The following is a 270,121-nucleotide window of genomic DNA, read 5'->3' as shown; positions in this document are numbered from 1 at the left end:
CGATCGCGGGGCTCGATCGCGGGGCTCGATCGCGGGGCTCGATCGCGGGGCTCGATCGCGGGGCTCGATCGCGGGGCTCGATCGCGGGGCTCGATCGCGGGGCTCGATCGCGGGGCTCGATCCCAGGACCCCTGAGATCACGACCTGAGCGGAAGGCAGAGGTTTTAACCCACTGAGCCACCCAGGTACCCCTGTTTTCTTTAATTCTAAGAACACCCATTCACCTCCTGGAGAGCTCACAGTCGGTAGACCGTGGGTCATGATTTGAAAAGGGCTGGTTCTGCATGCTGCCCTTGCCTAAGCCAGCTTCTGTCACCCCTTATTGCCTCCCCCTCTCTTAGTAGTTATTTGGGGTCAAGGGATAGTGCCCCATTTTGGAGGAGATACAACTGAGGCTCAGGGATTTTTATTTGGCCAGGGTCACAAATAAATAAAACCAGATCCTCAGTCTGAATTCCAATCTTGAAATCTTTGCAGTTGCCCACACCATCCCCAAAGTCCTCCCGGCTGCTTCAGATTAGACCTGGGTATGGTCACAGCTCTTTGGGCTACAGCGTGGGAAGGTGGGAAGGTGCCAGAGTGAAGAACAAAATCCCTGACTCCAGTCAAGCCTTTCTACCTGCTGGGGCCACAAATGTGTTGGTGACTAATATTTTCTGTTTATAATCCTTTAGGTTTTGTGTATTTTGCATTAATTCACCACAAAAGTGTCCCCTTCCTTCCTTCTCTCCTTTTTCCCTCCCTCTTCTCTCTTCTCCCCCCACCCCTTTATTTTATTTTATTTTATTTTATTTTATTTTATTTTATTTATCTATATGACAGAGATAGAGCACAAGCAGGTGGAGTAACAGGTAGAGGACAGGGAGAAGCAGGCTCCCTGCTGAGGAAGGAGCCCAATGTGGGGGACTATCTGAGGACCCTGGGATCATGACCTGAGCCGAAGGCAGATGCTTAACCAACTGAGCTACCCAGGCGCCCTTCTTTCTTCCTTTCTTATCTCCATTAGATAATACATTCCCAGAAGATTAGCGCCATATTCCTCAGTATATATGTAATGAATACACATACACATTTAATATACACATGGCCGGGTGCCTGGGTGGCTCAGTGGGTTGAGCCTCTGCCTTCAGCTCAGGTCATGATCTCAGGGTCCTGGGATCGAGCCCCACATCGGGCTCTCTGCTCAGTAGGGAGCCTGCTTCCCCCTTCTCCTCTGCCTGCCTCTCTGCCTACTTGTGATCTCTCTCGGTCTCTCTCTCTCTCTCTCTGTGTCAAATAAATAAATAAATAAATCTTTAAAAAAAATAATATACACATGGCCAATTACCTATAAACAACAACTGCCTGGGTCACCCATCTTCTTGGAAATGCCTCCTCATTTCTTTTTCTCTGTGTCCCCTCTTCATGTGGATAGTCCCACGTTGAGGACCGTCAGAGCAGAGAGGAAGTTAAGAAATCAGCCATTCTACCTTCTTCTACATTTCCCAAGGGAGGAGGGCCGGCAGAGGGTGTGACTTAGCTCTGCAGCGAGGAGAGGGCCAAGCTGGTCTCTGAGCTGAGCCTGACTCAGTCTCCAAGGCCAGACATTCACTGCGCTTTCCTTCTTATTTAAGCTCTAGGGGGAGAACAGACAGCTCGGGGTTCCAGAGTTTGTGCTCTTGTCTTGGGTGGAATTCAGCAGTCCCCAAGGAGCTCTGAGCCCTCAGGGACTATGCCCCAAGGGTCACACATGTGCCTTAGCAAGGAAGGTTTCCCTGTTGCTGTCGCCGCCTGCCGCTGCTGATTGGCTTCCATCCTCCATGTTAAGGCCTTTGGGCCAGTCTGAGGGGAAGCAGCCACCAAGGTTCCCTGCCTTTGGCTTCCACCCAGACTGGGCCAGCCTTGTCCTTCCTGTTGCTCCGCCTCTGACACATCTGATCACCAAGGCTCTGGTCTTCTTTATGTGAATTTTTTCCTGGATTGTTGCTGAAGCATAGGCAAGAGAACTGGAAGAAAAAGATTTTTTCCCCCAGATGAATTAAAAACTATAGAAACAGACCTGGTCAGCCCAGATTCTCCTCTTTCTCCCCTATAGAGGGGCACAGGGCTGGCAGTGGACAGGTGAGCAAGGTGAGCCCCGCAAGGGGGCCTGGAATGAAAGGGGATTCCTAGTATCTCCATCTCATTTTGTTCTTTTGGTTCTAACCTTTCAAAAGGTCACATATCTGTTTGTATATTAACTTATGCAGTTAAGTGTTTATTGAGCTCCTAATAAGGGTCAGACACCCTGAGGCAGAGCAGTGGGCAAAGGCACCAGAGAGAAGGCATCTCTCTCTCTCTTTCTCTCTCTCTCTCTCTCTCTCTCTCTCTCTCTCTCGCCCTGAACTTTGGGCCTCCGGTCTCCTCGCCCACAGGCTGTGTGATGTCAGACTCTGATCTCTTAAAATGAAAACAAGGGATCTGGTGGGCAATGCTTCAAACCACAGATTCAAGTCACCAGCCTCAATCAGTGATTCAGGACTGTCCTGTGGGGTTTGGTTTCAGCCTCTGGAATGTGACTGAGATTGCTGTCCACCATAGAAAGCCCTAGAAGTTCCTGCACTGGGGAAGGTGCTAGGATCCTTGGAGCAAGGGTATTCATTTCTACATGTCCTGTGTTGGAAAACGCTGAATCCCAACTTTTGCTTAGATTTAGAGATTAACTTACCTTTCTTACTAGTATAGGAGTGTCTCGAACTGCCTGGTCTTGGCAACCTTCATTCTTGCTCCAGGTGATGCTGAGAGCCGGGAGCTTGTGGCATAGGGGGACTTGGGTGCCGTGGCAGGAGTTTTGGTGCAAGGCCCAGGTTCCTGATTGGAGTCGTCACCCATGGATACTGAGACCCGTGATCGTGGGTCTGGATGCTGTGGTGAACAAGGCGAGTGGGAAGGGACAGACTGACAAAGAAATGCACAAGGTAATTTCAACTACTGATGATGATGATGATGAAGAAAAATAATCAAGGGTGTGACACAGTGACTGGGGAGGGCTCTGGCCAGGGCAGGAGTCATGGGCTTGCAAGCAGGTGGATTTGAGCAGAAACCTGGATCTTACAGAGTCAAACTGGAAACAAGCATTCTGGGCAGAGGGGAATAGTGGGTGCCACAGGTGACACTGAGTACGGGACAGAGCAGCTGGCAAGCTGGTGGGCAGGGAAGAGGTGGGAGAGGCTGGCTGATATTTTGGGCCTCGGAGGAGGTGGGATTTTATTCTGATGGGAAGAAGGAAGTGTACTGCAGAGCCCTAGGAGTTCTGTTTCCCACCAGTAAAACTCCTTATTTGGACTCAGTCAACTTCCAGCTTTCGGATCGCGGGCTTATGTTCTCTTATTCAAGGATATTATGGAGCCTCCTGGGTGGCCAGACCTAGCAAATGAAAACAGAAGACGCCCACTCAGATTTGAATTTCAGATCAATGATGGAGAGTCCTTTAGTATAAACCTATCTGAGAACGTCAGAGTCTCTTCCATGTGCCACGTCGCCACTAAGAGTCAGTCCGGTTTGAGTCATTCATTTCACATAACCCCATAGCTTGGTGTCTTTGGAAGAACTGGTGAAATGTGAAGGTTAGAATCTGGTGTGGATCGGGAGAGAGAGATGAACCAGCTTCAAAAACCCACTTTGGCCCCAAATTGTGACCTTGAACCGGTGATACTTTTGGGCACCCCGACTCTTGTTAGATGCCCACATAGCATGGATTGAAATGACTCCGGCGTTCTCTGCTTCACAAGTGTGTATCATGTTGTATTCTGTTTCTCAGACAGATCTAAGTTCTGCCCTTTTTTTTTTTTTAAGATTTTATTTATTTATTTGACAGAGAGAGAGAGAGAGAGAGAGATCACAGGTAGGCAGAGAGGCAGACAGAGAGAGAGGGGGAAGCAGGCTCCCCGCTGAGCAGAGAGCCTGATTCGGGGCTTGATCCCAAGACTCTGAGATCATGACCTGAGCTGAAGGCAGAGGCTTAACCCACTGAGCCACCCAGACCCCCTGGCCTTTTTCGTGGGAGTTAAGAGAAGGGAGGGGAGCGTGTCCAGCACTCATCCACTGTCCTCACTGGCTGTGAGGCCCAAGGCGAGGTATGAAGGTTGGAAGAATCCAGAGAGAGATGATATGGCCATGGGTTGCTCTTCCCATCCCAGGGACTGAGTGGACACTGCCGTGGCATCTCTGTGTGCAAAGTCCACCTGGCCTTGCCCTCTGGAGTCAAGGCATGTGGCTGTCCCACAGCCAGGCCAACCACAGGTGTGGCCTGTGGCCATTTCAGGACACAGTCCGGGAGGGGTAAATAATCCCTGAAAAATAATCTCCTTAAGCTTTTGGGTCTGAGGAGAACTAGATGCCAGAGAGAGAAACAGATCCTGTGAATGAGGGATTTGGGTGTGGCCCAGCTGGGACTTCCTTCTGCTGGCACCAGAAGACAGGGGAACGTTCTGGAGGCAGGAAGAACTCCTTTAAGAGATGAATTCCTTTTTCCTGGGGAGGGGGTGGCTCAGGAAGCAGTGTGGTAGGAGTCCTCAGATCAGGGACCTGCCTCTGAAGCATCTTGTTGGTTTGTGGTGATGTCAGGAGTGCCCTGGCCCCTGGTCACCTGCCGATGGGAGTCCACATTATACAAGAGGGTAATGACCCCATCTTTGTCATTGCCACTGTCTGACCCACACTCCTCTGCACATCTAGCCCGGTTTGCACCACCATCACCCCCAGTTTGTTTCTGGGATATTGGCCTGAGTGTGGCGGGGGGAGAAGGACCTGAGGAGATCCAGGGATTTGATCCCTCTTCTGGAAGTGGGGGCTCAGCTACTTTCCCCACCCATTCATGTCTCCCAGACATGACCCAGGCATCAGCAGTACTCAAGGTGTTGTGTGGCAGCCCCTGGCCTCCAGAATGCCACCGGAGGGCTGGCAGCTCCCATGCCCACCCAGTATCCTCTTGAATAGCCAGACACCAGGGCCAGCCCATCCCCTTCCACAGTCTTGGCGTCTGCGTAGTAGAAGTTGAAACATCCATCCAGCTCTGACTGGCTGGCTGAGGGAGGTCTCCCCTCTGTCCTGTTACAGTGTCCCCCACCTGTTCCTGATTTCCCATCCTACAGTGTGCTGGTCTCATCTCACAAGTGGGGCATGGCTCACTCTTACTTGAGGCCCATGGTCAGACTCCTGGTAGAATGTCCACTCCCTGAGGGCAGGGACTTTGCCAGAAATGGCTCCTGCTGTGTCCCCCACGTTGAGCATCCAATAAGTGCCAAATAGCTGTTTGGCAAGCAAAGGAGGGAATGTTGTAGCCCTAACACTTGGGAGATCAGTATCTCCTCTCCCACGTGATACAGGAGAGGAACTGAGAGACTCTGCGGTGTAGGTTTTTCCACATCCCTGCAAATGAGGACAAGGCCAGGCCGCACTGGGGACTGGCAACTTTCAGCCCATCCTGCCCAGGAGTCCCGTCGGCCCAACCTGGTGGGAACTCTGCCCGAGCCGCCGCGCCCCCTGGTGGCCGAGGATGGAGCAGGCCGAGCTGCCCACAGCAACTGGTGACACATGCAGATGAAGACGGAGTAGGAGATACACTTCCGGTTCAAAGCCTTACTTCTGAGCAGTTTGTACTTAACCCTTTAGGGGAGGATCTGTGTGCAGAACTCGAAAGTAGCAGAGTTTTGTCAGGGCCACACGCTCACTCTGGACAGAGTGTGACTAACTGCCGGTGGAACCTCAACTCCGTGTTGTGCAGACACTAAGTGTGCGGAATCGTGGTTGGAAATGACACTCAACACAAAACAAACCCACGCGGACAAAGTGGCCCATCTCTAGAGGGCTGTTTCAGAGGGCTGTTTGGAATATATACGACAAGGATGGGGCAAATGGTGCCGATCTCTCTCCCACAAACTTCTAATCTAGTGTAAAAATGCTATGATTTAAAAAATGCCATATGGGGCGCCTGGGTGGCTCGGTGGGTTAAGGCCTCTGCCTTCGGCTCGGGTCATGATCCCAGCGTCCTGGGATCGAGCCCCGCATGGGGCTCTCTGCTCAGCGGGGAGCCTGCTTCCCTTCCTCTCTCTCTGCCTGCCTCTCTGCCTACTTGTGATCTCTGTCAAATAAATAAATAAAATCTTTAAAAAAAAATGCCATATATCGTAGCAGCTGTAATTCATGGGGAGTATGGTATTTTTCATAAAGTACCACTGTATTAGTCCCTTTATCTATTTTCTGGTCCTCGAAAAAGGTACCCAAAATATCAAAGTGCTAAGGAAATCAAATTAACATAGAAATGATTCTTTCCTTTTCCCAACCAATTGCATTGTAATCTCAGAATGTGAGCATGACCTGGGGGTGAAATGAATTTTTGAATTCTTCAGCAGTCCTCCTCCTCCCCCCCCCACCCCCCCGGCTCTCTGGGGACCAGCAGCAGACCTTGGAGAGGGTGGGGGATGAGGGAGTGGAGTCCCTGTGGCCCTCAGAGTCCAGCTCCCTCGCCACCTCCCCCACCTCTGTTCCTTGACCTCAGGAGACACCAAACCCTCCTCTGACCCCAGTAAGCCCCTCAGCCTCTTGAGTCCAGTTGGCATGTCTGAACTGACTGGGGTTGTCTCAGTGTGGTTCAAATCAAGGAAGCCATTCCAGGTGCTGGACAGACAGGATCACAGAGGCAAGACTGCCTGCCTCTCCCTGAGTAGCCTTCTTTGTGGGAAAATGTCAGTCTAACGGGCTCAGCTAGGCCAAACGAAGCCAATACACACTGTGATCATTTTCAGGACCCCCCAGTGCCCATTGGCCTGGGGCTGTGAAGTTCACACTCCCTTGCAGTACTGTAGGATCCTGTTAGCATTTCCGGGGGATGGGGGGGCAGGCTCAGCGACTGAGTGTGCTGCCACCTGCAGACAACAGAGGCAGGTGTCCACGGAGGCGTCTGCCAGAACTGCCTGTGTGTTCTTCCTCCTGGGCTGTCCCCTGGAAGTGCCAGCATGTGCCAGGCCTGGGCCAGGACATTCCTGGCTGATGCTGGTCTTCTGAGCGGAGGAGCCGCAGGGAGAGGGCCCCTGGCAGGCAGAGACGTGGGAGCAAGCACACAGAGTGTTCTGGGACCATTCAGGGAGGAGGTTGGACAACATCCAGGTGGGAGATGTGGCCGGGACTTGGGGAGGAGCAGTGGAGATAGCCAGAAATGGGTGGAGTGACAGGATTTCTGAGGATGGGTGTGTGTGTGTGTGTGTGTGAAGGACAGCTACTCAGTGCTTGGGCCAGCTGCCCTGGCCACCCACTGGCCTCTACAAGGCCCACTCCTATTCCCCCCATCCTGTGACTACTTCCTGTGTTCGTCGTCCACTTCCTGAGTGTGTCCTGCACACCCGCAGAGCTTCTCCATACCGTGTCCATTTGTGCTGACCAGTCCTGCTGAAAGGAATCTGCTCGGCTTTACCCGAGACATTCCCCAAAACCTATGACTCCAACACCCACTCTTTGTTCATTAAGGTTTGAAAATTCGTGGAAAGTTTTCTGGAACTGCTGATTTATTCAACCAGGGCATTGTTCTGCAGCACCCAAATGAGCCTACTTCCTGTGAAACAGTGGCCATCTCGGGACTGGCTTACTAGCCACACGTGATCCCAGCTGGTGGCCACATGCCTGCGGTGAGTGGCTTGTCACATGGTGGATTTGTGGCTGTGCTCTGGTTGGGTAGGCTCAGGATGTGATTCTTGCAGAAAGGCTGTGAAACGTAAGGTGGGAAGAACGATGTCCATACCAATGGGGCAGGCAGTCCACCCCATGACGAAGCCATTTATGGCTGGGTTGTTGGGTATAGGGCGGGGTGGGATCACTGTTAGGGGAAGTTCTTCCTGGCAGGGCCTGTGGAATCCCTGATACACCCAGTGGCCAGTGGTTCTGCCTCAGGAACATGGCCCAAAGGAGAGCTCAGACACGCCCCTATTAGTCAGCAGTTGAGAGCACGTTGGTGTCATGAGGGGCACAGTGATGAGAGCAACACAAGGGCCTTGACAAAGGGTGGGAGGCAGCCAGGCACCATCTCTGCACGTTAAAAACAAGGCACAACTCAAGAGAATTGAAAACACGTTTAAAAAATGTGTAGGGGTACATTCAGAACGGCAGCACTACTCACAACAGTTAAAAGGAAGCAGCAACCCAAACGCCCACCAGTGGATGAACCCGTAAGCAAGCTGGTCCGTCTACACAGTGTAATATTATTCAGCTTTCGGGAATGAAATTCTGATTCATGCTAGGTCGATGAACCTTCAAGTCATGTCGAGTGAGAAAAGCCAGACCTGAAAGGCCACATGTATGATCCCATTTATGACATGTCCAGAACAGGCAAATCAGAGCCAGAGAGCAGATTAGAGGCTGCCAGGGGCTGGAGAGAAGGGGAGTGGAACTGACAGTTAATGGGGACAGGGTTTCCTTTTGAGCTGATGAAAATGTGCTGGAACTAGACACGTGTTGGTTGTACACTGTGGAGGTATTTAGTGCCATTGAACTGTACACATTAAATGGTTAATTTTATGTGACTTTCACGTCAAAAAGAAAATAAAAAATAAAAAAAAAAAAAACCCACAAAAACCAAACCACCCTAGGCACATGGAGGCTGGCTGATGTGTTTTCTAGGAACACAGGAAATAGGACGCTAGGTGAGCAAGTGTGTCTGGGGTAAGGGCCAGGAACAGGCAGCTGTGGGCCAAATGTTTGAGGTCCTAGGGGTCCACTCTCCTCCAGGAGAGGCTGTTCTGGAGGAACATCATCAGTAGAGGAGAGGACTCAGGTTTCCACCAGGTCCTCCAGTCTGGGGGCTGGGCTCTGTTGGTCTGCAGAACTCCCTGATGCCCACCCACCAAGCGGCCCCCCACTGCCCCGGGAAGAGGGCAAGAGCTGTCTCTGCAGTGGTGCACACGAGGGACAACGCGACAAAGACAAAGCGAGTGCAAATTATTTTACTTTGAATATATAGGAAAAGAAATCCACAAACGGGAATCTATGTTCTATGGTTATGTCTTTTAAACAATGTTTTGTATTTACAAAATTTTTTTCCTGATTAAAAGCACCAGCTGAAGTTACAGGCTGCTAAAACCATAAGATATTACAAACCCATTAAAAGACAATATGCCAAACATACTTATTAAAAACCCTTAACGAAACAGAAACAATGCAATCAACAAATTTACCCACTGCACCAGGCAGCCCTTTTCTGATTTCCTTGCCAGTGTTCCCAATAATAGGGTGGGGAGTGCTTACCCCAGGGAGAGGACCCTCGCTTCACCCGTGGATGATTGCAAACACCCAGCACGGGGGAGGCAGCAATGTGCGCATGCGTGCCAGCGAACCTGGGATCTCCCGGCCCAGTCCCCCAAACCTACAGGCCCTGAGGACCCCAAGAGGAAGTGGGAGGAACATACGAGAGTCAGAATAGCTTTCAGTAATTTACCTGCCAACAGGGATCTTTCTGCTGCTCCCCTGCATTGCTGTACACTGAAAGGTTTGGAGTTTTTAATCTGGTCTTCCTAACCACTTAGTTATGACACCGTGTAAGGTCTCCCTGGGGGCTCACTTGCTGCCTGTCTTAAATTCTGATGACTGAGTGAGAAACTGTGAGGCACTCGATTTGGACATTTGCAGGAAGGTACTTACGACAGCTTTATGTAACCAGAAGATGCTACGGGGAAGGGGAGGTTCAAAGCTTGCACATGCAGAAATGCATGTACACCCGGTTTGGCTTCCATAAAGCTAGAGTGAATATTAAATATCGAGTACTGAATTTTTAGCTGTAAACATAAAAACTTATCCTTAACTTTACATGAACATAGATAACAGAGTGGTCACTAAAAGCACTTTAACATCAGGACAGATGTTAAGTTTTGAGGTTCTTATTTCAACTGCTCTACATAAAAAATGCCCTAGAAGCAAAGAAAGGCTTAAATAAATATGCAGAGACAAACATGATGCACAGCGTGATCGAAGTAATGAGGGTCTGGAGAGGTCAGGCGGTGCAGGGTCTAGGCCAGTAGGGGCAGCTTGTGGCAAGGGGAGGGGGGCTCTGTCCCGAGGGTGGAGGGGAGGGCCTAGGGGATACCCTTGAGCGGAGGAGGAAGACAGGACAGGGCATCTCGTGGCCACATGTCACACCCTCCTCTGTAGGCCTCATAGGCCCCGGGGAGAGCGGGGTCAGCCAAGAAGGTGGCCCTGAGCAGCACGGGACAGTGCTAGGCTCTCCTGGGTGACCCAGGATGCCACACAGATGGTGGGTCCTCTTATGACAAGCTCTGGCCAGCCCATGCCTCCAATCAGCAGCTCACTTTGCATGCCTGTCGCTGGCCCCCAGTGGCCTGATGCTGGCCTGGGAAGGGCACTGGCCCTGCGCAGGGAGGTCTGCTGACAGCCCTGCTTGTAGCTAAGGCACACTCAGGCCTCAGGGCCTGAGCAGCTGACCTGAGTGATCCCAGTGTTCCTTCTGTCAGACACTGAGGCTTTGAAAAGCAGCCCTCACAGTGTAAGGATAACAAGATGCAAACTAACAAGCCACCCGACTAGCAAGACCACTCACCACTCCTCTGTGGGGGGATGCTCCCAGGCACTGGAAGCTGGAGGAGGTGGTGACCTCCACTGCCCCCAATGCCCCCATCACCACGGGGGCACTGCCTCAGCTATCCAAGAGGAGCACATAGAACCAAGCATGGTTGTCTGGGCCTGGCAGAGCCTCTTGGGGTCCAGCTCAGGGAGAGCTTTCAACGCTGTCCCAAGACCCAAGGCGGGTAGGTCTCCTCATCCTTCCTCCTGAGAGCAGTGTGAGGGACCAGGCATCTGCGAATGTCCTCTGCTGAGGAGGCCACAGAGCTGCTAGGAAGCAAGCCCCTTCTTCGTTCAGGCACCCTGAGTTGGGCTGAGGAGGGTCCCCTCCCTTTTCCTCTGCTTCCTGCCCAGCAGTATGGATGCTGATGGGGGAAGGCAGCTGGCGCCAACAGAAGTCTCAGCCCCCGCCCCAGCTCCGTGAATCACCACACACACACGCACACACGTGCACACCCGTGTCTACAAGAACGTGCACCTCCATGGCTGGACACGGACTCCAGTCAAGGTGCAGATGTTTTGGAAGCCGAGTTCCTGGATTCCCCAGGATTTCGGACCAGAGGCCCTGGCTGTCAGATGCGGGGACACTGGACAGAAAGGCAAGCTGGGAAAGTGTTATGGTAGGATGTGCATTTTTGTCCCTGACATGCGCCATCACTTCTTCCCTCCCATTCTGGGGCAGAAACTGGCATTTTGCCTCTGGGCTCTGGAAGCTGCTGTGAGCAGAGGAAACACTCCAGCCAGGCACGGAGGCCCAGGCGACGGAAGTCACGTGGCAACGCACCAGCGGTACCACCCACCCTGGCAACTGGCACCCCACTCCCCGCCCAGACACGCTCCCTTGAAGGCCTGACTCAGACGTGGAAGCAGAACTGGCAATTCAAGTCCACTTTAAAGGATGGCTCTGGAAAGTTGGCTCCAACATCCCACCTGCAAGCCTCAGCACTGGGGTCTTGTTACATGGTGGGAGTGGCTGGCCAGCCCTTCCTGGGAGGGCGGAATCAGCCCTGCACACTGCCTGGGGACCTGGAAGCTCTGAAGACAGTCAGAAAAGAGGCCTGGGGACACCCACTCCAGCACACCTCCAAGGAAAGCTCAAGTGCCGTCTGGATGGAAGTAGGGGACACACCGGGCCCCACAGAGGCCCTGAGAAGCTGGGCAGCTCCCTCCAGGAGCCTCACAGGAGGCTGGCCAGGCTCGTATTGGGTCCATTCTGAGCTTGGAACTGCACGGGGGGTGGGCCATCCGTCCACTGCAGAGGGCAGAGAACACACAGGTGAGGTCTTTCCTAGGAAGGAGCAGAGCTGTGCCGGGCTGCGTGTCTGCTCTGGACTGCTGCTCTCTTTGGGCTGAATGCCCGGCCAGGGCCCTCTGTCCTCCACACCTGAGTCAGCGGGACCCCAGGAAGCACCGTGTATCACCCACTTGGGGATTGACGCCGCCTCCCCCATCCGAGGGGGCCGCTGAGTCTAAGCTGAGCTAGGGATTGCTGGAGACATGCAAGGAGATGACTGCCATGCGTGTACTTCCCTTCTCAGGGAATGTGCCTCCTGGAGGCTGCAAGGCTTTGAGGAGTCACCCAGTACCCCGATTTTACCTCCCCAAACCCAGGCCCTATACCGTGATGAGGTTGTGTTCAGGGAGACTGCAGGCTTCAATGTGGTCCTGGAGCAGTTGCTGGGAGAAGTTCTGGTGCATCTGGGCGGCTTCGTGGGCGTCCATGGCATTCCCACAGGCCTTGTTCAGGTCTAAGGGTGGGATACACACATATAGGGTGGATCCACCTTGCCCTGCCCCACGTCTTCCCCTTGGACGTGGGTAGAGCCCTAAGGTCCAAAGCCCACTCTGCCAGCGAGTTCCTGTATATCTGGCATGCCACCTGCCCTGAGCCATGCCTGTCTCAAGGTCAGCAAAGCCCACTGCCAACAGCGCTCACACATGCCCTCCTGAGCTCCTGAGTCACATTCTTGGAGGTGGGTGAGCAGTGTGGGTGACACAAGGGTCGGCTGGGCAGTGAGAGCCTCAGGGCTGCACTCTGTGGCCACTGGCCCTCCTGGGGAGGTCCTGGCCAAGCCCCAGGCACAAAGGAACTCACCAGAGCAGAATGCCCAATACCCACTCCGGAAGCAGAGAGACTGCATGGGCCCACAACCCCACTGCACACCCTCTGCCTCCTCCCCAGAGCCCTTGGCAAGACTCTGGATTTTAGGGGTGCCTGGGTGGCTCTCGGTTAAGCATCTGCCTTCGACTCAGGTCATGATCCCAGGGTCCTGGGATCCAGCCCTGCACAGGGCTGCCTGCTTAGCAGGGAGTCTGCTTCTCCCTCTCCCCCTGCTCATGCTGTTTCTTTCTCAAAAAAAAAAAATTTAAAAAAAAAAAAAAAAAAAAAAAAAAAAAAACGCTGGATTTTAGTAGCCCAATCTAAAGAAGGGATCAGCAGTAACGACACTGACACCTGCTGAGAGCCTCCTGGGCACCCAGAGTGTCCTGGCCAGTACCGTTCAATAGGGACGACTGCCACAGCCAATCACGGAGAGGAAAACTGAGGGCCCCCGGGGGCTAGGACTCACAGCCCACTTCTTCGCCCAGACTCCAAGAAATGGCCTTGTAGAGAGGGCGGACTGGTCCTGTGTGGAGCTGATGTCATGAATAAGCCTAGTGTCTACTGCCCCCAAATAGGGCCTGCCATGGCACCTGAGCATATGCTAGAACTGGGAGTGCGGCATGCAGAGGCCCAGTCTGGGCACAAGTTCATCAGGGCTTACCTTAGCTCTTTTAGACTTGGGCTCCCAGCAGCCCTGATGCCTGGGCAGGGCTGGCCGTTGTACTCACCTCTCAGCAGGGCTGAGGACCACAGCTGCACGGACATGTCTGGGATCTTGCTGGCCAGCTGCATGGCAGGCACCACCATGTTGTTACTCTCCTGTGGACCGAGAGCAGCCAGGGAAGGGCGTGGGGGTTGGGGCCAGTGGCAGGGACAGCCCAGCACCCACCCACCACCCCCAGCCCAGGCTGTGCCCTCCTGCTGCTGCCTGGAAGGCTCCTACTCCTACTTCAGAGCCCATCTCAAATGACCTCCTCTGATGTACTCTTCAACCGCCTCAGGAGAAAATGAACTGCACCCGCTCTTCCGCTCTCATGGGGGCGCTGCTGGCCCTGCACGAGTCTACGTGCCTTTGTCTCTAACCACAGCACCAGAGGTAGTCAGCTCTGGACCCAGAACAGAAGCCGGTTAGAAATGCACATTCAGGGGTGCCTGGGTGGCTCAGTGGGTTAAAGCCTCTGCCTTCGGCTCAGGTCATGGTCCCAGGGTCCTGGGATCGAGCCCAGCATTGGGCTCTCTGCTCAGCAGGGAGCCTGCTTCCCTTACTCTCTCTGCCTGCCTCTCTGCCTACTTGTGATCTCTGTCTGTCAAATTAAAAAAAAAAAAAAAAAAAGCACATTCAGAGACCCGGGGGGGTGGCCTGGGAGGAGGAAGCAGTCTGCCCTGGTGGGGGTGAGGCGGGCTGAACAGATAGGGGGAAGAGGCAGGGCGGTGTCTCTTCTACTGTCACTTTCATGGGAGGCTACCTGACACATGGTGCTGTGGGACACCAGGGCATGCTAACTCTCCAACCCCGACTGTGTGACTGCATAATGCCGTCCCCCTTAATCCTTAGGATGTGCTGAGAGGGGGCAGGGGGACCTCAACACCCATTCCTGACCCCATGATGACTGGCAGCGCTGTTCCGACCCTGCTCAACCTGGGGACAACAAGCTCTGCTGGCCTGGATGCAGGATTCAAGGTGACAGGGGAGAACTCCCAGTGCAGCAGCCACTGGCAGATACCCACACATAGCCGAGAGATTTGTAAACCCTCCAAACCCGCTCCCGAGGCCTAGCTTCAACACAGGCAGGACTGTGTTCGAAACACAAAAGCGCAATGACTTCACACTGCCCCACAGCGGGCCCCTCAAAGATGAGCTCCAGGTGGGTCTTCAAGCTTTTCAGAATTGAATAAAGTCTTTCCAAGATCTCAGAATGCACAACAGAACACGAAAAACTACTCTTCTCTTCGAGGCCTGGGGTTGGACCTCTGTCTGGAAGCTGCCAGGAGAGGCCCCTGGCTCTCCTAGGCAGGCTCCGCCATGCTAGCTTATGGCCCCACAGAACCTGGTACAAAGATGTGCGATCCTGAGAGGTAGCCTGTGTGTGGCTGCTCGCAAACACAGCCGTGGGCCATCCAGCCTTCGCAGGCTCAGGAAGAGCTGGCTCTATCTCCCTCAGACCTGGAGCCGCTTGAGGCCAGGCTTAGGCCTGAGGGCTCTTGGCGCCCCCATGTCACTCCAAACAGGCCCAGACACACGAGGGGCAGTGGAGGTTCCTGAATGAGCTCTGTAAGATGCCCTGGGATCAGCCCAAACGTGAACCAGAGCTGCAGCTGAAAAGCTGGTTTGCTTCCCCTGCCCCATTCAAGGTGGCTTCGAGAGACCACTAGACAAATGAGAGCTAGGGAGGTCTGGCTCTACGCCTGGGTCTGCAGTTTGGGGCTCTGTGACCTTAATCTCCTCAGCTGGAAAACAGGAGAACCACATCCACCACACTGAGACACGAAGCGGGCAGCCCACACTCAGCAGGGCCTCATGTTGAGCCCTGGTTCCCATCTGGCCCCCGGACACACAGAGAGACCACTGTTCCCAAGTGTGCTCAGAGGCTAAGGAACAGGGCGACAGGATATTCTAAAAGGAGCACAGCTGCACTCTGAAGGAAGAACCCAAAACTTGTCCTCTTCTTTTAGGGGTGGTGAGGTCCCTCGTGTTCAGGCCCTGGCCACAGTAAGTGCTTGTCATGTGACCATGGGGAGGGGGACGTGCCAAGGTTGTAAAAAATGCTCACTCTCAGGGTCTGATCAGATAAAAGTCCATGGGCCAAGACACGGACCCCACGTTAGTTAAAGAGAGGCTGGCTGAACTATGAAGCACAGGCTACTTTGAAATTCTTGCTGCCTGCCACTGGAGAAAACTCTCACCCAGTGGTACAGAGAAAGACAAGATACCAAATTATGGAACAGCCTGGAAAACAAAACCTATGCATAGGCAGAGACGGGTACGGGAAAGAGCCAGAAGACACACAATCGTTTTCTTTCGTTTCTCGTGCCTTCTATGACGAACTTTATCCTATTACATAACGTGAACCAAAACTATCTTACAAAACAGCCTTGAGAGGCCGAGGGGTAAGAGCAGGCGAGCAGGTAAGTGCACACCCCGGATTCCCCATCTGACTCAGAGACCTGGAGTTGGCTGATCCCACTGGGGACCAGCCCCAGGGGGCCATTCTAGGTAAGGGTGAAAACACAGGGTGCCATGAGGACAACACTGTGTGTGCTGGGCAAAATGGAGCCCAAGGGATCTGGCTGAGACGACACACCTCTCCGCCCCCAGCTATTAACACACAGAAAGGGGAACCTGCCCTCAACCCTGCTGGCTCTGGACAGCCTGTGGGACTCCGCCTGACCACTGCCTGCAGCTGGCACCCGGCCTGTCTGCCACACAGACCCACCCTCCAGGGTCCAAAGATCCTCTTCGCCCGCTGCCCCCCCACCCAGCCTCATGGAGCAGTGGCGAGGTTACTGAGATAAGGTCACGGAGGGGCACAGGATACAAACTGCTGCTAGGTGGTAGTACACAAGCGCCGTGCTGGTCCCCTCTCGGCCCAGCCCCGGGCACTCACTCTGTGGTTCCCCAACACATAGAAGATGTGGCCCAGGAGCACAAGGGAGCAGGCTGTGAGCCGGTTCAGGTCCTCTGCATTGGACATCTTCAGAGTTTCTCGAAGAAATCGCCTATGTGAGAACAGATGCTGAAGGCCCATCGGACGCCTTATCAGTAGGAAGAGGCTGCAGCCATCTCAAGGACCTGAGCACATGCTGTCAGGGAGCAAAACCACCCGGAGGGCCAGCCCAGGAGGCGCCAGGCAGGGGCAACCTGTCCTCTCCCCATACTCACTTAGCCTCATTGTAGCGTCCCTGGAAGAAGGAGAAGAGTCCACGCACGTAGAAAGCTGCTGCTCGCAGGCAGTGTGAGCTGACAAGAGAGACGGGCACACTTTGGTGGTGTTTTTGGGAGTGCAGCAGGCTTCCAAAGGGGAGTGAGAAGAGAGGGGCGAGAGGCATCGGGGACACAGGGCAGATGGGTCCCACAAGCACCGGTGCCACCCCGTGAGCAACGAAAGCGTGAAGACAACAGGTCCAGTGGGCACTCAGCTCTTGGGCCGCCTACCTGACAGGGAAGCTATGGTCCGGATTGATCCTTTCCAACAAACTGTATAGCTGTGGCAGAAATGTCAGTTAGGATCGTTTTGCATTTTGAAACACAGGAAAATTCAGCCTCAAATTCACCATTAAATTTGACTAGGGCTGCTTGCATCTTCCCAACCTGAGAGCATCACGCCCTCACTCCGAATCCCATGCCTGAGTAACCTGAGTGGGGAGTGGGGTCAGGACCTTCGAGGACAGGTTTGGACACTACGGAGACTGCATGGAGCTGTTTACTTCCTAACCGCCGCCCCCCCCCCGCCACCTGATGGCAATCATGGCCTCCAGTGTGAGGAGTTAAGGTTGGGGTCCTCACGGCCTTAGCCTGCCCCACATCAGAGGGGGCTGGGCAGTCAGGGCAGTGGTTCAGTCTCAGCCTTTGTATGGTCAGAAGAGCCCAGTGTGGGGGAGCGCGGTGGGAAGACCGGCCCACATGGGTCTTGTGGGCCAGGGGTTTATCTGGAGGTGCAGGAATCCTGGGAGGCTCTGATAGGCAGCCACGGAACTGACATTCTAGGTCTCCTCTGGCTGCCAAGGAGGAAGGAGGTGGAAAGGACATGGCTAAAGTGAGCTGAAGCTGCTTCCAGTGTCCCCACAGCACCTCCAGGAGGCAGACACTGGGAAGGCAAAGACACACGGAAGACAAGCTCTCCCATGACCCATCAAGTGTGACCCACAGAGCCCACTCCTAGCCCTAGACGACACTGCCCATCACTTCCTAACTGCTGGAGCAGACAAGCCTGGGCCTTCTGCTTCCCGGAGCCCAATGCATCCAAACCCAGAAGTTGGGAGGTCAGCTAACCTTTCTCTAGACTAAAGATAAAATGAAAGGAGGTGGAACAGCAACTAAATCTCGATACTCTGGAGGCAGGAGGCTAGGGCTGGGAGTGGGTAACCCTAGGGCTGAGGGGGCGCCCAGGGCTGAAGGGAATCGTAGGGCTGAGGGTTGCACAGGGAACCTGGTGTGAAGCACCTGTCCTCCAAGGACAAGCCCTGCTGGAAGGTGAAACTCTGGGGCTGCTGAGATCTGCTGGTGCCCAGGACCACCCCAAAACCCACCTCCCCGAATAAGAGTTGAAAAGATACCAAACATGAAGCATGTCACCTACTACCTCTTGGTGTCTATTTCCTTCCCGTATATACACACTCGCCAGATTGGTCACGATGAAGGCCCACAGCTCCTGGTGGTTGGTGAGCTAGAACGGGACACATGGGCATTAGAGGGCCAGGCCAGGCATAGCCCCATCACACTGGGGCCACTCAGTGGCAGCTGAGCCACCCAATCCTCCAGGGCAGCTAATCTGTAATCATGCCTTTTCTTTCCTTTCAGACAGATCCCCCAACCTGCCTCCCAGAACCCAGAAGCATAGAGCTGTTAGCTCTCTTTACTGTAAAACCGTCCTCTACAATAGGAGAAACTTAGGAAACAGAAAAGGAAAATCAGCTGCCCCTGATCCTGCCCTGAGAACACACTACACTTCAGTCTCTTTTCTGCTTGTTTCCCAAGACTGAGACCCAGACAGCCCCTCCCTCCACACCACAAGCAGTGACGCCTGCGATCCCAGGGTGGGCTGACACAGCAGAGGCCTGTGCTGGCCCTGGGAAGGATGCCGCCAGGAGGGTAACAGAGGCTGCTGGGCACCACAGACGCTGCTCATAGCTGCTGGTGGGTAGACCGCTGTCCTCAGTTCTTGGGAAATGAGGACGGTCGAGCGAGAGTCCAATCTGAGCAGCCCGAGCAGTATCCGGATCCTGGTTCCCATCGGGGCTGAGTGAACACAGCTGTGTAGGAGGCTGGGGCTACCTAGGAAATGCAGCCCCCCGCCACAGGACCCCAGCATGCACTGAGGGGGGCCCAGGAGGTCTTCTGCTCTGAGCATGATGCTCTGGTCTGTTTGTTGTAGGACCACAGGAAGAGCACGTGTCTAGGACCGGGGTCTGAGCGTGTATACTGGCTGCACCCTTCCCACGTGGCCTATAGGAGCGCCGTGTGGGAAGAGCGCCTCCCCTGAGGCACACACCATCAAAGCAGCAGCAGCGGCAGCCCCTTGGGGCATGTTGAGATGGGGAGGCTCACGGCCACGGGGTAACTGCAGGGAAGAGGGCAGCCATGTGTGGGTGTCCCGGTACCACTGTAGCTAGCAGTGTGAGCCTCCCAGGGCCCAGAGGAGCGGGCAAGGACGAAGAGGCTCAGAAGGCCATGCGAGTGGGTCCCCCGCCCACTCTTCAGACTCTGGCATGCTGCCAGAGGCTCTTCCATGTTGTCAAGACCAACGGCGGGGCTGGCAGCATCACGAGCCACACGGAACGTCTCAGAGGAGCAGTTATGCCGCTGAGCCCAACCCCAGGAGCAAAGAGATCTGGAGAGTAGCACAAGGGGACAGAGCAGAACTCCTCATCTGACAGGGTGCAAACTGCCCCCCCCCGGACCCTGGGGGGAAGGTGTTGCCAGCCTCCTTTTCCTGTGGGGACACCAAGGCCAAGGTGGGGATGTGCTTATCTGGTCCTGGAACAAGACAGGCAGAACCGAGACCTGGCCCCGGGCTATCAACTCCCAGGCCTGGGGTGGCCCTGTCCAAGGGGACACACCAGCTTCCTCCCCTGGCCTGTTGCAATCCTGTCTGAGGCGAGGACGTCACCCCAGCAGAGCTCCTTTATGACCCCCCGGGGCAATCAGCCTGCCACAGTGTGAGAGCAGACCCACTATGGCTTCTGGGGTGGCTCCAGGGAGCCCCAGAGCCCTGCCGAGGGACACTGCATCTTCAGCTATAACAGGAGCCAACACCAACCCACAGGTTATCAGGAAGGCTGCGAACTGGGAGTGAAAGCGGCTGAACAGGTTGTGGCACCAGTGGGCACCGGGCTCTCCCTGATGGCGGCCCTCCAGGTTCACCCCACCCCAGGCTGGCCAAAGGCCTCCTTGCCCACAGCTATCCCTCGTCATACTTTGCTGCCAGCGCTGGCCTTGCCACGGAAAGGCCCGGATAAACGGCACGTCACTGCCACGGCCGGCGTCAGGCTGAATGCTGCAGTCACCCACAGAGCACGGTTTTGTGCAGAGGTTGTCCTCCTCACAGACCGTGCCCGGCTCCTCACTGAGAGGCAGGGCCCGCCCCCTGCAGCGAGCGCCGGCACCTTACCCGCAGCGCTGTGGTGAACTGGGCTTCCGCATTGTCCATGCAGTTGACGGAGACGCAGTACAGGCCCTGGAAGGAGGAAGCACGGAGGGCCTGAGGCCACGCAGACTGCTCAGGGCTGCACGACTCGACAAGTGACTGCTGAGCTGGCTACTTCTGCGCTTTACTCCCGCAAAGGGGCATAAAGACGGCATGCTTAATGATTCCCTCCTCCTGGGACCCAACTCCACTCCGACTTCAGGTGCTTCTCAGAATACGGCCCACTGGAACCATTCTGGGTCCCGCCTGGGGCAGCTGTCATGGGATTTCTCGCTGGAAGGGGGTTGGGGGTGGGCAAGCCCGGGCACTCACCAGCAGTGTGTGCAGCTGTGCCGCGTGGTTGGAGAAGAGCCGGGGGGACTGCTGGCACAGCTGGCAGACCTGGGAGATCTGCCAGGAAAGAGCACGCTCACCGTCACGAGGTCTCTATGGTGGCACCCGGTGTCCCAGTGGCCTTCGGGAGACCCCTAAAGCTGACAGGTGTGCCACAAAGTCCCAGAAGATGCATCTGTCACAAGGGCCAAGTGCAGCCCTGACCTCCTTGAGAACAACGACCCTTGTCCATTACTCCCACTTCACCCTCCTTTTCTAACATGGGTCTCAGCCGTACAGCACCTTACCCCTACTCAGGGCCCCCCCGACCCTCTCAAGAAGTTAAACATCAGAGAGTATGGACTGGGGCAGGAGGAATGCTAGGATCACTGTCAGGGAACCCCAAATCCTCAGACCCTGTGTTCTTGGGGCATGCAAACTTTTAGGGAAGGAGCACTGATTTGTCACATCCGTCGGGGTCGCGAACTAACAAAGTATAGTGAAATGACAAGATCAGATGTTCTGCTGCCACACACCGGGCAAATTTCACTTTCCCACGGACGATTTCTGAGACCCAGCCAGCTCCAACAGCTCTCCCACCCACGCACGTGGCCTCTGGCGGCATTACCTCCTGCAGCGCGGTGGCCTTGTGTCCCGTGACAAGCCTGCACATGATGATGTGCTCCAGCAGGATGACTTGGAAGGAGGACAGGATGGGGCTGCAGTCAAGCACTGGGGGCGAGAGGTGGGGGTGAGCACTCAATGCACAGCTAAAGGAGACCCGAGGAGACGGACACAGTGCCTCCTCAGGACTCTGCGTCCTTCCACCTCCTGCCACACTGGCCCCCTGGCTGCCAAGGCCTAAGCCCATTTGCTCTGTGGGGCACGAGCTCAGCACCAGCTCTGTCACCTCTGTTGGTGCCACTGCACCCTAGAGTGAGGGGTTCATCTCCCCATCCAGGCGGGAAGACAGGCCCAGAGCCAGGTTTTAGTGACTAGAGCGTTCTAAGAGGAAGAAATTCCCGGAGAGATCCGCCTTCCATCCTCACTCCACTGTGACCCAGGGACATGCTCCACAGCGCTCGGCACACAGTGGGTTCTAGAAATGCTGCAGGAGTCCAGGAGAGTGCAAATGAGCAACAGGCCCCAGGAAGCAGTGAGGGAACCCAGCTCTTGGCTTCCCTGAGAGGCTGTCCTCATACTGGAGCCAGACGGCGCCCACAGCCCTTTCCCAGCTCATCTGGAGGGAGAGAACCGCCATCCCCGTGGGCTTCGGTTCTCCAGTTCTGAAGGCTCCGCCCCCAGCAGCACTGATGAGGGCACAGGATTATCAGGGGTGCCGAGCCAGCCAGGGACACGGGAGGCTCTGCGTTCCTACTAATCAAAGGTCCCTGGTCCCACAGGATGGATTAGTTGGGCTTCTAGGAAGAACCCACGACCTCCAGAGGACCTGTTGCTAGTCCGGGAAATCTGAGTTCCAGTCCCAGCCTCACCTGGCGTGATCCATGTTACAACACTGAGAACAGACTGCAAAAGCAGCCACCATCGGTTTGAACTGAGCACTGCTGTCCCAACAGGCCCAGCTTGGGACCCACTAACCCTCATAGCCATCTTGAGCAGTGAGGGGATAGGACAGAGATGGCACAAGAGCACTTCTGGCCTAGGATCGAGGATCAAGCCTAGGCTTGGCCTGGTCTGCTCCAAGCCAAGACTGCTCCCATCTTCCAACTGGGTTAACAAGACCCACAGGGTGGGGGATTCATGGTGACTGCTCAAGGATGCTGTCATTCCGGGGTTTTTCAGGCCAACACAAGAGGTGGCACTCAGGCCACCCACCAGGGGGCGCTGTGACTACATGACCGGCCAAGTAGAGTCCAGCAACCACCCGCCCCAGACTTACTCTTGAGCTTCTCCAGCTGCATGAGCGCTTTGTCTGTGTACTTCTGTGCTTTCTCCAGGTAGCCGGCCTGCATGGAGTGCATCACGGTCACCTGGTGACAAGACCAGACAGCGGTGGTCACTGTGGTCCTCCTCTCCCCGCTGCAGCCGCCGTGGCCCCCATCCCCTGGAGACTCACCAGGTAGACGAGCACACACATGTGCTCCTTGGGCAGCCAGTGGAAGAGGTCGGCGGGGTTGCTGGGCAGGATCTCATCATCGTGCAGCGTGGAGATGGTCTGGATGCACTGCTGCAGCTGCTTCAAGCACGGCTTCACACTCTTCACCTGCAGTGGGCGAGCAGCGCCACGCAGCTGACGGGCTGCCGACTCCCACCAGGGCCAGGCCCCTTAGGATACGAGGCCCCCATGGGGCAGCCAGCCACGTCCTGCCTGTCCAGTCACCTCCCAGGCCCTTCCTCCCAGGAGCTCCTGCTATGCTCACTGCCTACAGGAGGCCCCCCGCCGCCGATGGGTCAGCCGGCTCTTGCGGCACAGGGTTGGGCCAGGGAGGTCATCTGGGAAACTGAGACTTCGCCACCACCCACTTTTGGGTCAAATCCCAAGGCCTGAGAGAAGCCTGTTCAAAGACCCTGCTCAAGCCATGTTCCTTCTTTGCTATAGTGACCCCAGGAGAGGAGAGTAGGGCTGGGGCTGCTGGTTATCCTGAGGGTATGAAGCTGCTCCCTGGGAGTCCTGTATGTGCCATGGTTTGTACAAACTTGCCTCTCTACACTGGGAAGCCCTGTCCCAAGGCCCCCCAGGCCACTTCTGCAGCCATCAGCTCAGCACGAGAGTCTGCTCTATACTCCTGTGTTTCGAGTGTGGTGTTTAGCCCAACAGGCACAGCTGGATGCAGATGGGGGAACAGAGGAGGCCCCTTACCAATCAGACACCCACTAGGCTCTACCCGTGGCCTCCCCGCACACCAGAGAGGTCCTGCCTGTGGCTGGTCACTAGGCCAGGGCAGGGGAAGTTGGATGGAGTGGCACCCCCAAAAGGCTGCGGTGCTCTCGCACACACAGAAGCACCTGCTGCTCAGCCCCACGGGGATTACAGTCTACATCCAGATACAGCTGATCCTGTTGGTCCCTTCTCAAACTCCATAAAGCTGTCACCAGCTGGGGGATGGTGATCAGACATGGCCAGAGCACCTGCTGTGGGCCAGGCACCAGGCCACAATGCTCACTGTATTCTCATGGATTCCACAAACTGCCCTGAGATGCCTTCAGCCGTCCACGCTCTGAGCACACATCTGTACCACCACTATCCCCTCCATGATGCTAGGACAAGGAGACCCCCATTCTCCAGTGCTCTCTGCCCATGGGGACAAAGCACTCGTACCAGACCATGACAAGGTGTGTAGGGAAGGCTGAGCCTCTAATGATAGACATATCATGTGGCCAGTGACAGGAGACAACAGCAAAAGTGACGTCTTGGCCTAAAGCCCGCTCACAGCCTGCCCATTCCCCAACAGTCCTTGGGTGGGAAGCACTACGTACCTGCCCGGCATCCAAGTAGTGGGTCACCTGGAGGACCAGGAAGAAGACACGCAGAGACTCCTTCTGGATGGGGTTCCCTTGCCAGTTCTCAACTATCTGTCCACAGAGGGTCAGCAGCGGGTGCACTTCCTGTAACTTGCGCTCCATCAGCAGCAGCTGGGGAGGGATGCATGGGTGCTGGGAGCACCTCTCAGTGCCCAGATCTGCCCCCCTCCAGGGGACCACCAGCACTGTACAGAGAGAGCACAAAACTAACCCAGGATTGCTTCTTCCTTAGCACAAATCCCTGGAATCAGAGTTTCATTCTGAATCCAGCAGGGGCACCAGAGCCTCACCCTTGCTACAGCCTGCTGTGTATGAGGGTCAGGGACCCTAAGAGGCTACACTGCAGCATGTGAGCGGGGCCCGGCCTCAAGTCCTCCAAACCAGCCCCACTCCACCCAGCCTTGACTTACCATTCCTTTGCTGAGCAGGAATAGGGCTCTGGAAAAGAGAGGGTGAGTCAGTCTGTGAGGTCCTGGAACCTCCCGGGAAGACTGTGCCACCCCAGTGTTCACGGGGACCCAATGTGCAGCAGTCCCTGGTGGTCTCCAGTGAGGTCTGTTTCATAGGCTGTTCTACTTCACCCTGTGTGATCTCTTTTTTGCCTGGTTAGGTGTTCATGAGGTTCAAAAGCCCAGAAGGCATAAACAGGTGCTGAGAAAGTGTGGAGGAGTGGAGTACAGAATGGCAAGCATGCCACGATCCCAGCCTGGTGGACAGAGTAGAGGGGCTCCTTGTCAGCGGATAGTACTGGGCAAGCGCTGGTGGGAGGCCAGCGCTGCTGCTTTCAGGAGTCCCTGTGGCTGAGCAGAGCCCACTGGCCCCCAGTTTGTTCAAAAGCAAAGTTTCTGTTCCGCCAGTCTTTAGAGAGTGCCTGTGTGCTACAACAGACCCTCCATCAAGCAGTTGCCATTCTCCCCGTCTTCTGGGTGAGGTGGGGAGGTCACAGTCACACAGAACAGATGTCTATGCTCTAGGCCACCACGTCATTCTCCGTTGTTACCTCATGGCCATCGAAACGTAAGGCTGGGAACTTTTTATCAAAGTTCTCACGGTGTCACATGTTAGCACCCCACGTCTGTAGTCAGAGGTTCTGGGCCAAATGACCTGTAGCCGCTGTGCTCTGCTGGAGCCCACCCAGGCCACCTGTCCTCAGTGGCACAGAGACCTGGCAGGAGAAACTCTCGAGTGAACATGTATAGTGTTCAGCTGCCCCCATGCCCTGTGGGGCCTGAGTGCTGCCAGGAACCCAGTGACAGCTGCAGCACAAAGCGGGCAGGAAAGGCCAGGAATGTGGGACCAGAGTGTGTGACAGCCACTGTCTCAGGACAGGGTGGCCAAGAGTCCAGGACAGCCTGGAGGAAGCTGAGTGGCTCCAGTGGGCACTTTCAGGTCTCAAGTTCAGAGAACGGAGACGGGGACAGTTTTTTCCCAACAACTCCATGGGCTCAGATCAGCCCCTGTGAAACAAAATGTTCCAGAACCCTAAAGCATAAAACAGAATAAGAGCACCGGTGCCTGGTGCCTGTCTACTGCAGAGCTCTTTAAGGGGTAAAAAAAAAAGAGATAGACTGGAGGCCTTCACAGAGGGTACACAGTGAAGCACCAGTGCCCTCTGACCCCTGATCCCAGCGCACCAGTCTTCAGACCTCGGTCTAAGCAGTTCTGTAGGTAACATGAACTCACGTCCCCTCTTCTATATGAACGTCCATTTCCTCTATCTCCTATTGTACATCTAAAGCTCCTCTGTGTCCTCTGAGCGGGGACGCTGGGGCTGCCTGCAGGCACTGCCAAGCACACCATGCTTGCCCTCCGGGGGCACCACTCCTGTGTCTGTGCCTCCAAGGAACCAGCCCAGCACATCATATAAGCACTTTTTATCTTACGAGACACTAGATCCATGCAAGCCCCGAGAATGCAGGCTGCCCTCCCCTCCAGTCCACTCTCTCCTCCAACTCCACGAACCAACAGGGCAAGAGACATCAGGTGCTGCTTTCATCCTCATGGTTTTTACTCTGTGCAAAAGTGATCCCCATTTCAAGCCAGAGTGCCAATGCTCTTTGCTTCCCCGGGACCAGACAGCCAGGCCGTCTCCAAGTAAGAGGGAGAGGGGTGTGGAGAGAGGGTACCTACCGTGTGTACTCGGATCCCACCACCCGGGCGTACTCAGCCCCCACGCCCAGGAGGTCGCATGCTGACACCAGGTCCTTCTCAAGTGTGTGCAGTTGCTAGAAAGGAGAGAGTAATGACACTTGCTTTACAGTACCTAGTACCAGACCTTAGTGCTCTGCTGGTGACTTAAAACTGAACCTCCCCACACACCTACCAAATTGTTTCAGTGTCAGTTTTGAGGTAAATCAACCAAATCATCTCATCACGTTAATTACTTTGGGCAGAGAACTCTACCTCGTCTACAGTATACTTCATTTAAGCGTGATGGCTCACAGAGGCAGGAGTTAACCCTTACGGGCACAGACCCCCAATACTTTGTGAGTGTGTCACTGCCTCTGGGGGCTAGTTACAAGGGAGGCACCCAGAGGGGCCCCAAGTGAGGAGGGACTCCCTCAGGGGTAAGTGTCTGTAGACAATGCGAACAGGAAAGGCTCAACAGGTTCAAAAGCAGGTGCAGGTGCCGGGTCTTGGTCAGGGGTGTCGGCCCCTGCAGGGACCAAGGCAGGTGACTCATAGTCTGGCTGCACAGGCAGGTGACAGGGTTGTCATGGAGTGTGGGCAAGAGCAGCCTGGTAGGCAGGCTGGATCTGAGACAGAAGAGACTGGAGGCCAGCCAATGAGGGGGAGGTGTGGGCAGAGCCCAGAACAAAAGAGGTGTCCCTCACAGTAGAGCATACCTGTCCCCATCCTGACCCCCAGCTGGCAGGCCTCTCCATCGTGGGGAGGAAGGCCCAGCCTAGAAAGCCCACGACCCCTGGAGTGTGTCAGAGCACTATGTCTGCGGAGCTGAAGGGAGGCTGGGCAGGGGACCTACAATAGGCAGTCCCCTGGTCAACTCTTATAATAAAACACAGTGGTTCACTGGCAAGAAATGCTCCCCAAATTTACAAGAACACAGGCCAAAGGAAGCACCGGAAGGGAGGAGAACATGAAGACAAGGCCCTGTGTCAGCCCCCATGGGGATGGACACTCCCACCATCACCCTGGGTGCTGCCTGGGGCGGGGGGTGTCTTGCAGAGGACAGAGGCTGCTTAGCAGGTAGAAGAAACATCTCTGTGCCCCCACCCATTCAGTGCAGCAGCCTAAGGAGGGCCAGTGGGTCCTGGAGTTTGTTATTTGTACTTGGGCGGGCCTGCCCCAAGGTCAGGGCTCCTGCTGAGCACCATCCTTCTTGGCTAGGCCCGAGGTACTCACAGCGAGCTGGAAGAGCAGGCGGCAGTGCCAGTATGGAGTCTGCTGTGAGATCTGGATCGCTTTCCGCAGCAGTGGCTTTGCTGCGTCCACGGAATTCTGAAAGGAAGCAGTCAAGTTTGGGAAGGAAAAAACAAGCCGGCAAGCAAGCTGGATTCCTTATGGAACAGCTGCGGCACCAGAAGGCCACTCCTGTTCACGCTCACCAAAAGATTTGTGGGCTGCCAATTTACTTTATTAATAAAAGAGAAGATTTATTGGACCCACTGGTTGAGAAGTTTTTGCATTACTCTTAAAATAACTCCACATTCAATTAAACTGAGAAGTAGCTTTAGCCCAAAGTTTTGAACAGTCAAATTAGACAACAAATTGCCATCTTTCCTGTTCTGCAACCAGAGAGAGGGACCAGGGATATGAAGGAGGCACCCCCTGCTGCCCAAGGAGCCTCACGTGTGGCTGCTTAAAGAAAGGAAAAGTGATTTTCAGCTATGCTTGAGATCAGGAACCAGGTTAAGAAGGCATATAGATTTGTTTAGAAATGAATTGCCCAGAACCTAGGAACACAGCTATTTTTCAACAGTCTTTATGGAAAGATTTTGCTGGCCTTCATAGCAAGTGACGACCCATGGATGCTCTATTCCAGGGCATGGGAGGTAAAAAAGGGGAAGTAGTAAAAGCCAGAAGGGAGTCCACTTCTGAGAGCCCCAATATGCCATTGTGCCTTTGCTATGGGGAGAGTCACTTTGCTTTCAGAAACCTTCATGTGCTCTTACCTCTTGACAGTATAACTCAGACAAGAGACTTGCTGCTTCAAATTTAACATCTTCGAATTGTTGGATCTAATAACATCCAGTTAAGGAAGCAGAGACATGGCAAAGAGATCAGTTCAAAAGGGCCACAACTTGGAGTTCTTACACAGTAGAGGTTGGTGGGACAGGAGCACCCCTGCCTGCTCTGAAACGTCAAGTTCACCTACTCCTCTAGCAACCTCTATGTCTGGTGCTAGCTGGGTGAAGAGCTAGATGACAGGGCACAGGCAGGAGCATGGGTGGTACCCAGGGACAGGATGCTGGTCTGTAGAGGGAGTCACATCCAAGAAGGGATTCTTCAGCTGGGGCAAAGCCTAAAACTTTGGGGTGCTTCATGGGGGGGGATTCAAATTTACAACAAAATCTTTCCTCCAACCCCCGCCTCCCGCAATGGAGCTTTCTTTAACAGGAATGGTACCAATAAGAAAAGGATACTTGCTGCGATATCAACCACTGAAAAGAAAAAGAAAAAAGGATTAACTCTCAGCCAAATACTGGATGCCGGCTTAACTGGCTCTACTTTGGGGTTTACAGAGGTTGTCCTATCACCAAAAGCTGCAGGTGTTCAGTTAAGTGGGAAGGTGGCCTGCTTGGCCTGAAAGGGTAGGCTCACTTTCCCTGCAATCCCATCACCAGAGTGCACCTGGGGGAGAGAGAATGAGTACCTGTGGGATCCCTTACGGACAGGAGTTTTCTGTCCTGCCAGCCCCCAAAGTCAAATTCAGAGCCCCCTCCTATCACAGCAGAAATGCTTCAGGAGGACGAGAGCTCCCATGTACCACTCACTGCAGTACATGGACAGTCGGCAAATCATGACACAGGAATCAATTGCAACTGGAGAGTGGATCGGGAGGTGTCAGTCCTTCCTGGAGAAGTGACATTTAAAAGATGCTTGGAAATGAGCAAAGCTAGCCTCAGAGTGGAGGTGGGAGTGCTCTGAGAAGGACTGCTGTGGGTAAATATGGCCAGATGGTGGCAGGGACGGCTCTAAGACCTGAGCTCCCTGTCCTACCCTCTACCGGCACACGCATCAGCACAGGGTTCAAATAACATGCTCCCGCTTGGGGACTGCTGTGCCCTGCAGCTCCACGTTCCAACAGGAGGCGATGGTCAGGATGTGTATGGGCCAGTCCACCACATGAAGTACACCAACCATGCTCTGTCAGACCACCTAGGACCCAAACATACGCCAGACACTGTTCTGGCCCATCCACTCAGTCTACAGAAATTCAGAGCCTTGCCAATTGCTGGCAGGAAGATCTGGAGCTGAAGAGAAGACCCTGACTCACCATGCTCTGTGGGAGAACAGTGTGTGTGGGGGGTATGATGCTTGGGGTTGGGCCTTAAAAGGCGAGGGTGTATAAAGTGAGGGGGGCAGTTGTCCCTAGGCAAAGAGGGAGTAAGAGGTACTCGGGGCAGAGGAAAGCCCACGAAAAAGGCAGAGGTCCAAGAAGGTTCGGCTGGAAGGCCTGATGATCTCTGTGCCATCCATGTGGGAGCACTGCCAATGGGTGAAAATGCCCCAATATCACTCCCAGGGCCTTTCTTGGTCAGAGGTATAGAACAGAAGCACCCTATCAGATCTGGGTTTTAAGAGTACCTAGAAGCAGCAAAGAGAATGTGAAGGGAGGAAGAGGGCCCGTGGAGCTGCTGGTCTTAGGCCTAGAGATGCCTCTGGGCCAAGGGTGAATGGTGGCCCAGAAAGTCAGAGGCAGCGAGAGCCTTAGAGCTGCCGGAGATCAGCTGCCTGCAAAACATAGGTGGGCCAGGAGGGGGCGCTGTGGGAAAGGGAGAGAGGAACAGAGCTCAAAACCTCCAGCACCATGGGGCTCCTGACAGACACACATACATGTGCACACATGCAGGGCCCAGGCAAAAGGCACTCTGCAGCCTGCCTAAGTGTCCGCTTCCAAACCCCCACTGTGGCAGGGACAGGAGGGGTTCAGGGTCCCCGGGGGGTGGGGAGGCAGGACCAGGTTCAGCCACATGGGTGATGTCAATGGAGCCCGTAAATAGAGAAGTCAGGGTGTGCTTGTCTACTGAAACCACCCATCCCCACGGTGAAGTTCAGTGCAGGGAGAGAAGCTTCCGAAGACCACCATCTGGAAGAAGGGAAACCAGTGGAGGAAACTGTGTGACTGGAGACAGGGTTGGGCAGAGAAAGCTGCAAGACTGGTCCTGTGTCAGGGCAAGTCAGTCACTTTCCCAGGACTGTCAGTTGGACAAACAAAAGACTTCACTTCTGTATCTTTGTAACACTTGCAACATAAATACACAAACCAGAAATATGGACACATCAGAAAATATATCTCACAATTAGATACATGGAACACCTTACCTAGGGTGACTACTTTATTCAAAGTTGCCACCTGATCTGTATGTTTTACTACGCAAGGCTAAAAAATAGCTTTTATGTCTCCTTCCTCCTGATGGGAAAGAAGCCCAAGCGAGAGCTCACCACTACTGGGCAGCCTGCAGCTGCGGGGCAGGGATACAAACTAACCCTTGAGAAGTTCCTGGGGTTACCTTGGGTCTCTCAGGGGGAAGTGAGGGTCACCACAGTGGCAGCACAAGCCCTGAGGGGTGGTGGGCGTGAATGAGCCCATCTCTCATGCCTGGAAGACCATCCAGCACTGTGTGTTTCAAGGCTTCTTGTGCCTCAAAATCAAAATAATTGTTGTTTTTTAAAATCAGGTTTTTAAACCACCAAAATGTGCAGAAATAGTTATTAACCACAACTCCTTTCAGATGCAAGCACAGCACTTCGGAGCCAGCCTGCCTCCTTCTGCTGTGTGACCTTGACTATGAGAAGTTAGAAGTGGTCCCTACCTCATGGGTTTGTTCAGGGATCGAATGAGATAGTGTCCCTCAGAAGACCACATGTGGAGCCTGGCATGTAGAAGGTGACAACAATACTTCCATGATTTCCAAGCAGGAACAGGAAGAAATCAGGGGTTGGAGGGGAGGCAGAGGGGTGAGTTGGTGGAACCGTGAAGGGATGGTTCCTAGACAGATTTCACATCCTGAAGTCAGGGGAGGCTCAGAGAGTTAGTGAAGAAAATAGAAATGAAAACAGGAGGAAGCACGGATCACTCTTCCCTGAAAATGCTTAATGCCAAGTTCTGCAGATACAGCTTCGGCACAAGGTTTTGCTCCCAGCGATGGGGCATGGAATTTGGCAGGACACGATGCTGAGCAATTAAAGATCTGCTCCAGCCACACCTGTTGATGAAAGGCCCAGAACTCAGCTCTTTTGGGCCTTAAGAAGAGAAAGGGAAGCATTTAATCACTTGCTGAGAAAGTAAACCAGAGATTCTCAGGTTAATTCTGGAAGAGGAATTAAAAAGCATCTGGATGGCACAGTTGGGAGCTGCTTTCTAAGTCAGGGAGCAAAACCACCACTGACAAGCAGCTCCATTCCAAACCCAAAGAGAAAGCAAACGTGGCACCAACAAGGATACCGCAGTCAAAGCAACCAGTGTATAAAGGAAGACAACCTGGATTATAGAAAACTGAGAACAGGGGCGCCTGGGTGGCTCAGTGGGTTAAAGCCTCTGCCTTCAGCTCAGGTCATGATCCCAGTGTCCTGGGATCGAGCCCCGCATCGGGCTCTCTGCTCCGTGGGGAGCCTGCTTCTTCCTCTCTCTCTCTGCCTGCCTCTCTGCCTACTTGTGATCTCTGTCTGTCAAATAAATAAAATCTTAAAAAAAAAAATAGAAAATTGAGAACAATTCACCGCAGCAAAGTAGCGCTTCCTCCTCTATGGCTTTCAAATTCGCGAAGTCTAAGATGATGATGTATTTTCTAGGCCAAGGGATCAAGAGGAATGTGATCAAAAGTTTAGTTAACAGGGTATTGATACACATCTTAGTACTGACACGCAGGTTCTCTTGATTCCACGGAGGACGTGCAAATGACTACAACGGAACTGTCTGCTGGAACCACAGTGTGAAAATAAGGCAAGAGAAGACTGAAAATGCACACAGGCACAGGTATGCAGCAAGAAAAAAGCCAAGGTGAAAACGAAACGAAAAGGAACACAATATGAAAGAAGCTACAGAAGAGAGCTTCACAAATTCTCTAGCCAAGAGATTTCTGAGTAAAGCGACATCTCTTACAACCATGAACTATTTACTCCAGGAGTCCCAGAGCAGCCAAGAATTCTGATGACACACACACACCATTGCCAAAACCATAATCTAAAAGGAGAGACTCTCAGGTGGAGTGTCCAGCCATGCGCCACAACAGCTACAGGAGTTGCTGAGCAGACCCAGGGAATGAAGAAGCCAGCAGGTGATCCAAAGGCCTACAGAGGCAGGAACCAGAGAGACCAACAGCTTTGACCTCAGAGAAAGCTGCTGAGCCAACGGAGAAACATCCTTCATACCTCTGATGGAAACACTTAACAGATAATTCTTTCAAAGTTGGTAGAACTGATGAAGCTGATTGGTAAGTATAAAGATTATTCTTTTTTTTTTAAGATTTTTAAAATTTATTTGAGAGACAGAGAGTGAGCGAGCGAGAGAGGGGCACAAGGGGCGGGGCGGTGCAGAGGGAGAGGGAGAAGCAGACTCCCCACTAAGCAGGGACCCTGATATGGGGCTTGATCCTGGGAATCCAGGATAATGACCTGAGCGGAAGGCAGAAGCTTAACCAACTGAGCCATCCAGGCACACCCCAAATACATTATCTACTTTAATATACTCCTTCTACAATGTTTACAAATGTGGCTGAGGCAGTTAGACACTGACAGAAAGCAAACAGAGGGTAAATAATCGAGCCTTATATTTAAAAAAGTGGTTACTGGGGCACCTGGGTGGCTCAGTGGGTTAAGCCTCTGCCTTCGGCTCAGGTCATGATCTCAGGATCCTCGGATTCAGCCCCACATCAGGCTCTCTGCTCAGAGGGGACCTGCTCCCCCCCCCCCACAGCCTGCCTCTCTGCCTACTTGTGATTTCTCTGTGTCAAATAAATAAATAAATAAATAAATAAATAAAAATCTTAAAAAAAAAAAGTGCTTACTAAGGATAGGCTGGGGACTTCTCAAGAGAGAAAAACAAAAGACATGAAAATAACAGGGAAGCCAAATGTGATACTAAGTTCAGAGACCCATTAAAAGTTTTACCTAGAACACTCTTAAAGTTACAGAATATTAGTTCAGAAAAGAACAGCACAAGGAATGATCCAGGAGAAAATAGTTACAAAATACTTAAGAATCATTTAAGTTAAAAAAAAAAAAAAAAAAAAAAGTAGAACATGCAACTATTGATTTCACATCGTGAGATTAGAGTCCCATGTTGGAGGTAGAGTTTATTTAAAAGAAAAAAATGCTTTTTGATACTTTGGTTTGGCGCCCTAAAAAGAAACTGGAACCTCTTTGGCCATTTGCTCTTCAGGACTAGAAACAAAACACTTCTAAAAGTAGAACATATTAATGATTTTTTGTTGAGCGAGTCTGGGAAAGGAACCAATAAAAGTTGAAAGCAGCCTGATTGGGGGAAAATCAAAGGACTAACAAAGAATGAAGATTCAAGAAACACACTTGTGTTGCAACACAATGGAAGATTACATACAATTGCAGAAGAAAAACAGCACCGAGAACAGCACTTAAACTGAAATCTGGACAAATTCCCAGCTGCGGATGCAACTGACAGAAAGGAAGGGATTTCCAAGTATAACTTAGTGTGAGTGCAGAGGGGACCTTGTGGCTCTGTGGGAAACCCCACAAGATTCAGGGCTCTGTAAAATCAAGGGAAGAGGGGCGCCTGGGTGGCTCAGTGGGTTAAAGCCTCTGCCTTTGGCTCAGGTCATGATCCCAGGGTCCTGGGATCGAGCCCCGCGTCGGGCTCTCTGCTCCGCCGGGAGCCTGTTTCCTCCCCTCTCTCTCTCTGCCTGCCTCTCTGCCTACTTGTGATCTCTGTGTGTCAAATAAATAAAATCTTTAAAAAAAAAAAAAAATCAAGGGAAGACATTTCACAAGCATAAGAGATTAAATTATGGGTCCAAAAGCCCAGCGGCTACAAGGAAGCAATCTGAGGCATGGCTGCTTCCTCTCTACAGCACCGGGTAGGCAAAATGGGACAATATACACAGCAAATAGGAACCACTGCTAGAAAAAGACTGAATGACCCCCAAGACGAGGGAAGGGAGGGGAAGGATATATTGTGAATCCAGAGAAGAGAGAGATTCAGAACCACTCTTCACTGAAGGCACAGGGCTACCAGGCCAGAGCAGTCAGCCTACAGCATGCCCACACCCAGGAGAGTCTGGAGCTTCATCTGATCTCTCCCTCATCACTGCCCAGGAGAGACTGTACACCAACTAGTCACAGCTCAGGCATTCCTTGGGATCGACCTGACACCTTGAGTCATTTTCCAGGTTCGCTTTATCCATCCCACTCAGGCCTGCTCAAGTGTCACTCTTACAAATAGATTTCACTACCTTTGCCCAAAAAAGCACCATCTCTTCACCCTGGACCATATTTTCCATGGTTCTTCTATCATGGCCTCCCCTTTTACTACATATTTAGTATTTGTCTTTTTCACGTGAAAACATAAGCTCACGTTAACAGGAAATATTTTAGTCATCACGGATCTATGGCACCTAGAATAGATCTTAGCACCTGGTATGAACTGAATAAGTATCTGCTAAATGAATAAAAGGGATAAAAAATTTCATAAAAACAATAATGACTTATTGTCTAGGCATTGAAGCTGGAGATCCTGAGCCCAGGTTTGAGCCAGTTTTGTTAATAACTTGATGTGTAGCTTTAGGCAAATCACTTCATCTCTCGGGACCCCTACTGCCTCACTCCTAAAACAAGGAAGGTGATCAAGCAAGGATTAAAGACCCCTTCCAACTCTACATTCTGCAAAACAAACATTTGATATCCTTCCAAAGGCAACTCACTACTGGCCACAGGTGGGCTGGGATTTACCTCAGATCAATACATTTCAAAAACTTAAGTTGATTCTTTTTAAGAAATCAGTTAAGTCAAATAAAGCTGGGTAAATGGCAAATGGGGGCCTGGTCTGATGGGAGCACAATGTTGCTGTGACAAGAAACAACACCAAGGGCAGAAGGGTCACAATGACAGCCACTTTCCCACATTCTTTGAAGCACCAAGATCCCACAAGTCAAGTTGGGGGGGATGGGGTCTCTCTTCTGAAGGGGAGAGAGGAACGAATGATCGGAGGAGGAGAAGTCACCAGGGATACAGACAGAGCAGGGGCCTGGAGATCCCCCCCATTCCACCCCATCGAACCAAGTGGTCCTGGAACCTAGGGCCCCCTCAGTCCTGCCTTAGAGGATTTTAACCTCTTCTCTCTGAACCTCAGCCTGACACCTATGATACCCTGCATCAGTGACAGGGGCACAATACCCTCCAGACACTTAACAGACTTCCAGGTCCAGGAGAGAAGCCCTTCTTAGATTTCCTGAGAGCCCAAACTTCAGATTCTCAAGGGATGCCTGTACTGTCACCCTGACCCTCTCCTATCCTGAGTCACGTCAGGAGGGAGTGTTCAGGCTGATGCTCCAGGGTCTGAGCCCTGAGGAACTGGAAGCTGCAGATCCCACTGGCCGATCTGGTGGCCTTCTCTAAGGCGCCAACAGATGATATGCTCCTGAAATCCTGAAGAATTTGGGGACCTTGTTGCTCCTGATAAGAGACAACTCTCAAGTACCCTGAGCGGGGTCCTGGGACCCTGCCTGTCACCAGAGACATTAAGTAAGGTACAGAGAGAGGCCCTTGGGGTCCCTGAGAGGCTGGCGGTTTCGGGGTCCTGCTGCCCATGCGGAAGTCGCGCCCCAGGTCCCCTAAGAGAGGCCAGGCGGCCCCTGCCCGCTGGGGTCGCAGTCCGTCAGGCCAGGCCCCGAAAAGAGCCCGCGCCTCCTCCCTCGCGGCCGGGTCCGCGCTCACCGCCTTCTCCAGGTGGCTGCGCGCCTGCTCGCTGTTCTTGGTGTGGTGGTAAAGCACGGAACCGAGCTGCAAGTGCGTGCGGGCCTCGATGCGCTGCGGGGGCTTGAAGGGGAACACGGCCTGCAGGCAGTGCACACACAAGCGGATCTTGGGAGGGCTGGAAGTTCGGAAGTGCTCGGCGAAGCCCAGAAGCGCCAGGTACCACGACTCGGCCGCCTCCGCCTGCGCTGCCTGGGCCGCCGCCGCCTGGGCCGCCGCCGCCGCTTGAGCCGCCATTTTGGCCTCCACAACAACAAGCCGCCGCCACAGGGAGGCGGAAGCAGGCGCGCGGGGCGGGGCCTAGGAACCCTTCTCACGTCTCTCGCGATAGCTGCCGCATAAAGCATTCTGGAACATGTAGTTCGTCTTTGGAGTGGCCGCGGCTCCGGGGAAGTGTGCAAAAAGTTGGTGCCCTGTGGTCCACAGGACTGAGAACAGACATTGCAAATAGGCTGGAGTTTGTTTTTCTTGGGGAAAGATTCCAGGTATCAACTCAGTGGCTGGACTTGCTTCGGGGACACGGACTACATCTCCCATCAGGCCATGCGCACTATAACAAGCCTTTTCAAGTGGAACCGGAGCATTGTGGGATTGTGTGAGTCTCAAGATGGACAACCGGGATGTTGCAGGTAACAGCCCCCGCCTCCCTTCAAGCGCCCGGCTGGGGCAGCGGGGCTATGCGTCGCGGTTTCGTCTTCCCATCGGGTCTGCCCCGACCCACGGGCCCCTCGCCTCAGTCCCTAGGGCGGAGGCTTCTGCATCTTCCCCGTCTCCCGAGACCCCAGACCCAGTTGCTGCCTCCACCGCCGGGTTTGCTGTGGGCGCCTGGTGTTCCATAAAGGCCGCCCCTGGGTCGGCCCTGCTCTCCCTTTCCCGAATAATCGCCTTCAGGACTGTTCAGAGCTCTGTTCCCCGAAACAGCAGCAACCTTGGGCTGTCCTGCGCCCCTCTGTTCGTAGCAGCCGTGATCTGGCCTGTGTCCACTTTGCGAAAAAGCTGCTTTTTCGAACTGCTCTAGCACCCTATCTACACACTTTCTCGGTCTTTTGAGCCCCCACTTTACCACAGGTCTTGCCCTTCACTCTCTCCTAGCCCTAGCGGCCCCCGGCCCCCAAGACTGGGATGCATTCATTCAGCAAATACTGTGTGCTAGGCACTATGCTAGGTGCTGGGGATGCAGTGGTAATCCAAAAGGGTCCTACTTTCCTGAAGGTTATTTTCTGCTGGGCCGTCAGACAATGCACCCAGAGGAAGTATTTATAAAGACACAGGTTATAATGATGTGAGAGAATCGGGGTGGAGGCTGCTGATATTGGGTGGTGAAAGAAGGCCTTTTAGGCAGAAGACGGCAGCTATGGGAAGGCTTGGAGGGCAGAGCTCTGCCCTCCAGGCCTTCCCACACAAAGGGGTGACAGCCAGTGCAAAGTCTTTGGGGTGTGACGGGGTTGTCATTTTGAAGAATGTCAAGAATGAAGTGGAAGTGAGAAGGGGAGTCTTTTCTCACAGGGCCCTGAAAATCAACTTTCAGAATTTGGATTTTAGTCTAAGTCCCATGAGGAACCTTTGAGGTGTCTTCTCCATCTTTACACTTCCCACCTTCATCTTAAGACACCATCATCCTCCAAGACACCATCCAAGCCTCCTTGTTGGTCTTCTTGCTGCCATCGTGCACTCGACAATTAGTATCCAGAATGATCTTTAAAATACTGTTTGTCAGCTTAATACTCCTCTGTTCCTCCATAGAGCCCTTAAAGTAAAACCTAGACTCCTCCATCTCGCACCCCCCACTTTCATTCCTTAAACAGTCCGCTCTGGCCACAGTGGGCCCTTGCTGGTCCTTGCATATACCAGCCTTCTTTTTGCCTTAGGTTTTTGTTTTTTTTTTTTTAAAGATATTTTTAAATTTATTTGACAGAGACACACAGAGAGAGATAACACAAGCAGGGGGAGTGGGAGAGGGAGAAGCAGGCTTCCTGCTGAGTGGGGAGCCCGATGCGGAGTTCGATTCCAGGACCCTGGGATCATGACCTGAGCTGAAGGCAGCCGCTTAACTACTGGGCCACCTAGTGCCTCATGCTTTAGGTTTTTGCAACTGCTTATTCTGCCCAGATAGCTCCCCAGGTGGCTTTTCAGGAGGCTGGCCCTTTATCTTTCTGGTTTCAACTTAAATGTCTTCTCTTCTAACAGTTATTTTCTGGCTGCCCTAGCCGTATAGGTGCTCATCTATCATTCTTCTAATCCCTTTTTTGGTTTCTAGCAAAGAGCTCTTATCACAATTTTACAGCTGCTTTTTGGGTGTAAGTCTATTGCCTTCTTCGCCCAAGGTGAGACCCACATTGGCAGAGATCCCTTCTCTGGTTGAACTGAGCACCTGGTACATTAGCTCAGTAAATATTCATGGAATAAATCAAGAAGTTGACATTTGAATGTCAGTTGGTGCAGGCAGCCGCAACTGGGCTGCTCCTGTAGCAGCCGCTGTACATGTATATGGAACAAAGATGATTTCTGATCTGAGTTTTTCTCCTCAGGAAAGGCTAACCGGTGGTTTGGGGTTGCTCCTCCCAAGTCCGGAAAAATGAACATGAACATCCTTCACCAGGAAGAGCTCATTGCTCAGAAGAAACGTGAAATTGAAGCCAAAATGGAGCAGAAAGCCAAGCAGAATCAGGTGGTCATCAGCCCTCAGCCCCCACATCCTGGCGAGTAAGTTCCCCCTGCAGCTGGGCTGGGGTCTTAGAGGGTCACTGGCAGAGGGTTTTGTGTTCAAGGGCAGTCTGGGTATTCTTGCACCTGGTCACAACCTGGTGATGCAAGGAGTGACACAGATGCTCTGTTTCAGAAGGCTCAGATGGCAAGAGAGAAACAGGTGTCATGTGGGAGCTCAGAGGATGGCCTGCCTATATTCACCAGTTATTTACTGCTGACCAGCTGTGGGCTAGGGGCCAGGGATGTAGCACGGAACAAAACCCCAGACTCCCATCTCTACCCTTTTGGGGCTCATGGTCTACTAGCGAAGAGGGTGCCAGTTCTACCCCCAGAGCTGCCAGTGGGTAACATGAGGCAGTGTGTTCCCTGGTGCAGGAGCCACTGTGGGGGCCCAGCAGAGGCTCTCCGTTCTCAGAGCCAGCCCACTGAGGAAGCAGGGAAAGACCTCTCTTGTAGAAGGCAGGAAGGAAAGAGAGCCCTCGTGTGTCAGGCGGCTCAAGCTGTTGCATCAAAGTGGTTGTCTCCTAGCCAAGCAGGAGGAGGAAGAATGCTCAGGGCACCCAAGAGTTTTGAGCAGGGCTGGTGTAATTAGGATGACGAGATCCAAGAATTTCAGGGTGGAGATTGACAGTCAGAGAGGCAGGCCCCTTCCTCTGGGGTCTGAAGCGTGGAGTATGTTAAACCCTCTACAGAGCTGTCTCAGCTCCCACCTTTTCTAAGAATCTGTGGCACGTCATTGAGGGCAGGACTTAGACCTTATTCTTTTTTTTTTTTTTTTAAAGATTTTATTTATTTATTTGACAGACAGAGATCACAAGTAGGCAGAGAAGCAGGCAGAGAGAGGAGGAAGCAGGCTCCCCGCTGAGCAGGGAGCCCTCTGCGGAGCTCGATCCCAGGACCCTGAGATCATGACCTGAGCCGAAGACAGAGGCTTTAACCCTCTGAGCCACCCAGGCGCCCCCTTAGACCTTATTCTTTTTTTTTTTTTTTTTTTTTTTTTTCTTAGACCTTATTCTTAATGGGAACTCAGAGCCTGGGATCTCCAAGGCACTTATGAATGTGGGGACTGGATATGGAGTGATCTGTCAGTCAGTGGGCTTGTGGCTCTTACCCAAGGGTTATAGAAGGACTTGCACAAGATGGGAGAGATCTATAGACATGCTTCCAAGTAGGTCTCCTGGAAGCAGCTGGATCCCAGCACCAGCATCAGGCAGGTGGATGCATGATACAGGTAGCTTTGGAAATAAGGTTATTTCTTTAACTGTAAAAGCATAGAACAACAAGTGTTAGAATTTCTCACTGAAGAAATAAACATTCAAGTTGCCTCAAGGCAACCATTTTGCTAACCCTAACCCTAACCTCATGTCTTTGCTTTGTTTCACAAAATTATGATCCATTTCATGTGCTACTTCCCCCTCAACTTTTTATTTTATTTATTTTTAAAAGATTTTATTTATTTATTTGACAGAGAGAGACACGGTGAGAGAGGGAACACAAGCAGGGGGAGTGGGAGAGGGAGAAGCAGGCTTCCTGCTGAGCAGGGAGCCCAATGTGGGGCTTGGTCCCAGGATTCTGGGCTCACGACCTGAGCCGAAGGCAGACACTTAACGACTGAGCCACCCAGGCACCCCATCCCCCTCAACTCTTTAAAAGAAAAGCTTTTCCCTGGATCGCAACTCTTTAGAACCATTGTAATTTTTAAGTTTTATTCTTCCTAAGATATAATTAATATGTCATAAAGTTGGTCTTTTTTTTTTAAGATTTTATTTATTTATTTGACAGATAGATCACAAGTAGACAGAGAGGCGGGCAGAGAGAGGAAGGGAAGCAGGCTCCTTGCTGAGCAGAGAGCCCGATGCGGGGTTCGATCCCAGGACCCTCAGATCATGACCTGAGCCGAAGGCAGAGGCTTTAACCCACTGAGCCACCCAGGCGCCCTTGGTCTTTTAAACTATACAATTTAGTGATTTTTTGGTAAATTCACGATGTCATGCAACCATCACCAATATCTAGTTCTAGAACATTTGTGTCATCCCAAAAGGAAACTCAGTACCCATTTGCATTCACTCCCTATTTCCTCCTTCCCCAGCCCCTGCCAGCCCCTAATTTACCGTCTTTGTGGATTGATCTACATATTTTAAACATTTGGCCTTTTATGCCTGGCTTCTTTCACTGGACAGGATGCTTTCAAGGTTCATCACTTTTTAGAAAGCGTCAGGACTTCATTCCTTTTCATGGCCAAATAATATTCTGTGTGGATGGACCTTGTGTTGTTTATCCTTTTATCAGGAGCCAGAATTTTTTTTTTTTTTTAAGATTTTTATTTATTTGACAGACAGATCACAAGTAGGCAGAGAGGCAGGCAGAGAGAGAGAGGAGGAGGAAGCAGGCTCCCCGCTGAGCAGAGAGCCCGATGTGAGGCTCGATCCCAGGACCCTGGGATCATGATCTGAGCCGAAGGCAGAGGCCTTAACCACTGAGCCACCCAGGCACCCCAGGAGCCAGAATTTTTAAAGGCTGTGTAATATCTCTTACCATCTGTTAATGGGTGGTTTTCAAGTGGGATTCATTTGCTGCTTGCTGCTGCCCCGAGGTGTTTTCTTGTTTTTCATTGTCTCCACCTTCTTTCCATCCCTCTTGAGGGAGATATTCATAGTATGAGGACAAGGGCAGGGTCAGCAGAACCTTCTCCTTTGTATGGGGGAAAAAAAAACTTTACAGGGGTGCCTGGGTGGCGCAGTCCATTGAGCATCCAACTCTTGGTTTTGATTCAGGTTGTGGGTGATCTCAGGGTTGTGGGATCAAGCCCCACTTCGGGCTCCACACTTGGCACAGAGTCCACTTGATACACTTTCTCCCTCTCCTCTGTCCTTCCCTGCTGTGCTTGCGTGGACTCTTTCTCTCTCTCTAAAAAATAAATAAATCTTGGGATGCTGGGTGGCTCAGTCGGTTAAGTGTCTGCCTTCGGCTTAGGTCATGATCCCAGGGTCCTGGGATCCAGCCCTGCATCCGGCTCCCTACTCAGCTGGGAGTCTGCTTCTCCTTCTGCCTACTCTCTGTCTGAGAAATAAATAAAATCTTAAAAAAAAAAAAAGTAAATCTTTAAAAAAAAAAAACTGCACAACTTTACGTATATGTGGCAGACTTTATGGAAACTGAAGGAGAGGAATACGAGGCAAAACCAAAATGAATTATAACGCTGCAACCCAGAAACAGTGCTGTTAGCATTTTGTTGGTTTTTTTCTTTTTTTTTCCTTTTTTTTTTTAAGATTTGTGAGAGAGAGAGCAACAGAGCATGAGCAAAGGGGGGGGGGGAGGAGCAGGGGGCCCAAGGCAGATGCTTAACTGACTGAGCCACCCAGACACCCATCAGTGGGTTCTTCTTTTTTTCTCCCTCTCTCTCTTTCTTTCAAGATTTTATTTATTTATTTGACAGAGACATAGTGAGAAAGGGAACATAAGCTTGGGGAGAGGGAAAGGGAGAAGCAGCCTTCCTGCTGAGCAGGGAGCCTGATGTGAGGCTCAATTCCAGGACCCTGGGATCATGACCTGAGCCAAAGTCAGATTCTTGATGACTGAGCCACCCAGGCACACCTTGATGTTTTTTCCTAACAATTTTTTTTTTTTTTAATTTGACACAGTGGGGGAGGAGAGAGCAAGCACAAGCCCGCAGAGTGGCAGACAGGGGAGAAGCAGACTTCCCGCTGAGCAAGGAGCCGAATGTGGGGCTCTGTCCCAAGGCAGCTGCTTAACCAACTAAGCCACCCAAGCGCCCCTAACAATTTTTAATTCAAATATTTTTTTGACATAAATAAGGCCGCATTGTAGTTGTCTGGTTTTCTTTAGGGGTGGGGTTGGAAGGGTAGGGGGAGATGGGGAGGGAGAGAGAGAATCTTAAGCAGGCTCCGTGCAGAGAATGATGTCGGGCTCAGTCTCACCCTGAGATGATGACCTAAGCAGCAGTCAAGAGTGGGATTCTTAACCACCCCTGTAGTTTTATATCCTGCTTTTTTTTTTTTTTTTCATTTAACGTTGCATTTTATTGCTTTATCTCTAGAATTTTCGGTTTTCAGGGCTGCTTCATCTGCCCAGTGGAAGTCCTGTGATTTATTTAACTAGTGCTACTTGTTTCCATTTTTAGTTCATTATAACAGATTTTTAAAAGAATAAGACTTTTTAGAATTTTACAATTTTTAGAAGAATAAAACTTAATTTTGAAGGAAAAACCCTAGGCCTGTGGGCTCCCTGAGCCTTTACCAGTTATTGGATGTGTCACTGTAACAATAATGATAATTATGTTATAATAATAAGATATGTAATATATAACAATTATATAAGTACTAGTAATAACTAATAACAAAAGTTAGAGGGTTGTGTGGCCTTGAAAGCAACATATATGAGCAATTTCTGAAGTTTGGGGCAGGGTGGTATGTTATAGTAGAAACCGGAAGAAGTAGGATATATACTATGATTGTAGCCTTATTTCCTTCTATTTCTAATTAGGAGACAAATAAAAGAAATATACCAAAGAGTTAGTAATGGCTATTCTGAGGGAAGAGACTCTTCTGGATGTTTCCCTTTGCTTTCCATTTTCCTACGTTCCTGTTTGCTCCATAATAAACCTCCCTCACCGTTATGATCAGGAAAAATGAATTTGAATTAAACATTTGGGCTCCTGAGTTTGTTTTATTGCTGACTTGTTGAAAACAGATGTTTAAGCATAACTTTTGCAAACAAAAGAGAGTGTAAAAATAGTAAGAATATAAAATCCCCTTTAATTCTTCTACCAAATTATTGCTTTGGGTGTTTTGGTGTGCACCGGTGATACCCACAGAAGCGCCGTCTGGCTCAGGCCCTGAACTGCAGTCACGTGTGGGTATAGACACACAGGCCCTGCCTAGGAAATCTCTGATATCTAGCTGAGGAGATAGACATGGGAGCCAGGAACAGCCCAAATAGTTAACAAGGACGCAGGTGCTATGCAGGCGGGGCAGGTGCTTCTGAGCTGTCAATATAGATAGTATCACTTTGACTGGAGCAACATTATTCCATTTTACTACGAAGGCTGCTCTGTGCACTTAGTAGTCCCCACTCTCTGGGGGAGGGTTTTGGGTCCCACTAGGTGAGAATGTGGGATGGGTGTGGGGCTGAGATGGGAGAGACAGACCCCTGCCCCTCCTCTGTGGCTCACCATCTCTGTCCTCTGTCTTGGGTCTAGAATTGCGAATGCACACAACTCTTCCGTTTCCAACAAGTTTGCTAATGATGGCAGCTTCTTGCAGCAGTTTCTGAAGTTGCAGAAAGCGCAGACCAGCACAGGTGAGTGCTCTCACCCATTTCCTGAGTCTCCCTCTGCTGCGACTCACCCTGCTGGCTCTCTCCTCTGGGGGTCCCTAGGCATCACAGTAATAGCAGGCCCCGCCTCACACTTATTCCTCTGATCCCATATTGATTGGGATGAATTCTGTTCATCCTACAGTACCTGACCAAGGGGAGAGCATAGACCCATCCTTCAAGGTGCTTACCCTAAAGGAGCAGAGACACATAAGCCAGGTTTCAGTCTAGCGGGCAGGGGCCTGACTAAAAACGCCCCGGGTGTTGGGGAATGTCATGGAAAAGATGTGCCCTCCAGTTGGCCAGTGAGCTGGACCCTGGCTGGCACTCAGCGGCCCCTTGCCTCCTCCCCTGTACTTAAAATGCGGGCTCCCCTTGTTTTTCCCACTCCTGGAAGCTATTCCAAGTACATAGCCTTGAGAGAGTGCTGTGGTATTGAGAACATCTGTGAGTATATGTGACTGAACCCACTTGAGGTCTCTATAAACTTTCAAGATTTGGTGGGAGGGTGCAGGGATCCATTCATTTTGCTGCTGCCCAAGACAAGCCTCATATGTAAGTTCCTTTTGCTTATTACACCTACTTACTAACCTGGAGTGGTTTCCTTTTTCTGTGGTCTCTTCCTGCTCTCTGAGTATAGGGGCCAGTTTCAGATTACACCAGGGAAGCTCCCCTGAGGATTACAGACCAACATTAGGGCTGTGGGATCACATCATGGGTTAGGGCAGCAACTTAGGTTTGAGGGATGGGACCCTATCCATAGGTGGGAGGGCCACCTGGTCCATAGGAGCTCCATTGGACATGTGAGGTGTGAGAATCCCTCACTACAGGGAGTCCCCCCATATCTGGTTGTACAGTTTAACAGTCAGCTTAATTTTTTTTAATTTTTTTTTTTAAGATTTTATTTATGTATTTGACAGAGATTACAAGTAGGCAGAGAGGCAGGCAGAGAGAGAGGAGGAAGCAGGCTCCCTGCTGAGCAGAGAGCCCAATGTGGGGCTCGATCCCAGGACTCTGAGATCATGACCTGAGCCAAAGGCAGAGGCTTTAACCCACTGAGCCGCCCAGGCGCCCCTCAGCTTAATTTCTTAAAAATTTTATTTATTTTTATTTCAGAGAGAGCATGCAGGAATAGGGGGGAGGGGCTGAGCAGGGAACCCTACACAGGGCCCTGAGATCATGACCTGAGCCGGAGGCAGGTGTTTAACTGACTGAGCCACCCAGGCACCCCAACTTAATTTTTTTTTTTAAGATTTTATTTATTCATTAGAGAGAGTGGGCGAGGCAGAGGGAGAAGCAGACTCCCCACTGAGTAGGGAGCCTAATGCGGGGCTCAATCCTAGGACCCTGGGATCGTGACCTGAGCTAAAAGCAGACACTTAACTGATGGAGCCACCCAGGTGCCCCCTAATTTTGTTTTTTATTATTTTTTTAATTTTTTAAAAAATTTTGTTTTTTATAAAAGATTCATTTTATTTATTTATTTATTTATTTTTTAAAGATTTTATTTATTTATTTGATAGAGATCACAAGTAGGCAGAGAGGCAGGCAGAGAGAGAGAGAAGGGGAAGCAGGCTCCCTGCTGCGCAGAGAGCCCGACGGGGCTCGATCCCAGGACCTTGGGATCGTGACCTGAGCTGAAGGCAGAGGCTTTAACCCACTGAGCCACCCAGGCGCCCCAAGATTCATTTATTTTAGAGAGAGTGCCTCCATGGGTGGGGGTAGGGAAAAAAGGGAGATAGAATCTTAAGCAGACTCCCCACCGAGCGGGTAGCCTATAGTGGCACCAGATCTCAAGACCCCGAAATCATGACCTGAGCCAAAATCAAGAGTCAGATCATTAACTGACTGAACCATCCAGGCGCCCCTCAGTCAGCTTACTTTTAATGTAAGAAAGTTGCTGGCAAAACTGACCTTCAGTTTTTGTCAGTCTAAGAAATAGCTAAGAAACCTAACCTAACTAACCTAAGACGAAATTCATCCACAGAGAGGGAGGAAGAATGTTAGCCCTTCGATGCAGGATCTTAGGCCGGAAGCTGTGTTTGAAAAGCCCGGAGTAGGCTGTCTCCAGCTTGCCACCGGCAGGAGGAATGGTCATGGCCAGGTGTGGGGATTCAGGCCTGACCCAGAGGAGCTGGCACATCCCTGGGCTCAGATGTTAGGGAGTCTTCTGCCAGAGCTGCTGCCTGCAGAGCTCAGCCTTTCTGTTCCAGGCTGCGTGACCGTGACAAGTCATTCTTCTCTGAGCCTTAGTGTCCTCTTCTATAAAATGAGGATGGCGTCCTCTCTCAGTGCCCACCCCTTGCCAGTCACCATGCTGGAAGCCAAGGACTCAGCCCTACTTAATGCACTCACGCCTGCATGTTAGGGGAGAAGATGGGGAAATGTGCGTCTCAGACCTTGAGCATGGGTGTCTTTCTTTCTATGCCAAGATGCCCCACCTAGCACGCCCAGCGCCCCCACTCGTGTTCCCCCACGCACCACGAAGAGGCCCCCGCTCATCAGCAGCCCACCAGGCCAGGTGAAGAACTATGTGCACGCCAAGCAGCTGCCCGTGGCCAGCCGCCCAAGTGTCTTCCAGTCTCCTGATGAGGATGAGGAGGAAGACTACGAGCAGTGGCTGGAGATCAAAGGTAGGGTGCAGGAGCTGCCACCTTACTTTGACCACTGCCCTCCAGCTCCATGGGTGGGACCCGTGGTCAGCGGGGAAGGTGTGGCTAGTGGGGGGGAGGCACCAGCCCTCCAGGCTGAGCCGAGGGCCAGCATGGGACCCTCCAGGCTTGCGGGGAGTGAAGAAAGGGTGTGGGGAGCAGTGAAAGGGAAGTGTGGAGGGGCTATAGACTGTGGACTTTGTCCTGGGAGCCGTGGGATACATCCTCCACCCATGTGGGCTGGTCTGCAGCCAGGGCTGGGGCCTTCTCAGAGGAGCATTCAGTTATGTCTCTCCTTGTCCCAACATGAGAGGAGGAGCTTCCCTGCTTCCCCTGTCTGGGTGTGTGCTTTCTGAGCCCTCTGAGAACCACAGGCCTCTTCTCATCGTGGGTTGTTGTCCCCACCAGTTTGGGCCAGAGGTGCAAGCCCACAGGTTGGAGGACATGCTCTCCTGTCCAGGGGAAGGATGGTCATTTCTCTTGGAAAGTCAGTCTAGGCCTATCGTGTAGGAGGGTGGGGTGTGGCGATGGCAGCACTCCCACTGTGTCTGACTCCGTCTGCATTCGGAACAAGGCTTCAGTGCCTTCTGAGCTGTGTGGAGGCCTGGGCCATCTCTGCCCCAGCCAGGCTGACAGATTGAAGGAACCATATAGTTATGCTGTGACAGCCTTCAGACTTGTTACTCTCAGGGAGGGTGCTGGCTTGTGGCCATGCATCTGAGCAGATCAGGGGCCATTCATTGTCAGGATGGAGCCAGGGAGGGGGCTCTTTCCTGAGTCATCAGGGCAGCTCTGACAGCACCCTGCTGGGAAGCATTGCTTTGCAGGGAGCAGTGAGTGTCTCGAGGTCATTGAGGCCTCTTATGGGTTGCTATTGATGTGGCTTCGGAAAAGCACCTGTGCCTGTAAATGGCAAGCAGGTCAGTGTCATGACCAGGCAGTCAGGAAGAGTGTAAGGCTAGGGGGAAAGGTGGCTACAGAAAGTCCTTGGGATCTCTTGAGGGTCCTCCTCAGGCTCCAGGTCCCTGACCTCCCATCCCGCAGCTTCCTGGCAGCCAAAGCAATAAGAGGAATAAGTCTGGCTGCAGGTTTGGTGTCTAGCCCCTTGCTGAGAGCAGTGAACATTCCTAGGCAGTGGCAGGGAGAAATTTCTTCTGGAAGTTCTCATAAAAGGAACATGAGGTATAAATTGGCCGAGAGATGCCTCGGGAGCAGGCCAGCAATAAAATACAAAAACAAGTTCCACGCGGATCAAAGGGGAGGCTAATAAAACTACAAAAAGAACATTTCTGTAGCTCTGTTCACTGTAAAGGCCCTGAGGTAATGATTAAGCCTGTTGCTGTGAGCGCCCCTGGCACCCAGATGGTGGTCTGGAAACACACTTCCTCCCTCATGGACACCAGGACTTCTTGGAGAAATGGCTGGCTCTAGGTCTGGTCAGGAAGTGTATGAGATGACCCTGGAGCACCTTGTCCCAGCAGATAGCGAGGAGGCCATCAGAGACTCCTGGGGTCAGGCCCAAAGGCCTCGGGAGCCAGCTTGAAGAGGCTCTACCAGCCGCAGAGAGGACCATTGAGCTTCTGTGATGACGTTAATTGCAATGGATTGAAACCCAGCTGATATGTTTAAAATGGATTGAAACTCACTCAATGTGTTTAAGTCAGAGTTTGTAATGATACTTTAAAAAGGAATTTGTCATCTTTGAAGGGTGACAGGAAACCAGTTTGTTAAACCGAACCCTGGTAAATAAAAAGAATGAAGCATTTCAGAAAAAAGGGGGAGACTGGCTATGTTTTCTCACGTCTCTCTCCAAGCCTGGGGATCAGCCTGGTCACCCAGAGGCTCCCACACTTCTGTCCCGCCCAGTGTGTCTCACGAAGACTGTTTAGACGGCCTCCCCCCTCGTCACAGTGCTTTGTGCTTGGACCCAAGACACCCGACAACCTCCCGCATTTCACCCTCTTCTCCCCCACCCCTCTGTCGTTGTGGTCCATAGAGAGAGTGTGCCTGTTGACTGTGGGGTGTGTGAGTTGAACCCCAGTACTGACAGCCTCCTTAAAGTTTCACCCCCAGAGGGAGCCGAGACTCGGAAAGTGATAGAGAAATTGGCCCGCTTTGTGGCAGAAGGAGGCCCCGAGTTAGAAAAAGTAGCTATGGAGAACTACAAGGATAACCCGGCGTTTTCGTAAGTATTTCTGGGAGGGGAAGGCCACCACTACTTAATATTCTTGACACACAGTAGTACGTTCGCTCTTGTAAAACCCTACTCATTACTGAGGCTAGTCGGGGCTGGGGGCTTGCTTATGTGGGCCAGACACTGGTCTGAGTTTCCTAGTGCTTACTCACACCAGAGGCCACAGGGGCTCTGGTATGATGCGGAGGCTTAGTCTTAGGACCCATCAAGGTGTCTCTGCTCACCAGACTGCTTTTGTTTTGTTTTTGTTTTTAATGTTTTTAAGATTTTATTTATTTTGAGAGAGCACAAGTGGGCAGAGGGGCAGAGGGAGAGGGAGAAACAGACTCCCTGCTGGGCAGGGAGCCCGACGTGGGGCTCCATCCCAGGACTCTGGGATCATGACCTGAGCCAAAGGCAGATGCTTAACTGACTGAGCCACCCAGGCACCCCACCAGCTTGCTTTTGTACAACATTCTTCAGAAGCTGCTTGGGTCAGCCCATCCTGCTGCTCACCATTCTGTTTTTCGAAACTTCTCCCCAGGTTTTTGCATGATAAGAATAGCAGGGAATTCCTCTACTACAGAAAGAAGGTGGCTGAGATAAGAAAGGAGGCACAAAAGTTGCAGGCATCCTCTCAGAAAGGTAAGTGGGTGGAGGGGGTGGGAGGTTCTGGGGAGATGTGTGGACAAATCACATCCCATGGGGAAACGGGGTTCTGGGAGGCTCTGGTGCATGGGGTGGTGCCTAGGGCCCAGGTCTGTGCCCTCTCCGGCAGCCAGGGTCATGCTGGGGATGGCATTGCCCCCTTCACCAGTGGTGGGCGGTGAGGAGGAGTCTGAGGGCCAAGGTCAAGGTCATTGTTATGTTCAAGAGCACTGCTCTGCATGTATAGGGTGCAAAGGGGTGGAATGCTTGTCTTTTGGTTCTTGGTCATTTAAATAAATGTTAATGAGCTCCTGCTGCCTCTCTGGTACTGAGGACATAAAGACAAAAGTGCCTGACACTTGGGGAGGGGGATAGAGGACAGCCAGAATCTTGGCTGGTGAGCTCCTGCTGGGGTATGTATCAGGGGGCGGGGAGATGCTAGCTGGTTTCCAGTCATCATGAAGTAAAATCCCAGCCAGATTATGGTGGGTGGCAGGCGCACTGATGTTTAGGCCAAACACAGGCCACAGAGGTCAATATGTTTGTCTGTCTCCCACCGCCCTCTGCCCTCCTGCGCCTTCTCCCCAGGAGAGGAGGGCCAGGCCCACTTCTGTGTGTGACCTGGATGGGCAGCCGTGGCAGAAAGACTAAGGTGGGGCTCCCATCTCCCCTGCGGCCTGGCTCCAGACCTTCTCTCACGTTCCGTTCTATGATCTATGGGGTGGGAAGGGGCAGGGGGCAGGGTGGGGGCAGGGGCTCAAGATAATATTGTAATATTAACTCTGGTATTTGGTCCCAGTGCAGTAATCTGATTCCCATTTGCCTGTTTTTCTTTGCATTGTTCCTAAAATAAACCCCTCTTGTTGCCCATGGGGTTCTTAGCAGAAATTAGGCTGTTGGGTGTGGTGAGTTGAGCTCAGTACTGACAGCCTGCTTAAAGTTTCACCCCCAGAGGACGAAGAGGCCAAGAACCTTGCAGAAAAGTTGGCCAGGTTCATAGCGGACGGGGGTCCAGAAGTGGAAACCATTGCTCTCCAGAACAACCGCGAGAACCAGGCGTTCAGGTAAGAGGGGAACTAAACAAGGAGATGACCCCACGCACACCCTGATCACAGCTGCTACCCCCTGCCCCCAGTGGGTCCCACAGTCAGAAGGTGGCAGGGTCAGGCCCAGGAGCTCTGACCCCCAAGCCCAGCTCTGCCACCTGCATGGGCAATGATGAGCAACTATTTGTCAGAGCCTAAATCATCTCTGAGGCAGGCATGTGGGGACCCTTGGGGTGTTCTGTTTTCAACGTGCCTCATGGAGAAAGTCTCTGGTGCTCCCCCGGCTCCCTTTGTACCAAAGATGGCAGCCCTAGGCTAGGAGCAGGCTAGGGCCTTGGGCAGAAACTCCCAGAAGTGTTGTTCACTTTGTGCATTTGTAGGGTCAGACCTTTCCAGTGAGGGAATGGCAGGGAAGTTGGAATGGGGTACCTTAGGCTCTGTGAAGTGGGAACCGTCAGCCTGTACACAGGTTCCATGGAGGGCCTGGGACAAGCAGCCTGGCTTCCCAGCTGTCTCCAGCCATGCAGCAACATTCCAGCCCTCAGGCTGGGTGTGTGTTTACCCGTTCATTTGTGCTGTGGGTTCAGCACCTCTTTGCTGGGGGAGGTTCCTGGGGGGGGCAGGGCGTTGGAGTGGGGGCTGGCTAGTCACTGCTGCTGGGTAGGGACCACCGGGGACTTAGGAGGTGGATGCTCAAGTCGGTGTAGGGGCGATGCCCCGTGAGGATGTTTTTGGCCATGAATAACACGAATTCTGAGTGGGAAAGTGAGGAGGTGTCATGGCATGTGTAACGAAAAGTCCGGGGGCAGCAGTCTGTGCTAGTTGAGTCAGTGGCTCTAGATGCCACTGTGGACTCAGGACAAAGGAAGCAGGAGGAAAGCAGCAGAGATCCAAGTGCTGCGCCAGTGTGGCTGGCATGCAGGGCGAGCATCAGTGCGCGTGGGCCCTGGGCCTTGGAACCAGGCAGGGCCAGGTCCCAGAGGGCAGGTGTTCACTGACAGCCTCTGGAGAGTCTGCATAGAGAGTGACAGGGTAAACTGTGCTTCCAGGGGCACTGGCCATAGTCATAGGGGCAGGGATGGGGTCAGACACACCAGGTCAAAGCAGACCAGCAGAGGAGAAACATTGGGGTTAGGGGTACTGTGCGGGTAGAACCTTGGGGACTAGGGGAGGGAGGGCCAAGGGTCAGTGACTCAGTGGACGAGGGCAGGGGGACGGCTGCTGGGGAATTCAGGGATCTGTGTACATGGTACCTGGGCAGCCAGGAGCCCTTGTGGGGGCAATGGGGTGTTTGGGTCTGGAGTTCAAGAGAGGGGTCTGCCTGGCCTAGAGGTCCACCTGAGATCTCTTCACAACATCGTGATGCTGGCCAGCACTTTGCACCACCCAAACCAGCGTTGACTTAATATTGTAAGTCACTGCATTTTTTTTTTAAATTCTATTTACCTAAGTAAGGTATTTGCCTAACTAAGGACACTTAATTTACCGTCACTTGTCATAAGTAGGACTGACTATGAAAAAATCTATGGCAGGTAAGGCGGGCAAGGTTATGGATTTCTGTCAAGGCTGCGAGCCCAGCCTGCTCTCCTTGGTCAGAGAGGTCCAGGCCCCAGCAGCACCCTCCCCGGGGGTCAGAACTCAGAGATGCTCTTGGCACAGGCAGCTCTGGGTCCTCTGTGGGGATTCACTGGTGGTCACCCAGCTCATTGGGTGTTACTCTGATGAGGCCAGAGGGAAGAAGGGGTGCCAGGGCAAGGGCAGAGCCTGGGGTCCCTGATGGGGAAGTAGCCAAAGGTGAGCAGCATGATCTGTTTAATCTCTGCATGGAGTCAGGTGTGAGGCAGCTTCCTTCACCTCCGAATGTAACAGGAGCAGCTCCTGTGTTTGCCTCTCTTGGCCCTTCCCTGCCCTCCTGATTCCTCACACGGGCCAGGCACACCCCAGCGGCTCTGTGTTTTGGGAAACAGTCTGTAACAATGGCTGATCTATAAAGAAACTGGAAATACCCATTCCTTCAACCAGCCATCCCACTTCTGCGATTCCATCCCCAGAAATAATGTTAAATACAGCATCATCTGTAGTCTTGAAAAATGAGGCACGAATTGAATGTCGAGCCTCAGTGGGGCTAAATTCTTTTTTTTTTTTAAAGATTTTATTTATTTTAAAAAGAAAAGATTTTATTTATTTATTTGACAGACAGAGATTACAAGTAGGCAGAGAGGCAGGCGGCGGAGGGGGAAGCAGGCTCCCCACCGAGCAGAGAGCTCGATGTGGGGCTCGATCCCAGGACCCTGGGACCATGACCTGAGCCGAAGGCAGAGGCTTTAACCCTCTGAGCCACCCAGGCGCCCCTTTGTGGGCTAAATTCTTAATAACTGCATCCCTCAGTGGGCTCATGGCCATCAGAAGGCATGTTAGATGAAGGTTGTAGCAGCGAGCACAGCATCGCTCATGAGCCACGTGCCACTCTTAACCTGTCACCTGGGCGAGCCACGTTGTTCTTTTCAAGCCCCATTGCTGGCCTCTTACAGGGGAGGAAACTGAGGCAGAGACTGGTGGGAGGAGGTGCCTTTACCACCACACTCCATGCCATTTTAACAGGAAACCCTTATGCTGTCAAGTTGAAAAATCTTTTAAATCTGAATACAGAAACCAAATCCGTATCCCACCATAGCCTTAAATCCATATCCGACCCTTTCTGGTTGCCAGGTTCTTTTTTCACATCCAGCCAACTGTTCCCTTCACTCCTTGAAAATTTTTTCACTTTTGTCTCTTAACTTGTTTTTAAGATGTCATTTCTTTTTTTTTTTTTTTTTTTTTTTTAGAGCAGTTTTAAGTTCACAGCAAAATTGAAGGGAAGGTACAGAGATTTCTCATGTGCCCCTGCCTGTACATGTGCACAGCCTGCCCTGTTATCAACATTCTCCACCAGAGTAGTAACCGATGCAGCTACACTGATACATCATGATCCCCCAAAGTCAGCAGTTTATGTTAGGGTTCACTCTTGGTCTTGTACCTTCTGTGAATTTGAACCAATGTATAATGACACGTATCCATCATCATGGCATCATATAAAGTATTCTTACTGCCCCAAAGTCACCTGTGTTCCCCATAATTCATCCCTTCTTCCTTCTCAATTCCTGGCAACTGATCTTTTTACCGATTCCATGTTTGCCTTTCCCAAAATATTATATAATTGGCGTCATATAGTATGTAGTCTTTTCAGATTGGCTTCTTTTGCTTGGTAATACTCATTTAAGACTGATTGTTCCACGTCTTTATATGGCTTGACAGTTCATTTCTTTTTAGCACTGAGTAATATTCCACTCTCTGGATGTCCCATAGTCTGTTTTTCCATCTAGCTACAGCAGAGCATCTTGGTTGCTTCCAGATTTTGGCGATTGTGAAGGAACTGCTATAAACATCTGTGTGCAGGTTTTTGTGTGGACATAAGTTTTCAACTCTTGGGTAAAATACCAAGAAACGTGATTGCTGGATCGTGTGGTATGTTTAGTTTTGCAAGAAATTGCCAAACTGTCTTCCAAAGTGGCTGTATCATTTGCATTTCCCTCCGTAGTGAGTGAGGGTTCCTGTTGCTCCACATGCTTGCCAACGTCTGATGTTCTCAGTGTTCTGGATTTTGGCCATTCTAATACATGTGTAGTGGTATCTCAGTGTTGTTTTAATTTGCATATTCTTGATGACATAGGATGTGGAAGATCTTTTCGTATGCTTATTTGCCATCTGTGTATCTTCTTTGGTGAAGTGTATGTTAAAATCATCAGTTCATGTTTTAATTGGATAATTTGTTATTGTTGAGTTTTAAGAGTTCTTTGTATATTTTGGATCATAGTCCTTTATCAGATGTGACTTTTGCAAATACTATTTCCCAGTCAGTGGTGTGTCTTCTCTTGATGATATCTTTTGAAGAGCAAAAGTTTTCAATTTCAGGGGCGCCTGGGTGGCTCAGTCAGTTGAGCGTCTGCCTTCAGTTCAGTCATGATCCTGGAGTCCTGGGATCAAGCCCCATATTGGGCTTTCTGCTCAGTGGGGGGGCTACTTCTTCCTCTCCTTCTGACTGCCGCTCCAACTGCTTGTGTTCTTTCTCTCTGTCAAATAAATAAAATCTTAAAAAATTTTATTTTTTTTTAAATTTTTTTAAAAGATTTTATTTATTTGACAGAGATCACAGGTAGGCAGAGAGGCAGGCAGAGAGAGAGGAGGAAGCAGGCTCCCTGCTGAGCAGAGAGCCCGATGCGGGGCTTGATCCCAGAACCCTGGGATCATGACCTGAGCCGAAGGCAGAGGCTTTAACCCACTGAGCCACCCAGGCGCCCCCCAAAATTTTTTTTATTAAGTCCAGCTTATCAGTTTCATGATTGTGCCTTGAGTGTATCAGAAAAGTCATCACCATCCATGAGGTCATCTAAGTTTTCTCCTCTATTACCTTCTAGAAGCCCTATAGCCTTGCATTTTACATTTAAGTCTATGACCCATTTTAGTTAATTTTTGTGAAGGGTATGAGGTCTGTGTCTAGATTCTTTTTTTTTTTTTTTTTTTTTTTTTTGCATGCGGATGTCCACATCCATTCTTTTTTTGAAAAGAATGTCTTTGCTCCATTGGACTGCCTTTGCCTCTTTGTCAAAGATCAGTTGGCCATGTTTATATGGGTTTATTTCTGGGCCCTTTGTCTGTTCTATTGATCTGTTTGTCTATTCTCTCACTAATACCTCACTGCCTTGATACTATACTGACAGTAGGCCTTGAAATCTGGTCGTATCAGTCTTCCAACTTTGTTCTTGTTCAATATTGTGTTGGCTGTTTTGGGTCTTTTGTGCCTATATACGCTTTAGAATCAGTCAGTGTCCACAAAATAACTTGTTGGGATTTTGACTCAGATGGCATTGAATCTATAAATCAAGTGGGAAAGAAGCAACATCTTGATAATACTGAGTTTTCCTATTTACTGTTAAAGAATATCTCTCAAGGGGCGCCTGGGTGGCTCAGTGGGTTAAGCCTCTGCCTTCATCTCAGGTCATGATCTCAGGGTCCTGGGATCGAGCCCTGCATCGGGCTCTCTGCTCAGCGGGGAGCTTGCTTCACCCTCTCCCTCTGCCTGCTGCTCTGCCTACTTGTGATCTCTCTCTCTCTCTGTCAAATAAATAAATAAAATCTTAAAAAAAAAAAAGATCTCTCAAGTTTTTTAGTTTTGAACGCATTTCCTCAGAGTTGTGTAGTTTTCTTTATATAGAATCTGTTCATATTTTGTAGACTTATACCTAAGAACTACATTTTGTTGTGTACTAATGTAAATGGTATTGTGTTTTTAATTTCAAATTCACTTGTTCATTGCTGGGGTATAGGAAAGCAGGGGACTTTTGTATATTAACCTTGTATCCTGCAGCCTTGTAACAATCACCTGTTAGTTCCAGGAGTTTTTTCATCAGCTTTTTTCTACATAGATGCTCATGTTATTTGTGAACAGTTTTGTTTCTCCTTTCTTAATATACTTGTTCTTACCTTCTTTTATTGTATTAGCTAAGACTTCTAGGACAGTGTTGAAACTCATTGGTGGGATAGGATATTCTGGCCTTGTTTCCATTCTTAGTGGGAAACCTGGTTTTCTCCCTATCAAGTATGATGTTAGCTGTAGGATTTTTGGTAGATACTCGTTATCAAGTTGGAAAAGTTCTCTTATGTTTCTAGTTTGCTGTTTTTATCATGAATGGGTGTTGGATTTTGTCAAAGAGTTTTTCTACAGCTATTGATAGGATTATGTGATTGAACTTTTTCAGCCTGTTGATATGATGGGTTGCTTTTTTTTTTTTTAATGTTAAACCAACTTTGCATGCCTGCAATAAATCCACTGTGTGTAATTCTTTAAAAATTAAAAAAAAATTTAGTTGAAGTATGGTTGACACATAACGTAGTTTCAGGTATACAACATAGTGATCAGACAGCTAATATCACAAAATGCTCACGATGAGAAGTGTAGTTACCACGTGTCACCATACAAAGTTATTACAATATTATTGACTGTATTTCCTATGCTGTATTTTTCATCCCCCTGACTTATTTATGACTGGAAGTTTGTACCTCTTAATCTTCACGTATGTTGTCTGCTCCCCCCGTCCTCCTCTAAGTCTTCTTACACATTTGTGGATTTGGTTTGCTAATACTTGGTTGAGAATTTTTACATCTATGTTCATGAGAGATCCTGGTCTGTAGTTTTCTTGTGATATCTTTGGTTTTGGTATTAGGGTAATTGATGAGTTAGGAAGTATTCTCTCTTCTATCCTCTGAAAGGGATTATAGAGAATTGATATAATTTCTTCCTTAAATATTTGGTAGAATTCACCAGTGAACTCCTAGGCCTAGTGCTTTCAGTTTTTGAAAGGTTATTACTTACTCACTTTTTTTTTTTTTTTTAAGATTTTATTTTTAAGTAATCTCTACACGCAACATGGGGCTCGAACCCACCACCCCAAGATCATGAGTCACATGCTCTGCTGACTGAGCCAACCAGGCATCACACTCCATTTCTTTAATAGAAGTACATCTGTTCACATTGTCTACCTCTAGGGCAAAGAAGTACGAAGGAAAACAGAGGGGATGCCACCATCTCCCTGCCCTTCTGTCCCACCTTAGGTACTGATGTTAGCTGGGCTGGGGTCCTTCTGTCCCTTCCTGGCTCTCATGTAGACACATAGAAACAGTCCATGGTGCTTCTTTCTGCTGTCTTTCTTGTATGAAAAGAATTTATAGCATCCTTGAGCCTGCGCATTGCTTTCACAGCACAGCATTATGCTGTGACCACAGACTCCCAAGTCCGTGAGTGCAGGTCTGGCCCCTCCATGTGGAAACCTGTGTAGCCCGTGCTGTGACTGAGCTGTGACTCTTTGCTCTGGTGTGGACCACAGAGTTGGAACCGTCAGCTCAAGATGTGCATAATCTGAGATGAGACATGGTGGGCAGGTGCGGAGGGAGCCATAGTTTCTGCCAGCTCTGAACCCAGCCCCACCTGCTTCACACTTGGGACTGGAGTTGATAGGGAGAGACTAAGGGGACCTCAACTTCCAGTGAGGTGTGGGGCTTTTGCCCTTCAGTTGGAGTCCAGTCCCTGTCCATTCTGATCAGTGTTTCTGTCTTGGCTCATTTGCTATTGATGCCTCTCAGGGTACATTGGAGAGAAGCACAGATGTGTCCGGCCGTCAGGTTTGGGACAAACCCTGCCCTTTCAAGCACCAGGTATCTCTCCCAACTCAGGATTTCTTGGTTTGAAGGCACCAGAGTGCTCATCTAGAACAGCAGGGGAAGAAGCCCCACAGAGCCTGGGAAAGGTCTGACAGAGCCCACCCCTTGTCCTTTGAAGCAGGGGCTCAGTTATGTTGTGATGGGTGCCTGATAGTGCTGGTGCCGGGACTTGGGAGTGACGAGTGGCTTGCGGGAATGGCTTGGTGACAAGCCGCGAGCCTGCCGTGCTGTTCCTCTAGCTTGAGCCACCCGAGACAGCAGCCACTGAAGCCTGGCAGTGCAGGAGGTCATGGTGGAGACCTCGACCCTCCTATGACCCTGGCTTACCTGGCTTACCTGGGCACGTGTGCACAAGGCCCGAGCTGCTCCTGCCCAGAGTCAGGCAGGGGGCTCGGGCCCAGTTGACAGTGTGCCCCCCCCCCCACTCTCCTTTGCAGCTTTCTATATGAACCCAACAGCCAAGGGTACAAATACTACCGCCAGAAGCTGGAAGAGTTCCGGAAAGCTAAGGCTGGCCCCGCAGGCACTTTCATGGCACCCGACCTCAGCCTGAAACGCAAATCCCCTCCTGAGACCCCCTCGGTGTCCTTGCCCCCAGCTGCTGCCTGCCCTGCCTCATCTGCCCCCTCGCCTGCAGTCACCCCAGCTCCAGCCGTCCCCGGGAAGCCAGCCACCACAGCCACTGTGAAAAAGAAGCGAAAGAGCCGGTGGGGGCCCGAAGAGGACAAGGTGGAACTCCCACCCGCCGAGCTGGTACAGAGGGATGTAGACGCCTCTCCCTCACCTCTGTCAGGTGGGCTGACCCCCTTCCCCCACCTCTATCAGGACAGCCTGGCTCCTTTGCTAAGGGAACGTTTCCACACTTCATCTGTGTCGTAGCATGTTTCAGAGTTTCATTCCTTCTTAACGGCTAAATAATACTCCCATTTCACAGATGGGACTACACTTTGTTTATCCATTCACCGGTTGATGGACATGTGGGTTGTTTCCACCTTTTGGCAGCTGCGAATAGTGCTGTTGTGAAACGTTGGTCTGCAAGTACTGTGTGCGTCCCTGATTTTGATTCTCTTGTCCCTACCTAGGAGTGCAATCACTGGGTCATACCGTCATTCAGTTTCACTTTTTTGCAGAACCGCCAAACCATTTTCTACAGCAGCTGCACCATTTGCTAGTCCCACCAGCAGCGCCCAAAGGTTCCCATTTCTCCACATCCTTGCCTTTTGATAATGCCATCCTAGCAGGTGTGAAGTGGAGTCCCGCTGTAGTTTGGAATTGCATTTCCCTAATGTCTCATGGTGTTGAGCATATCTTCATGTGCTGATTGGTCATTTGTGTAGCTTATTTGGAGAAATGCCTATTTAAGTCCTTTGCTCACTTTTAAATTACGTTGTCTTTGTTGTTGAGTTGTAAGAGTTCTTTATATATTCTGGACGTTAACCCCCTATTCAGATATATGGTTTGCAAATACAGCCTCTCATTCTATGGATTGTCTTTTTAGTCTCTTGATGGTTAGTGTCCTTTGATGCACAAACGTTTTGAAATTTTGACTAAGTTCAACTTATTTTTTCTTTCATTGTCTGTGCTTTTGGTTTCATTTGTGAAACTGTAGCTAAGTTCAAGGTCATGAGGATTTGCCCCTATGTTCTGAGTTTTTTTTAGTTTTGGGTTTTTGATCTATTTTGAAGCAACTTTTATATGTGATGTAAGCTAAGGGTCCAACTTTATTCTCTTGCATGTGGAGATCCGGTTTTCCCAGCACCATTTGTTGAAGAGACTTTTCTTTCCCCTTTGGATGGTCTTGATGCCCTTATCAACTCTCAGTTGTCCTTAGATGTAAGGGTTTATTTCTGGGCTCTCTTTTCTGTTCTGCTGGTTTGTATGTCTGTCCTTAGGTCAGTATCAACTGTTTTGATTACCGTAGCTTTCTAATAAGTCAGTCTTCCAACTTTGTCCTTCTTCCTCAAGCTTTAGCTATTGAGGTCTTGAATTTTCAGATGGGCTTCTCCATTTCTGCAAAAACACTGTTGGGATTTTGATAGGAATTGCCTTGAGTCTGTAGATTGCTTTGGATAGTATGGACACAATAATGTTAACAATATTTATGTCTTCCTTACAACAACAGCAACAACAACCAGTCTTCCAGACTGTGAACACAGATGTCTTTCCGTTTATCTAGATCTTCTTTTAATTTCTTTCAACATGGTTTGTGGTTTTCATTGTACATGTCTCATACTTCCCTGGTTAAATTTGTTTCGAAGTGATTTTTTTTGGATGCTATTGTAAACAGAATTGCTTTTTAAATTTTTGTTTAGGATTGTTTGTTGCTAATGTATAGAAATACAACTGATTTTTGCATGTTCATGTTGGATCCTCCAACTTCACTGAACTCACTTATTAGCTCTGACAATCTTTTGATGGATTCTTTAGGTTTTTCCGTATGTATAACTCTGATGATGTCATGTGCAATAAGAGATACTTCTTGCTTTCCAAATGGGATGCCTCTTATTTCTTTTTCTTGCCTGATTGCTCTGGTTAGCACTTCTAGTACTAAGTTGAATGGAGGTGGGGAAAATGGGCATCCTTGTCTTATTCTGATCTTAAGGGGCATGTTTTCAGTTTTTCATTATTGAATATGATGTTAGCTATGTGTTTATCATGTTGATATGTTCTTTCTGTTCCTAGTTCATTGAATGTTTTGACCATGAAGTGGTATTGGATTTTGTCACATGCTTTCTCTGTATCAGTTGAAATGAGTGCATGGGTTTTTTTCTTCAGTCTGTTAATGTGGTGTATTACATTGGTTAATTTTCTCATATTGAGCCATGTGACGTTGTGGTTTACTAGAAATACGTATTTGGCCATTCAGATGACCAAAATAATATTTCTCATATGTATTTGGTCTTTGTTCACAGTTCCTGGCTCACAGTTCCTCCCAAAACCCTTGGAATTTCCTGAGTGATAAGAGCAGTGGGAGCGTCTTTTGTTGTATTATTTGGTCTCCGTCCTCAGTTCATGAAAATGCTTCAGAGCCATAAAGGTGAAATGGGGGTCTTGTTTATAATAAGCCCCTTTCCACCGCAACTGGGTTTACATTACTGAGGTGACTTTTGGAAAGCCCCTAAGGATGGGGGCTGGTTGCCTGGGGAACTGACCATGAACGGAGGGCTAGAACTTTCCATCCCACCCTCTAGTTTCCAGGGAGGGGAGCGGGGCTGGAGGTTGAATCAGTCAACAGCAGCTAGTGATTTCATCAACCATGCCTATGCACTGAAGCCTCCACAAAACTCGAAGACACAGGGTTCAGAGAGCTTCCAGGTTGAACACGTGGAGGTTCAGAGAGAATGGCACACTCAGAGCATAGAAGCTCTGGCCGCTTTCCCCATACCTTGCCCAGGGCATTTTTTTCATCTGGACTTACTAAGTTATTTCCATGCATGATATGTAAGTAAAGCAGTAATCCGGTAAGTAAAGTGTTTTTCTGAGTTCTGTGAGTCAGTATAGCAAACTAATTGAACCCAGGAGGGGATCATTGGAACGTCTGATCTGCAGCCCGCCAGTAGCATATGTGATGACCTGGGCCTGTAGCTGGTGGCTAAAGGTGGTCGGGGTGGAGGGAGCAGTCTTAAAAGACTGACCCCTTAACCCATGGAATCCATTGCTACCTCCTGGTGAATAGTGCTAGAACCGAGTTGACCTATTGGACACCCAGTGGGTATCTGAGAATTGCTCGTTGTGTGGGTGACCCTCCCACACACACATTGGAAATGGCACCAGAATTCTGTTTAAACCACCCTTGCATTTCTGGGATAAATCCCACTTGCTCATAGTGAATAATCCTTTTAACATGCTGCTGTATTCAGTGTGCTGGTATTTTGTTGTGGATGTCTGCATCTATATTCATAAGGAATGTTGCTCTTCAGTTTTCTTGTGGTGTCTTTGTCTGCTTTTGGTATCAGAGTAATACTAATGTTATGGAATGAGGAATATTCCCTCCACTTTTTGGGAAGAGTTTGAGAATTATTAACATTAATTGTTCTTTTAAATGGTTCGTAGAGGGTGCCTGGGTGGCTCAGTTGGTTGGGTGACTGCCTTCGGCTCAGATCAGGATCGCGGAGTCCCAGGATCGATTCCCACCTCGGGCTCCCTGCTTGGTGGGGTGTCTGCTTCTGCCTCTGACCCTCCACTTCTCATGGCTTGCTCACTCACTCTCTCTCAAATAAATAAAATCTTAAAAAAAAAAAAAAAAAAAAGTTGGTAGAAATAAATAAATAAATATGTAAATGGTTGGTAGAATTCGGGGTACCTGGGTGGCTCAATTGGTTAAATGTCTGCCTTCGGCTCAGGTCAGGATCTCAGGGTCCTGGAATAGAGAGACCTGCATAGGGCTCTCTGCTTGGCAGGGAGTCTGCTTCTTCCTCTCATTCTCCCTCTGTGTTTTCTCTCTCTCTCTCAAATGAATAACAAAATATTAGTAATAAATGGTTGGTAGAATTCACCAGTAATGCCATCTGGTTCTGGGCTTTTGTTTATTGGAAGGCTTTTGATTGCCGATTCAGTCTCCTTACTTGCTATAAGTCTGTTTAGATTTTCTCTTTCTTTTTTTTTTTTTTTTTAATGATTTTATTTATTTATTTGACAGAGAGAGAGAGATCACAAGTAGGCAGAGAGGCAGGCAGAGAGGGGGGAAGCAGGCTTCCTGATGAGCAGAAAGCCCGACACCAAGCTCGATCCCAGGACCCTGAGATCACGACCCGAGCTGAAGGCAGAGCCTTAACCTACTGAGCCATCCAGGCGCCCCAGGTTCTCTCTTCTTGAGTTAGTTTTGGTGGTTTATACGTTTCTAGGAATTGGTTCACTTCATCCATGTTACCCAGGTTGTTGGCTTAACAGGTGTTCATCGTAATCTTTTACAGTTCCTTTTTATTTCTGTAAAGTCATTCGTAATATCTCCTCTTTCATTTCTAATTTTAGTGAGTCTTTTCTCATGTTTTTCCTTAGGCAGTCTGTCTAAAGGTATGTCACTTTGGTTGATCTTTTCAAAAAACCAACTTTGGTTTCGTGGATTTTCTATATTTCTCTTCCCTACTTCTTATATCTTCATTCTGATCTTTATTTCCTTCCCTCTGCTAGCTCTGAAATTAGTTTGCTTTTCTTTTTCTAGTTCTTTAAAGTATACAGTTAGGTTATTGATTAGAGATCATTCTTTTTAATTATGTGCAGTTACAGCTCTATGTTTCTCTTGTAGCACTGCTTTTGTTCCATCCCACCTGTTTTGCTGTCATGCTTTTGTGTTCATTCATCTCTTAAATATTTTCTTATCTCTCTTGGTGATTTCTTCTTAGGCCCATTGATTGTTTAAGAGTGTGTTGTTTAATTTCCACCTATTTGTGAGTTTTCCAATTTTCCCTCTGTTACTGATCTCTAGTTTTATTCCATCGTGATCAGAAAAGGTACTTGTTATGATTTCAGTCTTTTAAAATGTATTAAAACTCGTTTTTGGAGCCTAACAGGTAATCTGTCGTGAGGAATGTTCCATGTGCACTGTATTCTGCCATTGTTAGTTTGCATGTTCTGTGTGCATCGGTTAGGTCTTCCTGGTTGTAGTGTTTAATCTTCTATATCCTTATTGATTTTCTATCAAGATACACCGTCCCTTTATAAAAACGGGTCATTGAAGCCTCTAGTGGTTATTGTAGAACTGTGTATTTCTCTCCTCAGTTTTGTCAATTTTGCTATATACTCCTTATATCATTTTTCTGTTTCAAATTTTTTACTAACCTAGAACCTCCTTCTTGGTCTCTTGTAACCTTTTTTGGCTAGAAGTCTGTTTTGTCTGATGCTGGTAAGGCCATCCCAGCTAGCTGTTGGTTACTGTTTGCACGGAGTATATTTTTCTATCCTTTCACTTTTAACTTATTTGTGACTTTGTATCTAAAGCGAGTCCCTGTAGACAGCATACAGATGGATCCTGTTATCTCCCTTAAGCTTTAAAGTACTTGGATCCATTCTTGTCATAGAAAGCTCAGGAAATACATGATGATAAGCCCCATGATTGCCACAGTCAGTTTTGCACAATCCACTCCAACGTCCGCCTCCTTGACAGTTTCAGAGGTGGCCAGAGCATGTGGTCTCGTTTCTCCTTTTCTACGACAAACCCACCAGGGTGGGGAATCTGTTGTCATCCCATTGTGCAGGTGAGAATGAGTGAGTGAGAGAGCCTTTCTCATGGCCTCTGGCTCACTGCCCTCCACATAGCCTGCCCCGAAGGCCGAACCCTCTCCACAGCCCTCGCCCCTGGACACACAAGTATGCCGAGGAGGCCTTTGTGCCCTGGTGCTGACACCTACGTTTCTTGTGCAAGGATGGGCCAAGAGGGAAGGCAGCTCAGCCAAGTTACATGGCTGGCCTTTTGGCCTTGACCGTCCAGCTCTGAGGATGGACTTCTAGTCCAAGGAGAAAAGCTAGTGAAGATTCTGCTACTCCCTAGGGTTCTAGATAGCATCTCTCCCCAGGATTGAGGGTGTCTCGGGTCAGATTGCCATCAAGTGTCCAACTCCAGGGCCCACAGTAATGGAGGGTGCTTCGCCGTGAGTGCTCTTCTGACGTGTGTGTGCCCTTTGGTTCAGAACTCATATCCCTGAAGCCTGGCCCATCTCCCAGCTGGTGAGGAAGCCTCCCTGTGTGGTCTAGTGTGCAGGCACAGGCTCCAAGGGCTTGCATCCAGGTTTAAGGCCCACTGGTCCGCATCGTCCCAAGAGGAGTGTGAGCAGTCCCCACCTGGTTGCTTGCTGGTAAAGGGGCCCAAGGAGAGGGATGATGGGCATGCTGCAAGCACACAGCAGGCTGCTCAAACCTTGCCTACCTTGCCCTGTTCACAGGACTCCCACACAGACCTTCTAGAAGGTATTGGGGTATAAACATGGGCTCAAGGAGCACTTGTGGGTGGTTCTGGCAGGCAAGGCCCCAACCCTGGTGTTCTGGGAGGACCTGGTTCTTTGCATGTACCGGAAGGGCCTCTGTACCCCGTCTGCCCAGCTTCTCCCCCAGGAAGCTGTCGCCTGAGGGGTGGTGGTTTCCGCCGCCCAGATGGGGCCGTCACAGCATCTTCGTGTGCATTAGTGTTGCTGGCTCCAGTCAAACTCCGAAGCCGATGCCAAATTAAATGTCAGTTGCTTTGAGGATGGTCGGCTGCCTCCCCGGAAGGAGCTAACAGCTACACAGCCGAGACTTATGCCAGACTCTGAACCCTTGTGTGTCTACGCTGGGTGTCTGTTCCCTGCAGGGCTATTTCCAAGAGTCAGTTTGTGATACACACACACACACACACACAGGCACAGGCTATCTCGGCTCTCACGTCTCTGCCTTTGCAAAGTCCCCGTCCTGTCACCCGTCAGACATGTGACCTTGAGTGAGGCCCTCACCCTATAAGTTCTGATGTCAGCATCTGCAACATGGGGCTATAGCGCCTGCCTGGAGAGGTCACATGCCTGGACACTGTGCCACATGCAGGAGCAGGCCTGGACTCGTGCATCCATGGCTGACCAGCCTGTGTCTTGTTTTCAGTTCAGGACCTCAAGGGGCTTGGCTATGAGAAAGGGAAGCCCGTAGGTCTGGTGGGTGTCACGGAGCTGTCAGATGCCCAGAAGAAGCAGCTGAAGGAGCAACAGGAGGTAAGTCTGTGGGGCAGAGCAGGCAGGCTCCAGCGGGGCTCGTGGGGTACTGCCCCCACCTCATCTCACAGTTCAGTTGTCGTGTGCTGTTCTTTCCGAGCCTCCCTCTGCCCACAGTCAGGGGAGAGGTCCTTGGGCAGACAGGGCCCTGTCAGCAGCATTCCACCTCCCAGAGACCCTCCCCAGCCTGCGCTGGACCCAGAGCTGAGGCCGTCTCCCACTGCCTGGGCAGCCCCTGAGGCTGGTGCTGTGCAGCTACTTCCCAGCATGCTTGTGGGCTCTTCCTGACTAGGTAGTCTCCACTTAGTTTTCCTTCCAGTGCCCCCCGGCATCCAGGACAGGACAGGCCTGGCTAGCGCTGGGTGCCCGAAACAATGGGACAAATGCTCAGTTGGTGTTGGGCTGTGATTGGGGTAAGGGCTGACTTGGCCTCTCTGCTGCTTTCTGGGGAGCTGCGGGCACCTGTCTGTTGGTCCTTGGGGACACTCAACCCCAGTCACCTCCTCCGGGCCAGCAGCTGCGTCGCCTCTCCCTCAGCCCTTCCACGGTAGGGACCTGCGGTGCACTCGCTTGGTCCACAGCAAGGGTGACTGCGATGTGCTGGGTTCTGGGCCAGAGTCGGTGCAGCAGAGAGGGGGCCTCCCTGCTCCACACTGGTGTTCGGGGAAGCCGGGGCACGCCCTGATGCGGGGCCTTGTGTCTTCCTGAGTACTTGCTCCGAGCCCTGCTCCTGTGCCTGCCCCGGGGAGGGCGCGACGTGGGATGGGTGAGGGCACCTGGCACGTGCAGGAAAGGCGGAAGGGCTAGCCACCTGCACGTGCGGTCCCAGGCCCCACTCACCAGCGTGTGCCGCCCACAGATGCAGCAGATGTATGACATGATCATGCAGCACAAGCGTGCGATGCAGGACATGCAGCTGTTGTGGGAGAAGGCCCTGCAGCAGCACCAGCACGGCTATGACAGTGATGAGGAGGTGGACAGTGAGCTGGGCACCTGGGAACATCAGCTGCGGCGCATGGAGATGGACAAGACTCGAGGTGCGCCGGGGAGCACATTGCGGGTGGGGTGAGGGCCGGGGTCTCTGGGTGAGGCCGTGCCCTCGGCACCGCAGGCTCAGGAAGCCTGCCCGGGAAGGCACCTGGAGGCACCACCTGGGGCCTTAAGCCGCCTTTGCAACTTGTACAGTCTGGAGCAAGAGACTCAGCTTCTCTGCCTCTACTTGGTGGAAAAAAGGAATTCTCTAAGCCGTCAGTGCTGTTTGAACATGGCACTTAGAAGGGCTCCCTGGAGGAGCAGGGTTTGGGTCGGGGCCTCAACCAGCCACCTCATTCCTCTGGGACCTGAGTCCCTGCCCCCCGCCCAAGACTCACATCAGTGCTGTGGGGCCACCCAGCCCGCTCCCTGCCTCTTCCTTTCTCTCACTTTCCCCGATTCTCTGGGCAGAGTGGGCCGAGCAGCTGACAAAGATGGGCCGCGGCAAGCACTTTATCGGAGACTTCCTGCCACCAGATGAACTGGAGAAGTTCATGGAAACCTTCAAGGCCCTGAAGGTGAGCTGGGAGGGTCCCCGGGCACCAGCAGGGGCTATGGGCTGGCTGGCAGGCAGCCAGGCTAGTGGTCCAACCCCTCCTGTTAGCTTCACGAGGCAGGCGTCTGAGGCAGCCTCAAGGCCCCCCCTCATTCACAGGGGGAGCTGGGCCCTCTTGCCTCAGGAGGCATCTGTTGATGATAGACACCGTCTGTGGAGAGAATTAGCAGAAAGCAGCTCAGCTGCTGCTTTAGAAATATCTCCCAGGGCTTCCGGGAAAATCTGCTTTCAGTGGAGCCAATTAAGTGCAGTTTACAGGCAAAGCGTTTCTCAGGCAGAAGGCCCCATGGACTGGGTTCTCCAGAAGAGGAATTCACATTCCTCCCATGCTGTCATTGTGCTTATGAGGAGAGTCTGCCTGACGGGACACATCCCTTGTCATCTTTTGGGGGATTTTTGTAAAACCGTTTTGTGCTGCATAACCTCGTCAACAACTTATTGACCTCATCTTTTTAGCATTCTGTGTAAAGAACTGCCCTCAGAACCTAGGACTTCTCTTTGCTGATGAACCATTAATCTTTCCCGTTGTGGGTGAGGCCTGTGTGACCCGTCTCCTTGCCCTTGTTGACTTGGCCACTAGGCAGCTTGGTACAAAGTCTGGCCCTGGGGACCCTGAGAAGGAGTATTTTGGTCTGTTCTCAAGGAATCTGACCTGGTACAAAGGCTTCAGAAGAGCAGGAGGTCCCAGCGGCCAGTGAGGCCATTGCTGGTGGGACGTGGTGGTGGTCTGGCCAGGGCTGGGACCTGCGACAGTTGTGACCCTGGTGGATGACAGGTTCCTCCTTGCCCTGCAGGAAGGCCGAGAGCCTGACTACTCAGAGTACAAGGAGTTCAAACTGACAGTGGAGAACATTGGTTACCAGATGCTGATGAAAATGGGCTGGAAGGAGGGCGACGGGCTGGGCTCAGAGGGCCAGGGCATCAAGAACCCGGTGAACAAGTGAGTGCACCCCCTGCCGCTTCTCGTGCTGCCAGCAGCCTGGCCGCCTGCTCACTTGGCCCTGTCATCCCCCTGCCCCCCTGCAGAGGCACCACCACAGTAGATGGAGCAGGCTTTGGCATCGACCGGCCAGCTGAGCTCTCCAAGGAGGATGATGAGTATGAGGCTTTCCGCAAGAGGATGATGCTGGCCTACCGCTTCCGGCCCAACCCCCTGGTGCGTGTGTCCCCAGTCCCCGTGTGACTCCTGGCTGGGCTGCCCAGAATCTCAGCAGGGGGCGGCGCTGCTGGTGACAGAGCTGTCTCTCCTTTCACAGTCCCAACTAGGCCAGGTCTCACTAGCGACTCCCCCACCTGCCCTCTGCTCTGGAGGATGTGGGCTCAGCTGTCCCTGGAATGTTCTGGGCAGGAGAAACTGCTGTCTTTAGCATTGACCCCCTCTCCTTCTTATCTTTTTTGCCTCCCACAGAACAACCCCAGACGGCCTTACTACTGAGTATTCTGGAAAAACACACAAATGTATTTTCCAAACGACTGACCATCCCTGGACTGTGGAATGTTCTGGCCTGCATTTCTGCCTGCCCCTCCCATTGTCTCAAGTGTCGTGCCGTGTATTAAAGTTCCAGTGCTTGCCTACCATGGAAGCCTGGTTTTGCCATCACCAGAAGCCCCTCTGTTTCCTTAGCAGCGGGGCTGGGCTGGGCAGATGGGGCTGGGATGCCACTGGGAAAGCTCCGTAGTGCCTGAAAAATATGGGCCCCTCAGCCACCCACAGCCTGGGTTAGAGTTGAGGGGAGGATCCACAGGTCCTCTGAGAGGGACTGGTGGCTGACCAGCCAAGCCCTGGCTGCACCTGGACCAGGGGCACCAGGGACCTCCCAGCGTGGCACTGTGCTGCGGGGCTTAGGGTCGAAGGGGTCCCCAGACAGGGCCCAGCCCTCCTCAGATCTGCGGGTCCGCTGGACCCAGGACACACCTGTACCAATCACCTCACCAGCAGGTGGCGCTGACAGCCCCGCCCTGAAGCTAGTCTGCGACAGCTGTAGCCCAAGCCACCCCAGCTGCCCTGGATCCTTTCAGTGGGTGGACATGGGAGTCCCTGGGGCTCATGCCTTTGGGGGACAACTCTGTGGACAGATGCAGCGTACCAAGTACTCCCCACATCGCCAGAGCCTGAGCCGAACATCTGTGCCGAGACCACCTGGGGTCAGTTGTAGCTGCTGAGTGAGCAGCTTGGGTGGAGTCCTAGGAATCTGAGAGCCACCCTTCAAGTATGGCTTGGAGACCTGAGGGATCCCCACAACCCACCCATCTGCCCACACATGTGCCTCGTGGGTCCTGCTCAACCCCTGTGGGCTCATGGGCTTGAAGACTCCAGCTGGAGTTGGGCTTCTGGGCCAGTCTGCGTCCTCACAGTCATTTAGTAAGCAGCACCAACTGTGTGAACCGGATGGATAGGCTCTGTGCCCCGGGGCAGCCAGTCTGTCGTATCGTGTCCGTGGTGGTGAACCTGAGACTGATAAATGTGAAGAGGAATTGGGTTGCTATCTTGGCGGCAGCCTGGGGAGTGTCTCAGTGTGGGGAACGGGGGCATCCAGGAACTGCGAGTCTCAGCAGCAGAGCCCAGGCTGGGACGACATATGCCACTCTATGTTCCCTCCGTAGATGCTGTGCCCAGAGCAAGGCAAGGGTTGACGTTCCCATGTGTGCCAGCTGTCCTGTGGTCCCAGGGCTTGAGCACAAGAGTAGCTCTGGGCAGCCAGAGGTTCCAGTGTTGGGGACCCTAGGCCTTGGTCCCAGGCACCTTGCCATCTAGGTGAAGGTCACCCTTCAATTGAATTAGGGACCTGGAGGCTCTCCAGACTCAGCCCATGGACTGTACCCCCAGGCAAGTGGAAAGTTGGAAAATGGCCCCCAAATTCAATGTGCATGTATAGGCACATCCCAGACACAGATGCAAGGCCGGGTTGTTAGACAGCTGGATCAGACACCCCTGGCCTTGCAGCAGGTGGAGCGGAGCTGGGGTGGCAGAGAGGGCTACATGGAGGAGGGGACATTGGGATCTGCTTTAAGGAGTGAGGAAATACTAGAGGATCCATTTTGCAGACAAGAAAGAGGCCTGGGGAGTGTTGGCACTGCTAGAGTTGGGAAAAGTCAAAGAAACAAGACTAGAGCCTCAGGTCAGCCCAGAGAAACCTGAACTTAACCCATGGGCAATGGACAACTGGGTGGGACACTGTCAGGTCTGTGGCCTGAAGATCATCTCGTCGCCCAGGCTCAGAGAAAGGACCCAGCTGGCACAAGGACAAGGAGATGCATGGAAAAAGGATGACTCTTCCCCACCTACAGACTGTGGGCCCCCCACGGGCAGGTACTGAGTGGGTACCTGCTTACTGTTTTCCAGCAGCTACAAGTACCACATGGGTGAGAGTCCAAAGCTGCTTGGAAACCGCTGCTTCCTTATTCTCTCCCCACCCAACTATAGTTCCCTCCTTGGTGCCACCCCCCCACCACCACCACCACAAATACCATTTGCGTCTTCTGGTGGACCCAGCCCAGCCTCCTGCAGGCTGTTCAGAATCCTCCCTCACTCTCCCACTCTGACCCTCTGAGCCCCCTCACCACATCTCAGCCTCAGGCCTGAGCTCACTAGACTCCCTGCCAGACACAGTTCCAAACTCACCAAACTAGCAATCCACGCCTAATCTAAGCCCACCCTTTAGACTCCCTCCCTTGGACACCACCCAACGAGCAGGGGCACAGCTTCAGCTGCCCACAAGGTGCCCAGGCTATATGGAAGGAACACAGCACACAGTCCTTCAAGAGAACCCCCCCCCACCAACCATGACCTTGGCTGCCTGCCTTGAGATGATTCCCAGACCCAGTCAAAGCTTTACACCCGGCCACGTGTTTAAATGTGTGTGGCCACTGCCTGAACACTCAAATCCAAGGGACCTGAAGGGAACTCTTTGTGTCCAAGCGACTGAGGTTCCTCCATCCGCGCAGAATGCCTCCAATGTCCCCTTCATCCTAGGGGGAGGAAGGTCTCGGGAATGTGGCATTTAAAAGGGTCCCCTTCAGAGTCGAGGTAGGTACACAGGTGGCTTAGCACGGAGAAAGCAGAAGTACAGAAGGAGGCCTGGAGAACAAATTCCCCTAGCTTGAAATATCTGGCCCAGGGCCTCCAGGTTGCAGTCCCGCGCCTCAAGAGCGGAAGCGTCGGGCAACACGGAGTTTTAGATTTTAATAGTGAAGCCGAGGCTGGGCCGCAGGGAAGGCCACTGAAACCGCGCTGAGTCCGGTGACGGTGACGCGGGGAGGGGAGGGCTGGGGAAAGGGACCGCTTCCAGGGGGGACGGGCCTCGGAGGCTTCCCGGGAGCGCAGGGCACAGTCACGGCTAGGCTAGGCGGCGGGACCAAGGCGCAGCTGGGGGCGACCTTTGCGCAGGGCGGGGTGGGGCGGGGCCGGACTGGGGCCCTGGCAACCCCCGAACCCAGACGCGCGGCCGCAGAAGATTCGAGCGCCCTGGAGGCCGCGCGGCGACCGAGCCGGGGTCCGGCTGCCGCCACTATGGACATCCTGCCGCTGGCCGGCAAGACCGCGGCTCTGTCGCTCGGCGCCCTCCCCTTGTCCTACGCGATTAACCACGTCTCGGCGCTCTCGCAGTGCGTGAGGGGAGGGGCCAGGCCAGCCCCGGGGAGGGGGGCCGGGCTGTGGGGCCGGATTGGCAGTGGCTGGGAGGGACCTTGCGCGGGCGGCAAGCCTGGATCCCCGGAGCCCGGAGCCCCTGCGCAGCTCCCGCTGGGAGGAAGGGACCTAGGCCGAAACAACCCCAGCCCCATGCAACCTGAAGTTCCCTCTCTGCCGGCCAGGGGGCTGTGTGGTGGGGGTGGGGTCGCTCCGGGGACGTTTAGGATTTGAGGAGAAAGGTTGAGAAGGAGAGCCCCCCCCCCCCCCCACACAGGACAGAGTTTTGGAGGGTTTCTGGAGTTTCCCAGGGATGTGCCCAGCTCCAAAGTTACCAAAGGTCAAAGTATCGTCCCAGATAAGGGCCTGATGACCCAGCTCTTGACACAGGCACACTCGGACTCGCGTTCTGTTCTACCACCCCTAGCAGATAGCCCCTCCATTGCCTGTCTCAGGCCTGAGACTTTATTCTGCTAAGGTTTGGCCCACCCTGTCTTTAGTCTCAGTTTCGCCTACATGCTGTGACCTCCCTTGCTTCCTAACCCTAGACCCCAGTCCTGTGGATCCTGCCACTGGGTACTGGGCATCTATAGGCCCCTCATACTCCCAGACCTAGCTCCACTCAAGACATGGGGTAGAGAGAGTCTTGACTGTGGGGTTGGCTCCTTGGGTACAAATTCTTGGCTCCATTCCCCCTGGATCCTGGGTGAGTCACGTTGCTTCTGGGAGCCTTTCTTCAACGTATAATGAACAGAATCCTCGACCTTGGCTCATAGGTAGAGTTAAGGATTATAAATTGTGTGCAAAGACTTATATGGTCTTATCTGATTACTATAATTGTCATTGTTGGTCAGATGGGACCAGGATGGGAATCTTAGGTGTCAGAGGGGTCCATGAGAAGGTAGGAGCCTGGAGAACGTGTAGGGGAGTGTGGGACCCTGGATGGCTTTCCCACCCACCTACTCTGCCCACCTGTTTTTGGAGGCTTCCAACCTGACTTCTATTTCTTATCTATGCAACTGGTTGACCTGTCTTATCTGGTTGATGGGACAGATCAGGGCAGGGGTAGGGTGTGGTTGACAGAAGCATTTGAACTTCAGCTGGGAGGAGTCAGGAGCTTCAGAAAGTGAAGTATATAGGGCTGAGCACTAGAGACCTTGCAGGCTTGGGAGGTGGGTCTGGCTACAGAGGGGCTTGGCAGTGTTGAATGACTGAGAGCAAATTGAGTTGAACACGGGATGGGTTGTATAGTCAGAAAGAGTTGACTGATGCCCTCTCTGTACTTGGCCCAAGTAGGGCAATGATTCTTTCTAAGGAGTCAGGGAGGGCTTCCTGGAGGAGAAGCCATGAAAGATAGGCCACAGAGTAAGAGTAGGAGTTTGCCAAGTGGAAGAGACTTCTAGAAGGAGGTCCCAGGAGAGAGAAACAGCTCAGGTAACAGCCCAGTGATGGAAAAGAGCAGTTGCAGGGAATGAGATTCCTGGATGGAAAGACACCTCAGTCTCGACATCTGGAGCATCCTGGAATCTGCTTTTACCCTCACCAGGGTGGGTGGGCCTCAGCATTGAGCCTGGCCTCTCTGACTTGTTTTCCCTCTCCACAGCCCCCTGGGGCTGGCATTGATGAGTGCCCTGATCCTGGGCCTGCTTTTTGTGGCTATCTACAGTTTGTCCCCCGGCGAGATCTACTATGACCCACTCTATGCTGGTGAGTCAGTCAGAGAGAACTGTGTGAGCAGGGGCCTCCTCAATCCCCTTGAAGGGCTCCCATCAGGCTGCAGAACCTCAAAGACACTGGAGAAACCACATTGGTTGGGGAACCTCAGAGGGCCTTCCCCTTCAGACTGGGGCTCCTGAGAGCAGGACTGTCTCTTCCCATCAGACTGGGAGCCCCTGAAAGACCATACTTCCTCATCACTTTGGGATTTCCTCAGGGTAGGGTCAGTGCCTTCTCAGCCTGAGGCCTCCCAAAGGCAGGACTGTGCCTCCTCAACAGGGCTGTGGGTCATGTGACCTGTGAAGAGGCAACTGGGAGCAATTGGGTGTGGTTCCTTGCCTCGACTCTGGGTCCCAGACTTAGCGGCCTCAGGCCCCGCCCACATCCGGGACAGGTTCTGCCCACTCTCCCCGCAGTGTTCACTGTCTTCTCCTTCACCTCGGTGGTGGATCTCCTCATTGCTCTCCAGGAAGATGGCTACGCGGGGAGCTTCATGGAATTCTTTACTAAGGAGGTACGTAGGGGTCGCCCGGGTTGCCTCCTGCCCTGCGGCCCAGCTGAGCCCTGATCTGCCCTGGCAGGGAGAGCCTTATTTGCGCACCGCACACGGAGTCTTCATCTGCTACTGGGACGGCACGGTTCACTACCTCCTCTACTTGGCCATGGCTGGTGCCATCCGCAGAAGGTGCATGGGGCAGGGTTAGAGTTTGGCGGGGAGGGGGTGTGTGGCACCTGGACCCTGGAGATCAAGTCCTCAGGTGGGGTCCCAAGTTTGGGTGCAGTCAGCAGTGTCTGTAGGGCAAATCATGAGTCCTCTCTAGGGCTCCAGCCAGGAGTAACCCGGAGAAGGTTCCAGAATGCCAAGGTGTAAGTGGTAGTCAGCTCTCTTCTCTTGTACGCTCCTGTGCCTAAGCAACCATTTGTGTCCTTAGACAGACAATCTGTTCAGTCCCTCATTCACCTCCCTGTTGTCCCTTCTGTCCTGGACAAAAATGGGAGATACCCAGAGCTGGGGAGCCAAGGTTGGATCCTGGGCCCTGGCTAGGGCTCTGAGACAGGAACAGGCATCTGTTGGTCACCCCTCCATACTCCACCGCAGGAAGAGATACAGGAACCTTGGACTGTACTGGCTGGGATCTTTCGTCATGAGCGTCTTGGTGTTCCTCCCAGGAAACATCCTTGGTAAGGACTTGGCTTTGAAGGATCCCGCCTCCTCAGGCTGGGTTACTGTCCTGCGCCTAGAAGGTTCATAGGTAGGTCTTGGGAAGTAGAGGGGAGAGGCAGCCCAGTATGTGGGGATGGCTGAGCTAGAGAGATACACAAGATGTATTCAGGAGAAGAAAAGAACAGCTGAGAGAAAGAAGCCATATCCAGAAAATAAATTGAGTCAGGCCAGGCTGAGGGGTCTGGACACCATCTGATGAGCACTGGGGAGCCAGAGGTGTTGGAGCTTGAAAAAGGACTGCATTTATGAATTACTGCTTCCAACCAGGGATTCTGGTGTGACTCACCTATGGGTCTGGCCAGGCCTGGGGGATCCTCCCTGAGTGACACCCCTTTTTTCCTACCATGACAGGTAAATATAGCTCAGAGATCAGACCTGCCTTCTTCCTTGCCATTCCCTACGTGCTAGTCCCATGCTGGGCTGGCGTGAGGGTCTTCAACCAGGCCCAGGCACCAAACTGCTGTGCCCCCAATGTGGTAAGTACCTTGCCCCCGGACAGTTCGTTGTGCCAACATGCCTGAATGCTCCCCCTGACCCCCATTAGAATTGCTTCTGGTCAAAAACATTAACTCTTTGGAAGGATCTCCTTGGCCATTAGGAAAGAAGGGATGAGCCTTTATCAAGTGCCTGTTGGATACCAGACTTCTCACGCTGTCTCTCTCCCATGGGACAGGTACAGGAGGAACAAAGCAAGGGTATCCTGCGACGTCCAGTAGACTTGGCCCTTGTCATATACCTCACCCTCGCCGGGTTCTTCACCCTCTTTCGGGGCCTGGTGAGTCTGCAGTGGTCAGCCTACTTTTCTTCTGCCGCAGCTCCCTTTCCTGTCCCCACCAATCATCTTCCTTTAACCAAAGCGAAAAGGCCACTGCTCGCCTGTCTGATCATCCGGGAAGTTCTTCATCCAGTCTGATCCGTGTCTGTCCATGACAAAGCCCCATTCCCTATAACCTTCCTAGCCAAAGTGAAAGAACCAAGGCTAGGGGAGGCCAGAGCAAGGGGTAGGGGACCCACATGGGAGGGTGGAGAAGGCTTTTTGTGGGAAAAATTTTGAGGTGGGTTGTTGGTTTGTCTGTCTGCCCCAGGTGGTGCTTGACTGCCCCACAGATGCGTGCTTTGTCTACATCTATCAGTATGAGCCATACCTACGGGACCCTGTGGCCTATCCGAAGGTGCAGGTGAGAGGACAGATGGGAAGAGAGGACCATATGGTTCTGCAAGGGGTAGAGGCCTAGCAAGCCCTCTTGGAAGCAGGTACCAGAAACACAAAAGTCAATCTGTTGTCCTCCCAAAAATGTCTGTCTTCTAATGAAGGCAGATATGGTCTTCAAGTATGGCTGGATCTAGGTGCCGAGGATAACTCTGTCTCGGGGCTCTGTTTTCTTTGCATGGACTCCACTCCCAGGTAGTCACTTTGTGGGATTGCAGAGACAGCCTTGGGCAGCAGCAGGCCTCCAGCTGCCCTACTTAGCCACCCCAGAGGAATGTGAGCAATTATTTCTCCAGAGCTTAAGCACAAACCTCAGACAGGCTCTGATTGGCCCTTGGGCCATCATCACTGAATAACAGGTGCATCCTTTCGCTGATCATTATGGCCAGCGGGCCTGGAGTGGTCCAGTTGGCCTGGAGTGGTCCAGTTGGCCAGGCCTGGGTCATATGCCACTTCTGGAGTAACATGGGTGGGCTCAGTGTGTGTGTGTGCATGTGGCCAGGGGTGGGGGTGGGTCGAGGGAAATTGAGGAGCATTGTGCACAGGGTTGCGATGTTCAGAGAGCCCCCCGCCCCCGCAATCCTGGGCAGGGTCTGAGGCTGGCCGGATCCTCCCTGGGGGCCTCCGCCTCAGGGGGCTCAGGGAGGCAGCTACTGCTCATCCTATGGGTTGTGTCCCCCTCAGATGCTGGTGTACATGTTTTACGTGCTGCCCTTCTATGGCCTGGCTGCCTACGGCCTCATCTTCCCTGGCTGTTCTTGGCTGCCTGACTGGGCCTTGGTGTTTGCTGGAGCTGTTGGCCAGGTATGGCGGGATGTGGGGGCAGAGGGGTGGGGTCTGTAGGGAAGAAAGTTTCTGCCTCCCCATCAGTTTCCTTTCATGCTCTCCCTGGGCAGGGGGGTTGCTGAGCCTCTAAGGGGCCCCAGTCCCAGCTTCGTACCTTAGAATTCCCTGGTCTCGGGGAGAAAGGACCTAACACTAACACTCCCAACCCCGTGAGGTCAGAACTTGGGAGAGGCAAGACTAGGGGCTGAGAGCAATTGCAGAAGGGGAAGATTGCCTAGAAGAGTGAGCCTAGGAGCTGGGTTTTGATGTATGGGTATGAGTTCTCTAGGCAAGGAAGAGCATTGCAGGAATGGGAACAGCATAAAGACACAGAAGGGAATGGTGGTTTAGCACAGCCACAACGCCGAGAGAGAGTCAGAGGCACAAGAGGCTACCTAGGGTAGGGAAGAGCAGGAGGAGAAGCTGGACCCACATCAAGGAGATGGGAAACAGGGCGGGCCCCACAGAAAGAGTAAAGATAGTTCCAGTTAGACAGCTGGGAAGAGGCTCACGGACAGATAGACAAGGGCATAGGAAATGTGGCGACAGCGTTATTTAGAGGCAGACAGATGGACTAGAGAGGGGAGACAGGTCAGCAGCCAGTGATAGGGACAGGGACCCTCTGGGCTCCCTAGGGTGGGATATTAGGGATGCTGGGCCTTGTTCTTCCTGACCCCTGACCTATACCTCCTTGTGTGGCCACTAGGCACAGTTCTCGCACATGGGGGCCTCGATGCACGTGCGCACACCCTTCACCTACCGCGTGCCTGATGACGCCTGGGCCTGCTTCTTCGGGAGCAACCTGCTGTATGCGCTGGGTCCCCAGCTGCTGGCCTTCCGCTGCCTGTGGCGGCCTGCCTTCTTCCTGCACCCGCCCCCTGGTCCCCTGGCCCACCACAAGAAGGAGGACTGAGAGAGCTGGGGACTCCCTACGACTGTTTTCATGCCCAAAGAGCCCTGCCCCGGGAAGGGTGGGCTGGGTCTCTTAGAGTCAGGAAGTATATCTCCAGGTGTCTTTGGTCCTGGCTATGGTGGTATAAGCCCAGCGCATGGGGTGGGACACCCCGGGACCCTCAGCTGTCACGGTATTCCAATCCCACACAGACTGCTCTACTCCAGAGTTTACCTGTCATACTCACATGGATCCTTTTAGTAAAAAAAAAACAAAAAAACAAAAAACCACAAAACTTTTAAAGCCCCAGTATTGCTGCTGCTTGAGTGTTTCAGGATTCATAGGTGAGGGATTGCTTCTCTGGGGGCCTACCATCACTGCCAGCATGACCATCAGAGCTGGAGGTACTGGCTAGCAGAAGTCTGCCTCTGGTTGGTGTGTATAGCTCCATCTTCCAGATGGGAAAAACAGAGGCTCAGAGAGGTCCAAAGACCTGTCTGAGGTCACGATCAGGAGAAAAACATCCCAAATCCAAGCTCTGACAATAAATTATAATAAATGATGGCGTGGCCCAGTTATTAAGCACCTACCATATACCATCACCAAGGGCCAAACTCAAGTGCTACATGCTGGATCTCACCCTATATTCCAGATGGGGAGACTGAGCCTGTAGGCAGTCAAGGTCCTGGTTGGAGGTCATGGCTCCTAGATGCATCTGAGCTCAAGGACCCGGTGCCAGTCTAGCCTATCCAACCATGGGCCCTATAACCCTGCCTCTATTGTATGGTTGGCTCATATTTTGGGGAAACCGAGGCTGAGGAAGCTGCCAAGGGGTTGGGAGAAAGGCACATTTTTTTCCTGATTGGATTTTTGAACTTGAGTGAAGGGCCAGGTTTGGGCATAACTCAGCCGCAGAGTGGCCGCAGAGTGGGTCAGGGGCTTGATCAGTCTCCCCTGCTCCCGCTCCTACTGACATTTATTAGGCCCCTATCGTATGTCTAACCATTGGATCTTCACCAAGGAACCAGCACTCCATTTCCCAGAGGTAGAAACTGAGGCTCAGAGAGACCAAGCCTCTCTTCTAAGGTCCTGCAGCAGGTGAAAGGCACAGTCAGATTTGGACTTGTTGCTGCAGGTTCCCTCTGCAGAGTGTGTGACAATTGTGGGGCCCCACCCCACAGAGTGAGCACCTTTGGGTATCAGAGCCCAGGACACGGCGATGGCCATCAAGTGACAAATGGGAAAACTGTGACGTGCAAGCCAAGCCCCTTTCCCAGGTTACTCAGACCTCTGGCTCACCGTGGGCATCCTAGATGGAAGACCGTCAGGGCCCCCCTCCTCCATCTTAAAGAGAGTTAAACTGACGCCCCGAGGTTCCTCTGGCCGCCCAAGATCAGCCAGCAGAATCAGCGACGTGGTCCTGCATTCACTGTCCAGTGCGGTCCGTCCTCCGCCCGCGCCTGGGTTTCTTCGCCGAGCGCGCGTCGCCGCGTCGCCTTTAAAGCTCCTCCCCGTACCCCCATCCGCCTCCCTCCTCCCCTTGCAGGCAGACTCCGGGATTGCGCCGCCCGAAGGAACTGGCCCAGTCCTTCCTGCGTGTGCGGGGAGCGCAGTCCCGGCGCGTAGGGGCCGCTCGGCGGGGGCCGCACCGGCAAGATGGTGAGTGGGGCGCGGGCGCGGGTCCGTGTAGGTCCCTCTCTGGGATTCTGTCTCGCTCCGTGTCTTAATCTACGTCCCTCCGGGTTCCTCTTCTCAGTCTCTCTCCGCTCTGTCTCTCCCATCCCTTCCTTCTCTCACCCTCTTGTATCTGTTTCTCGAACTCTGCCTCTCATTTTATATCCCTCTCTGCCTCTCCCTACTTTTCTCTCCCTCTTTTTGTCTTCCTGGTCCCTTTTCTTTTCCTCTGAGTCTCCGTCTCTCCCTACCTCCAAGCCCCCTCTTCTTCCTTTTTTCCCTCTTGCTCTCTCCCTTTCAGTCTGTCTCTCCATCTTTCCATACCCTTCTCTGAGTCTCTACCTCTCCACCCCCATCTCTCCCTGGTTTTCTGTCTCTTTCCCTTTCCTCGCCCTCTCCCCGTGTCTCTACATCTCTGTGGCCCTAACCCTCGCGTCCCACCGCCTCCCCACGCCGCCCGCACACCCCGGCCGGCCGGTTTGCTGCAGTCTCCTGGCGCACGGATAACCTTGCCGCGGCCGCGGCTCCAGCTCCTCCCCCCTCCCTCCGGATCCCGGCCAGGGACGGCCTGAGAAGGGGGCGGAGCTCCGAGCGGCCGGTGTTGGGGTTACGGGATCTGGCGGGTTGCTGGCGCTGGACTGAGCGCAGGTGAGCCCAGGGGCGTGGGCTTTGCGTAGGAGCTGGAGTGTGAAGTCCGGGGAGAGTGCGGGGGACAAGGGGTGAGGGCTGGGAGGGTCTGCTAGCCTTCTCCTTGAGAGAGTCCCCTGGGACCCTGGCTTGGGTGGGGACCTGGGCATGCGAGAAGTCCTGGCCGTGAGGAAGAAAGGTCAGGGGGCTATTCCTACGACAGGCAAAGTCCAGGAGGCTGGACTGAGTACCCTGTGCCCCCAGGTGTGTGCTCGGGCGGCCCTCGGTCGCGGCGCGCTCTGGGCAGCGGCCTGGGGAGTCCTGCTGCTCACGGCCCCCGCAGGGGCGCAGCGCGGACGCAAGAAGGTCGTGCACGTGCTGGGTGAGTCTGGATAGCGGAAGCCGGTCTTGCCCCGCAGGAGCAGTGGCCGAATGTGATTGCCTGGATGCAGGGAGGATATAGGGGGTAGGGCATGGAGCCTTCCTAGCGGTCACAGTACCCCACCCTCGCCCCTCCCCCTCTGAGTCGCAGTTCCCTTTCCTGATCTCCTTTAACCTTACGATCCCCTGACCTGCGCCCAAGCCTTCTTCGCACAACACTTTCATGGAATCCCCTTCCCCCGGTTCCTCACCCCGCCCCCTGGGACCTCTTCTGAACCCTGCTTGGCCCTCCCGCAGAGGGTGAGTCTGGCTCGGTGGTGGTGCAGACGGCGCCTGGGCAGGTGGTCAGTCACAGGGGTGGCACCATCGTCCTGCCCTGCCGCTACCACTATGAGGCAGCTGCCCACGACCACGACGGCGTCCGTCTCAAGTGGACCAAGGTGGTGGACCCACTGGCCTTTGCTGACGTCTTCGTGGCCCTGGGCCCCCAGCACCGAGCATTTGGCAGCTACCGTGGGCGTGCCGAGCTGCAGGGCGACGGACCTGGGGATGCCTCCCTGGTTCTCCGAAACGTTACGCTGCAGGATTATGGGCGCTATGAATGCGAGGTCACCAATGAGCTGGAGGATGACACTGGCATGGTCAAGCTAGACCTGGAAGGTAACCAGCTTGTGGACGGAATAAAGCATGTTTTTAAGAGAGAAGAGGGGGAAATATTGCAAAGGACAGAAACCAAATCAAGTTGGCCTGAAAGAATTTGAGGCTTGGTAGGGTAGGGTAATGGTTCTGATCTGAGGTGAATTTGCTCTCCAAGGACACTGGCTATGTCTAGAAATGGGTTGCTGATGGCATCTAGTGGGCAGAGGGCAGGGAGGCTGCAGTACATCCTACCATGCACAGAACAGCGCTCCACAGCAAAGAAGGAACCAGTCTAAAATGTCAATAGTAAGGACTTTGGGAAACCCTTGGGGCTGAGATCCAGGGACATCCACTCATACCATGTCAGGAATTCCTCCCTCAGTTCTCTTTCCCTAAGTGGGCTTTCTTCAGGCAGGTTTCCCCTGATGGATCCAAAAAGTAGTGCCAGGCTTCCATCCTCCAACTTAGCAATAAATTTCCTCGCAGTGCTAACTGGAGTCCCAGAGTTGTCCCTCATTGGCCCAGGTTGAGTCATGTGCCCATCCATAAACCAATTACTGTGACTGGGAGATGGGATGCTCTGATTGGCTGACTATGGACCTGGGAGGTGGGGTTTCTACCTGAAAAATTCTCTCCCACTTGTTTTTTGCCTTCCTCAGTCCATATGAGAAGATTCTAGAAGATATTTCAGAGCCCTCACCTGCTGTACCTCCCAACAATAGCAAATAACAGCAATAATAGCAGCAGGTTTCCTTATTGTTCAAAGTAAACGAATCTGTTTAATTTTCCCAAAAACTTTGAGGGAGATGCTATTACCAGCAGATGAGCAACAGGCTCAGAGAGGTTAGACCTTGCTTGAGGTACATGTGAGCGACGTAGTTAGGACTCAAGCTTCGGTCTTCAGGCTCCAGGTGTTCACTTGGCCCGTTTGCTCCTCCCTCTGTCTCCTGAAAGATCCATCTGCCCCTCCAAGGTCTGCCACTCAAGCACACACACACACAATGCTGTTGAAGTGAGTTGACTGCGGGTCCAATGAGGGCAAGTTATAAGAACTGAAGGTGGAAGAGAAACCAGTGGGAACTGCCCTGGACAATGCTGGGGATCAAAGAGGTCTTTGCCCAAGGTCATACTTTCAGGGGCTCCCTGTGGAGGAGTCAGCACTGGACACATACATTCCCAGCTCCATCAGCTCAGGGCTTGACCAGCGTGAAGCTCCCAGTGCTGGGGGAATGTCAGAAGCAGTGAAGACTGAAGGGAGAAGGGTTGTGGGGGCTGGGTTTTGAAGGATGAATAGGAGTTCAGCAGATAGAATAAATGGAAAGTACATAAACAGATCTCCCGTGGTGGAAAGGGAATGGATAAGATTAAGTATCTTAAGAGGGAAGGTCAAATGAATCCCAGACTTAAGGCAAAGGGAATCACAAGGGGTTGTGAGGTTGCGAATAGCGTGGTCAGGTCTACGGCCAGAGTGAGGGATGGAGTGGAAAGCCTAGGTTGAAGAGTCACGCAGCACCCCAAATGTTAGGTGGGTAGGGGTGGGCTGAGATTCCCCAGCTGAACCCCCTACGTACGTCCTCCTAGGAGTTGTCTTCCCTTACCACCCCCGTGGAGGCCGCTACAAGATGACCTTCACGGAAGCGCAGCGCGCCTGCGCTGAGCAGGACGGCATCCTGGCGTCGGCAGAGCAGCTGCACGCGGCCTGGCGCGACGGCCTGGACTGGTGCAACGCAGGCTGGCTGCGCGACGGGTCCGTGCAGTACCCGGTGAGCCAGCCCCGGGAGCCCTGCGGCGGCCTGGGCGGAGCCGGGAGCGCCGGGACCCGCGGCGACACCGCCTCCGGGGGGGTGCGCAACTACGGCTACCGCCACAATGCCGAAGAACGCTACGACGCCTTCTGCTTCACGTCCAACCTCCCGGGTGTGTAGGCCCCGCCCCTAGGAAGGAGACCCCGCCCTCCACAGGCTCGGGGTCTGCCCCGCCGGTGAGGCCCCGCCCCCATAGAACCCTCTCCCCAGTCCCCCTCCCTCTCAGTCTCTTTCCCACCTTCTCAGTTTCCTCCTCTTAGCCCGTCTATCTACTCTGGTCCTCGGAGGTCCAGACCAGGATATCCCACCCCCGGACTGCCATGGCGCAGCAATCACGCATCGCCTGGCACCAACACTACCCAGGACACGGCTGGGGTCCAGGGCTGCAGGAGAAAGGGTGTTCCTCAATCCTGTGGCTGGGGTCCTGGGTGGCAGGCACGTGGGGGGTGGGAAGCGTTCTGAACCCGGAGGAGGCCAGATCTCGGGAGTGGCCTTAACCACTCTCCCCCACTCCACTGCAGGACGTGTGTTCTTCCTGAAGCCGCTGCGGCCTGTGCCCTTCTCGGGAGCAGCGCGTGCGTGCGCGGCGCGCGGCGCGGCCGTGGCCAAGGTGGGACAGCTGTTCGCTGCGTGGAAGCTGCAGCTGCTGGACCGCTGCACCGCGGGCTGGCTGGCCGACGGGAGCGCGCGCTACCCCATCGTGAATCCGCGCGCGCGCTGCGGCGGCCGCCGGCCGGGCGTTCGCAGCCTGGGCTTCCCCGACGCCACGCGCCGGCTCTTTGGCGTCTACTGCTACCGTGCACCCGGCGCGCCGGACCCCGCACCCGGCGGCTGGGGCTGGGGCTGGGCCGGAGGCGGCGGCTGGGCCGGAGGCGCGCGCGACCCGGCCGCTTGGACCCCGCTGCGCGTCTAGGCCCTGGGCGCAGTTGGTTTGGGTGCTTGGCGGCTGGCCGAGCGCTCTGCGGTCTCTTGGAAACAGACCACGTGACTGGAGACTGGCCACGCCTCCTGCGGTACCCTGCAGGCTGACCAGGTCTTCTGGGGTCTTTGACCCCTGGCTGCCCTTCCTGGGGTCCTCATAGACTGCCAGTTCCGGGAGACTGATCAAGCCCCCACCTCTCCTGGACAGTGGATCTCCCTCCTCCCTCGACTTCCCCAGGAGATGGGCTATGTCCCCTGAAGACCCCTGGAGGCCAAGAAACCTTGAGGTCTCCTGAAGATTGGCCACGCCTCCCGAGGTTACTTGAAAACAGAACTACCCCCCCTTCGCGGTCTCCTGGAGGCTGGACCCCCAGGATTATCTGGAGAGTGGCCTCAGGCCCTCCGCATCTCCCTGGAGACTGAAGACTGTTCCCTTATGGTCATCTGGACCCTGAACCCTCCTCCCCCTCACACGTAGAGAAACCTCGGAGTTCACCAGGTGATCACGCCCAGTGGTCACATGGAAACTGGGCTTCTGTCCTCTACCCTGTGGTGACCTGGAAATTGGGTATTCCCATTCTGCTGCCTTCCCCTGTGAATCCCTTGAAGTTTGCCGATTAACAGGCCATGTTCCCAGGTCACCCTGAACACCCCCACCCTTCCAGTTTCAGGGGAGACAAGCCTTGTCTGTCACCACTAAAACAGAATGATATGCCCCAGCTGGCTCGCATGACTGGTGGCCGTGCCCCAGCCCTCAGGTATCTCTTTGGAGGGAGAAAACCCACTCCCATCTGATGGACGGCCTCTTTCCCAACTGTCAACAAAGAGACCATCCCCTGGGCCCAGGGATCCATAGGATCCATGTCACTGACTATGGAGACGAGCTGTCCCACTTCCCATTGTTACCAAGGCGACCAGTCCAACTTCTACCTGTAACCTAGTCATACAGCCCTTCCCTCATCAGTCACACCCATGGAGCTAGAGCCTGCCTCCTCCAGCTGTAACCATGGATACCACACGTTTCCCATCTCACCTCCGGGATTCCAGAGAGCTACAACTCTACTTCTGAATGTCCCCATTCTTACCAACAGCCCTGAAGACCATTTCCTCCCCCAACTGTCCCGAGAGTGACCCAACATTCAGTTCTCCAGCTCTCACCATGGGAACAGGCTGCCCCAGTGCACCCCAGCTCCTTGCCACTCTCCAAACTCTGCCTCCAAGCTGCTGAAACCCCATAGCTGTTCCCATGGAGACCAAACTCTGGTGTCTGAGGTCACAAAACACCTTTCCCTCTAGGCTTTCCCAGGTCAGCAGGGCCCCGCCCCACCAAACTATCGCCATAGAGACTGTCAGCGTAATCCCCATGACAACCCACTCCAGCTCTCAGGAACTTCTTACTGAGGGCCGGAACTGCACCCCTTAGGGCTTCATGTCTGCCCTTAACCAGATAGGCCCAGCCCCCCGGGCAGCATCCCTAGATATGGCTGGACTTCTGGAGCTGCTGGACACCCTCCGTTTGCACGCTAACTCTATCCCAGACAACAGTGCACGAGACACCCTTGCAACCCCCAGGTGTTGGCATTGCTGCCATACAGATGAGCCAAATGACTCTGGCAGGCCTGGCCCTTTATCCCGTGCAAGCACTGGGCTCCCCCCTTCCCTTCTGAGACCACAGCTCCATTCTCACAGAGCTCCTCTCTCCTCTAACTTCCCCCGGCCCCCACATTCCACTCCTTAGAGATCCAGGAGAGATGGAATGTTTTTAAGCTTCAAAATCCACAGTGAGCTCCAGGTTCTAAAGGGCAATTTGTGCTAAGAAGTTAGCCAGACACCCCTCCCACTCCCAGTGTTGAGAGCCAACTCAGGAGAGACGGTCCATGAACAAAGCCACCCCAGCCATGGCAGACCTCAGCTCCAAGGTCTTCCCTGGAGTAGCATGGAGGGCCTTCCTGGACCCCCTCCCCCACCACCTTATTGTCACATCCATCTTGAGGAAACCCATCTGTGAGTTTGGGAATCCGGTGGGCTCGGGTTCGAATCCTGCCTCTGTGACCAAGTGACAAGCCTGTTTTCCTCCTCTGTACCAGAGCTGTTCTGAGATCCCAGTGAGTGCAAAGCATACAGCAGGGGCTCAATTAAAAAAGTGTTTGTTTGTTTGTTTGTTTGTTTTTGGATGAATGAGAAAATGGGACAGCTGGTGGGTAATTGCTTCATAAATGCACTTTGGTGGACAAAATGTTTCCCAGCTGGGGGGTGTGTGTGGTGATGATTTGGTTGGGAGGCATCCCCCTCGTTCCTCAGGACCATCCTCACTCCCCAATGTCTCCCCCTCCGCCTTCCCTCATTCTGCCTTCACTCTCTTCCTTGCATCATCCCCTCCCCTCATGTGTCCAGCCCTTTTCAACCCTGGCCTGACTGGGTCGATGACACACCAAGTGGTCCCTCTCAATCCCCCAGGCACAAAGTGTGCAAAACTGGATGGAAAGTTCTTCACCAGGAAGGCAGAGAGATTGCAAATTTTTCCTGGTGCAGAGGTGGAGTGGGGGTGGGGGGGACCGTGGACGGAGAAACATTGTAAGTTTCTGGGATACAAGCAAAGGGAGAAGAGGAAAAAGTGTAAAAGTGATTAGGCTGTAGACGTGAGATAGTCGATGTTAACTTACCTCTCATCCTTCAATACCAGAAGTGACAACTTCCAGAGACTCAAACCGCTCATCTGAAGGCAACGCCCAGCCCCTGGGTTGGACGGCCTTGAGCTCCAGCTGGGCCTTCGCTTCCTTGATTAGGGGAATGGTAGGGGGCATATTTCCAGACATGAGGCATGGGATTTCTAGAATCCCGCCTTTTCCCCGCTGGCATCTTTTCTCCCTTCCGTGGTTCCAGTTTTCCAGTTTTTCCGTGAATATGTAACTTTTTAACCACCGCAGGTACAATGAGAGTCGGAGGGGCTGACACCACCCCCTTCTAGTGCTGGCCACACCTCCCTGGGAAAACCTGATTGGTTCAGGGAGGGAGAGGGAGGCAGGGGGACCGTGCCACTGAGTCCCTGGGATTTTGGTGAACCAGTTGGGCCACCGGAACCTTAGTTCTGCTGGAGTTGCTGCATTGTTGGAGTGGAGGTCTCCAGGGCCCACCTGAAGGAGAGCGAAGGGGTGGCAACCCGGATAGAAACATTCCTGAAGCCAGATATTCCGAAAAATCGCTCTTTCCCATCCTACACCTCCCAGTTCACTGTCCCGACACATCCAAAGTTTCTAACAAGCCTTTCAGAGATGTTTTGTGTTCATTCAAGCAAACATGCATATGTATTTTCCCCCATTTTTACACAAATGGCATTTACACAATTCACACTGTTGGAGAATATCTGTCTAGTTCCAAGCCATTTTTATCATCCCCAAAGGAAACACCGTACCCATTAAGCAAACTCACCCCCATTCTTTCCTTCCCTCTCCCCTCTGCCCTGGCAGTTGCTTATCTACTTTCTGTCTCTCTAGTTTTACCTATTCTTGATTCACATAAATAGAATCATATAGGGACACCTGGGTGGCTCACTCTTTAGGATTTTTTGGTTTTTGTTTGTTTTGTTTTGTTTTGTTTGACTCTTGATTCTCTGCTCTGATTGTATTTTCGGGTGGTGGTATGGAACCCTGCACTGGCTCCAAGCTGGGCGTCGAGCCTGCTTGAGATTCTCTCTTTCTCCCTCTGCCCCCCCCCCCCCCCCCCCTTGCTCTCCCCCTCAAAAAAAAAAAAAAAAAAAAAAATGGAATCTTATAATATGTGTCCTTTTGTGTCTGGCTTCTTTCACTCAGCATAATGTTTCTGAGGCTCATGTTGTGATGTGTATCAATACTTCATTCCTTTTTATGGCTGAATAATATTCTGCGTCACGTATATGCCCTGTTCTGTTTATTCATTCATCAGTTAATGGACATTTGGGTTTTTCCACCTTTTCGGTGATTGTGACTAATACTGCTATGAACATCCATGTGCCATGTATACTTTTCAAGTCACTCTCCTTTTACTTAGTATTTTATTTTGGAGATAGTTTCAATCACCATATCAAGATCCCCCACCCCCACATTCTTTTGAAGGTCGGCCGGAGCATTCATTGTTTGGATGCGCCATAATTTGGTAGCCCGTCTCCTAATGGCGGATGTTTAGATTTCCCTATTTTGCTATTACTAATAAGTACCCGCCTCACCTCACACAAATTCTAGCATAATCGGGGGATGACATTAGAAGTTGTTTAATCAAGGAGTGAAACTTGCCATTTTGACAGTGCTCTCCAGCTCTTCTTAGAGGCAGGGACAATTTAGACCCCACCAGTAATAGATGTACCTGCCTCTTTCCACACATCCTAATCAGCATCGTGTGTTAACACTTTTTACTTTAGCCAACTTGATAGGTTAAAAAAAAATCTCATTGTGGTTGTCACGTGCAATTCTCTTATTATGTGTGAGCCTGAGCAAACATCCCCCACGTTGACCTTAGGTGCAGGTGGGTGAGGAAGTCATAAATCATTCACAGTTTGGGTGTGTTGTCATTGTTGATCAATGCAATTCCCCTCTCTTGTTAGATTTGATTCTCTTTTTAAATATGCTCTTCTGGGGCATCTGGGTGGCTCAGTGGGTTGGGCCTCTGCCTTCAGCTCAGGTCATGATCCCAGGGTCCTGGGATCGAGCCCCGCATCTGGCTCTCTGCTCAGCAGAGAGCCTGCTTCCTCCTCTCTCTCTCTCTGCCTGCTTCTCTGCCTACTTGTGATTTCTGTCTGTCAAATAAATTAAAAAATATATATGCTCTTCTTGGGGCGCCTGGGTGGCTCAGTCATTAATCGTCTGCCTTCAGCTCAGGTCATAATCCCAGAGTCCTGGGATCAAGCCCTGCATCGGGCCCCCTGCCTGGCGGGAAGCCTGCCTCTCCCTCTTCCACTCCCCCTGCTTGTGTTCCCTTTCTCACTGTGTCTCTCGCTGTCAAATGAATAAATAAAATCTTTTTAAAAAAATAAATATGCTATTTGTTCATCCTGGTGTCCTTGCAAAATGTGTATTATTCTGTTGAGTATACGTTGTAGTTTAAGAGCATCTGTATTTTCTTTTCTGTCAACGTTTTATTCATATACTTTGCCTATTTGGCTATTGGATTATTAGGGGTTTTTTTCCCCATTAGTTTGTAGGAGCTCTTTATGAATTAAGACAAGTCCTCTATCTCTGATTTGAAAAATTTCCCAAGTTTGGCATTTGCCTTTTGACTTTGTTTTTTGTTTTGCTTTGCTTTTTGTTTTGTTTTGTTTTTGCCACTGTTGTTTTTTTCTTTTCAATCTCTTTTTTTAATATTTAATTTATTTATTTGACAGACAGAGAGAGCACAAGCAGGGAGAGCAGCAGGCAGAGGGAGAAGCAGGCTCCTCCCTCCTCCCCAAGCAAGGAGCCTAATTTGGGGCTCCATTCCAAGACCCCAAGATCATAACCCAAGCCGAAGGCAGACACTTAACCATCCAGGCGCCCCTGCTACTATTGCTTTTTAAATAAAACCTAAACTCCTCACTATAGCCTCTATGGTCCCGAGTTGTCCATCTTCTGTATCTCTGACCCCATTTCCTTCCACTATTTACCTCTACCACTCTGCTCCAGCCACTGTAGATTCCTCGCTGTTTCTCAAATAACCGATGTCCTTTCTGCAAGAGGATGTTTGCCTTTGCTCTTCCCTCTGCCTGAAATTGTCTTCCTTTCTTCCTCTTCTCATCTAGTAAACACTATTCCTCCTTTAGATTCCATTCACCTCCTCTAGGAAGCCTTCCTTGACCAGCTCCCAGGGGCCATGTCTGTCTTGTTCACCGTTGTCTCCCCAGCTCCCAGCACAGTACACGGCTCATAACAGTTGCTCAGTAAGTACTTGCTGAGTGAATAAATGAAGAAAGGTCCCAGGAGGTGACAGGCAGGTTGAACTGTTAAAAAATTTTATTAAAATGTCCAAGAAGTACATTAATGTCCACAGTGTCAGATACCACAGACCCACAGAACACTGCAGCTCACAGCAAAACCAGCAGAACCTGAAGCTGTTCACACGCACACACACTCACACGCATGCCACACACGCGGCACACGCAAACACACACGCACATCCCAAAAGGAAAGACTAAAAGACAAACCACCCACTTTAGAAAAGACCAGAGCCCCCTCCCACCACACAGCTGGGATGGGGGCAGAGCAAGGGACTAAAGGGGTCAAGGGCAGGGAGCATAAACCAAGACACCCCCCAAAAAAAAGTTGCATCCCCAGCACCACCCCCAAAAGGAAAATTATTTTATGACATGAATTACTGAAGATGTGTTATTATATTTTTAAACCAAAAAAATTATCAAAGCAAGAAGGCAAATGTACATCCCTGGGCTTTCTCTATGACTATAAGGTGGAACAGTGGATAATGTCTATAGCAGGGAAGACTGACAACCATGGTCAAGGACAAGGGTCTAGTTTGCACTTCTCAGTCTTATCCTAAGTCTGCCATGTATGTGAGAGAGTGCGATTACATTTCAACCCTTTCCCCCAAAGTAAAGGGCAGTGTTTGGAGTCACAGTGGATGGACCAAATCCTTGCTCCCTTCTTGGCTGTGACTTCAAACCAGTGCATTTTTCTTATCTGAGCCTCAGTTTTGTCATGTATAAAATGGGGAAATAATGGTTCCAAAATCACCGGGCTGTCGAGAAGATTCAAGGAGAGAGTGTGACTCTTTAGCTCAGTATCGACTCCACAGTATTATTTCCCAGGAGGAATATAGGTTCACTGAACACGTTTCTTTCTCTATGGAACCCTTGGACCATATGTTTGCTTATTTTTCTTTCCTGCAGAGGACCATTCTCCACTGTGGTTTTTAGCACAAATCCACAGATTTTGCCCAGAGTAGAGGAGTTGAGAGCGGACAAAACATGGAGGATAAGGTGTGGGTTTTCCTGCCAGAGATCAGAGAGCTGAATCCTGGCCTTTGGCCTGGAAAGTTCTTTTACAGGTTGCAGATTTGGGGGAACAGATTCAGTCAGTTCTTTCCCACTTAAAAGATTTTTTTAAACGATGAGAGAAAAATGTGTGTGTGTGTGTGTGTGTGTGTGTGTGTGTTTCGGTTTTAACACTGTGCATTTCTCTACAACATGACTGCAGGTAGATGTCACTACTTCAAGTTTTAAGCGTTTCTAGTCCGCCAGGCAATGAATGGAGACAGGGATGGGGCAGGAATAGGAGTGGGACCCAGGGCAGGGGCACTACTGATGTCTCTTGAGGGATGGGTATGGGCACTGAGCTAGAAAACTTGGCACCTCCTTGGTCCAGGAAGGAGGTTCTTTGTCTCCCTGAGAGATGGAGGGGGAAGAAATCTGGGCTCATCAAGCCCTAAACATCCTCTCTTCTGTGTGTGTGAGAGAGATTCACCACACATACAGAACCACCAAATCTCAGCATTGGACTCGACCTGGGAGGGTAAGCAATACACCTTCCCTCCATTGCCCATATATTGCTCTGACTATCCTGACCCCTAACTCTGAGGGCACAGAGGAGGTTGTTCTAAAACAGTCCTAAAATTCAGTATGTTGGAGTTCCACACTCCATTTATCCCCCAAGACCAAAGACGGAACTTGGGCTGAAGTCCAGGGTGGAGGAAGAGCAGCTGTCAAGTTCAACTTTCAACTCCCAAAGCCAACGACCTTAACTAAAAGCTCCAGCCCGCATTTAGGACATCTGATGGTTTACTAAGCCTGCATGTCTGGTGTGATAAGCCATTCCTTAGTGTGAATCCGAATATATACCCTTGCACCCTCATCAAAGCCTTAGTTCAACAACCGGTAATCAGCCTCGCCAACAAAAGACTTAACCGGTGCAAAGAATGATCTTTGCTGATTGTGCTTCCCTCCACTGGGAGATGCTCCCAGAGTTCAGCCTGACTAGAACTGACTTTTCAGATACCTGGCTTTGCCTGCCAAGTGGACCTTGTGTATATAAGAAAGAGGAGAGAGTAGTTTTTTACAAAGGGTTATGGGGGCGGGATGTGGTTTGGGGCACAGGGGCTTCCAGACCCTCTTGTTTTTCTCTGGGCTCTGTCTCCCCAGGTGAAGCCTCCAGAGAAGGTGTGGGAAGGGGGTTGTGCTTCCTTTTGCCTGGTTTCTCAACAGAAATTCCCTTCTTCCTTCTCCCAGTCCTCCACTGGGTGTTTCTTGTGTTTTCTGCGCTCTTTGCGCGATTTGTGGTGGTGATGCTGGCGATGGTGCTGGTGGTGGTGATGGTGTCGCCGCATCCGATGGGACCGTCTGGCTGTGGGGAAATGAGGAAGGACAAGGAAGTGGCAAGAGGTGGTGAGAGGAGGGTGGCCTGATGCAGCGAGCCTTTCCAGGTGGAGGAGAAATGAAGGAAACACCAGACGGGCTGGTAAGTTCCCGCTTATCTGCAGGGCTGTATTATCAGGCAGATCAACATGTGTAGTAATAAGATGTTGTGATTGGAGACTACAAATAGCTGGAAACCTGTGTTGGGGTGTCTGGGGATAGCCACTTACGTTTGGTACAGACGATTTGGGGCTGGTCCCACTTGCCATTGCTCCGGCATCGAATTATGGCCACATGGTGCTGGGTAAATCCTTCATCACACTGGTACCGTACAGTGGCATGGACATTATACTTGGTCTTGCGAGCACCAATGGGTGAGGCATTCTGCACTGCCGGAGGGGGACCACAAAGCACTGGACACAGAGGAACCACCAATTAGGGAAGTGGCCACATCTGGGGCTGAACTGGTTTCCTCTCTTTTGGGGTATAAGACACCCGTCAGCAAAATCCTGCCCTTTGCCCAGCTATGACTTCTCCAGCTGGATGTGACTGTGTCTGTCTCCTCTATCCAAACCAGGAGCTCCTTAGGGACAGAAACCTCATGAACACATCCCACCCTCCTCAGTTCTTATGCATGATGGCAGAGAAGGAGGTGGGAGACAAGAATAAACCTGTGCAAATGAAAAGAAGAAAGGACACGAAAACTGGCAAAGAAACACAGGTAAGAATAAACAAAAGTATCAGAGGTAGGTGGACATGAGAATGCTTCCAAGTGTTCTCTTAATATGTAAAGAGCTCTTACAAATCAATAAGACCAACATGCCTATAGAAAGTTATGCAAAGGAGATGAACTATTTTCCCAGAAAAATAAACACATACAAATAGCTTATTGACATAGGAACAGCTGGTTATTCTCATGCTTAAAGACATGCAAACGACCATAACAAGTAGATACTATTTTTTTCCCTCTCATGAACAAAGAACAAAATTTGGAGAACACACAGAGTTGGCCAAAGTGGGAAAAAACGGTCACTCTCACACAGTGCTGTAGTGAAAAGTGGGCAGGGCTGACTTACACTTACAAAAACTGAAATAAAACAAAGAACCAGTGAGTGTGAGAGGCAGGAGGGAAGCGGTGGGGCGAGGAGCAGCCTACCTGTTCCCTTCTTACAGACGTAGGGGAGGTTGTAGTTGCAGGGAACGTCGTTCCAGCGCCCGCTCTCATGTGCAACCATCACCACACAATCCTCCCCGCCCGCGAAGAAATTGTCAGGCTGGTTCTCCCGCCAGTTCTCATATTGCTGCGGGAATAGGAAAGAGAGGGACTCAGGCTCTTTCACTGCCTAGCGCAGGACTCCCCTGGCCAGACCATTCAAACTTTAAGGACTCAGTGTTTCGATGTACACAATGGGCACCACTCTGCCTGACAGTGGCCTCTGCTGTACTCGGAGTCACCCCTCCTTTGGCCAAGAGGCGGCAGTGCCCTCTTCCTCAGCCCTCCTACCTCCTTCCTTTCTCCCTGACAGTCTGTTTTCCACATGGGTCACTGTTACATGAATAGCTGAACAAAGGTCCCAGAGGGATTCCCTGAGGAGGCAAGGGGATAGCTGAAGACTCAAGGATAGAAATGGCAGGGAACAGAATTCCAAGCAGAGAGAAGAGCTAGTGCAAAGGCCCAGAGGCAGGACAGAGCTTATCCTGTTTGAGGAACAGAACGGAGGCCAGTGGGCGGGAGCTGTTAGATGGAGTTGGGGTGTGGTCAGTAGGGGACCAAGGGCCAGTTTTTGCACCAGTAGAGGAGATGGATTCTTTTAAACTGAGTATACTACGTATCACATAAAATTTACCATTTTAACCATTTTTAAGTGTCCATTTCATTGGCATTAATACGATTCACAACGTTGTACAACTCTCATCACTATCTATCCCCAGGATTTTGTCATCCCTTTAGACAGAAACTCTGTCCTATTAACAATCACTCCCCATTTGGCCCTGTCCTAAGCCCCAGGCAACCACTGATCTATGTTCTGTCTCTACGAATTTGCCTGTTTTAGATATTTCACGTAAATAGAATCCTACGTCATACAATATGTGGCCTTTTTATGCTTGGCTTGTTTCATTAAGCATAATATTTTCAAGTTTCATCCTCATTGTACCACGTCTTCGCTTAGTATCCAAACAGTGTTCATCATATGGATGGACGGCATTTTGTTCACCCATTCACCTACTGATGGACATTCGGTTGTTTCCATCTTTTGGCTATTGTAAATAGTACTGTTGTGCACATGAGGGTCCAAACGTCTGTTTGAGTACCTGCTTTCACTTCTTTGGGGTATCTCCCTAGGAGTGAAGTTTCTGGGTCATGTGGTAATCCTGTGTGACTTTAACTTTTTAAGGGACCGCCAGACTGTTTTCCATAGCAGGAAGAGGCGGCCTTTTGTCTTGAGAACAATAGAGAGTCTGAGAAGACTCGAAGCAGGGAGAATCATGATCTGATGTGTGATTTTTAGAAGGTCCCCATGTATATAGGTTTTCCATTTGGGGCGATGAAAATATTCTCAAACCAGACCGAGGTCACGGTTGCATAACACTGTGAAGGTACTAAATACCACTGATATACACAGTTTAAAAAATGATCGATTTGGGGGGCAGCTGGCTGGCTCAGTCAGAAGAGCATGTGACGCTTGCTCTCCGGGTCGTGAGTTCCAGCCCCCCATTGGGTGTGATGACTTAAATAAAAAAATGTAAAAAAGGAAGCTTTAAAATGATTAATTTTATGTTATGTGAACTTCACAACAATTGTTCAAAAAGTTCTCCTGGCTGCCAGGTGGAGGGGCAGGAGTGTAGGTAGCGAGTGTGTTGGGGATGGGGTTGGGGGGTCTGCTGGAGGGGTCCCAGCGAGTGATAAGGGAGGCTGTAGGGCAGTCGGAATATCTTAGAGTCCATGGCTGGAGGACAGGGTCATGAGCAAGAGGAGGCCTCAGGCCCCGGTCCTAGATTTCTAACTTTAGCCACTGGGTAGACCAGATGTTTACAGGGCTGGGAAGTCAAGGGCTATCTGGGGCTTTGCTGAATCTCCTTTGCCAACCAACTTGAGAATCTCAGAGCTATAAGGACCTCTGATGGATCTGCACAAGAGGGTAAAGTCAGGCCAGAGCACAGAGCCCACGTAGGTCCTACCCATCCCACTGTCCTAGGGAGACCCAAACCTGGCTCCTGCCACTCACCAGCCCCGTGTTGTCCGTCCACTGGAAATCCCTCTCCACGATCCTGTCATTCAGGCCGATCCACGTGTTTTCACGCCCAAAGCCTGCGAGTTGGGGCATCCTGAGGGCTGGGTGCCCACCCCTCCCCCAGCCTGGGATGTGGGCTGGAGGAGTGGTGGAAGGTGTGGGAAGGGAGGAGCCCAGCCCTTCCCCCAGCCTCTGTGTGGGCTCGCTCCCGCTCCCTCGCTTCCCACACAGATGAGAGTGGGAGGGGGAGGGAAGCATGAAAAAAGCCGGGATTAAGCTCCAGTCTTGCCATGATCTGTGGCTTAAACAAACAGCCAGAAGAAGGAATAAACAGAGACGCGTCAGATCTTTGTAGAAAAGGAGAGTAAAGGATGGGAAAACCAGCAGTGGGGTCGGACAGGGCAGGCAGGTGAGCGAGTGAGGGCATTAGTCACTGACTATCATAGAGGATAAGCGTGTGTTTGATTACGATGGAGGGGAAAACAACAACAACAACAACAACAACAACGAGGGAACCAGGGAATGAACAAATGAAGGAATTAACAGGGGAGGGGAGGGGGGAAACGTGAATAATTGGATGGATGAGCAAATGGCATGGGGATAATGAATAAATCAATAAATGCCAGATTTAATTGATGCAAGGCTCATCTTCTAGATTTCTGCAGAGCTCCATCCTCATTTCAACCCCCACATCACAGATGCCTCTTCATTGCCCTCTTTCCCCTGGCTCTGTTTTGTCATTTGTGCACTCAGGACCAGCTAAATTATAGTATAGACTTATTTAATTAGATATTTACTTGTTTGCCTATAGCCCCCGCAAGAACGTCAATCCCTGAAGACAGGACAATCTGTGTCTCACTCACCGTTGTGTCCCAGTGCCCGGAACGGTGCCAGCACATACTCAGTAAATTTTTGGTGAATGAATGAATGAAGTGAATAAATGGAATGACGAGTGGATAAACGGACACGTGAATTCAAGGGGTCAGGGCTGGCATGAATGCACATAGCTTCAGAAAGGTAGTGTCTTCAGGACCCTAGGGGATGCCCTGGCAAAGGGACTGCAAGGGCCACCCTGCCCACCCCAGCGTCCCTACTGTTAATGAAGCTGTGTTCCTCAGGTGAGTGGATGCTGGTCAGATGGCCAGCCCGGCGGCGGCAGTCCCTCTCGGCGTCCTCCCACGCCCGTCGATGGGCGAAATAGCGGTAGCAGTGGCCTTGGAACTTGTGCCAGCCGTGGTCACAGCCCTCCGTGTCTGGGAGGTGGGATGGGAGTGTGAGGGAGACCGGCCTTGGGCCAAGCCCCGCCCTCCTGGCCATGAGCACAGCCAGTGAGCCAGAGAGAGGACAAAACCCAAGGTTACTGTGGGGCCAGATCACCCCTCTTCATGTCCCCATCCCCCAGAGGCTCTACCCTCCCTCCACCCTGGTCATCTCTCCCCTCCCATATTCACTTCTCTGTTGCAGGAAGAGATTCAACTGGAGATCTTTACACCCACCCCTCTCATCCCAACTCTGACGTCTCCTTCCCTGATTGGCCCGCACACTCTGTGTGGCCCCAGGGAACTCGGGAAATGGATCTCAGGACGTCCTAAAATTTCTCTCCTGCCAAAAGGCTCAGATAGATATTTTTCCCAAAGAGCTACACAAATGGCCAATAAACACATAAAAAGATGCTCAACATCATTAGCCATTAGGAAATGCAAATCAGAATCATCATGGGACACCACCTCACACCCACTAGGAGGGCTAAAATTAAAAAATAAATAAAAAATAAAAAGGGAAACACCAAGTGTTGGCGAGGATGTGGAGAAACTGGCACTCTCGTACATTGCCAGTGGGAATGTAAAATGGGGGCAGCCACTGCGGGAAACAGCCTAGCAGTTCCTCCAAACGTTGAACACAGCATTGCCGTGTGACCCAGCCATTCCAGCCAGGTGTAACCAAAAAGAATGAGGTGAGAGGAAAGGAAACTGGTGTCTAAACAAAAACTTACACATGAATGCTCACAGTGGCACTCTTCACATTAACCACAAGGGGAGGAACAACCCAAACAGCTACTAAGTGATGAACAGATAAGGAGAATGTGGTTGATCCCTACAATGGAATATTACTCAGGCATAAAAAGGAATGGAGCCCTGATTCACACGACAATGTAGATACATTTTGAAAACATGCTGAGCGAAAGAAGCAGACACAAAATGACACACAGTGCGGGATTCCATTTATATGAAACGTCTAGAACAGGCAAATCCATAGAGACAGAAAGGAGATCAGTGGCTGCCAGGGGCTGAGAGAGGAGGATGGGGAGTGACTGCTCATGGATACAGGATTCCCTTTCAGGGTGACAAAAATGTCTTGGAAATGGCTAGAGGTGGTCATTGCACAACATTGTGAATGTACCGAATGCCACTGAATTGTACACTCTAAGGTTAATTCTATGTTATGTGAGTTTCATCCCCAAACGACAACTGATCATCTGTTCAACCCACAGCCACAGAAGCAGAGAGGGAGACCTAAAGCACGGGAGGGGCACGCATGGCCCAACCATCAAACCCACTCCTTGGTACTATTTCCAGGGTCTTGGGAGAAACTCACCTTTCTCGCAGAGGCTGCCCCCATAGCTGGGGAGGCAAAGGCAGACGAATGTGTTCACTTCATCAATGCAGGTGCCTCCGTTCTCACAGGGGCTGGAGACGCAGTCATCAATATCTGGAGGGGTGGGACAGAGTCAGAGGTGGGCCTCCCCTTGGCTCCCAGGCCCCACAAGGAACCAGGCAGAAGATGAGGTCATGATCCTACCATCCGTCCTGGGCCAGAGAGAACCAACGGTGTGGTCTGCACAGCTGGCCCAAGGACTCTGGAAGTCAAGGGGAGGAACCCCACGCAATTAACATGAATTAGCATTAATGAGAGCAGATGCCACTGTACCAGCTGAGGACCAGGGAGTGTGGAATGTTCCACTGGACTTCAGAACAGTGAAAGTAATGCTCTGGCAACCAGACTCACAGAATGTCGAAGATGGAGGGTCTTTCCAGAATGTGGAACTTAGGGAAACCGAGATCCAGAGCATTTGCAAGGACACGCGCCGAGACAGGACGCTATTTGTAGGTGGACCTAGCTATCATTTGAGCTCTCCTAACAACTCCTGTGTAGACAGTGCCCGGGATTTGTATACCTTGGGCAAGTCACTTCCCCTCCTTGGGACTCTTTAATTTTTGCAAAGTGGTGATGAAAAGAGCACCTTCTCAAGGGTGACTGTAAGTGGAGGGTTGGTAAAAGAGTTCAAGAAATCACACTGCTGGGGCGCCTGGGTGGCTCAGTGGGTTAAGCCTCTGCCTTAGGCTCAGGTCATGGTCTCAGGGTCCTGGGATCGAGCCCCTCATCGGGCTCTCAAGGGAGCCTGCTTCCCTTCCTCTCTCTCTCTGCCTACTTGTGATCTCTGTCTGTCAAATAAAGAAATAAAATCTTAAAAAGAAAAAAGAAATCACACTGCTTATGTTTATTGTTATAATTCTGTAATTAGTGTGGTTGTGAAGTCAATGAGGTAGTGCGCAGAGGTCAAGACTGATAGCATTTATATTTGTTGTTAAAATTTCATAACTTTTCCTATTTCCTGTGTTGAGCTTTCGGGCTCAGAAGAGTCCCCTTGGATCTGGGAGGAGTCCAAGCCTTATCGTTTATCTTCCCCTCTCATCCCTGCCTGATAGTAATGGGAGGCAGCACACCTGAGCCTTGGTCCCCAGGACAAGAGCTCAGCTGTTTGGTGCCGGTTCAGCAAATTGGGGCTGACTTATTGGCTCCGAGGAGATGGGGAGGGGAAGGGAGCTTCTGAAATCAGCCTTTTTTTATCCCTGAGTCCTCCTGGGGATGTCCGCTGGAGTAGACCCCAGGCCTCGGATTCAAACAAGTCTAGGTTCCCATCCTGAGTCTGGGGCACTCACCAATCTCACAGTTCTCCCCGGCGAAGCCCTGGTCACAGCTACAACCGTACATGGTACCGTTGGCCTTACAGGTGCCCCCATGCAGGCAAGGGTTGTTCTCGCACGGATCCAAGGCAGCTGCAGAATGGACAGGCAGTGTGGAGAGGAGGTAGGCCACCATGTTGCCTGCTCTCCCAGAAGCCAGACCTAAGACTCCCCAAAAACCCTCTCCAGGGAGTCCCCTCTATAACTTCCAGAAGGCAGCTACCGATCTCCTCTTGCATGCTCCTGTGATGAGGAGCTTACTCCCCTCAGGAACTGCCCAGAGCATCAGTGGGCCACTCTGCTTATGCACACTGACTGAACAGGAATGGGCTTCCTGAAGCTTCTTTTTGGAAGTCTCCTGGAATGTGGGTTTAAGTGCCTCCCTGACCTGTCCCTCTCTTCAAGGAATGCCCTAATGGTCATCGTAATTCTCCCAGTTTGGAGCACAGAGGTGGACATAAGGTTCTAAGTGGGGTATAAGCAGCACTGGCAATAGTGGGAATCATCACCTCCCTCATTCTGGTGGCTCAATCTTTTTTGATGCATCCTCAGTGGTTATACTGCAGAGAGATGGTGGATTATAGTAGTTCTAACCACGAGCTCTGGAATCAGAGAGGTTAGTTTATTTATTTTTTTTTAAAGATTTTATTTATTTATTTGTCAGAGAGAGAGAGAGAGAGAGAGAGCGAGCACAGGCAGACAGAGTGGCAGGCAGAGGCAGAGGGAGAAGCAGGCTCCCCACAGAACAAGGAGCCCAACGCGGGACTCGATCCCAGGACGCCGGGATCACGACCCGAGCTGAAGGCAGCTGCCCAACCAACTGAGCCACCCAGGCGTCCCTAGAGAGGTTAGTTTAATCCTTGGCTCTGCCACTCACTAGGGACCCTGGACAAATTACTTCTCTGAATTTCAGTTGCCTCATCTACAAGATAGAAATCAAAACAATTCATCCCTCTCCCAGTCACAACTATAATGTCTTGTCTGGCTCTGTCTATATCAATCTGAGGCATCTTGAGGAGTCTCAGCATTGCTCGGTATGGACTGAGCACTCACGGGGCAGTGAGGAATATGCGTCCTTGTCTCCCTCGCCCACCATTTCCCCCCATCAGCTGGGTTTCCTGGAGGCAGCTGAGTTTCCCCTTGGCCTCTCTGAGGTCCAGATGCCTTGATGGGTGGTCTCCACCCTTGGGCCTGGTAGGGGCAGAGCAAGAATTCTCATCCTATCCCAGGCCAACCTCTCATCTTCTACTGTAGACACTAGAGCCATCACCCAGAGAAGAGCAGGGCCTGGCTTAAAGTCACACAGCAGAACAGTACGAGAACCAAGTCTGGCCTCCAAGGTTCTGGAAGTTTAAGGGCCTCTCTCTGGCCCCTAAAATCTAGAATTTGCTTCCGTTTTTCCTGGTCCAAGGCCTCCCAAGAAACTGAGATGGTAATAACCAGTTGGCTTCCTCCCTGGTCTGATCTCTGCTGTGACCCTCCATAGGCTGCTCTCCCCATAGTCGCCAGAGAGAGCCTATGTAACCTGAGTCAGGTCACACACCTCCTCTGCCTAGGTCCCTCCATGGCTCCCCATTACCCTCAGAGGAAAAGCCAAAGTCCTCACTGCAGCCCACAGGGCTCTGTGTGATTTTTCCCAACCTCTCCCTGCCCCACCTCCTCCTTTCTTCCCCTCGCTCATTCCGTTCCAGACACACTAGCCTTGCTGTTCCTACTACATGCCAGGCAGGGGTCTGCCTTTGTCCAGTTTATTCCCTCCACCTGGAATGCTCTTCCTCTCAATCTCTGCATGGCTTTTGCCTCACCCTCTTCCGGCTTGTTCGGATTTCATGTGGTTGGAGAGGTCTTTCTGACTCCCCCTTTCCACTGTGAGAAAACTCCCACTGGAATACCCCACCCTTTGCTTTATTTTTCTCTTTTGCCCATATCACTTTCTAACCTCCCATATAATTTGCTTATTTACTAGGGTCATCATTACTGGTCTGTGTCTTCCCCCAGAGCACTGATGCTCCACATGGCGGCCACATATAGTTATTCAAGTTCAAATTAAAATGGAATAAAAGTAAAAACACAGTTTCTCAGTCACACGAACCACATTGCAAGGACTCAGTAAGCCCACGTGGCTGGTTGCTACCATGTTAGACAGCACAGCTCTGGAACATTTCTATCATTTTAAAGTTCTAGAATGCTGCCCTAGAATGTCAGCTTCCAGGGGACAAGGGACTTGGTCTCCAGATGGGGCCTGAAATACAGCACTCACTAATTGCTTGTTAACTGAATGCAAGTAGCTGCTGGCCCTTCTGTCACTCACAGACACCCATGCTAGTCCTCGGGGTGGTGGCATGTGCCCCCGTGTTTGGCCAGAGGGGCCTGTGGCTGGATGGATCCGTCCCTGTTACCATCCCAGCACGTGTGTGCACACGCATGGGGCTGCCAGGCGCTGGGACGCGTGAGCCCCGCCAGGTGCCCCGAGCTGCCGACACCTACCCACGGGCTGGCGGTGACTCAGTCGCTCACTGGTGCTGCGTTTATTTTTGGCTTCATTAGCATTTCTGCTACAAGCGGGCGGGTGGGTAGGCGCTTGGGTCTCCCCCAGCGTTGGCTGCCTCCCTCTACCCAGGCTGCCACTGGCTTCAGTCTGGAGCCAAGAACCCAGTGAGTCCAAGACAGACACAACTATAGTCTTGAGGGCTCCACCCAAAGCCCTTTCCTGAGCACCCCTACCCATGATTTTCCCCTCCTGCCTCTCTGAGCAACCCCTTCTCTAGCTCCTCTGGCTTTAAGCCTCCTTCCATCTGCCTATTCCCCACCACCAGTCTCTTCTCTGCTCCTTCCCTGAGTGGCCTCACCCCTTCCCCAAGACCTCGGGTGTTTGTTTCTGATACCAATGAAATATGCACCATGCGACCTAGTGTCTGGGACACACTGTTGTCCAATGGGCCTTCATTCAAATCTTAGCATTGGGCGCCTGGGTGGCTCAGTGGGTTAAGCCGCTGCCTTCGGCTCAGGTCATGATCTCAGGGTCCTGGGATCGAGTCCCGCATCGGGCTCTCTGCTCGGCAGGGAGCCTGCTTCCCTCTCTCTCTCTCTCTCTGCCTGCCTCTCTGTCTACTTGTGATCTCTCTCTGTCAAATAAATAAATAAAATCTTTAAAAAAAAAATCTTAGCATTTACGCTCTCCTCAGCGGCATGATTCAGCTGAAGCGACTGACTTCCCTGTGCCTCAGTCTCTCCATCTGTAAAGTGGATCATGCTAGGACTTGTTCCACACGGCCATTATAAGGATGGACCAAGCTGATTCCAGTAAAGACCTCAGAACAAGGGGCGCTTGGGTGGCTCAGTGGGTTAAGCCTCTGCCTTCGGCTCAGGTCATGATCCCAGGGTTCTGGGATCGAGCCCCACATCAGGCTTTCTGCTCAGCAGGGAGCCTAATCCCCACCCCCACCCCGGCATGCTTCTCTGCCTCTTTGAGATCTCTCTCTCTCTGTCAAATAAATAAATAAAATCTTTAAAAAAAAAAAATCAATTGATCCTAAAAAGGGTTAAAAAAAAAAAAAAGACCCCAGAACAAGCCAAGCAAGCAACAAGCGCCGATAAGCCTCAGCCCTTACGGAGGCTTGTGCCCCTGCCCAGAGTCCACTTGCCTCTTGGGAATCCAAGAAAAGGGAATGCCATCCTGGACACCACCCAGGGGTGACCGGGGCGGGGGGTGGTGGAAGATGGAACCCCGCCTCTGCTATTTGCAGCACGGCCACACTTGGCCTTCAAAAAAAGGAGCAAGTGTAAAACCAGTTGTGTTAATAAGAGTGTTTTGCAACTCAGAAAAAGTGTCTTTTAATTAGCTGCTGCTTCTTTTTTTTTAAACCTCAATTAACCAAAAAGGAAAAAAAAAAAGCCAGCATTTGCTAGCTGAGCTGGCGGGCCGACTAGGCCCAGGAGAACCGGGCATTTGACTTTCTCTGGACTCCCCCAGATAGAGAGAGGTTAAGGCTTCCACAGACTCGGGCTCTGACTGAAGTCTGGCTACTCACTAGGAAGCAGACATACTTCCCTAAGTCTTATTTTGATCTCTATAAAGTGGGGGTGATGCCCACCCCTCCGCCTCTTCCCAGTACCCATTTTCCCTGCGGCTCAAGGACCCGCACGATCCGCACCACTGAATCCCACTTGCAATTCCCACTTGAACAAAAAGCCCTTCCTGCCAAGTCTCCTTGCTGGGTCCCCTGGAATAACCCTCCCTTCCCAGCGCTGAGCTCCCCGGCCTCTTGCCCCTCAGCCATGACCACAGTGGGCTAGATGAGGTCACAAGCTTTGAACTCACCCTCCTCTGCACTCCCATTTGCAGGGGTCCCTGGCAGGGTCAGCTCTTCTCCACTCGCTGCCTCTTCCCAGAAGCCCTCCACACCTGGGCTCCCTGCCAGGACCTCCAGCTCAAATTCCTCGGGGCCCAGGGAGGCAGGCAGAAGGGTGCTGGGGGAGGCCCCCGGCACTGTAGGCGCTCCTGAGGAAACTGAGACAGGCTTGTCCACGCTGGCTGCCGTTGGTGCCCAAGAAGGAAAAATCAGCTCCTCTGGGGGGCTGCCCTCATGTGAAGGGACCAAGGTTCCCGGTGTTCCCGGGGTCACCATCTGTCCCTCTGGCTCTGGATGGGGTTGGGAGCTTGAGGAGACCACTGTGGACATGGCCAGGACCCCAAACTTGTCCCCCTGGTCCAGGGACCAGGGGGACATCGCCATGCTTGAATCCACAGCCACTTGAGGGCTCAAGGTAGGGCTTTTGGCTCCCTCAACTACGTGGGATCCAGGTTCCCAAATCCCACCAGCATCACTGGGATCCAGCGTGGTTGTGGAATCTGTGGGCTCCAACATGGCTTCTTCATTTATAGGGGCCCAAGGCTCCGAACTTGGGGTGACCCCAGGAATCAAGACAACTCTGGGGCCCCCTGAGGGCGCCGATGGGGAGCGGGAGTCCTGCCCGTCAGTGTGCAGTGAGGGCCACGTGCCCTGTGCCTCGTCCATGATGGCCTGAGAACTGGAACTGGGGCTTTCCGCTGTGCTGAAGACCCCAGACTCAGACCCCGAGATGTCTCTCACTCCTGTGGGCTCAGTGGCTATCTTGGCAGGATAAAAATCTTCTGCCACATTCCTGTCCACAGAAGCTTGTGGATTGGATCTGGGGAGCTCAGTTTTGCTGAACCCAGTAGGGTGGCTCTCCCCCATTTCTCCAAAGTCTGTCCTGGGATGGTCAGGACTGGCTCCGACTTGCGTGTCTGTGGCTGTCTGCGAAGAAGCTACTGGACGTCCCGCTCGGTGGCTACCAACTGTCGGGGATGCGGTCTCTCTACTCTGTCCTGTCGGGACTGAGGAGAGGGACAGGGAATGCTCCTCTGGGTGGATGGGGTCCTGGGGGACAGCCTCAGTCTCTGAGGCAGGAGAGGGTGGACCAGTGGCCATGACCTCACTCTGCCCCTTGACCCTGTCAGCCTGCGTGGGGAGGGGCGTAGGGTGTGAATGTAGCCACAGTTTCGGGGCACGAAGCATGGCCATGACAGGGAAGTCTGGGGAAGAGACCATAGGGGACACCCCCCAGGAGGCAGTGCTGGGGCCTTCTGAGGGGCTGGGTGCCAGGGCAGTGGCCTCTGAGGGGGACCAGGGAAGGTCAGGAATGGCTGGCCTCACACTGGGGCCCTTGGCTTCCTCTAGCTTCAGGCCAAGGACACTGCTGGGGGCTGGGATGCTAGGTGGTACAGCAGTTGGGGGCCACAGCCACGGGTCTGGGGGGCTCCTGCCACCAGGGAAACCTGAAACAATATTAACAAGAGTAATTCGAATTATCTCTCAGTGGTACCTTCTGTTGAGTCCCCTTGGCCCAAGGAAGAGGGGGCTTCTGAGGCTTGGTGAGGCCGGGGCCCCAGCTGGGATGTGGAGCCTCTTCCTGCGTCCCCCTCAGACCGCCCCCCAGCAGGTCCCACCTCCCCCTTGAACCCCACTCACCAGCTTCAGGCCCATCCACTTCATTGGTCAGCACAGCCCAGGGGCTTTGGCTCTGGGTCTTCCCTGAGGCTTCTGTGGCTCCCGTGGCCAGCAGAGGCTCCACGTGATTCCCAGCAGCCTCTGGGGTCGGGGGCTGGGTGCCGTCCTCAAGCCCCATCTCCAGGCCTTGCTGGGGTTCCTGCTGCTGGAAGTGGCGCCCGTTTAACCCTTTAAAGCGTCCCCTCCTCCTGGGTATGGGGCCAGTAGGAGTGGCCTCCGTGTGTGTGCCCACTGCAGTGCTAGGACCACTAGGGCTGGGGGCCACTGTGCTCAGCCACACTTCTTCAGTCTCCAGGGGGGGCCTTGAGGCCAGCGTGAAGCCTCCAGAGGTAGGGCTGGGGGTCTCCCGAGACTCCTGCTTCCTTGCCAGGATCAGAGGCTCTTCCTCCCCACTGGACACTACAGGTTCCTGGAAGTCGGGGGTGACCATCTCCTCCCCGATGCTGGGCTCCAGTTCTTGGGTTGGGGGCCCTTCTGCTGACAGAATCTCCCCCTCATCCCCAGATGAGGGGGTCTCTGGGTCTCCGTGTTGATGTGGTGTAGGGTGATGAGCTGTGGGAGAAAGCCAAAAAGGGTGTCAGGTCCAGGGGCTGGCTGGGAAGTTCTACCAGAAATCTACTCCCATTCCAGCATGCTGGGGCACAGACCTGTGTATCTGTCTCTCTGTGCCCCTCTGTCTGAAACTTTTGAGTGGTTTCTGAGATTCCCCCAGACTGAGAGAGGAAGATGCGAAGTTATCACCCCCACTGTTCAGGCTAGGACCCACTGTCAAGGTCAGTCAGATCTTCACCCCGACATGGCGCATGGCAGAGCTCATTTCCAAGGATCTCTCCTCCATCTGGGCTCCGCCTCCACTAGAAGGCAAAACTCCCAGGGGCGTGGTCTTGACCTGGCTGTGTCACCTCGGGGCGGGCCCTTAAACGCACCTCGGAAGCAGTAGGCATCGAAGCGCTCTCCGGGTGCCGGGAAGCCGGTGCGGTTGGCGAAACGGTAGACCGTGCGCACGCCCGGGGCTGGGCCCCCGCAGCGCCGGCGCGGCGTCTGGATCGGGTAGCGCACGCTGCCGTCGGCCAGCCAGCCCGGGTCGCACTGGTCCAGGCCCTCGTGCCAGGCCAGGTGCAGTTGTCCCACCGAGGCTAGCACGGCGCCCTGGCGGCGGCACTGGGCACGCGCGCCGGCCAGTGTCAGGCGGCGGGCCGGGCCCACGTAGAAGACCTCGCCTGCGGGAAGGCGCGGGCCAACGTCACGCGGGCCTGGAGGATCCTTTCCCAGAGCCCGGGAAGGGGGACCCACTCTAAACCCCAGCCTGGTCGGGTTTGGGTGATGGCTAAACCAGGCAGGGACAGCCACAGCTGTGCTCACCCTGACCCGTCTAAGTCTTTACCTCTCATGCAGTACTAAGAGAAGGGCTTTAACTTCTTTTTACAAACAGGGTAACTCAGGCCCTTGAGTGTGCTGGGTTTCAGACAAATGGAGGGGCTTGGCGAGGGAGCACTCAGAGAGGAAAAGGACGGTAGGAAGAGGGAGAGGGCCAGGGAGAAGGAGAGGCTCAGAGAAGGGACAGGGTCTCAGAGAGAGGGAAGGGGCACAGGGAAGGAGAGGGGCTGAGGGAGGGTAGGAAAGCTCAGAAAAGGGTGAGTTCAGATACTGGCTGCAGGTTTAGAGAAGGATGAGACTTAAGAGAGCTAGCTAGGCAAGGATTTAGGGACGCATGGGGGTTGGGGAGGTAACCAGGGCTCCAGGAAGTGGGGTGGGGGTGTCCTGCCAGCCCCAGACTTACCCCCCAGCTCACGGGCAAAGCAATACACATCGTAGAGTTCCCGTGGGTCGCGCCTCCCATAGCTCCTCACCCCTGGAAGGCTGCTACGGTCGCCATAGCAACCAGGACGGGACTGGGTGATGGGATACCTGACAAGACAAGGAGGGGGTCCCTGTCAAATATGTGAGCCTGGGGCTCCCCCATGACCATCTTTCCCCAGGGTCTAGGTCTCCATGTCCCCTGACCCTGTGTGCCCCCTCACCGAACAGTGCGGTCAGAGAGCCACCCGGCATCACAGTTGTCAAAGCCATCTTCAAAGGCGGCCTGTAGGTGCCGTGGGGCTGCAATGGTGGCTGAGCTGAGACGGCAGGCCTCCTGGGCCTCTGCGAACGTCAGTGCATAGCGATCCTGAGCTGCCCGGTAGTGGAACACAACACCTGTGGGAGAACATCCAGGATAGGGGCTGATTTATGCTGGGATCTTCAAGAACAGACCTCCCTCTTGCAGAATGCCCCTTCCCCTGGTTTGATAATAAGAGACCTGCCCCCCTATAGTGCCCTGTACCATGCCAGATTGATATGTCCCCATTTTTAGATAGGGAAACTGATAAAAATGGCCCTAAAGGGCTACAGTTTGTCAAAGGTTTACCATGTAATAAGCATTTATAAGCTTTTTTCATTGAAATCTTATAATAACACTATGATTCGCCCCATTTCCAGAAAAGAAAACTGAGGCTAAGAGAGACTGAGGGACATGTCCAGTTCCACACAGCCCGTGTGAGGCACAGCCAAAATTCCTAGCCGGGATGGTCTGGCTTCAAAGATAGCACTCTCCATGGCCAGGTTTAGACCCTGGGAGTGACAGGAGGCATGGAGAAGAGTGCGAGAAATTCTGCCTTTTAAGAAATAAGTACATCCTGGCACCTGGCTGGCTCAGCTGGTTGAGCAGGCAACTCGACCTCGAGGTTGTGAGTTCAAGCTCCACACTGGGTGTGGAAATTACTTAAAAATAAAATCTTAAGGGATGCCTGGGTGGCTCAGTTGTTAAGCGTCTGCCTTAGGTTCAGGTCATGATTCCAGTGACCTGGGATGGAGCCCCGCATCGGGCTCTCTGCTCGCCAGGAAGCCTGCCTCTCCCTCTCCCACTCCCCCTGCTTGTGTTCCCTCTCCCACTCTGTCTCTCTCTGTCAAATAAATAAACAAAATCTTAAAAAAAAAAGGGGGAGGGATTAAATATATGTATTGATAGAGGAAGCTATGGAAGAGGACAATGGGAAATCAAGTGTTTCTTGCTCAGCCTGGAAATGGAATCATGGAAGACTTCCTGGAGGAGGTGACATGGGCTCAGTGACTGAAATTCTGATTAAGGGATGAAAGAAATATCTGAGCAAAACAAAGGAATGAAATATTTTATTCCCTTTTATCAGAGCCCCTGGAAGGCAACAGCTGCATCTCAGTTATGATTCTATCCCCAGCATCAGACTAGCGTATGGTGGGTGCTTAATAAATGTTTCATTGAATGGATCGATTGAACAAGCCCAGAGGTGGAATTTACTTCCTTCCTCATTTACCAGTTTCCTTCAAGCTTTATCAGTTTTGAGCAGCAAGGCCTTGGAAAAGGAATAGTTGGCTGACCGCATAAAATATGCAGTGAGACACTGTTGGGGGGGGAAGACTGGGGGTGCAGGGACTTGCCCATGGCCAACAAAGGTTAAGGGAAATCAACTTCCCAGCAAGCATCCACAGGATGTTTTCCACACAACACGCATTCACTGAGTCCTTTGTCAATTACCTTTTTACGCATCAACTGTGCCACACCCTGTTCTAGGACTTTGCTTTAATAATCAAGAAATTTTTTTGTTTTGTTCACCTTGATCAGTGAGGAAAAGAAGCACAGGATATTTCAACAGAAAAAATTTAATACTGGAGTGGGTTAAACAGGTATTTGAGGACTTGTTATTTACTTAAGATATTTTTTCAATTGACTTTAGAAAGAAAACCTCACTCTTTAAAACATAAATTTATTTTATTGTATTAAAAACATAAATTTATTGTAAAAGCAAATCTGTATTCCTATTTCAAATAGAAAGTCAATATACTCTGTCTTATGGAAAGTAGGTAACCATGGAAGGGACTTAAAGTTATAAAAGCCTATAAAATACTATGGTCCACAAGAGACTGAGCCAGAAGCTGCTCTCTCTTAGCTAAGAGAGAAGTGTGATAGAAAGGGTAGTCCTGGATAAGATTTTCTTTTTCTTTTTCTTTTTTTTTTAAGATTTTATTTATTTATTCAACAGACAGAGATCACAAGCAGGCAGAGAGGCAGGCAGAGAGAGAGAGAGAGGAGGAAGCAGGCTCCCCGCTGAGCAGAGAGCCCGATGCGGGGCTCGATCCCAGGACCCTGAGGTCATGACCTGAGCCGAAGGCAGAGGCTTTAACCCACAGAGCCACCCAGGCACCCCCTGGAGAAGATTTTCTTTGGGACGTTATCAGAAGACTCGAAAGAGAATCATTGTTCAAGGAGTGATCTCTAAGGTGACATTCTGTGGATGAGCTTCAGGCTCAGCCCCCCTCCCAGCCTTGTCCTCTCCCCTGCCCTCAACTGACCTGTCACCTCCAGGGGCACTAGGTCCTGCTCATCCTCGATGCCCCTCACCACCTGGCAGCGGTAGAGCCCAGAGTCGCTGGCCCTCAGCGGTCCCAGTAGCAGCGTCGCGTTGGCCCGGCGCCGTGGGTAAGCAGGCAGGGACACGCGTCCCTGCCAGCCCTTGGCCACTCGAACCACGTTGTCCTTGGCCACCAGGATGGGCAAGTCCTGACGCTGGCCCGATGCAGCCCGCACCTTGGTCCACTTGATCCGAGGGGCTTCTCGGGCTGTACCTGGCCGTGGCCGCAGGGTGAAGAGACAGGGCAAGGCTACCAGCTCCGCCAGCGCGGCCCGAACCAACCCGGACCCCACTTTCTGCATGTGGAGCCCCTTGTTGATGGTGGCAGAGGCAGCAGCAGTGGCGTCCTGTGTGCCTGGAGTGGAGAACGTGGAAAGAGGACAGGACTCAAAGACAAGGACTAGCAGAGAACGTTATTTCCCTCACTTTATGGATGGAGAGACTGAAGCCAGAGAGAGTAGGTTGCCTAAAACGTCATAATACAGTCAGCGGATCTGTGATGTGCACAGATCTGTGAGCAGAAGAGGTGTAATAGGGTCAGATCCCTTCATAGTTCTGCCTCCACTCCAAAACCAGATCTTGGCTGCCAGGGGTTTGACTCTCTGTCACTGACTCACTGTGCAGCCATGGGAAAGTCACTGTCCTTCTCTGAGTCACAGTTGCTCCAAAAGTTAAGGAAGAGGGAGCCATGAGAAGGGAAATGTTTGTGTTTGTGGAGTACCTTCTAGATAATGGACACTCTATACATAGCAATCAGTTCATTTGATTTTCATAACCATAGGCCGAGGTAGCCATGTCTCATTGTGTTTCAGGGGAGTTGAGGAAACTGAGTCTCAGACACATCATTTGTACTTGCCTAAGACTACAGAACAAATCAGGAGGCATTTCTAATGCCTGGGCTTAACCACCACTGGGGAGATGCCAAGGAGAGTCACACATACCTTATTTCAATTATCCCACCCATGGCAGGCATCACTAATCAATCTCTACATTATTCTCATTTTTTTTCCCCTCTCTCTCCAGCTCATCTCAGCAAAACAGTGAGAGGCAGGAACCTCCAGCCTCCGCTGGCAATGACTAAAAATAACCTCTCAGGTGTCTTGTTCGCTTTTGACTGTTCAAAGACCTTTTTCATCTATTCTCATTTTATTCTCCAGACCAAGCCAGAGAGCCAGCAGGAGAAGGCTCTAGAGTTAAAAAGCTTCCCCATCTTGTCAGTACCCCAGAAACCAACCTCTCCCACCCCACAAGCCCACTCACTCTGTTCCCCAGCCACAAACAGCAGCATCTGGAACATCAGGAGGCCTGAGGCCCAGATAGACATGGCCCTCATCCTGGACCTGGAACAAGATGGAGAGAGAGGTGGAATGGGAGTGAGTGTAACCTTCCCAGACAGTGTGGAAGGACCAAGTCCCCCCACTCTACACATCTGGAAACTGGGGCTCAGAGCAGCTAGTGTGTCACTCAAGGTCACACAGTCAGCAAGCAAGGGTTGATCCAGGATCTAAGCCCAAGACCAGCTGACTTCAGAATCCCAACAAACAAGTCTCACAGTCAGAAGCATGCACGCTGGAGTGAATCAGACCTGGGGTTATCTCTCTGCCTGTTCTTTGCTGTGTGACCTAGAGAAAGCAGATTAGCTTCTCTGTGCCTTGGTTTCTTTGTAGGTTAGACAGGGATAACATCAGGTAGTTGTAAGGAACAGATGCATAAACACAGTCGATACATATAAAATGTCCAGAACTGGGGCATCTGGGTGGCTCAGTCAGTTAAGCATCTGCCTTCAGCTCAGGTCATGATCCCAGAGTCCTGAAATCAGGCCACACATTTGGTTCCCTGCTTTGTGGGGAGCCTGCTTCCCCTCTCCCTGCCATTCCCCTTGCTTGTGCACTCACTAGCTCTCTCTGTCTCATAAATAAATAAAATGCCTAGAACTGCTTCACATGAAGGAGTAAATTTGAGCTGCTGTTATTATTATTTTAAAAAAATTATTTATTTAGGTGATCTCTACACCCAACCTGAGACTCAAACTCATGACCATGAGATCAAAAGCCACATGCTCTTCCAATTAAGCCACCAGCCTCCCCTGAGCTGTTGTTATTATTATTATTGACATTAACACAGCCAAGTTCAAAATCTCATTTTTCAGGTTGGCCTCACCCATAAGACTAGGGTTTCCTAAAGGGCAGCAGTCAGTCCCAGTCTGCCTGGGGTCCCCAGTCCTGGCAGTAGGCTGGCCTTCATGCCAGCCTTTAATCTGGGTTTGCTGACTGACACGATTCTCAGCTTCAATTCCAGGATTTGGTTGTCGCCAAGATTCTATTCTTGGTTTCTGGGATTTCTGAGAAGCTGCCAAGTCCCAGCTGGAGGAAGGGGCCTCACCCCTGCCCACCCTAATCTCTTTCTGACTTCATACCGCCTAGTGAAGCTGCCTCCTAGGTCCACAGAGAAACTCCAGTTGTGGGTCCGGCCTTCTCCAGGGGTTGTGGCCCTCCCGGCATAAAATGGGCAATTACTGAGTGCCAACCATAAGGCCCAAACCAGACACTGGGACACAGCAGTGCCCTCCCGGGTTTCACATCCTTCCAGAGACTAGAAACCCTGGGGTAGTAGTCCCTCCCCAATGTGTTCCAACCCTCTGTACCACTCCCCTCACTGGGACTCAGGAGGTGGGGACAGATGGCAAGTTAGAGCACACTCTATAAACCCAGCTTTTGCAACCTTACCCCAATAAAAGGATAGCCCGGAGAAAGGAAGTGTAGATAGAGCCAGAATGGGGGCTGTGGAGGACAGCTAGTCCTATCCCCAACGACCTTTCCCAGATCCCAGAGGCCCTACTGGGAGGCCAGCCAGGGACCTATCCGTGGTGCTGAACTCTGGGGCGGCAATGAGGGGACATTGCCCAGAGGGGACACTGCCACTTAGTCTCCCTGCCTTCTTCTGGCAGCACCTCCAGCCCAGAGAGGGCTAGCGGTTTGCCTAAGGCTGCACAGCAGGGTAGAGTCCAGACCCCAGGATGGTGTTCCCAACTACCAACCCGTAAATCTCAGCAACTTCTCTCTCCATTCCAGGCTGTCCTCATTTCTCCACCTTGGAACCTTGAATAAGTTTGACGTCCCCTGATGGCTGTTCTAGGCCTGGCAAGGTATTAGAGGGTGGGGCAGGACTCTGGGCTGCACCTGCCCCAAGACAGCTTTAGGAGGGGGTGAGTTCAGAGAATACACACACACACACACACACACACACACACACACACAGAGTATGATTAAAAGCACAGATTACATCCAGGGGTGCCTGGCTAGTTCAGTTGGAGGAGCATGTGACTCTTGATCTGGGGTCATGAGTTCAAGCCCCACACTGGGTGTAGAGATTAAGTAGGAAAAAAAAAAAAAAAAAGCTCTGCCTCTACTTTTCATACATTGTATGACCCCTTAAACAGGCTGCTTCATCATCCTCAGTCTCCCCAACTGTAAAATGGGTATCACCCAGGATGTACCTCATAGGGTTATGGTGAGGATGGAACAAGCTAAGACTTGTGACGTGCTAGAAATGTCAAATTAAAAATCAGCTTTTTGTATACAAAGCCTCATGTACACACACAAATGTACAGAGGTGATCCAAACAGTGACAGTTTCAGGTGCACCCTCCCACGTGCACACATGCCCTCCCAGATGCACTCTGTTCCCTCCACTTGCACCCTCACACACCCACACCTCTTCTCTTAAAATACCTCCTCCCCAGAGCAGCCAGAGGTGAGCATTTACACAGCTGTCTGGGGCTCGTCCCCTCATGAATAATGCACAAGCCTCATGCATATGCAAACAGGGGCCTGTGGGGCCTTGGAGGAGGGGCGGCCCGGAAGGAGTGTGTGTGTGTGTGTGTGTGTGTATCCTTCCCTCATACCCACCTCCTGTCTTAGTGGGGACTGAATGTGGGTGAGATTGCCAGCAGGCGTTTTTGTGTGTGCCTAGATGCACATCGGGATGCTGTGTCCAGGCAAGGATATGAACTTGTGCCCTGTGATGTATGGATGTGTGCATGGGTCTGCAGCCGCTCTGTGCACTGCATGGAGCATAGGAGACCCACTGTGGTCTCTGGGTGTGCGGGTCCGAGTGCCCCTCTGCAGGGGCCATGAGCACATGTGTGTTTCTAGCTGGAGTCTGGGCATATTTGTGAGCATGGCCATGACCGTGGAACTCCTCAGAGGAGAACGGAAGCCAGGCTCAATAAACCATCTCAGGCTGCCCCTTGGGAACCTGAACCCCAATGTCTCCCCATTAGCTCCCCAACTCTGCACACAGACCATATCTTACACCCCCATGCTCAGGGTCCACACCACCAATCACAAGGAGAGGACCCCTTTTCTGTACATGCAGCCACATACCCCAGACTCAGAGCCTGGGAGACACACGCGCACACTCGGATTCACAGTGACATTAACAAAGAGAGACAATATGGGCACTTACAAGGCAGGCAGCACGTCTTCTGCACAAAGACACACACCCACAGTCTCAGGCTCTCCACATAAACCCCTCGATGAGGCCATACCAGCAGACACAGTTCCTCACACACACTCACACATGGTGATGCCAGCCCCTGGCACAGACCAGGCTGGATAAATGTGGCCTTGGTGACTGGTGGGCACACATCATTTTGCCACCTGGTGATGTGGCCCCCGGCATAAGTTTCCTGACAAAGACACAATCTCAGTCACGTTAGAGTCACAGAGGACCCCAGACCCTCCATGGGCACACAACATCTCTCAGCATGGGGTAGACACACACACACACACACACACACACACACACACACACACACACCACCTCCTGGGGCGGGGGCACCTTCCATCTGGGAATGTCCCTGAGCCAGCGAAGGTGCTGGGTTCTGAGGTCCCACGATCTGCCCACCCCTCCCTCTCTGCCCTTCCCCCACATCCCCCGCTGGGGCCCAGCGCCAACCCTCTCTTCATCCTGGCTGTCTCCCATTAATGCTGCTGAGAGGAACAAAGCCCCGTGCACAGAAATGGGGGTCGCTCCTCCCTAGGCTGGGCCTGGGGTCCCAGTCCCCTACTTTCTAGTGCCTATGCCCCCAAACCAAGCCAGGACTTCCACAAGCATCTCCGTGGGCAGATTGAACTAAAGGGGTGAGGCAAGAGTCTGTGTCTCTCTGTGAGGACACGGTCAGATGTGGAGGTGCTGGGAGCGGCCCCCCCTCTTGGGACTGGGTGCCCCTCACGGGTCCTGGGGATCCTAACTGGGGGCTTTTGTTGACTCACACCTAGCATTCACCTGGGAGACCCAGTGTGCTCCCTGAGAGAAGGGACACCACCCCAACTCCAGATCTGAGGGAACAACAGGGACCACCTTGGGAAGGAGCCCCCCAGAGCCTCCTCCCTGAATCAGGATGTTGTGACAGGACCTGGGCCAAAAGGAGAGGGAGACTGTAGGGTGTCCCTTTCCTGTGGCGGTTCATACTCAGATAAGACCCCCTTTCATCACACTCAGGCTAATCTGGAGGGCCCCCCTCCCTGCTGCAGTCCAGCCTGGATTCCTCCATTCATCTGCAAATTGGGAATCCCCACTTAAAATCCTGGGGTGTCTCGTCTCAGACACTAGGATGCCCAGTTCTGGAGCCCCCATATAGCATCTGGGTGTCCCCTTCTTCTCTCTAAAGTCAGGGTGCCCTCCCTTAGCCTTGGTTCCCAGTGTCCCCTCCCCACTTCTGAGACCCACCCCCAGTCCTGCCCCCTCCCCACCTTGGGATTGTCTCCGCATTCCCCGGACAAGCCGGGGATTGACCCCCAAATCCAAGTCCCCCTAATATTCCCAAGCGCCCTCCCAGTTTGCGTTCTCTCCCCAACCTGGGTCTCCCCTCCCCCCTATCAGCCCCCCCTTTTCTGGGGGCTTCTCTCTGATCCCAGGCCCCCTCCCCAATCTCGTGCTGTCTCTAATCGAGAGGACCTCTCCCCCAACGCGGCCCCCTCCCCACGACGGACCCCCCCACCTGACTCCTAGCTCGGACGCATCCCGGGGCGGTCGCGCGGCACAAAGGACGCTCCGGCTCGCCTTGCTCGCGCCGGGTCCAGCCCCTGCGCCCTGCGCTCCGCTCGCCCCAGAGCCGCTTCAGCGCTTATAAAGGGGCCGCGGGGCTGCTCTGCGCATGCGTCCCTGCCTGCCGGAGGCCTCCGGCTGTGCGAGAGCCGGGGCTCCACCTACCTAAAGCCCCCTCCCCACCTCTGTCACCTCACACCCCACCCAGGGGAAGACTGCGTCTGATTTCCTGCCCATTCGCTCATGTGCCCCAGGAATCACATTAAATATTCCCAGACTCCCCATAGTGGGGTCTGTCCCATCTTACAGATGTGGAAACTGAGCCCCAGGGAGACGAAGTAGCTCCCGCCTTAGCGCGGAGAGGAAGGGCAGAGCTGGGATTCCAACCCTGTTCTGCCTGACTTTCCAGGGCTCACACTTGAAGCAGTTTTGGCTACAGTTGCTGTTTTATCTCCCGTGTAGAGAGGAAGCTCAGGCTCAGAGAGGATAGGAATATCCCTGGGTCACATAGCTGGTGAGAGACTCACAGCGCTGGAGCCCAGGCTTGTCACACCCCGCAGCTGTTTCCATCAGCTGCAGCCTGAATGTATCATTCTTTCATTCGTTCCTTCATCCAGTGGGCATGCATAGCGCAAGAGCAGATACTGTTATCACAGGAATGCTTTTGCTTTGGGCAAGTTTTTGCAGGAAGACTTCCACCTTAAGAAGTCTAGATCCATTACAAAGAAATATTATTCAGCCATAAAAAGGGAAGGAGCGCTGCTACACACTACATCATGGATGAATCTTGAAAGCATGCTGAGTGAAAGAAACCAGACACAAAAGACCATAGTATGGCTCAATTTATATGGAATGTTTAGAACAGACAAATCCAGAGACAGGAAGTAGATTAGCGGTTACCAGGGGTTGGGGGAGGGGCAATGGAGAATGACTGCAAATGGGTGCCAGTTTCCTTTTGGGATGATGAAAGTGTTCTAGAACAAGATAGTGGTGATCGTTGCTCCATCAGGCACATATAACTAATGCTACTGAATTGTACACCTGAAAATGGTAAATTCCCCCTGTCCCACGTGTGTGTGCGTGCTGATGGGGGGACAGACAAATAGGTGACAAGATAGTTTTGACAATATTACCAAAGAGCAAAGAGGGGATGGAAATGAGTGAAGGTTGAAGAAGAATCTCAGGGAGCAATGTTGCCTCAAGGCATCGGTACGGGTCCGTGTCTCGTGCATGTGGCCCCAGTCTTCTGGTCCAGGAGTGGGCGAGTAATGGCCCTAGGGGTCAGAGTGACACACTGGGAAGGTACGCTTACTGTTCAGTCCTCATCACAGAGGAGAGATGGAGGTCAGGGATCATGATGATATCAGTGTCTGCAGCTGACAGGCTGGTGTATGGAGTGATCGTGGCAGCATTTGGGTGGGCGGTCGGGGGTCTGGGTGTGATTGTGCACATGCAAGAGATCCAAGCAGCTTTGCCTCCACAACTTCAGAGTTCAAAACGTCTCTTTTCCACTCCGAAGAGAGTGACTCTGGGCCGGCCATTTTGTCTTTCTGTGCCTTGGTTACCTTATCTAAAAGAAGGAAAATTAATAAGAGTCCCGGTCTTACTGGATTGCTGAGAGAATGAAGTGGAAAGTAAACACATAAGATGGGGGCTGCTGTTGGGCTATTGCCCATTTTCCAGCTGGAGAAACTGAGTCTCAGAGGCGTGGGACCATCTGCAAGGTTGTACAATATGGATATAGGCCAAGTGGGAGCCTAGGTTCATGGCCTCAGAGCCAAGTTGACCCTTGCCCCTGACTGCCCCCATGTCTCTACACCCCTTCCTCCCCACCCCCATGTCCCCCTGGCCAGTGCCAGGACTGAGCTTAGAGGGGCTGGCCTGCGGCCCAGGGGAGGTGGGAGGGGCGGGCTGTTGCTGGGGGCTTGAATGAGGCAACCTTGCCTGGGAATCTGCTGGGCTCAAAGAACTATTTATAGGCCTGCACTGGGATTGGGTGAGCCACCCCCGCCAGCCCTGAGTGCGTCTCTGTACCCCCACACTGGGGCCCAGGCCAGGGCCTGGAGCAAAGTTGGGGGAGGAAACAGGGGAGGGGGCTAGTGGGCAAGAGCAGGAGCCAGGAGGTCGGAGCTTCCAGGAGAGCTGGTTCTCAGGGGTGGACAGTACTCCAAAGTGCTTCTTAACATACCCAAAGTAACACAGAATTGACACAAGCAGTCCCATTCACATGTGTCACACAATGTCACCAACAAACCCTTAACCCACATCACATCCCAGACACACTGTGACAGCACGGGTGGGTTATATAGAACCACATGAGACAAGGCCACATATATGTCACACCAACCATGTACGACCTCATTTGGTCACACGCAAGTCACGTGTGTTACACAAGCAAACTCATAGCTGCGATCCCAGCCACACCTCTAGCCCTTTCACGCTCAAATACACGCGCCGCCGTTCATACCTACTGCCCCTTTGCCTTGCCGGCAGCCACCAACAGCCCACACTTGTCCCACATCGCTCACCTCTAACCCTGTTTATACGCATGGGTGCACCTCCAGACAGCCAGCACCCAACAAAAATCACTGGGCCCCCCGGTACCTGCACAGAGACATATAGTCCACCCGAGATCCATCTCAGAGCCCAGCCACTCGTGCTTACCATTCAACACACCCAGCCACCCCCACCCACTCCTACTGTCACCTCCACTTCTCCAGGCTCCCAGGCTCCCAGGCTCCCAGGCTCGCACCTCGCCAGGACTGACAAGTCCAGCTGGCAGCTAGTGAGCATCTGTCTCTTCTAAGGTGGGCCTTGTCGGGACCAGGCAGACCCTGGCAGATAAGTCACACCTGGACCTGCCCCACTGGGGCCTGCTGGCCTGGGAACCGTCACCCCCACCCCCACAGACTGTCTAGGCTGGGGCCTTGAAGCAATCATTACACTTATCCCCCAGGGGGAAACCAAGGCTTAAAGCTTTCTGAAGACCTTTCCCTACCCAGCTCTGCTGTGACAAACACATGGGAAGTTAGACCTGGTTTTTTTTTTGCAACGGGTGGGGCTGTATCCCCAGAGAGAGACCTTGCTGACCCATACTGGCTGTGTGACTTCAGCAAATACCTGACCCTCTCTGAGCCTGTTTCCTCCCTTGACAAACGCAAAACCCAATCCAGGGGGAAAAGACCTCCAGAGCCAGACAGGTTTGAATCCTGGTCCCCCTGGAGGACCTGAGCCAAATGACTTTGCTTTTCTGTGCCTCAGTTTCCCTCAGTGAACTGGAGTGGCAGCTCCTGGCTCTTCCAGAGCTTCCTCGGCCCCATCCTCTGGGTGAGGAGGGAGGGAGTGGCTAGTTTCTTCGCACCAGGCAAATGAATGGGCCACTTTTGGCTGCCCTGCTGGGAGCTTAGAGCTGCTAATTCCCTGGAGAAACAGGAGGTTCTTTCATGCCCAGGCGCCAGTGGGGTGAGGAGGCGGGAAGAGGGTACTGAGCTGGCCTCACCCCAATGGGCAAGGTGGCTCCATGCCAAGACCAAGAGTGGTGTGCGGGGCCCTAGGGCCATGCATATCCTCCCTGGGAGATATTGGCTGTATCCTCAGCTGTAAAATGGAGGTGATATGGACCCGTACAGAAGGTTTAATCAACCAGTAGATGGAGACAGAATGTGACTTCAAGTCAAACACAGGATGGGCTCTTAACAGGATGGGCCGGCCACTTTGTTATGTGTCAGCCCATAGAATCCACTGAATTCTCCAGCAGTCCTATAAATAGAATTCCCTCCATTTTACAGATGAGGAAATTGAGGCTCAGAGAGGTCAACATACTTGTCCAAGATCACATGGCCAGTGAGTGAGTGACCCACCCAGGATTCGAACCAAATCTGGACCCTCCAGGGTCCATGCTCTTCCCACCTTCCTCTGGGAGTAAGGAGGTCTATTCTGCCACCCGCAGTCCTGGCCCCAGCCCTGAGACAAAGAGAGCCAGGTCTAGATGGCACCAGGCCATGACTGAATGCAGGAAGTCCTGGCAGGCAGGGGCTGATGGGGCGGCCCTTCGCTGGTGCCCCAGTTTCCCAGCCAGCCCCCTCTCCTGGAGTGGGCTTGGGACGATGCTAGCAGGATGCCAAGAGAACCATTCCCCTAGCCCTTGAAGAAAGGGGCTGGATTCTAGACCATTCAGCTAAAGCCAGGAACCTGCAGCCTCCTGCCAATGGCTGATCTGTCTCAGAACCTTCCATTCATACAGCAGGGACAGTGTCCTGCCTTTTCCCAAACACCTTCAGGCCCAGGATCTTGCTCCATATATTTTATCTAAAATCATGGTCTTTCACCCAACCGGGCCTTTAGTTATGCTGTTCTCCCGCCTGGACAAATCTAACCCCATTTTTCTTACCCTGATAAATTCCTGCCCACCCATTAAAGTACGGACACAATATCCCCTCTCCCAGAAAGCCCTCCCTCCAGGTAGAACCCCTGGTCTCCCAGCCCTATTCTCCTTCTTGCTCAGCCCTGGCCACATGAGTCTGGGAGTGAGTGTGTCTAGCTGTGTCTTACCCAAATCGGGGGGCCCCTCAGATGGTGGGCTGGAACCAAGGCCTTTCACAGTCCCCAGCACCACCCAGCACAGAGCTGAGCAGTAGGGAGCGAGTCGTTTAGTGAATCAGTGAGCCAAATCTTTAGCATTTGTGCAATCTGGTTTCGCAAACCCCTGTTCATCCTTCAAAACCCACTTCACATGCCCCGCTCCATGAAGCCTGTCCCAGGTAGTATTTACTGGAAAGAAAGATTTGGAGGCTAAGCCTGTGTTCCATCTGGAACACGGGAGGTTGATGAAGACTCTGTACAGGCAACATCGTGGTCTCTTTCTCGGCTCTTCCTTTCGTCCCTGGGAGGCAGTGAGGGGCGAGGCAGCCTTAGCAGTTACAGAATGGATTTGGGAGACCTCACCGGGTGGGGAGACATCATTATAGGAAGTCTCTCAGACTCCAAAACCAGTGCCCTATACCCACAGGCACCAGAGACTGCGAGCCCCACACACTCGGCACACAATATTTTAGATGCCCGCCTTCTTCCTCCAGCTCCAACGGAAACTTGATCGCTGGATGGTGACCCTTTAAGAGGCGGGCACGGAGGGGCGGGGCTCAGATTACATCCTGCCCCGGGAGCGCAGGCTGGGCGGGTCTGAATCACATCGCGCCTGCGCGGTGTCCTCGTGGTTCCGGGTCTCCTTTTGGTTCTCCGACCTGTTGGCAGAGGAACGGAGGCTCCGAGCCCGAGCAACCTCCCGAAACCCTCAGGAAACCTGTTTCCCTTCCTTAACCCTGCTGTGAAACTCTGGCCTCGGGTTACTGGCAGTTTCTTTGAAACCCTTGCAGAATCGGGTGTGAAGGTCGTGCCGCCGTGGCTGCGCTGGCGCCGGGATTCGCACACCGGCTGAAGTCAGCTCTGAGACCTGCGAGGCTTTGTGGAGTCGAGATGACCCACTCTTTGGTTTGTCCAGAGACAGTGAGCAGGTGAGAACCTAGGGTTGGGGCAGCGGCGGGCGTGGCCCTTGAGTCCTGCGTTGACGGAGCTGGGTCCGCCGGGGGAAGCTGGAGGGGTGAGGAGGGGACGGGCCCCTTAGTGGGCGGGGCCTCGGTGCCGCGTTCAGTCCCGCATTTCTCCGGTATTCTGGTGCCTCCAGGGTGAGTTCAGTGCTGAATCGCGACACCCGGCAGTTTGGAAAGAAGCATCTGTTCGACCAGAATGAGGAGACGTGCTGGAACTCGGACCAGGTGAGGCACCTCTTCCTGGGCCCTCCACCCCTCCCGTGAATCAGGTTCACGGGAGAACTCAGAGGCACTTGAGAACTAAGGAGCACTCCCGCTGGGGAGTCAAGCTGGCCAAGGAGGAAAGGTGTGCCAACGCTCCCCGCCCCCTGCCCCCACCATAGACTGTGTGAATGGGACGGGAATAGCAGGGCTCTGAGCAAGTGATTGTGAGCCTCAGTTTCCCTGTCTCCTTCCAGGGCCCCTCCCAGTGGGTGATACTAGAGTTTCCCCAGCGCATCCGTGTCTCCCAGCTGCAGATCCAGTTCCAGGGGGGATTCTCCAGTCGCCGGGGCCACCTGGAAGGTACTTGAAGGTTCTGGAAGGTGGGGGCTTGGGAGGGACTCCCCAGCCTCACAGCCTACCCCTTTCTCTGCTGCAGGTTCCCAGGGAAGTGAGGCTCTTAGCAAGATTGTGGACTTCTATCCCGAGGACAACAACTCCCTTCAGATATCCTGCCTGGGCCTCTGGGGTGGCAAGGTGGGGGGTATGGGGGTGGTCTGTGCCTCTGAAAGCTGTGGACCCTGGTGTATGACCTTGAGTAAGTGGGTTCTGGGCCTCCACTACTTCAACTGTAAAATGAGCTGGTTCTGTGTGAGAGCTTCAGAGGGGCTCAGAATGTGCTGGGTCACGCGGCACATTGGTCATGTCTAAGCTGGGCCTGGCAGATGGGAAATGATGAGCTACCTATCTCCCTTGACTGCTTGTGCTCACACCTTCCCTGTGCCAGCTGCCGAGGTGGACCAGCTGAAGGTGACCCTTGAGGACGCCACGGACTTTTTTGGCCGAGTTGTCATCTACCACCTGCGGGTGCTGGGGGAGAGGGTGTGAGACCCCTGGGTAGCTGACTCCTCCAGGAGGCCCCTGGGGAAGCACAGTAAAGCCCTTCAAGTTACGCACACAGAAGGTTTATTGGTTCCTCTTGGGAAGGATCCCCTCCCACTGTCCGTCCAGGAGCTGCCTTTGAAGCCAGTTCTGGGTTTCCCCAGCTCTGGGTCAACTATTTTGTTCCCTGAGTATCTGAGTGCCCAGCAGGCAGTCTTCACTCAGGATCTGCGGGCACCAGGTTGCTCTGGAAGAGTTTGAGGATGTGGTTCTCGATAACCTGTTGCACTGGAAACAGGACAGGGGAGATGTGGGCCATGAGTCCAATGGAGGCTGCAGAGGCACCAGCCAAATTATACACTTCCTGGGGGATGAGCTGGATTTTCCCACCGTGAAAACTGCACCTGCCTCTCGGGGGACAAACGGGAATCTCCAAGCCCTGGGACATGGATGGAGGATCTACTTCATACATGGGGAAATCCACACTCTTCTTCGCAGAGTACCGCTGGGAAAACTGAGGCACCCAAGCCAGGAAACTCAACTTCCCCATGGTTTGTAGAAATGTACTTTGGGAGGCTTTTTAGGGTCATAAAAATAATCTTTACCAAACAAAATTGGTGACTTGTGACTTTTACTAAAGGATGAGAAGGACCATGAGGAATGATTTCTGTCCCAAATGGGATAAATCTCAAAGGAATCCCTCCATGACCCCAAGGGGTTGGTTCTGGTAGGCTCTATCCATTTTGGAGATGGGGAAGCTGAAGGGGGAAGTAGAAAATCAAACTGGGGTCTGCCTATGGTCCTGCTCACACCCACCTCCTGCCATGGAGAGGGCTGGCCTCAGTGAGCCTATGCCTTGTGGCCCAGCCCCTCCTTGATATTCTCATCCTGCCGGGCCTCTGCATGTACTGTTCCTCCAGCCAGGACACCATCCTCCCTCCCATCAGGCCTCCAGGCAGCCCTCCCTGCCTCCCACCTATCATGGGGCTGGGCCAGGGCTTCCTATGGGCCTCCCAGCACCTGTGTGTATCCCACGATGAACCCAGTCGCTGACCCATGTCGGCCTCCTGCACGTGCCCAGGCCAGGTACACAGTGGCACTAGATGTTTGCTAACATGAATGCTCTCACTGCTAGCATCTGACATATCTAAGAGAGATGTCCTGTGTACCCCTCGATGGTCACCCTGCCTACAGCAAACTGTTACCGCCCCACGTCTCAGGCTGACCTTTCCGATATCCTAGGGCTACGGCAAGATCCATTGGGGTATAGCCAGAGTCAGCCTCAGTGGTGAGATCAGCTCCTCGGGCTGCAAAGCAAAGCATGTGCTATGAGAAGGTGGGGGTACTGGGAGCCCAGAAGGGGGCATGGCGACTTGGGAAGTCCAGGGATCCCTCACAGTACAGCCACAGGCCTGCTGTTTGCCCATGTGGGCCTGGATGAAAACCTGGGCTCTCCAAAGAATGTGGCCAACAGCATCCCCACCTCCAGGGTCCCTGAGGCACAGAGGGTATGGGTGTTCAACCTGGTCAGCCAGACCCCCATACTATCCCACCATCTCCTGTTCCCAAATCAATCCTCTGGGAAAAGCAGATCATGACCACCCATCCCAAGAGCTGTTCAATCAGCTTGGACCCCTCCCTGGACCTCAGGATTCCTGTGGGGCCAGCTGTTACTCCCACTTACCCAGCAAGGCTTCTACGCACTTCACATGGTTCCCACGCACGGCGTACAGCAGTGGTGTCCCTCCATTCTGTCAAGGGCAAGGGTAACCAACATTCTGTCTTTTCGAGTTTTGCACAACACCCCCAACCCTCTAATTTAATGTGGTTCCTCCTCCTACTCATCACCTGGTCTAATTCCTCCCTTTGGGTCTCAGCTTAGATACCCCTTCTTCCAGGAAGCCCTCCTTGACTTCCCTTGGCTATATAGGCTACCTCTGGGCTCTTGGAGTTGCCTGTGTGTCTGTTATTACAGTGTTATTTACTGTAATTCAGCTGACTGTTTACGTGTTGTCTTCCTTCCCCCCAAACTAGGAGCTCTGCGAGGTCACGGATGGGTCTGTCTTGTGTTCTGAACACCTAGAACAGGCCTGGTACCCTGCAAGGTGCCCAGGGCTGGTGGGCGGTGCCTCACCCAGTCGTAGATGTTGATGTCCACATCACGCTCGAGTAGCAGCCCTACGATGTCTGTGTAGCCTCCCATGCTGGCCAGTGACAGGGCACTTTCCCGCTCCTTGGCCAGGATGTGGGGGTCAGCACCCTGCAGTGGTGGTGGGGGGGAGCAGAGGGAGTGGTGATGGGATGGGTGGGGGCATGCCCTGGAATCCTGGAGTACCTATCGCAGCCTCATCTTACAGACAGGGCACCAGCAGACTCGGACCCCAGCCCACCCTCCAGTCTCTGGGAAGCCTGGGCTGGGCTGGGACGCACCCACTCGAGCAAGAAGCGGACAGTCTCGATTTCTCCAAAGGCGGAGGCCCAGATGAGGGGGGTGAAGCCATGCTCGTCCGGCTTGTTGATGAGGTTGTCGCCTGGCAGGAGGGGGGTGGTACCACTGGGATGCACCCCTGCCCACTCTCCCTAGTGTGGCGGGAGCAGGGACAGGGCGGGTGGCTGGGGTCAGATGGGAGTGGGAGTTACACATGAGGACACTCAGGTCCTTTCAGTACCCACATGCCTACCCCAGCACATGTGGTCAAGACAGGTATAGACCAGTGGACTCATGTGGACACACACCTTTCCTCAGATGTTCCTTCAGCTGGCTCAGCTCCCCCTGGGCTGCGAGCTGGTGAATGGACAGGGCTAGGGGCCAGAGAGAGGCAGAGTCCTCACCCATCCTGTCCCCACTCCGTGCCTCTGTTTACCCTACCCGAAGTTGCTCCCCTCAGCCCCCACTATTCCTACTATTTAGGGAGGCTGAGGGACTACAGGCCCACTTACAGTCCAGGGTGGCCGGCAGGGCAGAAACCTCATTCCCCCGCTGCCGGTTGGTGAGGGTTGTGGAATGCTTCAGGGAGCTGCCGCCTGGAACAGAGGGGAAGGGCCTCAGTTTCCCCTCAGTATGTTCCCCTCAGTATGTCTCTGGGGCTTCAGACAAACCCTTGGGGGCCTGGAGCTACCAAAGACAGTGCCTCACACCACTGTTCACTCACTCTGCCCTCCTGGATACCCAGATGAGCCTTTCTCCTCTCCACCTGGTGATGTTCTGGGCAGATGAGACAGTCCCTGCCCTCAAGGAGGGGACAGAATAGAGAAATAGGTGTTCAGGAGCTATGAAAAAGAGGTAGAAGAGAACGGAAAGAGGGGAGGGCAGGGGGTGAGTCCCTTTTAGACAAGGTGGTCAGGGAAGGCCACTCCGAGGAGGGGATACCAATGGAGAGCTTGGTCAGTTGAAGAAACCAGGGCTGGCAAGAGGCGTGAGAAGCAGGGACCAAGGCCCCAAGAGGTACTGAATTCGACGTGTTCAAGGATTCCAGTCCAAAGAAGTCTACAGGGTCAACAGAATCACCATCTGACCCAGCAATTCCACTTCTAGGTATCTACCCCTAAGAGTTGAAATCAACGGCTCAGACAAAAACTTGTACACCAATGTGTACAGCAACAGTAGTCACGATCGCCAAAGAGGAGCAACCCTAGTGTCCATCAGTGGGTGAACAGATAAACAGAATGTGGTCTGGAACAGACTGTTATCAGGTCAGAAAAAGGAATGAAGCACTGACATGCTGTAATGCAAACGAACCTCAAAAACCATCAGCTGAGGGCTGCCTGGCTGGCTTGGTTGGAGGAGCACGTGACTCTTGATCTTGGGCTCATGGGTTCGAGCCCCAGGTAGAGATTAGATAAACAAAACTTAAAACAGAAAACCATAATGCTGAGCAAAAGAAGTGAGACACAAAAGACATGTATGACTCATTTATATGAAATATCCAGAACAGGCAAGTCCCTAGAGACAGAAAATAGATTAGTGGTTGATGGAGGTAGGGGAGGAGGGATGGAGGGTGACTACTAATGGGAATAGGGTTTCCTTTTGGGGTGATGGAAATGGTCTGTAACAAGAGACGGGGGGGGGTTACCCACATTGTGAAAGTACTTACTACCACTGAATTGTTTGCAAGTCTCCTTAAAATAGTAACTTTTATGTTACGTGGATTTAAGCATCATATATACATATATATTCATGTATGTGTGTGTGTCTATGTACATATAAAAGCAATCTCTCACTGCGTGGAGAGGGAAGACACATGCTAGGTAGAGAAACACAAAGACCGAGGTCCTATCTGGGGCCTGACATTCCACAGTCCTTGCATCCTAGAGATGGAAGGAGTCCAGGGGAAATATCCCACCTACCCTGAGGTGAGGAGGCACCAGCGTCCGGTTCAGGATTCCCAGGTTCCAGAGTGCAGGGGAAAAGACTGAGCACCACAGTGTCTGAGCCATCGGGGGCCTCATCCCCAGGATCTTCAGGGTCCCCAAATTCGGGGATAGGAAGCTGCTGGGTCACACCGAGGTCTTCTGCAGGCTGGGTGGGCTCCATGGGGGAAGCTGGAAGAAGCACCAAAAGGGGAGAGAACAATACTTATCAACAACTCCTATTGAGTAGGCACCAACAGCATACCCAGCCTTGCAAAGCGAGGGTGGCTAAACTCCTTTCAGGTCCACTCCTCTACCCCCACCCCCAACCAGGACACATATAACATGCTTAACTTAAAATGGGGTCAACTCTCTGGGTCCAAATCCCTCCACTTATAGGCCCGGGCACATGATTTAACTTATCTGAGCCTCAGTTTCCTCAAAAAAATAGGGAAGTGATGTCAAAACCATGCTTGTAAACAGCTAAGCTGGGGGCCTGACACACGGGCAGAGCTTAATAGACATTCCCTGTAGTTATTTGGGGGGGGTGTCCCCGGAACGAGTGAGCGTTCAACAAAGATGTGATTGGTCCCATCCCCACCGGCCCCTCCCAAACAGATCCAAGAGGTCCACTCACCTCTAACGAGCCTCCTCTGTCACCCCACGCCGCAAGGCCGGGTCCCCCAAAACTTGGGGGCCCAATTCACAAACTTTTCTCCTCCAACTGATACAGGAGGGAGCAAGCTAGAGCCTGGACCCTCAACGTCCCCGTTTCTTCTGCCGGGACAGGGAGCAACTTGATACACGACCGCTACCCCCACCCCAGAGTTCCCCCACTGCGCCTGCGCACCCTGCCTCCCCAAAAGTGCCTAAAGGCGAGAGCAGAAGCTGCTTCTGGCCCTTTAAGGCTTAAGGGAGGGGCGTGGTTTCCGCTGGGGGGCCCGAGCAGTGCTGTTGCGCTTGCGCGTTCTTGCCCCGGCAACTCCGGAGGGAGCCCGGCCGGGTCAGGAGGGATGGGTGGAGCCTCAGAGGGCTCCGAGGATTTCATTGCGCCTGTCTTCCGTCACTCTTTCCCAGCTCCGCCCACAGGTTTTTCCGGAGCTGGCCGCTAGGCTCCAATTGAGGCCGGATGGGTGGGGCTTTCTCCGGTCGGAAGGCGGTGGGCGGGGAGCAGTCGGGGGCGTCAGGGATTTAAAGGGGCGACACACCGTTGCACCCGTCCACAACAATGCGCTCTTTGCGTCCTGGGGGCTTACGAGCATTTCTAAGAATCTGATGGCAGCAGAAGGGATACAGAAAGACCGTTTACACAGCCTGAAGTGGGCAATGTCTGGAGCGTTTCCCCAATCCGTCTGCTCCCGGAAAAGGGAATTCGGGAAGGGAGGGCACCCTTGCCCCTCCCTGTCTGGGTGTCCCTTCTGGAGCTTCAGGGGGTCTCCGCCCCCTTCCTCACCCGCCCACCGGTGTGCCTCCTTCCGCAGTCTCTCACTCACGGCTTCTTTGCAGCCTGGCTACAGGGAGGAGTGAAGAAGGCAGGCCAATTGACACCGGAACTAGAGTGGCACAGCCTCTGGTTTCGCGGGGGGGAGGTTTAAGTATACTTCCACAGCGCCGGACTTCCGCTTCCGGTCTTCGGAACGGTCCGTGATAGCTATGGAGGAACCGGAGATGCAGCTCAAGGGAAAGAAAGGTGGTGCGGAGCCCTGGGCTGGACAGCAGGGTGACCCGACAGAGGGAAGAAGGGGGCAGTGGCTTGGAGGGAGCATGCGGGGGAACTGATTGAACTACCATTGAACCCTGGCTTGGCCGATGACTAGTTTTAAAACCTTTAGAAAGTCTCCGTCCGTCGGTTTTGTCATCTGTAAAATGGGGTGTATAGTAGTCTCTCCCAGCCCCGCATAGGGGCTGGTATTTGTAATGCATTGGAAGAACGCCTGGGACTTGGCAGTCGTGCGTATTATTCCCTAATGCATTTACGCTTTTGTCTAGGTTTACATTAAAATATTTGTGAGTCACGTGTTTACAAATTACAAAGTGCCAAAAACTATTTTTTTATAAAGATTTTATTTATTTATTTGACAGAGAGAGATCACAAGTAGGCAGAGAGGCAGGCAGAGAGAGGGGGAAGCAGGCTCCCCGCTGAGCAGAGAGCCGGATGCGGGGCTGGATCCCGACCCTGGGATCATGACCCCAGCCGAAGGCAGAGCCTTACCCCATTGAGCCACCCAGGCGCCCCTACACACGTTTGTTTTCTAATTAATTATTTAGAAGGCACAAGTACATTTCATTCGCAAGAACACCGAAGGGTAAGCTGTTCTCATTTTCAAAACGAGGAGGACTAGGAAGATGAGAGTACACACAGTTTGGAGATGGCAGGATGGGCTGTGCCCTTCTGAGGGCGCAGTAGTGAGTTAGACGGACTGCCACTGGCCAGACTCGTGCAGAGCCTTCCCTGACTCCGCCCCTCATCCCCCATCAGGGTTCTCGCTCATCTGCCGCACTATACTGGGCAATAGCAAGGGGTCCATCTGTGTAACAAACCTCAAGGTGGGTGCTATTATCACTCCATTTTACAGATGAGGAAACTGAGGCTCAGAGAAGCCCCTGCCCTCCAGAGTCCAAGCTTTGATTTTTTTTTTTTTTGTAAACATATAACCTAATAAAGAATGAGAATTTAAGTGTAAGAAAATGAGCAAGGTGCTGAGGTTGAGAATGAGGTGGAAGGGACATCAGATTAAGCTTGCTGATCAGGGAAGACCTTGCCCAGAAGGTGACATTTGATCTGAGACAGAAGGGGTGAAAAGAGGCCAGTGAGGGAAGGGCGACTCAGTGGCAGAACAACAGATGCAAAAGCGCCGAGGTGGCAGAGTGTTCAGAGCTGTGCAGCAGTACAGCAACTCCTGGTCGCACAGTATTTGTGGGTATTTAATTTAACTGAAATTAGGTAAAATTTAAACTTCATAGGGTGAGCACCAAGTAATGTATAGAATCATTGAATCACTGCATTAGTACATCTGAAACTAATATAAAACTGTATGTGATCTATACTGGAATTAAAATGTAAAAAAATAAAATAAGATTCAGTTTGTGAGTCATATTAGCCACATTTCAAGTGCTCAGTAGCCATATGTGCCTAGTGGCTACATTATTGGACAATTACAGATTATAGAACCTTTCTGTCATCTCTGAAGTTTCTTTTGGACAGTCCTGGCAGTGTTCAAGGAACAGCTGGGAGGCCATTGTGCCATGGGTAGAGGGTGGGGAGGGCAGGGAGGTCAACAGCAGGCAGAATATACAGAGCCTTATGGATCATAGTAAATTAGGTGATTTTATGCTGTGGCAGATGGGAGCCATGGGAGGATTTCAGACAAGGGAGGGACATACTTGATATGTTCATTAGATGCTCACTCCATCTGTTGTGTGGAGATCAGATTGTTGGCAGAGGGGGAACCAGGAGACGAGGGAGGAGCTGACTGAACCTGGTATCCAGGTGGGAGGTGGCCATCCCCAGACCAGTGGGCACGGTGTAGTGTAAGAAGGGATGAGGGAAGGGGGAAACAGGATAAGGAGGAAGCTGAGCAAGGAGTGCTGTCAGGTAAAATTCTCAGCCTGATCCTTCAGGAAAACTCAGAAGGATGAGTTATACATTGTCCCAACAGAAGGCATGGGGCATGATTTAATACCCTTTCATGGTTAGTCATGACTGAAGGCCATCCAGGGATCTGAGCATCCAGGCATTTTCAGATGCAGTAACTGGTGGTTCCTCCGAAGAAGAATCTCAGATTCATTCCTTGAGATAAAAGGAATGTGAGGGGCTCCAAGTGGACAGAAGCAGGCTTGGGAGGGGAAAGATCGTGAGTGCCCTGGATGTGTTAGCATCATGATTAATTGAGGCCGTTTTGTGACCATCTCCTTCCACCTATCCCTGGGGCCACAGGTGACCCAGCTCCTGGACAGTCCCTGCTCTAGCTGGAATCATGGATTAAGCAGTCAAGAGTCTTATGCTTTGTCTCCTTGTGTCTGCCTACCCTTCCCCTTGTTCCGCCACCACCACCCCTCCCTGCCCCGCCAACTCCGACCCCCAACTGCTGATTCCCGATCCAGTCACAGACAAGTTCACTGAGAGCGTCTATGTCCTGGCCAACGAGCCGTCCGTGGCCCTATACCGGCTGCAGGAGCATGTGCGCCGCTCTCTGCCCGAGCTGGCCCAGCATAAGGTGAGCCCCAGTTGTTCCTGCCCCTGTGCTTCCTGAGAGTCCTCATGTCATGAGCCGAGACCTGCTCTGTGGAGCAGGGGCTGTTGGGGGCGGAGTCAAGGCTGGGACACTGGCAAGGAGGCATATAGGGTCACTGAGACAGGTTGGGGCCTTGGGTAGACAGACTTGGAAGAAGGGGGCAGCAGGATGTGCATTAGTTGTGACCTGTGTGGTGAGAAGGGAGGAGGCAGCTGCACGTGGACCCGAGGGAAAGCTGTGCTGGGCAGAGGGAACAGCCAGAGCAAAGGCCCCGAAGCACGGTAGCCAGGTGTTCACAGAAAGCCCAGACTGGTGGGGCAGGGGATCTGTAGGAGGAAAGATGGGGATGGAGGGGGCTGGTCTCTGTGGCCATGGCGATGGGTGATCAGGCGCTCCATCCCAGAGAACTAGGAGGATGGAGGTGGGAGCCCTCTTGTTAACAGCTTCCCATCCCCCACAGGCCGACATGCAGCGGTGGGAGGAGCAGAGCCAGGGAGCCATTTACACAGTGGAGTATGCCTGCAGGTGAGCGAGGTGGCCTCCCCACTCCCGGGCTGGTCCCACTATGCCCCGAGGTCAGCTCTTGGGCATTCAGGCGCATCACGGCCACCCGCCCAGTGAATCTTGCCCTGTTGAATGCACCTGAGTTGGGGCATGTGGATCTCGGCTTACCCGGCCACACAGCAGGTTCCAGCCCAGGCCTGTTCCTCTCACCATCGCCCCAACCCACATGTGCCTCAGACAGGCTGCTTCCGGAGCCGAGTCCCTCCCCATGTGGCACAGGGTGGTAATGGTTTCAGGGAGGTGCTACCTGGGCCAGGGAGCCAAGGCCTCAAGGGGCATTTCCCTGCCACAGCCAGGACCACAGACTGGCTAGTGGGGTGAACAGCCGCTTGAGGGGAGAGCCAAAGCACAAATATGGCTGTTTATTTTTAAATTTTTATTTTTATTTACTTATATTTTAAAGATTTCCTTATTTATTTGAGAGAGCACAAGTGGGGATGGGGGGCAGGTGGAAAGGGAAAAACAGGCTCCCTGCTGAGCAGGGAGCCCAGTGTGGGGCTTGGTGCCAGGACTCTGGGATCATGACCTGAGCTGAAGGCAGATGCTTAGCAGACTGAGCCACCCAGGCGCCCCTTAAATTTTTATTTCTTTCCAATTTTTTTTTTAACTTTAAGTAGGCTCCACACCCAGTGTGGGGCTTGAACTCACAACCCTGAGATCAAGAGCCCCAGGCTCCACTGAGTGAGCCAGTGAGACGCTCCTCCAGTTTTTTTTTACTGTGTAACATACACACAAAATGTGTCACCTCAACCATTTTTAAGTGTACAGTTCAGTGGTATTAAATACATCCGTAATGCTGTGCAGCTGTCCCCACCGTCCATTTCCAGAATTTTTTTCATCTTGCAAATCTGAAACTCCTCGCTCAACCCTAACTCCCCTTCCCCTCTCTCCTAGCCCCTGGCCCCCACCATTCTGTTTCCTGGTTATGAATCTGGCCATTTGAGGGACCTCACATAAATAGAACCTTCCAGGATTTGTCTTTTCGTGTCCTCTCCTGTCCCTCCATGTGCTGTCCCCCGGGTCTACCCATGTGACAGCCTGAGTCAGAATGTCCTTCCTCTTGAAGGCCAAGTGGCATCCCACTGCTTGGAGGCACCACGTCGTCGGCGTCTGGCAGTGGACTTCCGGGTGGCGCCCAGGCTTTAGCTTCTGTGAAGAGCGCTGCTGTGAACGTGGGTGGACCACCGAATCTCATTCTTCCTATTTTGTGTTTAGCTTTGGCTAAATCTTCAGATCCCTGCCCCCTCCGCAAGGGAAGGATGTGTGAGAGAGCCAAAACCGGCAGGCAGTGTTCCTTGTCATCCTTGCTCCTTGGCGGGTCTCGCCTCCCGCTCTTCTGTTGGTTCCCCTGACTGTGTTTAATGGCCTGGCTCGTTCTGTCTGCCTCAGGAGCCCGGCAGTTTTGTTTAGAAGTGCTGCTTGTCCCTTGTGCTGGCTAAGTCATTTTGGTGGAGGCCAGAAACCCCAGCCGTTCTCGTCTGTGGCACCACGGGCTTGGCCTGCCTGTTCTGTTACGTGGGCGAAGGCTCCTTGACAGGCGGTCCTGCTGCCAGGGGCACTGAGCTGCGTGTTCTGCCGTTAGCAGCCTGGACTCTTCCGCTGGGACAGAAGGCAGCCCAGACAGATGGCATCTTCTTGAGGCTGATGGCCTCAAACACCCTCCTTGATTAACTCAAGGAAGAGTAGTAAAGAAGTAGAGGAGTTTCTCTCTCACATCTGCCAAACAGTTGCCAGACCGCTCCTGGACAGCTGTGAGGAGGAACACATCAGAATCTGTACTTTGTCCCGGTTCTTCTAGCCGCCCCATCTAGCACGGGAGTCTGGGCTGTGGGGGTCTGTTCACACTCAGATTTTAATGTAGCAAAATGAAATGTAAGATTCAGCCCCTCTGTCTCACATAATCATATTTTAACTGCTTAGCAGCCAAGTCAGTGGATAAAGATGTTCCAGAAAGTTCCACCGGGCCATGCTGAGCTGGACAGGAGGCTGGAGTACTCTGAGTGCTTCTCTTGAGGGAGAGGCAAATTTCTGTCTGCTAAGAGACCAGGTTTCCTTTAGGGACATAAAAGAGCCCTTATCTTCTAGTTCAGAATGCTTTACACAGTGTTAACAGTTGGTGTGAAATTTAAAGTTACTGAATTGGGGTAAACTATTCCGTAGGGAACTTAACAATGGAAAGTTTCTCTATCAAGGTTGGCAAACCCTAGAGCTGACCGCGTTTGGTGGTGCTAAGATGAGCAAGCTAACAGCGGGTATCTGCCAAAGCTCCTCCCCTCCCCCCCAACCCCTCCTTCACCCCTAGCACCCCCCACCCCACCCCTGGCTTTGATCTCCTGGCCATTTTCCAGCAGATCCCTGACTGATAACAAGTGGGAGTGATTTCTTTGTCTTTAATAGAAGAGCTTTAAAAAGACGCTTTTCATTTTTCCTGCAGCTGTTACACTGGTGACTTGCTGGCCTCAGTGGCCTGGTAAATATTTTCCTGCAGTACTTTCAGAAGGGCCACTTTCCTTAGACATTCCTCAGTGTGGCACCAACATGAGGTTAGCACAGCTTTGCCGTGGTGCTCCCCACCCCCATTTGGTGGTGAATTTTTCTAGTTCCCTCCAAACTCAACCTCCAGAGCTTTTCATAGTTGAGTTGATAAACCTTCCTTCAGAGGCAGGAATAGGTTATCTGAGAGGAAAGCCAAGATGTCTTTGAGGCCATCTTTACAGGCTTATAGCTTCTTCAAAACATTAGGTGATCTGGGGCGGCTGGGGGGGCTCAGTCGGTTAAGCATCTCCCTTTGGCTCAGGTCATGATCCTGGGATCTTGGGATCGAGCCCCGAGTCAGGCTCTTTGCTCAGCGGGAACCTGCTTCTTTCTCTCCCTTTGCCATTCCCCCTACTTGTGCGCTCGCTCTCTCTCACGCGCGCGTGCTCTTTCTCTCAAATAAATAAAATCTTCAGCCAAACAAACAAAACCATTTGGTGACCTGGCAGCAGGCATGTAAAAGGTGCATCTAGGGGCACTGGCAGCCTCCGTTGGGAGAGCATGCGACCCTTGATCTCAGGGTCATGAGTTTGAGCCCCGTGCTGGGTGTAGAGGTGACTTAGGTGAATAAATAAATAAAAACTTAAAAGTTGCATCTAGCCATCATGTGTTCTATTGGATGGATGCCGTCTAGGCAGGGCAGGGAAATTGAAACTTGAAGGCCACGATGAGCCCTCGGGCAGGAGGTGCCTGAATCCGCAGGGTACCTGCTGGGCCCTGAGCCCGTGTGGGCCCCCCACGAGCCTCCGGTAGGGAGGATACATGGGCAGGCCCGGGATGGGGAGGGTAAGGCAGGCGTGGCACCGACCGGTCCGTCCTCCCGTTTCAGCGCCGTGAAGAACCTGGTAGACAGCAGCCTCTACTTCCGCAGCGTGGAGGGTCTTCTCAAACAGGCCATCAGCATCCGGGACCACATGAACGCCACCGCGCAGGGCCACAGGTAGCTCCGGGGACCGCCCGCTCCTGCTGCCCTCAGCCTCCTCGCTGTGAGGACCTTTGCTGCTCAGCTGGGAACTGCCGCTTCTCGCTCCTCCGACAGCTCCCTTGCCTCATCTCATGGTGTCTGGTGGCTTCCTCCTGTCCTTCAATATCTGTAGCGGGGACCGTTCAGCCACTCAGCTCCTAGTCCTGAGCTCTGCTGTGGGCCCAGCCCTGGGCTGGGGATGGGGGACACGGCAGTGACCAACACCTGTGTGCTTGTGGTCTCACGGGGAGGCACACAGCGACTGTGTAAACACAGAACAGATGAGAGCACTTCACATGCCTGCAGGAAGGAAAGGGAGGTGGGAGCAGAGGCCTGCAGACTGTGCAGAGGTGCAGCGGGGAGGGTGCTCCAGTTTGGACAGGGGTGAGGCCAAAGGGCCTGGGGCTGGTGTTGGAGGAAGGGCTAGGAGGTGGGTGTGGCCGGAATGTGGAAACAAGGGGGAGCCCTTGGGGTGGGCAGGGGCCCCGGAGCTGAAGGAGGCTTCAGACCCAGGACCAGATGGCCTCAAGTCCTTGTGCCCGGGGAAAGAGTTTTTGTTTTCATTTTCTTTTCTTTTTTTTTTTTTTTAAAGATTTTATTTATTTATTTGTCAGAGAGAGAGAGAGAGCGCGAGAGTGAGCACAAGCAGATAGAGTGGCAGGCAGAGGCAGAGGGAGAAGCAGGCTCCCTGCTGAGCAAGGAGCCCGATGTGGGACTCGATCCCAGGACGCTGGGATCATGACCTGAGCCGAAGGCAGCGGCTTAACCCACTGAGCCACCCAGGCGTCCCTTTGTTTTCATTTTCATGCTAACATAATAAACATGCATTTGAACCCACGGGCATGTGCTGTGAGCTGGAGCTCGACTTTGAGGTGTGTCCGGCCCTTGCAGTTTGGGGCTCCGGCGTGCCTGCCCCCCACCAGACATTTAGAAAGAAAGGAAAAAAATCTGCATCACTTGCATTCTCTTGCTGAGAACCGAGACACAAGAATTGTCAAAAACAAAAAAGCCCCAAAGATGTGTGAGAAGGGGTGTGCGGCTCTGAGTTAGTCCCACGCACGTGTCTCTGGGTTCCTTCTGCTGCAGGGCGGTGACAGCCGTCCAGACGAGTGTACTGTGTGGTGTCACACGTGGCGCCCTAGACACAGTAGGACTGCGGAGGGTCACGGCTCTGACTCTTCATTCATGGTCCGCTGAGTGCTTTCAAAGGCCTTGCTAGTGCCTGCCGCTCTGAAGATGCAGGTGCTTCCGAAAGAGGCCAGAGCCACTGAGGTGCTGCTGCCGCTTCCCTGAGCAGGCCCTGTGGCTTTGAAGGGCCTGGGCCTGCGTGAGTCCCCGCCGTGACCTCTGAAGTCGGTGGCTGGGCCCATGGTTACAGAGGATTCCCTGAAGGCTGTGGCCGGGGGTCTTAGGGGACTAGAGGGTGACCCAGGCCCATCTCCAGCCTGACTGAGCAGGCCCAAGGGGCTCTGACCTTGGCCTCAGGGATGCTGCACATGTTTTGTTCCAGCCCTGAGGAACCACCCCTGCCCTCCTCAGCCTGATCCCAGAAGAGACTTGGAGGTGCTTCGGCCCCTCTGACTCAGGTCAGTGACAAGTGGGGTTGTGAGCCTCTGTCCTCCGTATTCTGAACTAATCCACCCTGTCTGTGTCCCAGAAGGGACCCGCTTGTCTAACCGCTGGGGCTTTCTCCCTGGGGCTGGTAGGATGCTTTCCTCAGTGCGAGGCTTCAGGGTTGTAGGAACCTTGAGGCCTCTGCTGTTCCGGATGTCATCAGCCTTTCTCCCTCATGCCCTTTCTGCCATCTTCCTGTCCCTTATCCAGGCCACAGGCCCTGTCTCCACCCCACGTCACACCTGCCAAGACAGAAAGGGGTTCCCATGTTTCTCCTAGCCTGCCACATGCCAGCTGCCTGATTTACTCACGCACATTCTCTCAGGCAGAGCCCAGCATGGCCGTTACCCACCCAGCTCAGGAATCTCTGCTCCACTGCCAACCTGCTGTGTGACCCTGAGGAGGTCCCTCCCCTCTCTGGTCTCTGCTGTTCCCTTCTGTCAGAGTGGTTCATCAGGGAGCAGAGGGCGCTGCTGCCCAGTGCCGTGTGTTATAGCCGTCAGCTGCTGCTGCGTGACAAGCTTCCCAGAGCTTAGCGGCCCACACACCAGTCATCTGGCTGCTCACAGTTCTGCAGCGTGGGCTGGGTCTGCTGGGCAGTTTCGCGGGGCTTAGCCAGAGGCCACCATCTGGCACTCTCGGAGTTCGATGGGGCTGCCCAGTCAGAGGTGGCCTAGCTCACACGTCTGAACATCGGCTAGTGCTATCAGCTGCTGGGGCTCCAGTTCTCCTGTGCCCAGCTTCCCTGGCAGGCCCGCTGAGGCTTCTCTGGGGAACCGGGTGCCAAGAGGGCAGCCCCAGCGTGCCCGTGCTCATCTAGCGTCTTCTTGCTTCCCCTTGTGGATGTCCCATTGGTCAAGGCCAGCTACATGCTATTCTTTGCCCATGGAGGACAGACCCCGACAGATGGGAGGCCCCTGAGGGACTTTCTAGCCCTTACTCTTGTAGCTCTTAAAGCCCTGCTTGTTGGCTAGCCACGGTGATGGTACACTTGGCTTCAGAGGCCCTCTCGGAGGGTTGGGGAGGCATGGGTGCAACGGGGCCTTCCCAGCCCCCGAGCAACAACCCCTTCCCAGACCTAAGAGGCAGCAGAGCTCATGCCTGTGCAGTCAGAGTACTCAATGAACACCTGCTGTGTGCCAGGTTTAGCTCTCTGTCTGGGGGTACTGAGGACTTCTGCAGGCTGTGGGATTGCCTAGGGGGCATCTGGGAGGGCCTGGAGCCGGAGGGGCTGCCCAGAGGCTCAGCAGCCCACCCGGGGCCCTGCACCAGGTTGCCCGCCAGCCCTGGGTTCACACATCACCATCTCTCCCCTCCCATCTCTTTGCCCCGGTGCCCCTCCCCCACCATCCAGCCTCAAGGCTACTGCCCTTCCGACACCCCATGTCACCTGCCATCCCTCTGCTGCTGCAGGCCCTTCGGAATAAAATGCTCTGTGGCTCCTCCTGATCCTGCCTAGTCCCTGCAGACCCTGGTCCCTTCCTCTTCGAGTTGCTGCCCATTGTCCCTCACAGAGCCTTCCAACCCCACTTTTCCCCCAGCACCGCTCCCCACAGGGTGGTTCGTGACATTTATAGCATCAAGTTTTAGTCTTCCCTGGCCTCTGACTTCACCTGCCTTTCCAGTCCTGGGCCTGTACGCATGGTTCCCTTTTGCAGAAGAGGAAACAGGCTCCGAGAGGTGAGGTGGGGTCACTGCCCTTGACCAGAAGTGGGAGTCATACCCAGACCCTCCAAGCCCTGGGTTTTGCTTCTCCCCGTCCCACCCAAGCTCCTGCCTCAGGTGCTGTCTCATCCGGGTGGCCTTGCAACCCTGAGGGTCTCCCACCTCTCCTAACCCTCACCCTTCAGCCCAACTAGAGCTGGGCCTCTGGACACAAGCCTGGGATCTGGCAGGGACTAAAAACCAAGCAAGTGTGGCCAGCACATTCCTCTTCTGCCCAGAGCCTCTGGAGCCCTCTGTGAATGTCTAAAGACAAGGTTTTGCTGCTCCTGGACTTCTGCCTGCCCCCCATCAATCAGGGACACGGTCATGGCCATAGGCCCACAGACCAATAACTGCCATCCTGTTAAACCTGATCAACCACTCTCACTGTGTGCCTGGCACCATGCTGGGGCTTTTGGAAGGCTCATCTTTTCATCCTTCATCCTCAGGAAGCCCTGTAAGGCGGGTGTCACCCACAAGTACAAATGGAAAAAGAGCCTTCAAGAGGTGGCATGAGCTGTACAAGGTCAGCAGACTCCAGTCTGGCTTAGTCCCAGCCCTGTCTCTGAGATGCTGTGTGACCTGGACCCCAGAACTGGGTCTCTCTGGTCCTCCCTTTCTCCACCTGGACAAGGAAGACTGGCCTGGACCTTCTCTGCAGGCTGAGGTGGACATTTGTGTGCCTGCATGCGTGGCCCACATTCTGTCTTGAGCAGAAATGCCTACCCCAGACTCAGGCCATATGGAAAAGCCACCTTCAATTACAGGGGTGGCCATGGGACACTGGCCTGACCAATCAGAGCCTCCATCTCCTAGGTCACTGTGATGGGGTGGACATGAGCGTGTGACCTGGTAAGAGGTCTTACCCAGGAATTTTGCTGGGAAGCATGGAAAAGTCACCATCTTCCCCTGAGGGTCGTTGAGCTAGGCAGATGGGAGACCAAGAACACTCACGGGGTCCTGGACCCAGCTGTACCTGACACTAGCAAAGCTTGATTCTTCAGTTTCATTAGTCTGCAACTTACCATATTCGCCAAAATTGCTCCGAGTCCTTTTCTGCCGACTACAGAAGAGCCCACACTGACCGCTATGAATGTCAAGGCTGGAAGGTCATGGCACAGTTTGTCCCCTGCCGAGGCCAGCTGTGTACTGGTGCAGTGTCCAGCACCACATATCAGGGAGATCAGAATGGAGTCGTTTGGGGGTGGAGTCTGGGTGGGTCCCACACCCGCTGCTCTGAGAGGATCCCCACACCTCCCTTGGTGGTGTGGGTGGTTGGAAGAGAGGGGTGGCAAGGATCAGGGCACCCTAGGGGTGAGAGGGTCCTGGTGAGGTGTCAGTGTTGTGGAGGAGCCTGAGGGCCTAGGACAGAGTTCATGAACACAGGAGGTGTGGGAGAAGGACTGCCTCCCACTGCCAGGAAATGGGTCAGTTCTGTCCCCTTTCTAGGGTGTATTAGGGGCCTCATTACGCCATCCTGCCTCCCCGCTGCCCCCAGCTCATTTTGGCGGGGAGGGAGGATCCTTAGGGCCATCCCATTAGTGGCCTTGACTGGTGTGTGGCACCCCCAGAGTCACTCGCCCTCTGTTGGCCAACTCTGAAGGCACTTCTTGCCTAGCTGTCCTTCTACCTGTCGATCAAGCAGCCATTTGTCCAGCCAACCTTGACTGCCCTCTGTGGGCCAGGCCCTGCCCAGGGGATGCCCTGGTGAGCAAGAAAGCCCTGCCCTTTCAGACCTAGGGGTCAGACAGACAGCCAAATGAGTTCATTGCATATACTCCAGGGACTGCCAAGGGCTACTCTGTGTTGTGAACTAGGCGGGCGTAGCCATGGGGTCCCCCAGACCCTCCCAGGGCTCCCCATCATCCACGGTCCCTCTGTGCGATCTCCCCTAGTGATTAATAGTCTTCTCCATTCAAAGAGCAGGACTGGGCTGAAGACCCCTTCCACTCCCTGCCTGGGGGCTCTCCATGTCCCTGGTTTATTTGCATGTCATTTGCATGTCCCTCTCACTTCCCACCTAGAGAACGTCCACACCCGCTGGCCACCAGGGGGTGCAAGAGACAAAGACTTGGTCAGGCCCCTGGGCCTCCCAAGTGGTCATCCCCATTCTTGGCTGTTCCTGGTGGATGTGTTGTGATCCTCTTTACTTTTTCACCCCATACGTCCTCGCTCCCATTTTTCGGAAAGTGAATTAGGGTTCCATGAGGCCGGATTACCCAGCAGAACCTCGCACCAACCCCTGTGTGCTCCTGGGCTGTGCTGGCAGTCTCCTCTCCTTGCCAAGGTGGAGGTGTGGGCATTCCCAGCCCCGATTCAGTAGGATTTGCTCACAGGACAGCCCCAGAGATGGGAGGTGGGAGTAGCTGGGAGAGAGGCAGTGGGCTTCCTGTGTGTGGGGCATTCAAGCTAGAATCTAGAACCCATGAGGGTAGGGATGACCTGAAAAGGATCTCAGCTCTGGGTGAATTGTGAGGCCACCCCAGGCTCTCTCAGATCTGTGGATGGAGTAAAAGGAGGCACAAGAGAGCAGTGGCTTGCCCCTAGTTGGCCCACAGTGATCAGGATGGGAATCAGACTTCAGTTTTGGCTTTTTGTCCTTAGCCCCAATCTAAGTTCTGTTTTTTATTTCAGGCCTGCTCTATACTCTGAAAGGGCCCTACCCCTATGAAATTCCTTCCTAGTTCAGCCACATCCCCCAGCAAGGTCTTTCCATGCCTCAAGCTTGGTCCTCATGCCCCTCCATCGCTCAGACCCTCTCCAGGTCTCTTTAGTTCTTCGGGAAACCCTTGGAGACACCCTTTTGGTGTGACCCCACACAGGACCCAGCCTGGAGGAGCCTCCACAATGGGGGAAACTGAGTCACAGACAGACATCCCCAACCGCCTGGGTCAGCGCTGGGCTGGGAGGAGGAATGGGGGTAGAGGAACCCCAAATGGGAGGAGGGGGCATTGAAGGCAGGCCTCGAAATGATTCCAGCCTCCAGGAGGAGGGGCTGCTATTGTCCCCATTTTTCACATGAGCAAACAGGCTCACGGTGCAGTGACCAGCTTGAGGTCATGCAGTGAGTGGAAACCAGACCTGTGGTGGGGACCCAGGCTCTCTAACTCTGGGCCTATCTACTGGGTCACACGATACTTGCCATGGCGGGTCCTTCAAAGCCATCCCATCCTGATGTTGTGGGAGAGGATCTGGAAGAGGGAGAGGCAGTTTTTCCACCTCCATCCTATCTTCTCACCCCTACCTCCACCTCCTCGCATCCCCCATTCTCCAGGCCCCTGCCCAAATCCCCCCTATGACCCTTTCTACTCCCTTCTCCCCCCAGCAACCAAGGGTGTCCCCTCCTCTGAGAAGACTGAGGTCGAGACTTTGACTGCCCCGATGGGGGATGAAGGTTCACGTGGGATGACACAGCCAGTGATGGGGGAGGGTACAGGACAGGAACTGGAGTAAAGACAAAAAGGAGAGGCTGTTAGAGGAAACAGTATGAATGGTAGAAGGAGGGACTGGACAGAATGGGAAGGGGGAGTGGAACAGAGTGTTGGGGGGGGCGGGGGCAGGAACATGGGAGGGAGCCCTTGTGGTGGGAGGGGGCAGTGGGTGGGATGCATGGGGGTAGACCCAGCCAGCTCAAATCAGGCAGACCCTTCCCGACACACTCTGGCTGTTCCCAGAGCTACTCCAGCTGCTGCCCTCACGTAACCAGAGCCTGCCTGTTGCATCAGAGGCGGGCGGGCAGCCACGGGTAAACAGAGCAGCCCTCAGGGGGCCTGGGGCTCCCCAGTCACCTCCACGCTCCCCAAGCCTTGTTCTGTGCTTTGGAGCCAAGGCAGAAGCCCCCATCCTAGCCTGGGCTCTAGTGTGTTCTTGGGACATCTGAGCGTTTGGTGTGGAGCATTGTGGGGCAGCCCAGTGGGGCAGAGACAGGACTCCTGGTCCCTATGTTCTAATGACAATGTGAACCCTAGCTTATGTCTAAAGATGAAAGCTTTGCCCAGACTAGGGATCCAAACTGCCCATGTCACAGATGGGTAGATTGAGGTTTGGGGAGAGGCCTTCCAGAACCCCAGTTCCCTGCCTCAGTGTCCCACACACACTGACATCTCTGCTTGCTCCCCAGAGAGTCCAGAAGTCTAGCTATCTCCTGCTATCTTCCAAGAAGGTGGATACCAGGCGGCCATTGCAACCCACCTGCTCTCCCACTTTATCTGCCCCAAATCCCCCCCAGATTCCTCCTCCTCCTCTCCATCTCCCAGCCTCTCTTTGCGTGCCCAGCCCAGTCTGCTTCTTCCTACTGCTCTGGCTTCATCTCCCTCATCTCCCCCACCGAAGAACACTCTGCTCTCTGCCTCTACACTTTTGCAAGTGCTGTTGCCTCTTGCAAAACCCTTCTCCCAGTGGCAAACTCCTATTCATGCTTCGAGGCCCAGTAAAATGCCACCCTTTCTGGGAAGCCCTCCCTGGCCCCTCTGGCCCAGTCCTGACTCCCCAGAGCTTGGGGCCGGGGGGCGGTCAGGTGTGTGGCAGTTCTGCCTTCTCCAGACCAGTGGTTTCTCCAGGACTACACAGTCCAAAATCATCTTCATTCTGTAATTCTATCCACACTGATTGTCTCACCAGTCCTGTTCTGATTTCCTTGGGCCTGGACCTCTGCTAGGTGGTGCTGGGATCCCAGGGAGGAAGTGGATGCAGGGGTCTGGGCTGGGGTCTGGTTCTGGAAGTCACACCCCCTGCACACAGCTGGCCTTTCTAGTGAAGGTCGGCACCCAGCAGCCAGAGGGGTCTGTTGCGCTCCTGTGGGGACACAGGAAGCAAGCAAGCATCCGGCTACAGGCGCACCTCATCGGGGACTCCAGAGTCAACTTTCTACAGTCCTTCCATCTGGGTGAGAGCAAGGATCAATGGTGGCTTCCAGGCACCATCCCTGGACCCTTCAGGGTCTCGGGTCCAAGTTGTATTTCACTCAGTTTAGAATAAGTCTAGGGTTGGGATTAGCAGTGATCCGAACTAGAGACCAGGTCCGAATTAGCGTCAGGGTCACAGTAGCAAGGTCAGGGCCCCCGGTGAGGGTGGGGGAAGTTTCGCGGGTCTGATCCAGCCCCCGCCCTGGTTCCCTTTCTTCATTCTACGCCCTCCTAATTTCAGCGTCTTCCGGGGTCTGAGTCCGGTCCCCAGAACTCCCTGGGCCGGGCCACGCCCAAGTGCCCGCCCATCACGGTCCATATGCAAATATTCACCACCCCACCCAATCAGCTCCCGCGGGGGTGGGGCCGCCCATTCTGGAGGCACCTGCAGCCGCCCCGCGCTCCCAGCGCCTTGCTGCGGCTGCCAGACCCGTCCGCGAGCGTCCAGAGGGCCCCGGGCCCAGCAGGTGCGTGTCACGTCAGGCCGTGGTTTGTGCGGTGTCACCTGAACGGCACCTGTGGTTAGGGGGGTTTGGAAGTCCGAGTGTGCTTCTGTGCATTGGAGAGTTGTGTGTGTGTCTAAGAGATGTGCCTCCCGGGATGTGTCTGAGATGTTGTGCGTCCTGAGCGGTTATGGCCAGAGGGTGTGAATCTGAGGGTTGTGTTCCAAGGGAAGGGTGTGTCCAAAGAGTTGCGAGTCCAAGGGTTGTGTTTCTGAGAGGTTGTGTGTCCAAGGGGCACGTGTCTGAGGGTTTGATGTCATTTGCAAAATAGCGTGTCCAAAGTTGTGGGGCCCTGGGCCCCTCTCCGGGAATGCATCCCTTTTGCACATCCTCCGGGCCCTTGTACACAACCCCATGCCTCTCTGCTGTGCTGTGCCCTTGTGTGTAACTGCCCCGCACCTGCATGGGGCGTGAGTCTGCATGTGTGCATGTGACTGCCAGGACCCTTGTTCGAGCTTCAGGCTGTGAGTGTGGGGGCCTCAGGTGGGCCTACGAGATGCCTGTGAAGCTTGGGGGCAGGATAGGAGGTGTGGAGCCCCGGGGGGGGGGCGGCACAGCTGCCTGGATCACCCGCTTCCCTGTGCCTCAGTTTCCCCATCGGGGAGATGGGTACAGGAATAATAGTCACAGCCCTCTGAGGTTGTCAGCACATGACAAGCTGGTGGCTCTGTTACCTTCTCAGTCATGCTCCCCCTACCCACATTCCCCGCACCCCCTGCACCTCTCCCTGGGTCCGGGGCTGCAGACTTGGCTGACTGATTACCTGGCTGTCCTCGGTCCCTTTGTTGCAGACTTAAGAAGTCCGAAATAGCTGAGGCCATGCCTGGCCTGCCCCCAAAGCCTCAGCCGGGAAGGTCAGGACCTTTGAACATTTGACATCCAGTCATGAGAGCTCTCAGACTATTGGGGTGACAGAAACTGGGTTCAAAGCAGTATTTAGACCAGGAAGGACAAGTGTGTGGGGTTTGATTGCAAAGGTCAAAGGGGTTTTGGGAGAAGTCGGCCTTCCTCCCTCCTGTCCCCGTGTCTGCCTCCCACTGCTTGTCTGAGTCTAGGGGTGAATCTTGACTTCCAGGAAATGAAATTTTAGAACATTGAGGGCCGGGGGGGTCTCACCTGCAGGAGCTGGAGGCTGTTTATCTGCTCTAAAGTGCCCACTTTGCAGGAGAGAAGATTGAGGCCAGATGGAGACATACAGGCCCCCCAGAGAAAGTATGGGCTTAAGGCTGCCGTTCTGCCATCCAGAGAAAACAGAACCAGGAATGAGGGCCTAGTCTTCTCTCTCCCCTCTCTGTGTGACTTCAGAAAGATCCCTGCACCTCTCTGAGCTCTGTAGCTGCCCCTGTGACCGGAGTGTTGAGCTCAGTTTTACATCCCACCTCCAACTAATCATTTATTTTGTTAAATCATTAGCCAACCAGGCAGACATCTGGAAAATGCAAATTAAGGGGGGAAAGGGAATTAAGATCATTTGTTACCCCAACTCAGATGCAATGCTTGTAGAAATCTTTGGTGTCTGGCCTTCTAGAAGATTTGAGGAACATAGGCACCTGAAGACAGATGTTATTTTTCAGAGCATTTATCATACACTGGGATCCCATTCGGGGTCAGAGAGCTCAACCCTGTTCTTGCCCTTAAATCCCTGTGGGGTGCACACACAGGTTGGGTCCTGTTTCCCAACCCCCAAAAAGGGGGGTCTCCCTAGGCCTGCATCTTGGGAGCTATGAGGCTGCCCTGTCACCAGCCCCAGGCCCAAGAATGAATGTCTTGGACCCCAATGATGCCTCAGGCTCACTTCCCAGACTATGCAAGAGTAGGGATTTGGGAGTACAGCAGAACGGCTCTGGGGCACAAGCCAAGGCTAGAGTGAGAATCTGGCAGGGGGGTCTCGCTATGTGGAGACTGCTTCCTTTTGTATAAAATGGGGACAGTGATCTCCGCTTCACTGGGCTGTTTGTAGGTCAGGCAGGTTCTGTGTGTAAATGAGGTGGCACGTAGGCCTGGGCAAACAGTAGTCACTCAATAATAGGAGGTACCATCCAAACTGTGACCAAGTGGAAATCCCTGTGAGCTCCATCTAGGCCCATTCCCACCCCACCCTCTACCAGGGCCTAGGCACCCTCAAAGCTATCTGCTTTCCTGGCCTGCTGCCCTCCAGGTCCAGGTTTAGCCAGAATCAAGGCAGGGCCCTCAGCACTGAGCAGTTGAGGCCGGTTGGCATAGGGAGTCACAGGCTGTGGACACAGGACTGCTCCTGTCCACTGTCCACACCCACAGCCTCCCCGTCTTCCACAAAATGCTGTCCTGGCCTCCTGCGCCTATAGGACTTCTCCCCACAGCAGCCATGGTGTCTTTTGAAAACCTTGAATCAGACCACAGCTCTCACCTCCTTGTGCACCCTCCGTGGCTCCCCATTGCTCTCTAGTCCACCTTCTCATCCCCATCCCTGAGGCCCCATGTGGCCTCCATGCCCTCCTCTGTCTCCATGGGCTCCCCCCTGCTTTAGTCACACTGGCTGCCCTGCACCTGGAAGCTGACCAGCACCTGACCACCTCAGGTCCTTTGCACCTGCCATTTCTTCCACCAGGTGGTCTCTCCCCTACATCCCAACCTGGTTGGTGTCCTCTAGTCCTTGAGGGTCCCCTTTTCAGAAAGGCCCTTCTGACCCCTCTGTCCAAAGCAGCTCCCTCCCCTGCCACCCACCCCGCCTGCTTCCCCCTGTTGAATTTCTTCCCTGAAGGCCTCTGTCTCTGCCATGATTATGTGTCTGTTGTCCCCACTCCCACTGGGCTTGATCTGTCCACTCCCTGTCGCTGTGTCCCCTGCCCTTGGTGTGCTCTCAGACATTTCTGGGGGAAGAGAGTGGGGGTCAGGGATGCCCAAAGATCCCATCTTTGGATGGCTATGTCTTGGGTCTGCTGGGCTATGGGCCGAGTCCCTTCCGCCCAGCACTGACAGATGTGCTAATTTCCCAAGCAGGGAGGCCCTGGCCTCAGGGGATGAATTTCTGGGGTCCCATGGGGAGATCTTTCTCTGGAACAAAGAGAGAGAAATCTTGGGCCATCCCTGCAGTTGCCCCTAAGGCTCAGGGGACATCACCGGGTGCCTTGGGTGGCCCTGGGCTCCAATCTGGGACAGCAGGGTTGGGTTCTGAATGTAAAGGCTCTCCCTGCTCCAAGTGTCAGGGTCCCAAACCCGTCAGGGAGGTGTGATGGGGTAGTGGGCTTCTGTTTGCAGTGGCTGTGTCAAAGAATTTGGCCTTCTTGCCAGATGAGGGACAAGATTTCCTTCCTGGATGGACACTGACACCTACAGAGGGTCAGTCCCTGGGCCTGAGAGGAACATGAGCACCCCTCACTTGGCTCTTGTGCCGGTGGCTTAGAGCAGGGTCTCCAACTGGAAGGGGGCAGGGCGCAAATTTGTTTTAGTGGCCACAGGGCCTTTGAAAGAAAACTGAACCAGTTATCCATGTTTCCGTTGATTAAGCAGTTTGCTCATCCACTCAAGGAAGGGTGACTGGGGGCCTACTGTGTGCCGGGCACTGGGCGGGAAGGGCTCCGTCCCTGCCCTCACCGAGCGGACATCCGAGTGGGGCAGCATGAGCCTCAAAAAAAGTAGCAAAGAAGCAGAGAAAGTTTCCAGTGGGGCTGAGTGCCTCAGGGAGAGGTGACTGTCCTCTGGGAAAAGGGGCGCCTCCAGAAAAAGGGATTTCTGCCTGGCCTTAAAAGACATGGAGCAGCTCCTCGGACCTGGGCAAGCCTGGCAAGGGTGGTGGCCCCAGGGAAAGGCCCAGCCTGGGCAAAGGCCCGGTGGTGGAAATGTGTCAGATGCCCGAAAAGGGGCAGAAGGGGTACTGGGAATTTGCTGGTAGATGAGGCCTTTCTAAAGAGAAGGAACAGGTGGATGGGCACTGGGGGGCTCCCAGGGACTCAGAGTACAAATGGGGAAACTAAGGCTCGGAGCACGTCAGGCAGTGAATGTGCCGTGGAGCTGAGAATTATAACACTGTGGTCTGGCCAGGTTCACAGCCACAGCCCTGGCTTCTCATGGCCTCCTAGGAGCAGACCTTGGGAGGGGAGGTCTGAGGGGCCCCATTGGGCCTCAGTTTCCCCATGGGTATCAGAGGGCCTCATGGACAAGGGACCCCTGAGGGGCCTTCTCCAACTGGAACATTCTCAGTTTCTGGGATTCAGAGCCGCTTGAGGCTTCCAGATATGTGACCCCCCCCCAGATGCTCACTTCCCACAGACTCCCCAGCCCCCCAACCTTCCCTGGAGCTGCTGACCTCTGTGCCTCCAGAAGCCGGTGGGTTGGGCATTGTTACCACTGCAGGGCTGGGAGCCCTACCTGTGTCTGCGGCTCTACAGGAAACGGACAAGAAGCATGCATGTTGGGGGTGGGGGGCGTGGTATGCTGGGGGGGGTGTCTGCGTGTATTGGGGAGTCTGTGTGCATTTGGGGGAATTAGAATGTGTTGGGGGCTCAGCGTCTGGAGAGGTCTGTGTGTACTTGGGGGTCTGCACGTGCAGCACGTTCTGAGTGTTTGGGGATATGTGTGTTTGGAAAGCTGCCTGGGCTTAAGGGGGTCCCTGTGTATTTGGAGCCACATGTCTTCTGGGGACTTTTGTATGGAGGGATCTACTGTGTTCGAGGGTGATACCTGTGTCCAGGAGATCTCTGTGGATTTTGAGGGGCTCTGCATGTGTTAGGGACATCTCCCTACCTGCATCTGTCCATTTGAGGAATGGGCTTTCTCCTTGTCCCCCTATTCCTCAGCCCCCCTGCCTAGTCTGCCCAGGGCCCTTGCTCAGATCTGGGCACCTCCCAGGACCAAGCAGAGGTGACCATGTGACCATGAAAGCTGGCTGCACAGGGGAAGGAGGGAACCAGTATCTATAGAGGACCTACTCGGAAGCCCCAGCAGCCCCCTCCCCCGCCCTCCACCCCAGTTCAGCAAGGTAGCCCTGACTCTCCCATTTCCTGGTGGAGGAATCTGAGGCCCACAGAAGTTTGGCCACACCAGAGTCACTGCCAGAGCCCACCTGCCCTCAGGGACTACTGTGGGCTGAATCAGCCCCTAGGTCATCCACAGAGCACCCCCCCCACTTGGGGCACCATCTCCCCAGGCCCCCAGGGTAGGAGGCAGGCCCAGGGCCCCTGCTGGGGAGGGGAGGGTCGCTGGCAGCTGGGGTCAGAACAGCTTGAGCCCTCAGGAGAGGGGAGGGGGAGGGTCCCAGCTTTCCAAGGGGCTCTTCCTGTCTCCTGTAATGAGGTACTTGGGGAACAGGTGATGAAACCAGCTGCTGGGTTGCGTGAGGCGGGGCTCCAGGCCTGATCCGCTGTGGCCACCCAGGAACAGCGCCCCCTCCCCGCTTCGCCAGTCCCCGTGGGCCCTCCCCTCCCCCCCCCCACCGCCACCCACCTGCCTCTCACTTCTCCTTTCCTCCCCTCCTGTCCCGGGTCCGGGTGCTCCGCCAAGCTGTGGCCTCTGGGCTCCGGGGTCGGGCAGCGTGACTGTGCCACTCATCCCCCCATTTATGCCCCACTGGGAGCCAAGAAGGGGAACTTGACTGGCTCCTGGTCTTTTCTTTCAAACCCTCCCCACAAGGCCTTTGAGGTCAGAATTCTGTGACCCATTTTATGGGGGCTTGATGTCACCCAGCCTGTCGCTGTGTGTGTCACTGTGGTCTTCCAAGATGGCATGCTGACTCAGCGCCCCCAGCTCCAAGGCCTGGCCCTTCTTCCTTCTGGCTTCTGGAAGGGCCAGAAGACAAGGTCAGCAGAGCCATCCACCACCCCGTCCTCCCCAGCTGGTGGGGGAGAAGGAGTCTCACCCCCATTTACAGGTGAGAAAACTGAGTCCTCAGACAGGGAGTGCACCATGGTAAAGGGTCAGTGGGGGAAAGAATGCCAATGGTGGCATTCTTTCCAGCTCCCGTATCTCCATCACCAAGGTGCTAAAAGGCCTCACCAAGTCAAAGAGGTGACACGCTATGGCCTGAAGGACCCCAGACATGTTTGTTGATCGTCTTAGTGACCACAGGGGCAGCTGAAGAGAGTTTATGGTGCTCTGGGCACTCATGGAACTGTCCTTTGTCTTCTAAGTTCTTTGTCTGCACAGTGCTCAGGCCTGGGAGCTGGGCTCTTCTCCTAGCCCTCATGGATGCCACCAGTGCATCTGGGCCTTTTCCCTGCCAAAGGATTCTTCTGCTTCTGCCCCACCCCCCAACCCCTGTCCCAGTTCAGGCCTCTCCTCTCCCACCTGGACACCTGCCCCAGCCTCTCCCTGTCACCTTCCTCCTTCTTAGATGCTACTCCCCACGGCATCCTTGAATAGGGGACGCTTTTTATTATTTATTATTTTTTAAAAGATTTTATTTATTTATTTGACAGACAGAGATCACAAGTAGGCAGAGAGGCAGGAAGAGAGAGAGGAGGAAGCAGGCTCCCCGCTGAGCCGAGAGCCCAGATGCAGGGCTCGGTCCCAGGACCCTGGGATCATGATCTGAGCCAAAGGCAGAGGCTCGACCCACTGAGCCACCCAGGTGCCCCGGGGGATGCTTTAGTAATAATAATAATAATAAAAACCCTTTTGATTGAGATACATCATGGAGAGAAAAAGGCACCAATCATCAGAGTAGGGCTAACACATCTGCACAAACTAAGCATGTCTGAGTGCCGGGACTCTGGGCCAGGGAGCGAGTGGCCCTGGCAACTCCTGCAGCCGTGCCACAGCACCTGCCCACCGTGGCCACTGAGCTGACCCTCATCGCTGTAAGGAAATTTTGCCTCTTCTGGAACTTCATGTAAATGGGATTACACGGTGTGTCCCCACTGTCGTGTCCAGCACTATGGGGAGGGCCCGTCGTCTGGGAGGTCCACGATGCAGTCGCACCGAGCAGGAATGCTTCCTTTTACTGGGCTTCGTAGTCATCCATCGCGGAATCTAGTGGAGAGTAGTAGCCGATTCTCCCAGGGAGGGCATCTGGGTGGGTTCCAGCTCGGGGCAAGGATGAATGGAGCTCCTGAAAACATTCTTATCTGTGTCCTTGGGTAAAATACGGACCCATTTCTCTTGGGTGAATACTGAGCAAAGAGACTGCTTGGGTCATAGGAAAGACGGATATTTACCTAGTAGACACCGGATAGATTTCCAGAGTGGCTCCACCTCTTCCCCCTCCCACCAGCCAGGTAAGAGAGCACAAGGGGATTTTTCAAACTGTAAAATTATATCCCGACCCCCCTGGCCCCCAAACTCCCCATGGCTCCTCGTTGACCTCCGAGTAAAGCCCACTGTCTTCACTGTGGCCCTATGCGATCTGACCCTCACAATCTTCCCCACCGGCATCCTTCATCCTTCTCCCTTCTTCCCACTGTCATGCTGTCTAGCCATACAGTCTTCTGTGATTTCTTTTAAAATACCAAACTCCAGGGGCACCTGGGTGGCTCAGTGGGTTAAGCCTCTGCCTTCGGCTCAGGTCATGATCTCAGGGTCCGGGGATCAAGCCCCGCATCGGCTCTCTGCTCAGCAGGGAGCCTGCTCCCCCACCCCACCTCTCTGCCTGCCTCTCTGCCTACTTGTGATCTCTGTCAAATACATAAATTTAAAAAGTCTTTTAAAAATGCTTTAAAATACTAAACTCCTGGGATGCCTGGGTGGCTTAATCAGTTAAGCATCTGCCTTTGGCTCAGGTCATGATCCCAGGGTCTGGGGATGGAGTCCTCTATCAGCCTTCTCACTCAGTGGAGAGCTGCTTCTCCCTCTCCCTCTGCCTGCTGCTCCTCCTGCTTGTGCTTTTCTCTCTCTGACAAATAAATAAATAAAATCTTAAAAAATAAAAATAAAATACCAGACTCTGATTGCTTCGGACTTTTGCCCTTGGAGATCCCCCTGCCAGAAACATACTCCCCCCCGGCTTTCCCCCCCCCAACCCCCCCCCCCTACCGGCCCCCCCCCACCTCACCCCAGGCATCTTCGCATGACTGGCTCTTCCTTTGCTTCGATGTCTCTCTTGTGCTTCAGCTCTCAGTTCCAATCTCACCTCTTCAGAGAGGTCTTTCCTGAAATCCCTGATTCCCATTGCCCCTTTCATGGTTCGTACATCTCTTTCTGGACTTAGTTGGATTCTGACATATAGGATTTTTCATAAAAATGACTTGGGCAATTCTCATTGCTTGCAATGGTCTGAGTTAGTTTCAATAACATTGCGTTTCCCTCTCCTTTGAGGTTTGATAAAAGCCATAAAACCATGTGGGCCTGCTGTCCTTTTAATGGTAGGTCTTGAGTCACTTTTCTATTCTTCTATGGTCATTGGTCTACTTAAACTTTCTACTTCTTCTGTGATCAGCTTATCACAGGGGTTGGCACATGGTTGATACTTCCTACATGCTAAGAATGAGGGTATAAAGAAAAGGGTAGGCAGGTGACGGACTCTTGGCTTCAAATGCCCACCCTCTTCCCAATTCAACCTGTCCATCAAGGCCCAACCACATGCTTCCTCCTCTGAGATGCCCTCTTGGATTTCTCCTGGCCCTTCTTTGTTGCTCCTTTCTTGGGTCAATGGATCCATCCCTTTGCTGTTTTGCTGGGCAGATGCCACGAGCTCTCTGCCTCCGAGCTGGCTGTCTTGAGGGTGGAGGGGGGATGTGTGCACAGAAGAGGCCTCCCCACTCGTGCCTGGCACATTCAGCATGTGCTGCCACCTCCCCCCAGCAGTTCCGATCACGCCAACATCTGGAGAACAGGCCACCGGGTCTGTCTGCGGCTCGGTGGGGATTTGCATGTGAGTACAAATATATATGCACACCCTGGGCCTTCGCCTCCGCATTCCTTGGCTGGCCCTTCACACCTGGGCCTGAGACAGGTCAACGCTGAGTGACTGGATTTGCATGCCCATGTATTTCTGGGTAGGGAGTCAGCTGGGGGAGTCTGAGAGGAAGTTGTTGAGGGAAGCTGGGGGGAGTTCAGAGTCTCTCTTGACCTGCTCCATTCACTAAATCTGGGCCTGCGGGACTTCCAGTCTGAGGGAGACAGAGCTGGATATACACACCACTGGCTCCATGGGGTCAAAACTGGAGGGGAAGTTTGGGAGCTGTAGGAGTCCAGAGTAAGGGCAGGGAAGGTTTCCTAGAGGAATGAATTTTTTGAGCCGGGTTTTGAAGTGTGAATAGGAGTTGGCCAAGTGAAAAAAAAAAAAAAAGGGCTTTCCAGGCAGAGTCTTTTTTTTTTTTTTTAAAGATTTTATTTATTTATTTGTTAGAGAGAGAGAGTGAGCGAGCACAGGCAGAGTGGTAGGCAGAGGCAGAGGGAGAAGCAGGCTCCCTGCCAAGCAAGGAGCCCGATGTGGGACTCGATCCCAGGACGCTGGGATCATGACCTGAGCCGAAGGCAGCCGCTTAACCGACTGAGCCACCCAGGCATTCCAGGCAGAGTCATTTTGCTGAAGGTAGATTAAGATGGGCAGGGGCTGATTGGGGCAGGGCCTCAAATGCCAGGCTGGGGACTAGAAACTTCTCCTGAGGACAGAGGAGAGCCATGAAGTGTGTGTGAGCAGGAAGGGGGTATGATCAGAGCTGTATGTTGGGTAGATCGCTCAAGGGCCAGAATTGGGGGTGACTTTGGTTCTTGGGTGAGGGTTGGGGGTTCCAAAGTCACTGAAGGTCGGAAGAGTCAAACCCCTGCATGAGCCCATCTGCATCTGTCAGGCCTGGCCCAAGAAATGGCAGAGGATCTGGTGGCTTCAGGAGGAACCAAAGACCCTTGGAGTACAGTGACTTAAAGTGTATGCTGTAGGCCTAGAACAGAGGGGGTATCACCCATAGTCTCTCCCCTAATGGACACAGCCCTGGTCTCCCCTCAAGTCTCCTGTCTTCTCTTATCCGGCCCCCAGCAGTCCTGCTCCCCATGGCAGCTGTGGCTAAGCTCATAAATGATAAATCAAAACCCTATCCCTTTTTGCTCAAAACCCTCTCATAGCTCTCTGTCACTTAGACCAAAACGCATAGGCCTCCCCACAGATCAGAGGACCCAGAGTGATCTCTGCGGCCTCTACCCTGGCCACCTTGCTCTAGCCTCATTACCATGCCTCGCCCTTCCTCAGGGCCTTTGCACCTGCCCCTCCTTCTACCTGGAACTCACTTCCTGTCTTGGCTCTTGGGTCTCAGTTCAAAGAGACCCACCGCCCCAGCCTTTGGCTCATGGATCTCCCTCATTATGTGAACCCTGCCCTGGCCAGGATGTCCTTGTCTAAACTGGGGACAGACTGAGAAGGATCCAGATTCAGATCTGCTAGGCCCGGAGATTCATGTCTGAGTCCCATGTTCCCATGGGACCCCAGGCACGGGGGCATTTCCGGAGTCACCTTGGCACCAGGACCTCCGGACCAGTGCCCCCCTTCTGTCCCCAGGGACCTGTCAGGGCTGGGGCAACACGTCCCAGCCGTGGGAACGCACCCGATTCCGGCCAGGGAGTAAAATTAGCCTGGGAAGTTAAATTTAGCAAGTTGAGCTGGAGCTGGGGGGCCAGGGCTGGGGTTCCCGTGGGTCCTGGCTCTGCCTGGTTGTGACTGCTCAGAGACCCAGACAAGAGAGAGTAGAGGGCACACCTGGGATCACACAGCAAGCCAAATATGACAGTGTCTAACACTCCTGGGCGCTGGGACTCTGGGACAGTGAGGGGCAGGGGGAATCCCATCCAGACCCCTGGAGGGAGTCTGGGAAGCAGGTATGGTTGCTCCTGGAGTTGGACCTATATTTTCCTCCACTTCCCAAGAGCTCATTTCCAGGTGCTCTGTATTTCATACCCGACCCCTTTCATACCCAGACCAGCACACTGAGGCCTAGGGAGAGGCCTGCCTTGCTGAGGATTGCCCCGTGGGTCAGAGGCTGTCTGGGATCTGCCAGCAGGCCTGCCTGACCCTGGGCAGGCCACCCACCTAAAGCCTCAGTCACCTGTGACATGAGAAGTGCCAGGAGGTCATGTGGTCGGAGATGTGGTGGAAGGGGTCTTGGATGTCTTGGGGAGGCTGTCCGTATGGTGGGAGGTGTGCTCTACAACGGGCAATGTGACTCCTTCATTCCAAGAAGCCCAGCATGGGGAGAGCTGGGGAAGGCCTGGAGCCCACCATGTTGCCTGTCTTGGGGACATGTTGCCCTCTACGAGCTCTCCCTTCTCACCCGTTAGCACCATTCTAGGGAGGTCCTCGTAAGAAGGGTGCAGCATTTCTCTCTAGCCGACCTCAGGCTCAAATCCCAGTGTGAGCTCTACACTTGAGGTCCTTTTAGGGACCTACTCCAACCTGTTATTCTTGTTTATGTATTTTTTTTAAAGATTTTATTCATTTATTTGACAGACAGAGATCACAAGTAGGCAGAGGCAGGCAGAGAGAGAGGAAGGGAAGCAGGCTCCCTGCTGAGCAGAGAGCCCGATGTGGGGCTCGATCCGAGGACCCTGAGATCATGACCTGAGCCGAAGGCAGAGGCTTTAACCCACTGAGCCACCCAGGCGCCCCTTGTTTATGTATTTTTTTTTAAAGATTCATTTATCCATTGTGGGGGTAGGGGCAGAGGGAGAAGGAGAGAGAATCCTCAAGCAGACTCCCTGCTAAGCGCAACCACCTGCCCCCCACCTACCGCCCCCGTCCCCCCCACAGGGCTTGATCCCAGGACCCTGAGATCAGAACCCAAGCCGAAATCAAGAGTCAGGTGCTTGGGGCGCCTGGGTGGCTCAGTCAGTTAATTGTCTGCCTTCCGCTCAGGTCATGATCCCAGAGGCCTGGGATCGAGCCCCCCATCCAGCTCTCTGCTTTGTGGAGGGCCTGCTTCTTCCTCTCCCTCTGCCAGCCGCTCACCCTGCTTGGGCTTTCTCTCTCTGTGTCAAATAAATGAATGGAATCTTTAAAAGAGAGGGGAAAGAAAAAGACTCAGAGGCTCAACAGACTGAGCCGCCCAGGTATCCGCCCTGTTATTCTTTTAAATTTTTTAAAAATATTTTATTTAATTTATTTGAGAGAGAGAGAGAGAGAACGAGTAGGGCGAGGGGCAGAAGGAGAAACAGGCTTTCTGCTGAGCAGTAAGCCTGAGGTGGAACTCGATTCCAGGACTCTGGGATCATGACCTGAACCAAAGGCGATGCTTAACTGACTGAGCCACCCAGGACCTCAATTCTTTCTATTTTTTTTTTTTTAAGATTTTTTATTTCTTTACTTAACAGAGAGAGAGATCACAAGTAGGCAGAGAGGCAGGCAGAGAGAGAGGGGGAAGCAGGCTCCCCACTGAGCAGAAGCCCTGTAGGGTTCGATCCCAGGACCCTGAGATCATGACCTGAGCCGAAGGCAGAGGCTTAACCTACTAAGCCACCCAGGTGCCCCCAATTCTTTTTAAATGAATGTAATCTATAATCACTGAGAGGGGAAATTTAGAAAATTCAGGTAATCAAAAAGGGAAGAAAAAAAAAAGGCCAAAGGTCACACATTGTACGATTTCATTTATGAAACATCTAGCATGCACCAATCCATAGAGACCATGGATCCATGGTTGCCAGGGGCTGGGGAGGGAGGATAGGGAGTGGCTGCTAATATGCATGGGGTCTCCTTTTGGGGCGATGGAAACTTTTCAGGAGCTAGCTGGAGGTGGTGTTTGTGCAATGTTGTGAACACATTCCATACTACTGAATTGCACACTTTAAACTGGTGAATTTCAGGTGGTGTGAATTGCATCTAAATTTTTTTTAAAAGGGGGGAAACTTCACCCATAAATTTCCACTTATCTTGCTCATTTCCTTCTAGTCTTTTTTCTACTCTCAATGCAATTTTTATTTATTTTTTTTAATTAATTTTTTTTTTTTAAAGATTTTATTTATTTATTTGACAGAGAGATCACAAGCAGGCAGAGAGAGAGGAGGAAGCAGGCTCCCCTAGAGAGCAGAGAGCCCGATGCGGGGCTCGATCCCAGGACTCTGAGATCATGACCTGAGCCGAAGGCAGCGGCTTAACCCACTGAGCCACCCAGGCGCCCCTCAATGCAATTTTTAAATACGTTTTCTTGGAACCACAGCCCTCGATCTTGCTTGTTGGGGAGCTGTTACAGGATTGAATGGCTTCCCAGTGTCCGATGTGCAGACTGGGTTTTTGTTTTTGTTTTTGTTTTTTGTTTTTTCCAGTGGCTCGAGATTAGTGATTCAGTGAGCAATGTTTCCTGAGCGCCACCAGGTATGGGCATCATATGTCCATCCAACCTGGCCCATCAAGGGCTTTTAGGCTGTTGCCAGTATTAATAATAGCAGCACATATGTGGCACCTGCTGTATGCTGGGTGGATGTGAATATTTCCCATGGGCTAGCTCATTTCATCTCCCAACAACACTGGGCTGTGCGTGACGCTGTTATGCCATTGCACACACCAAGGGGCTTAGGAAGGTCAAAGTCCCCCAAGGTCCCACAATTACCAGCTTGTTTCACTTTAGGGCCAAGGGTGGGGCATCTATATCCCGATCCTTTGCCCTAGGTTAGCCTTCTTTTCATGTGGAATTCACTGAGCATCTACTGCATCTGGGGTTGGTTGAGTGGGGACTGTGGGACTGCCAGACTGCCTTGATATCCCCCGTCATCTCCCTTCTCAGTGCTTGGCAGGGGCAGGTGGAAGACAGAAGGGAGGCTGGGTACCTGGTCTAACTTCCCACCCACCCACTCTGTTCTCTTTTCCTTCTCCCCAAGGCCAAGGTCTCTCCACCCAGCCTGGCACAATGGGGAGGAAAAAAATCCAGATCTCACGCATTCTGGACCAAAGGAATCGGCAGGTGAGTTGTTCTTGGCACTGGACCGAGCCTGGGCAAAGGCCTGTCCATTTGGGGGAACTGCGAGGGAATGGGGAGCCTTGATGTGGTGTCTGGAGTTTGAGATATAACATTTGCTCATTTTCATGCTCATTTATTCATTTATTCTCCCAACTCAGAGGGCTGGTCCAGAGGGAGGCACAGAACGGAGGAAGCCCAAAGAGGGAACATAAGCTCTGTCCTGGAGACCCAGGAAAACTTCCCAAAGGAGAGGATATTCAGGCTAGGTTTTGAAGCACCAATAGGAGTTTGCCTGGTTGAGAAGTGGAAAGTGGGGGACCAGTATAGTCAGAACGGACAGTATGCACAAAACCCGACAAATCTTGAGGCATGGTCGGGGAACAGTTGGCCCCTCCCTCTCCTCCTTGCCACCCCCAATCCATGTCTCCTCCCACCCTGCCTGTGGGTCCCGGCTCCAGGTGACATTTACGAAGCGGAAGTTTGGGCTGATGAAGAAGGCCTATGAGCTGAGCGTGCTCTGCGACTGTGAGATTGCCCTCATCATCTTCAACAGCGCCAATCGCCTCTTCCAGTACGCCAGCACGGACATGGACCGCGTGCTCCTGAAGTACACGGAATACAGCGAGCCCCATGAGAGCCGCACCAACACCGACATCCTCGAGGTACCCCTGGGGCCCTCCTCCCCAGCGCCCTGATGTCCAGCTCCCAGCGCTCGCTCCAAGCCTAGGGACTCTGGGTTGGCACAAAAGACCAGTGTTGCAATCTAGCTTTGCTGCTGGTAAAAGGTTTGAGGCAATGTGGGGTCCCTCCGAGGGGCAGCTGACCCCACTGTAGAGATAAAAACACCCACCACTGGGCATCGAGGGCTCCACGGCGTGCCCCACACACAGCTCATCTCACTAAATCCTGTCCCCTGTTTGGCGAGGGCAGAAACAGAATATAGGGCACATCGAAGCAAGGGAGACCTCACTGAGGGCTGGGAGTGTTTTTGTCTGAGCTGCTGTGTCCCCAGGAGAAAGAGGTAGCCTGGCACCAGCTGATTCATCCCCCACACCCGCCATCCAGGATGGGCGAGATCACTTCCCTTTGGAAATGGGAATCTCTTCCCAAGATGGGAAGCAGAAGCCACAGACAGAAAGATCAGCAGGCCTAGGGCTGCGCGTGGAGCCCCCCTAATGTTTCAGGAGGGTGGGGAGGAGTGGTCAAAGGAGAGGCGGGGGTCCAGGAGTGTGCAGGTCCAGGGAGAGGCAGCTCAGGAAAGCCTAGAAGGTTGTCCTCCAACATTTACGAAACACCTGTCGCACGCAGGATGCGCGGAATGGAGGCACCAGGGTCATATTCAGGAGGAGAGTTAGGACAGCACCAGCAGGGCTGGTGGATCCCAGCCCCCATTGTGTGACCTGGGCCTCTCTGGTCCCAGGGCAGGACAGTCCCTCTCTCACACACATTTGGAATTTGCTAGATGATAACTTACCGGGGTTTTTGGTCAATGGGATTTGCCTGCACTCCAATGGGTCCGCCCACAGAGGTGGGTGGGTAGGTCTCCTCCCTCTCCCAAAGAACCAGGTTCCCTGGCTAGGATGGGGGAGGGGAGGGTCACCGTATTTTCTCCCCTCTCCACAGACACTGAAGCGGAGGGGTGTGGGCCTTGATGGACCAGAGCTGGAGCCAGATGAAGGGCCTGAGGGGCCAGGAGAGAAGCTGCGGAGGTTGGCAGGTGACGGGGGTGACCCAGCCTTGCCCCGGCCCCGGCTCTATGTAAGTGACTTCCCGCACCACGATGATGGGGCCCTCCCTCACCTCCTAGGCCCAAATGGTCAAGGCTGAGACTGAGACAGGGACCTAGAGTTAGGGAGCTGGTCTCTGCCTAGGTAGAATGGGAAGGCTTCCTGGAGGAGTTGGCATTATAGTTGGGGCTTTGAAAGATGAATAAGGGTTCAGTGGACAGCCGTTTCCTTCCTTCTTTATTTCTTTGATTCATCAAACACCCTGAGAAGCCCCCTCAATGTCAACACCATGCTGAACAAGAAGCCTCAGCTCTGGGCCTAGCTGTTGAGGAGTGACAGCACCAGACACAGGTTCCTTTCATCTTGTGGAAGGAGCCAGAAGGAAGTGTAGCAAGGGCTTCTGGAGGCAGAGGCTGGCCCCTGGTTTTCTGTCTTGGATTTGATGTCCTTATCTCCATGTTCTTCCAACCAATCCCATCCTCTCTGCCCTCAGCCTGCAGCCCCTACAATGCCCAGCCCGGACATGGTATATGGGGCCCTGCCTCCCCCAGGCTGCGACCCCAGTGGGCTTGGGGAGGCCCTTCCTGCCCAGAGCCGCCCATCCCCTTTCCGGCCAGCAGCCCCCAAAGCTGGGCCCCCAGGTGAGCATGAGTCATAGGCCCTGGGGCAAAAGGGGGCGGGAATCCCAGGGGGGCCTGTAAGGGGGATCTTGGTTCAGGCCCTGCTTGTCTGTGTGTATTACCTCTGGACCTCAGACTTCATTCGATGACGTGGCCACATGCCCTCTCTCGGGGGGTTTCCTGCTCCTCAGGTCTGGCACACCCTCTCTTCTCACCGAGCCACCTTGCCAGCAAGACACCACCGCCCCTGTACTTATCAGCGGACGGGCGGAGGCCGGACCTGCCTGGAAGCCTGGCGGGGGCTCGAGGAGGACTGAGCACCTCAGTGAGTGAGGGGAAAGTGTGGCAGGGCTGATGGGGGAGGGCAGGATGGCGTGGGTGTGGGCCTCAGTTTCCACTTGACCCTGTCTCCCCGCAGAGAGGCCTCTACAGTAGCCTACAGAGTCCATGCTCCGCCACAGCTCCAGGACCCCCACTCGGGAGTTTCCCCTTCCTCCCGGCAGGTCCCCCAGGTACACACCCCCCATTGTACCCTGCCCTGGGATACATCCATACACTTGCCTTCTGGGGGTGGGGGTCAGCATTTCCCCATCCACCAGAACTGAAAACTGGCCGGTGGGATGGGTCAAGCTTGGGCAAGGGGCTCCCTGAGGTGAAGGCCTCAGTTTATTCCTCCTACCCCCCAGAATATGGCCTGGGAGACCCCCCTCCGCCCCCTGGCCTGCTGCAGCCCCCCACCCTGGCCCCCTGGCAGCATTCGAGGGGTGATGGGCCCCCAGCCGCCCCACCCCAGCCCAGGTAAGTGCCCCAACTGTCCCTCCTCTCTCCCCTCCCTAGCTGTGTGGTGCCTCCAAGTCTTCCCAAGCCCTAGCCACTGCTGACCTCTGGTGGCCACTCCTGGTTCTACACTCAGCCCCTGCCTTCTGTTCTTGGTGGGATGAGGGGCTATTTTGGAAACCCCAAGAGGGATTGCCACCCCCTCCTTTCCCAAGGTTCTCCTGCTGAGCCTTTGCCCAAGCCATACCACCTCCCTGGCTTCCCTCCCTTCCTCGCCGAGCTCACAGCCCTCCTTCTCTTTCTCTGTCTCTCCCTGCAGTGGGAGCCGTAGCCTGAGCGAGGAGGGTCTCCCCGCCCGTGGCGCCTCCCCGCCGACCCCCCCAGTCAGCATCAAGTCCGAACGCCTGTCGCCGGCCCCCGGGGGCCCCGGCGACTTTCCCAAGACTTTCCCCTATCCCTTGCTCCTGTCCCGGCCCCTGGCAGAGCCCCTACGGCCCGGGCCCCCACTGCGCCGGCTGCCCACAGCCGACGGCTGGGCTCGATAATGGACCCAGGGATGGCACCAGTCCTTCCTCCCACGCAGGGCTGGGTGAGGGCACGTGGGGTCCCAGTCTCCCTCCCCGCTTCGTTAGAGAAGAGCCAGCAGTTACGTCCTTCCAAAGTGAAGGCCTGGAGTTCGGATCCACGGTCGGGGGGGCTCCCTTCTCCCTTTCCTGTGTGTGTATCCACCAATAAAACGCTCATGGTGTCCATGGACAAAACTAGCTGTCGCTGCTCAGAGCCACCACCACATCCGGGTCCTCCCATCTGTTCCCAAGAAATCTCAGTGTTGCCTTGTCTCGGTGTGGGGTACCCCCCTCCAGAATCCTATCCTGAGACTAGGATTCGAAGGTGGGTATCCCGGAGGAAGGCAGTTGAGGGGTAGGGATGTGACAGAGAGGAGCCCTGCAGGGGGCGCCAGCGAGCAGGTGACTCCGTGGGCAGGCTGCCCACCTCTTCCGTCCCTGGGTCCACTGGGGGTGGGGGGCTTAGAGTGCGCACCTATAGGGGTTCCACTCCAGGAGCTAGAGGCTGGGCTACTAGCCTCTGAGGGTGTCCAGTCGTGTGCTCAAGGGCAAGTTCCCAGGCTGGGTTGCGATCGCTTGCAGCAAGTAGTTGGGAACGTTGAACGTTGCGCTACCTACCCGCCGGCTGGGAGCGGTCACTACACGATTCATCTTTTAATGGGCATATCCCTTGATCCCTTGACCCAGCAATTTCGATCCGCCAGAGGCAGGAGGGAGCCGGGCGTTTATTTACCCACTCGGGGGGCGGGGGGCACAAACTCCTCCCACTCTGGCGGGTATCCTGAGCGCAGATGGGTGTCCAGGAATCAGAGGAGCTCCGTCTAGTTCTCCCGTCCAGTCATCCCTGAGGTTGTCTCGTGGGATGTTTATAGCACTCAGATCTAATCCCTGACCTTACCTTTCCGAGCTCCTGAGCTGCTCCCACACCTTCACTCTGTTTGCCCCTGTCGCCCACCATGTCTCTTGCTCTGACCCCCACCCCTAGAAATATTTCCAGTCCCAAGCCTTGGCTGGATAAAATGGAGGCAAGGCTGGAGAGGGTCCCTTCTTAGCCTCTGGATCTCACCTTCACGGGGAACAGGAAGCCAGGCCAGCCCCTGAAGTCAGTGCCCACAGGTTAAGTGCCCCGTGTCGGGTTCCTAAAAATGTGGGCTGATTTCAAAGACTAGGGGTTGGGGAGCATGGGCGGGTGGGTGTGGTTCTGCATGCCCATCCTGGGAGACTGCACTTTCACCATCGTCCATTAGGCGGCGCCCAAGAGCGAGCTTTGCTCAAAAACTACCAGCTCAAAAGTAAAAAAAAAAAAAAAATAGAAATAGTAATTAAAAGATAAAATCCTTCTTGCCTTCCAGGGGCTTCACCACATGTTTTCAGGGTCTGAGCCTGGGGACTCAGAAAGGACTGTGTCACATATTGCCTGCACATGTATGATTATACTGTACAGCTTGGGGTCTCCTGGGTCACAAGAGGTCAGTGAGCAGCAGGCTACTGGCTTCTGAAAACACCTTTTGTCCAGACTCCAGCTCTGCACCTGCTGGCTCTGCCCGAGGAGGGTGGGGGGTAGTGAGGGTTGTGTGAAAGTGTCCTCTGCCAGCCTTTCTAAGGACACCATGGTGATGTCAGAGCCATTGTCACCATCAGAGGGACCCTGAGTCTCCCAGGAGCTCAGTCACTGGCTGAAAGCATCATGGGAATTGTGGCACAAATGCAGCCATGGGGAATCGGAAACCTGAGAGATGCATTTTCCAGAGCATCATACACAGAGATGGTGGAATGAGAGTGTGGACTTCAGTGTAGTCAGGGAAGCTGGGAGGTTAATACAGACAGACATAGGGAGTGTCTAGGGAGGGATCAGGGAACATGGAGTACCCAGTGCAGGACAGGGAATGTGTTCACCCAGTGGAGAACAGAGAACAAGGAGTGTCCAGTGTGGAACAGACAATATGCGCGTCCAATGTAGAGTAGAGAGTAAGGAGTGTCCATTTTAGAACAAAGGAGGGACACTGTCTGGCTTAAGTGTTAAGAAGTGTCCTCAAGCTGCTCTGGGAAAAATAGACTGTTGGGGGGGTGAGGTGAGGTGTGGGGGTGGAAGCCATAGATCAGGGAGCTGGGGACTGCAGCGGGGATAAGACGGAAGTTGATTGGGTGGAGATCATGGGGCTGGTGAGACTGGCTATGCTTAGAAGGTGGAACCATCATCAGGAGGGTCTGACAGATCACATATGGGTGAGAGAGGAGTCAAGGTCAACTCCAGAGCTTGTGGATCACCTGGAGGATGGGAAGCTGCTGGAGGGAAGATCAGGACGACCTGTGTGAATTTCCCGTGGTTCACCACATGGGCGCCACTGGGACACCTAAACTCATAAGCCCTGGGTCCAGGAGGAGAGGTCAAGGTGTCGTGTAGAGATTTGGGCCTCCCAGAGCCTCAGTGTCTTGTTATGAAATGGAGACAATCGTCCTGCCACTTCAACGTACTGGAAGGAGCACAGGTGTCAGCAACCCCTCCGAGCCTGGTATTCTGAGGACCTGCAGCAAATATCCCTCCTTTCTTTCTTGGTCCCCTTCTCTGACACCCTTCCCAAATCCCAGCTTCCTTGAATCCCTCGTGGATTCATAGATTGGCTCACAGAACCCATGTTGGTCCAGGGAAATCCCAGTGCCCCTCACCACAACTGTCACCCATCTTCTCTCCGGAGGACACTCTGATTCCACAGGACCAAAACTACAGTGAATCCCCTGCAAACAGACATCCATATGTGCTCATAAACAAAGACAAAAACACCCACAGAGAGGCGCCTGGGTGGCTCAGTGGGTTAAAGCCTCTGCTTTCAGCTCAGGTCATGATCCCAGAGTCCTGGGATTGAGCCCCGCATCAGGCTCTCTGCTCAACGGGGAGTCTGCTTCCCACTCTCCCTCTGCCTACTTGTTATCTCTGCCTGTCAAAAAAAAAAATCTTAAAAAACAGTAACACCCACAGAGACAAGGCAATCAACTATACAGGCCCCTCTCACAGGCCCCATAAAAATCCTCAGACATCTGGGATGCCTGGGTGACTCAGTCAGTTAAGTGACTGCTTTCTGCTCAGGTCATGATCCCAGGATCTTGGGGTTAAGCCCCTACATTGGGCTCCCTGCTCAGGGGGGAGTCTGCTTGTTCCTCTCCCTCTGCCCCTCCCCCCAGTTCAAGCTCTCTCTCACTTGCTCTCTCTCTCTCTCTCTCTCAAAAAAAGGGGGGGTGGCCACCTGGGTGGCTCAAGTGGGTTAAGCCTCTGCCTTTGGCTCAGGTCATGATCTCAGGGTCCGGGGATCAAGCCCCGCATCCGTCTTGCTGCTCAGCGGGGAGCCTGCTTCCCCCTCTCTCTCTGCCTGCTGCTCTACCTACTTGTGATCTCTCTGTCTTTGTCAAATAAAATCTTTTAAAAAAATATTTTAAAAATTAAAAAAAAAAAAACAGCTCAGACATCTCATCATACCCACATTTATGTCCACATTCAGGTAGACACACTTATCCATAAAAACTTAAGTACCCATGCTAGAAGCCCTTTCCTCCAAGCCTCAAAACACAATATATTGGATTCTAGAGACTGACTTTTTTTTTTGTCCTTGATCTAGCCATGCCTGAAGCTCACTATGCTTTTAGAATTCTTTGTCACAAAATTTTCCCTTTTTTTGCTGGAGCCCATTTGAGTTGGGGTGTGTGTGTGTGTGCATTGTGTGTGTGTTCAATCAGAGTCCTGACTTATAGAAATGAATAAGGCTTTGCTAAATGAAAAAGATTGAGAAAGGAGGTATTCCGAGATGAAAGATAGCATTTACAGATAGCATGGCCAGTGGCAAGCTTTATTCTAGTGTGTACAATATGCCGGCGGCAGACTGAAATCAGGTAGAGCACTTTACTATGAGACCATGAGCACTTGGGAGTCTATTCAGTGGGAGTCAGCGAATGTTCTTGATCAGGGGAGTTCCACACTCAGAACTCTCCAGCGGGAGAGTGAATTTGCCTCAGACCTGCGAGATGGGTGCAGAGGCTTGGAGACTAAATCTCAGAGAGGGCAGCCACACAGGGTACCAGAGAGTCCTGACTCCACGGGTGCCTGAGCTCGCCGTGGGTCTTCGAACTACAATTTCCAGCATGCAACGCGAGCGACCTCGTGTCCCTCGTGGCTTGCTCCAGCTGCAGCCTGACAATTGGTCCTACGGGCTGTTTGTCAGAAAGATCGGGCTCTGATTGGCTGGATTCCCGAGAGCCGCCCGGAGCTTCAGGTCAGCGGACCGCACTCCCGCCGGCGACATGGTGAGCCGGCAGCCAGCGGCATGGGGGTGGGGGTGGGGCCTTGACTGAGGGGCAGGAGATCCCGCTGAGGGGGTCCAGGGAGACACCGAGGGGACTGGGATCCCTTTGTAGGGATTGGGAACTCTGAGGGGCTCTGGGTCGCGCTGAGGGCCATGTGTTCCTCTCTGGGTTCAGTCTCCTGCAGGACCTATGTGGGGGTTGGGGGTTCTGCCTAAAGAATTGGAGGCTTCCGAGCGTTCGGGAATTTTGGAAGATCTCTGAGGGCCCTCTAGGGGCCTGGGGTCCTGCCGAGGGGTCACAGCCCCGCGAAGGAGACTGGGGAACGCACAGATCATCGCTGGGGAATTTGGGGGTCCCGTTGGAGCCCAGGCTGGCGACATGGGTCCTGCGGAAGCATGAGGGCCGCTGCGTGGATTTAGGTGTGTGGAAGGGCCAGGGAGAGCCCTGAGAGGAGGAGCCAAACCAAGGGGATCTGCGTGGTTTCGGGGCGGGCGAGGGTCCCAGAATCGGAGACAGCACAGTCGGAAGCTTCAGGTCTCACGCAGCCCTGGGTCCAACCTATTGAGTTTATTCTTCAGACTTAGCCTGGTCACTGTGGGTGGGTCAGGCTGATGCGGGGCGAGAGCGGGAACTCCCAACCCCTAAATGTTCGAACTGGGCAGAGGAGGGGCGCCGGAGGACGACCGGACCCTGCGTGGAGGATTTCCCAAGGAGGGGCGTTGGAAGTGCGCCTGAACCTGAAAAGTGGACATGGTTCCAGGCCTGGGTGCGGGAAGGAATGGGAGATAATCGGAAGGGTTCTCGAGAACAGGATGGAGGAAAGCCTTATTGGTGTTAGCAGGTAGCAGGAGTCTCCTATTCTGATTGTAGGTCCAGGGAAAGACTGAGCAGAAAAGGGACGTGAGCTGATGGGAGGCTCCAGGTATCTTTGGAAATCTGCAGAGGCAGGACAAGACCGGAGGCTGCTGGGGGGCGGGGCTTGAAATATATCCCTGGACAGACCTCAGGAGCTTTAGGTGAAGGGAAGCTTGTCTTCCTTCCCTTCTTCCCTTCCTCCCTGCTTCTCCTTCTTCCCTCCCTCTCTCCTTCCTTCCTTCCATCCTGCCTGTCCTAGGTGCTGGGACGGAAGCTTGAACAACGGTCTCCTCCCTGGGAGGTGTCAGAGGGTGATAGGTGTCTGCAGTGGAGAGGCCAGGGGTCTGGGAGGGCCTCTGAGACCCCAGTGAATTGACGCAGAGAGGGCTACGGAGAAGGCCGGCCAGTGAGAGGCAGGGTGTCTTGAGTTGGACACTCCAAGAGTTGCAGGCTGCAAAAAAGATTTGGATGTTGACTTACATCACGACTCACCAGAAAGGGCCGAGTGCTGTGTCCGCGGGAATGAGGGGCGGGTACTGGGGCCTTTAGAGACCTAGAGGGTCTGCGTGCTACGCATAGAGGTGCAGGCTAGAGGTGCCGCTGTGTTGGGGTCGTGCAGGGCCGTAGGTGGTTAAAAACCTAGCAGGAGATTGAGTCACAGGGTGGAGGCCACAGAGGGAAGAGGAAAATCAGCAGGGGAGCCCCAGGATCTGATGTCTGGAGAGTCGCGGATGGGAGGCTGGGGGTGGCACGGGAAAGGACTGGAGAGGATCGTGGGAGGAGCTGCACTGATCTTGGCAGGGGGCTCCCTGACTGTGCTTGTCCCCAAGGTCTTTAGTGACCCCTAGCCAGCCAGCACTTGGGGGTTAGGGAGGGTGGGCAGTGAGAATAAATTAGTGAGATTTAATGACCAGAAAGTTGGGGCCCCGACCTCATTACTGAGAAAATGTTTCTGGTTTACAAGTTACAGGCATAGAGAAAATATCCTGTTAGTTATCTTAATGATGGATTTCTCAGCAGTAGTTCTGAATTACTGTGTTGGCCCGATACCCATCACATTAGAGCTTTTCCTACTGAAGTCAGCATAGTCTTGCCTGATTAAAAGGATAATTTTAATAATTAATTTTAATATTAAAGTAATCTTTATTTCACTTTAGTTGTTAATTATATCATAATGCTAGTCGACAGCACTCCTGAGCACATAATTTTATATAATTGCATAATTACTGATACCAAATTGGTGTTTACTGCATTCAAGCAGGAAAACCCAGCTTCAGACTGATTACCAAAAGCATTTCTTCTAAAACGTTTTAAAATTAATATAGGAAAACGTGTTATGAATTGGTAAAAACTTTGTTATGTAGAACTTAGTGAGAAATTCCTAATTTAAAAAAGCCATCCCCTTCATATGTGTAAGTCTTTTGTCCTGAGACTGGTAGTGGCCAGAAATAGGCTTTTCAAGGAGGTTGGTTACAAAGGGAGGGAGAAGGAGAGGGCGATGGAATCATGAGGATAATTTCCGGTGGGAAAGAGGGACGCGGAGCTGCCAGGGGGAACTACGGAAGGGAGCCTCTTTCACTGGCTGTGCTCCTTGTAGGTCCGGATAGTGGTCTTGACAGTACATAAAACAAAATAGGCAGCACCCCCTTTCCAGATGGGGAAACTGAGGCCTCAGGGAGATGAATACCTGAAATCCATAGCAAAGGCCAGAAGTGAACCCCAGCGTGAGCTCTCCACCACCCTACCCCCCAGCTAGGTGCGGGTGGTAGGGAGTGCGGGAATCCACACACAGCAGGGGCTCCCCCAGTTGAGTCTGAGCCCACCCCAGACCCCTCCTTCAAGACGCAGCTGGAACCCAGGACGCCCGCCCTCTCCAACCTGGCCCCAGCCTCTCTATAAATAGCCTGAGTTCTGAGGCAGTGAGCTTGTGACCTCCTGGCAGGCACTGCCCTTCGTGTCCCCTCCCCCCAGGCGGTCCTGGGAGTGCAGCTGGTGGTGACCCTGCTCACCGCCACCCTCATGCACAGGCTGGCACCGCACTGCTCCTTCGCACGCTGGCTGCTCTGCAACGGCAGGTGAGCCGCAGCCCCGCCCCGGGCAGTGGGAGGAGCCCCCTCCGGGCCCCACCCCCTTGGCTTTCTCCCATCCCTGCCGTGCGCCCTCCAAAGTGTTTTTAAAAACAACTTTATGGAGATATAACTGACATACAATAAACTGCAGATATTTGAAGCACACAGTTGGATCCGTTCTGACAGATGTCCATACCCGCGAGACCACATTTCCACACTGGGAAGAGCAGCTGCTTTCCCCCACTCCTGCCTTCCTGGAATCTAAACCCCCTTCCACACTACTCTCGCTGTAGATCTGTTTCCTGCAGTGCTTTTTGTCCCTGTTGGGATCTCGGATCCTTTCTGAGACCTAGTGGAAACTGAACTTTCCCTCCAGGACAAGGCACATGCCTGCTCCACCAGAAGAGATAGCCGGCAGATTCAGGGGTGTCTGGGACTCCCGGCCACCCTGCCATCTCCCCAGAGCTGCTCACAGCACTCCCCCCAGCAATCCCCCAGCCCACCCCCCAGGCGTTCCCCTGGTTTTGCATAGCCCCTGCCCATCCTGTCCCTATGCATTTTGGGTCCAGGTCTCCCCCTGACACCAGTCCTGGGTTTGAGGATTCATTGCCTTGAGCCCTCCATGCTGGAGCTTTCCTGACTTTCGGTCTTTGCCCTCAGTCTCTTCCGATACAAGCACCCTACTGAGGAAGAGCTTCGGGCCCTGGAGGGAAAGCTACCGAGGCCCAGAGGCAGGAAGGAGCGGTGAGTGAGGCCCCAGACTTAGGGGAACGGCTTCCCTTCCAGGTGCAGTTCTGGGCACCGAGGAGAGTGGTGGACACCCCAGATTAAGAAGATGTCAATGTCATTCATTGGTTGCCTCCAGCTGACAGTTTGCTCTGGGCCAGCCCTGTGAGCAGGTGGCCTCTGCACCCGGGTGTGCAGACCCTGGCTGGGGAGAAGGCACCTCCCAAGCCAGCTCCTCTTGTGTTTCGAGGATAGCACAGTGGAACCTTCCAGACTGGTGTGGGGAGGGCTGCCATGTCTGGCTGGGGAGGAGAGATCAGAGGATGCTGGTCTGACATTCCTCCTCCCCTTACCGCCTCCACCCCCAACAGGTGGGCCAATGGCTATAGTGAAGAAAAGCCCTTGTCTGTGCCCCGAGATGCCCCTTTCCAACTGGAGACCTGCCCCCTCACAGCAGTTGATGCCCTCGGTAACAGTCCAGCTGGTCCCCAGCATCCCAGCCTCAGCCTACACCCCGGGGGGATTGGTAAGGGGGGTGTCCTGCGTGGGGCTGTGGACTGAGCCGCGGACTCCCCACAGTCCTGCGCTTCTTCCTGGAGTACCAGTGGTTCGTGGACTTCGCCGTGTACTCGTGCGGTGTGTATGTCTTCACAGAGGCCTACTACTATGTGCTGGGCCCGGCCAAGGAGACCAACATCGCTGTGTTCTGGTGCCTACTCACCGTCGCCTTCTCCGTGTATCCTTCCTCAGGTTGCCGAGGCGATCAGGGAGGCGGGAGGCATGTGGGAGCCGGACTGGAGCTTTCCTTCCCCCCTGTCCTGGAATTGGTATATCAGTTATCAGCTGCTGTCCCACAAAACTCCCCAGAACTGGGTGGTGGTGTAAAACGGTCACTATTCTATTTGATCTCCTCCTGGGCTGGGCTCAGCCCCACAGCCTTATCTCTGCTCTAAGGGGTCCCACCTTCCAGCAGGGTAAGCCAGGCTTCCTCCTAGCAGCAGAAACACCAGCAAGGAGGAAGGGGTGCTGCGAGCCTCCTGAGGCTTTGCAGGAAGTTGGCCCACCCCCATCCCTGTCCCTTCTCTCAGTCAAAGCAAGTCACCGGCCCAGATGCAGGGACAGGAAAAGAGATGCCCCCTCTGCTTTCTGCTTTTTTCTTTCTTCTTTTTTTTTAATTAAAAAAAAAAAAAAGATTTATTTATTTATTTATTTGACAGAGAGAGAGAGAGAGAGAGAGAACAAGTAGGGAGAGTGGCAGGCAGAGGGAGAAGGAGAGGGAAAAACCGGCTTCCTGCTGAGCAGGGAGCCTGATGTGAGGCTCCAACCCTCTATGTTTTTTTATGAAGCTGTCCCGGGAACAGAGGGAAACCTGTGACACTGAGGACCCAAGTCTGAGAAAATGCGCTCATGGAATGGGTTTGTGCAGAAGAGTCCATCTTGAAGCCCACACTGGTTCTGGAAAGCCCCACGGGTTTCTTTCGGGGCAGATTCGGGATACATACAGCCCTTTTATCTCTGAGAGCTTCTCAGAGGAACGGGAAATTCCCCTGTTGCAAATGCAGCCGGACTAGGTGGGTCAGGGAGGCCAGACCTCCTGAAGAAACGGACTTGCTAGCTCTTTCAGGGAGAAATGGCCACAGGGAGGGGTGCCTGGTTGAGCGCCCAACTCTTGGTTTCAGCTGGGATCATGGTGTCGGTGTCATGGGATAGAGGCCCCTGACTGGGGCTCCAAGCTTGACATGGAGTCTGCCTGACATTCTTTCCCTCTCCCACACCCTCCTCCCCTGCTCCTCCCCACCACTCGCACTCTCTCTCTCTCTCTCTAAAATAAATGTTTTTAAAAAGGAAAGAAAGAAATGGCCACAGGGAGTGTGCTGAGGCCCAACTAGAGGCCCAGGCACACCTGCCACCCACCCACACCCCAAGCCTGCGGACATAGGCGTGAGCCGCATTGGACCTCTTGTCTTCAGCTTGTTCGGTGGCTCGCTCTTCTCCTGGGTCACCGACTTACTCCCCGAGACGCCGGACTCCAGTGCTGGTGTGTGGGTTCTGCAGTTGGGGGAATCCCTGGCTGGGAGTAGGGGAGTGGGGAAGGGGCACCCTAGCTGCTCCGGGCTTCCTTAGCCCTGCCCCCAGCAAGATGTTCCTGATGGTGACCCGGTTGTACTTCAGTGCAGAGGAGGGGGGCGAACGCTCTGTCTGCCTCACCTTTGCCTTCCTCTTCCTGCTCCTGGCCATGCTGGTGCAGGTGGTCCAGGAGGAGACTCTCGAGCTGGGCCTGGAGCCAGGTACGTGCACCGTTTGGGGTCACCATGCCCATCACTCCCTCACGGAAACACAGGACAGGTGAAGGGAGGGGGCCTCCTTGGGCCTGAGTAGTCTCTAGGGCTGCTTCCTGTCCTGGGGTCTCCTGGGGCTTTAGGGTAAGAGGATGTCCAGTCTCGCTGCCTCTGATGGCGGCCCGTAGCTGTAGTTCTTTTAAGATTTTATTATTTTTTTATTATTTATTTGACAGATCACAAGTAGGCAGAGAGGCAGGCAGAGAGAGGAAGAGAAGCAGTCTCCCCGCTGAGCAGAGAGCCCGATGCGGGGCTCGATCCCAGGACCCTGAGATCATGACCTGAGCTGAAGGCAGAGGCTTTAACCCACTGAGCCACCCAGGTGCCCCCTTTAGCTGTAGTTCTTCGCAGGGCACTTCTGTTCCCCGCCTCTGCCCTTCTCCAAGGCAGCTGTAATGATTTCCTATTTCCCCATTCTAATTTAATTTGGTGAAGGAAATGGGTAAATGGCACAGCATTCACAAAGTACAAGAGGATATACATAGAGTAAAAATCACCCACGTTGGCTCCCTTTCCAAGAGGAAAACTGGGAGGCCACTTTCCTTTATCCCCATAAAACAGTAGTGTTGATGGCTCTACACCTTGTCTTTTTTCCTTAAAAAGCATCAATTTGGAGATTGTCCCTTGACACAACATACAGTGTGGGTGGGCTTTGTTTTTTTTTTTTTTAATAACTTCCACATAGTATTTCATTTTATGGAGGTTTCATGATTTTTTTTAAAAGATTTTATTTATTTATTTGACAGACAGAGACCACAAGTAGGCAGAGAGGCAGAGAGAGAGGGGGAAGCAGGCTCCCTGCTGAGCAGAGAGCCCGATGCGGGGCTCTATCCCAGGACCCTGAGATCATGACCTGAGCCGAAGGCAGAGGCTTAACCCACTGAGCCACCCAGGCGCCCCAAGGTTTCATGATTATTTAACCAGTCCCCTACTTCTGGACATCTAAGTCTTTTACTATTAAATGTTATTGTTCAAAACCATGTTGTGTTACAACAGTGTCATATGGGAATAGCCCATAGCCCATAGCCCATAGTCATATGGGAATGCGGCCCTGTGCAAGTAAGTGCATTTGTAATTTCAGTAATGTTGTAAATTGCCATTTAGGAAAAGATTAATGAAGTGCCTACTTCCCCATATTCTCTCCAATGTGTTTCTTTGGACTTTTTTTTGTCTTGGATAACCTGATGGGTGAAACGTAGGCGAGGTTGAGCATCTTTTCCGATGTGGAAAAGTCATTTCTATCTGCCTTCCAGAAAGGTCTGTTCTTTTGCCCAGTTTTCTAGTGAGTTATTGACCCTTTTATTGATATGTAGGAGCTCTTTATATATTAGAGACATTAGTCTTTGTGTGTGATAGTAGTTGCAAATATTTTTTCTTAGTTTCCCATTTTTCTTTTGACTTTCTCTATTCTTTGGATGATCTTCCAAAAATATAATCTGGATCATATCACTTCTCTGCCTGATGCCAGACTCTAGTGGTCTTTGGATAAAGATCAAAATACTCACTCTGCTGTGCACAGCCTTGCTGTGCTCCTTGACCTTTATTTTCACCAATTCTCCCTGCTTTTTCTTCTACTTTTACTTCTACCTGCTTCTCCTCCTCCTCCTCCTCCTCCTTCTTCTTCTTTTAAAGATTTTATTTATTTATTTGACACAGAGAGAGAGAGATCACAAGTAGGCAGAGAGGCAGGCAGAGAGAGGACGAAGAAGGCTCCCCGCTGAGCAGAGAGCCCGATGTGGGGCTCAATCCCAGGATCCCAGGATCATGACCTGAGCCGAAGGCAGAGGCTTTAACCCACTGAGCCACGCAGGCGCCCCCACAAACTCACTTCTTAAATGAGAACTAGAACCTTCCCAACGTTCTTGCATGTCTCTGGTGCTTCTTTCCAATCCTCCCACCTTCCTCTCCTACTCACAGCCCCAACTAGTCTCTCAAATCTTGTGTTTATCATTCTTTTGCCTTTTTTTTTTTTTTTAAGTAGGCTCCATGCCCAGTGTGGAGCCCAATGGAAGGCTTAAACTTCACAACCCTGAACTCAAGACCCAAGCTGAGACCAAGAGTTGGATTCTTAACTGGCTGAGCCACCCAGGCTCCCCATTCATCACATATGTTTCTGTCCCTAAAGAATTCATCGTAGTTTGCTTGCTGTTGTGGGTGGTGTCCGCCAGTGTGTAATCTGCTGGCTGGTGCTTTTTTTCAGTCTTTTTGATATTGTTTACAGAACGAGGCCCTGTTGGTCTGGGCAGCTTTCGTTTCTCTCTTCACACAGATGAATGTCGTTCTGTTGTGAGGCCCCTTGTCTTTATTTGTCCGGTGTCCTGTTGCTGGACATCTAGGTGGTTTCCAGGTTTGAGCTTTTTTCACAGTTGCTATAGGGAACATTCTTGTACGTTTCTTCGTATGCATGTGCAGGCATTTCTTTTGGGCACGGGATCTGGGGACGAGGGGGATGTGTTCACCTTCATAAGATGGTGCCTCGGCATTTTCAGAGCAGTTCTCTCCGCACGCCCACCAGCCATGCAGCCGGGGCTTCCGAGGGTGGACCCCGGACTCAGTCCCAGCCACTCTGGGCAAGCATGGGCGAAGTTGCACCAGCCCCTTGCCTCACCTCCCTGCTTGTAAGGTGGTGAACCTTACAGGGACATGGTCAGGTGTAAGTGAGTTGAGGTCTATGGGAAGTGCTTGATTTTCGCCCATCTAGTGGTGGGAAATGATGCCTTTAGTGGTCTTAACGTGCATTTCTCCGATTACCTGGGAGGCTGAGCAGCTTTTCCTGTCTAGTCAAGATTCTTGTTTCCTCTTTTTTGAAGAGCCTCTTCATGTTTGTTGCCCATTTTTCTTTGACGTGGTATGTGTTTTTCCCTCCATTTTTTTCATTGTGGTAAAATACACATAACATTTATTATTTTAATTGTCTTTAAGAGTCCATTCCAGTGGCATTAAGCATATTCACCTCATGGTGACCATCATCACCATCCGTTCCCCACCCTTTTCATCTTGCAAATCTGAAACTCTGTCCCCATTAAACACTGACTCTCCATTTCCCCCCCACCCCAGCCCCTGGTGCCCGCCATCTTACTTTCTGTCTCTAGGAATCCAGCCACCCTAGACACGTCATATGAGGGCAATCATGCAATAGCTGTCTTTCAGTGCTGGCTTATTTCCTTTTTTTTTTTTTTTTTAAGATTTTGTTTATTTATTTGACAGAGAGAGATCACAAGTAGGCAGAGAGGCAGGCAGAGAGAGAGAGAGAGAGAAGGAAGCAGGCTCCCTGCTAAGCAGAGAGCCTGATATGGGGCTCGATCCCAGAACTCTGGGATCATGACCTGAGCCGAAGGCAGAGGCTTTAACCCACTGAGCCACCCAGGCGCCCTGTGCTGGCTTATTTCATTCAGCATAACGTCCTTAAGGTTCATCCACGCTGCCTTCAAATTTCCTCCCTTTTTAAACACTGAATAGTGTTCTGTTTGTAGGAATATATCCCATTCTGCTTATCCATTTATGTATTGGTGGACATTTTTGTTGCTCCTGTGTTTCAGCTGATGCGAATAGTGTTGCTATGAACATGGGTATACAGGTCCCCGCTTTTAATTCTTTTGGGTACAGATCCGGAGGTGGAATTGCTGGATTATGTAGTAATTCTCTGTTTAATTTTTTGAGGAGTCAACAAACTTGTTTTCTTGGGTGGCTGCACCATTTTATGCTCCTACCAGCTGTGCACAAGATTTCCAGCTTCCCCACATCCTCAACAACATGTGTTATCTTCCTTTTCTTTTTCCTTAAGAGTGACCATCCTAGTGGGTGTGAAGTGGTATCTCATTGTGGTTTTTATTTGTATTTGCCTAATGATGAGTGATGTTGAGCACATCTTTTTTTTTTTTCTTTTTTTTGACAGAAAGGGAGATCACAAGTAGGCAGAGAGAGAGGGGAAGCAGGCTCCCCACCGAGCAGAGAGCCCGATGCAGGGCTCGATTCCAGGACCCCGAGATCATGACCTGAGGTGAAGGCAGAGGCTCAACAAACTGAGCTACCCAGGCGCCCCTGAGCCCATCTGCTTATTCTTGTTGGTCATCTGTATATCTTCTTTGGAGAAATTGTCTATTAACTCCTTTGTCTATTTTTTTTTTCTTTTTCAAAGATTTTATTTTCAAGTAATCTCTACACCCAACTTGTGGCTCGAACTTATAACTCTGAGATCAAGAGTCACACGTTCCACCAACCAAGCCAGCCAGATGCCCCCTTTGCCTATTTTTGAACCTGGGGTTTTTGTTTTTTGTTGTTTTCTTTTGGGGGGCGGTGATGAGTTTTAGGAGTTCTGTATATATATTTGGGATATTCGTCCCTTATCAGATATATGATTTGCAAATATTTTTCCCATTCTGTGGGTTACCTTTTCACTCCATTGGTAGTATCTTTTGATGTACAAAATGTTTTTATTCTCATGAGTCCAGCTGGTCTATATTTTCTTTTGTTGCTCATACTTTTGGTGCCAGATCTAAGACATCATCACCGAATCCAATGTTTTATGAAGCTTTTCTGGGCTGTGTATCTTTATTATTTTTTTCCTTGTTGATTTGTAGAGTTTCTTTATATACCGTGGGAATTGATCCTTTGTTACATGTGTGGCACATACTTCCTTCTATGAAATATGATACACCATTATTTCTGGAACCGCAGAAAAAAGATTAAAAACACTGTTACTTAGACTAGTGCATGTCATCAATGGTCATGTGTATTCCAATTTTAAAGAAGTTAAAGTGGGGGATGGGGAGTGTGTCTTCAAATCTGTGGCATGGCTTTTTACTTTCTTTGTGGTGTTTTTTTTGGTCTTAGAAAAATTGTGGAGCACCTGTCTGGCTCAGTGGGTGGAGCATGCAACTCTTGATCTTGGGGTTGTGAGTTCAAGCCCTGTGTTGGGTGTAGAGATTGCTTAAAAATAAAATCTTAAAAAAATTGTCCTCAAGGGGCGCCTGGGTGGCTCAGTGGGTTAAAGCCTCTGCCTTCGGCTCAGGTCATGATCCCAGGGTCCTGGGATCGAGCCCCGTGTCGGGCTCTCTGCTCAGCAGGGAGCTTGCTTCCCTTCCTCTCTCTCTGCCTGCCTCTCTGCCTAATTGTGATCTCTGTCTGTCAAATAAATAAAATCTTAAAAAAAAATTTGTCCTCAGTTTTATTTTGAAAAATTCCAAACCTGCAGAATGGTTGGAAGAATCCTCTAATGAGGATTCTTAGAGGAAGAATCCTCTAATGCTCTTGACCTAGATTCATTTAGCGTCGTTTGCATTATTCTCTGCACATGAATACACCATACTTTTTTGGGCTCAGCCACTAAATATAGCTGCAGCCCTCACCTCTGGTTTCTTCTGATGAATAGCAGTTCCTTATTTTAGTTGATTTTTGTCTTGAAGATATTCCCCTCTCTTCCCTACAATCAGAAAGATATTTTATATTTTCCGACATGATATTTCAATTTTGCCTTTCGCATAAACCCTTAAACTCCTGGTAGTTCACTACTGTCTTATGAGGTAGGGATGAAACTGAGTGTTCTTCCATGGGACAACCTTGCTGTACAATTGTATTTTTAGTCAATTGTGGGTTCTTTTGGTTTTTCTTTTATCTTTTCCAGTCTTTCTCTCTTGTGTGGCTAGGACCTCTGGATTTTCTAGCACTATTCTGGTAGGCTTCTTTTTCTTGTTTTCAATTTCTTAGTTGGCTATTTAGCTCATTAATTTTCAGCTTCTTCTATTTCTCTTTCTAGCATTTCTAGCATGGAAGGCTATAAATATTTTACTAAGTCCCACTTTAAGTTTTGATTTGTAATCTTCATTATCACACAGTTCTTGGTATTTTTAAGTTTCCATTATGATTTGTTTTTCTTTCTTTCGTTCTTTCTTTCTTTCCTTTTCTCTCTCTCTTTTTTTTTTTTTTAGAGGGGGGAAGGGGCAAAAGGAGAGAGAGAGAATCCCAAGCAAGCTCCATGCCCAGTGCTGAGCCTGGTGCAGGGCACAATCTCACAACCCTAAAATCATGACCTGAGCTGAAATCAAGAGTCAGATGCTTAAATAACTGAGCCACCCAGGCACCCCAGTCAGTGTTTTCTTTATGTTTTGTGGCTAATTGACAAGGTATTTACAAGCGTAGAATTTCTGTATATACCTGGCGAATCAACCATTTTATCATAGTATATTAACCACTTCTGATCCTAAGAATACTGTCTTACACTAGTTTATCTGGTAATAATATAGTCTTTTCAGCTTTTTTTTTTTTTTAAGTTCAGATATAATTGACATATAACATTGTTAGTATCAGGTACACAATATAATGATTCAATATTTGTATGTATTACAAAACAATCACAATAAATCTGCTTAACTTCCTTTTTTACACATAAAACTTTTTTTCCTTACAATGAAAACTTTTAAGATGTACTCTTAGCAACTCTCAAATATACAATACCACCTTTCTTTTGATTAGTATTTGTCACATCTTTTTAACATCCCTTTTTTTCCCCCAACTTACAGGGACCTTGTATTGAGTTATATCTCTTAAAAAAACAGCGAGATAGTTTCAAGTCTGACAGTCTGTGTCATTTAACTTCAAAGTTTAATCCGCTTACATTTATTATGATTACTGACATATTTAGCATTGTTTCTACCATCTTACCATTCCACCTTCTTTTTGTTCTTTTTCTGTGATTGCTGTTGACATTGGCTGCCAGTCTAACTGTCTTTCCTCTATAGGTGATCTGTCTTAAATCCCTGGCTGCTTTGCGATCTCTTTGTTTTTGGTATTCCAGTTTCACTACGGTGTCTAGGTATGGATTTCTTTGTATTACTCTGGTTTGATATACTTTGTGTGTGTCATTCATTCCACAGTCTTTCCAACTTCCAAATCCCCTCTCCTCCTCCATCCTCTCTTCCCTTTTCTCTCTGGGGCTCTTATTTGACTTATGCTGGACTCTCTATTCTGTCTTCCTTATCTCTTAATCTCCCTTCACATTTCCTACCTTTTTATCTTTCTGAGTTGGAATCTGAGTGATTTCTTCAGATCCAATTCATTCATTCTTTCTTTGGCTGTTTTCAATATGCCATTTAACAACCTATCATTTCAATAATTGTATTTTCCCTTTGGATGAACTTAACTGGTTCCTTTGCAGATATATCTGGTCATCTAAGGTAGCCTCATTTGCCTGTTCTGTGATTCCACCTGTTATTTTCCTCAGTAATTTCACACATAATAACACCTGCAAAGTTTCTATAGTCTGTAGGGTCTAAACTTCTCTCCCCTGCCCCCCCGGCTTTATGGTGATTTGTTCAGTGGTGTGTTTGGTGATTTGGTTTGTAAGCTCATTTTTATTTGCTTTTACTCTGCGGAAAATCCGAGGGCCTGAACTGAGGATTCTTTCGAGGATTTTGGCTTTCTCCTATGGGAGTCCTTCATGCCCCTCCAGATTCCTGGTACAGTCCCAGAAACTCAGACTCAGTGGTCCCCCCTCCCCCGCCTTTCTTTCCCCCAGTCCAGTCAAGGGTGTCTGCCTGATACATTTTCCTGTTCTTTAAAACAAAACAAAAAAACGCACATAACCAGAACACAATAAAGTTTTCCTTTTGCCTGGCCTGGGGCTGGCTCCCACAGGTACATTCCTACCGGTGGAGCAAAAGTCTATCTGGGAGGGGGGCAGAGCAGACAGTGAGTCTCCAGGGGTCTACTAGACACTGCTCTCTCCTTGTCTTCCCCAGGCCTGGCGAGTATGACCCAGAACTTGGAGCCACTTCTGAAGACGCAGGGCTGGGACTGGGCGTGAGTCCTGGGAAGTGAGGTGGGGCAAGGGCTGGCTCGGACTTTTAGGTGGGTGGTGCTAACAGGCTTTGGGGCCTCCTGACCCTTCTCTTCTTCCCCAGGCTCCCTCTGGCCAAGCTGGCCGTCCGCATAGGGCTGGCATTCGTGGGATCCATGCTGGGTGCCTTCCTCACCTTTCCAGGCCTGCGGCTGGCCCAGACACACCTGGATGCACTGACCATGTCGGAGGACCGGCCCATGCTGCAGTTAATGCAGAGTGCCAGACTGGGGGGCGGGGGGAGTGGGAATCTAAAGGAGAGGCTAGGGGGATGGTGGGTGCCCAGGCCTCACTCCTCTGTAACCTTATCCCTAGGTTCCTTCTGCATACCAGCTTCGTGTCCCCTCTGATCATCCTGTGGCTCTGGACCAAACCCATTGCACGGGACTTCCTGCACCAGGCACCCCTGGGGGAGGTGCCCCTCCCCCTGTGCGCATCCGATGGTGCCTGGACGGGGTGTGGGGGGGGTGAGGGAAGTGGGGTAGGGGTGCAGGGTGGGTGCTGTGTAGCCCAGTCTCTGAGGCTCAGGGAGAAGCCTTGGATCCTGGGGGTGATCCTGGAGCAGGGGAGGCCTCCCTAGCCCCCTCACTTCCCTCCCCACAGGCTGTCAGACTCAGCCTTCAACTCCCTGCGCCTCTGGGTGCTGGTGGCCTTGTGCCTGCTAAGGCTGGCTGTGACCAGGCCTCACCTGCAGGCCTACCTGTGCCTGGCCAAGACCCGCGTGGAGCAGCTGCGGCGGGAGGCCGGCCGCATAGAGGCCCGTGAGATCCAGAGGCGGGTATGGGCACCGAAGGTTGGGAGGGGACCTGGGGCTCAGGGCAGGGGTCCCTGTCCCTGGGGCTTAGGGTTACCGGAAGCCCAGAAAGCTCCCTCCCCCACGTAGTCCCTGCTACCGGCCCCCTAGGTGGTGCGCGTCTACTGCTACGTTACGGTGGTGAGCCTGCAGTACCTGACGCCGCTCATTCTCACCCTCAGCTGCACGCTGCTGCTCAAGACGCTGGGTGAGAAGCGGCTCGGGGCGCGTAGGGTCGGAGTCGGGTGCGTGGAGGTGCGGGCGGCGGGGGAGCGAAGCCCCGCGGGGCTGAAAGGGAGCGAGGTGGTGGCGGGGCGGGACTTGGCAAAGAGCGGAGGCGGAGCCTGGAGGGCTCGGAGGAGGGGCGAGTAGGAGGCGGGCCGAAGTTGGGGTGGGAGGCAGGAGAAAAAGAGTTGGGGGTGGGGGCGGGGTAAGAGGTGAAGCCTGGGGCTGGGGGAGGATCCCAGAAGTTCAAACCCCGCCTGTACTTCTACCCCTCCCTCCCTCCACCCTCTTCTCCGCACAGGCGGCTACTCCTGGGGGCCGGGTCCGGTCCCCACGCTGTCCCCCGCCGCGTCCTCAGCCCGCGACCGCCTGGTGGGCCTCGGGGAGGATGAGGCCCAGCAGACGGCGGCCCGGATCGCTGGGGCGCTGGGCAGCCTGCTCACGCCTCTATTCCTCCGCGCGGTCCTCACCTTCGTCATCTGGTGGACAGCAGCCTGCCAACTGCTCTCCAGCCTCTTCGGCCTCTACTTCCACCGGCACCTGGCGGGCTCCTAGCTACCTGCAGAGGCCCCGGAGGCCCCAAGGTCCGGGCCTGAGCCAGCGGCTAAGGGCCGCCTCCTCCGTGTGTGCCTCAGTGTCCTCAGGTGCCAGGTGGGCCTGGGAGTCCCCGCAGCACCTGCTGTGCCCGCCCACTTCACCGCAGTGCCTGAGCCCTGGCCCCTCGGATCCCGTGCTTCTGCCTCAAAACTGTTGCCCTGGGCCCAGGGGCAGAGGATCCCAGGGTCGTTGTTTTCGGACTGCATGCTCCGCCCCGCCCCCCATTTGAGGCAGAGGTGTGGGGGGGTCATTCTTCTGAACAAATAAAAAAACAGGCTGATTTTTACTGTCAGGATTGGAGTGGTCTGGAAGGCAGCTTTCTCCATGTTGGCATTTGGTGCTGAGAGAAGGGAATAACAGGGGAGAGCACAGGGGCGATACCGACAGTAAGCAAAGGCCTGGAAGCAAGAAGTGAAAGGGAGAGAAGAAATGCAACAAAGTTGAGAGGAGATGCCACAAGTCAGGGGAGAAGGAGAACAGGGGGGTTGGGCCTGGGCAGGGGAGAGTGAAGGGAGGGGACTCAAGAATGAGAAAGGAGGGAGATGGAGATGACAGATGAAGTTTTAGAAATCTTGCAGGAGGAACAAAATGATAAAAGATGGAAAACAAAGGGTGGGGGACAAAGGAAATCAGAGAACTAGCCCAGAAGAAGGGAGACCCTGACAGGACCAGGCGATGGCAATCTCCAGGACCGCAAGCTTCCAGGTGCTGCGGGACAAGAGCCCCATCCCAAGGCATCTGTCTGGAAAGTTCCAGAATGAAGACCAGCTCCGCGCCAGGACAGGTCACACCTGGAATCAGGAGATGATGGAGTTTGTCTCCTCGTTCTGCCTGTTCTGCACGGTGGCCGGCACCTCAGGAGTCCCTGAAACCGGCGCCCGGAGCACACTGGCACAGTCCCGCCTCACCCCTGCAGTGTCAGCCAGCGGTGCTGGTGCGTCTGGCCACCCAGCCCTTCGCTTGCTCAGCCAGGGCCATGCATGCTGTCTGCTCTCAGAGCGCAACACCCTGCGGTTCAGGGACACACAGGAAGGCAGAAGGGCCTAAGGAAAAGCAAGGGCCTGAGTGGTACCGTGTCAGGCACAGCAGGTACAAGGGGGTGTGGGGCCCACAGGCCGGCCAAGGCAGGAAGAACTCCCGATGGCCACTGGCTCTCACCGCCGAGCGTTAAACCACAGACTTTGGGACACATTTCACAACTGAAAAAAAAAAAAAAAAAGAAAAAAGAAACAAAGTGGAACCACAATCAGGGAAAAATAGGGAAGCTAGAAGGGGTGGTCAGGATCCTGTGTTTTCAGAAGTGTTACACTCCTGTTACCAGGCTTCAGTGGTCATCACCGCACATCAGCGCTTTGCAAAGGAGGGGATGAGTCTGCCCACAAGGGACACTAGTCAGTGTCTGGAGACTTTCCAGAGACAGTTTTGGTTGTCACGACCGAGAGGGGACAGGGACGCTACTTTGTCTGGAGGGTGGAGGCCAAGGATGTTGCTCAGCACCCTGAGGAGCCCGGATGTCAGAAGCCCTGTGTTACAAGAAACAGAAGGTATCGGGGTGCCTGGGGGAGTTCAGGTCGCGATCCTGGGGTTCTGGGATTGAGCCCCGCGTCAGGCTCCCTGCTCAGTGGGGAGTCTGCTTCTCCCTCTGCTGGTCTCCCTGCTTGTGCTCTCTGTGGCTCAAACAAATAAATAAAATCTTACAAAAAAAAAAAAAAGAAGAAGAAGAAGAAGAAGAAAGAAACCCAACGACAAGTCAAACTTTCAACTCCAGGAAGTGAGCAAAGGAAAAAAACCAGTGGAAAGATATGACATAACAAATCAGAAGCAGGACCCAAGATGCACCCACACGGCTCACACCTCCGAACCACTCTGGTCCGGGTCCCTGGGGCCTCCATCTGGTCAAGCCCTTGGGCCTCCTGACCTTGCTGTCTCTTCCCCTGTCGCCGCCCGGGCACCACGCAGGCAGGCCCTGGACATCCTGGGGCTTCCCGGTCAGAACTGTAAAGATCCACAAGGCTGGTGGCTGGCTCTTACTGACGGGAGGTGCTGAAGTGTGTTCTCCCCAAGTTCTATGTGCAGGTCCTAACCCCTAGGATCTCAGGATAGGACTATATGTGGATACTGAGGCTTTAAAGAGGTGATCAGATTCAAATAAGGTTGTAAGATTGGCCCTGATCCAACAGGACTGGTATACTTATAAGAGGAAATTTGCTTTTTTTCCTTCCCCCTTTTCTTCATTATAAGAAAAATTAGATACAGACATGCCCAGAGGGAAGGCAAGGTGAAGACACAGCCATCTGGTCAGCTGCAAGCCAAGAGGCCTAAACAGACCCTTCCCTCATGGCCTCGGAAGGAATCAAACCCGCTGCCATCTTGATTTTGGACTTCCGGTCTCCAGAACTATGAAGGGAATAAATTGGTTTTAAGCCCCCAGTCTGGGGTACTTTGTTATGGCGGCCACAGGAAACTCAAGACAGTGAGGGTATGAGGTACAAAGGCTCCCATCGGGGTGCCCGGGTGGCTCAGTCAGTGAAATGCCCAACTCTTGGTTATGGCTCAGATCATGGTCTCAGGGTCCTGGGATCTTGCTCGGCTCAGTGGGTTCTCGCTCAGGGATTCTCTCTCTCCCTCTGCCCATCCCCCCCCAAATCACATGCACACTTTCTCTCGTTCTAAAATAAATGAATAGGGGCGCCTGGGTGGCTCAGTGGGTTAAGCCTCTGCCTTCGGCTCAGGTCATAATCCCGGGGTCCTGGGATCAAGCCCTGCATCGGGCTCTCTGCTCAGCAGGGAGCCTGCTTCCCTTCCTCTCTCTCTGCCTGCCTCTCTGCCTACTTGTGATCTCCGTCTGTCAAATAAAATAAATAAAATCTTAAAAAAACAAGATAAATAAAATAAATGAATAAATCTTAAAAAAAAAATATGCTACCGTCTCCTTGCAGGAGTATCTGGCATTTCTATTCTTTCCTGGATAGATTCCCTTCAAAGATGACTCTGTCACGAGGACTCAGGGCCCATGGTTTACCTGGGAGGTCACCCCAGGGAGACTCCTTGGGGCCAGAGACATGAAACGGAGGGAGGAGCCCTGTGGAGGTGCCCATGAACAGGTGATGAAGTGGGCCACCTGGGCTTGGTCCTGTGGGGGGGCCTTGGGTGACAGTGGATCTCACTTGAGTGACCCACCCCAGTGGTGAGAGGCTGTCCACAATCATTGGCTGAGGGCCACTCCTGGGGTGTCAGGGCTTCTTCACAGGGGCCCCCAGACTGGGCTGCAGGGGCTTACAGCCCACAGCAGTTTTGGCAACCATGAATGCTGGACTTAGTGAGGGCACTGGCAGCGTCGGTTAACATATCCCGATCTTTACTTAACAAATTGTTCCTGAAAAACCATAGACACACTAGTTCATAGAAGCAAAGAGGCATATACAAGATTTGTTTCAGAAAATGCCAGGAAGCGCAACCCTAACTGCCTTCAATAGACAGGATAAAGCCACTCCTATTGCTAGACATTGAGAAGTAGTCGAGAGCTTCAGGCAGAGCTGGATCCAGCAGCCCAGACAACATCACCAATAATCCCACTCCTTCTGTTTTCTGCAGTGTCAGCTTCATCTGGGGATCACTTCCTATCTTGTGATCGTAGGACAGTCCCACCAATTGCCTGTGCTGGTGTTTCTTCCTTCAAGACCAGTGGGAGAGAGGGAGGGTGCCTCTAGACGTTCTCCCTGGAAGTGGTTAGCAAACATCTCCCCTGCTGTCATGGGCCCAAATGGGGTCATGTGCCCACCTCTGTATTTTAGGGGATGCAGCAGTGGTTGGGGGAAAATGGAGATTTGATCCCCATCTTCCGAGGCTCAGGGGCTAGGACGAGAGGTGGGACTGACAGAAATCGGTAGGACGTGAAAGGCAAGCTGGATGGGCCCCAGGAGCCGCCACCGCATTGTCATCGAACAACCCTGACTGCCATCAACAAAGGATGGGTAGAGGTCATCACAGGCGACCACCCGGGGGAAACACCAAACTGTGGCTGAACAATGAGATCTACCATACGCAGTGGGGACCAAGGTATAAGAAATCCGGCTGGAAGAAAGCAGCAGGCAGAGCGGCTCCAGGCCACCGAGGCTGCCCCTGCAGAGTGCGCCCACCCAGGCACACATGCTTACCCAGTCACCCCTCCCCCGGCACGTGGAGGCTCCTACTTCCTGCCTCTGGCTGGTTGGGCCCTGAAAGTTGGCCCAGGAGCTGGGCTGCAGCAGAAGCAAGTCTCAGTGGCCAACGTGAGACCTCTGACAGCCTCGACCTTGGGCCGTGCAGACAGCTGATCTCGCTCCCAAACCACCTGCAGAGTGGAGCCCCTGGCACGTGGCAGGCTGGCAGGGCACCGGGGACAAACAGTGGGCCTCTGTGGCCCTGCTCGCTGCAGCAGGATGCAACCCGTGCTGACCGGTGACGTGGTGGGCCACCTATGTCCTCAAAAGGGGCAAGTGTTCATGTACAGGATGTCTCCGGAAGGACACATGAGAAACTGGTAACAGAAGACACTTTGGCGGAGGGAACTGGCAGGGGGACCTACTTCTCACCACAACCCTCTGTGCAGTTGGGAGTTTTCTAGAAGACCTGTATGTAGTAATAATTCAAATAATAAACACATTAAAAAGGGTTATTCAAGGGGTACCTAGATGGCTCAATCTTTCGAGCACTGACTCCCCCCCCCCCAGAGGGAGAGGTAGGGGAGGGGCAAAGAGAGACTCCCAAGCAGGCTCCACTCCCAGCACAGAGCCTGAGGCCGGGCTCCATCCCACCGCCCTGACATCACCACCTGAGCCCAAACCAAGAAGTGGACGCTTAACCCACTGAGAGCTCTGAGCATGTGACTCTTGATTTCAGAGTCTTGAGTTCAAGCCCCACATTGGGCGTGGGGCCTACTTTAAAGAAAAAAAAAGAAGAAAAAAAAAAGGTTTATTCAAGAATATATTTTAAAAAATCTGTCAAAATAACCTCAACGCTAACCGTTTTTGGTTCACAGGGAGTGGAGGTCGGGGGTTAAAGTCACAGAAAAGAGGGGCACCTGGGTGGTGCAGTGGGTTGAGCCCCTGCCTTCAGCTCGGGTCATGGTCTTGGGGTCCTGGGATAGAGCCCCGCATCGGGCTCTCTGCTCAGCAGAGCCTGCTTCCTCCTCTCTCTCTGCCTGCCTCTCTGCCTACTTGTGATCTCTGTCAAATACATAAATAAAAAAATCTTTAAAATAAAAAAGTCACAGAAAAGAAGGACATAGTCAGGAAAAAAAAATCACTTTAATTTTTATTAAATATACTCTCTTGGCACAAATCTTTAAAATATATAAACATTATATATAAACAAAGTGTCTTCATGGCATCAAAATGTAACTCCAGATCAGGATGGACACCGGTGGGAGGGGTGAGGCCGAAGAGGGCACTGGCCCAGCTGTGTGCAGGGCTGGGGGTGGGGCGGATGCTGCTGAGGCCATCAGCTGAGAGCCACCTCGGGGAGGCACACTGGGGCCAGCAGGACCTGGAGGCCCTTCCCTCTGTGGCCCAGCCTGCGGCTCAGAGAAGGGTGCCGCCTAACCATTCCTTTGGTCTCACCTGCCTGGGGTGGTCCCCAGCCCCTGCTGCTTTCTCTCACCCCAGAGGGCCCTTGGGTCCCCACCCCATCTCCCTGAGAGGGGCCCCTGCCTCTCCTGCCTCTCCTGGGCACGGGGCAAGGCTGGCAGAGGAGGTAGGAAGCCCCTCAACAGAACAGCCATGGGCCCCGGGGACGAGACTCAGGCCAGCTGGTGGACACATGCAAGGAAGGACAGAGAGAGGGGTCTTCACACCCGCAGGTCCAAGGCAAGAACAGAAATGGGACAGAACACAAGGGAGAAATGAAAGTCATGACTGGAAATGTGCATGGGGCAAACACGCCCTCTCAGACCCTTTTGCACAGGGCGGCTGCCCATTGATCCGGTCACCCTCTGGTCACTCTCTGCTGGAACCAGATCAGGCCGGTTAGGGTTTACTGTGACTAGACCCAGGGGCAGCCTGATTGAAAAGCAAAGCCAAAAGAAATCAAGAAACTCCACAGGTCATTCAGAAATGGGTGTTTCTGCATCTGTGATACCCGGCAGACCCCAGGGAACATCTCCGAGACCACTCCCTGGGGGTGCCCTGGGGTACCCTGACTGCCCACCCCCAGGCCACACAATGTCTCAGGGGCTCTCACTTTGGGAGGATCAAGGCTGCGGGTCGCCTCCATGCACTCTGTTTATGCAAATCAGACCACCCTGTGTGCCTTAAACTGCCAAGTGCCTGCTAAGTGGGGGGAGCCAGGGACGCGTGAGATGCCACAGGCTCCCCAGGAGCCACTGTGCCTAGGGGCTGAGGGTTAGGGCCTGAGGCCTGGCCTCTGGTGATGAGGCCTGTGGGACAGTGATGGGAACTTCCTGGCCCAGAGGAGGTGACCTGGGTCCCAGCAGATGCCTCCAGGTTAGGACTCAGACCCAAAGCCATGGCGATTCCACAAACCCTGCTGGCTGGAGGAGGCACGACCGTCCTGGGAACATTAAAAACCGGGTGGGTGAGCAACACAGGGGATGACCCACTCCTGGGGCCCTATTTGGGCCACGGAGTCCAGGACCCAAATAATGCTATCCGGAGAAGCCTGTTCCTGATCAGGAGGCTCTGGTGACAGGGGAGTCATGTCATCTGGGAAGTAATGGCAAAGGCAAGACAGGTGGGTGGGGGAAGTGGGTTTGGGTGGGTGGGTGGGGGTTGGAGGGATACTGTTTTTCTAGCCCCAGCTGAAAACGAGGCCAACCCCATTTTACCACCGCCAGGAGGCTGGGGCCTCTCTGTCTATCCTGGGGCTCCCTCCTCTCTGTAAGAACAGGGGCAGGCGAAGTCTGGCTCCAGGCCCCGTGGGCATTGGGTCACTAGAACCAGGACCGTGTCCCAGGTCACAGAGCACCAGGAGGTGGTGCTGGTCACTCCCAGCTCGGGTCATTTAGGGCAGCCCCTCCAGGAAACAGGGCCGCCTGCCTGGGGAGGAGGGCTGGGGAGAGCGCGGAGGCCCCGCCCACCAGTCCCAACATTGCACTTCAAGGGCCGCTGCCTTTGGGACCCCAACCAGGCCCCCCAGCTTGTTCTACAAGGTGCTCCGACGTCCCGGGTCCGAGGGTGGAATCCAGCGCACCCTCACCCCACAGGCTCAGAAACAAGGGGTCGGTGGTCCGCCGCACGTGGAAGCCCCGCTCCCTGGCACGCGGGTCCCTAGCTCTGCAGGTGCCGAAGCAGGATCTGCATGAGGTCAAAGGTGGTGAAGCTGATGCCCACGGCGATGGGGCCCTTGAGCCAGTTCATGCTCAGGCCCTTGTAGAGGCCGCGCACGGCGCCCTCCTCCCGCACGATAGCCTGCAGCGTGCCCACGATGGAGGCGTGCGGGTGCCCGGTGACCCCAGCGGTCTGCATGCGCCGCCGCACCACGTCCAGCGGATACGAGGCTGACTGCCCGATGAGGCCAGCGCAGGCCCCGAATATCATGCGCTCAAAGGGGTAGGGCTGCGGGCGGCCACTGTACTCTGCGGGGGGGGGGGCGGGGGACAGAGGGGCCTCATCAACGTGTGGGGGCCGCACCCCGGAGCTGGCGCTCACACGAGCTCCGAGCTCACCATCCGCCCCCCTGCTCCCCACGGCCTTCCTGCCCCGGGCCCCCTCACCCTCTAGCCGTTCCTTTTGAGAAGAAAACTTTTTAAGAAAGGCAGAAATGCACAAATAATCACTTAACCAAGTCCTACTGCGCAGAGCGAGCTCACATCTGATCCCTCTTATCCCCGCTGGCAGCCCTCTCCACGCCCCCAGCCTGCTCCATGGGCACTGTCGGCAGGGGTACCGGGGCAGGAGGGCGAGCAGCTGCCAGGCCAGGACATGTGGGCAGGACGGAGTGGGGGGGCAGCAACCAAACAACAGAGTTTTTTAAAAACGTGGGCTTATAAATTTAACAGGAGCTAGCCCTGTGAAACAGCGCTCCTCACCGCGCACACTGGCCGAGGGTGAAGGACTCCACCAGCACCCGAGGGAGATGAGTGCGCAGGGATGGGGCTGGGCAGAGGGGGGAGTGGAGTAAATGCCAAAACCTGGGGCTCACACAGAACACGCAGGGAGGCGCTCCGGGGTGATCACCGACAACCTGGGAACAGGGGAGGCCGGCTTACAAAGCTGATGGGACAGAGCCTCGGATACTGTGGGATGGACTCAGAGGCGGCCTGGGGCCCTGTGGAGGGAGCACAGCTGGGAGCGGGAACAGGGGGCCTTCGCTTCACCCGGAACATTTGCTCTAACAAAAACCATCTTGGAACACTGTTAACACCTGGTCGCCTGGGGTAGCCGGTCTGGGTGGTGGTATACTGTTCTCTGTACGCTTCTGCGCTTTCTGAATTCCTCAAAATTACCACCACCCAAGAGGCCTCTTCCCCTGTCTGCGTAGTTGTACCCGGACGCTTTGGGCACAAATGACTGCCACTGGTCTTGGTGACACTCAGGACGTCACCAAGCTGGTCTTAAAACTCGGCAAGGAAGGCTGGGAGTCCAGCTGCCGCCGTGGTGGCCTGGTGTCCGTCCCGTTCTGATCCGGACCTTGGCCAGGAGCTTGTCCCTCCAGGGCAGGGACCTCAGTGGCCCGCCTCTGAGTCTGCGTGGCCCCGGGGAGGCACGGCCTGTGCGGCCTGTGCGGCCTCCCCACCGGCCCCTTACCTCTGTGCAGGCTCTTGAGTGTCTCATAGGTGAAGAAGCTGAGCCCCGCGTATGGAATGACCCCCAGCACGGTGGGCGTGAAGCCATGGTAGAGGGTCTTCAGACCCTCTTCACGGGAGATGCGGATAAAGACGTGAAAGATGTTGCTGTACCTGCAGGACAGAGGGACGGGGCGGGTGGTTCACGGGCACAGAGAGGGGCCGCTGGCCTCCGCTAATGCACAGCTGGCCCGCCCCACCGGAGTCCGGGGGGCCGGGGGCTGGGTGTAGGTGCTTGCTTTCTTTAAGGAACACAACTGCACTGAAAAATCTTTGGCACTGGAGGGGGAAATGGGTGCCTCAGGCCGTATCACACCTTCACAGGCCAGATTCACTGCAGGGAGCGGCCCTTGTCTTTTAACCGTGGCCATGTGTAACCTACCTGTGCTAATTCAAAACGAAGAGTTTGAGGGGAGCGGGGGTGTCCGGGTGGTGCAGTTGGTTAAAGGTCCGACTCTCGGTTTCAGTTCTGGTCATGATCTCGGGGCCATGGGATCAAGCCCCATGTCAGGCCCCACACTCAGTGTGGAGTCTGCTCAGGATCTGTGCTCTCCTTCTCCCTCTGCCCCTACCCCTACCCTACTCTCTCTCTAAAAATGGATGGATAAATCTTTTAAAGCAGTGCAGACTTTGGATGTGACGTAAGCAGAAACTGAGCCCTGGGCGAGGGGAACAATTACTGCCTTTTTAGAGCGGCTGCAGGCGGCCCGCCTGGCCTGGGGACTCACATTTCCTTTGGGGTCACGGCCATCCTGGCTCTGACCAGGTCCAGGGGGTAGGTCAGTGAAGCAGCTGTCGTTCCGGCCAGTGCACCCGCAAGGAGGCGGGGCCATGGGGGCAGGGCTCTGAAAGAGGGGGAGGCGAGAAAGTGAGACCCCCTCAAGACTCGGGGTGCCCTCAGGTCTCAGCCAGTGAGGAGAACCAAGCAAAGGGCAGGGGCTGGCTTCCTCATGGCTGAGTAGTGGGGTCCCCGGGGTGGATGTCATTTTGAGGTTCCCATGGCTGCTGTCCCTTCCCTATGGCTTGTGCGGATGAATGAAGAGTTCCTTCCCTGCAGACACTGTGGGGCACAGCTGGGATCATGGGACCTGCGTGAACTTGGGTTCTCAGGGAAGGACTTCTGCCGTGGTGAGCGTGTGGAGGGCAGGAGGGCAGGGTGACGGGACAGAGCTAAGAGGGTTCTGGGGGTGGGGACAGGTGGGGGCGGGCACTCACTCCCCGCGGAAGCCATAGTAGCGGCCCAGGACCCGCTTGTACTCCTCGTGGGCGCTGAACTGGATGGCGGCGTAGGGCACCACGCGCACCATGGTGGCCGAGTTCCCGCGCCACAGGCTGAAGAAGCCCTCGTTGAGGTAGGTGAAGTACAGCAGCCGGAAGGCCTCCTGGCGGAGAGGGGAAGGTCAGCACTCCCGCGTGAGCACCCTCTTTTGTCCACCGCTGTGACAGGGGCCCATGTCAGCGATCCCCTCCCCGCCGCCTTACCTCCCCCACATTCTCTGGGCCCCACACGGGGACCCTTCTCTCCCTACTGCCCTGACCTTACGAGGAGTAAAGTGAGCCAGGGCAAGCCAGGTTTGCAGACGGCAGCCCCACAGAGAGGGTGTGTGGTTGGTCGGTCTGGTAGTCTAGCTTTTAAAGACACGCTTTTTCTTTCCCCAAGAAGGTAATGCCTCCTCTGGTTAAAAATGAATCAAATGGGGGGCGCCTGGGTGGCTCAGTCGGTTAAACATTTGCCTCTGGCTTGGGTCATGATCTCGGGGTCCTGGGACCAAGCCCCACATCGGGCTCCCTGCTTTTCCCTGTCCCTGCTCTTGCATTTGTACTTGCTCTCTCGCTAATAAATAAATAAAATTAAAAAAAAAAAAGAATAAAATGGGAACTCCAAGTCCCCTCCCCACCTCCCCAAGGATGGGGGGTCTCCTGTTAGTTGCCAGAATGGGCTACACCCGGGCAGAGCTTGGGGTGCCAGGAGAGGTGGCCCCCTGGTAGCTCGGGGAACTGGCTTGTGGTGGAACCAGATGGAAAAAACATGCTGTAAAGCCTCTCCCTCCACCCCCGGGCCCTGTGCCTCCATCACCTCCTGCCAGCCTAGTAGGGAACACGGTAGTGGCCCCAGAGCCAGGAGTTGGTGACCTAGTGGCTCACCTTGGCAGAAAATCTCTTTGAAGACACTGGAAAAAAACCAAAAACATAACAGAGACCATTAGTTGTGAAGGGCAGAGCTGGGTCTGCGGGACCCCCAATGCACGGGGAGCGAGAACCACCCGTGTGGATGCTTCCCTGCCAGGGGCCGAGGGGCGGGGCATGCCCAAGCAGGGTCACCCTCCAGGGAACCGCCTCACCTGCTGCGCCCCACACCACCCCCCCCTGCCCAGCCCACCTCCCCACCCCCCCAACCCCCACATGCTGACTTATCCTCAGGAAGGGGGACTGAGCTGCCACCTCACTCCTGGGAAAAGTGAGGGTCTCTGCAGATGCCTGTGCCTCTTGGGGTTGACACTCAGCACCCCGCACCCGGCTGGACCCCAAGTCAACCAAACCCCTTCAGGAAAGGCCTGCTCGCTGCCAGCTGTGCAGAGCGACGGAGGGCCTTGGACCTCTCAGAACAAGGCCCCGATGCGCTCTCTGCCCAGAGCTGGCCCCTTCTTCTCCGGGTGCGGGCATGGCGCCCCTGACCAGCCTCTCCCACCCTCGATCGCTTGCACCTTGCTCCCCGACGCCACCTGCTGCCCTGCTGGCAGGGGCCTGAGCCGCTGCGGCCACACGGGTTCATGTCCTGCAGCCTCCCTCTCCTCACTCCCGGAGCATCTGCCGAGCGTCTGCCATGTTCCCAGGACACCCTCGCGCACCCATCTATGCAGACATGTGTGCACACCAATGCGACCGGTGTTAAACCCAGCTCCCTGCGGGGCACAACGCTGCGCCTTCGCTCCAGGTAACAACACTGCCGACGCAAGAGGAGCTGGGCGCCCAGCCAAATGCCCTTTCCCATGCCAGCTTGTGCCTTCGGGAGGCTGATAGGAACGTCCTGTTTTGTGGATGAGGAAACCAAGGTGTGGGGAGGCTAAGGGACCAGCTCGCACAAGTGGGGATGGCCTGGCTTGAATCTGCAGTCCCTTCCTCCCCAGCAGCGGAGGGGCAGGGGTCCCAGCTTATGCCTGCCCTCCTGTAGGCACCGGTCACTGTCTGTGGGACAGAAAGGCCTCATCTTCAGGGGATCCTATGGCTGCTTAACCCAAGGAGGGAGGGTGATGGTCATCTGAACCGGGCCTCCCCAAAAGATATGTCTGTGCCCTTGAGTCCAGTACAACTGAAGGCTTGGAAACGGGGTCTTTGCAGATATAATTTTATTAAGATGAGGTCATACTGGAGTGGAGTGAGCCCTAAATCCAATGACAAGTATCCTTCTAAGAGGAGAGGACACTGACATGGGGCGGGAAGCAGAGATTGGGGTGCTGCGACCACAAGCCAGGGATGCCTGGAGCCCGTGGCGCTGGAAGAGGCAAGGAGGGCTCCTCCCCTAGAGTCCACAATAGGAACCGACCCACTGGCACCCTGATTTCAGACTTCTGGCCTCTGGAATGGAAGCTGCTTGGTTTGTGTACTTTGTGATGGCAGCCCTGGGATGCTAACGGAGTTTCTAAGTGGACTTTAAAGAGGCATTTTTAAAGCCCATTTGTAAGTGCAGTTTGGGGGCTGTGGAGGAGGGGGGCTGCCAGGAAGACTCTCTGGCACACAGGACAGACGCACAGGAAGCATTTACCTTGGAAGATGATTTTGGTTCGGTCCAGGGGAGCTACAGCCGTTTTGGCAAGAGCACCCGCCAGGGCCCCAGACAGGAGGGAGCTGAGAACTTGCCTGTGATCACTCTGCAAGAAAACACACACACACAGTCTGTCATGAGGGAGGGACGGACAGGGGTCGGTTCTGCTAGGGACCTCCCCCAGCAGGCACATCTTCCTTCTGTCCCAGTCAAGGGCTGTAAAAGGCACAGCTGTCCAGGCTTCACAGCCCTGCTGGGCCCGGGGTACAGTGGGGCAGAGGGAAGGCGTCGTGAGTCCAACAGCCACAGAACCTGGGTGGGACATAGTGAAAAGCTTCCGGGGGGGCAGGGACCATCAGCATGAGAGGTGACCCACTGGTGGGGCTGTCCCATGAGTTTCCAACTTCTCAGGGACAGCCTACAATAAGACTGACCCCAAACAGAAGGGTCACTCCACCCTAAGTGGAGACACAGGCTGTGCCTACTGCCTGTGTGTGCTGGACAAGGGCCCCTATGGTCCGGGGATGAGGCTGGGGTCGGGCAACCAGACCCCGTGTCCGTGTGACCCCTTTCCACAACGTTCCATCAGGTCCGCAGTGGTTAGCCAAGGCGAGGGTGATGGTGATGGTGGCCAGCCTGCATTGTTAGGCCAGCCTAAGAGCCAGCACCTTCCCGAGTCTTCTCGAAGCTCCCCGTGAGGAGTCGCACAAGAAGTCCCCTCATCAGCTTGGAGTCTCCGTCCCCCCAGCTGACTTGGCCACAGAGCTCTTGCCAAGCAAACATGAGGAGCACTGGGGACCGCAGGGGCTCGCATCTTCCGTGGTTCTGCAGTGAGGAAGGACGGTGGGGGGCAGGCCAGTCAGTGATCCCAGGACTCCCTGGAGTCTGACAGGAAGCAGGTGCCCGAGGGGCCGTGAGACATGTGTGTGTGGGGGGGGGTAGGGATGTGTACAACACCCCACTGTCCCTGGGGCTGCTAATCCACAGGGAGAGCCAGACATGAACTAAAGCTTTAGACAAACGTGTAGGGCACCTGGGTGGCTCAGGCAGTTAGGTGCTCGACTCTTAATTGTGGTTCAGGTCGTGATGTCAGGGTCCTGAGATCAAGCCCCGCATCGGGCTCTGTGCTCCGTACAGAGTCTGTTTGTCCCTTTCCCTCTGATCTTCCTGCTAAAGCTCACTCTCTCTCTCTCAAATAAATAAATAAATAAAATTAAATAAAAATGTGTGGAGTCACCAATCTAGGATGACCATAAGGAGGGGGCTTAGGGTCCCAGGAGAACATGGGGGTGGGGGGAGGGGGCTGAGATGCAGCTAACCGGGATGTGTGTGTGAGACTGTATTAGAGGAGGAGGTATGGAACACCCAGGGGCCTTGCTGAGAAGAAGCTGGGGGGTCCCAGGGGACCACAAGAAAGGCAAGGTGGTTGACACAGGGAAAGGGAGGGGGCACAGGGAGGAGGAGATGAAAGGCGGGCTGGGGCTAGACTCCACGGTGCCTGTGGGCTCAGCAAGCAGGCTGGTGTTTACCCAAAGAGAAAGGGAGATGCACGGAAGGTAGGCAGACCATTTTAACTGTAACCAGAGGGGAGGCAGTGCCTGCAGAATCTCAGGTGAAAAGATGGGGGGCAAGACCAGGGCACAGATAAGGGGCATGTGGAGGGTACAACCGGCAGCCTGGGTCTGAGTGGGCATGATGGGGTCCAGGGCCACTCCCCAGGTTTGCTTGGCTCAGTGGGTGGATCGGGGTAAAGGGCTGGGCTCCAAGTCTGTCTACACACCTGGCCTGAACCTGGGCTCTGTTCTGATTGCCTATAGTGACCAAGGTCTCTCTGATCCCCCTTTCCTCACCTCTGACACACTGACTTGCTGTCTGTTGGCCAGGTTTGGGTACTCCCCGGGGCCGTGACACCCTGCGACTGGGCCCTGTCCCTGGAGGGCTTCAGCTCCTTTCTCTTAATGTCCCCAGGACCTCCCCTCCCTAAAGAAGCAACTTCCCATGGCACTGTTTTCCCTTCTAAGTTTCTGAGGTGGAGCTTCACCGTGGGGTTCCATCTCCTCCTTGCTGATAGAAGCCTGTCATTGGGGGACCCCTGCCTTTTCTGGATCACACAGCAAGGTTCTGGAGGTCTGGCTTTCTACACCCACTCTGTGAATTGTGGATGTCAGGCACCAGAAGGTTCGGTGGTATTCCTTGCACCAGCTCTGAGGCCCAGCTGGCCCCCAATCTCCTCTAGGAGTCAAGGTGAGCACTGTTCATGTCGTGAGCCGCCGTGAGGTGAGGGCCTATCCATGGTCGGTCCGTGTGCCCTGCCTAGAGGCAGAGCCGAGGTGCCCCTTCCATGGCCTTCACCAGGCAAGTGCCTGGGCCACCTGTGGTGCTCATGGTCACGTGCCTGGCATGTGCATCCTTAAACCCTCACTCAGGATCTGGCGCTCTGGGGATATGCTGCGAGCCCAACCCCTGTGCTCAGCAGAGGGGGCCGCCGCTGCATGTGGCCAACGCTCCCAGTGACTCTTAAGTGACCAGGGCTGGTTGATTCTTTGAAGAGCTCAGCCCAGGCATCATGGAATGGCCAAGCTCCGTACCCGCCCGCTGGAGAGAACCCTCAAGTGAAGAATGAGCCAGACAGCCCAGCAGAGAAAAAGCAGGCAAACCCCAGATAGGAGCCATGTGGGCTGTGAACACCCCACGGCTCCTTCGTAAGACATGGGACTTGACAGAGTAAGCTCCCCCCATCAGGCTGGCCGCGAGAACCAAACTGACCATGGCCGTGCTGCCCAGTGCAGAGTAAAACCAGCCCCAGCGAGGGGTGTCCCCGTGCATGATGGACGCTGGGCCTATGGCCGGGCATATCTGCTTGGTGGGATTCAGCCCGCCCGCCAGGGGCTGGGGACTGCTACACCGGGAGGAACAGATGTGCCTGCTCTGGGGTTTGGCTTTGGTCCCCCACACCATGCCCAGCATGGCCACACCAGCCCCACACACCGACCTTACAAAGCAGTCCTCCTGCCCACTTGGTGCGTCCCAGAACAATCTAGAATCTGGGGAAAACTGGGGGGGGGGGGTGGCCGGAGGATGACCCTGCTGCGGCCTTGGATCCCACGGACTTTGAGAATGGCCCGTGGGCGCCAGAGCTGGGTTTCTGCGTGGGGCTGGGTCAGCCTGTGCTCCGGGTACAGCCGCAAGAACCCCTACTGGCCTCTTCGGTGAACAGGACAGGGCTGCTCCCACTTATTTCAAAGGGAATATCCCTTCTCTCCAAGTGAAGGGTGGACTCAGAGATGAACCTCAGAGAGGAGACTTGGAGCTGGGAGCACACCCTGCGTGCGAGCGTCTGCCCCTGCAGCGGGCCCTCCCTGTGACTCATTCTCTCATGCTCCTGGTCGCAAATCCCAGCAAGGAGAGGAGTTCAAGGACACCTTCTGGCATCCTAGCCAAAATCTGGGTGAGGTTCTGGCGTCATACCAAGTGGCTGGGCAGATTGGATCCACATCACAAACGGGACTTGAAATGGAACAGAAGGTGGCCAACCTGAGCCCCACTCCGCCCATGGCCTCCCAACGACACAGCTCGGCTCAGAGTGCGTGTGCGCGTGAATTTGCGGGGGTGTGATTTGCCACGGCGTGCAGGAACACAGAAGAGGGACCTCAGGAAGACTCCCATCAGGGAGGCAGGGTACTTGCCTTGGAACTGACGGGTGAGGGCAGGATGGCCTCGGCATCCTCACGCACACGCGCCGTACTCTCCTTCACACCATTACCCATTCCAGGCCAGCTCTGGGCGGCAGGAGACTTGGTCCTGGGACAGAAGGGGCAGGGTGAGACCCGGTGAGAGGAAGGCCAACCCGACCTGCCTCAGGCCTGTGACTCATCCCTGAGTCACCTGAAGCCAGAACTGCCCCAGCATGGTGCTCGTCCCAGCCTGGCTTCCGTCCCCTGCGGGGGAAGGATGTGGGCACCTGCAATCCTGCCACCCAACCCTGGTCCCTGGAGCCAATCGCCTCATCACTGACAAGCACCCTCCTCGTCAGCTCTCTGATCTGATAATCACAAGCCTCTGAGCTGTCTTTTTTTTTTTTTTTTTTTTAACCTAGTACCACCCTGGCAGATGGGCTCAGAGACGTGAAGCCACCCTGGCAAGGTCACACAGCAGGAGGAAGAGGTGATCCCACCTGCCTAGACCTGAGCACCCACTGGGCTTTCGTCAGCTTAGACCTGAGTATCTCTCCACAGAAACACTTAGGAAATTACTTTTTCCTACTGTAAGTTTGCCTGATCTTTCTGGCCAAGCTTATAGTAAAGGGTCCTCATACTTGAGGATTCGTCCCTGGAAACCTCCATTTAACCTCGAGGAGGAAGTACCTGCAAAGCTCAGCAAACCACAAGGAGAGGGAGAGACTGAAAAACGGATGAAGGATGGATGTCACCAAGATGCCAACCTTGCACTGGTGTCCTGAGGTCTCGGTTTCTGTGCTTTAAGATTATCCAATAAATCAAGGCGCTTTCCTATAAAATGCTGCAAATGACACAGACATCCCGATAGTGGGCTGTGAAGGCCTCTCCTGCCTTCCAGGTCCTCCAAGGGACCCTACATCAATGCCGGAGTGTGGGTGGGGGGGGGCACGGAGAAGGTCCTAGAAAGCACAAATAGGATTCCCCTCCACTCGTCCTCTGCTGCTGATTCCTACCTAAAATGGGCCCTGGCTCCAGGAGGAATGGCTGCTTGGAAGACAGGGCAGGAATGAGCCTAGAGCACCCAGAGCTGCCAGGGAGGAACCAAACCCATGCGGGTGTGACAACGGGAGAGGGAGGGGAAGGAAAGAGCAGCTGGTGGCCAAAGCTGCAACACCCTGAGCAACAAGTACTGGATTACAGCCCGAGGGATAAAATAGATAACCCCAAGCCCACAGTTAGAAGTAAATGATTAGGGGCACCTGGCTGGCTCAGTGGTGGAGCGTGGGACTCCTGAGCTCAGGGTTGTGGGTTCGAGCCCCATGTTGGGTATGGCGATTACTTAAAAATAAAATCTTAAGAAAGAAAGAAAGAAAAGGATGATTGAATACATAAATACATAGGAAGAGACAATCTCCCAGGCAGAAGAATCCCAAATAATTTGTGTAGCTCCTCTTCTCTGGAGGAAGGGGGTGTGTGTGACTTCCTACCCCTTGGGTGTGGGCTGCACGTGGTGACTTCCTTCCAAGAAGTGCAGCACCCACAGGGGGAAGAGAGTAACTTTACAGCAGAGACATCTGACAGAGGCCACCTCGGCCAGGTTATCAAGGTCAATAGCCACCAAGAGTCAGGCTGACGGCATGTGCCGTGGATACGGTGTGACGAGGAGGACACTTCACCTGTGTGGTCCTCATTGAACCCATCACCCCAGGTGAGCCAGGAAAAAAACACGAAACAAATCCCAGCTGGGGAGCATCCTACGAAACACCTGACCAGTTCTCCTCAAAGCGATCAAGGTCATTGAAAACAAGAAAGTCTGAGAAACTGTCTCAGCCCAGAAGAGCCCAAGGAGATATGATAACTAGATGTCAGGTGGGATTTGGGGACAAGAAAAGGACATCAGGGAAAACCGAGGCAATCCGAATAAACCAGAGCCTTTAATTAAGTCACCTGTCAGTATCTGCTCATTATTTGTGACAGATGTGCCAAAGGAAAGTAAGATGTCATCAGTAGGGGGAGTTAGGTGTGTGGGGAGTCGGGGAGCTGGTACCTTTGCCAATTTTTTTTAAAAGATTTTATTTATTTATTTAGTTGACAGAGAGAGAGAGAGAACAAGCAGGCAGAGAGACAGGCAGAGGGGGAGTGGGAAGCAGGCTTTCCGCTGAGCAGAGAACCTGACGCGGGGCTCGATCCCAGGACGCTGAGATCATGACCTGAGCCGAAGGCAGAGGCTTTAACCCACTGAGCCACCCAGGCGCCCCACCTTTGCCAATTTTTATATAAATCCCAAACTGTTCACAACCCCACAGGGAGGCACTAGGCCCTAGGGAACTTCTCAAGCCGGCTGCTGGGGTCTCCGCTTGTGGGGGGGCACGGAGACTGCATCACCCCGACCCGCGGCGTGGACAGCTGTGGACCGAGGCTATGGACCCCAGGGGACGATGCCCACATCTGGGCATGTGGATGGACAGTGCAGCCTTTCTCAGCGCTGTGTTGGGGACGTGGGCACGTTACTGTGGACACATTCTGTGAAAGTGCCTTCCTGAGAAAGGATCCAGCCCTTTGGCCCTGGCCTCAAGTGGCCCTGCTCTGTGGCCTCACCCTCCCTCCAACTCCCACTCCAAGCCACCCAGGCAACAACAGCCGGTTAGAAGCCAGCAGGGCCGGTGTGGGGGGGGGGGTGGCTCCTTACTGGGCAGGCTGCGCAGGCTCAGAGGGGGCTGCCTGTTGAGCCCGCTGGACCTTTCTTCCCTCAGGTGCCTGGCTCCAGGACCTGCTGCGGAAACTCAATGCCAACCACTCATGAAGGGGCCTTGGTGTGGTGGCTGTGGACAGAAACAGCGTCCCCACACAGAGTCGTGGGGACCTACGAGACTGTGTCACTGCAGGTGACAGCGCGGGCGGAAGCAAGTCACAGGAGCTCCCCCAGAGACATCTCCACCCAGGACTCGTGACTGGATTCCAAAGGGATTGGGTAAAAGGTCTCCGCAGATGTAATTAAGGAAGGGATCTCGAAGGGAGATCATCCCGGTTCATCCCCTCACCTGCGTGATCTGGTAAGACAGAAGGCGAGACACAGATGGGAAGGCCATGCGACTGGGGGCAGAGACTGGGGTAATGTGGCCACAAGCCGGGCACCCCCGGGAGTCTCCAGAACTGGGAGAGACAAGATCCTGCCCTGGGGCCTTCAGAGACTGTGCTGCCCCTCCCACCCCCCCACTCCGACAAGCACCCGTTTTGAACTTTGAACCTCCAGAATGATGAGAATGAAACTGTATTGTCTCATGCCTCCAGTCTGTAGCGACTTGTTACGGCTGCCACAGGACACTAAGACCGAGGCCCTTTTTAGGGAAGGGGGGAGTGTCCCGGCCCCCGACCCCAACCCAGTAGAGCGGGCAGTCTGAGACTGCCAACTGCTCCCTAGGGTTCAGCACCTCCTGGCAGCTCTCCAAGGCTCACAGGGTAGAAAGGAGATCCTTTCTAGGGAGCGAGGGGGGAAAGATCTCAGAATTGTCCCTTGGGCCAAAGGCTAATTTCTCTGAGAAATAAAGACTTCTTTGCTCTTTCAAGTCAGTAAAAAACAAAAAAACAAAAAACAAAAATACCAACCCAAGACCAAAAAAAAAAAAAAAAAAAAAGGCAAAGAAACAGCCAGGTCACCAGGAAACAACTTTAAAATATGGTAAAAACAAAAAACAGGCGCCCAACTGTGCTCATGGAACTCCACATGAAGGCAGTTTGCAAGTACAGAGCCAGGAACGCAACGGGCATGAGATGGGGGTGGGCACAGAGGGAGGCTGGGGGGGACACTTCTCTGCAGGGGGGGGGCCTGGCAAACGCCTTGGAATGTGTGCTCCCCAATACATGAGCATGAGGACTCGGGGCCACTAAGGGAATAGGTAAGTGCCAGTGAAGGCCTGGAAGGGAAGCGACACAGAGGGAGGGTACAGAGGGAATGCGTGACTCACATCCCCACGGGAGAAGGCCACCCAGCCTGTCACTCATGAGCAGAACCCATCTTGACGAAGTAATCAAGGTCAACACCACCGGTAACAGGGCCGACGGGGCTGACAGACAGCTTGTCTCCCCCATGTGGTGCCCCAGGAAGGACGCCCCGTGGCGTCAGCGGGATTCCTCCCAAAGGATCATGAGGAAGCAGCAGACAGACCACACCGAGGGGGCGCTCAGCGACACCCGACCGAGCAGTTCTCAGCCCAAGTCCAAAGTCTGTGGACGATGAGGGAGGCACCGAGGAGCCATCACGGGTCGGGGAGAGGAAGCAGATAGTGTGACAGGGGGGCCTGGACCGGAAGGAGCCCTTTAGGGGAAGCACTGGGGAGGCCTGTGGCCAGGCTGGAGGGGAGCTCCCACGTGGCGTTGCTGCCTATTTTCTGCCACCGGACTATGCCCGGTATGGTGCTAACCAACACTGGAGGTGGCTGGGTGGAGCGTCTACTGGAACTCTTAGCATTTCTGCTACTTTTCTGTCACCCTAAAATAAAGGCTAAAGAAAAAAATGCCCTTTGAAAACCATGAGCTTCTGGATGTGCCAGAGGTTTGAGAAACATACTTCAGATGCCTGTGGCTGTTGAGGGGCTGGGGGGCTGATCTGGCTCCTCCTTGTCCACTTGGGGCCTCCAAGCCAGGGGCTTAGTGTGTTGGGCTGGGGAAGGGCGCTGGCAGCCACGGGAGCCCCGTGCAAGGGACTGGGGCTCCCAGTTTGTGGGGAGACCAGCACTGTTCTTGGCGGGGAGAGCCTGACCCTGGTCTCTCTTGGGAGTGGGGTGCTGGAGGTCTCAGCTGCGGGGCCTCAGGCTGAGGCCTTCACCCAGGGCCCATCTGTGGCTCTGCACGTGGGCTGAGAACAGGGTGAAGGCAGACGCTACACACGATGACATGACGGCGTTTTTAGGAACTCCCTTTGCTTCCGTGCTCTTTAATCTGACCAGCCTTCGCCACCGACAGGGGTGCTGCTTTACCGATGGGGAAACTAAGGCAGCAGGAGTTCCCCTGCTGGAGACAACTATGATGGTAACCGCTGCCACCATCAATTAGGGGTGTCGTGGTCACTGGTTTCTCTCTCCACCTTGCTGATGAGACACGGAAAAACTTGGGTCAGACCAAGGGCATAGGGAAATCCAACCCTGACGACGGATTCCAAAGTCATATGGCATATATCCAAAGTCAAATGGCCATATTCTTCTTCTTGGAGCCCTTACCCCTGGACAGCCCCAGGACCTGATGGTTCTCCTAGAGAACCATGTGCCCCTTAAGACTTTGCTTAACCTGAAGGAACAGCAGGGCAGGGAAAGTGGGGTGAAGGTCTGGCTTCCCTCAAGCGTCCCCTGAGGACAACTTGTACCCAGACCTCAGACAACCTGTTCACCGAACTGTCATGCACCTAAAGGGACAGCATGGGTTCCTGGGCTGCAAGTCAAGGGGCCCAAGGCTCTGTCCCTGGGACGGGAGCCTGGAAGAGGCAGACAAGGGCTGGCGAGGCCACCCGCAGGGATAGACAAGGTGGGGCACTGGGTAAGCAGTCCCTGCTGTGCGCTGGCACCTGGCAGAAGGAAGGAATGGGAAGAGGTCCCTGAGGGACCAAGGCCTGAGAACTTCCAGTCTTGAACTTGGAAGGAAGCCCTGGTCTGCTGGGTCCCACAAGCCTAGAAGCAGCCCACAGAAATCATGTCTGGGAGTTGATACCCTGGGCCTTGCATGATTCGAAAAAACCTAATATACTGGACACAACCTAGGTGCATGAGGCACACAGCAGGCTGGGCGTTTGAAACACATTCTGAAACACGGACATCTGAAACACGGACTGAAGGTCTGACTGGGAGGAACCCCGGCTGCCCTACCTTCCGGACGTGGGGCCTCACGTGAAACACCGCCCAGGGATTCCGAGGCGGCGGAGGACAATTAGGGGCAGTGGACAGTGACCCATGGTGGTATCTGATAAAACAGAAAAAGAAGAAGCAGGGGCCTCTTGAGACCCTCCAGTGCCATGGCCTGAAGAGTCAAGAAGGGCGACCACGAAGAGGGAGCCTGGCCTGAGGTGCTGGTCGTGAAGGGGGCCCGGGATAGCCTGGTCGGCGAGACTATTACAACTCCTGTTCCAACACGACTGTCCACACAACTCCGGGCTTTGTTCCGTCTGGCTAGTTAGTCCCCCAGCTGCCCTCTTCTGCCCCAAAATCCCACTTCCTCATGCCCCGAGCTCATCTGTCTGAGGTGTTTTCTCACCATGAGCCTGGGGTTGTGTGGTCTTGGGAGATCTCGGCGGTGAGGATTGCTGAGCCCCCCTCATGACATTATACCTCAGAGCACAGACTTAATCCCGGTGAGGCCAACTTGGACCTCTTGGTCAAGGTGGGGTCTGCAGCCATCTGTCCCCCTGCTGAGTGACCCTATTCCAGACTCTTTTCTTTGGAACCAGCGCCCCATGGGGAGTGGGGGGAGTTAAGCTCCCCTCCTGGAGAGGGAGAATCAACATCCGTGACTAGGAGTTCTTACACCAGACTGTGCTCTCTTCTCCCCAACTGACCGACTTCCTCAGTCATTTATTCAGATCACAATGACCTTGTGGACAGCTACTTAGGCTCTGTTACTGATCTGCTGTTCCAACGCTGGCCCCAGGCCGAGATCCCTTCTGCCCACTGGAGGTGGAGGGGCAGGTTTGGGGTGGGGGTGGGGGGCAGGAGGGCAGTGGGAGGACGGACACTGTGCAGATAACAAGCGGTAGTCCAGAGGATCCCAGCAGCTGCAGGAGCTGGACCAGGTTGCTAGAGGACAGGTGTGAATGTGCCCGAGCCTGATTCAGCAGACGCAGAGGTGAGGCTGGGCGGTGCAGGGACCAGGGCAAGCTCCTGCCTGAGGCCCAGCTCCGCTGCTCATCTCCCTGGTCCTCATTGCTCCCATGTTATCCCTCTACCCCACTCGCTCACCGTGCTCCTCCGGCTTTGGGACACCTCCCCCCTCGGCCTTCCACAGGGCACTCTGGGTTACCCGGTGGCTGGACAGGGGGCACTGAAGGGAATTCACTCCTCTGCTCCCAGTAAGAGGAGCCCGGACAAGTTGGAATGGTGCTGCTGGGCAGGCCAGGGCTTGGCCAGGCTGGGAGCCTGTGACTGGGGGCTGAAGTTTCTAGAATCCTCCTTTCCTGACACTCGGGGGGATGGTCCTAGAAAGGGAGACTTGAAGACCGGCGTGCTCTGGTCCAATATTGACACCCCTCTGGGGTTGATTCCGATGAACCATGTGCCTGCAGAGTGTACACCCTGGGGAGGTGGCACCACGGTGGGCAGGGGAGATGGCATGGGGAGTGTGGGCAGATGGCCCACAGGGATGCTGCTGAGTGGGGCTCTGTGGCAGGAGAGATGCAGGGCAGGGTCTGTCCTGGGGTCTGGGAAGGCTTCCTGAGGAATGTGCAGGGTGGGAGTGGTGGAAGGAGCTTCCCGGGGTGGCCGGAGCAGTGAGAAAGGGGACTCCCCAAGGCTGGAGGCAGCTCAGGCTGAGTGCACGTGGGCCATCGAAGGCTCTGCTTGTGGGAGAACGCCAAACACCCCCGCCCCACAACACCCCTGTTGGTGCTTACAACTCCAGACTGCGGCCAAGATGACCGCCACGCGCCTCCCCTAGCACCTCTCTCAGTGCTGGTGACCCTGAGACTGCATCTGGGGACTCAGAACGCTAGTACAGCCTGTCTCACAGGGATGTCGAGCACCTTCTGTGAACACAGTCACACGCCTCCGGTGCCACACGACAGAGAAGGACGAGCTGCTGTCACACACAACGACAGGGACAAACCTCGGACCTACCAGTGGAGAGAGAGAAGCCAGCGCGAAAGACTGAACACTGACGGAGTCTAAGTACAATCCAAACACAGTCACACAACGTGGTCTGTCCGAACAGTGGCATGTCACTGAGCTGTAAAGAGGAAGGACCTTCTGACACGAGCCACACTGCAGATGAACCTTGAGGACATCGTGCAAAGTGAAATGAATGAGTCACAGAAGGACAAACATTTAATTCCACTTAGAGGTCTCTAGAGTCCTCCCATTCATAGAGACAGAAACTAGGACGGTGGGTGCCAGGGCTGAGGGAGAGGAGCGGGGAGTCAGGGTTTAATGGGCACCGAGTTTCAGTCTGGGAAGACGGAAAAGCTCTGGAGAGGGATGGCAGTGATGGGTGCACACGAAGGAGAATGCACTGTCGATGAACTGCACACAAAGGAAAGCCGATGACCGCACGTTTTATGTTATGTGTGCTAGGTCACGATTCGGAAAGATCCAACACAGACAACGAAGCATCAGCGGTGATAAAGATCCCCCTGGGGTTGGCTGTGGGAGGTGGGACAGGGAAGGTTCAGCGAGGAGCCAGCTGGGGGCTTGAAACGCTCTGCACCTCGATCCGGTTCCACATGTGAACACGCATGGAAAATGCCTTGAGCTGGACACGAGAGTTACTCACTTTACTGTACGAAGCTTAAAACAAGTTTAAACATTAAAAAAGAAAAACCCCCAAGCTGAGCAGCCTCTCCCAGGTCAACTGACCGTGAGCCCGAGTACTGTGTTCTCAACTCCCAGGGGACGCTAATGGCACCAGAGGGATGACACGCACTGCTCACTCTTGCTCACCTTCCTCCTCACCTGCAAAGAACACCTGCTGATGATTTTGGCAATGACCAAAAGCCCGGAGATGTCTAAGCTCCTGGGAGGCAGGCCACATGTGCAGGGGGTTATCTGGCCCCTTTTGGAGACAGCACAGCAGGCAGCCACCCACTTTGCCTCTGTCACCTTGGAGAAGGGAGGGCTGACCCTTCCCTTGACTCCAGAGTGACCCAGGTGACCCTCAGTTTGGAGCACCAGACCCAAAGACTGGGAGTGTTGAGGGAGCCACTGGGTCAGAAGTCCCCTTTTTCTTGGGAGGGAAAGCAAAGCAGGCAGGCCCTGAAGGCAGCTGACACAGAGCCAAGCTCAGGGAGGGAGGGGATGGATGTCTGCCGAGCTGGGCTGTCCTGGGGCCCAGTGGTGCCAGAAGAACCCGGGAGCTATCAAAGAACATGGAAGGTGCCAGAACCCACAAAGTTCCCCTTCCAGTTCAGCCAGCTTGAGATGGGTTTCTGTCCCCAGCACCTCCCAGAACCCTGACCTGTGTGTTTCCCATACACTCTCCCAGCCCTGTGCTGCGTGTCCAACCGTGGACAATGGCCCCAATGGGCCCAGCCCCCGTGTGTTCTCTGGAACATACAGGTTACCCATGAACTGGGTTCAGGTGCCAGAGTCTTCCCCAGCAGCGGGGTTAAGAACCAGGGGTCAGGTGCAATGGTGCCACCTCCACCCCACATGCCACGGGCAGGTAGCAGTCACAGACCAGTCCCAGTGAACAAAAATTCATTTTTTCACATCATATTTCTGTTCAAGCAATCTTACCACCCATCAAAAAGCACAGCAAAGCAGGACGGGGGTGCGGGGTGCAATTCCGCAAGTTAACATACTGAATGGCATGGTCTAGGAAATGGGAACCGGGGCTCTGGGATCTTAAGCAGCCCAGTCTGTGAGCGCCCCCGCCCCCGCAGCAGCTCCACGTGTGCCTCCATCCTGGTACACGCACACGCACACACACGTGTGCCTGACTCCCTCAGCTCCCTGGCCAGGGCCACCATTCCTGTTGGTGAGTGCGTGGTGCGCCACTCCAGGCGACAAAGAAAATGTTTGCGCAAATGTTGGGGGCGGGGGCAGCTTCCCAGTTGATGGAGCTTACAAGCCATCACAGAATGGATCCTGTAATCTTTCAGTAAACGGAAGCCAATTAACATCCTCTCTGGCTGTTGATAAAGGCTGTTTTCTTTTCCAGTTAATGGGCATGAACTTCTGCCGTTGGGAGAGCGGTAGCATCTTACATAATAGCTGTTCCCTGGTGACCCAGCCCCGACCAGCTGTTGCCCGTCTCTCCCTGCTGCATTCCCTTCTACTTGGGTCTTCCAGACAAACTGGCCTCTGCAAGACACAGAACATCCCCCTGTCAATCACTGTCCTGGGTCCTTTCAACACTGGGCTGCTGACACCCGTTACCAACTGCACTTGAATGACCGACAACAAACCAAGGTACTCAATGCTACTCATGCTCCTCTCATAAGAGGGTACACCTGTGGAAAGCCCTCATCCCCAAAAAAGTCTTGTGTTTTCACCATGGGGAGCCTAGCACAGTGCTTGTTATCTACTCAATTATTTGCTGGCTGAAGTCACTAATTGTTTGGACATACCAGGTTTTGCTTTGGCTGTACTCTCCCCACCCTGTGCCTGGCAAACTCCTCCGCAGCCTGCAAAGCCCTTCCTAAATGTCCTGGCCTCGCCTCCCAGAACTTAGTTGCTCTGCCCTATGCTGAGCACTCTGTGGTTCCCTGTGGCACGAGACGGGGCTGCTTTCCACTGGCTTCCCCGGCTGGGCTGGGGGCGGTCTGTGGGAGGCAATGCCCGGGGCTGTGTTCAGGGTCCTTGCTTAGCAAGCAGTCAGAGGCACATACCTGCCAACAGGGGCTTCTGCTGTCTGTCATCCGGCCCCTCGGGCACCCTTCCCAGGGCAGCAGAAATGCACCTCTTCTATCCTGTCCACATCCTTCCCCAAGTAGGACCATATAGGTTCCCAGCCACACCACACTGGTGTTGCGGGAAGATGGGGTCCGGCGTGTGACTTTGGGCATGTTACTAAACCTCCCCAGGGGGCGCCTGGGTGGCTGTCGGTTAAGCGTCTGCCTTCAGCTCAGGTCATGATCCCAGGGTCCTGGGATCGAGCCCCACATTGGGCTCCCTGCTCAGTGGGGAGTCTGCTTCCCCCTCTCCCTCGGCCTGCCTCTCTGCCTACTAGTGCTCTTTCTTCCTCTGTCAAACAAACAAACAAACAAACAAATAAACCTCCCCAGGCCTCCGTTTCCATCCATTACTCTATTCCCGGGGTAGTGCTGGTCAGCTGGGTCACGGGTGTGGGTAAGCATCATTCCGCCTTATACTAAGGAGTCAGACGGAGCTGGGATGGAGCCCATTGCACACCACCCGGTCCTACTAAGCAGGCCTCCCCAGTTCCTAGATCTCACCATTCAGCCTGCATCCCCCATGCCAGGGCCTCTGAAAGAGCTAAGCATCAGGTCCTGGAGCCCAGCATCACCTCACCCCTGCTTTCTCCAGGTTCATCTCCCCAAAGCGTTAAACAGAAGCCGGCTGGTGGGGCCCTGCTGCCCGCCACACGACAATGGTTTAGGAAGCACGTGTTCCAGCCACGTGCTCTGCCACTGCCGGCACCCCTGTCCCACACCACGGGCGGCGCCATCTCCCACACTGACATTCAGAGCTAGCTGACACTTGGCTTTGACTCGTGAGCTCCAAGTCAAAGGGGCTGCTCACAGCCCCCAAACCTATCCCTTCTTCAAGGCCTGGCTCCCACATGTCCCCTTGCCAGCCCAAGGCTAGACCAGCCTAAGGCCTGACCAGTAATGGGTCCTGTCTGCCTGTCCAGTCTGCTGGAAGCCGGGCCCGCCAGCCTCGTCCTCCCCCTCCTTCAGCTACAGGATCTTCCTCCAGCTCTGGGCGGCTACTCCAGGGAGTTCTAGGAACACCTGTCCCAGAATCCCCAGGACACTTGTACGGGATTCCTGAGCTCCTCCTCAGGCTTAATTTGGGGTCTCCTTAGTGAGGCCTGGGAACCTGCCCTTACGGCAAGGACACATACTGCATCCTGGATGGGACTTGGGTCAGCATGGCTAATTAACACTGAATGGAAACATGTATGTTCTCTTTTTCCACTCATCCCATGGCAAAGGCACATGACCTAGAGATGGAATAATGGTGATGACATCTGTCGGGAGCACTTCATGGGCACATTTCATCAAGGCAGGCTTGCAACTGGTCACAAGGTGTTGTCACCTCCTGCCCCGGTCCTGGTCCCCTGTGCTGGGGAGGCACGGGTTGGGCTGCTAAGGGCTCTGAGCTCAGGTATGGTGACTGTGCCTTGTTGGCAGTGGCCTCGAGGTGAGTCCCCTCCTGTGCCTGTTACGGGCTCCATGGACCAGGTCCCTCAATCTCCTCTCACACTCTTTGCCTTGTGTTCCCAAATACCCAGGCTCTCTTGTTCCCTTTGGTTGCAATGCTTTGCCATCTAGCTAACTCCTTGCTGGCTTTCAGATCTCTGAGAACCTTCTGCTCCCTGAGTTAGCAACCCAATCCTCTGCTAGAACTCATCAATTACAGAGCTCTGGTCATTTGGTGAGAACGGATCCGCATCTCCGTCCCCTACCCTTCTGAGCCCCAGTGTTTCTGCCTCCTCTGCATCTGTCCCTGTCTCACAGGTATTTACAGACTGTAGAACAATGGTATGGTCAGGCTTCAAGTTCATTCCATTCCTGGAGCCCAGGCTCCGGGAACCGTGGTGGCATTTCGGCCGTCTTAAAGGCACCCATGTCTAACAGCAGCATAAAGCACGAGTGCCACCGGTGACTTGCCTAAGGGACAGGGGTCTGGATTCGGGCTGACCCGCGTCCATCTTGGCTCCTGTTATGTTCTCCCCTTGGTGACTCTTCTACAGACTGGGATGATCTAGGACCAAGCTCACGGTCCAGTACACACACGCTGAGGCCGGGCAAAGAGCAAAACATACATGCAACACGTTCGCTTGTCTGTGTCCTTGCTAGCTCTGGGCAGATGCCTCCACCTTCCAGCAAGAAGGCAGGTTGAGTGAGGGGCTGCCCACTTCAACCGCCCAGCCCTGTTTTGCCTGAAACAGCAGAGGCAGCTACACACGCACTTCTTTGAATAACATCCTGGCAGAAATTCTGGCTTTGCAGCTGGAGGGGTTAAATGGTGCCCGCCCCCCCCCCAAGTTCATGGCCATCCAGAATCTCAGAAAGTCACCATATTTGGAAATAGGGTCTCTGCAGGTGAAATGAGTTAAGGATATTGAGATGAGATCATACTGAATTTATGGCAGGCCCTAAATCCCACGATGGGTTTCCTTGTAAGTAGGAAAACACAAAGGGAAGAGCGGTGTGTGAAGATGGGGGCAGAGACTGGGTTGAAGTGGCTATAAGCCAAAGCCCCGACGACTGCCAACAGCCACCAAGCCAGGAGAGGGGCCTGGTGACATTCTCCCTCAGGTCCCCTGGGAGGAAGCGACCCTGCAGTCTTAGTCTATTGGGGCCGGTGACAGAAGACCATAGCCTGGGTGGCTTCCAGACAATATGTCTCACAGTTCTGGAGGCTGGGAAGTCCATGATCAAGGTGCCAGCAGACTGCGTGTCTGGTGAGAGCCCTCTCCCTGGTGCACAGGATGGCTTCTAGCTGTGCCTCACCAAGCAGAAAGGGCAAGGGCCTGCTTGTAAGGCCTCTGATCCCATTCAGCAGGGCTCCACCCTCACGACCTAATCACCTCCTCAAGGCCCCACCTCCTAAAGCCATCACATTCGGATTAGCTTTCAACGCAGGAATTTCAGGAGACAACCATCCATCTCTAGCACCTGGCAACACGTTGATTTTGGCCTTCTGACCTCCACAACTATGGTGGAATGACTCCCTCTTGTCTGAAGCCACCCAGTTTGTGGTAATCTGTTACAACAACCCCAAGCCGCTGACATGACAGGAGTCTAAGGCCAATGCTCCTGGCACCAGCTGGTGTCCTGCCCATGGCCCTGAGGTCATTCCTCCCCTCCCTGGATCTCTCAGGCCTCCCTGTTGACACAGCTCTGACAGAAAACCTGGCTTCTGCTGACCTTTGTTGTGACCCTAGAATCCAAGCACTCAGCTGCAGCAAAAGGTACTCAGGAAAGAAAACAAACGTTGACAAGCACATTTTAAAAATAGCGCAGTGATCGGGGAGGGGCCGCTGGGGGCCATGTTCTACCTCTTCAGCTGAGTGTCAGCTTTGTTGTCCTTTACACTCTCTTTTCACACGCACATTATGGACTTGCTATTAAGAAATATTTCGCACTCCAAAGAGAAAATATAACACATTTTTAAAAGAGCTGGTTGGCGAAACCCAATCAAGCTAATAGTTCTGATCATCTCAGCATTCCTCTAGTGTCTAATTGCCAAAACCGAAGAACAAAAACAGGACGACAGGTGGGAAAAGGCCTGGCCTCCGTCTGATGATGCCCTCCACCTGGCACCAACGGCGGGAAACAGCTGAGAACTTCCCCCAAAAGATTTAACATCTGACTTATCTCAATCTCATCTGACAGTCAAGTTCTCCTGCTGGATCCAAAGGGAAAAACAAAAACTTGGTAACAGCCAACATCTTAAATCTTCCCTCCCAGGACTGTGGCCAATGCCCTGGTCTGTCTCTTGCAAGTAACGGACCCCCCCCCCGCCCCACCCAACCCAGCCCCCCACCAAACCCAAGGTTTCCTCCACAGCTCTACAGAGGAGGGACTCAAATATTCCTTGGATTGAACTTTAGTCCAACTGGGGAAGAGGAATACAGATATAATGTTTAATCACCACTGCACGGGCAACACCCAAGAGATGGACAGAAAGCCCAGAAGTGGCGTTCAAAAGGAGCTCTCGGGCGGCGCTTTACCTATCAGACTGGAGAAACCAGGACACTTGATTGTTCTGGATGCTGAGGAGAGGGAACAAGCAATCCAGTTTTACAGCAGCAAGAAAACTGAGGGCAGCACAAAGTCTCTGGAGGAACATTCCCATTTCAATGGACATGCCCTTTGGCCTGGCCTCTCCTAGGAAGCTCCCTGAAGACCGGGAGGTTTCAGAAGCATCTGGGCTGGAGCCCACACACGATCACTGCATATCTGCTCATGCCTGGGTCCATCTATTCATTTCAGCGCAGCTTGTAGGAGAAAATATGAGTGACAACTTCAACAGTCATCAGCAAGTGACTGGCTATAAAACTGGCACACCCATTTGGTAAGAATCTCAGGTAAATCTATCAGGGGTTTAAAAGAGGTGGGGGAGGGACGCCTGGGTGGCTCAGTTGGTTAAGCAGCTGCCTTCGGCTCGGGTCATGATCCCAGTGTCCTGGGATCGAGTCCCACATCGGGCTCCTTGCTCATCAGGGAGCCTGCTTCTCCCTCTGCCTCTGCCTGCCATTCTGTCTGCCTGTGCTCGCTCGCTCTCCCTCTCTCTCTCTGACAAATAAATAAAATAAAATCTTTAAAAAAAAAAAAAAAAGAGGTGGGGGATATACAAGCCATAGATTATCTCTGGTAGGAAACAGGGCAAGTTGACAATGGATGCTTCCAGAAGGGTACAGGGTGCAGACAAATCCGCCTGGTTTTCACTGTATGTCCTTCTGTATCTTTTTTAACCATATAAATCAATTACTTTGTCCAAGTTTATATATTTGCATATGTATATATGTAACATAAGTACATCTGTAGTATATAAAACGTGTGTATATGCACATATAAACATGAATGTATACATCTACATATACACACACACACACGCACATACATAAACACAAACATTTTAAATGACACTTTTGGAATGTGGACAGAAAACCCCCTTGGCTTCGGTTTCTGAAGGTGAAGGTGACACAACCCTCTGGCATATTCTGGCACCATCTTTGCCAGGAGAGACAGAGGGGGTGAGGCACTATACAGACTTCACAGGAAACCACACCATGTTATGACTTTTCCACAACAAAGCTACTGTCTCCTTCTATGCTGCACGCTTGCAAATCATACTCCAGGGAACTTACACAGTTCCAGAAAGATCATTACTCCCAGTACCTCATAAGTTTTATAGTTTGGCTCAGAGTGGTTATAGTATTAGCTCTCCTCACTCTGAAGAGTGTTTCCCTACTCTCTAGGTTTATCGGCTTTAAGAGCCCAAGGAGTTCTTGAGGGTCAGCAAGGAGCTTCGGACTGCAAGAGCTGGGGTCAGAGGCCGGAAGCCTGTAACTCCCTCCCAGGCGACCCAGCTGCTGGAGGCAGCCAAGGTGTTGGAAGTCCTGCTCCTGCAGTGTCCCCGCCCCCACCCAGCCCGGGACACTGAGACACGTGCTACAGCAACGATCAGGGGCCGCCCCTTCCAGCTCAGTCTTTCCAGACTCAAAGTCATGACTCCTGAGGAACAGCTGCAGAGAAGGTGGGGGTCCCCTCCCCTACCAACCCCTCAGAGAAAAGCACAACAGATGGGCAAAAATGGGGAAGGTCTACAAAGAAGGGTCAGCAAAGCTCAGGGAGGGATGGGCTCTGCCTCCCCAATTCAAGTCTCTTTATGTTTGTTGCTGATAAAACGGAGATAATTCTGGGTTTGCGTGGCCAAAGGGATTATTGTAAGCCTGGAAATCACTTTACAGACTGTCAAAAAAGAAAAGATAACATCTGGGTGGGCTCTTCTTTTGGGTGGGGGAGGGTGATATCCTGAGATTGCTAGGCTTGGGTGAATGTTGGGGGACCTGGGTGTGAGGGGGGTTGCGGTTCAAGGATTACAGAGAGGGGCACAAATACAGGTGCACATTTAAGAAAGTATAGGTGGGCACATAGACTGGGGTGTGTGATGGAGAAGGCCTGGAAACTGCACAGGGCAGGTGGAGGGATGGGGGAGATTACCTGAAGGCCCTGACCCAAGTGGCTGAAGGAAGGAAGGAAGCAAGAGAGGGGCACAGACCTGGACGTGAGCAAAAGCAGTGAGGGGATATGAACCGGCCCAGGTGTGAGTGGGAGACCACGAGTTGGGCACCAGAGGCTCAGGCATAAGGCTCTGCTCAGTGGCAGAGGTGGGGGTGCATGGATCTGGGTGTGGAGGTTTCATCAAGAGGAAGGATTTTAGGTGATCTGGGGGTGTCCATAAGGACGGGGGCGGTGGCAGGTGTGTGAGGGAGAATATCAGCGGGGACACGGACTCAAGTGCGTGTGGGTGTGAAGATCCAACTGTGCCAAGCGCCTGGAGACACGGCCCCAGAGGTGTGGGGGATGTCAGCGAGGTGGACAGTCTCAGGTGTATGGGGGGGGATGTCAACAAGAATGGACATGGTGTCAGGTGTGCGCGGACTGTGAGGGTTCAGATCCGGCTGGGAGGGCCCCCAAAGAGCACCAGACGCGGGGTGTGTGTGGGGCGGAAGGCTTTAACCTCTCCCTACCCCTGCGACGCTGCTGTCACGCCCTGTTTCGCCCGCCCCCACCCCCGGACCAACGACAAGACCGTGCCTCGCCCTGGCTCGGCCCGAGGGGCGCGGGCCCCCGGACGCCTGCGTCACCCCGGGCCCTCTGCTCCCCCTCACCGGCTGGGACGCGTCGCCTTCACCGCCGCCGCCGCCACCGCCGCCTCCGGCCACCGCGGCTCCGCCTGGCGCACCACCCCTCCCAAGCGCGCGCGGCGGGAGGGGTTCACGCCACGCTCCGATTGGCTGCACGATGGCCAATCGACGTCGAGAAAGACAACGATTGGTTGTCATGAAACAGACGGGCAGCTCCCAAGGCCAGTCACTGATGGGTAGAGGCGGACTATTGGGTAAGGTTTTCGGTCCCAGAGGTGGTCCTGCAGGGTGCGAGGGTGCTGGAGGTGAGAGCGGGGCGGTAGGCGAGGATTGGAGCTCTGGCAGAAGACGAGCATCCCTAATGACCAATCCCCGAGGGGCAAGGGTAGGGCTCCGAAGTGGCTGGCCCGGTTGGCGCGAGAAGAACGGAGGGCGTAGCCTAGAGGGCGATGAGGATTGGCTGCGACGCCGAAGACAGGCAGGCCCTGTGGCCGATCGCAGGGGCCGTGAGCGGTGTGCCTTGCGACAGGGCAGGAGAGTGCAAGGTGCAGAGTTTGGCCGGGAGCGCGGCGGCGGTAGGTGGCCTCAGGTGCCCCGGGCCGGGTACCCTGAGGCTGTGTCGAAGAGGCTGGCCCTCGGACCTCGCAGCGCGGAGGCAGGACCTCCAACTCTGGCTGTGAACAGGGGCCATCGCTGCTGACAAGACTCCTGGATGATTTTACATTCCTTCACTCCCCGCTGTTTCCCTGCCAACTACAAGGAGAAGGCAGACTCTCTGAGGTCACTCAGGCTTGTCCTCTGCAGCTCCGGGTTGTTGTGAAGTCGCGGAAACAGGTGGAATCCTACCCATGAGCTTTATGGCTTTCTGCAAGTATTGTACTTGTCTGATTTCAAGCTTTCTCGTTTATGGGATCCAATGACAGCCCCATCCGGCCTCCTCCCGGATAAGCCTCTGTGAATCAACTGAAAACTAACCACTATCTCATGAGGTCAAAGCGACCACTGGCCATTTTACGGAACAGAGTGCAGAGAGGTCCTGCTCCTTGCCCACAGCGCTTCAAGTAGCTGAATCTAAGGGTGAATTTAGAGCAGCCTGCACTTTAGAAGTGGGGTAAGGAAGTGTCAGAGAAGAGCCACCAGGGCCCTGAGCCATCTGGGCCGATTCCACGTCCAGCCATAGGCCCAACATAACCTTGGGCAAGGTGGTTGTGGATTAGTTTCCTCAGAGGACAGTGATTCCTACACCTTGATCTTTCCTCTTTTTAGGCTGCTCCCCTGGGAGAACTTATATCCCAGCCCTTGCCTTGACCTTCTGGTGAAAGCATTGGACCCTCAGCAGGGCCATCTGGCCCACGAGCCTCAGCTTCTCTGTGAGGTGAAGTTCATGGGATTCTTTGAAGACAGATGCCAGCAGTTTAGAGAAGACACCTGCCATCCAGTGCTTCGCTGTGTCCCTGGCACCCCCAAGTCCACCCAGTTCTCTGACTCACCAAACGCACTCTCCTAATCTCGAGGGCAGAAAGGGTTACAAATGTTCCCAGATACTGGCTCTTATTTCCCCTAGGTGCTGGCTAGGGTTGGTGGAGATCAAGTTCAGAACCAGGGAATGCTGGGAGGGAGCAACCTGAAGCTAGGCCTTAATAAGGGTTCACATTTCAGGGTTGAGCAAGTCCCCTGCCTAGTGCTTGATCCACAACATCTCAAAGGGCTGCCGGTAAGGAGGATGGGGAAAACACTGAAGCTCACACTGTCAATGTCACTAGCCTGAGGCCACCATCTGACTCAGGATATTCCCGTGATATTCCCACCTGGGCCTCTCTCCCATACCTCCCTACTGTGGTTTGCTTCCCAGCCAACTTCCAGGCCCTGATCTCCATTCTGCTCTCTGGACAAGCAGAGGACATTGAGGTCCGCTGAACACCTAATGGGTGTCAGATCCTTACTGGGGGATTCCCAGATGGTGGGGGGAGGGGACAGCACCCACTTTGCCCATGAGAATACTGAGCCTCACACTACAAGTGTTCCTTGATGAAATGGCTAGAGGCTGGATTTGAATCCCTGCTGTTTTTTACTTGCTGGCCACCAGACCTTCAGCAAGTGACTCAAATTCTCTGCTTCAGTTTCCCCAACTACCTCCCAGGGTTGAAGGCAGCACTAACGAGATGAATGGAAGTAAAACACTCACAACTTCACTGGTCCACAGCCAGCGCTTTTTGAGTGTTGGTGATAGATAAACTGTTCTCGGGGCCTGTTTCCCTTTCTGTAAATAGCACTTCATGGAATGTGGACATAGACCAACTATGGGTGGGGTGTGCCACCCAAAGAGGGAGAGATACTCATGCTACAGGAGTCCCTACCCACAGCACCCACCTGCCAGGTCCTGGGAGGGAGGCAGCAAGCTCCTGGAAGGTCTCACGGTACTCCCAGGGACAGTGCCAACTGAGGCAAGGGTCAGGCAGCAGCCCAGCACCAGGCTACCTCCTCTGAGAGTGCCAAAGGCACTGCCTGGGCTCTGGCTTTTTTTGCTTGTCAGCATGCTGGCGCCGGTCAACCTCCCTGCCACCTTCCAACAATGGCCAGTAATGCCCCTTGGCACCAGCGACTGACACCCCCACTGTGGGCACTTCAGCTGTGCCTGGCCAGGGTGCCTGGGATCCCAGCTCTTCCATGTCAGTCTGGCTGGCTCTGGGCAGGACACTGTCTCTCTGTCCCCCAGTCTCCTCTAGGTCTCGGGGATCCCTGGAATCATCTGACACGATCGCTCTGAGCCAGGCCTGGGCAGAGTGACAGGGCTTAATCAATGGAGGCCAGAGAGCCATTTGCCCAAGGTCAGGTTAGCAATGCTGGCAAGAGAGGAGCGGCATGGAGGCAGGCCAAGCTGGGTTCTCATCCCACTGTGGCCCCTCAAAGGCCAGCGAGTCTATTTCTCATCTGAGAAATGGTGTGCATAGGCCCTGCTTCTCAAAGATGTGTGTATAAGCCAGGACCCTGGGTCCTTCCCTGGGTGGAGGGGTACATGCTGAATGCAACAGTGATGTCACCCAAACCCAGCCGGTGTCAAGGCAGTTACAGTCAGCCTCCCAGAGATTCAGAGAGGCTGCACCACTCACCCAAGAGTGCACAGCAGTAGAGACATAGCCTGAATGTGCCAGCCCCTCCCCTGCAGGGGTTTCCTCTTCAGCTCTGGTTTCCAGGTCATCAACGGAGATGGCAAACACTCTTTAGAGAGGGGCTGTGTACCTTACTGGGGCTGTGGTCCTGTATAGCAACACACTTACCCTGTTTTCAGGGGAGGGGAGGAGGCTGAGGTTCACCTGAGGCGGTAGAGCAGGGACTGGAAGCCAGGTTTGGCCAACCTCAATTCTGTGCCTACCCACTCTGGGGACCTCCAAACAGACCCTGAGCCATGCTCACTGACGAAGTCCATTCCTTCAGACTAAGGTGGAAAGGATGGAGAAGCTAGAGCCCTGCCTCCCCCAGAGAGGCCTGCAACTGTAGGAAGGCTGGCCAGGAGCTCGTCGGGGGAGAGGACTAGAGCTGTGGGGGCAGAGGCCTTCCCTCTAAACCACCCTCTTATTATTTAGGTGTATATTCAAAAACATTCAGAGGAAGCTGGAGCAGAGCAGGGAGACGGGAGCCTGCTTACATGCAATTCCTGGGCAGTAGGGATAAACACGAAAGCACACAAGCAAGGCGACCTCAGGTAGGCTCAGAGATCAGAGACAACACAAGAGGTCATGGGACCAGGGCACCAGTGAAGGACAACAGCAGGGGATCTCTCCTGGAGGCAACATGTGAGCTAGAACTTGGTGCCAGGGAAGAGGCAGCCATGGGGAGGGCCGGGGAAAAGGTGCTCCATGTAAGGACAGCATGTGCAAAGGCCCGAAAATGGGGATGCTGATGTGGCTAGAAAGACAACTAAAAGAGAACGTGGTGGGGGGCACCTGGGTGACTCAGTGGGTTGAGCCTCTGCCTTCAGCTCAGGTCATGATCTCAGGGTCCTGGGATCGAGCCCCATGTCGGGCTCTCTGCTCAGCGGGGAGCCTGCTTCCCCCTCTCTCTCTGCCTGCCTCTCTGCCTACTTGTGATCTCTCTCTCTCTATCAAATAAATAAACAAAATCTTTTAAAAAATAAATAAAAAAAATAAAAGAGAATTAGGGAAGATGAGGTTGGGAGGTGGGCGGGGCCTAGAGGACAGTTGGTTTTGCGGAGAGGGCAATGGGGAGCCTTGGGCAGACTGAGAGCAGAGCCTGGGCAGGAATTACAGGAACGAACCTCAGGCTTCCCCAGAAATGGGCTGGCATCACCCACCTCCCATGAGACAGATGATGACACATGAGGCTCACAGGGACTGCAGAATGCCCCAAGGTCACATGGGTGGCAGAAGTCAAAGCGGGGCAGCCTGGATCAGGTGCAAGAAAATTCTACATGCTGGGTGTGTTCCCAGTGGGGGAAATCAGGGAGAGGTGACCGGGTTAGAGGTTCATGTCAACCCCCCAGAGCTGGCAGGGCCCTCCCAGCCAGGAGTGGGGAACAGTTTGCCACCAAGGGGAGCTAGGACCCGGGTGATGCCACACACACCCCCAGCTACTTGCCCAGCCATGGAAACCAGAAGCCTTCTAGGAAGGGACTTGAGCTGATATTAAGGACCAAATTTAGGTCCTCCTTGAGCTAGGGGAGATGTATGACAAGCAGTGGACTGGGTGTTTCAAGAGAGGTTGGGTACCGCGCCTGGAGCCCAGCAGAACTCTTGAAGCTAACCACCCAATTGGGCTACATGGGATGCACAAGCTGCAGGGTGACCACGGCACGACCCCCAAGTGTAAAGGCAGAGGAGCGCTGGGGTTTGCTAAGCACAGCTGCTTGGGGACCCCCAGAACACTTTGGAGGTACAGTGGGTATTTCAGGCAGTAACACTGATGTCCATACTACAGATGGGGAAACTGAGGCTCAAAGAAGGAGGCAGACTTCCCAAGCCGCCCAGCGAGCAATGACCTCAAGCAGCCGGGCAGACAAGTACAGGACAGTCCTTCGAGGGTGACTGAGGTGGTGAAGCTAAGACGGTCGGGTGCCTCCCACATGCCCAGCTCTTCCTGCACACCCCACGGAAGGGGGCTCTATTGCTCCCCCCTCCCCATTTCACAGAAGATCAGATCAAGGCTTAGACAGAATACGTCGCTAGCTCAAGGCCACAGAGCTCAGTGAGACATAATCAGAAACAGTGGCCGTGGGGCTGAGACCCCAGGTATGAACCATGGCCCCAGCAGACCATATATCCCAGGTGGTTCTCAAAACCCCTTTGCTTTCCTCAGCGACTCCATGGCCTCCCCAGACATCTGCCCCTCTCCCACTCTCTGAAGCCATGGAGGCAGCACCCATACTCCGTTGCGCTATGGAAGAGATCCCTCCGTTGTTAACTAACAGAGTCTTTTATTACTGGGCAGTACTGGCTGGCCTGGGACCCCTGGAGGCAGCAGAGCTTGGTCCCTGCTCTCTGTCCAGCAGAGCAAGACACCTACAAACCATATTATAAGTAAGAGACGAGCAGGGGAGAGAACAGACTTGTAGGAACCGAAGCAGGGTCCCCACCCTCCTGTGAGACTGGCCAGCGTGGATCCCACATTTCAGTTAGCACTTTGCCCCCAAGCAATACTAAGGGCCCTCCTTTTGGTAGGAAAGGGCACAGGGTGGTGGGGTTGGGAGGGCAGGACGGGTAACAGCAATGTGGTCAGCTGGCCTGGAGAACAAGGCGAAAGGAGGCCAGGGCCCAGGGGCTGCTCTCTGCTGTGTAGACGCTTCACCATGGTTCCCTTCCCACCCCAGCCTGTACCTGGTGACCATCAGAAAACACCTGTCACTGAATGGGTGAGGAATCCGGGGAGTAGAGTGACAGGACATGGACCTCTTCCCTGTTCCTGAGTCACATAACTCACCCAGAGCCATGGCCCAGACTGAGCCTGAGGTCACGGTGCCAGGTTGCCCTTCTGGCCAGTCCACAGCTCTCGCAGCTCAACACGGCAGCCAAGGTCCCGAAGGGCAGCCTTGGCCACGTCCTCGCAGTCACGGTGGGCAGCTCGGGCCTGCAAGATGAGTGCTTCGGCCCCCAGGTCCAGGATGGGCTGTGAGAAGGCCTGGCTGCGGGCTACCAGGTTACGGATCAGCATGCAGGCCTGTTTCTGGGAGGAAGAACTGAAGGTGAGTGGCGGTGTGCCGGTGGGTGGGGTCCACTCTGACCTCAGTGCCCCCTCATCATAACATAACAGGATAAAGGTGACCACGGTCAAGGTACAGTAGGTGCCTACACTGTGTGACTTATCAGGCTAGATTCATTTCTCCGCTTTATCCTCTCAGCTGCCGTGGGAAGCAGGGCTAATTCCCCGATCTCCCAGGTGAGGAAACAGATGCTCAGGGCAGTCAAGTACTTGGCAGGTGCGGCTGATCCCTCAGGTATGGGACCCTCAGCCTCAGGGCAAGATTTCCCCGTGGCTGGCAAGAGCCTGGGCAGGGACCCCAGGAAAGGAGAGCTGAAAGACAGTGGGAAGAGGGGGTTGTGCACAGGGCCCACCTGTCAATTACATCGTCAAGCGTTCATCAACACCTGTGCCCTGCTTATCTGCTGTGTGTGGGTGCCACAAAGCACCCCACCATTAGGAAACTAGAAGAGAAGTAGGTGGGGTGTGAGAGGCTGCCCAGCCAGGGTGGTGAGGGGTGAGCAAGGTGATTGGTGAGCCAAGGGCAGTGTTCCCGAGGAGACACCATCCTGAAGAGGGAGGCAAAGACCCATAGTGGGACAGAGTCTGGTATGTCTGAAGACCAACAAGGAGGCCCCTGGGCTGGGAGGGCACTCGAGGTGGGAGTCAGGGAGGCAGGGAGGCAGGGAGAGCCCTGGAAACTACAAGGAAGTGTGTGGGTTTCAGGCAGGGGCGCATGCAGCCCCGTCTACTGCTTAGCTTCACTGACTCCCCAGTAAGGTACAGACTGTGGGTCCCACGTGCTGAACATGAAGGAGCAGCCCACGGACGGCAAGGAACCTTCCCGAAGTCCCAGAAGATCCCCACCTGCTCTCCTCCCATCTCCTCCTCTTCCTATCCCTCTGAAGGAACTGTTAGGAGAGGAAAAGATCAATGCTGGAAGAGCAAAGGAGCAGGAAGACAGCCGAGGACAGAACTGGGTGCATTCTCAAGGATGGGAAGTAGATAACCTTCGGAGCTGGGAAGGAAGAAGAATTGGAGAGAAGTGGGCTAGGCTGGGGATGAGGACAGGGACAGGGAGGGCCTGGGTCTGCCCCGCCCTCCTGCCCCCAGGCCCACCTGCACTCCAGCCTCCGCAGGGTGCGCCTTCATGGCCCGCAGTGCTACCCGGGCGCCGCCACCTTCCATGATGACCCGGCTGTTCTCTGGCTTCCGCAGGGCCAGGACGCACAGGGCCGCACAGCTCTGCTCGCATACCTGTGGGGGTCACGGGGACAGCAGAGACAATCAGATGCCCATTACCCCGAGGGCCCTCCGTGGCCACCACTGTTAATTCCCCAGGTGAGTGCCCTGCAGTTTCCCCTAGAGAGTCCGCAGCCAGCCCGCGTATATACCTGATCAGTAATAACAGGGATGATAAAAACCTCAACCACACGCTTAGGGAGGATGGTCTCAACTGAGGCCTCTCACAGGCCCCACCCTAGCCCTGCTTGAGGAAATGGGGCAGAGCACCAGGTGAACCCAAACACTGAGCTGGGACTCTAGCCACTGTGCCCCACCGGGTGCGCCCCCTGCCCGGGGTAGGTACCTGGGGACTGGCCAAGTGCTGGGTCATGGCGGCCACAATGGACTCTGTCCCGCCAGCTCGGACAATCGCGTCCTTCACATCATCATTGCCTGCGATGGCCCGCAGGGCACTCAACACTTGCTTTACAACGTCCTATGGGGGTGGGGGGAGGTGGGGGTCAGCTCTGGCCAGCTCATCCTCCTGTGCTGGGCCAGACACTAACTGCTTGGTGGCGGGTTGGGGGGGGCGGGGGGGGGGTAGTCTTGAGGAGGGTCTGTTGTTCCACAGTCCGAAAAACAGGTGGGGCCACCCTGGGGCACACATGGAGCCAGTAAGGGCAGGGGAGGCTCAGAGAGGTGGAGCCTGTGAATTAGTCCACCTGTGCCTAGCCCAGGTGTCTGGACAACCTGGACACCCACCCCTCACGCACACAGGCGGGCATGTGGCTCAGGCCAGGAATCAAAGCATAGGGTCCCCTGGCCATAGCTGAGTCCCCAGGTCCTGAGCTGAGGACAGCTGACCAGATGCTGCTGGGACTGCCAACCGCCCTGCTGAGGGGCAGAGCCATAAAAGAGAAAGCAGTGGGAGGGAAACCAAGCCTCCATCCACTGCCTGGCTGTCCAGGAGTACAAACAAAATGCATTCCCTCATGTGCTTAAGCTGGTTCAAATTCAGCTTTCTGCCATGTGTCCAGAAGGAGACTGGCTGATATCACCAGCTGGGGCTGGGGCCAGCAGGACCGTTGCTGCCACAGGACAGGGAGGTACTCCCACCCTAGGTCAGGCATGTAGAAAGGGGGTTAAGTAGCTGCTAAATGAAAGAATAATGAAGAGGAGGCCCCACCCCATTTTATAGATGGGGAAACCAAGGCACTAAGGATTTGCCTCACCCAAGTATCACACTCCTGAGCTGGGAGCTGGGCCAGCCCCTGCCAACACCCAATGGCATTCCTCCCACTGTTGGTAGAAAATACGAAGGTGTTAAAGGTCAGTGAGAGAGGGTGGATGGATTTGTTTTCCCCCAAAACTTAACTTCCTGACCAGGGGTCAATGAGAAGTGAAAACTGCACTTTGCTTCCAGGGTCAGCAGACAGGGCCAGTGTGTTCTGATTCAGGCTGGTCTGGGTGGCTGGGGCTCAAGGGGGCAGAGTTCACTGGGAGGTCTGGAACCTTCCTGCGGCATCAAGAGAAATGATAAATCGAAATCCAAGTGAAGGGCGCTTCACACCCTAAGACGGCTTGGACACCCACCTGGTGGTCGCTGCAGTTGGCCAGTAGGGCCACCAGGACACCGAGGCCCCCAAGGTCGACGACCTCCTGGCAGAATTCATTGCGGACGGCCAGGCGGGATAGGGTGCTGCAGAGCTCACTCAGGACACTGGGGTTGTCAGAGAATGCTGTGGAGAGGGAGGGAGAGGAACCATTGGGGCGAGGACATGGAGAGAACCAGTCCCAGCTTGGAACCAGGAGCCAGCAGTCGTGGTACAAATCCTGTTCCACCTGGGAAGTGGGGCCCTTCTGCCCAGCAGGCGGGCCACACACACCAGGAGAGCCCCACTGAACACCAGGGCTGCCAGGCCTGGAGTGCCCCCTGCTGGCCGCAGGAGAAGACAGCCAAACACGCCCTCCCCCACACTGTGTCCCAGATAAATTCCAGACCAACTGATGATCCCAACTAAAAAAAGAAAACCATAATAGTGCTATAATAAAACATCCAAGACTATTTTTATGTTCTTGGGGTGGGAATGACCTTTCTAAGTGCAACGGGAAACCCAGAAACTGTAGAGTGACATATGGATAGAGCGGACCTAGGTAAAATTGAACACAGATGCCGAAGACAAAGCTCAGAGGCCCTAGGGAGGAGAGGCCTGTGCTGAGGCTCAGATGGGGGTGGGGTGGTGGAGAGTGGAAAGGTGGAGGGTGGACAGCCCTAATTTATACAGAGCTCCGTGACAGTCAGCTGGTATGTCTTCCTGGTCGGGGTGCAGCCCCAGCAATGCCGGAAGCACTAATCTGGGTGGAGGAATTCTCTAGATGTGGTGACATCTGTGATCAGCTGACTTCAAGATGAACCCTCATGGTCTGACTGGGCCTCATCCAGTCAGCTCAAGGCCTTAAGAGGGAAACTGAGGTCTTCCTGAAGAGGAAGAAGCTCACTGGAGGATGGTGGTGTTGGCTCCTGCCCAAGCTACTCCGTGGATTTCAGACTCACCAGCCCCTCGGCCACATGAGCCAATTCCCTGAAACACACATGCACACACACACACACCCCAATGGCTCTGCTTCTCTGGCAGAACCCAGACTAATAGGAGCTCCTGTCAACAAATGAGAGAGATGTAAACTCCCCCTCAGAAAAGGAGCTCGACTTCACAGATGGCTGGACTGTTTTCACTTTCTCCAGAGGTATGAGACTGAGGTAGTAGGCTCGCCCTTCCAGAAGACGGCCAGAGGCACACAAACAAGACTAGCTATAGGGCCAGAGCTACAGGCAGGCTGGGAAGAACTCATTCTTCTGTCACCTTCCGTGCACCAGACCACAGTCAGGCCTTTTCTAGTGGGTACAATGGATGGGGACAGGGAATTTTGGGTCTGAACATCAGTGCTGTGGTCTCCCACGGCTGGCTTGTCTTGGTCATCCCAGTTGGGAACGTGTACGTGCATAACAATTTGAGGCTAAGTATGAACCAAACTGTAAACCTTCAATGGGGACCAGACACACTCCCCCATTTTTGGGAAACACCCTTATTTGTCCCTTTGGGGAGCTCTCCTTTCCATGTACTCTCAGTCTGTGTGGCTGAACAGAGCCAAGCCCTTTCCTCAAATGGCTCCAGAGATGTGCACAAGATTTGGTCTTGGCCAATGAGACCTGGCTGGGAACTCACCTAGAGCAACCAGGAGTAAGGAACTATTCCATTAGGGGGGGGCATGTGGGTGGTAGTAAGCCAGAAGAGGCAAGTGGAGCCTGGGGCCAGCCATGCCTGAAGCCATCCTAAAACCCAACTCTCATTCTCACACCTGCTCCTACCTTTGGCGGCCTCAATGAGTACCTTCAAGCCTCCATTCTCCTGCACAATCATCTTGGCATGGTCGTGGGCATGGCCAAAGGGCACACGGATGTCATCATCGAAGGTCATGACTCGGAGGGCCCAGCAGGCCTCCCTGACCACGTCGGCACGGTGACCATGCCGGGTAATGGCACCCGTCAGCAGAGGCAGCACACCGGCCTTCACCAGGCTCTGCCGATTCTGCTCGTGCTTCAGGCTGGCATGGCACACACAGCGGATGCCAGAACATGTCAGATCAGCCGCGTCGGCATTCTGGGCCAGTGTGACCACCAGCAGCTGCAGGCCCTGGGTGTCTAGGAGATCAGGCTGGCCATCGGTCAGGGCTGACAGGGCGTTGAGGGCCTGGAGCAGGAGGCCCTGGTCGCTTGCTACAGCAAGCTTCCAGGCGGCGAGAAGGATGGGGTAGGCCCCCTTCTGGGCTGCCAGGAAGCGGCTCGCCTTGTGCTGCTTGCACTGCTCCAAAAAGCGGGTGAGGTGTGTGGATACTTCCTGGGGGTGAGAGCAGGCCACGGACTCCTGCAAGTCATCCAGGGCCTAGAGGACATGGGAGAGACTTCAGTGTCAGCTCAGCCCAAAGAGGTTCTATAGCAACAATGCCCCCGCGGCCTCCCCCACCGTCAGATCCCCCTTCCGGGGACCTAGGCCTGTGGTGGAAATGCAGTCCAGCCGTGGTAGCTTCCACATATGGGCTTCTAGGAGCTTCGAGCTCCAGAGGTCACACAGAGATGGAGAGACCCAGCTATCTCAGGGTCCCTCCATGGAGCCACACACGTGAGCGCAGGCACAGTCAACGCTCCAACCCTAGCTGCCATTGCAAGAGGCTCTCTAAGCAAGACCCGTGGAACCATCTGGCTGAGCTCAGTCAAACCATAAGGAACAAGAAAATGGCCGTTGTTCTGAGTTGTTTACCATGCAGCTACAACTAACCGACATACCAGTGGCCACAGTCAAACCATAAGGAACAAGGAAATGGCCGTTGTTCTGAGTTGTTTACCATGCAGCTACAACTAACCGACATACCAGTGGCCACCTCTCCAAGGAAGGTGAAAGTTACCTTTGCCAGACCGGCCCCTACCAGATGTCTCCTGTTTGTCTCTCCCATCCATTCCACAAACGTTTATCTGCCAAATGAAACCACACCATACACACTGTTGATTTACCCAAATTCAACTCAAAGCCCTTGGGGGAAAAACAGTAATAATGAGAGGAAACGATTTGAAAAGAGCATCCAAGTCTAGCTGCCATTCAATTCCATGACCTCCAGATCTGCCTCAGCAATGAGCCCAAGATGAACCCGAGCCTCCTAGGACTTACGAAATCACTGGTCCCTGGCCCTAGGGAGGGCAGCTCTACAGACGCCATCAACCCAATGCAGAGGGCTGGGATTTGGCCACCACTGCTCTGAATGGCAAGGATGCCAGTTGGCTCACCGTCCCTGAGCTGGACTTAACTGAGGATATGTTGCAATGACACAGAAAATTAATAGGCCTAAAGCAGAGAATGTGCCTCGAATGGACATTCACCAAAGAAAATATACTGGTGGCCACTATGGCGACAAAAAGATGGTCCACGTCGCTAGTGGTTAGGGAAATACTCGAGAAAGTAAATATACAATTACCACGTGATCCAGCAATCCCACTTCCAAGGATATACCCCAAAGAACTGAAAAGAGTCTTAAAGAAATGTCTGTATATCCGTGTTCACAGCAGCATTAATTCTGGGAGACGAAAGCTAGAAGCAACCCAACTTTCCATCCATGGATGAATGGATAAACAGACTGTGGTCCATCCACGAGATGGAATATTATTCGGCCATAGCAAGGAACAAAATTCTGACCCAGGCTCCAACATGGATTAACCCTGATGACATTACGCTGAGTGAAAGAAGCCAGCTACTAAAGGACAAACTCTGTGATTGCACTTAGAAGAGTCCCGAGAGGAGTCCCATTCAGAGGGACGGGAAGGAGAATGCTGAGTGACAGGGTTAGGGGAGGGGAACAGGAAGTTAGTGTTTCATGGGGACAGAGTTTCAGTTTGGGAAGATGAGAAAGTCCTGGAAATGGCTGGTGGGCGATGGTTCCACAACAGTGTGAAAGTACTTTGTGTCACTGAACTGTACACTTAGAAATGGTTAAGATGGTGAATCTGTGTTATATTTTACCACAAACCCAAAGCAGAGGATGGAGCATTTGAGCAGGAACTTGGCAAGAAACCTGAAAAGCGGTGGCCCAAGTGCCATTAAGACGCACAGTGCTGGAGTTACAACACTCTGGATTTAGTCAGGTGAGAGAGGAAAAGATAAAGGGCACAAGCTGCACACTAGTCTCTATCCAGTTTGTCGGAATCTCCTCTTGCCCAGGATGGCATCAGGAAGGTGAGTCTCTGCGCTGGCTGGCTGAGACAGTGGTCTTCATCGCCCCTAGGTGCTGCCTGAGACCCCAGACCCTGTGGGTGGCTGAGGAGAGGATAGTCACTGAAATGAAGGTGGCAGAGTCAGCTGTGCCCCACCTGTGACACCTCGGCCTGATGATGGGGGCTTTGTCCACTAACCCGGGAGTTCATTCTCTCTATGGCTGATGGCTTGGATTCTGACACTCCTCGCATATAAAACCAGTCCGGCTTGTTTTCTCCTTGGTGTTCCAAGACTTTTTGGTTTTGTTTCTGCAAGTTTGTGTGCAACAAACTTCCTGACGCTGGTAGACTCATTTCAAAAGACATCAGCAGAGTTGAATTTTTCCCCCACAGCTAAGCATTTTTCACACGTCGGAGTCGCAGCAGCAGCAGAGGTCAATGCTGCCATGGCAAGAGAAGGGGCTGGTTCAATTGCAAGGTGAGAATAAGGGCGGAAGGATATGAAACCCAAAGCGTGTGATGCCTCCCACACAGGAAGGGAGAGAAGGGGTTTGGTGGGAAAGAAGGGGACAGGGCCTTTCAGATTTTGCTATAAATGCTTGAGTACTGCTTGAATCTTTTATGCCAAGAACATATTCACATTCTTCTTCAGTAATGAAAAATAAAATTAAAAGTCAAATTAAGAAGAATAAAAAAGTGAAGGTTGTAAACAAAAGGAGTTTTCTGTACTGATGGTAGAAAACAACAGAGGTGTTCCCAGCTTGATTTCCCTGGGAGAGGGACCTGGGTCTGGGTCCTAGCTCTACCCTTCACTGGCTCGACCACATGTGAGTCATTTATCTTTTGGAAGCCTCAGACTCCTAATCAGCAAAATAGGCTAACAACAGATTGAGATAATATGTTTTAAGGATTTAGCACAATGCTGAGCACTTAAGAAGTGCTCAGTGATTCTTAGAGACTATTGTTACTGAGACCCTTCATATGTAAAGGGCACCTACAAATCAATGAGAACGAGATGAACAACCCAATAAAAAAACTGCCAAGACAACAAACACATTTCTTACTAGCAAATAAGTCAAAACAATGAGGTAATTTTCTCAAAATCTCTGTGAGGCTGGAGATAGTGAGGACCCTGAGAGCAGAGAGAAGTAAATACCTTGCCTTAGGCAGAGCTGGGTTCATACCCAGGGCTGTGTTCTCCAACTTCCTCTTTTGTCACTATATTCACTTGCTGTCAGGTAAATCATTGCTTTTGTCTTTGGATTACCCATCCTTAAAATGGGGGTAGTAATCCCCACCTTGCAAGGGTCTTGAGAGAACAACTGAGACAGCACAAAGAAAGCGTCTTGCACAGAACTGACTCCACAGTCAGTTCTCAATAAACTATAGCCTTTTGCCTTTTTACCAACAGCTTATCATTGTTTAATAGGTGACCTGAAGGATGGCATATAATCTCTGTGACCTTTACCTTCTTTGTCTGTGTGCTGGAGAGTGAGGGTAGGCTCTGGGCCTCTGTTTGCCCATCAGTAAGTCAGGAGGGATGACAACACCCACCTCACAGGCCAGTTTTCGTGCTAAAGGGGCAGGCTATATAGTGTCCTGCTGAACAGTCAGTGCTCCACAGGTGGTGGCCTTACTGTGATGCCACGCTTTCTGTAATTCCTATTCATCTTTGAGCAGACTTAGCGGTTGGGAGGGTCCTCCTGAAAGGTTTCTCCATGGTGCCCTCTCTCCCAAGGCTGCCAACACTGAGGACAACCTGAGTGTTGTCCATCCCAAAAAGGACACTCAAATGTGGACTCAGGGAACCCTGGCTGCAAGCTCGGGCTCCCGTGTACACGTTGGGTGCCTGCCCTTCAGAACTAGCATCTGTCATTTAGGAACCAGTGGAAAGGTGCCCCTAACAGACTGTTCAATGGTGACGTGTGTGAAACCACATGTGTAAGGTCAGCCGTGCCCACACAGGGCTTACGAAATCACTGGGCCACTCCCTCCTACCTGCAGGATGTCGTGTGTAGGTTCCTGGGGTCCATCTGCAGAGACTTTGGGTGCCATCTTTATAATGTTGCTCAGATCAACCCCTGCGGGGGGGCGGGGTGGTTTAGGAAACAAGTGACAGCCATCATCCCCATAGGCCTTCCAGAACATACACATGTCCCTTCTTCTGGAACCACCCCACTCTGGAGGCCTTTGGGGGTCTGCTCAGCTCCCCACCCTAACCCCCTCCTTACCAGGGCCACATTCATACATGGGATACAGGATATGGGGAGGGTGGTCTTTGCCCCTGGGCCCTGTCCAGCCAATGGGAGCAGAGCAGTTGTGAGGCTGCAGGTCATCACTGCAGTGAGGGACGTGTTCTACTTGGTGGGCTAAGAGGGGAGGGGACCCCACAGCCTTTTCCCTTGGGGCTCCCATTGTTCTTCACCCTGGCTGCACCCCCACCCTCCCTGACACCCCCAGGAGAAGCTTGCACTGCACAAGACACATGCGGGTACTCCTCCAGTCCCTGGCCAGTATCTATATCCCACTCTGTGCCAGGGACACCAGCCTCTGACATCTGAGGCTGGACCCCCTGAGCCCTTGCCCTCTTGAGTCTGACTGGGTTTGGCCAATGGGAAATAGGACTTCAGATCAAAAGGAGTGGGAGGGTGGGGTATTTATTCCCAGCTCCCTGCCTCTGCCTCTGCCAGGTGACTCGCCAATCCCAGCCATGGCCTGTTGTGGGGCCGGGGAGGTCCCTGCTATGGCCAGCAGGATCTCCTAATCCTGGCAACACCACTATAAATAGTCCCCTCCTAACCACTGTCCCCCATAGCCTATTTTGAAAATGCCACAGCTGGTGACCAACCCTCCATGAACTCAGGCTGGAGTGATGGTGAGGCAGGGAGGCAGGTGGCCCTGTTTCTTGGGAGGCAGTCAGGAAAAGCCTCTTCAAGGAAGTGGCAATTAAAAAAGAGACCCATCTGGAAGGATTCAGCCCTGCAGATGTCTGGGTGGGGTCAAGGCAAGTATAGGGAGGATAAGAACAAAGTGGGAGGAAGCCGCCAGCCTGCTCAGGGCGGGGCCCAGGGCTGCCACAGGAGGCATGACAGAGCCATGGCGGGAAATCATTCTCACACCTTGAAAGCTGGGGACTGGAACTGACTTTCGGCCAAAAAGCCAGATCAGCGCTGGGCCTGGCCACAGTGCCTTACCTTGTGATTCAAATTGTTCCACGGCCTCTTTTACTGCCTCCTCTGGCCCCATCTCGAACTCTTCAATGTTTTCACGAACGGCTGCATCGAAGGTCTCCTGGGTGATGCGCTTGGCGGACATCTTCATCTCCTGCTCATGGGGCGGCAGGTGCCCACCTGACAGACACTCTCAAACTGAGAAATCAAGACAGGAAGAAAGCTTCATGGAGGGTGAGATGATAACCGTGAGCCTGGCTATCACTTAGGGAAGAGTGACCAAGGGCCAAAGCCCAGGACCTCCCAGGAAAAAGTCTTACAAGCTGGGTCACAGGGAAGGCTGATACCCCAGCACCTGCACAGCCTCTAGAAGGGCAGAAGAGGGCAGATAGTTGACATTTTATCTAAGAAAGAGAAAATGTTAATACATGTCCTTTTAGTTAACAAAGAATAAAATAATAGTTTAATAATATTACAGGTTATAAGTTGTTACGTGATCATAATGAAATAACATGGTTATAATGCCACATTTTACATGTGTTATTGACGATATGCCATATTTGTCGTAATATGTAATACAAGAACTATATGGCATTTTATTATATAGTTTAGGTATTTCATATGTAACTATGTAATAAAACTACTTACAATGGTATGCTGTTATACCAACAAAAGTTTCAAAATAAAAATTAATTATAATAAAGTGGAATGCTAAATCAAAAACTAATAGAAATAATTACCATAAGGGGAGGTAGGAAAAAGAGGGATGAGGCCAGGACTAGAAGCTGCATTATTTTCTTCAAATGTACTTTGTTTCATGGTTGTTGTTGTTGTTATTGTTGTTGAAGATTTTATTTATTTATTAGCGAGAGAAAGAACAAGCGGGGGAATGGCAGGCAGAGGGAGAAGCAGGCTCCCCTCTGAGCAAGGAGCCGGATTCAGGACTCAATCCCAGGACCCCGGGATCATGACCTGAGCTGAAGGCAGACGCTTAACCGACTGAGCCACCCAGGTATCTCATTTTGCTGAAAACTGGCAAATAAAGAACACAGCATTCATCCTACTTCCTAATTACCGGATTATAAAGACAGGAAAAGGAAAAGTTCTGTTTTGTAGATGAATTCCAACAAATTATGCACAACAGGCCAGATTTAGATGATAGTCCCCATAGGCCGTAAAACTGTGAGGAGTGAAACTGATGGGGAACGTGACAATGAGAGGACTGTACCCTCATCCACTGTGTGATTTCACATCGCCAGAAGAGAAACCCAACACTACCTGCCTCCAGACAGGAATGAAATGTACCTGTGAAGTCCTTTTGCCAAAAACTCAAACCCAATCTGACAATGGATCCAATAGAACTTTCTGTGAAGATGGGATATTCTCTATCTGTGCCATCCACGTGGGTTCTAGCACTTGAAATATAGCTAGGGTGACGGAGGCACTGAATGTGTACTTTTTATTTTTTGTAAATTGTATTTATTTATTTTTTGTTTTAAGTAGGCTCCACGCCCAGAGTGGAGCCCAACATGGGGCCTGAAGCCACAACCCTGAGATCAAGACCTGCTGAGATCAAGAGTGGGCTGCTTAACCGACTGAGCCCCCCAGGCGCTCCTACCACTCTCTCTTTTCAACAAAGCGGGAAACGGGCCTCAGGCCTAGAGCCTAACAGGGGTTAACAACTCCTTTCATTTTGCTTCTTTTACTATATCTACTTTGTTTACTGGAGTAATATTAAGTTTCTGTTACAATACATCACTTTTTAAATTTGTAACAGAGTTTCAAGAATAGTACAAAGAACACTTATTTCCCTCTAACTTTACCAGTTGTTAATATTTTGCCAAGTTAATCTCTGAGAGAGTGTGTTCCTGCACACACATGTGCCATGTGAGAATATGCTCCAGGAATCAGATCCTTCCCTCTGAAAGATGTCAGCATGAATCTCCCAAGAAAAGGGCACTCTCACACATTCAATGTACAACGAAAATTTAACACAGGAGATTTAACAGTGATACGTTACTATTTTCTAATATACACTCCATGACCAACTTTCTCAATTATACACTCCATGACCAACTTTCTCAATTGTCCTAAGGCTGTCTTTCAAAACAATTATTTTTCCCGTCCCAGGTCTGTTAAAGAATCGTAAATCACAGAAAATGTAAGGGGAACAAAGGCACAGGGAGTACTAGGACAGCAGGAAGGGAATGTGGCAAAAGTCCAAGGGCAGATTTGGGCTATATGGGAAACAGGCCACTCAAGCCTGTGCTTCTCTTTCTGGAGGTGGCACAGGAAGTGAAGACTCCATTTGCATTTGTGCAGATGTTTTGGGGGAGGAGGAGGACAGGCTCTGGGGCCAGCAGTGGCGACTTGAATCCCAGGCCCTTCACCTAACCTCACTGTTGGTCAACTCTCTTGTGTGACATGGGGATAAACAAAGAGAATCTACCTCATAGGACTGTAGTGACATTTCAAGCATACAATCCCTATAAAGTGCTTAAATAGGATTTGGCACAGAGTAGGAGCTCAATAAACATTAGCTGTTGTTCCTTTCCTTTGCTGTCTAGAAGTAATTCAACAAGTTTAATTGTGGGGAGAGGCAGAAGGGCATCAAACACCTCACCTTGCTCCCTTGCGGATAGCCCCCCTACTTCTTTCTGCCCCAGAAGAACAAGGATCCCTTTAGGGGTTGCTAAGGATTTCCATGGTCAAAGGTGAAGGAAAAAAAATAAGGATTTTGTTTCAATAAAGAGCTTCTCAGTGAGGCACCCAGGCTGGTATGTGTGTGGGGTGTTCCCGACCAGTTTCGAGGGACAGGAACTTCCTAGCTGGGGCTGTTGGAAGGATTCTGTTCCTGACTCTGCCACCAAATGATGCTTCCACCACCCCAGCCATGCTTCAGACCTGAGTGGGCCAACAGTGAGTGGCCACACTATCACAGCAACACAGTCCAAAAGGCAAATGTCAATTATGCCTACTTTATGGATGAGAAATCTGAAGCTCAGAGAGGGGAAGAACCTGCCAGAGATCACACACAGTAAGAGGCCTGGCCATCATGTCACCCTGCTTCATTAACACTTCCCTCCACCTGGGTTCTCTGCAGAGTGTCTGCTAGCTCTTCCAGGATTCCTCCTCCTGGGTGCCTTCCCTGACCACTTAGAACCTGTATGTGCTTTCTGGCCTTGGCTCCGCTACCCCATGAACCTTCCTCTACCCAGTCCTGAGCTTAGGAGATCAATGTCTGACTCTGGGAACCCCCTCTACGGCAAGTCCTACAGGGGTCCTCTAGGTTAGGCACGAGCCTAGGTGGCAGAATGAAAGTACGTATCTGGAGTTCATGAGAAAGACGGTGCCTAGGAATGGTCGTCTGGGAGCCACCTGGGAACAGTCCAGGTTAGGAAAGGGGAAAAACAGCATTACCAGTCCCCATGATAGGAGCAAGGTGTCCTGGAGAAAAGAAAGGGAGTTAGCAAGACCTCAAATGACAGCCGGTTTCCCTTTCTAAGCCAGGATTCCACTCACTGAGAAAACGGTGCCCTGACATAGCAGGGACTCTATCATCTTCCTCCACCCGACAAAACCACCCTGGTTCAGGTACAGTCCTAAGGGCAGTCTCACCAGGTTCCTCCCTGCCACACTCTGTACCTCTATTCTCCACTCAGCAGGCAGGGAGAAAGTTGAAATCACAGAGACCTCACTGCTCAAAATCCTGCACTGGCGTCCCAACCCTCTCAACAAAATCCAATCTACTTACCAGCACTTTCTCTACATGGACCTTACCTAGGTCTCTTACCTAGATCTTCTCACCTGCGCATCCCAGCCAGCCAAAGGACGCTCTTAATAACCACTGTGGTTAAAGCAGCCCCACCCTCCTATCACATCATCCTTTTTGAGTACTGTATCTACCTGGAGCGACATGTCCATTTATCTTATTTCCTTTTACTGTCTAGCCTCCCCCCCCCCATTAAAATTTAACCTCCACGACAACTGGGGCTCAATTAACTTTGTTAACCACCTTCCCCCCCTGCCCAGGATGGAGTCAGACACGCAGCAGTCACTCAGTGCATAGGTTATGAATGAATGAATGAATAATGAAAAGAAATGAATGAATAAATGAATGAAAAAAGAGCGGAGGCCAGGGAAACAGGGATTTTGTTCCCTGGCGGCTTCTGTAAGAGTCATTCCCCAAAATCAAGTCCCCGAGGGCGGCGCCACAGTCACCAGCCCGACCCCGCGGTGCCCACTCCCCTCCCCGCGCGAGGGAACTCCGCAGCCCCCGCTTCTCACCCGGTTTTCACAGCCACGTGGGGAAAGGGTGGGGCTCCCTACTGTCACCGGCAGAACCACCTCTGGTCCCTTCCGGCCACCGTACGGGCGCAGGCGCGCTGGCGCCAACTCGCCTCGGCCTCCCTCAGCTCCACGGACCGCTCCCGGAGAGATCAAGAGTGACCGCGAGCGCAGGTAAAAGCCGAAAGAGCCAACAGGTGTGCAGCGGCGGCGTCTTTGGTGCGTTTTCCCGGCCGCTTTCCGTTGCCGCGGCTCTCAACAAATTAATCTTTCGCTTCGGGAGCGTCTGCCCTGAGAAGCGAGCAACGCGCCTGCGCAAGAGAACTTGGCGGCGGCCGCCTGCGCCTGCGCATCAGGGCTCGGCGGCAGCTTGCGCCTGCGCGGCGCGGCGCTGCGGAGACCGTTGGCTCATTTGCATGTCCCCGCCTCGCGCGGCGGCGGCGGCGGCGGCGGCGGCGGCGGCGGCGGCGGCGGCGGGTGAGGAACCTGAGGCGGCGGCGGGGGCGGCTCCGCGCGCGGTGGGTTCGGGGTGAGGCCTGGGCCCGGGCGTCGTCGGTGGGCGGGCCCCCGGGTGGGAGGCCCGGGTTCCGCTCCGGGGCCCCGGGGCCCCGCGATGACGCCGCGAGCTCGGCCCTCGGGCTGCGCGCCGGCCGCGTCCCCGCCTGCTCGGCCTGGGGGGCGGTCTTCGGCCTCCCGGGCCCGACGCCCCCTTGTCTTCGTTCTCGGAGGCCGGTAGGAGGCGGGCCACGCCCGAAAGGGTTCATTCGTTCATTCATTCCACCCGAGCCCAGAGCAATTCCGTTCGTAGGGGGATTACTGCAGCCGACCGCTGTATCGGGCTCTTGACCATTTTTCACCCGGTTCAATCCCCACAACAGCCCCCACCATTAGCTGCCCATTCCATGGATGGGGAAATAGAGGCGCAAAAAGGTTCGGTCACTTGATTTGATTCGGAGCCGCCTGACTGGGGACCCTGTCCTTCGACAGCGGAGAACAAGGGGCGCCCCAGGAAAAGGGTTTAGGGATGAGAAAAGGGGATGATGGTAATAAGAAATGGCTCGAAGGAAGGGCAGGTTTGGGTCTTGAGGTTGGAGGTTTCAAGACGGAAGGGGTATTTTGGTTAAGGACGCAGCCACCGGTTTCCTGAGCGTTGCTTCTCAAGTCTTTTTCCAGTCAGTCTTCAGGGCTTTGTCCCCAATACCAGTGCCCTGTTTTCCAGGTTCCGGTCTGGGCTCTCTGACCTTGGGTGGGTCACTTAGCCCGAGTCTTTCTCTTTTTCTGAATTCTGTCATTCATAACAGGACCCACTTTTCACTGGGTTGTTGGAAAAACTAAAGGGGATTGTGAGAGTCCCTTTCCTCCGAGAGGACCTGGTACAGAGCAAGCTCTGTCACTAGCCAGGGATTCCTCCACTCACTTGTTGAGAGGCAGTTCTCAGAGGGCCGGGCAGTTCTCAGAGCCTCTTTGCGTGTCTGTGATACAAGAGAATAGGAATGGGAAAGATCACATCTCTCCTAACCACCATTTGCAAGGGTTATGCTCCGCCCCCCCGCTTACATTCAGTTGTGTGTGTTGCTTTACTGCAGTTCTCCACTTAGCCCAACAGGTAGGGATTCTGAGGAAATGGGTTCGGAGAAGCAAGGTAGATTGTCTAAGATCACAGTGCTTGTTTTGTTCCTTCTAACCAACACACCTGTGAGCTCCGTGAGGGCAGAAGCCCCCTTCAAATAATTCAGCCTCCCTCTGAAGCACCATTTGAATTATAAATTACTATCTCATTACTTTGAGGATTAGGTGAAATTAAGCAGGCTGTGTGTGAGCGTTAGTTGTCATTCTTAGTGTCTTTTTTTCCCCTCTCGCTACAGGTCAGAGAAACATGGCAGCTAGGCGAATTGCACAGGAGACTTTTGATGCTGTTTTGCAAGAAAAAGCTAACCGATATCACATGGACCCCAGTGGTGAGGCCGTAGGTGAAGCTCTTCAGTTTAAAGCTCAAGGTGAATTAAAGTACTTGGTTTCTTTGGGGGGAGGGTAGTTATTGGGCGTTCTTTTAGGGTCAGGGCAGGAGGATATCAGTGCCTTGGGCAAACTATTCAACTCCTTGAATAGGGGAGATAAAGTTGTCTCTTGGTCTACCTGTCAAATCATTATGCAGAAGTGGGCATTATGATCTGAAGCTTCTCTGCTTCTGTCCTCCCCCACCTGAAGAAGGGTTCTTGAATCAGTCTGTTTCCGTCGTCCCCACCACCGCTGCCCACATTTGAGCTCTTATTAGTTCTCGCCTGGTTTATTGTAGTAATCTTCTGAACCGTCTCTCGGCTTCTGGCTCCATTCCCCTCAAATTGGCCCTCCCCGACAGATCTATTAATGCCAGCCTTGCTGGGCCAAGGTCCTGCTTGGATTCTTCGGGGTTCCCCATTTCGGGGTTACATCCTCAAGACAAGTGCAGGAGCAACCAGGTAATGGTAATAGTGGTGTGTACAAGATGAGGGCATGGGAGGTTGCCAAGTGTAGGCCTTGCCTGAAAACATTGTCCTTGGAAAGTTTTGAAATGTCACACCCACAGAATCAAAAATGGTGCACACACCGTTTGCAAGATGACGGGGGTCCCTCACCATGGCACCTAACGCTCCCAGCCCTCGTCTCCTGCCTTTGGGGCTCATGTTTCAGTGACACTGTGCTGCCTGTTTGCGCTTGGAATCCCTCCCTGGCCAGCCTGGTTAAGTCTCTCGGGCACTGAGACCCGGCTTGCACATACGTGCCTTCCCCCAGGAAGCTTTGGCAGGTTTTGAGGTTGATTTGATTGCTCTCCTGGGCCCACTGAGCACTCCCTTTTTTGAGGTGGGCCAGCCTCCTCCAGGCTTCCTTTGGGCCTGTGCTGCCCCCTGCACCAGCCTCTGAGCCAGTGTCCACTGAGAAAGCTGCCTCAGTGTTGATGGAGTGAGTCTGAGTGCAGGGGCAGGGATGACTTGTGTACTTTGGATGGGGAGAAACCAAAGCCTAGAAGCTATCTTCAGCTACTGTATTTTTAAAAATGCTTAAGTATTTCTACACAAGAACATTCCCATTATAAGGGATTGGAAGAATTAAGAAGTAGTTAGATGTATGGGGCGCCTGAGTGGCTCAGTTAAGCATCTGCCTTTGGCTCAGGTCACAATCCCAGGGTCGTGGGATCCCATATTGGCTCTGCTCAGTGGGGAGCCTGCTTCTCCCTCTGCCGCTCCTCCTGCTTGTGTGCACGTGAGCGTGCTCTAATAAATAAAATTTAAAAAAGAAAAAAGCAGTAGTTAGGAGTATAATGTAAAAGTTTCTAGCTACTTCCTTACCCCTCAGAGGTAACCATATCTGTGGTGTTTTGTGAATACTTCAGTTCTTCTATGATACGTTTATGTAATCCTAAATACTTACGTATGGACATATGCATACAGACACATTTATATGTATATATTTGTATGTGTATGTATACACATGTATATATCTAGAGATTTAAATCTTGGTTTATTTTTATTTAGAGACTCAGACGTTAACTGACATGTATCTTAGTCTCCTCAAGAAAAATGGGGGGTGGGAGCTGTACCAGGAAACCAGCAGGATGCTAGATGGTTCCGGAACCATCACTTTGTCACAGAGCTAGCTGCATGGTCCATCCACCGGCCTTTCACTGTGTCTGTTCTAGTCTGTATTGCTTTACAAGGCATCTGAAAACCCCGTTGTGCAGACCCCATCCCCCACCGCTCCTAATGCTGTTGCCCTAACAGTAGCCATCAATACCTGTGTTATCCTGGTGGACTTTTTGCTGGAATATCCATATTCACTCTTGTACCTGAGTGGTCAGTCCCGTGCACTGGCCAGGGAGGTTTCCCCTTTGCTCCAGACCCCTTCATGGCTTTCCATCTTGTTTGGAATAAACTGTGGAGTCCCATTGAGGGCCTGACTTGATTTGTTACCCCCATTCTGTTCACATCTTCTAGCATAGCGGGTCCTTAACTTTGCTGCTTGTTAGAATCATCTGGGGACCTTTTGAGATTTTACTTATTTATTTATTTATTTACTTACTTACTTATTTTAGTGAGAGAGCACGTGCGCAAGCTAGAGAACATGCACACGTGCATGGGGGGGCGCACAGGGGGAAGGAGAGGGATAAGCAGACTCCACAATGAGCGTGGAGCCCGACGTGGAGCCCAATCTCATGAACCTAAGATCATGAGTGGACTCAACCAACTGAGCCACCTAGATACTCCTTGGGGACCCTTTAAAAATCCTAATGCCCAGGCCACATCCCCATCCCAATTAATTAAATCAGGACGCCTGGGGATCCTGAAGGACTCCAGTAAGCAGTAGAGTTTAGGAGCCACCTTTTACCACTTTGCCCCTCGTTCCTCTGTTCCATTCTGGCTCTACTCGTTCCTTGCTAGTCTTACCTCTGGGCTTTGTCCTGATGTCCCATTGCCTGGAAGGCTTCCCCCATAACTGCACAGTCTGGCCTCTTACACCAGGCCTCTGCTGCACAGATACGTTGCTGTCAGAGCAGCCCTCCTTGACCAGCCTGTCCGAAAATGGCTCTCTTCTTCCTGTTCTGTCTGCTTGATTCTTACAGATGGTGGATTTCTGTTTATTGTTTGGCTCCCTCAACTGATAAATCTAGAGGAGTAGGGACTTCACTGTCTCCTTTCCCTGCTCTATAACTCCATTGCCTGAGCAGTGCCCACACACAGTAGTTGTTCATTTGCTTATTTGTTGAACAAATCAACTTGGGTTTATACACAGCTTTAGCTTCTTGTGGTATCTTGGCCCATTACTCCTTCCTGGCATCTCTCTACCTTTTCTTTTATTTGACTTCTTGACTAGGTAATATTTTGCTGTAAGCTAGAAAGTTAGAAAGCAACTCTGCAAAGTCTCCCTGAGGCCTGCTCTTCCCGTGTTCCTGGCTTCTTACAGAGTTTCTTTATGTGTGAATAAGCAAGTGCAAATTTAGGCTCCTGTTTTTCTCATTTCTACACATTCTGTTCCGTTTTCACTGGGGCCTCTCTCGCTGTGGCTTGTTTAGCTTCTGCGTTCTCTCTTACCTCTTTCAGTCTCTCTGTTTTTTCAGAGGATTAGTTGGCCCAGTGGACATTTGTAAGGGAGCCTGTCTGCCACCTTTGGGTCAGATGCTCAGCTGTGGTTGGCTCTGGTGGGTATAGTGTCAGACATGGCTCCAGCCATAGTGGCACTGTGATCTAACATTTTCTCCTCAGAGGCAGGGAGGGCAGGCAGCCGCCAGAGGAGCTGTCTACTGTGTGGTAAGGTAGAAATACACAAGTTGTATAAAGTTGAAGTAGTTGTAATAAAGTTGTAGTAAAGAAGCCCAGGTTATTTGGGGGCCAGACACCCTTCTGTGAGTCTAAAAGAGGGCTTATAAAAGGGATGCCTGCAGAGCCAGGACAGCAAGGCCAAATGAGTGACAGGCACTACTGCCCAGCCTCTGTGGCCTGTCATTCAGGCACATGCAGGGCCAGTGCTTGGAGGTCTCCTATTTTTATAAGTTGATAGTCCAGATTTTTAAGTAAAGCCACCCACATTTTAAATGTTAGAAACAAATACAAATTTCTAAAATATATTCTGGCAAAAAAAGGACCCCTCGTGGCTGCTGGTATGTGGACTGTCTTTTTGCAACCTCTGGTCTAAATTACCTTTGTGCTTCTCTTTGAATCATTTATTTCAGATCTTCTAAGGACAGTCCCAAGAGCCAGAGCAGATATGTATGATGACATTCCTAGTGACAGCAGATATACTCTGGCTGGATCTGTAGCCCATGCTCGAGACACTGGAAGAGAAAGCCTGCGAGGTGATGTATTTCCAGGACCTTCCTTCAGATCAAGCAATCCTTCTGTAAGTGAAGACAACTACTTTCGCAAAGAGTGTGGTCGGGATCTGGAATTTTCCCACCCTGAATCCCGAGACCAGGTTTTTGGCCACCGGAAATTGGGACATTTCCGTTCTCAGGACTGGAAATTTGCACTCCGTGGCTCTTGGGAACAAGACTTTGCCCACCCCGTTTCTCAAGAATCCCCTTGGTCACAGGAGTATAATTTTGGTCCTTCTGCACTCCTGGGGGACTTTGGTTCCTCCAGGCTGATTGAGAAAGAGTGTTTGGAGAAAGAGAGTCGGGATTATGATGTGGACCGTCCAGCAGAGGCAGACTCTGTGCTCAGGGGCAGTGCCCAAGTCCAGGGCAGAGGCCGAGGTTTAAACATCGTTGACCAGGAGGGGGCCCTTTTAGGAAAGGGAGAGACTCAGGGCCTGCTCCCAACTAAAGGGGGAGTTGGGAAACTTGTCACACTAAGAAGTGTGAGCACAAAGAAAGTACCCACTGTAAATCGCATTACTCCCAAAACTCAGGGCACCAACCAAATCCAGAAAACCACCTCAAGTCCTGATGTGACCCTGGGGACAAACCCAGGGACAGAAGATATCCAGTTTCCCACTCAGATCCCTTTGGGGCTTAATCTGAAGGATATTCGGCTCCCCAGAAGAAAGATGAGCTTTGACCTCATAGATAAGTCTGATGTCTTTTCAAGATTTGGGATAGAAATAATCAAATGGGCAGGATTTCACACCATAAAAGATGATGTTAAATTTTCCCAGCTTTTCCAGACTCTCTTTGAACTCGAAACTGAAACCTGTGCTAAAATGCTTGCTTCGTTCAAATGCTCCTTAAAACCAGAGCACCGAGATTTTTGCTTTTTTACTATCAAATTTTTAAAGCACTCTGCTTTGAAAACACCCAGAGTTGATAACGAGTTTTTAAACATGCTTTTAGACAAAGGTGCTGTGAAGACCAAAAATTGCTTTTTTGAAATCATAAAGCCCTTTGACAAGTACATCATGAGGCTTCAAGACCGGCTCCTGAAGAGTGTCACACCCCTGCTCATGGCATGCAACGCCTATGAGCTGAGTGTCAAGATGAAGACCCTTAGTAACCCCCTGGACTTGGCTGTTGCCCTGGAGACCACCAATTCTCTCTGCCGGAAATCTTTAGCCCTTTTGGGACAGACTTTCTCCTTGGCCTCCTCTTTCCGGCAAGAGAAAATCTTAGAAGCCGTGGGCCTCCAAGATATAGCTCCCTCTCCTGCCGCATTTCCAAATTTCGAGGACTCTACTCTGTTTGGGAGAGAGTACATCGATCACCTGAAGGCCTGGCTGGTCAGCAGTGGGTGTCCCCTCCAGGTCAAGAAAGCTGAACCTGAGCCAGCCCAAGAGGAGGAGAAAATGGCTCCTCCTACCAAACCCGAAGTTCAGGCCAAGGCTCCGAGTGGTCTGAGTGATGGTAAGGAAAGCACCGAAAGTTCCTGTTTATTGTGATTAGTTGGTTTTTCATGTGTTCTTGCAATGTCTCTTATTTTTGAGATTTTTGCCCCGAAGTTTTTTTAGCCAACTGGAAACATTCAGAGTTTTAGTAGAAAACTCATATTGGCCAGTGTGTGTGGACACTGTTCATTCTGTAAGCGTATATTAGGAATCTTCTATCTACCACAGAAGTTTTTAGGCGTTTCTGGGTCACAGACTCCTTTGGGAATCTGATGAAAAGGTGTGGCGCTTGCCAGGAAAAAGGCACACATATTTGTACACAATTCTGTCTGTGCTTTCTGGGGGGTTTATACCATCCTGCAGCCAAGGTTAAGAACCCTTTGTTAGCATCTCCCTCCCCCCACTCTAAGATATTCATTCATAGAGGGGAAAGTAAGCACTGGGCACTTTCTCTGGGGTGTGTCTAGGCTCCTAAGGGACAAGTCAAAAAACCCTCCTGTGCCAGGATTAAGGGGATGGAAGAGACCCCAGCCTGGGGGAGGCCGGGAGGCCATGTTTGAGCTGTGTTGAGGGATCAGTGGAGATTAGCCACATCAGCCCAGGTAGTAGAAGTACCTTTCTACCCACTTGCTTTTCTAGAATGGCTAAAAGTCGATAGATCAGTTAGGTACATCTGGTAACCTGTAGTTAATGAGTCAGCTTCGTGGAGGTTCCAGAAAGGCCAAGAAAGAGGTAATAGTTTAAAAAAAGGAAGAAGTAGTAGTAATAGAAATATTTGGCTGTTTGGTGTCCCTTCTCTCTCCCTCTTAGCACCAAGGATGGATGCTCTCTTGCCCAGACATCCCAGAAGTCATGAGCATATGTGGTGCCCATGTAACCAGCAAGGAAGCACTTTCCCCCGCCTTTATCTCAAGAGGAAGTCCTTTTCCCCACAAGGCAGTGTTCAGCTTCCATTGCCCTAGCCAAGTGGGAAGGCCTTGTTTGTCCCTGAATCTCTTTACTCTTCTACACCCTTATGGAGCCCTGACTACATCAGGCACTGGGTAGGTCCCACCATGGATGGGCAGCCACCCCTCGTCCTGGAGAGGGAGCCTTCTAGAAGTGGGCTCAAGGCTGAAGCAGGACCCTTCCTCCCCACACCCCTCGTAGTGGGGGAGTAGAAAGTTAGTGTAATGATGATAATGAAGAATTTTGTTTGAAGGAGGAAGAAAACACCCATAACTGAAAGTCTCCCACCACTGTTTTCTGGTTTTGTTGCTCTGCAGGTGCCCCCCACAGCAGCAGTCTTGCTGTACTGAAAACACTATGGTCTGTTCTTTTACAGGATCATCAAAGGCCTTTTTCCGTGTTTCTGCAGCATTTGCTGCCTCATGATACTGACCTAACGTAAATGACCTCACCCTTCCCTTGATGTGGGACTCAGGCTGCCTTTTACTAGAGGCCCCTGAGGCTGAGCAGAGTCGGGTTCCCTTGTAACTGATGTCTGCAAACCTGGGCTGTCTGGACAGCAGATAGCTGGCACCAGCTCCCGTCTCATGGGCGACTGCCCTGCCGCTGCTTCCATTACTGTCAGAAACACGGGGATGACATCTTCCGTTGAATGTTTGGATTACCACTATTGTTATTTTTTAAGTTCCCCTCTACAGAATATGGTCAGGGGAGGAGGTCTGCAGGATCAAAGCTGGGATGCTTGCTTGTGGTTACCTTCTCGAGAGATGGTTGCAGTATCCACAAATTGCATTGTTTTTCAAAGCTTCCAACTTTGAACCTTTTATTCTTTGGTAAGATCGTGTAAAACTAGCAATTCTGTAAGATGAGAGCCGATATAAAAAAAAAAAAGGAAAGGAAGCAGTTTCAACGGGGAAATAGTTGCAGTAGCATGACAGTTGAAGAATCCATTTAGTGGGTATAAAGAGTTCACAGTGAGGTTTAAAATAAGCTCAAAGCTGCAACTCAGGCATAGGCAAGGACAGGACAAACTGGGAAACCTCTCCAGTTCAGGAGTGGTTTTTACCGAATGACTAAACAAACAGATCGTTCTGTGCAGTAAAACCAGCAAATATCTGAAAATGAAACAGTCTTACTAATTGAGTGCCAGATGCTTTTCTGTGTTGCCAGGGGCGTTTTTTAAATTGAAATTCATGTTAAGGTGGCTCAGTCAGGGGGTGCCTGGGTGGCTCAGTGGGTTGGAGCCTCTGCTTTTGGCTCAGGTCATGATCCCGGGGTCCTGGGATCGAGCCCCGCATCGGGCTCTCTGCTTGGCACAGAGCCTGCTTCCCTTCCTCTCTCTCTGCCTACTTGTGATCTCTGTCAAATTAAAAAAAAGAAAGAAAGAAAGAAAGAAAGAAATTAAAAAAAAAAAAAAAAAGGGGGCAGAGACTGAAAAAGCTCTGAGTTTTTTTTTTTTTTTTTAAGATTTTATTTATTTATTTGTCAGAAAGAGAGAGAGAGAAAGCGCACAAGCAGGCAGAGAGGCAGGCAGAGGCGGAGAGAGAGGCAGGCTCCCTGCTGAGCAAGGAGCCTGATGTGGGACTCGATCCCAGGACCCTGGGATCATGACCTGAGCCAAAGGCAACGGCTTAACCCACTGAGCCACCCAGGCGTCCCTAAAGCTCTGAGTCTTGATCTCAGGGTCCTGAGTTCAAGCTCCCTGTTGGGCTCCACACTGGGTCTGGTGCCTACTTAAAATAACAAAAACAAAAAATACACCTCATATTGAAGGAAATTTACTCTTTAAGAAATGTTTTTCTTTTCATACATTCAGCAAATATTTTCTGTAAACACCTTATGGCCACTGACTTCTTTGATTAAGGAATTTTTCTTTGCAAATTTACATATATGTTTTCTGATTATAAAGCACATGCATATTTATTTTTTACAGATAAAGCACAAAGAAAATGAAGTTGCTGGTTAAGCTACCCATAGAGAATATCTACTAATATTCTGGCATGTTTCCTTTTTTTTCCTGTATGTCCTTATTTATGTATCTTTTCTTCCTGCCTTCATACTGGGAATCATAATCTAGATTTTTTTATGCATTTTGTACAGAGTCACATTTTATATCTTTATGTTTTTCACTTAATGTGAACATTCCAGTTAAGCAATACCTGACAAGCAGAATAGAATTGCTACGTATCATTTCCTTCTGTAGAATATGTGCTTATGTTGCTCTGTGCAGTCATTGTAAGCTTGTGACTTTCTCTTTTAGTGGTTATGCTCTTCTGTCTTTTGGGAGGATGTTTTGGGTATTGGTTTTTAGAATACCATGCTGCTTTCCTCTCTTCAATGCTGATATCTCTTGAATGAGGATTTTGGTCACCGGTGCCTGCTTAGATGCCGTCCTAAGCCTCTGACTCCATCCTGGTCATCCCAGGCCTGATCTGGTCCAGTGTATTTCTCAGAAAAGCCCTTTTTTTGTGTTCCAGCGGTACCCCAGCGAGCGGATCACAAGGTGGTGGACACCATCGACCAACTGGTCACTCGTGTTGTTGAAGGCAGCTTGTCTCCCAAAGAGAGAGCTCTTCTCAAGGAGGACCCTGCTTACTGGTAGGTCTTTAAATGTTGCCCCTCTGAATCCCTCCCGTAGAACACACAGCAAAATTCGTGTCTCCATGGTGTCCGATGCAGAGGGCGAGATAGCGATTTTGAGGCGTGGTATTAGCCAGTGGGAAGAGCATGAGAGAGGGTCGGGTTCACCTACATTCAAGCCCCAGCTCTCCTGCCGCCCTGCCACCCTGCCATGGTCTCCCTGCCACCCTGGCCTTCTCTCATCCGGGCAGGGAGCCCCTCATGCCTCTGTGCTGGGTGAGCACAGGATGAGGGGAGATGCGCGTGCAAAGAGCACATGAAGATCAGGGTGGGTCACCTTAGTTGCTCATGACTTACTGCTGCTGTCCATTAAACTCTCTTCTCCTTTTGCCTTATTGCCTCTTCACGCAAATGGAATAAGTTTTTAAAATTAAAGTTTTCAGCATCAATACAGTACTTGCTGGGGCACCTGGGTGGCTCATTTGTTAAGCATCGGGCTCCCTACTCGGCAAGAATTCTGCTTCTCCCTCTCCCACTCCCCCTGCTTGTATTCCCTCTCTCGCTGTGTCTCTCTCTGTCTATAAATAAATAAAAAATTTTAATAAATAAATAAAATCTTTTAATATATACATACATACAGTACTTGCTTATTAGAGGAAGTCGAGAATAAGACAGTGAAGGGAAGCCCCCCATGTGCCCGCCGGTATCTACTGCCAGTTTTCCTTGTTTGCTTCCAGTCTCTCTGCCTGTTGTGGGCTCTTTGGGTTTTCGTGTCATGTGGCTGTGATTTCACTGTGTTATAATGTATCTTGCTCTTTTGGGGTTTATGTATGTATTTTTCTTACTCATTTTAGATAGCACAGGAAAATGCTTGTAATCCTTACTTTTCATAAACGTTTTCAGACAGCTGCGTTTGTTAGTCCATAGAGGAGGTGGCCGGAGTTCAGTCAGCCATCCCTCTCTGGTTACACTTTCAGAATGATTTTGATTGCATACTGTTTCAAACTGGTTACGTGAATAGCTTAATGCATCCCATTTTCTTGTGTGTTTAGGACTACCTCTAGATTGCTGCAAGTGGAAAATGTTCACACTTTAACTTTTTTTTTAAGATTTTATTTATTTTTAAAATTTTTATTATTTATTTGAGAGAGAGAACATGTAAGCAGGGGAGGAACAGAAGGAGAGGGAGTAGGAGACAGTTTCCAGCAGACAACACACTGAGCACAGAGCAGAGCCCAACGCAGGGCTCGATCCCAGGACCCTGAGGTCATGACCTGAGCCAAAACCAAGAGTCAGGAGCTTAACCAGCTGAGCCACCCAGGCGCCCCTAATTTTTTAAATCCTAAAAGTGGCATATGTCCTTTAGAAAAATGTAATAGAAAAAAGTAATAAAGAAGGTAAAGATGCTATTACTCAGCGCTCCACCACTTCTCCCTCTCAGCGTGTCCTGTGTTTCAGACCTAACATCGCTGTCCCTGTTAGCAGCGGTTGCATGCTCTTCTGTTGTACACAGGTACCCGAGCACACTCAACCATTGCCAGTTGATGATGTGTTCTTAGATTCTTTCCAGTTTTTCCTCACTATAAACACCATTACGATAAACAGTGTTTTCCATTTATTTCTGTCTACATTTCTGGCAGTTGATTAGGGTAATATCTGGGAGTGAAATTTCTGGGTTAAAGAGAAAGTTAACTTGAGAGGCCTTTGATCTCTGTCGTTTTTTCTCAGCTGCAACATGATTGACCTTTGAGACTGGATAATCCTCTGGTGGGGGCTGTCCTGGGCTTTGCAGGACACTTAGCAGCATCCTTGGCCTTCCCCCTTACACTAGATGCCAGTAGAGTTCTCCATCCCAGACCCTGCCCACTGGGGGCAGGAGTTGCCCTTGATGGAAGCCATCAGTCTTTATCATCAGGTTACTTTCCGTGGCTTATCTGTCCCAGTTGAGACCTGTTACCACTCTCTAAGTGTGCCATGCCCTCACCTGTGTTTTAACTTAAAGATAATTTCGTAGTGTGATGTTTTACCTCCTAGTCCTTTGTTAATTAACAAAGATTATACATTTCCTCATAGTATATCTCGTTGTAGTTCCTCTTTTTAAGTGTCTATTTAGGTCTTGTGTGATCAATATTGTACCCATTCTGAACTCAGTGTGCTTGCTGTTGTAATTGCTAAAAGTGCTTCAAAAGCATAAATTTCCTTGTAACGTTACTAGAGTTTTGGTCTTAACCAGCATCATTTACCAGGCGGGAGGGTTGGAGCTTACATGGTTTTACTTTTACAGGATTCTCAGACTCATTTGGATTGTTTTCATGTTTAGAATGAGGTGTGCATATAATTTAAAAATTAAAAAAAACAAACAAACCAATAAACAAATTGTCCCATCATAATTTATTGAAAACTTGATTATCAAACACTCTTGCATTCTCCGTACTTGGTACTATTCTCGGCACTTTTCTGATTTAAGCACTAGCTGACTGAATCTTCATAAACCTTGTGAGGCAGATATGTTCTCATCCTTATTTTATAGATAGGAAACTTGAGGCTCAAAGAGGCCTCTTACCTAAAGAGTGCAAAACTAGTAAGACAAACTTGAGATTCTCATCCGGGCTCTTGGCCTCAATCAGTGTGCATGCTGAAGGAAGGAAGCTAGATAACCTCAGATTGAAGGGTGAAAGCAGAGACCAAATCCTCTTGGGTAAGGTACTCCAGACTTGGAAGGCCTAGGGGCAATTTCCAGGTGATTGGGCTGGAGAGAAAGGGGACCCTGAGAAGACTGAGGACATGTACCTCTGCATCACAATTGACCAGGCTCATGGTCACTGACGGCCAGTGGTAACAGACAGAATCATAGCCAGAGTTGTAACTATGGGAGGTACAAAATTAGAAGTAAGCATTGAATTAGAAATCAAATATATGAGGAAAATCATCATGAAGAAGAGTCACCAAACTCAAATAGAGCTGACACCTGAGAAGATGGAGTTACTATAAGAAAAATAATTAGTCTAAACATATATGTGTGTAATTAACAGTCTTAGGTGGAAAATAATATATTGTATCCATGAAACAGGAGCTTTTTGTTTTTGAAAAGAACCTGTGTTAAAGATCTTGGAAATGAAAAGTCTCACTGTTGAAATAAAAATGTTAGTGGTTGGCTAGAATAGACCCAGATGAAGAACGAATTAGGGAGCTGAACTCAGACTTGACTCTGAAAACTCCTTCAGAAGGAATTACTGGAGACTATCAGAGGAGAAGATGTGGTGCCAAGAAAGAATGATAAGAAACTAGTAAGCTTAGGACTTTGGTGTGTCCATTAGAATTCTTAAAGAGTACGTGTATGTAGTTTGTCAAAAATATCAGTTGAATTGGGGCGCCTGGGTGGCTCAGTGGGTTAAGCCTCTGCCTTCGGCTTGGGTCAGGATCCCAGGATCCTGGGATCGAGCCCTGCGTCTGGCTCTGTGCTCAGCCAGGAGCCTGTCTCCCCCCCTCCCTGCCTGCCTCTCTGCCTACTTGTGATTTCTGTCTGTCAAATAAATAAATAAAATCTTAAAAAAAAAAAAAACAGAAAACACTGTCTGGGGGAATGGGATTTGTATCCTGGGCTTCGGAGTCACCTGGGTGCTGACTCTGCTTTCTGCTCTGGGTGAGGGGGTACCCTTGCTGGGGCTGTGTTTAATTAACAGGATAACCAGACCGTTTCTGTTAGTCAGTGCTCCTTTATGTGGGAACCCTTACTTGTTATGGGGCCTTCCGGCAGGATGGTGTTGTTGGCCCAGCAGAGTGTCCGGGGCAGCGATGGAGCGGGCATGCAGCCTGTTTCCTCCGATCCAGCCGGACCTTAACGGTGCGGATAGCAGCGGCGAGAGCTGCCCGGGGAGCTGCCCCCCGGCGGCTCTCCGCGTTAGGCCGTGCTGCCAGCACCCTGCTTCACGCGGCCCTGCATCCAGTCAGCGTCTGTCATTGCTAATCGGGAACCTCACCAGTTCAGCTGCCTTTTAATGTCAGGCAGTCTGACGGCCACCTGAAATGTTCCCCTGCCCACCAAACAGTGTTCATTCCTCTTGAACACAAACTGAAACTGAACATTCTCGAACTCCTGAAATGTGCGAGGTCCCAGAGAAACTCTCAGCACATCCCAGGAAAGGAAAATCACATGGGCCACATTACACAATGCATATAAGTCAAAACGCAACAACCAAAATAAAACTTGCTTCTGAATAACTTTTGAGTGGAGGGGAACGAGAACAGACATTAGAAACTTCACAAGGAAGCAGCAGGGGGCGCTCTGCACCCTGAATCCAGCTGCAACCATTCAATGTGGGACACCTTTGTCAGAAATAGAGTGAATGTGAGCATTCACCCATGAGGCCAGAAGGAAATGGCAAGAAAAGCCCAGACCCTAGAAGGGAAGGATTAATGGAGATGAAAGAAGGTGCTCACGAAGTGGAAAACAGTAAAGAGTGTAAGTTCCCCTCCGTGCCTCTTACTGTCCTTTCCCCAGGGCTAATTAAGTTTGCTTTATATTCTTTCCACCCGTGGGAAGAAAGCAGATGCACACGGATCGGAGCACACCGAGCAGATTGATGTGGTCCACGTCGATGCTGTTCTTCTGTAGTGTGCTGCCTTCTCTGCCTATATCATGGGTGTCTTTCTGTGTCAGTGTTTGGGACTCACCCTTCTTCTTTTTGCTATACTGTTTTCTTTCTCTTCTTTTTTTAAAGATTTTATTTATTTATTTGTTTGTTTGTTTATTTATTTGACAGAGCGTGCACAGGCAGGGGGAGCAGCAAGCAAAGGGAAAGGGAGAAGCAGGCTCACTGCTGAACAGAGAGCCTGATGGGCTCGATCCCAGCACCCTGGGATCATATGAGACCCAAGCCAAAGGCAGACACTTAACCACCGCAGCACCTCTGTCTCGTTATGATACCGGCCTGTGATTTCACAGCCATGGCACCCTGGCCTTGGTGGTGCAGTTGAAGCCAGGGTCTCTTGAGTACCCAGCCTCCCTGGGCCCTCTGAAGTATGTCCTCTCCCAAAAACGGCACCCACAAGCGACAGAGTGGCAGTGTCTCTGTGGCTACAGAGTGACTGTGTTACGAGGCCACCAGGAGTTGTGAGCACCTTCATCACTGGGGATGAAACCCAAGGAGGAACGACCAGTGCTGGCTTAGCGCTCCCATTGCCCTGCAGTTACTCTGGGCAGGAGGGGACCCGGGTCGTCCGTGGGGCAGAGCCTCTCAGATGGCAGGCAAGGGTGTGCAGAAATGGGATCATAGCATTGATTCGGTATGTGGTGGTGTTTTAACCAATGTCCTTCCGTGCCTGTTTTGTTATGTAGGTTTCTGTCCGATGACAGTAGTCTGGAGTACAAGTATTACAAACTGAAGCTGGCAGAAGTGCAGCGGGTCAGCCACACCTTGCCGGGAGCAGATCAAAAGCCAACAGCAGCCGAGTGTGCGGTCCGGGCCATGCTGTACGCCCGGGCCATCCGGAGCCTCAAGAAGAGGCTCCTCCCAGGCCGGCGGCGGGGGCTGCTCCGCACCCAAGGGCTCCGGGGCTGGAAGGTGAGGAGAGCAACCACTGGGACCCAGACCCTCCTCTCCTCAGGCACCAGACTGAAACACCATGGCCGGCAGGCTCCAGGTTCATTGCAGGGAAAGCTGTCCCAGCCAGATGGAAATGATACTGCCAAGGACTGCCCACCTGACCCGGCCGGACCCTCTCTTGGGGACCCCAGCCCAGAAGCCTCGGGCCCGTCCCCCAAGCCAGCAGGAGTGGAAGTCTCTGGAGCCCCTCAAACCTCCTCTCCCTGCCCATCTGCTGACGGTGGGTGCTCCCTCCCATCCCCCTCTTACGGGCCCCAGCCCCAACTCTCCAACCTCCAGGGGTCTCTCGGGAGTGGGGGTGGGAGATCTGGGTGGTCTGAGCGGTGCTGCAGCAGGCAGAAGCAACGGGGACCTGGTCAGGACAGGTGCACGTGGAGGCATACTCCACTTATTTCCTAGAGGGGCTGGCCCTCCAGTCCTGTAGCCGTGTTCCTCCTGTCCGGGGATGGAGCAGACTCACCGTGTCCCCTGCAAGGTCGTCCTACTGCCCGCCCCCTGAGTTGTGCTGTGGGCCCATGCATGGGGCTTCGAGCTCCTCCATCCATTTCTCTGTTCTTGCCCCTCTTTACGTTCCATAGGGCTGCCCTCGTCTCTTATTCTGCTCCTTCTTCCCCAAGGTCTCTGTTTCCTTCCTCAGACTTAGCTGACCTGCAGTTTCTTCTGTTTCTCCTGGCCATTACTTTTTCTCTGTGTGGCACGCCTGCCCCTGACCCACTTAGCACTGGGTGCGAACGGAGAGGGGAACCAGAATCTACACCACTGCTACATTCTCTAGCTGTCGCCATATAACGAGCCATTCTGAACTGTGGCTTCAGACGGGGGGCGTAGTGCTCCGAGTCTGCTGAACTGGACTGGGCCCACACATGTGTTTGCAGGCAGCAGGTTTTATGGGGCCATCGGCGAGGTAACAAGTGCCTGGGTCACATACCTGTCGCCCCCTAGCAGCCAGCCTCGATTTGTTCACCTGACAGGAGGGCGGTGGAGGTGCTCAAGGCCTCAAGCCCAGGTTCCACACTGACGCCTCCTCCTGTCAGTCAGCAGGCAGCTCCGGGCCAGCCCTGATTTGGGGGGGACAGAAGACGATCTGCCTTTGCTAGACAGAGCTGCAGAGTCCCATGGCAAAGGGCAGGGATGCAGTGAGGGGACACCAGGGGCTGTCTTTATAATTAGTTTCCATACCCACCCCCAAAGCAGAAATTGGAAGCAACAACTCAGAACTGACATGTGACAGTCGCTTTGTTTTGTAGTTGACACGAAGACCATGGAGACTGCGGAGAAACTGGCCAGATTTGTTGCTCAGGTGGGACCAGAGATTGAACAGTTCAGCATAGAAAACAGCACCGACAACCCCGACTTATGGTATGTAGCCATTGTGCCCTTTGAATTTGAGTGTCCTGAGAGCCCCTGGGGTGGCCTGGCAGACACTTCTGCCCCGGGAGGCACCCGAGGAGAAGTCATGGCTTCACTTCTGCCGAGCTCAGGGCTGTGAGGAGGAAGCATCTGCTTTGGGGTGTTGGACGGTACTGCCCTCATCTGTGGCATCAGAAAAAAACCTCCCCTGGAGGGAAGTTTAAGCTGTATTTGAAGGTCAAGTGGACTTTGATCAGGGCAAGGGGGAGAGAGCACCCAGGCATAGAGGCCAGTGGGTTCCCCAGAACCTTTACAGAGGCCGAGTGTTGTGGGGGAGGGGGAGGCGGGGCACTGTCCCTGGTCATACCAGTGCTCCGGGTGGTGATGGATGGCGCCCAGTCTGGCCGTGGGCAGCTGGCTCTTCCACTTAGCAGTGGCCTGGCATCCTTTTGCCAGGAGGGGGTGCTGCTACCACTGTCATTCCTCAGATGCGGTGCCCACTCAACAGCACACAGCCTGTGGGTGACAGAACCAGGAGCCTGCTCTGCCTTGTGGGGCGGGTTCACCTCCTTCAGGGGGAGGCTGCCCAGGAGCTCCACGTTCCTGGTACCGAGCCGTAACCCAGGTGGGGATCCCATGTTGTGCGTATTGTATCCTCCCATCCGCTGGGAACTCTGGACCCTTGCCTTGCTCCTACCATGCTGGAGAGCCATGCCTTAGTCTAATTAATGAAGACTAGGGTTGAAAACTACATGTGTCCTAGAGCATTGCTGGGACCCAGTAGTGACCCAGCACATTCTTCCAGCTTGTTGGGGACCTTGAGTAGGTTCTGCACTGGGCCTGCCTCCTGCTTCCTGTGAGACCCAGTCCAGCCTCGGGGAGCACCGACGGCTTCGTGGGGTTCAGCCCGTTCTGCCTTTTACAGGCCTGGTGACTTTGGGACCAGCTGGGCCTAGCACGCCTCACAGTTGGGCAGGACCCGGTTAAGGGGATGGCTCCGCTAAGGGCAGCCGGGAGCATTCCATCGGTTGTGTTGTCTGTCTGTCTGTCTGTCTGTCTATTTTTCTCCAAGTGAGAGTTCTGCAGTATTCTGGGCACCTGCGACTGCCAGGTTTGAGTTTGTCACCATTTCTGACAGCCTTTTCTGAGCAGTGTTCCTTAGGCGGCACTGTCCCTTCCATCCCCACACAGAGTCCCCCACTGTACAGCAACATTAGGAGGAGTGATTCCTTCTGTCCCCCAGTCCGGTGCTCAGGGAGCACTTTGAGAATGACTGCACCCGGCAGCACACATACATAATAAAGGTCGAAGTGATTTTGTGTTTCTTTTCCTTTAGAAAAATTATACCTCTAACATGCTCAATAGTCATCTGAGTTAAATCCTTTTTCTGTGTGTGGTTAGGTCATCAATTTGACATATAGTCAGGTTCATTTGTTTCTACAGAGATTCAGTTTAAGGCTATATTTTTCTACCCTTTTTAATTTAATTTTAAAAATAAATTCAGCATTTGAATGGTTCTAAAGTAGAAAGTATAGAAGGTAAGCTCAGAGAAGTCTCTGAGTGGGAATCCCCCAACAACAACAGGAAACCATTTTCATTCAATTCTGGGGCATATGTGCATTTCCCCTTGTTCTACCACTAACCCCTTCGTTCTTACATGTAACTTTCTATATGTAATAGACACTTTTGCATCTTGCTTTTGACCCTTCACCACCTATCCAGAAGTCCCTTGTGCCTTCCCCACCGGTCCCTTCATTCTTTTGTCCACTGTCATTCTCCACATGTAGCCACACCAGGGTCACTCCCCAGCCTTCGTCATTCACATTGTTCTTATGGCCTTATCAGTGACCTCACACACAATGACTTCCTGGAGAGAATCTTCATGTATCTTCCAGAAGGGGGACTGTACGGCCCCAAGGTCAGTGCACTTGTAATTTTGTTAGATAATGGAAATCCCCCTCCCTGAGGGCCACGCCTAGAGCAGTATCCAGAGTACCTGTCCCCACCCCTCACCTTTTGGCATGCCTTAGGGTCAGTAGGATTTATGAGAAATTTCTCATTTCCATGAAATTGTAGTTTCCATTTTTCTTTCTTTTTTTTTTTTTTTTTTTTAGTTTCCATTTTTCTTAGGAGCGAAATTGAACATCTTTTCATAAACTTGTGTCCTTTATTTTCCTGTGAACTGTTCATTTGTCTCTTTAAAAAAAAAAAAAAGAAAGAAACGTGTGTCCTTGAAAAAAGCTTTGTTGTTGTAAATAGTTTGCATTTTTTACAATTTTGTGTAAATGCAGCTTGTTCTCACTTTTTGTCCAGCCCCTTACCCAGCGCAGTCGTTCAGAGTCAGCCGTGTTTGTTGTGTGTGCGCCCAGTTCATTCCTCTTTGCTGCTGAGTGTGTCCCACTGTGCGGCTGGACCAGTGGTTTCCCCACTGCCTGTTGACGGCACTGAGATGTTTCCAGTCTGGGACGGTTACAGATAAAGCAGCTGTGAGCAGCTGTGGATAAGGTCTTTATTTTTCTCCAGGAAATACCAAGGAAAGGCTGGCTCCATGATGGGTCTATGGTTAACTTCTGAAGAAACTACCAAGCTGCCTTTCCGAGGAGTGGCACCATTTTGCATTTCCAGCAACCTGGACGAGAGTTCTGGTTCCTCCCCATCCTCGCCAGCACTTGCTCGTGTCAGCTTTGTCATGTTAGCGTGCCAGCGCAGGGAGTCGGGGTTGCACTGTGGTTCTCATTTCTCTAAGGACTAGCCGTGCTGAGTGTCCTCAGGTGTCCTTGTGTGTTTTCTATACTTAAGTGTCTGGATCTTCGGTCCATCTTTTGATTGGATTGCTTTTTTACTTATTAATCAATTTTGGGAGTTCATTACATACATCCTTTATGTATGTAATGTAATTCTAGCTGTCTTTTGGAGGGCTCAAGTTCTTAATCTTTGCCCTTCTTTCTATTGGTTTTTTTGGACTTCTTCTTTCTCAGTTTTTTTAATAAAGATCTTTATTTTGGGGGTGCCTGATCGGCTCAGTTGGAAGGGCATACAGCTCTTGATCTTGGGGTTAGGAGTTCAAGCCCCCGCGTTGGGTATAGAAATTATGTATTTTATTTTATTTTATTTTATTTTAAGATTTTATTTATTTATTTGACAGAGAGAGAGGGATCACAAGTAGGCAGAGAGGCAGGCAGAGAGAGAGGGAAGCAGGCTCCCTGCCGAGCAGAGAGCCCAATGTGGGGCTCGATCCCTGGACCCTGAGATCATGACCCGAGCCAAAGGCGGAGGCTTAACCCACTGAGCCACCCAGGCGCCCCAGCGTAGTTTATTTTTAAGCCATCTCTGTACCTGACTTCAGATACCATGTTTCTGGCCTTGCCTTCGTGTTGGTGTTCTCTGTCCGTGCATCCCAGGACTGGTACCACACTGCTCTAACTGTAGGGGCCTGGTACACTGTAATATCTGTAAGGTTAGAACCCTTCACTGATTTTATTCAGAGTTCTCCCAGATACCCTTACAGATTTTTTTTTCTCTGTGAAGTCTAAAATCTTGTTCAAATGCAGGGAAAAAATGAGGCATTTATTGAGATAGATTTATGCATTGATACTTTGATCAGGGAAGAATTGACATCATTATGAGGTTGAGTTGTTCTAGCCAAGAACAAGGGTTTCTTTCCTTGGGTCCAAGTGTATTTGTGTCCTCGTGCATGTTTTCAGTTTCTCACACTAGCTGCGGCCTTGGATCAAGGTGGCCGGGGGACCCAGAGGCTCAGAGAGGCAGTATTGCCACCACGTTGACGCAGCTTCACTGTAGAATGAGGGGCAGGAGTGACGTGCCTTCCTCTGTCCTACCTGGCGGTCTGAAAGGAACTGGGCAGTCAGAGCGAGTGCACGGGAGTCCCAGAGTGGCTGGTGACAGACTAAAAGGGGATGAGGAGAGGGCCAGGTTGGATCTCTGACTGCAGTGCTAGAGCAGCACATTCCTTGGTTATTCCTGCGTACTGTGTTCCTCCACCTCCCTCCCCTGAAAAGCAATGAGGCCTCTTAACTTTGCTCAGTTACCACCAGTCCTCGGATCTCTATCTCCTTGTGCAGCTGCACCATCATCAACCGTAGTTGGTAAGAAGGGGTTAGGTTATTTGTTCCCTGGTCCCACTCCCAGCTTTGCTGGATCTCTTCTGGACAGTTTAGTAAATATGAATGTTCAGAGGTCACTCTGATTAACCAGTGTCCTTCATCCTTGTCCCAGGTTTCTCCATGACCAAAATAGTTCAGCCTTCAAATTCTATCGAAAGAAAGTATTTGAACTATGCCCGTCGATTTGTTTTACATCATCTCCACTGAACCTCCACACTGGTGAGGGCGCGGATTCTCAGGAAGGCCCCCTTGATCCCATGGAAGGGGAAGGAGAGTTCGAAGATGAGCCCCCTCAGCACGAGGCTGAGCTGGAAAGCCCAGAGGTCATGCCTGACGAGGAGGAGGATGACGAGGAGGAGGACGACGACGAGGAGGAGGGGGGTGAAGAGGTCTCTACTCCTAGAGGGTCCTCCAGGTCCGCAGGAGGGGCGGCCAAGTCCGAGGGCTCTGAGGGCAGCCCCCCCACCGATGGCCTCCCGAGTGAGGCGGCCGAAGATGGCCCAGCTGGGGCACCTGCGCTGTCACAGGCCTCCTCGGGGGCCTGCTTCCCCCGGAAGAGGGTCAGCAGCAAGTCCCTGAAGGTCGGCATGATCCCAGCTCCCAAGAGGCTGTGTCTCATCCAGGAGCCCAAAGGTGAGTGCCAGGTCATCGTCCCATCTGTCTTAACACGGCCTTCCGGTCAGCATCTCAGAGGAGCCATGCTGCTCAGTGGTGACCAGGAAAAGTTGTGGAGACCAGGTGACGTTGCCTGACAGTATGGAAGAGTTTACTGGCCTTTAGCCCAGGCTTTTGGCCACAAGATGACCAGTCGGTCCCTCTCCCCCTTCCCGCCTCTGATTATACCTGCCAGCCTGGACGTTATCTCCCCAAACCCCCCAGGGCCAACAGAACATGAAGTTCTTTGGTCTTGTGTTTTTAACCTAAAATAATTGTAGTGTTTTGCATACCACTCCAAAATGTTCCTGCAAAGCTCACGTTGCCAGCTGGTGTAGGGCTGGCAGTCCGAGGACGCGCTGCTGTATTGGTGCAGCGGCCGTGTGTCAGCATCAGAGGCTGCTCGATGTTTCCAGGATTGCTCATAGTCCAGGGGAGGAGCCCCGGCCGTGAAGGGCACAGGCCTTGGTCATGTCAGCTGTTTCCTGCCCGTGACCTTGGGGAGTACCCAGCCTTCTGAGTCCCTGGACGGCCCAGGGCACTGATGCCTGCTTAGTGATGATGAGGAAGGAGGGCACAGGTGGGGCTGGTCTTGGGCAGGATTAGTGGGAGCCATGTGCCCTGTGCTCTGCTGCCTGGGCCACAGGAGGTCATCTGCTCTTCTTCCATGGGGAGGGTTAAGATTCTTGAAGTACCGTTTAACAGCAGTAACACACATCCTTCTTAAGGGCACAGTCTGAGGAATATGGGCAATCGTGTACAGCCAGGAGTTGCTCCAGCACGGTGGAGCTGGAGCCTTTCTCCAGAAATGTCTGTCTCTCTCTGTGGTCCCCTCCCCATTTTCTGGCCTCATGGTCGTGCTTTTTCTAGACTGTCAGCAGGCAGAATGGGATCGTGTGCGACCTTTTGATGGACCGGCCCTGGCCCTCGTTATTCCTCATGCCCCCCACCCTTCCAGGTGTCGTCACAAACGCAGGCCTGGGCTGTGCTTGCTGCCGTACCTTCCTGGGAGGTGGTTGCCGTACCTTCCTGGGAGGTGGTTGTGTCAAACGGTGCCCCATGTTCTGTCACCTCCGTGCTCACTGTCACACTTACTCCCAAGAGCATCAGTTCAGTTTCTCCTGCTGACAGAACAGTCCTGTGGTTTGTGTTTGGAAACTTTGGCGCTACCACGGATTGCCAGCTGTTCTACCCAATTCAGACGTCCTTAAGAACTTCCTGCTGCTGCTGGCAGCCTCTCCCAATGCCTCAAGTCCCTCATGGGGAAAAAGTGGAGCTCTTTCTGTTTTGGAAGCTCTCAGTTCCTTGGGTTGTTGATGAGAAAAAACCCACCCCTGCTGATCTCTCCTTCATTAAAAATAAGGCTATAATGTGATTCAGTGCTCTGTATGAGAAGCACGGTTGTTTTGTACTGGAAAGTTCTATGTGGACTTTTAAGTCTTTATCAGCCGAACAGTTGCAGAAACTCTAGGAGGGCAGGAGACTGCGAATAATTTATTTGTTGAAGCAAAACGTGTTCTTACGGTCATGGAAAGTGGCCTGTGCATCGAACCCTTCATCATACACGCGGGAAGTCCTGTGTTAAAGTAGACTCTTGCCCATCGCGCAGCCCTCACCGGGGCTCGTGTATTCCTGCCTTTGTGCTCCTGGTGCCCATGATTCCTGAGAGGCAGCCCAGCAGGCTGCGGTGCGGGCGGTGCTGAGAGATGCGGAGAAATTGACGTGTGTGTACGGGTATGTTTCTCGTGTCTTCCAGTTCATGAACCAGTTCGCATCGCCTACGACAGACCTCGGGGGCGGCCTGTGTCCAAAAAGAAGGTGAGCATGACCGAGTTCTCACACGTGCCGTAGTCAGTTGGTGTTTGCTGGAGTTTTAGGGGACACTGTGGCTTGTAACTACAGAACACTGGTACTTTAGACCTCACGACGTACAAGGCGTAACAAACAGCCTTTTTTCTCGGGGATTTCTTGAAACTGTTTTGTGTTGCCGGAAGCACAGGTGGGTAGTAATGTGTTTATTTAACCAATAGGCGAGGTCTGGTACACGCAGCGTGTTGGGAGAGATGAACAAGGTAACGTCCTGGCCCTTAAGGTTCAGATTTAGCGGGCTGTAAATGTAGCTAAAGAGCTCGCTGATTGGCTAGAAGCCGAGACTTTGTGTGGATGGGTCTGTGCACACACGTGTGCAGTAACTGGCAGACCCTGCCCATGTGCCAGGCGCCGTCTGCCACCTGGAGGCAGCAGCGAGCAGGGCCAACAGGGACAGGAATGTGTGAGACTCTTGTGGCCCATGTGCTGGACGCAGGTCTAAGGGAAATAGGGAATAATGTGGGGTTGGGGGTGCCATTTATTCAGGGAGGCCTGGGAGAGGCCCCAGGTGGTCTTGTGTCAACAGGTAACCCTTTGTGGCACCCACATGGGGTGGGGAGGTGAGGAAATAAAGGCAGTGAGGCCCCAGGTCATAGAAGGCCTGTAGACAGATGTCAGCAGTGAGGCTTCTTCTCTCGGGGAGGCCCTCGGGGACCCATGGTGGTAGTTTGAGGGGAAGACATGGCCGCTGCGGCTGCTGTGCTGAGAGCAGCCTGTCAGCTGGGGGCTGGGGAGAGCCAGGGGCCGGGAGGGTGAAGACACAGTCAGTGGGACTTGCCGATGGATTGAGTGTGGAATAGCCAGAGCCCAGCATGCAGGATGCCTCCGTGGTTGTCTACCCGGGCAGCTCGGAGTTCGGAGCTGCCACTGTCTGAAATGGACAGACCCAGGGCGGGGGTGGGGGGCAGGTCTTCAGGGAGATGGGGTGAACTCCAGACAGGTGCATACGTGGGGGCAGGTAAGGCTGGCCGAGGTCACCTAGGACATATGTGGGCACATCCCAGGTCCTTAGAGGTCAGGGAGATGAGTCGGGAACCAGGTGAGGTCTCTGCCGGCGTGGGGTGGTCAGGAAAGCCTGTGTGGAGGACACCTGTTGGAGAGCACTGTCGGTCTCAGCAGCCAGAGGCTGGGTCGGCGAACAGCAGGGAGGGGGTACTTTCCTGGGCCCAAAGCTCATGGTCCTAACTGACGTGCTCAGTTTGAATTGGTGCTCACACCCGGCTGCGCATCTGGTGGTCTGGGTGAGGGGCACCTGGGCTCGGGCTCAGCCTGGCCCCCTGATCTCAGCATGTGGTTCCCGAGTCTCCATTTGTACATCTGTGACTTGGTTCAGAGGGGGTTTATGGGTGAAACGAAATGCATGTTAACTGGCTTGCAGCCAAGGCCTGCGAGCTACAGTCTCTCCGTGGGCCAAGAGCTTCCAGCTTGCTCCCTCTGAGCCGCTTTCCCGGAGGGGTGCAGATCTGCCCTTAGGGGACCTGTGGCCGGCCTTACCCACCCTCTTGTCCTCCCACACTTGTTCCTGCTCAGACCCTCAGACTCTCACCATTACCCTCAGCACCAGCTGATCAGGATGGAGGAGCCCTTTCCCCGTGCGGCCTTCTCAGCCTATCCAGACTGTCCTCGGTGTTAAGTAAATGTTTTTAAAAATAGGCTCAGGTGGTAGGGACAGTGTGTACTTATGAATATTCATGAGTAAATGAAAACATTTTCTTTTTTTTTTCTTTTTTTTTTTTTTTTTACTTGTTTATCTGGCAGAGAGAGAACATGCGTGCATAAACAAGGGAAGCAGCAGGTGGAGGGAAAGGGAGAAGCAGGCTCCCCGTTGATCAGGGAGCCCGATGTGGGGCTCGATCCCAGGATCAGGACCTGAGCCGGAGGCAGACGCTTGACTAACTGAGCCATCCAGGCACCCCATAAACAGAAATATTTTCTGCTCACACTGGGCAGGCTCTCCAGAGGCCCCCCAGGCCTTTTAACCTGTCTTCCCACAGCCGGCTCTGGCGCCCATGTCTTATCCAGGCCTTCTTATTCCTCTACTTTAGGGTCTTTCCCAAGCCCCATTCCTTCCAGCTTTCCCAGCTCTCAGTGAGGTCTGCTTTGTGCTAGACATGGATCCCAGAGTCCCAGTAAAACCCAGTCTCTGCCCCTGGGGAGCTCCCAGACCTGGGATGGGGCAGCTGGACAGATGAACAAGTCATTCAGGTGTGCTGAGCAATGTCTGAGGGCAGCCGGAGAGGTTTCCAGGATAGGGTCACTGCTCAAGTTCCGGAAGCCCATAGTCGCGTTCCAAACAGGGTGGGGGAGTAGGGAGGACCCTGCAAGCCACTTTTTCACATAGAGTCTCTCTTAAGCAGGTTCATGGCCTGTTCGGCCCCCTCCTGCCTCAGCCCTGCCTCCCCTCTGACTCCTATATGTAAGGTTTTACAGGCGAGATAAACACGACACCAGGCGAAGTGGGTGCAAGGCAAGATTTATTAAAGGCACTCTCCCGCGAAGTTTCAGGGCTCAGGAGAAGGGGAGCCAGGAAAGTTGCGCTGGGAGGAGGTGGGCACCCTCGGGTGAGGTTCCTCGACTCTGGAAAGGGGAGTGGGGGAAGTCGCGCTGGGAGGGAGTTGGCGGGGGTCTTTTATCTATTTCCTGCATAGGTATCGGGTTACCTATGGAGAGATGACCTGGGCGTACATCCTTTTGGCGGGAGAGTCAAGGGTGAAGGAAAGCTGGGTGGTGGGGGTGGTTGCTGGAAGACGGAGGACCCGGCGGTCATTTCTATTGTTCCTCCTGCACTCCCGGCGACCCAACACTATACACCAGGGGCCTTGCTGCCTCAAGCCTCTGCTCTGGTTACACCCAGTGTGGGGCTGTACCCTCTGGTCATCATCACCACTTAGGGCTCTTCCTGCTAACCCCTTGGCCCCAAGACCCTCCAGCCCGTCGGGGTTTTCCTCATGGTCTTAGCACTGCAGTGCTAGTGGTCACACTGGGGCCTGAGGCTGGTCTGGCTGGGTTCTGTGGGGGCATCTCTTACTCTCCACTTTTAGAAGCCCCAGCCCACCCAGGGAGTGTTGCTGGGAAGTGGGAAGCGGCCCGTGGCTTCATCCCAGTGTCTCCCAGTGCCCTTGGAATCAGTCAGTTGCGGCGGGGGGAGGGGGTGCTGGACTGTGCCAGGTGCAGCACAGGCAGACCCTTGCTCCTGGCGCTTTGCGCAGACCACATGCTATATCCTATCTCTCCTCAGAAACCCAAGGACTTTGACTTCGCCCAGCAGAAGCTGACTGACAAGAACCTGGGGTTCCAGATGCTGCAGAAGATGGGCTGGAAGGAGGGCCACGGCCTGGGCTCCTGTGGGAAGGGCATCAGGGAGCCCGTCAGCGTGTACGCAGCAGGCGCTTGGGGCCAGGGATGGGGTGGGCAGCGTGCTTGGAGAGAAGAGGCTTTCTCTGGGATTCTTGTCCTGAGTCTTTTCATCCAAAGCCTGATTTCTTGGCTCCCCTCATGTTAAACATGGCTTCAAACTGGCAGGGTTTTTTCCCTGACAAAGGGAGTCTTCAGATGAGGTGAGAAGCAGATGATTTACATATACAGGTGTTCCTACAGGCTCCTTGCTGCACTCACGCAGATGAGTTAAATGGTTTCTTGGCCCCTGGCATTTCAGCCACATTCCTTATTGTCAGAAAAGCTCAGTGGTAATTCTAGGTAGTTACAATAAAAACCACTTTGCTTTTTCCGGGAACCCATAAGCCAGCTAGCCAGGGTGGGAGAAGATGGCCCAGAGTTTGTTAGGCCCCATTAATATCCAGCAGGGATTTCATTTAAAACTGAGCTTACCACCTGCTGGGGGAGGCTTTCTGCTGTAATCAGGCTTCTGAGCGCGCCCCTCAGAAAGTCCACACACCCGCGCAGGTGAGTACCCTTGTTCCACGCAGTGACTTGTGTCTTCACTTTCCCTCTCCTTTTCCCTGTTGCGTGTCCCACATGCCTCCGTCCACTCTGACTCCTTGTGCCATTTCCAGTCCCCTGGTGGCCAGGCTCTGTGCTTGGGTGTGGCTAACTCTCCATTTTGCTCCTAGGGGAACTGCGTCGGAAGGGGAGGGGTTAGGTGCCGACGGGCAGGAGCACAAGGAAGACACATTTGACGTGTTCCGTCAGAGGATGATGCAGATGTACAGACACAAACGGGCCAACAAATAGGTATGTGTGGGAGCTGGTGCATGGGGCATTCCGCCCAAGCTGACGTGCTGGTACGTAGAGGCAGTTCCTCCCCCAAAACCAAACAGGAAACCACACACGCACACACACACGGACGTGCACGAAAACATTCTGTGAGGGTAACAAGGAGTGTCTGGATGTGGACGTGTCCCACCTCTCCCCTTCCAGGTTTGGTTGAAGGCGCGAGCCCCGAGCTCACAGGTGTGCAGCCCGCCAGTGGGCCTTGGGACGGGCCTGGTGTCCCGCGAGCGTGAGGGCGATCTGGAAACCGGTGCTGCACCACGCAGCTGCTTTGCCACATCCCTTTTCTGAGCATCTTCAAATCCTTTTCCTTCTCAAGGGCCTTGGGCCCATATAAACATTCCCTTCTTTCTCTTCTCTTCTTAGTAGCCTTCCCACCTGTAATTTCCAACTCAGTTATGAACAAAATCATTCTCTCCCTGAATAGATGAAACCATTGGTGAGACAAATAAGGCTCGAAGCAGCAGTTACTCTTAAAGCACCACCTCTGCCCGGATCTGCCCTGGAGCCAGTGGCCAAGTAGGTCTGGTGCGTCCACGAGAGACGAGCGCCTCTGCAGCTCTGGTGTGGAGGTCCCGCTGGCTTTTCTTCTTAAGAGAGAGTGCACCACTTTGATCTGCTTTTGCCTTTCCCCCTCTTCCAAATGCTTGCAGCAGCCAGTCCCCTGCAAGTCTTTCCTGGCTCCCACCGCAGAAGGTGGTGCTGCCCTTGGAAGCACCGGTCCCTTGTTCGTGCTCCAGCGCCGGCTCTGGTCGGGTCTCCCGTCGCAGGGCGCCTTGCTCTCTGAGGTGCTCTCTTTGCAAACTTGGTGCCAAAATGATGACAGATGGGGGCTTTTCGTTGCTTCTAGGCCGTAAATAGGGGCTGTAATCCGGTATTAGTGGAGTCTGCTCTGGCACACAGCCTGTGGGCTGGGGCTCAGGAGCTCTCCGAGAAGTGGAGATGCTGGATTCCACGAACGCGTGACTGATGGAGGCTCAGCTCTTACATGCCTCCCGAGAGACGGAGTGGAAGTTGAGCGACAGGATAACAGAGCTGTGTTTGGTGGGGAGTAATCATTATGTTGATGAAACTTCCCTCAAATTCGCTGATCTCCCTAGAATCCACAAACTGCAGTTTGCTTTTTTGAAAAACCACATATGGAGTCTCTTCTACGAAGGGGCTGGGGTGTAGACTCTTCAGGAAGCTTCGTTTCTGGCATGCACCTCAGGGCAAAGAATTGTGTTGTTAGGGCCCTTGTACAGAACAGAAAGCGTCCTCGTGGGGCGGGCTTGCAGCTGCTCGCTATTTCTAGGCGCGTGATCGCTGCTTTTCCCTCTTCTCCTGGCGCGCGCTCCTTGCAGCTACGTGCGAGGTTCTCGGGCTGCGGGGCTCTCAAGCCTTTCTCGTAAAGCAGCGTCGTGGAAGCTTTAAATGCGTGCTCGGATCTGGGAACCTTGGGATCCTGCTGACTCTGCAAGCTGGGGGAACAGAGGGGCACAGCTGTGAGTTACCATGTTGGCCCATCTTCCGTTTCTTAAAGCCATAGGCCTCACCTCTAGGCCTGGGCTCCTCAGGCTCCGTCTTGAGGGATCCACACCACCACCACCCCACCACCACCACCACCACCACCACCCCCGTCACAGGCCTGTGCTGTGTCTCTTCGCATCAGGTGCGGCCTCCAGGCTCTCCTTGCTCCTGGCTGCTCTGTTGTGCAGGCCCCTGGCAGATCTTTATGGCCGGGGAGATGACGAGACTCCTCGGCACAGCTGAAGCAGCCTGCAGGGTGGGGGGGCCACAGCTGTAGGGGTTCATCTCCTTTCTTTCCTCATCCTTCCGGTAGCTTTCCTTGTTGGCCGTGGGTGTAGCACGTGGATGGAACTCTGAGAACGGGGCCTTGGTCCTCTCTGGCCTTTCACAGTGCGCCCGTTGGCCCCGAGCAAGACGTGGACTCCCCAGATAGGTTCTGGCTCTTTCTCTGCAGCATAGATAGCTCTGCCCATCATCTTCACTCTGTGCTAGTATCTTCGCTCTTGGTCAACTCCGCTTTTATCTGTAAGTAAAATAGGGATTCCCAGGCTATAAGTCCTGTCCCTGCAGCCTCCTGCCACTCTTCCTCCTGGGGACATCCCACTTTGAGCTGACCCTGGGAGCCTTTGGCAAACGTCAAAGGGAATACCTTCTTGATCCTGGAATGTCCTCTGAGCACTCAGGTGATGCTTTTCCTGGGGGGTGGCGTCATGGGAGCTGGGGCGGAGCCTGATGGTGTGTCCTCATGCCAGCCGTTGGCTAGGGACCAGGGCACACAGGCCCTCGGCACTCGCCCTCTCTGGCAGAGGCTGCTCGCAGGGAGTGTGTGTGCGAGCGCGATGTGCAGTTGTGTAGCCTCGTCAAAGTCACAGTGTCTTTTCTGTCATTCTAGTTCCAGGGTCTCTTCCATGAGGACGACAGGCATCCGGAAAGTGCTAACTCGCCACTTTGGGTGCTTACTGTCTCTGGCTTGTTTCCATCACTGGAAATCATATAGAGAATTTTAGCGTTTTTGGTCCTTGGTAAAACCTAGAAGACATTTGTGATGTTACAAAACGGAAGTTTTTCGGTTTGTTTTTTCTTTCTTTTTTTTAATCTAAGAAGTTGTGAATGTTGTTAATCATTTAGCAGTTGCAATAAATGTAGAGGAAACCCAATTTTCCGTGATCTCTGGTGATGTGTTTTGAAAACGTGGTGGGTCAGGGACCACGTGACGGATGCTGAAGTACCTGCAGGGAAGCAGGTTGGACACGCCGCGACCTCCCAGGCGCGCCCTCTGCCCGTCGGAGCCTTTCCGCCAGCTCGCCCCCACCGGCGGGCCTGTTGAGTTGCTGGGAAAACCCGGAGGGTGCCAGAGAGCAGATAGGGACCAGGGCTAACTAACCACAGGGCATGGGCATGTCCTCTTCTGAGTGGGGGATTACTGCTGGGTATGAAACCCACCTTCGAGAGCATCATGGATACCTGCCCTACTGCCCCACTCAAGCACTCAAGGCTTCATCCACTCCCGGGTCGGGGCTCCAGCTGTCAGGTGTTCAACCGGGGCTACTGGTCAGGCCTCCCCCTGACCGAAGAGGCCTGCCTATGGGGCATCTTCTCAGCTCCCTCAGCTCCCTGCTGTTCCTGCGGACTGCGACTCTGTGTCTGACTCTCCCACCGACAGCTTCTGGCCCTGTGGGGAGGGTCTGAGGGCAGAGGCTGCATCAGGCACAAACCAGACCTGCAGGGGCCTCCCCCTGAGGGCAGACTGACGTGCGGGAGCCAGGCTGCTGTTGGACCCAGGGCAGAGGGGGCCCAGGAAGGGGCCAGTTAGGGCTGGATGAAACCAGGCCCCCAGGAGCTGATGTGGAAACCCAGCTGCCCCTTACCCTACTGTGTCCTGGAGAACATCCTTCTCTTAACTTCATCTTTTTTTTTTTTTTTTTAAGATTTTATTTACTTATTTATTTGGCAGAGAGAGAGAGATCACAAGTATGCAGAGAGGCAGGGAGAGAGAGAGGGAAGCAGGCTCCCTGCTGAGCAGAGAGCCCGATACCCAGGACCCTGAGATCAGGGCCTGAGCCGAAGGCAGAGGCTTAACTCACTGAGCCACCCAGGCGCTCCTTTTGCCTTTATCTTGACAAGAGCCCAAGAGGACAGTGTCTGACTGTGGGCCTCAGTGCCCTCGCTCCCTGAGATGGTCACTTGGACCCCACAGCTGCCCCACCTCATCTCCCACCCCTTCTCAAGACACTGGAGGGAGAGGATGTGCAGAATGGCTCTCCAGCAGCTGCCCCTAACAGGCCAACACCTCATTTTGTCACCTCCCCAGGCTGGTGAAGGTCACTTAGATGAGGACACATGCAGAAAGAGTCTCCAGCCTGGGACACCCATGTTTAGGCTTTGACCTTAGGCTTTGTTTCCACTCCGAAGCCTGGGGAGGATTTTTTTCTAGTCTGGCAGGAAGGATTTCCTCTGCTCTCTTGTTCAGAGCTAACTGGGACCTAAATATGCCTTTCTCGGCCCGGAGGGCCCCTCCCCTTTCCTTCTCCTCCCCAGCACCCTTTCCTGGAAGCCTTCGGGGTGCCCCAAGGCCCTGAGATAATGTGTAAAGCAGCTTGTGTTTTTAAAGCAGGCTTTTGCTCAGTGTGCACGCATGTGGGTGTCCGTAACGTGGGCACGTGATGCGCGCAGACCTCCCTGCATGTTCAAGCTACACGTGTGTGTGTTCTTTGCAAACGATGGAAGCACATACTTGCAGAGTGAGACACAGAAGCAGCCCCCCCACTCCCACATAAACATGAAATATAAATATCAAATAAAAACTTTTTTCAAAATAAGACACCAGGGGCTCCTGGGTGGCTCCGTGGGTTAAAGCCTCTGCTTTCGATTCGGGTCATGATCCCAGGGTCCTGGGATCGAGCCCCACATTGGGTTCTCTGCTCAGCAGGGAGCCTGCTTCCCCCTCTCTCTCTTTGCCTGCCTCTCTGTCTACTTGTGAGTTCTGTCAAATAAATAAAATCTTAAAAAAAAAAAAAAAAAACGCCAGGTATGCTCCCTGGAGACTTGCGTCCTGATGTGACTAGAGCTCCACAGTCAAATAAATAAATAAATCCTTTTAAAAAATTTTTTCCCCAGAAAATTTACGTATATATGTAATGAACTGTTGTTTAAGTTCCCCACCTAGAGGCATTTGAGTTGTTCCCAAACCTTGGCTCCTACATCCCAGCACTCTCTGTGGATAAAGCCCTCGAAATGGCATTTCTGGGACCAAGGGCGTACTCCTGGCATCTCCCCACTTCACTGCCTGCCTCCACAGCATTCCTGTGCTATGCGATTTTGGGGTGACCCCGTTAGCACCCCAGTTTCCCTAGCTGTGCCTGCCTCTCCAGGATGTGGGGGGCTATGGTCCCTGGAAGAGGCAGGCTCTGCCCTCAAGGTGGACTGAACCACAGAGCGTGGGCCCTGACCCCTCCAGACCCCGTCCCCATGCTCTGCTCCAGATAGGGACCCAGCTGCCACCCCTCTGTGCTTCCTCCAGATTCCCCCACTCTGAGCCCCCGAACCTTGAGCTTCCTGCGGGTGACCTTGTTTGGCCTGGGCAGAGGGGAGCCTGGGTCCCTCCAGTTCTTGATGTCCCCTTCCATCCAATGGCTGCCTGGTGTCCACCCACGGAGGTGGGTCTCGAAGGTCAGAGATGGGCCAGCAGGGAGGAGGCCAGAGCAACCCTCCCCATAGCTGGTGAGCAGTAGGACTCTCCAAGCCTTGGTTGCCTTCCTGGAAAATGAGGCCTTGCAGAATTAAAAGCAGTAATCCAGGACCTCTCATGGAGAGAAGGCTGACTTAGGAGGGGCTGGTCCTGATCTGGAGCCTGTTTCCCCTCCTGGGAGGCAGACCTTGTGCATGAAGATCCCCAAGCCCAGTCACGGTACACCAGGCCCTGCTCCGCTGCCAGCTGGAGGGCGGGGTCACACTTTGAGAGAGGAAGGGTTGAGGCCTAGGGTCAGCCAGAGAGGAGTAATGTGGAACTCCTGTGTGTTTGGGGGGTTGAGAGTGGCGGGGTGGAGGGAGGGTGACAGTACTGGAGCTCGAGCCAGATTCTTGCCTAGCTCCCACTCTGCCAGCTGCCCCCCCCCGCATTGTACTCTTGGGGAAACTGAGGCTCAGAAAGAGGAAGAGCCTGGCCCCAGGCTGCACTGGGTCTTCAAAGCCTTTGAAGTCTCCACACCTGCTCCAGCCTCAGTTTCCCCATGTGGGTGGGTATGGCACGGCATTGCAGCAGGCAGCAACCTTTCCAGCCAGTGGCTGGGACTCAGAGTTTAGCCCCGGAGTCGGGTATCAGTTACTACGTGTGAATGTCAAGTATTGAGGGGCTCCAAAGCCACTCAGCCGGCCAACATGGGGGGGGACGCTTCCCCCTGCCCCCAGACCCCACCATGCCTGTGGGGACCTCCACTCAACCTCCAAGGCCCACTTGCCACCCTTCTCCCTCCAAATAGAGCCCTCTGGCTTCCGCAGGCCTGTCCCTGACCCCCTGAGCTAAGGGTGCCCAGCTCTGTCGTACCCGGGCTGGGGCCGCCTCCACAGGAGACCACATCGAGTGAATGTTCAATGAAAGGACAACAAACAAGTCAACTGTGTCTCAAGTCCCATCCTTACAGAAGGGACCCGCCTTGGGATGCGCGGTAAACCCTAGCCACGTCTCAGCTTGGGGTTATGACAACAGGTGACCTTGAGCAAGCTCCGTGCCCTCTGGGACTCCATTGCCTGCGCCCATAACATTGGATAAGGAAGTGTGAGCTAGAGGAGTCAAGGATGCCCCATTAATTGAAAATCCACTTTTCGGGGCACTTGGGTGGCTCAGTGGGTTAAAACCTCTGCTTTCGGCTCAGGTCATGATCTCAGGTCCTGGGATCGAGTCCCGCATTGGGGGGTCTCTGCTCAGCAGGGAGCCTGCTTCTCCCTCTCTCTGCCTGCCTCTCTGCCTATTTGTGATCTCTGTTTGTCAAATAAATAAATAAAATCTTTTAAAAAAAGAAGAAAATCCACTTTCTACAGTATTTCCATCACCATTTTTTTTTTAAAGATTTTATTTATTTGACAGAGATCACAAGTGG

General features: G+C 53.0%; 13 protein-coding genes across 27 annotated transcripts; 8 read left to right on the top strand and 5 right to left on the bottom strand.

Annotated features, from left to right (window-relative positions):
• Positions 1-8,935: 8,935 nt before the first annotated feature.
• Positions 8,936-36,255, bottom strand: LOC111143815 (MAU2 sister chromatid cohesion factor). Of its 2 annotated transcripts, none has more exons than XM_022497727.1 (19): positions 35,935-36,255; positions 28,449-28,466; positions 27,978-28,043; positions 27,208-27,303; positions 25,975-26,069; positions 24,255-24,282; positions 23,800-23,955; positions 22,439-22,585; positions 22,262-22,352; positions 20,990-21,093; positions 20,362-20,439; positions 20,014-20,079; positions 17,983-18,069; positions 16,839-16,888; positions 16,566-16,643; positions 16,291-16,402; positions 13,414-13,504; positions 12,202-12,329; positions 8,936-11,833 (listed from the first exon to the last, which is right to left on the bottom strand). In XM_022497727.1, exons 1-19 carry the CDS (start codon positions 36,208-36,210, stop codon positions 11,759-11,761), a joined length of 1,842 nt encoding a protein of 613 aa, XP_022353435.1. In that variant the 5' UTR covers positions 36,211-36,255; the 3' UTR covers positions 8,936-11,758. The 2 variants fall into 2 exon arrangements, with proteins under 2 accessions (XP_022353435.1, XP_022353437.1); XM_022497729.1 differs by having other exon boundaries at positions 17,986-18,069.
• Positions 36,256-36,556: 301 nt separating this feature from the next.
• LOC111144011 (SURP and G-patch domain containing 1) lies at positions 36,557-68,644 on the top strand. The gene is made up of 14 exons (XM_022498071.1): positions 36,557-36,602; positions 38,502-38,676; positions 43,898-43,998; positions 46,446-46,646; positions 48,726-48,849; positions 49,382-49,482; positions 50,426-50,549; positions 58,223-58,578; positions 65,349-65,455; positions 66,315-66,492; positions 66,899-67,005; positions 67,838-67,983; positions 68,070-68,199; positions 68,452-68,644. The coding sequence occupies exons 1-14, from the start codon at positions 36,581-36,583 to the stop codon at positions 68,476-68,478; spliced, it is 1,899 nt and encodes a 632-aa protein (XP_022353779.1). The 5' UTR covers positions 36,557-36,580; the 3' UTR covers positions 68,479-68,644.
• Positions 68,645-71,533: 2,889 nt separating this feature from the next.
• LOC111144230 (transmembrane 6 superfamily member 2) lies at positions 71,534-77,586 on the top strand. The gene is made up of 10 exons (XM_022498442.1): positions 71,534-71,648; positions 73,274-73,377; positions 73,803-73,900; positions 73,968-74,071; positions 74,486-74,568; positions 74,963-75,087; positions 75,285-75,386; positions 75,697-75,789; positions 76,506-76,625; positions 77,353-77,586. Exons 1-10 carry the CDS (start codon positions 71,554-71,556, stop codon positions 77,557-77,559), a joined length of 1,131 nt encoding a protein of 376 aa, XP_022354150.1. The 5' UTR covers positions 71,534-71,553; the 3' UTR covers positions 77,560-77,586.
• Positions 77,587-79,138: 1,552 nt separating this feature from the next.
• Positions 79,139-83,577, top strand: LOC111144292 (hyaluronan and proteoglycan link protein 4). The gene is made up of 5 exons (XM_022498533.1): positions 79,139-79,197; positions 80,104-80,221; positions 80,518-80,880; positions 82,441-82,776; positions 83,186-83,577. Exons 1-5 carry the CDS (start codon positions 79,195-79,197, stop codon positions 83,575-83,577), a joined length of 1,212 nt encoding a protein of 403 aa, XP_022354241.1. The 5' UTR covers positions 79,139-79,194.
• Positions 83,578-90,895: 7,318 nt separating this feature from the next.
• Positions 90,896-115,579, bottom strand: LOC111144249 (neurocan). The gene is made up of 17 exons (XM_022498467.1): positions 115,551-115,579; positions 110,808-110,887; positions 109,489-109,902; positions 107,145-107,319; positions 106,904-107,031; positions 106,050-106,343; positions 105,085-105,675; positions 104,503-104,891; positions 104,409-104,472; positions 103,413-104,345; positions 99,068-99,184; positions 97,722-97,835; positions 96,221-96,379; positions 95,121-95,203; positions 93,050-93,194; positions 92,124-92,306; positions 90,896-91,882 (listed from the first exon to the last, which is right to left on the bottom strand). Exons 2-17 carry the CDS (start codon positions 110,878-110,880, stop codon positions 91,737-91,739), a joined length of 4,008 nt encoding a protein of 1,335 aa, XP_022354175.1. The 5' UTR covers positions 110,881-110,887; positions 115,551-115,579; the 3' UTR covers positions 90,896-91,736.
• A 5,208-nt stretch (positions 115,580-120,787) lies between these two features.
• Positions 120,788-122,515, top strand: LOC111144210 (nuclear receptor 2C2 associated protein). The gene is made up of 5 exons (XM_022498421.1): positions 120,788-121,107; positions 121,278-121,368; positions 121,602-121,707; positions 121,784-121,851; positions 122,116-122,515. Exons 1-5 carry the CDS (start codon positions 121,070-121,072, stop codon positions 122,230-122,232), a joined length of 420 nt encoding a protein of 139 aa, XP_022354129.1. The 5' UTR covers positions 120,788-121,069; the 3' UTR covers positions 122,233-122,515.
• Positions 122,294-128,063, bottom strand: LOC111144209 (regulatory factor X associated ankyrin containing protein). The gene is made up of 9 exons (XM_022498420.1): positions 127,214-128,063; positions 126,574-126,768; positions 125,167-125,250; positions 124,963-125,028; positions 124,657-124,757; positions 124,361-124,486; positions 123,911-123,977; positions 123,453-123,533; positions 122,294-122,514 (listed from the first exon to the last, which is right to left on the bottom strand). The coding sequence occupies exons 2-9, from the start codon at positions 126,758-126,760 to the stop codon at positions 122,444-122,446; spliced, it is 783 nt and encodes a 260-aa protein (XP_022354128.1). The 5' UTR covers positions 126,761-126,768; positions 127,214-128,063; the 3' UTR covers positions 122,294-122,443.
• A 108-nt stretch (positions 128,064-128,171) lies between these two features.
• On the top strand, positions 128,172-139,409 carry LOC111144358 (BLOC-1 related complex subunit 8). Of its 7 annotated transcripts, none has more exons than XR_002640388.1 (7): positions 128,172-128,266; positions 130,681-130,793; positions 131,272-131,336; positions 134,740-134,850; positions 136,385-136,460; positions 138,030-138,168; positions 138,642-139,409. XR_002640388.1 is itself a non-coding variant. In XM_022498626.1 (6 exons), exons 1-5 carry the CDS (start codon positions 128,230-128,232, stop codon positions 136,416-136,418), a joined length of 360 nt encoding a protein of 119 aa, XP_022354334.1. In that variant the 5' UTR covers positions 128,172-128,229; the 3' UTR covers positions 136,419-136,460; positions 138,642-139,407. The 7 variants fall into 7 exon arrangements, 5 of the variants coding, with proteins under 5 accessions (XP_022354334.1, XP_022354333.1, XP_022354332.1 ...); XR_002640389.1 differs by lacking the exon at positions 138,642-139,409 and adding an exon at positions 138,339-138,635; XM_022498626.1 differs by lacking the exon at positions 138,030-138,168 and having other exon boundaries at positions 138,642-139,407.
• A 12,192-nt stretch (positions 139,410-151,601) lies between these two features.
• Positions 151,602-161,218, top strand: LOC111144353 (myocyte enhancer factor 2B). Its single transcript, XM_022498613.1, has 9 exons — positions 151,602-152,381; positions 157,310-157,392; positions 157,848-158,051; positions 159,013-159,147; positions 159,610-159,757; positions 159,928-160,061; positions 160,155-160,248; positions 160,423-160,534; positions 160,833-161,218. Exons 1-9 carry the CDS (start codon positions 152,090-152,092, stop codon positions 161,056-161,058), a joined length of 1,428 nt encoding a protein of 475 aa, XP_022354321.1. The 5' UTR covers positions 151,602-152,089; the 3' UTR covers positions 161,059-161,218.
• A 4,113-nt stretch (positions 161,219-165,331) lies between these two features.
• On the top strand, positions 165,332-182,400 carry LOC111143923 (transmembrane protein 161A). 2 transcript variants are annotated; one of them, XM_022497953.1, is made up of 12 exons: positions 165,332-165,372; positions 168,199-168,302; positions 168,957-169,040; positions 169,394-169,491; positions 169,602-169,758; positions 171,159-171,310; positions 179,098-179,158; positions 179,260-179,403; positions 179,511-179,624; positions 179,799-179,973; positions 180,100-180,196; positions 180,515-182,400. In XM_022497953.1, the coding sequence occupies exons 1-12, from the start codon at positions 165,370-165,372 to the stop codon at positions 180,766-180,768; spliced, it is 1,443 nt and encodes a 480-aa protein (XP_022353661.1). In that variant the 5' UTR covers positions 165,332-165,369; the 3' UTR covers positions 180,769-182,400. The 2 variants fall into 2 exon arrangements, with proteins under 2 accessions (XP_022353661.1, XP_022353662.1); XM_022497954.1 differs by lacking the exon at positions 165,332-165,372 and adding an exon at positions 165,537-165,791.
• A 5,176-nt stretch (positions 182,401-187,576) lies between these two features.
• LOC111143926 (solute carrier family 25 member 42) lies at positions 187,577-220,208 on the bottom strand. 2 transcript variants are annotated; one of them, XM_022497957.1, is made up of 8 exons: positions 220,169-220,208; positions 197,042-197,156; positions 193,356-193,461; positions 191,738-191,763; positions 190,808-190,974; positions 190,321-190,437; positions 189,555-189,706; positions 187,577-188,383 (listed from the first exon to the last, which is right to left on the bottom strand). In XM_022497957.1, exons 2-8 carry the CDS (start codon positions 197,120-197,122, stop codon positions 188,076-188,078), a joined length of 957 nt encoding a protein of 318 aa, XP_022353665.1. In that variant the 5' UTR covers positions 197,123-197,156; positions 220,169-220,208; the 3' UTR covers positions 187,577-188,075. The 2 variants fall into 2 exon arrangements, with proteins under 2 accessions (XP_022353665.1, XP_022353666.1); XM_022497958.1 differs by lacking the exon at positions 220,169-220,208 and adding an exon at positions 214,259-214,298.
• On the bottom strand, positions 219,759-234,923 carry LOC111143925 (armadillo repeat containing 6). Of its 2 annotated transcripts, XM_022497955.1 has the most exons (8): positions 234,866-234,923; positions 230,603-230,776; positions 229,407-229,489; positions 225,018-225,591; positions 223,244-223,389; positions 222,015-222,146; positions 221,546-221,683; positions 220,188-220,411 (listed from the first exon to the last, which is right to left on the bottom strand). In XM_022497955.1, exons 2-8 carry the CDS (start codon positions 230,727-230,729, stop codon positions 220,199-220,201), a joined length of 1,413 nt encoding a protein of 470 aa, XP_022353663.1. In that variant the 5' UTR covers positions 230,730-230,776; positions 234,866-234,923; the 3' UTR covers positions 220,188-220,198. The 2 variants fall into 2 exon arrangements, with proteins under 2 accessions (XP_022353664.1, XP_022353663.1); XM_022497956.1 differs by lacking the exon at positions 222,015-222,146 and having other exon boundaries at positions 219,759-220,411.
• Positions 234,924-235,281: 358 nt separating this feature from the next.
• LOC111143922 (SURP and G-patch domain containing 2) lies at positions 235,282-266,182 on the top strand. 5 transcript variants are annotated; one of them, XM_022497950.1, is made up of 11 exons: positions 235,282-235,342; positions 236,731-236,862; positions 240,570-242,174; positions 245,581-245,701; positions 251,022-251,509; positions 252,537-252,648; positions 256,876-257,396; positions 259,174-259,235; positions 262,525-262,661; positions 263,357-263,477; positions 265,918-266,182. In XM_022497950.1, the coding sequence occupies exons 1-10, from the start codon at positions 235,282-235,284 to the stop codon at positions 263,475-263,477; spliced, it is 3,360 nt and encodes a 1,119-aa protein (XP_022353658.1). In that variant the 3' UTR covers positions 265,918-266,182. The 5 variants fall into 5 exon arrangements, 4 of the variants coding, with proteins under 4 accessions (XP_022353658.1, XP_022353660.1, XP_022353659.1 ...); XR_002640349.1 differs by having other exon boundaries at positions 235,322-235,342; positions 251,022-251,247; positions 251,320-251,509; positions 262,525-263,477; XM_022497952.1 differs by having other exon boundaries at positions 235,282-235,317; positions 236,736-236,862; positions 263,357-266,182.
• The last annotated feature ends 3,939 nt before the right edge of the window (positions 266,183-270,121 follow it).

Source organism: Enhydra lutris, unplaced genomic scaffold, assembly GCF_002288905.1.
Source record: "Enhydra lutris kenyoni isolate GAN:26980312 unplaced genomic scaffold, ASM228890v2 scaffoldscaffold10, whole genome shotgun sequence".
In the NCBI taxonomy this organism is placed as follows: Eukaryota; Metazoa; Chordata; class Mammalia; order Carnivora; family Mustelidae; genus Enhydra; species Enhydra lutris.
The sequence above is the reverse complement of the archived record's forward strand: the minus strand, read 5'-3'. Positions and strand labels throughout refer to the sequence as shown.

Bases quoted from the DNA above. Each gene is read 5' to 3' on its own strand.
- LOC111143815 (XM_022497727.1), bottom strand. From the start codon at position 36,210: ATGGCGGCTCAAGCGGCGGCGGCGGCCCAGGCGGCGGCGGCCCAGGCA. The intron at 26,070-27,207 runs GTGAGTACCTCG...TCTCCTTTCTAG, and splicing joins GCCTGCTCTTCCAGCTCGCT to CAACTGCACACACTTGAGAA. The intron at 24,283-25,974 runs GTAGGTACCCTC...TCTCTTTTCCAG, and splicing joins GTGGGATCCGAGTACACACG to AGCCCTATTCCTGCTCAGCA.
- LOC111144011 (XM_022498071.1), top strand. From the start codon at position 36,581: ATGGACAACCGGGATGTTGCAG. The intron at 43,999-46,445 runs GTGAGTGCTCTC...TTCTATGCCAAG, and splicing joins GAAAGCGCAGACCAGCACAG to ATGCCCCACCTAGCACGCCC. The intron at 50,550-58,222 runs GTAAGAGGGGAA...TCTCCTTTGCAG, and splicing joins CGCGAGAACCAGGCGTTCAG to CTTTCTATATGAACCCAACA.
- LOC111144230 (XM_022498442.1), top strand. From the start codon at position 71,554: ATGGACATCCTGCCGCTGGCCGGCAAGACCGCGGCTCTGTCGCTCGGC. The intron at 73,901-73,967 runs GTACGTAGGGGT...CTGCCCTGGCAG, and splicing joins TGGAATTCTTTACTAAGGAG to GGAGAGCCTTATTTGCGCAC. The intron at 74,569-74,962 runs GTAAGGACTTGG...CTACCATGACAG, and splicing joins CCTCCCAGGAAACATCCTTG to GTAAATATAGCTCAGAGATC.
- LOC111144292 (XM_022498533.1), top strand. The intron at 80,222-80,517 runs GTGAGTCTGGAT...GCCCTCCCGCAG, and splicing joins GAAGGTCGTGCACGTGCTGG to AGGGTGAGTCTGGCTCGGTG. The intron at 82,777-83,185 runs GTGTGTAGGCCC...ACTCCACTGCAG, and splicing joins CTTCACGTCCAACCTCCCGG to GACGTGTGTTCTTCCTGAAG.
- LOC111144249 (XM_022498467.1), bottom strand. From the start codon at position 110,880: ATGAGGGCCATGTCTATCTGGGCCTCAGGCCTCCTGATGTTCCAGATG. The intron at 105,676-106,049 runs GTGCGTTTAAGG...TTTCTCCCACAG, and splicing joins CGATGCCTACTGCTTCCGAG to CTCATCACCCTACACCACAT. The intron at 97,836-99,067 runs GTGAGTGCCCCA...CCACCCCTCCAG, and splicing joins CGGGGAGAACTGTGAGATTG to ATATTGATGACTGCGTCTCC.
- LOC111144210 (XM_022498421.1), top strand. From the start codon at position 121,070: ATGACCCACTCTTTGGTTTGTCCAGAGACAGTGAGCAG. The intron at 121,369-121,601 runs GTGAGGCACCTC...GTCTCCTTCCAG, and splicing joins CGTGCTGGAACTCGGACCAG to GGCCCCTCCCAGTGGGTGAT. The intron at 121,708-121,783 runs GTACTTGAAGGT...TCTCTGCTGCAG, and splicing joins TCGCCGGGGCCACCTGGAAG to GTTCCCAGGGAAGTGAGGCT.
- LOC111144209 (XM_022498420.1), bottom strand. From the start codon at position 126,760: ATGGAGCCCACCCAGCCTGCAGAAGACCTCGGTGTGACCCAGCAGCTT. The intron at 125,029-125,166 runs GTAAGTGGGCCT...TCTGGCCCCTAG, and splicing joins CCTGCCGGCCACCCTGGACT to CCCTGTCCATTCACCAGCTC. The intron at 123,978-124,360 runs GTGAGGCACCGC...TGCCCTTGACAG, and splicing joins ACATCAACATCTACGACTGG to AATGGAGGGACACCACTGCT.
- LOC111144358 (XM_022498626.1), top strand. From the start codon at position 128,230: ATGGAGGAACCGGAGATGCAGCTCAAGGGAAAGAAAG. The intron at 130,794-131,271 runs GTGAGCCCCAGT...CATCCCCCACAG, and splicing joins CCGAGCTGGCCCAGCATAAG to GCCGACATGCAGCGGTGGGA. The intron at 131,337-134,739 runs GTGAGCGAGGTG...CTCCCGTTTCAG, and splicing joins ACAGTGGAGTATGCCTGCAG to CGCCGTGAAGAACCTGGTAG.
- LOC111144353 (XM_022498613.1), top strand. From the start codon at position 152,090: ATGCTTCCTCCTCTGAGATGCCCTCTTGGATTTCTCCTGGCCCTTCTT. The intron at 159,758-159,927 runs GTGAGCATGAGT...CCTGCTCCTCAG, and splicing joins CCCCAAAGCTGGGCCCCCAG to GTCTGGCACACCCTCTCTTC. The intron at 160,062-160,154 runs GTGAGTGAGGGG...GTCTCCCCGCAG, and splicing joins GAGGAGGACTGAGCACCTCA to AGAGGCCTCTACAGTAGCCT.
- LOC111143923 (XM_022497953.1), top strand. The intron at 168,303-168,956 runs GTGAGCCGCAGC...CTTTGCCCTCAG, and splicing joins TGGCTGCTCTGCAACGGCAG to TCTCTTCCGATACAAGCACC. The intron at 169,759-171,158 runs GTATCCTTCCTC...CCCTGCCCCCAG, and splicing joins CTCACCGTCGCCTTCTCCGT to CAAGATGTTCCTGATGGTGA.
- LOC111143926 (XM_022497957.1), bottom strand. From the start codon at position 197,122: ATGGGTAATGGTGTGAAGGAGAGTACGGCGCGTGTGCGTGAGGATGCC. The intron at 193,462-197,041 runs GCAAGTACCCTG...GTTTTCTTGCAG, and splicing joins CCTCACCCGTCAGTTCCAAG to AGTGATCACAGGCAAGTTCT. The intron at 190,438-190,807 runs GTGAGTGCCCGC...CCCCTCTTTCAG, and splicing joins TACTATGGCTTCCGCGGGGA to AGCCCTGCCCCCATGGCCCC.
- LOC111143925 (XM_022497955.1), bottom strand. From the start codon at position 230,729: ATGAAGATGTCCGCCAAGCGCATCACCCAGGAGACCTTCGATGCAGCC. The intron at 225,592-229,406 runs GTAGGAGGGAGT...CATGTCCTCTAG, and splicing joins CTACACACGACATCCTGCAG to GCCCTGGATGACTTGCAGGA. The intron at 223,390-225,017 runs GTAGGAGCAGGT...CCCTCTCCACAG, and splicing joins ACTCATTGAGGCCGCCAAAG to CATTCTCTGACAACCCCAGT.
- LOC111143922 (XM_022497950.1), top strand. From the start codon at position 235,282: ATGTCCCCGCCTCGCGCGGCGGCGGCGGCGGCGGCGGCGGCGGCGGCG. The intron at 257,397-259,173 runs GTGAGTGCCAGG...CGTGTCTTCCAG, and splicing joins TCTCATCCAGGAGCCCAAAG to TTCATGAACCAGTTCGCATC. The intron at 259,236-262,524 runs GTGAGCATGACC...ATCTCTCCTCAG, and splicing joins GGCCTGTGTCCAAAAAGAAG to AAACCCAAGGACTTTGACTT.